The sequence below is a fragment of the Eretmochelys imbricata genome, chromosome 7 (genome assembly GCF_965152235.1).
Source record: "Eretmochelys imbricata isolate rEreImb1 chromosome 7, rEreImb1.hap1, whole genome shotgun sequence".
In the NCBI taxonomy this organism is placed as follows: Eukaryota; Metazoa; Chordata; order Testudines; family Cheloniidae; genus Eretmochelys; species Eretmochelys imbricata.
The window spans coordinates 85,621,279-85,909,636 of record NC_135578.1 but is presented as its reverse complement, the minus strand read 5'-3'; the positions used below and the strand labels follow the sequence as shown (position 1 = coordinate 85,909,636).

Below are 288,358 nucleotides of genomic sequence, written 5' to 3'. Positions count from 1 at the left end.
ACAAAGAAAATAACAGAACACCAATAGCCGTCACCTTCAGCCCCCAACTAAAACCTCTCCAACACATTATCAGGGATCTACAACCTATCCTGAAGGACAACCTATCACTCTCACAAATCTTGGGAGACAGGCCAGTCTTTGCCTACAGACAGCCCCCCAACCTGAAGCAAACACTCACCAGCAACCACACAACAGAACCACTAACCCAGGAACCTATCCTTGCAACAAAGCCCGTTGCCAACTGTGCCCACATACCTATTCAGGGGACACCATCATAGGGCCTAATCACATCAGCCACACTATCGGAGGCTCGTTCACCTGCACATCTACCAATGTGATGTATGCCATCATGGGCCAGCAATGCCCCTCTGCCATGTACATTGGTCAAACTGGACAGTCTCTACATAAAAGAATAAATGGACACAAATCAGATGTCAAGAATTATAACATTCATAAACCAGTCGAAGAACACTTCAGTCTCTCTGGTCACTTGATTACAGACCTAAAAGTCGCAATATTACAACAAAAAGACTTCAAAAACAGACTCCAATGAGAGACTGCTGAATTGGAATTAATTTGCAAATTGGATACAATTAACTTAGGCTTGAATAGAGACTGGGAGTGGTTGAGTCATTACACAAAGTAAAACTATTTCCCCTTGTTTATTTCCCCCCTCCTCCCCCCCCAGATGTTAACTGCTGGAAATGGCCCACCTTGATTATCACTACAAAGGGTTTTCTCTCCTCCCCCCAACTCTCCTGCTGGTAATAGCTCATCTTAAGTGATCACTCTCCTTACAGTGTGCATGATAAACACCCATTTTTTCATGTTCTGTGTGTATATAAATCTCCTCACTGTATTTTCCACTGAATGCATCCGATGAAGTGAGCTGTAGCTCACGAAAGCTTATGCTCAAATAAATTGGTTAGTCTCTAAGGTGGCACAAGTCCTCCTTTTCTTTTTGCGAATACAGACTAACACGGCTGCTACTCTGAAACCTGCTCTTACACCTGTGAAGTGTAGCTACATTAGGGGTTTGCATTGGTGTAACTACTCTAATATAGACAGGGTGTAAATCTTACTCCTGGGGGAATTCTGTGCCAAAACATTAAAAATTATGCACACAATATTTTAAAATTCTGCAAATTTTATTTGTCAAAATAACACTATATAATCACTCCAGTTTCAGTTGTTTTTGGTAATTTATTTCAAAATACCTATTGGCAAGTATGTCTGTAACGAATAAGACATACACACAGATTCCCCCAGGAGCAGAGAGTTAGAAACCAGAGTTCCTGTTTCTCTGTCCTTTCCCTTCCAGAGCCCAGTCATGGGGGCCCCCCGCCTAGAGACACTTCCTCTCCCCCCCAGAGCCCAGCTTTGGGGCTTCCCTGGCCCAGACACACTCACCTCTTACTCCCCTCAGGGTAGCTCTGTAGGGCCCCCGTCCCAGCCCACACACTCTCACTTCCTACCCTCCTAGAGCCCAGGGATCCAGAGGGAGAAACAGCCTGATGCTGGTCCTGGGCTTGCACAGAGTTTCCTGTGTGGTGTCGTGTCCTTTTAGGGCATGCTGGGAACTGCAGCTGCCAGGAACCCTCCAGCTCCCTCGCCCTCCCCTCTGGCGCTGTCTTCTGTTTGCAAGCTGGGCTCTGCTGGGTCCAGTGGCCGCTAGTGGCAGCCAGGAGCTCTGCAGCCCATTTCTGGGGGAGGGGAGGAAGGAAATTCTGCACACACAACACTAATTTCTGCAAAATGCGTTGTGCAGTGGCACAGAGTTCCCCCAGGAGTACCTGCAACTCTGCATCTAGCCATGAGGGTGTGCCCTAGAGTTAAGGATGCCTGAGGGGGTGTGAGTGGCTGGTCTGGGCAGGGGGAACTTGAATTTTTGTCTGTATTGTTACAGACATACTTGCTGATATTTATTTTGAAATAAATTGCCAAAATAATTGAAACTGGCATGATTATATAGTGTTGTTTTGACAAATAAAATTTGCAGAATTTTAAAATATTGTGTACATAATTTTTTGGCACAGAATTCCACTGGGAGTAGTTGCAGGAAACTTGGCCTCTAGCACTCCCTCCTGGTGGCCACTTTCCCAGCCATGGCGATCCCTCTCAGGCAGTCTCTTACCCAGACTCCTGCACTGGATCTTTTTGGCTCAACCCTGTGGCAGAGTTATGTAACAGTTCAGTTTGCTTCTGGGGTTCAGGACTAAACAAAAGGTCCTTTACCAATTCTGAGCTCAACTCCAAACTGCAAGTGTTTTTTGCTATTCCTGTATTTGACTCCAGTTCCCTTACCCATGCAGACCCTAGATCAGGACTCCTCTCTGTCAGAGAGACCGGTCTCCTCTACAGTCTTTTTCCAGCTGTGTTCTTTCAAGGCACGTTAGATCAACTTATTACTATGGTGGTTCATGCCCAGACTACCCTCGTTCTGTCAGTAGTATGTGTCCTTACCAGGCGGGCTTCCACCGACTTAAGCGGGGCAGTGTGGGTGGGAGCTCCACCTGAAACTCTGCGCCGGGAGCCTGGCTCCCTGCCACTGGGGTCTAGCGGCCCCCCAGGGCTTCCTGCTGCTGCTAAGGATGTAAGCTGCCTTATGTTGACCGAAGTCTATCATGTAGACCAAGCCTCAGTCTACTTATATGGCTTAGCTCCACCTCTTTTATCCAGGAAGTGGTTAGATTCCCCCCCCCCCCCCCAAAAAAAAGAAATTAAAAAAAATTGGAGCATCGCTATATGGGTCCCTTGCCTTGCTGATGATGGTAGTTAAGCCCAGTCACAGACTGCATCCGTGCTCAGACTTGTACTGCCTATGAAGCTGAACAATATTGTCTCATAGTTTACTTGTGCTCCCCTGTCAGTTTATATCAGGGTGGATTGATTTAAATCAAAGCAATTTTAAATAACTGATTTTAATGATGATTTGAATCAGCAAACAGGAAATATTGATTTAAAATAATCAATTCTAATCAAGTTTTGCATTTGTACTTTTTGGTTGTTTTCCTAAAGAAAAATTCTCATTGGTTGGTAACCATTTTAGATTTGCAACTAAACGTAGCCTTTACACTAAATTTGGTTGTTGTTTTTGCTAACTGGGAAGAGATACTATATCCGGACTAATTTATTTAAGCAATTATATAGGTGTTTTTGTTTTTTGGTGCTTTGTGTCATGCTCTACTTGAATGGAAATTCAATTAAATGCACAAACCCAACATTTTATTTTTTTTAAATTAAATTACCTGAAGTGTGCTGGATATGTAAGGAAAAATAATTACAATTTTTTAAATTAAAAACTAATTTATTAAATAAACTACTACCTGTTAGGGAATTGAAGTGATTTTTTTTTTTGGTCACCATGTCCTTCAAGATTTTAGAACTAGTAGATTTCATCCTCTCCTCACTAGTTTTTATTCGTAGGTTGGAAAAGGAAAACAAACTTTCCTGCTTTTTCAATTGGTTTCTTAACTTCTGAATGAACTTGTCCTTGCACTGAGCTAACTGAATAAACTGAAATGAAAATCTGGTTTAGAATTGCAGCAAACTGATTCCAGGTGCTTAGTCAGGGGCTTCCACCAGTTCACCAGGTCTGACTTTTTTTAAAACAAAGCAGCAAACATGTACAGTTCAATATTTTTTTTATTTAATTTGAATGCTTTTAATATAATAAATTTAGATCTTAACATAATTGTCAATTTTAAATTTACTTTTAAAGAGTTTAAAACCCCTGTATTTAAATTAAATAAAAACAGATTTAAAACTCTTTATCCATCCTGGTCTCTATCTGTTGTTCGTTGTCAGAATTAGACTGTAAGTCCCTTGGGGAAAGACTGTCCTTTTTTGTTCTGTGTTTGTACAATGCCTTGCACAATGGGATCACAGTCTATGACTAGAGCCACTAGGTAGGTTCTACAATAATCAGTTTTAATTCATACCTCTTGTTGTTTATCATTTGATTTTAGTTATTTTTGTGCAAGTCTGTGTGTAGACATTTCTGTTTCAAAATTGGAAGTAGCTAGAGTTAATTTTAATTAAAGTTGGTCAATTACCAACTTTAACTAAAATAGTTTAAGCTACTTTAATTCCAAAATAGCATGCATACATACTTGCACAGAAATAACCAAATTAGTTTTAATTCACACTTCTTATTTCAGTATAATTTTGTGGGTAGACCAGCCTGGAGTAGAGATGAGAATATTTTTTAAAAAACAAAACAAAAAAAACAGCCCCTCATCTCTTCATAGAATTGGAAGGGACCTCAAGAAGTTGTGTAGTCCAGTTCCCTGCACTCAGGTATTCTCTCTGACAAGTGTTTGTCCAGCCTGCTCTTAAAAATCCCCAATGATGGAGATTCCACAACCTCCCTAGGCAATTTATTCCAGTGCTTAACCACTCTGACGGTTTTTAGGAAGTTTTTGTCCAACCTAAACCGCCCTTGCTGCAATTTAAACCTATTGCTTCTTGTCCTATCCTCAGAGGTTAAGAAGAACAATTTTTCTCCCTCCTCCTTCTAACAATCTTTTATGTACTTGAAAACTTATCATGTCCCCTCTGTCTTCTCTTCTCCAGACTAAACAAATGCAATTTTTTCAATCTTCCCTCATAGATCATGTTTTCTAGACCTTTAATCACTTTGTTGCTCTTCTTTGGACTTTCTCCAATTTGTCCATATCTTTCCTGAAATGTGGCGCCCAGAACTGGACACAATACTCCAGTTGAGGCGTAATCAGTGCAGAGTAGAGCAGAATAATTACTTCTCGTGTCTTGCTTACAATACTCCTGCTAATACATCCCAGAATGATGTTTGCTTTTTTGCAACAGTGTTACACTGTTGACTCATTTAGTTTGTGATCCACTATGACCCCCAAATCCCTTTCTGCAGTACTACTTCGTAGGCAGTCATTTCCCGTTTTGTATGTGTACAACTGATCGCTCCTTCCTAAGTGGAGTACTTTGCATTTGTCCTTATTGAATTTCATCCTGTTTACTTCAGACCATTTCTCCAATTTGTCCAGATCATTTTGAATTTCAGTCCTATCCTCCAAAGCACTTGCAACCCCTCCCAGCTTGGTATCATCTGCAAACTTTATAAGTGTACTCTCTATGCCGTTATCTAAATCATTGATGAAGATACTGAACAGAACCTGACCCAGAACTGATCCCTGCGGGACCTCACTCATTATGTCCTTCCAGCGTGATTGTGAACCACTGATATAACTGATTGGAAAATCGTTCCTAGAGAGTAGTTGTTATGCACCCACCTTATAGTAGCTCCATCTAGGTTGTATTTCCCTAGTTTGTTACGAGAAGGTCATGCGAGACAGTATCAGAAGCCTTACTAAAGTCAAGATATACCACATCTGCCGCCGCCTGCGGGCCCCCCCCCCCCCCCCCACAAGACTTGTTAACCTGTCAAAGAAACCTATCAGGTTGGTTTGACACAATTTGTTCTAGATAAATCCATGCTGATTGTTACATATCACCTCATTATCTTCTAGGTGTTTGCAAATTGATTTCTTAACTATTTGCTCCATTATCTTTCTGGGTACAGAAGTTAAGCTGACTGGTCTGTAATTCCCCAGGTTGTCCTTATTTCCCTTTTTATAGATGGGTGCTATATTTGCCCTTTTCCAGTCTTCTGGAATGTCTCCCATCTTCCATGACTTTTTAAAGATAATTGCTAATATCTCCTCAGATATCTCCTCAGTCAGCTCCTTGAGTATTCTAGGATGCATTTCATCAGGCCCTGGTGATTTGAAACCATCTAAGTTGTCTAAGTAATTTTTGACTTGTTCTTTCCCCATTTTAGACTCTGATCCTACCTCATTTTCACTGGCATTCACTATGTTAGATGGCCAGTCGCCACCAACCTTCTTGGTGAAAACCGAAACAAAGAAGTCATTAAGCACCTCTGCCATTTCCACATTTTCTGTTGTTGTCTTTCCCCCCTCATTGAGTAACGGGCCTGCTCTGTCCTTGGTCTTCCTCTTGCTTCTAATGTATTTGTAGAATGTTTTCTTGTTAACCTTTACGTCCCTAGCTAGTTTGATCTCATTTTGTGCCTTGGCCTTTCTAATTTTGTCCCTACATACTTGTGTTGTTTGTTCATATTCATCCTTTGTTATTTGACCAAGTTTCCACTTTTTGTAGGACTTTTTTTGGGGGGTGGGGGCGGATGATTTTGTTAGTTGTTTAAAAAAAGCCTCCTTTTCCTGGTTTGTTAGTCCTCTACCATGACACCACCTTGGTTTTTACCCCTTTTATCCTTACCCAGAGACTTTCAACAAGTCTGTCTCTTATTTCTATCTCAGCCTCAGTCCAAGTGTATACATTTTTAATATACAAGGCAACATCACCTCCCTTTTTTCCCTGGCTGTCCTTCCTGAGCAAGCTGTACCTTTCTGTACCAATTTTCCGGTCATGCGTATTCTCACCAAGTTTCCATGATGCCAGCTATGTCATAGTTGTGTTTATTTACTAGTATTTCGAGTTCTTCCTGCTTAATCTTCTCGCATTAGTAAAGAAACATCTAAGATACTGATTTGATTTCTCCTCTTCCCCCCCCTTATTTCTGCTATAACAGCCCATGCTTCCCCCCCAAATGTCAACCCTTTTAACACTGCTGCCTTTAAGAATTCCACGAGTAAAGGATTTTTCTTCTCCTGTCTGAACAGCTTCTTGTCCATCATTTCCCATCTCGACCTCAGTATTTTCCTTAGCAGTTCTAAAGCTTGTCTCCATTCTCCTGAGCTTTCCCTTTTAGCTTATGTCCAAGTATGTTACACAAATATTAAAGAATTCCTTCACATTTGACTTGTTCCTTTTTAAGCCTCTTCATATCAGGAAAGTTCACTGGGGTTAGCTTTATTACTACACCTCTACCCCGTTATAACGCGGTCCTCGGGAGCCAAAAAAAATCTTACTGCGTTATAGGTGAAACTGCATTATATCGCACTTTGCTTTGGCCTCAAGCATCTCCATTATTAATAGTCACTTCTCGCCCCCTGACTGACCCCTCAGAACCCCCGACCCATCCAAACCCCCCCACTCCTTGTCCCCTGACTACCCCCTCCAGAGACCTCCCTGTTCCTTGTCCCAGGACCCCAACCTCCCTGTCCCCTGACTGCCCTGACCCCTATCCACACCTCCTCCTCCTCACAGGCCCCCCCAGGACTCCCATGCCCTATCCAACCCCCCTCCCCTGACCGCCCCCGAGACCTTCTGCCCCTTATCCAACCCCTCGGCCCTGGCTCGGCACCCATAACACGCCGCACAGAGCAGCGTGTTGGAGCCAGATACGCTGACGCGCTGGAGCGTGCAGCCCCGCCCCGCCCCCAGTGCTGCTTTATCGCGTTATATCTGAATTCGTGTTATATCGGGTCTCATTATATCGGGGGAGAGGTGTGTTTTAAATAGCTGATTCTCAGCCTTCAGATGCTGAACAGCCAACGTAAGCATATCATACTGTATTGTTACAAGTCCTGAATTTGGGGTCATAAAAATTTTGCAGCATGACGTGTCAGATGAAGGGTGGTCTAGTGGTTAGGGCATTAGCTTAGCATGTGGAAGAGTCAGGTTCAATTCCTTGCTCTGCTACAGACTTCCTGAATGATCTGGGCAAGTCACTTAAGATTTGTCCATAAGGTTATTCTAGAGCAGCGCCTCTCAAAGTGTGGAGGGAGGAGGAATGTTATTTGGGGGGGATGTGTGGAGCTGGGGCCAGCCCCTGTGTGGGGATGAGGAGGGAGTGCCCCCCAGTTCTGCTCTGCCCTCACTCCTTTTTTGCCCCCAGACCAGCTCCGATTCTGGCTGCAGCTCCATTCTGCCCCCTGCTCTGGCCCCAGCCCACCTCTGCCCTCATTCCTTCTCTATCCCCAGACCAGTTTCGCCCCCAGCTCCGCCTTCAGCCCAAGCTCTGCTGCTGAGGAAGCCTTGGCTATGCTGTAATGGAGGGGGGGCATGGACCAATTCTGTTACTGGTAAGTGGGGGGGAAGCATGACTGGAAAAGTTTGAGCACCACTTTTCTAGAGTAAGATAAGACATGAATTTTAAAGCAGACCAGCTATACTAGAATAGCTATATGTGTAGACAGACCTTCTGCCTAACTGTAAAATGGTGCTAATATCACTTTCCCTACCACATTGCGGTATTGTGAGGATAAATACATTAAAGGTTGTAAGACACTCAGATACTTCAGTGATTTGTGCTAAATAAGTATCTTATTTCACATCTTCAAAAATTCAACACTGATAGGGTGAAAAACATTATTTGACTTCCACTAAGCAAAGAATTAACTCCAGCCTCATCTCTCTCAAAGGTGTTAGGAAAGTGGAGGCCTGATCAGGCGCTCCAAAGAAAATACTACTATTAAAAACAATTGAGTGATTGGATGGAAGAGGATTTTGTGGAACTTTGCCTCCTCCCAGCAGTTATTACAAGCTAAGGTTTAATCCAAGTTTGGAAAAGCAGGAAGTTTGGAACTGGCAAAGTTTTGCTTAGTTTCTTTTAATGTGGGCACACGGCGGGTCAAGAATAAAGCCTTGGATAAAAATTTCACTTGGTGAAAGACTTACCTTGTTGCTGAAAAAGCTGATCCTTTGTTGGCACATTGGGCTACATAGAAGACCATAAACAACCTCCTAAACTTTTACATCCATGTTTCAAATGGATCAGATTGTGTTGGTATATAACTAGTGGAGTGCAGATACCAGAACTGGTGTGTTGCAGTTGGATCCTTGCTTATAAGACAATACACAACAGTATATCGTTGGGGAACTGGTTGCTAAGGAATTACATGATTGAAAGAACTTCAAAATTAAAGTTCTGGTACCCACACTATACTGCCTTCTGAGATGTATCCTTGGTAACCCTAAATTCAGTTAGAGAAATTAGGATTTCTTTGCACAAACCTCCCTAATTGAGACGCTTCATCAAGAAGTGAACAGTTGTTTTTTTTCCTCACTGCTATGCTGTATTTTCTACCAGTATATTTAGTGAAGCTGCACAGGATAATTGATGGAACACTGAACCCTGATTATCAAGTTAGATAACTCATGATTTTCTGATATAGCCCTCTGGGGAGATCTGAATAGCAGTTTTTGCATTATGCCTCTTTAAAGCACACCTGCATTTTTAACAGGAGGAACTAAGGAGCACTCTGGGAGCTTAACAAAGACAAGTTAAACAAGATATGAATAACTGGCATGGCATTATATTAGTATGCCTATAACTGCTTTAATTTTACTTTGTTCACAGGGTCACTTACTTTTCCTATACTCTCCCACTGAAATTTACTCTGACAGTAACTCTCTTGCAATCTCCCATCAGTCTGTAGAGCACAAAGTGAATATTTATAGCATTTATTTTAAAAAAGATGTAATCCTTTTCTGTTTGGTACGAGAGAGATGCAGACCTAAGTGTGGGATCTGTTCCTTTAACAACGAAAACCTACACCCATATTCCTCTAGGAGCAGTACTTACTGTTATAAAGAAAATCTATTTATTTGCTTACAGAGGACGTCTTTGTCATTGTGATCTTGAGATGGTTGCTATCATAGGCCCCAACTTCCACTGTTCCTGGTGGGTGCTTAACCCTACCCATGCCCCTGCACTGCCCTCACCCCATTCCACCCCTTCCCCAAAGTCCTTGCCTCTTCTCTGCGTCCTCCTTTGAGTGTGTCACGTCCTCGCTCCTCCCCTGTCCCGAAGCACCGCCAAACAGCTGTTTGGCATCAGGAAGCGCTGGGAGGTAGGTGGAGGAGCGGGGACGCGGTGCACTTGGGGGGGCGGGAAGGGGCTTGGCTGTTGGTGGGTGCAGAGTACCGACTAACTTTTCCCCAGGGGTTCTCCAGCCCTAGAGCACCCATGGAGTCGGCGCCTATGGTTGCTATCTTAACTGGAGCTATTTTAGAGGAGAAAACTGTAGAACTGTCTGGAATTTATATTAGAAGACAATTGAAGGACTTGGAAGCTTCAAATGGCAAAGAGGAGAAAAGTAAAGTTTCTATTTAACTTTTTTTTTTTGGTAATATGCCATTTGTTCTGAGGGGGGTGTGTGTGTATGCATGCATGCATGTTTCCCATGACATGAACGCACACATCAAAGACATTTTGAAGAAGAGGTTATTTTTCTTTAACCTAACATTTAAAGTATCTTCTGATATTCCTGGGGATCAGGAGGAGGGAGTAGGTGGAATTGTGGTGGGCTTTACAATCCTACTGCAAGTAATATGTAGAAGAAGTGGAGACAAAACACTATTTTGAATGCTTTAAACCATGTATAACTTACTGTTTTATAAGTAAGATATTTTTCTCAGAATCTCTGAGCTCCAGCAGGGAGGGAAGCCTTCTGGGATGGTAATAGAGGTTGTGGGAGGATCCAGAGATGCCAGGAAAGATTCCATCTAGGCCAGGGCTCTCAAACTCAATTTACCTCAGTGCCAGTCCTCAAATCCTCCCAGTAGGCCAATAATGTCACTCATGCTGCCCAAAACTCCACCTCACCCCCCAAAAAAACTCTACCCCCCACCTGCCTAAGGCTCTGGGAGGGAGTTTGGGTGGGGCAGGGGGTCTGGGGGTGCTGGGTGCAGGCTCTGGGCTGGGGGTGGGGGTGCAGGCTCTGGGAGGGAGTTTGGGGGCGGGAAGGGATGGGGGTGCAGGCTCAGGAAGGGGGGGGGGTGGCAGCACTTACCTGGGGCTCCGGGCCGGGCCAGGGGGCGTCCGCATGCTGTTTCACCCAGGCACTGCTCCCGCACCTTCCCATTGGCCGCAGGGGCAGTGCGCGGAGGCACAGCCCTGCCCAGGGGCCGCAAGGAGGGGCCGGCAGCCATGTGGAGCAAGCGTGCAGGAAGCTGCTCAGCTCTGGTGCGCTGCCAGTGGTGAGAGGGGCCCCGGGCCGTTTTAAATCGCCTGGGGGACGCGTGGGCGGGGGAGCACCCTGGGGTGGCAGGCAGGGCCAAGGGAGAGATCCTGCCCCCAAATTGCTGGAGCTCCGTGGGCCATGTTGGGGAGGTTCTCGGGCTGCAAATGGCCGGGACTTTGAGACCCCTGATCTAGGCAATGAAAAGAGTGTGGGATGGTTGAGAGAGAGGGTTTGGAGGGAGTTGGATACAACTGCAGCTGGGGCCAGAAGCTTTCTGGGAGATTGCCACACTGTTAGAAGAAGCTGTGAGGGAAGGTGAAGGGGGGAAAACTTCGATGCTAGAGTACATCAGTCTAGAAGTTTCTAAGACCTCATTGTGATATTGTTTGACATTGTGGAAGGATTTCAGCTCATGCACATGGCATAGGAGACACATCTGATCCTTTCCAATCAATTTGTTTGAAGTAGATAACTTACAAAAAACTCTGTTCTTGTATTTTGCATGAATATACAGTGTACTGATAGTTCAGTGTATTCCAAGTACTGATAATTCAAAGTTAGCAAATATTTATAGTGTAGTAGAACTGTTTGTGCTTTCAGAGTAACAGCCGTGTTAGTCTGTATTCGCAAAAAGAAAAGGAGTACTTGTGGCACCTTAGAGACTAACCAATTTATTTGGGCATAAGCTTTCGTGAGCTACAGCTTATGCTCAAATAAATTGGTTAGTCTCTAAGGTGCCACAAGTACTCCTTTTCTTTTTGTTTGTGCTTTGTAATCAATGCACAGATTTATTTGCTTGCTTCAGTTGAATGTGTGGGAGGTGCTGAACTTCCTTGGAAATAAAATATGAAGTTCAGCAGTCACATTAAGGGTATGTTTAGACTGCAGCTGGGAGTTTTCCTCCCAGTCTTGGTAGACTTTAGCACACTGGCTCAAACAGAGCTAGCACAGAATAGCGGTGTAGATGTTGCTGCACAGGCAGTAGCTTGGGCTAGCTGCCCAAGTCCAAGCCTGTCTGATCTTGGGTGGCTGAATCAGCACTTGTGTAGCAATGTCCACACGGCTATTTTCATGCTAGCTCTGAGCTAGCACACTAAATTGGTCTACCTGGGCTGCGAGGCATGCTCCCAGCTACAGTACAAATGTACCCCCTAACCATCCAGGCAATCTGTTTCTACTCTGAAGACTTTCTTTTGGCACCTTAAGGGTCCCAATTGTGTGGATGCGGCTTCCTGTGAATAAAGGAGAACGGAACTGGGTCATTTGGGGAGCATATTAATTTCTGATGTAACTAACTCGATCTGCTTCAGGGGAATTATACCAGGGAGAATTTTGCTCTGGTGAGAACTTCAGACCTGGTGTAAACAGGTGTAGTTTCCATGTTCGTTCCCAGACTCAGTTCACTGGTTCTCATAATAGGTTGTGTACTTGTTGCAAGTTGGTTAGAGAACAGGTGTTCAGTAGTGACAATTTATGCTAATGCTTATTCTTGTTAGCAGAGCCAACTGGTTGTTTGGGTGAATAATTTTTTTTTGTTTGGCCAGTGAAGTGAAAAATCGGGGAAATACTCAGTTTGAAAAGTCCTCAGAATTTATCAGCAAATCAGAAAAGTCCATTTCAGTTGTTTTTTAAGAGCCAGCTTCAGAGAGACAAGGTGGGTGAGGTAATAGCTGTTGTTGGACCTACTTCTGTTGTTGAGTGAGACAAGCTTTCCAGCTTTCACAGAGCTCTTCTTTTAATCTGTAGAGTCATTTGTGCACGCGTGAGTGCTCTCTCTCTCCCCTTCTTCTCCCCCCCCCACCACTGAAGCTAGCCCTAAAATCTTTTTCCGAGATGAAGCTAATGGGGTCAAATTTGTGAATGCTTTTGAGTTGATCGAAACTGTGTTTTTCAACAGATCTATTTGTCTAAAATATTTTCCCCAGCTCTAGTACAAACATCAACATTTCTAGCCCCCAAATCTCACAGATCCATGTAGATCTCAGGTGCTCTACAGGAGATCCATGTAGATCTCAGGTGCTCTACAGGAGATCAGGGTCTTGAGTCGCCATGCTGCTCTGTTGGTGCTGGGGTCCTCATAGCTATCCAATAGTTTCTGATAGTAGCTCACGGTTGCCAGTGCTGCCTTCACTGTTCCTGTCAGCTGCTGTGGGCCTATTCTGTGCTTCGCAGACCCTCTCCTCTGTGGAAATGGTAAATGCACTTAGGACTACTTTTTTTTTTTTTTTTAAGTGGTGTTCCTACTGGATACTGAAAGATGAGGACAGCACACATTCTCTTTCCTCAAGCCTGCTCCTCTCCTCTCCTGATTTGAACCCACAGAAAGAAGTTATAGGGAGAAAATTCTAGGCTCTGGTGAAAGTCCGGGACTTTGAAAGGCTATAAAACTTTGGCAGCAGTTCATGGGAGGAAATACAGTAGCCTCTAGTGAGTAACTGGTATCAGCTGGCTTATAAATACTGTATGCCTTCAGAAATGTATTATATACGTTATGATGGGGAACGAATGATTTATTAATGGAATTTGTCAATATGGGATCTCTTTCAATCATGTTTATTCCATAGGCATTTGTTTTAGTGGCTCAGTTTGAAAACAGATATTTTGTATTTACACTGGAAAAATTAACTTTGATGCAATATATAGTGATTCGTTTTTGATTCTGTCTAGTTCTGTTTATTTTTTGGGCTTTAAAAAATTTTTTAATTGTATTATGATGGTGCTGCCTTCAACATTGCTGGGACTTCTTAGAGGTTTTCTTTCTGAAAACATGCCTCCTTAGTGTGTCTCTTTTTTTCTCCATTTTACTGTATAAGGGAGCAATACAAGTGCTGTTTGCAGAATGTTGTCAGTCCTTTGGGAGGATTTCTACTTCCTAGAGTACTGCAGCCTGGAGGGAAAGAATTCCAAAAGAGTAATGTGTTAATAGGGAGAAAAATTGTTTAATACAACTGTGACCCCCATACAAACTTCAGGTGAAACTGTGTGAATAAAAAACCTCTTTATCTGATGTGGGGGTAAAATCTGGCTAAGTGCTATGGTGTATACAAGTCTGTTAATCACTCTCTTTCTCTTGTAGGTGTGTACTGAGGCAACAGCTATTGGACTATGGCATCCGTAAAGGTTTGGTGTATTTTAGTCCTGAGCTTTCTGCTGCCTCATTCTTATGCCCATATGGACTTCTTCACTTCAATTGGTGAGATTTACTTCTGTATGTACAGTGAATAACTGCAGAGCTGTGTCTGCCAACTTTCAGAACTGTCTCTGCGGTGATGTGATTAAAGATGAAGCTGTGTGCTCTATTAATTAGCATAGCTCTAAATGCACCAATAGTTTTACATGCCCTGCTTGCTTTTTTTATCTTTTTGAGGGAAAATTTGTATTCAAATCAGTTCTGTTAAAATGACAAGAGGTCAGGATACACAATCATTGTCTACTATTACAGATATTGGATTCAAAACCATACTTTGGTTTGAGAGCCGCTTTTTGTGAATTGAGTACATGAAATAACTCTTGATTAGGATGTACAATTCCAGCATTTCAGGATCCCATCTTTCTCTTCCTCGATGTTTTAATTGTGTATGAAGCATTTGTTAAACTAGCATTTACCCTAAGGTTAAGTGGTTCAGCTGCCTGTTTGCTGTATTTCCTGTAGGATTTACTGCTTTATGAATTTGTAGCTGAGAAACAATCTGTCAGTGCAAGCAAAGCAATTTAAACAAATACTACTTTGTGTATCGCCATAATTAATTCTTTCCATATTTGCTATGTACCAGATGTATTTGAACAAGAGCTTACTCCTTCGTAGCCTTTATTCTCTTCTAAATGAGTCCTGAATTAGTCATAATGTTAAATTTGTGACACTCCATTCACTTCCATGGCAACAAGCTATGTCAAACACAGGACTGTGTCTCTCTACTGTAAGTTCCATCAAAAGGAGAGAGATCTTTTTTGAACACCTCTTCATGGATAATAAGAACACCACAGAATGTCCAGCCAAGTAAACACGTTCTTGAATGTTTTCTTTTTTGTGTGCCCAAGTTTGTTCCAATGGGAAATCTCTCTGAAATCAGTGTTTCTCAACTTTCTTGATACCAGGGACTGGCTTGCTGCCTTCCTAAGGTGTGTCAGAGAGATCTCAGGGGCCAGAGACAGGGCCAGTGGTTGAGAAACACTGCTCTAAATGAGGAGGATCAAGAAGATCTAATAATCAATTGAAATCATTACTTCCTCTCTAGGTCACATGACAGACTTAATTAACACAGAAAAAGACCTGGTGACATCACTGAAAGATTATATTAAGGCAGAAGAGAGCAAGCTGGAACAGATCAAAAAGTAAGCAGCTGGTTTCATAACACTAATATTTAATTGTGATTTCATCTTCATGTACAAGAAGGTTCCTGAAGGCTGAACAGGAATTTATTGCCTATGGGGATAAAGATTAATTTGTAATTTCTGCAAGATTTTTGTCCTAAATGAATGTCTCTTTTGTGAGACATCATTTTGTTTTATTAATTATTTTTTATGGTGGTGAGTCTAATTTCTGTATTGAGAAATTCTGATTTCTCTTGGCAGGATTCCCAGGTGAGTCTAGTTCTTTCAAAAACATGCGTTGCTGATAGGAAATGAGCAAACCAAAGGGGTGTGTGTGTGTGTTAGAGAAAACATAATAATGTGCTGTAGTTTAAAAAGTTTTAATATATATTGCAGTGGCTGCAGTGTGGGTAAGCTGTAACTAGTCCAACAGGCCTCCCAAATGAATTCTAGTAAGTCATTACAAAAACACCCCATGCCATCATCTCTTCTGTATATGTGTGACATTGCACTCTATATGCTTTTATAAAAATATGCTAATGAGTGTAAATATAATGTAACTGGAATATGCTTTATGCAAAAGGTCTCTTGTAAGGTATCATTACAAAGCTTACAATCTACTGAGTGTGGGCATCCTATTTGTATAAATGTATCACTCCTGTATCTAAAACTAGAAATATAAAATATAACTGTTATTTCAAAGTAATTATGCAAAGTGTGGGCCATTAATAGTGGTTTGGAATCGTAATGGCTCCCATTAGCCAGGACAGTTACCTGTAGACGGCTGTGTTTTACTTGTAAGTCTTCCTGTATACCTGTGGGCTGGCAAGTGGGTAATGAAGTCTTACAGTGACATGTGATCATGTCACTTGAACTGGAATCCATCTTCAACCTGGTGTTTTTCCATTGAGAAGAGGGGTGGGAACCCAGAGGGACAAAGGATTCCTGCCTTATGCCAAAGATATATAAATGGGTGGAACAGAACAAAGGGAGCGGCCATCATGAGAAATCCCCTAGCTACCACCTAGGCTGGAACAAGGGCTGTACCGGGGAAAGGATTGTGCCCGGACTAGGAAGGAGTCCAGTCTGTGAAAGAAACTTACTTAAACATCTCTGAGGGTGAGATTTTATCTGTATTCAGTTTTATTACTGTACTAGACTTAGACTTGCAGGTTTTATTTTATTTTGCTTGGTAATTCACTGTTACTACTTGCAACCACTTAAATTCTACTTTCTGAAGTTAATAAAATCATTTTTTACTTATTAATTAACCCAGAGTATGTATTAATACCTGGAGGGGGAGGGAACTGTTCGTATCTCTATCAGTGTTACAGAGGATAAACAATTTGAGTTTACCTTGTATAAGCTTTATACAGGGTAAAATGGATTTATTTGGGGTTTGGACCCCATTGGGAGTTGTGCATCTGAGTGTCAAAGACAGGAACACTTCTTAAGTTGCTTTCAATTAAGTCTGCAGCTTTGGGGCATGTGGGTCAGACCCTGGATCTGTGTTGGAGCAGGCGGGCGTGTGTGACTCAGCAAGACAGGGTGCTGGAGTCCCAAGCTGGTAGGGAAAGCAGGGACAGAAGTAGTCATGGCACATCAGCTGGCCACCCCAAGGGGGTTTCTGTGATCCAACCCGTCACAATATTCCATACATTTTCATAAAAGCTGAGTTGGTTTAAATAAAAAACAACTACTTTGAAACTGTACCAACTAACATTTTGTCCAACAGTAAAGATTTTAGGGGAAAGGCCCAATATCTCAAAATGTATCAGCGTTGGGGATGGGTGGGGGAGGAACCTTGTCCCGCTGGAAAGGGGAATTCCTAGCTTTCAAATGACTTTTTTTTCTATGTAACTTAATCTCTTCGTAGCCTAGCCATGGTGGGATATGAGTTTTATGACCATTCATTATGTTAGCAGTCCAAAAGATTACTGCCTGTATTACATCTTGGAGCAATGTAACTTAAAGAAGGAAACTTTTATGTCCAGCTATATTTATTTATTTATTTATTTACTTTATTTTTGTGGCTTTATAAAATACATCTGTTTGAAGTCATACATAGGTTTGAAATGTTAGAAGTAGGCCATACAGCCACAAATTAGTGATCACTGGGCAGATGAAACCGTCAAAGGAGTGGAACTTTATCACATAAGCATCATTACTGCATGTGTATGTTATATAGACATTGAATTCTTTGGTTTTTAACCTGCTGATGTACAAGTTAAAACAAAAACTTCCTGTCTTTAAAACTTACTGGACACCATTCTACATCTGCAGGGAATGAATACATTCCATTGGCTCCTGAAGTTGGGAAAATAGGGCCCATCAATCTGTGGGTGGATTATGGTTGGGTTTATACAGTATGGAAGCTTATTAGGAACGAAATCTTGGCTTCAGCCTCCAGTCTTGTGGTTGTAAAGATGGTTTGTAGCCACTTATTAACTTTAAAATGGTTATATACTAGTAAAAATGCTATCAATTCAGTGAAATCCCATTATCAGTCTTTTTTGTTAACACATTGTTAAAATCTGGAAGCGTTACACAGAGCAGCCTGTTCAATCCCCGGCCACAGAATAAAAGCACAGTGCATGTTAAAAATCCTGTATTGGCTGACAAATAGCACTAGCACTTCCAGGAGAGAGCCATGTCCAATTATAGGGCTGGTCTACACTGGGAACTTACATCACCATACCTGGGGGTCTCAGAGGTGTGACAAGTCCATACCCCGGAGTGAAGTAGCTATGCTGACCTAACCCACGTTGTAGACAGCAATAGCTTGACAGAAGAATTCTTCTGTAGACCTACCTTCCACTTCTCGGGGAGGTGGATTACTTATGTTATACCAATAAAATAAAAACCAGCAGGATCTTATTAAAGGGGAAAAGGCAAAATGCCACATTTACTGTGAATACAGAAAGAATCATAGTAAGCAGTTATAGCTAGAACATTCTATTCAATTTCATATTTATTCACACATTTGTTCTCACTCTCACTCACGTATGTTCTGCAAGGTTGTTACCATAGTTACCAGCCTTAGAGTTGCTCGTGCCAAGCCACTGGCCAGGGCGCCTGGACATGAGGAGGGAACAGGGCCTTGTCAGATGCACATCTGACGCTCCTGGAAGTTGGTTTGCAGAATCAGACCCCAAAGTTCTCACTTTCTAGAGTCTATTTTTATAGGAATTTATTCCTATGCCAGTCTATGGGAATTACTTCATCATGCTGTTGCTGAATCAATCAGCAGATGGCACATTCTTGATGAACAACACGGAGCCTTCGGTTCTCCCATCTTTGAGGCTTTTGGGTGGATTCCGGTCTGCCCTCCTAGGGGTCCTCTGGTTGTTTCCACTTGACGCGTTCTTTGGCCGATGGACACTGCATTCTTGGACTGGCACCTCCCTGATCATTCGGTTATTATCCACACCAAGCATCCATCCACATACATCCTCTATCTCTATTTTAATCACAATTGTTAACAAAGCGAGATAAATACAACAAAAGGGTGGGGAGTCTGTGTGCTGTTCCTGTTGTTACAATGTATTGCTTTGAGGACAGACTCTGTCTTAGGATGTACTAACGCAATTAGCAGCTTGCAGGTTTCACGCAGAGAGGGAGAGAAACAGTACCAAAACCCAAGAGACCTCTTAATTAGTAATACCCTGGAATTTAAACTATGGAATCAAACTCATTTGTGATTTTAATGCAGAACTTCTGTGGGCATAAGTGTTGGATCATATTAAAGAAGAGCCCCTCACATCAGTGTAGGTAGTGTCTACACTGAAGCACTACAGGTTTAAGTGTAGACATACCCATGCTCTGCTGTTGAGGAGGGTCACCGCAACATGGGGCTTCTGTGGGCAGGAAAGGGCTTCAACAGAGGTTTGGAGGATCGAATACAAATGAATTTTTTTTACTACCCAAGAGCCCAGAAGGAGCAGTGAGTCAACTAGATGAACTTACTTTTTGTGTGTCTAAATATAAGGCCTATTTACTGTCTCGATCTAGGTTTATGCAAGATCCCTGCTTTCTGCTGTGGCAGACTAGGAATTCTTTGGCAGCTTTATATGAATATTGAAATAGTATTTTTTATTTGTGTGTGTATAAAAATATAGAAATTACTGAATCAAAAGTTAAATTTTGTAATAGCAGCCCTTGTTTTTCATATTACATTGATTTTACTCTGCCCCTATACTTTCAGTTTTCAAGATGCTACTGATTTTTATTTAGCATTGCACTGTAGAAATTGTTGAAAGGAAGCTTGGAGATTTTTGCAACTGGATAGGGGACAACTTCTCACAGATACATATTTTAGGCTTCCTGCAGATACAGGAATATAGTGCTACATCAGCTTGCAATCAGTTCTTGTATAGGAGGTTTTATTTAGAACCATGAGAGCCAGCTTTTATTTAAAAAAAAAAAAAAAAAAAAGCTTAGATTCTAGAGCACAGTTTCCTGGCAAAGACCAGAATATATGGCCCGGGTTGAGCATGCTCGGTGACTAACTTTCAAAATTTAATATTTAGCCACTGATATTTTTTCCCTGTTAAGAGTAAAACGTGTTTTCAACTACTTTTTTGGAAAGTACAAAAATATATCTAAACATTACATATTAATAAATTACCAAGACCCTGGGTAAGATTTTATATTGGACTATTCATTCCTGAGTACAATTTTATACAGGAATTGCTGAGATACTACCTATGGCAGTATGTATTTACCTTTCTTCCTGCATATTGTAGAGGAGTCCTATGTTGGTGCATTGTGCTTTAATGCTGAAGGATAATGAGAATGATGCTACTTCAAGGTTTACACCAGCAGAGGGAGGGCTGAGAAAGATGACATTTTTGATTCCTTGCAGATAAACTTTGCATACAGAGAAAGTAAAAATAAACAACTTGTACTGGAAGCTTTATGAGCCAAGAGAGTCATGTAGCTTAGCATTAGTTTTACAATACATAGGAAAATATTTAGGCGATACCGTATTAAGCTTATTCCTAATATATATGTTTCATAGATGGGCAGAGAAGTTAGATCAACTGACAGACACTGCTACAAAAGACCCAGAAGGATTCTTGGGGCATCCTGTAAATGCATTCAAGTTAATGAAACGACTTAACACCGAGTGGGGTGAACTGGAGAATCTGGTCCTGAAGGACATGTCAGATGGTAAGTTTGAGGAGATTTTGGAGTTGTCGACACACAACTATTGCTCTGATTAACATTATCACCCTAATGCCAAGCAAAGCACAACTTTGTTTTTTGAGGAACATACTTTTTTTTGTACTGCACCTGCAGTAGAAATAACAATGGTCAAACACTTTTGCTGAGAGAATTAGTTGACTTGTATCTTGCATGCATTGTCATTGAAATTGGATTTCTGTCATGTTTTCCATGACTTTGTGAGTCTCTCTGTAGAAGAAGACCCTGTTTTTTCTGTATGTAGGTACATGTAATGCACTTATCACCTTTTCAAATTGCTGATTGTGCTGGTAAAAAGTTTAACCAGCTCTGAGCTATACAGAAAGAGATCAAAAGCTCACCAACAAAACTTCAGTGATAAAGGGAGTAAATTCAGAGAGCTCGAACTCCTCAAAGTGGACTATTTGTGATAGTTCTTGGGGTGTCCAGGACTGAGTCACCTTGTTACCCCTCTGCCTCCAGCAAAAGGGAAACTTGCTTGTGTTTTAACTGGGTGTCAGCTCCCTGAAACAGCAGTCTGAGTGGCTAACGATCTCCTCAGGGCTTTGCCAGCCCTTACTTTGCCTTGCAAGTTAACAATAGGTGCACCCCAGTCCCCAAGACCTTTTGAAGCATTCCATTGTAGTATTTAACACCTTATCTGCTGAGCACTCCCAGTAATACCAAGTATGCCCCCCCAAAGCGAACCGTATACTTACCAGTTTACTCATAGACTTTAAGGGCTAGAAGGGGACCATCATGCTCATCTACTCTCACCTCCTGCACATTGCAGGCCACAGAACCTAACCCACCCACTCCTGCACAAGGTCCATAACCCCTTGCTGATTTAGTGAAGTCCTCAAATCTTGATTTAAAGAGTTCAAAGTTACAGAAAAATTCAGCATTTACTTTAGTTCAAACCAGTAGGCAACCAGTGCCCCATGCTGCAGTGGAAGGTGAAACCCCCCGCAGCGTCTCTGCCAGTCTGAGTTGGGGGAAAAAGAGAGAGCAACCCCCTGTGGTTCAGTCTCCAGTGTCTTGTCTCCCTGTTGACTTAGTATGTGAATGGGGGGCCTCCATTGTGTTAAGTTCACAACACTTAATTTACATTAATTTATACCCCTTTCACCATCCTAAAACAATTCTTCTCTCCCTCCAACATCCTAAAACAGAACATAGAAGAAAAAAATTAATTTGAAGGACTGATATTCAGACGTGTCCTCTAGTTTGAATCCGGGTTTTCATTCATGCAAAGTATTGTGAAAATTAGACTTAAACTTATTTAATACAGAGAAACTCTCCCACATTTTCCATATAAACTTCTACTAAAATAAGGCATCTTTCAACATACTTGCATGTGAAATTAGTGATTGTCTGTTCCCTATACATTTGCTGAAACAATATCTCAGATCCTGCCTCAAGGTTGGTCCTGCATGGGTAGTAACAGTGATACAATTTTTTTTTTCCTCTATGCTACTTTATCTCAAACCATTACCATGATATTGCATAGGGATTCTTTTGGAAGAAGAGCCTTAAGACAACAGATAAAGAAACTATGTTAAAATTAATTATCCTTGTCTTTGAATTTGCTGTGTATTGGTTATTGATTTACTTATTTTTAAAAACATTTCAGCATGGTTGGTCTTGTGTGTGATGTTTGGTTCATTGGCCTGTTAGGACACTCATGAAATGACATTGAATAATCAAGAGAGGTGCACTGTTAGCATATTACTGCTCCGTACAAATAGGTTTACACACTGTTTATCTAGAGTTCCACCCAAAGGTGGTAGCTTTTGCAAGAAGATCTGCCTCTGATTTAATAATAGCCTGCAGTGACATGCTGGTTTTCATCCAACAACTTGTATAGGGATATTTATTTGTAATTAAATGTTGTTAATGTAAAACTCCCAGGACAAGAAAGCCCAGTCCTTTTCTTGATCTCTCTGACCTTTCTTTTTTTTTTCCAAAGGCTTTATCTCTAATATGACTATCCAACGCCAGTATTTTCCTAATGATGAAGATCAGGCTGGTGCAGCCAAAGCTCTCCTACGGCTCCAGGATACCTACAATTTGGATACAGACACCCTCTCCAGGGGGAATCTTCCGGGTAAGAAGCACCTGAGCTAGTTTGGAAAAATAGCGGTGCAGTTACAGAATATCTAGATTATAAACCCTTTTGAGGAGTCTTTTTTCTTCATGCCTGTCTATAAAGCGCCTAGCATGCTGTTAACAATAGGAAAAAACCCAGACTTTCCTAGTCTTCAGCCAGTCTCTGATAACCTGGCCCACAGCACACAAGCTTATGTAAACTGAACTGCTGCAGGGAGTTGTAAGTCACATCTCCCGGTGTCAGCCTGTACCATAGAAAACACTCTACTCAAGGCAGGATGAGCACTGGTACCATAGCACTTCCTTGGGATTTTCCGATGGGGATTTTTCCGTACTGAAACGCTATGTGCCCCACCTACGCTCCTTCCCAGGCTCACTTTTTGGGTGTGTTGGTCTTTTCTTCAGTTCTTTGGTGGTGAGTATGTTGCAGCTGTTTTTCTTCATCACTTTCTCTTCCTCTGATAGGCTTTCTGCTGCCAGGACCTTGTGCTTGGGTTTAGAATGGCAAAAATTGGCATTAAACTCCAACTGTATCTAGCCCTCTCTGTGTAAGTCAATGTTAGTATGTAGGAGGAATAAACATCTGGTAGTTTTATTTGTCATATTTTTGGCTTCTTACGGAGCTATTGCATCTGATCAAGCAAAGCTGCACTCTGTCTCTCCTAGAGCAAGATTAGTTGCTCAATATTTAAAGTTGCAATTGAGTTTCCATTTATAAGTCCACTGCATAGCTTCTCTCTAAAATACCACAGAATTAGCACACTTGGCTGGATAAATATTCCTATTATGTTAATGCAAGCCTTTAACCTATGGCTTGTATATAAAACTGAGTTCAGTAGGTAAACAAATCACTGCACTAATCACTGATGGTTAAAAGTGCCAATTTTGGTTAAAATATACCTATTCTGTACATTTATTGTTAGAGTATTTCATGCTGTTATGTTAAAGAAAAATATTAAACAGGAATGAGATTGATTAAGAGTAAATATTGTAATCGGCAAGCTGTATTTTAAAAGTCTATCTGAATGTGTGCAGTGGAAAGCATGTTAGTAAAAAAGAATGCTATTATATAGTTTGTTCATATTATATTACATATGTTTATTCACGTCCATTCCACATTAGGTGTGCACACGCTGCATGCACGAATGTTGGAAACTTTTTCCCTTAGCGGCTCCCGGCGGGCCCCCCGAGTGGCGCCACTGTGCTGTGCATATATAACCCTACCGGTTTGACCCCTTGAGTTCCTTCTTACCATCTGTGGTGGCGTTGGAACACCTCTCCCCCCCCGCCCGCCCGCCAGTAGTCCCTTAGCCTTTAGAGTAGCTGTTATCAGTTTGTTTACATACAGATTGTGGACACTTAAGTCATGAGGTGCTTGGAGGCTTCCAGCACCTGCTCCAGGGCTTCAAGGCTTGCACCACGTGCTGCAAACCTATGCCAGTTAGTGACCCCCCACGACTCATGTCTAAGTTGCCTGGGGGATGGACATCAAACTGAAAGGTGTAGGATTTGCAAGGCATTTAAGCCAAGGACAAGGAAAGAAAGAGACTGTATGGGAAGAACCCTCTGACGCCCATGCCTCGGGTGCCGACGAGGGGTAAGCTGGCAATGGTGTGCCACTCGAGGACACGGTCCTGGCACTGCTCCCGGAGTTGGTCTGGGTCGAGCTCCGACTCTGCAGACTCGCACTTGCCAGGGGCGCAGAAGGAGGTTGCGGCACCGGCAGCGGGTCAAAGCGAAGAAGCACCAGAAAGGGCACGCAGCTCTCCGGCACTGCCCAGAGACCAGCACCGGGAGGAGCTGAGATGGCCCTTGCCAGAGGTCTCCCGCAGACAGTCCCAGTCCAGGGAATGCCAGCACTGGTCCCAGTCCAGATCCTGGTCCCGGTACCAGGGATACCGGTACTGCTCCTGGTCCCGCTCAGCCAGGAGCTGCTCGTTCTCCCGCTGGCGCAGATTGTTGGCACTGCCATGGCCTTCACGATCGGCGTCGCCACAGTCCGGCGCCGGCTTCGGCTGCTATAGCTACCCGCACCGGGGCCCGGAAAGCAGGGACCCTCAGGGGAGCTGGCAACGTGAATGGGGGCCACCAGGCCATTGGCCCTTCTGGACCCCTTGGGCCTATCAGGAGCACCAAGGGGCCCCGTCCAGGGCACGTTACTTGGTGCAGAGGTCCTGGTCCCTGCACCGACGCCAGAGGTGCCAGAGGCAACAGTATCCTGGCCTCCAGCATTCCCCCCCAAGCATAGACCAGAGAGTCCGGCACCAAGTCCAGTGCCATCCCATGGACCCCCACCCTGGCCTGAGCCAGAGGCCCTTACCACAGGAGATGGGGAGCAGGAGGACCAACCAGAGGGGTTTGAGCAGCAGCTAACCTCCTCATCTTCCCCCGATGAGGTGGTGGAGGGTACAGAGGTGTCTGGCCCTCTGCCGATAGACCATAGAGCCCACCAGGAACTGCTGCACAGAGTTTCCCAAATTTTGGGGTTGCAGGCCAAGGAGACGGTTGAGCAGGAAGACCCCATGGTGGACATTTTGAGCCCCAAAGGTCCATCCAGAATAGCGCTCCTGCTCATTAAGACCATTCAGTCTAATTATAAGACTATATGGCAGACCCCGTCCTCCAGCACTCCAACGGCTAAAGGAGTAGACCATAAATACTTTGCCCCATCTAAGGGCTGTGAGTTCCTGTTCTGCCACCCAAGTCCATGCTCCCTAGTGGTTTCGGTGGTGAATGAAAGGGAGCACCATGGTCAGCAGGCCCCGGCCCCTAAGGCCAAGGAGGCGAAACGCCTGGACCTTTTTGGTAGAAAGGTGTACTCATTTGGGGGCCTTCAGTTGAGGATTGCTAACCAGCAGGCCATCCTCAACAGGCACAATTTCAGCTCCTGGGCAGTGGTGGGGAAGTTTAAGGACTACCTCCCGCAAGGTTCCCAACAGCAGTTCACAGCCCTGGTGGACGAGGGCAAGGCAGTAGCCAAGACCTCTCTCCAGGCCTCCCTGGATTCGGCAGACGCGGTGGCTAGAACTATTGCATCAGGGGTGGTCATGAGGCGCTCAGTGTGGCTCCAGGAGTCAGGCCTGCTGCCCGAGATCCAGAATACACTCCAGAACCTCCCCTTTGAAGGGTCTGGGGGCTCTTCTCGGACCAGACGGATGCAAGGCTGCATAGCCTCAAGGACTCGTAAGCTACGCTCAAGTCGCTGGGTATGCACACCCTGGCAACCCAGAAGAAGCCCTTTAAGCCGCAGCCTTCCCCTCAATGCCAGTACCAGCCTCGCCGTAGGCATGAGCCTTACCATAGGCGAGGCAGGGATAACAGGCGATGGCGCAATAACAATAATGCACCAGGCCAGAACCAAGGCCAGCACAAACCCCAGCCAGGCACTAAGTCAGGCTTTTGAAGGTGTGCTCGAGGACACCTAGAGGAGGAAGTCCGCTCGCTGCTAGAGGTGGGGGCAGTAGAGGTGGCGCCTCACAGCCTAAGGGGAAAAGGGTTCTACTCCCGGTACTTCCTCATCCCCAAGGCCAAAGGGGGCCTTCGCCCATCCTAGACCAGCGCGGGCTCAACAAATTCCTGGTCAAGCCCGGTTCTGCATGGTTTCTCTGGGCACCATCATCCCTTCCCTGGATCCGGGGGACTGGTACGCTGCCTTCAACATGAAGGACGCATACTTTCATATCGCCATCTCCCACCACATCGGTGGTTCCTACGCTTCACCGAGGACCAAGAACATTACCAGTTTGTGGTTCTCCCGTTCGGTCTAGCCGCGGCTCCAAGGGTGTTCATGAAGTGCATGGCAGTGGTGGCGGCCTTCTTACGGAGGCAGAGAATCCGGGTGTACCTGCACCTCGACGACTGGCTCCTGGCGGGCTGATCCGAGGTGGAGGTGCAGGGCCATGTGGAGGTGGCCCTGAGATTGTTCCGTGAACTGGGGCTCCTGGTCAACATCCCCAAGTCCACGCTCGTACCCACGCAGAGAGTAGAATTCATAGGGGCTGTCCTGGATGCGGTGGAGGCCAGGGCAAGCCTTCCAGTGTCCCAAATCCAGGCTATTCAACAAGTAGTGGCCTCCCTGCGCCAGTTTCCAACGACAATGGCCAGGTGCTGCCTGCAGCTGCTGGGCCACATGGCAGCATGCACGCATGTGGTCAGGCATGCCAGACTGAGACTCAGGACTCTAGAGGCGTGGCTTGCTCGGGTGTACTGCCCAGGCAGGGACCCCCCTGGACTTGGTAGTGACAGCCCCAAGGGATGTGCTGGACCCCCTGCTGTGGTGGCAGTTCCAGCCTGTGGTTTGCAAAGGCATCCCCTTTGCCGCCCCACTTCTGGACCTGATGCTGGTGACGGATGCGTCAGACCACAGATGGGGGGCTCACCTGGGGGACCTCATGACGCAGGGGTTGCGGTCTGAAGCAGAGCGGTCGCTCCATATCAATGTGAAGGAGCTCAAGGCGGTTTGTCTCGCCTGCCAGACCTTTCATGCCACTCTGAGTGGTCACAGCGTGACAATTCTGACAGAAGACACTGCCATGTTGTATATTTACAAGCAAGGCGGGGCTTGTTCCTTGCCACTCTGTTGTGAGGCTCTCCACCTCTGGGACCTTTGCATAGCCTATGCGATTCACCTCGAGGCATCCTATCTCCCAGGGGTGCGGATCGAGCTGGCTGACTTCCTCAGCAGGTCATACTGCGTGCATGAGTGGACGCTCAGGGCGGACGTCGTGCTTTCGCCCTTCCGCAGATAGGGGTTTCCCCGGGTAGATCTGTTTGCCACCAGGGCCAAGGCTCAGTGCCCGTGGTTCTGCTCGTTCCAGGGCCGCAGCCCAGGCTCACTCGTGGACGTGTATGCAATCCCGTGGAGAGGGGGTTTGATGTATGTCTTTTCCCCCGCTCCCCTTGGTGCACAAGGTCCTGCTCAAGGTGCACAGGGACAGGGCGGCGGTGATCCTCATCGCCCCAGCCTGGGCCCACCAACACTGGTACAAGTCGCTCCTAGAGCTGTCGGTGGAGGCCCCAGTAGGCCTGCCCCTACACTGGGACCTCATTTCACAGGACGGTGGGTGGCTTCTCCACCCCGACCTGCAGTCACTGCACCTGACGGCGTGGAGGCTCTGTGGCTAAATGCCCTGGAGAGCCAGGGCTCCCTTCCTGTGCTGCAGATTCTGCTTGGCAGTAGAAAGCCCTCTACCAGGGTGGCCTATATGGCCAAGTGGAAAGAGTTCTCGTTCTTGGTGTGAACCCAGGTGCGGCTGGGTCAGGCCCTGGTGCAGGCCATTCTGGAGTACCTCCTGCACCTCAAGCACCCCGTCCTCACTCAGAGTGCACCTGGCGGCCATCTCTGCCTTCCATCTGGAGTTCTCGGAGGGGGGGGCTCGGTGTTTTCCCACGCAATGGTGGGATGGTTCCTTAAGGGGTTGGAGAGTGTGTTCCCGTACTCCTGCCCCCCCAGTCCCTCCATGGAACCTTAATCTGGTCCTTTCTAAGCTCATGAGACCCCCTTTTGAGCCCCTCACTACCTGTTCTCTCTGCCACCTTTCCTGGAAGGTGGCGTTTCTGGTTGCTGTTACCTCGGCCAGAAGGGTGTCCAAACTGAGGGCCCTCACCTCTGAGCCACCATCCACAGTATTTCACAAGGACAAGGTGCAACTCTGGCCGCACCCGAAGTTCTCTCTAAGGTGGTCTCCCAATTCCATCTGGGCCAGGACATTTGTCTGCCAGTGTTCTTCCCAAAACCCCATATGGACCTAAGTCACCGCAGCTTGCACACCCTGGGTGTGCATCGAGCGCTGGCGTTCTATTTTACACCAAGTCCTTTCACAAATCTGCACAGCTGTTTGTGGCTATAGTCGAGAAGATAAAAGGCCTCCCAGTGTCAGTGCGGCGGATTTCATCTTGGATTACAAACTGCATCCGGGCATGCTATGAGCTCGCAGGTGTTCCGGCCCCAACGGTCATGGCCCACTGGACCAGGGCGCAGACGACTTCCACGGCTTTCCTGGCACAGGTCCTGATCCAGGAGATCTGCAGAGCAGCCACCTGATCCTCAGTGCACACCTTCACGACCCACTATGCGGTCAACCAGCAGGATAGAGAGGACGCTGCAGTTGGCAGAGCGGTCTTCCGTGCAGTTGTTCCGTGACTCCTACCCTCCTCCAGAGGTAAGCTTGTAATTCACCTAATGTGGAATGGACGTGAATAAGCACTCGAGGAAGAAAAAACTGTTACTTACTTTCTCGTAACTGTTGTTCTTCGAGATGTGGTGTTCACGTCCATTCCACCACCCACCCTCCTACCCCTCAGTCGGAGTCGCCGGCAAGAAGGAACTGGAGGGGGTCGGGCCGACAGGGGTATAAATGCACGGCACAGTGGCGCCACTCGGGGGGCCCACCAGAAGCCGCTAAGGGAAAAATGCTCGTGCACGCATCGTGCGCACACCTAATATGGAATGGACGAAGAACAACAGTTACGAGAAATCAGCTAACCGTTTTTTTTGTTTTCTGGTTTTGTTAATCTTAAACTTGACTATTCTTTCAAGATTTGACTTCGTTTAAAACCCCCCCACAGATTTTTATCATTTGTTGTCTTCTATAAGAAATTAAGTGAATTTATGGACCATATTCTACTATCTTTCTTGGAAGCAAGCCTGTGCAGCCCAAACTGTGTGCTGCCTGCTAGTATAATTCTGCTTTTGAATAGTGTTGTGATAAAATTGCATCAGAGAACCCATCATAATTGCTGATAAGTTACATTTTCATTCTAGAAGTAAAATTCTCTAGTTTTCTTGGCCTCCAGGGCTAATGGAATTCTAAATCTCTAGTATTTTATCGGTTTTGGTCACCATTTGTCTTCTGTATGATTTTTCAGTCACTTAATGTGTCCAGTTTTCCCCCACAATCTCTCCACTTTCTCCAATTCAGTTGAGCATTGCTGCTACTTTGCCTAATTCTTCTGCTTTTCAATCTTCTGCATTTCAGATCTTGCTGTTTTTTAAACTGATATTGTACTAAGCAGTTGCCCTGGCTATTTCTGTAGCAAAATGAACAATTACTGTAGAATTTCCCTGACAAATAAATCTGTTTAGTTATCAGTGCTAGTGATGTGATGAGTGTGGACCCTGTGCTCAGCACTTTGTTTATATTAGGGCTCCTTAAATTTAGTTCATCTGTGGATGTTCAGTTTCCTGAGCATCTACATCAGACCTGCAAGCAACTAACGTTATGGGAGAGGAGGCCCGAGGCTGTGCCCTTTTGAAACAGAATCCCAAGAGGGTAGGCTCCCAACAACCTTCCTCTGCTACCTCTTTTTGCACTGTAGACATACCAAAAAAAAAAACATTTGTGGCTGGTCCAGGTCCGCTGACTCAAGCTTTCCGGGGCTGGGCTGTGGAGCTATAAAATTGCAGACTAGGTATTTGGCGTCAGGCTGAGACCCACGAGGAGGGAGGGTCCCAGAGCCCAGGCTCCAGCCTGAGACTGAACTGCTATGTTAGAGCCCCATGAGTTAGCCTACCCAGGCCAGCCACACATGTTCTATTGCAGTGTAGATGTACTCTAAGAGGTTGAAGGTGGTTTAACTTCTCTGGGACAGTTGGTATGAAATCTCAAGACAGTCTAAAACTCAAGAGTTTAATTAAAAACAAATCTTAAGAAGAAGAGAAGATCCGATTTAAACAAAAGAAATTGAATGCGCAACCTATTTAGTCTGAAACCCTGAAAAAGCTCATCTCTGGTTTAATTACAGTGAATAGAAAAATGATATTGCACTGTTAGAGAACTCCTTTTTCCATTCTCATCCTTTTGGCAGGTTAGTCTCTCAGGGCTGGTCTTTCCCAGAAAATTTCATTGTTAGAACGCAACCTTGAGAAGTTGCAGGGCAGAGGTCAGATTCTGCAGAATAGAAAACAATGAAATCCATAATTTATGTCCATGATTTCTTTAACTTCAGGTGTAAACGAAAAGCAGTTAAGCTGACACAATGTCATGGACAATGAAGGATACTGCATTTTTCTGTAGAGTTGTTTTTTTTTTTTTTTTTTTTACTCCACCCTGTATTTCCAAATATTTGCCATTCCCTTTTTACAAGACAGAATTTGATTCTTCAATGGGCCCTGAATTACAGTGGCAAAAATAGAAACCTGTAATTTACTTATGAAGACTTCAAATTAAACTTTCAAATAGAGGCCATTTTAGACTCTGCTTCTAAACATGAGTTACTTCAAAACCTTTGCCAGTTGTGCAGTTACTGATTATCATACTTGATGCTTTTTTCCCTCCCTCATTCTAATCATCTTGCCAGTTGCTAATAAGATGTCCCAGACAAGCTTTTGAAAGAAATAAAATGTATATGGAAAGTGCCTAACCCAAGATCTAGGGCCAGTGCTTGAACAATTCTTAAAACTACTGCTGGTAGAAAAGAAAATTCAAGTTGATTTAGGTCAATATTGTTTCTGCATAATGTGCTTTTCAGTCACAAAAACCTTTGTAGAATTCGCAGCGACTAGTCAATGAAAAACTTTGTGCTCTAGGGATTTAACTTCTGAGGATTCAACAATATAGCCACTAACAAAGGTAAGTACATTCTAAACTCTGGGAGCCAGCACTAAACAGAATTTAATTTGTTCAGTGGGGAGTGAGAAAATGTGTGACAACTGAACACAGGTGTGCTATTCAAAATATTATGATTCCAAATCCTACATACCTTGTCTGTCTGTTGCTTTCTATAGGTGTAAAGCACAAGTCTTTTTTAACAGCTGAAGATTGCTTTGAATTGGGCAAGATTGCATACACTGAGGCAGACTACTATCATACTGAGCTGTGGATGGAGCAAGCTCTGAAACAGCTTGATGATGGAGAGGTGTCTACTGTTGACAGAGTCTCCATTCTAGATTATTTGAGTTATGCTGTGTATCAGCAGGGGGACCTGGACAAAGCAATGATGCTCACCAAGCGACTTCTTGAACTGGGTATGTTGTTAAGAGACTAGATCCACAATATATTGTAAAACTGGTCGGGAAATTCTGTGATGTAGCAGTTTTCATAATATGGTCTGTAGATTACTTTTGTTTCAGAGTAATTGTGGGTAGCTGCTTCTGTCATACAGGTGAACGTCTGCCAAAATAAAATGGGTGAGGAATCATAGACTTTAAGTTCAGAAGGGACCATTATGATCGTCTAGTCTGACCTCCTGCTCAACGCAGGCCACAGAACCTCACTCACCCACTCCTGTAACAAACCCCTATCCTATGTCTGAACTATTGAAGTCCTCAAATTGTGGCTTAAGACTTCAAGGTGCAGAGAATCCTCCAGCAAGTGACCCGTGCCCCACACTGCAGAGGAAGGCGAACAACCCCTAGGGCCTCTGCCAATCTGACCTGGAGAAAAATTCCTTCCCGACCCCAAATATGGCGATCAGCCAAACCCTGAGCATGTGGGCAAGACTCATCAGCCAGACACCCAGGAAAGAATTCTCTGTAATAACTCAGATCCTACCCCATCTAACATCCCATCACAGGCCATTGGGCATATTTACTGCTAATAGTCAAAGATCAGTTAAATGCCAAAATTAGGCCATCCCATCATACCATCCCCTCCATAAACTTATCAAGCTTAGTCTTGAAGCCAGATATGTCTTTTGCCCCCACTGCTCCCCTTGGAAGGCTGTTCCAGAACTTCACTCCTCTGATGGTTAGAAACCTTTGTCTAATTTCAAGTCTAAACTTCCTGATGGCCAGTTTATATCCATTTGTTCTTGTGTCCACATCGGTACTGAGCTTAAATAATTCCTCTCCCTCCTTGGTATTTATCCCTCTGATATATTTATAGAGAGCAATCCTATCTCCCCTCAGCCTTCTTTTGGTTAGGCTAAACAAGCCAAGCTCTTTGAGTCTCCTTTCATAAGACAGGAAGGTATCCAATCCAGCAGTTACACCCATTGTATTAAAAGATGATGCAAATAATCTTCCCTAATATTACTTTTTCAAATAAGAATAGCTGCTGCAAGGATGTTATGGGATCAGCACTGGGAGTTTGGCAAGGGAGGAGGGCCACAAAAGTATGCCTGCCTTAAGAAATGATCTGTAACATGAAGCTGACTACTTGAGGTACATCTGAATTCATTTTTGGATGGGAGTTTGCATTTGAGGGAATGGTTGTTTCTGTTTTGGCCTAAATTTTACTCCTTGCATACATTTGTTTCCAAGAAGGGTAAATGGAAAATTAAAAATTCCATCCTTAAAGAAAGGAAGAGACAAATACTTCTTGTAGAATTGGGCAGTTCCTGCCATGTTATAAGTTCTTTTGGCATGGAGTCTCTTTCTGTGTGATTATACAATGACTTGCACAGTGGAGGGTTGCCAGCTGTCCAGTTTTCAACTGAACACCTGGTCGAAAAGGGACCCTCTCCAGCCCAGTGAAAATGAGCGAGTGAGTGAAGATGAGGGAGAGCAAGGGAGGGAGTGGCAGGACCTCAGAGAAGGGGTGGGGCAAGGGTGTTCGGTTTTGTTTGGTGAGAAAGTTGGCAACCCTAGGGGGCCCTGATTGTCGTTGAAGCATTTGGGTGCTACTTTTAATACAGATGATGATGATATAGAAAAATACGCAAGTAACTTTGACTAAAACTCTTTTTACAGGGATTATAAACTTGGCCTCAAACATGCTGTATGCTTAAACTTGACATTCAAAATCACACTGTATTTTTATAAATTGATTTATAATCCATTTTGGCTTTGCATAGCTACAAAATTGTATCTGGTTTAAAACTTGATTATGGTGTTAGTTTCATAGCAATGTTGCATCAAATTAATATGTTTAATAACAAGATATGTCAGTGACTGCATGTTTAATCATTTAGAAGTTCAGTTCTGTTCTAATGTACTATGTAAAAATAGCAGCTTGCTCAGCACTTGCTCTTGTGTATATCCTTTCTCTCTAGGCACTCACATAGCTCTCATCGCCACAGTATCTGAATACCATGTAGAGTCAACGCTTCTTTATTTTCTAAATTGTCTAAAATTTGTTTTACTGTCTTTTCATTCTTCTTTGCTATACAATCAGAATAGCTTCCCTCTCCTAAAGATGAATTCTGTTCTTCTGTGTACATAAACACAGTTGTTTATACTGAGTTCAGAATGCAGGATCTCTCTTGTTAATTGTACATGGGGCTGGAAAAACCCATATTGAGTCTGCAGAGCTGGCCCATGAAAACTATCTTTTAAATTGCGGACTGAGCAGTTTTGATTTGGAATAATTGAAAGACAACAAATATAGAATGCAGTAATGGCTTGCCTAGTGATATTTAAACACAATGGCATAGTATATCTAGGCATTTGTCATTTTCATCACTGTGTGGTATCTGAGTGCCTGAAGGAGGATGTTCTAATCTTAATTCTGAATTAATCCTTTCACAGCAATAAAACCCCTTCATCAGTAAATGGAGGAATGAGCTGGCATAGTTTGTTAAACTAGCACTTTTTTCTACCAAATTTTGTCAGCTGTCAGTATTCCTGGCCCAACTCTCTCCCTGTTGAGTTTCCTGATGGGACAATGCAGTCTATTTCACACATAATATCCTCATTTCTCTGTCTCCCTTTATAGTCTTGCAGGCTGTCTCCCCCATGGAATAGTTTAAAGTTTATTCTATCTCTTAACTGTTGCTGGGTAGTACTGCTTCCAGTGGAGGTGTCAGTTTCTTGGATTTAGAGGGTTTAAGCTAAGGTTTTCCTTGCCCATTCTCTGCTTCCCTGTACAATGAGCAATGAGAACACAGAAATGTATTACATCCCCGCCTGTCACCTATTGAATGGGTCAGGCTTTCAGCTATATTTTTGTTCTGATTTAACTGTGTAAGCATGTTGGATCACTAAGCATTAATTTTTACAACTTCTGTTCCAGAATGAAGAGTGTTTTTCTTTTCAAGGAGATGCTTTTATATACCCTTTCAGGTTGACTTCTACCAGTTGCAAACTTATCTGTGGTGCCTCTCCTTTCTTCTCCATTAGATCCTGAACATCAGAGAGCAAATGGTAACTTAAAATACTTTGAATATATCATGTCTAAAGAAAAAGAAGCAAATAAGTCTACTACCAAAACAGATAGCCAGACTGACAAGGAAACAAAGAAAAAGGAACCAAGCAAAGATTACCTGCCAGAGAGACAGAAGTATGAAATGCTGTGCCGTGGGGAGGGTCTCAGAATGGTAAAGTGGAATAGCCTGTTTGTTTTTGTTTTTTGTTTAACTACAAAACCAGTTATGCAGGACTCATTTAGATCTGTCAGCAAGTTCTGGTGCTAAAGAGAAAGGTCAGTCAGCTTGCAGGGATGAGCTGGCTCACCTTTAGAACACTGTTTTCCCTCTTACTCCTGTCTTTATGGTGGCCTGCGTTCAAAGTATTTTTGATGAACGTTTGCAAGAAGTTTTGTATCGAGCTTGAACATAAGGAAATCATTTTAGCAATAGGTTTCAGAGTAGCAGCCGTGTCAGTGTGTATCCGCAAAAAGAGAGAGAGTACTTGTGGCACCTTAGAGACTAACAAATTTATTTGAGCACAAGCTTTCGTGAGCTAGGGCAGAGCTGTAGCTCACGAAAGCTTATGCTCAAATAAATTTGTTAACCTCTAAGGTGCCACAAGTACTCCTTTTCATATTGTAGCAATAGAATGACTATAGACCTATAGTGGAGGGAATGAAGAGGGACAGTGCAGCATCTCTGAATGAAGAAATAGTAACCCATGTTTGAGGATGCTGCCCCCTAACCCTAATGTATTTTAATACCAGTTAGTGCACTGAGAATCAAATAAGGTTATTGCATTACAACAAAGATTGTATTACACACATTGTATTACACACAGCATTGAACATTGTTCATCTTAAGACTAACTGTAAAGTTAATGTTTGCTCTAAGATGTGTGTAATATTAAACTTGCTGAGAGCATGGTTTCTCAAACAATGTGCTTGACCTCCCTAAGGAGACTCCAGTCTCCTCAATTGGTAAAATACAAGTAGACATAGGGAAAATGAATTACTGTGTTTTGTTCTTCTCAGAATGAAGGAAAGGCTGATGCCAATCACAGCAGTGAATGAATAGTCTAAGTGCCTATGAATTCATTCATCTAGGTTTTCCAAAAAGTGATGGACTCTTTCAATCCAGTGTCTAAATACTGCTCAGCTGATGCTGTTTAGGAGAGACTTCTTCCTTCCTGAATTTGTTGTAATCATATGCAAAATTTCTCTTCATTGACTTACTATTTAACTTATTAATTATAAATTAATTGTTTGTTTTGTTATATTTAATTTGTTTGCTGAAGGACCACCCCTCACCCCCTTAAGGATATGTCTACACAGCATAGTCTACCGCGGATCTTTCCCAGGTTTTAGCCTTAGCCCCCCTACTATCCACACTGGGTTTGTAGGTGTTTTAAGCCCAGCTAGGAGTGTGGGTTAGAACCTGGGCTCCACTTTAAGTTGGGCCGGAGCCCACCCACTTTGCAGTGAGGATACAGGCTAAACCATTCAAGTTCTGATAGTCATCTAATGCCCTTTCCACAATTCCCCCTAAAAGACTGTTCTCCTACAATTGACTGGAAAAGAATCCTAGATCATCTCACCACAAAGAACAATGAGATATTCCCCCCAGACACACATGGGTGAATGGAGAAAGTCATAACACAGTGCTATGGGTAGGGCTTGGCAGAGGGGACATTCACACCTGGGCAAAGCTAACTTGGATGCTCAGACCTGGGTGAAGGTTACAGACATAGCCATAGTGTTATGTGCTTGCCATATGAATATGTGTAAGAACACCAACAGAGAAAGTGGTCAGGTTTATAGATGGAATATGACAGGTCAACAAGTTCCATGGTGTGAATATACGATATATATATACCTACGCTAGTTGTGTCACATTAGATGGATTTCTGTCATAATGTGTAATTTTTTATATTTAAAAAAGAAATGCGTGTGTCCTGTAATGGTGTTAACGTGATCAAGCACTTGATTCTTTTTGTGTTTGTTCTGCCTTGATTTCAGACACCTCGGAGACAGAAGAAACTCTTCTGCCGCTATTACAATGGAAACCAGAATCCCAAGTATGTTCTGGGACCTGTCAAACAGGAGGATGAATGGGACAAACCTCGGATTGTTCGCTTCCTTGAAATTATTTCTGATGAAGAAATTGAAACTGTGAAAGAACTAGCAAAGCCAAGGGTAAAGAGCTTCAGTTTCCTCTTGTTTTGGAAACTTCCATGCCATCTATAGTGTTCTATGTGCATGAACTCAATTCACCTCTTGAATTAGGAGTTTGTAAAGTTAGCTTGGGCGAATGGTGTTATGCACACACACGCATGCACACACGCACACAGAGTAATGTTTTCTCTGCATGGCTTATGCAGATTCACCAAACTGTTCTGCTGGATAAGATTTTTGTGGATGCTATTATGGAGGAGAAGAGAACCTCCTTGAATTCCACAATAGTCCCAGCATGAAACTTCCCTCTATTGCAACTGGCCTGCCTCAGTATGCTGCCACTGCTACCACCACTCTTAATTTATGTTGAATACTTGTCACAGTCACTATGGCGTATAAATGACAGTTATTTGTATGGAGATGCCATTTAGGAGCCGCCATATCTGTGATCATGGACACCAGATAATCCGAATTTACCATATGGACATCTACAAAATAGTAGTACTCTTCTTTAGTAATCTGAAACAGACTCAGGGGCATGAGGTGCTCTGGGGCAGTTACATAAGTCCTTTTCAGCAAATCTCACCCTAGCTTCATTTAACTTCAAACTAAAAGAGGTGTAATAGGTTGGACCTAACATAACCTTCATTCTCCCACTTCATCACCTCAACTCTCCAATCCCATTTCAAGAACCAGATTCCAAAGGACCAGTCTCTGAATCTGAAATAACCTAAGACTGGCTTATTGTCAAGGCAGCCATGAGAGCCCAGGTCAAACAAAAAAGCTATTTTGCTGGAAGTCACCCAGGACAATATGATTGGCAGCTGCAATACCAGGACAGATTAAATCTGTTAAGAAACTTGTGGTGTACCAATGTAGTAAATATAACACAACTTGTCTCCGTTTAACTCTATCTCAAGACTTGCACTTGAGGTGAAGCTATTCTAATTAATCCATGTTTGTACAGGTCACCAACTACTCCTGAAATCAGATGCAAACAATATAAGTGCATCATTTCTCCAGCACTACTTCTGTTTATGCTAAACAGATACTTATTGGGAAAGAGCTGAGCGAATGAAGGATAAATACTGTGTGGATAGGTACATCAGAATTACCTAAGAGAAATTATCCAACCATTTCTTCTTTATTCAAGCAAATCAAAGGCCTTATCCATAATCAAGTCAAGAATGGTGCTGCCTTTGTTAGCCACCAACTTGAGTACTGAAGAGCATCAAGTGAAGAGTAGGCTCACTATCACCTGACATTCTTTGTTCTTGAGGTAACACCCCAGACTAAACCAGTGGATCTGATTTCAAGTGCTGTGCTCCTTCCCTACACCTAAAACATCTCTTCTTGCCTATGCTTCCTGTGTCGATCACATCAGGAATCAGAGCCCAGTTTGTGTGCTAATTCCTATTTTGTTGTGTTACAATGGAAAATGATACAACTGATGATTGGGCTGCGTTGTTGCTGTAGGAAACACTGGTGTTGCCTCTTTGGAGTGTAACTAAAGCTGTTCTTTATGGAGTGAAAAGAAAACCTTTCTGTTATAAGGATCACTGAAAACGATACACAGATGATAGTGGATTTAAACTAAACTTTCTGGGACCATTGTTTTCTAGTCCGATAAACGTTCAGCCTGTTACAAAGCTGTGCCAATTTCGGGTACTAATATCTTGCGTTGAAAAATGTGGAACATTCAAACTTAAAGCCTAGACATTGCAGAGTTCAGTGGTTGATGCTGCATGAGACTATGTTTTGAGGTTGAAAGTTCATCTCTTGTATTCCAGCTATTGGGAGTGTCACAGAAGTCTTAGAGTCTAGAAGTGAAAGGGTGTGTAATCACTACCCAGTCTTCTGCTCCTTTGTCATCAGCTGGCATGAGAAAAGCTTAATTCAGTCTTTCGAGACTGTCTGTCTGCTTTTGAGTAGTAAGCTGTGTGCAGTGATCCAGCTACTCACCCCATTTTGTCCCATGGGTAAAGAACAGTGCAGATTAAGGGATTCCCTGATTCTTTGTTTAGATCAATAAGGTCTGAGATGCTTTGAGCCTTTATTGCAAAATAAAAACTAGTAGTAAAACACTTGTCCAGATTGTGACACACAATACTCAATAAACCCTCCTTGGCCTGGAGTCACTATAATGCAGTCTGTCAATGACCTTCTAGTGCTTCTAATGCTGGAGCATTGCAACTGAAACTTTCCCAATTATGGGTCACTGTATAGTAGCTGAATGTGCAGTAGCAACATGCAGTTTGCTTGTGGTGTTGCCATGACTCTGTATGGCAGAAACAGATTTTGTGGAAATGGAGCAGAACAGGACACTGACTAAAATGGGATGGAAGCAAATTACTTGACAATGGTGCAGTGTGTTGGCTGGAGAAGAGAGGCCCTAGAACAGTCTTGGTCCAAAGTCTTATTTCTGGATGATCAAAAACGTGGGAAGTATTTCACATGATTTGTGATCATGGTGTAGCTGACGGGTCTGCATTCTGGAACAGAGAGTGCAAAACACAGATCAATTATTCAATCAACTAATGCAGATAATAAGTTAGAGATATTTTTCAGATTCTGAGGTAAGGTTTCCTTCATGTCCCCCCCACCCCCACGGTTAAAACTTTTACTCAGTGTGTTCCTTATTGATGATTTAACTCTAAAGTGCATCCTGGATGTACCGTATATCATTAACAAAGCAAGAGTTGTACATCCTTGACATACATGCTGTATAACTTCAGCAATTGAAAGGAGTTGAAAGATGTTACAGGAAATAGCTTTACTTATCTAACCAGCTCGCTCTTGTTGCTCCCCAGAAACTGGAGTATTGCTTCTAGGAAAAAATGTACCACTCATTCGCTCCCTCTTCTCTAAGAAGGAACTGAAGTATCTCTTTTTTATTCGTGTTAGAGGTTTCCCCACCTTCGCCACCACACACATACTCTTTCTGCTATAAAACATGTAAAACACCACAATGGAAACTGATTGGATGAAGTGCATGGCTTGTGTGGAAATTTTTTTCCCCTCTGTAGGTTTCTGAATGGTCGGATTAATGTGATGCGATATTTACTTTGTAATGCAACTATTCTGATTGGTTCGCTTCACAGCTGAGGCGAGCCACCATTTCAAACCCCATAACGGGAGTCTTGGAGACGGCACATTACAGAATTAGCAAAAGGTAAGAGACTTCGTACACCAAACATTCTGGGCCTGTAATGAGTGCTTGTTCTCTGCTCATTCAGGGATAGAGAGGTGGTCTAAAAACATACTTCAGACTTTCTAGACCATCTCTTTAATATGTACAGATATTGTAACAGGCTGTTACTGCTGAGTTTCTCAGTCTTTTCCTCTAACTAGAAGTTCTGTTTTTTGCCGTTTTAGCTAATATTCCTTTTTTCAAATAGTATTTTGTACAGGTGCATAGAACGTGCACAGGTGCAAAAACTCAGTGGAGGTTCCCTTGTATGTGATTTCCCTGACCACATATGCCAACAAAAATTTGTCATTGCTCTCTTTGCTAAATCTGGCAGATTCTGAGGATCCCTTGCATTCAGAAGTGGAGTCACATTATCCTGCATAACAGTTGCATTGGCATGCAGAAGCATTTGTTCATTAGTCATATAAAATACAATTGTCCAAGATAATCTGTCTTCCTCCGGTCTGTTTTTTTTGTTTTTGTTTTGGCTGCCTCCTAACTCAAACCTTGAAGAAAGCAGTATTTTTTTCTTTACCGGCTTCCAAGTTCTCTCCACTTTGCTCAAAAGCACTGCAGATTTGTGAATTTGAGTTGTTTGTTTTCTGAAAAAAGTTTGATAATGTCTTTGCATTTGCACCTCTCCAAAAGACGTCTTTAGGAGCTGCATAGTAAAGGTCCAGTCCTCCATTAGCTGTTTTGTTTTCCTCACAAAAATCCTGTTCTTCAGCATTTAACAAAAACAAGAAAAGAACATTAAACTTCTGGATACAGAGGAATTTTCTTTGAAACTCAGCACTATAAACTATTTGCAGAAAGTCTCTAGTTTTTAAAAAAAAAAAAAGAGAGAGAGAGAAAAGAAAAAAGTGAAAGGACATTCTAACCAAATTTGTCCACCCAATTCTTCATTTTGGAAATGGCAGCTGCAACTACTGTCTCCCTTCTAAATACTGCTGCTGATCTGAGAGCATTGCATACCATCCAGACCAATCGGAAACCCTTCCAATCACCTGTGGCTTGTCAAAAAGAAGCCTGCTATCAGAGTAAGCCCTTGTCCTTTCTCTTTTTGTAGCTGAGCCGGGCTACTGTACATGACCCTCAGACTGGGAAACTGACCACAGCACATTACAGAGTCTCTAAGAGGTAAGGGGAATGTGTTCCAAAGGTATATCTAACACCTAGGAAATCTGTTCTGTAGCTAACCTGTTAAATCTTCTAGTTGCAAATCTGGGATGAGGGAAGATTATACATGTTTGTTTGTGCTCATTTCTATTTAGAAGAGATGAGGTGGCCTAAAAATTACTTGGCACGTATTGTTGCAAATGGGCTGCTTAAATAGGACGTTTTAAAGCATTCCTGTTAGCTAAAAGGAAAGCTGCTACTGCTTTTCTGTCTGCATGGTCCTGAATAACACAAATAGCATACTAAAAACCTGCTAAAAAAATGGGAAGATTCCCACCTAAACTAAAATTCAGAAAGGGTTGCACTTGTTATTTGTACCATTGTACCAATATATGTTTAAAATTAAGCACTTGAGATTTGCTATAATGAATAGCAACAACAGCATGAGTTAGAGAGCTTGAGAACTTTAGTTCAAAAATTCTTTGTTTGTTTGTTTATCACAACACTAACTAGTTGTTCATTTACTCTGCTAGTTGATCTAATATAAAATCCCGCATTCATTGGAAAATATTAGAGCCACATTTTGTTTGATTAAATTATCTTTTGAACAAATGAAACTGTCATTAAAGGGTTTTTGTCATAGTTTTAACCTCAACATTTGAATAGTGTTTTTTAAAAAGGGGTAAAAATGAATTGGGTTTACAGAGATGTAAAATTTCTGAAATATTCTCCCCCTGCCACAAAAACCATTAGCTTTTAGTTAGTTATGTGAGCAGTGAGTTTAGAACCCTTATGAACAAGAAGACTACTACTAATTAAATACTAGATTATTAGAAATTCTGTTCCAAAAGGATTGGTAGTAAATAAACTTGTTGAGGAAATCTCCTCCTCTTAGGGCTTTTTGACTGAGCTGGTTTGGATTCCAGATAAATCGTTACTACTGAAAACCAGAAACGATATGCTCTATTTCCTGGGTTGTGTTTTTTTTTTTTTTTTTTAAATAGATGGCTGCTTCCCCACTCCAAACATTACAGGCATTCTTTCCTAGTCATTGCCCTTCTAAATTACAGCATTCCTCTATGAGGAGACTACTGTTCACTCAGCAGTACGTGGCAGACTGTGTTAACAGGGGCATGTTGCCAGCTGCATGAAGAGGCATGTCAAGCCTTGCTGTATGCAGTACAAGAATATATCCAGACAGTTTGACACAGCTTTCAAGGAAACTAGTGGTTTTTGAGGCAGCCAGTTAGAATCCGTAGCATACGAGGTTAGTGTTTACTCTTCAGGAATATCAGCCTCTGCTTTTATTTTAATCACTGCTCTTTCTCTAAAGGAAGTGTATTTAGACCATCCTTAGTATGTAAAGATGTTAGTAATATTGTATTTTATATATCTCATAACAAAGCCAATGAGTAGGTTATAGTCAACCTTTTAAGAAATGACTAGAAATGTTAAGGAAGGGGAGTAAATGTAATTGCAATTTTTAACTGTTCATTTGTAATAAGGTCAGACATCCATTTCCCAATTTTTTTTTTTAATTTTCAAGTTGAGAAAATGTTAAATATCCACCAGTGTGGATTTAAAACGCTTTATAAAATATTTTATGTAAAATACAGTGTGGCAGAATGTTTCTAATTCAGGTGTACAGATCATGCTGTACATGAAGAGCTTCTGAAGGGGAGAGGCTAAATGTTATGTTCTGACAGTGGCAGCAATGATAACTAGACCTTTCTACCCTTCAGGGAATCTCTAAGAATTTTGGCTTTTTGAAGTGGCACAAAGAAAAGTCCTATGTTAGCTTCCCTGTGATTCCCTCTTAAAGTAAAATGGAAAAATGCTTGTGGGCTTCGCGAGTAAAAGGGGTTTCAAAAGAATTATTTTCCACCAGGAAAAAAAAGCTCCTCTTAATGTGGATGATAGTCTTTTCGACGTAAGGTTACCTGTCTGTAACGTTCACTTGAAGCATAATGTTACTTCTAATGAGTGAAATTGTTTTCTGGCTAGTAGAAGTTGAAGGAAAAGTTACACTGAAGGGCAAGAGCCTGGCATGCATTTCACAAGAGCTGCTCTGATCCTTAAATCCACACTTGAATAGTTCAGCTAGTTGAGCACAATTTTCTAACTGATTACTAATCCTATAATCACAAAAGCTTATGCTCAAATAAATTTTAGTCTCTAAGGTGCCACAAGTACTCCTTTTCTTTTTGTGGATACAGACTAACACGGCTGCTACTCTGAAACTAATCCTATAGTGCAATTACCAGTGGAAAAATGTCTTCAGGTTTGTGTGAGAGAAGGGTAGTGGAGCAAGTGAAATTAAGTTTTTCAAGTGGAGGATTTCTGTCCCTGTGGAGCAGCCCTCACTGTACATACCTACCTTGGCTGCTTTGATAGTGAGCTCTGCAAGAGATAGACAGAACAGCTCCCTTAGACTGACTTTTTTTTTTTTTTTTTTTTTTAATACCCATGGAGAACAAAAGTTGAGACCAGCAGCAAAAATGGATGATACAGATGGGCTCATATTCCTGAAGGGCAGATAGACAAATCCTGCTGGAAGTTGCAGTTCTGGAGGAACCTCTTCATATGCATAATAAAAGCCAATGGAGCTTACTAGAGCAGCGGTTCTCAATCTGGGGTCAGGACTGCAAAGTAGGTCACGACCTCATTTTAATAGGGTCACCAGGATCAGCACAGACTTGCTGGGACTTAGACATGAAGCCCAAGCTCCACCCCCTACCCAGGGTGGCTCGGGCCCCCTCTCCCTCGATCCGAGGTGGTGGAACCCCTCCTCCCCCCTGTCATTTAGTAAATTTGTTGTCAGAAGGAGGTTGTGATGCAATGAAGTTTGAGAACTTCTGCACTAGAGGCTTAGAGAACTACCAGAGGCTAGTTGGTGCTGGAAAATCAATCTAGAGCTAGGAATACGCAAATCCTCCTAAGCTGTGATAGGAACTGAGGAAGTAGACTCAGTGATGCTTATGGGTGACAACTTGTGCCAAATGTCTTGCTAGAAGTCATTATTCAACTCTACCAAGTAGCTTTCACTGCCAAGTTACACTTCCAAAGTATGTATGATGCTTTTTTACCAGAAATAAGACTGATGCTTCATAGTCTTTCTTCACAAAAGTTTGCTTTATCTGGATCATCTGTTTCCTTCTGTTCTGTCACACGGCTGTGGTCAGGAAACAACTGCCAGACCCAGAAAGCTGTCTCAGTTCTGGCAAATATGAAAATGTAAGATCATCCCCCCCCCACTACTACCCCTTCTGTCTTATACGCTATGGTAACGGGGGGCTAAATAAATACTTGAGTGCCTCAGACTCTATTGTATTTATCCTCCCACCACTTGTGTGAAGTAGGCAGGTTCTGTTTTCCCCATTTTACAAAAGGGGTACTGTAACACAGACTAAGTGAATTGCCTGTGGAAGTCTGTGGTGGAGCAGGGCATTGAACTTGAGTTGAATCTAGTCCTAACCACTAGACTACCTGTCTTCTCTTTCACACTCAAGAGGGAGGTGAAAGCTACTTAGTAGAGTTGAATAGTGACTTCTAGCAAGTACGGATTGAATTGGGCGTGATGGTGTAGCCTGATAGTAACAAAATGGTCTTATTGTGGTGATTTTTTGTGTGTTGTTGTTACAGTGCCTTTCTGAGGACAATGTTGCATGTTCTGGGGTTTTAATTTTCAATATGCAGTGTATAATTGGCTGTTGTGGGAAATGCTTCATATGCACACATTCCTCTTCCTTTCCTTCTTGATCATTCCAAACAGAATCAGGATAGTCTGCTTTTAACACTTTCTTATGCTAACAATTGTTCAAAAGTATTTTTATAAATACTCCCAGTGTGCTGAAGTCCTCATTTTGAGATGGACTGCATTTACGTACTGTTCTGTACATGGTGAATATTTAAACAGATTTCATGTTTGCCCTTGGAGATTCTGTAACCTGTGTCAGTACCATGTGTTGTAGGAACGTGTTTTGCTGCTTCTCTTGATGTGGGGCGTTCTGGGGCTTTTAAAAGAACAGGTATGTAAAAATACACTGATGTTAGTAGGTGAAAAATTGTTATAAACCTTTGAACCAACGTACATACTGATTTGCCAGTTCACTGGTTCTCAGATTGGTCTGTGGGCACCGGTGTTCAAGTGTTGTGGGCTTCTAGTTTCCCACTGTTTTTATAGGTATCTAAACTTTTCATTGCAAAGATGATCCAGGGAGTTAGCTGTGCGGCTAGGAGGAGTTATCACATAAAAGGGTTGTAAACACCAAGGGAGCAGAGTCACCAGTGTTTCATGTTGTACATGAGAGAGGACGCTCTGGTGAAGAAAAAGAAGAGGAAAAGATGGCTGGGTAGCATATGCAAAGAGGAAGAAAAAAGGGACTAGAGAAAAAGAAGCTATATTGCTGGAGACACATCAGGATTGTTATATGTTCATGAGGGCTAAGGGAAATGGTCCAGTAGACGGGCTCAGATGTGATGACACGAAGTTTGAGCCCTGCTGCATTAGTCGGTAATACTCAAGTTAAATCATTACCTTTGAATACAGTCGCTATTTTTACATTGCTTGACTTTCAAGAATGGACGTAACAAACGGGATAACATTGTGATTTGTCTTCTCCATACCTGCAAAATGATACATTGGTTCAGTAGTCTGTGTCTGGATGAAGACAGCGGATTCATACTGAAGGCTTACATAGTATCAGTTATTTCTGCACCTATTTTATTTCTGTCTGAACTCATTTTTTCCCCAAAATATCTTAATTGCAAAGGAAGCTCTTGGTTCCAAGTTTGAAACACCATCATTTAAAGGTAGCAAAGTTCTAAAATGATTTTCAGGACTTTGAGGCTGACCTTTTTAGGAAGCTGGAGAATATTTAAAAAATGATACTGGGTAATATTTGCTTACTCAAGTAAAGCAGAACTATTTGCTAAATACTGAATATTCTACAAGCTGTTCTGGTAAGAATTCCTGAACAAGGAGGAGAGAAATTAAAATACCTTTTTCGTGTATTCAGATGTTTTCGTTTTTAAATATACTTTGCTCTCGCCACCAATGGGGGAAGATGGGGAAACTTCGGCCATTTCATATTCTATTCTCCAGAAGCCCTTCTGAAAATAGATGTTTATCTCGAGAGCCCACAAAAAGTTGTTCCTGTTCTATTTAAAAAAAGAGGACAGCTACAGTAAAGCTAGTATAGTATTGCTCACTGCATCAACATTTGGACTGTGCTTTATGTGGATCTATGCTATTATGCTTGGAATATGGAGGTAGTCCCTTTGCCACAGTTCTCTAGTGCCTTTCTTCCTCTTTCATGAGAACACATGGTTACAGGGGAAATTAAAGCAGCTGTCCAAACAGGGCTTTGATTGAGATGGGTTGACAACCCAGTCCCTCCTACCCCCACCTTTTATTTATTTATTTATTTTAAGGCACTCCTCTTATTCTTTAGAATTTCCATTTTTTTTTTTTAAATGTTACATCTCTAGTCCTTATAGTTGCAGAGAAAGCATTAAAATGTCAGTGCAGTATGTCTGGAAAAAATAGGTCTGAGGGATGTGAATTGCCCTATTTATTTCATTGTCTGTCTGATAATGGAAGACTTGTCAGTGAAGTTTCATTGTTGTTAAAGCAAGCAAGTAAGAAGTGAGGGAGAGTGTGGAAATCACAAATCTGTATAACCTGAGAGGATAGTGTTTGGGAGAGTTGAGTTGCAATCGCCATAGTCCTGTGTATGCTGAGCCAAAAACAGAGATAAGGGTCCATGTTTAAACACTGCTTCGACTGCATAAGTTCCTACCATGGATTGGCTGTTCAGAATAGACAGGGCAAAACTTGTGTTTGCAAGCTTGTTCAAAATTATTGTTAGAACCTGACATAAAATAATGGAATACAGTTTTTAGTCCTGTTCACCCCAGCTGGCCAAATAGTATTGGAAAGTAACTTACCTCGTTTAAAAAGTTTAAATATGGTTCCTTTGATCACTTCCTAGCCCCTTATAGAAACTAGGTGCCTTATTCAAGATGCTGATATTACCAAAGTGACAAAGGTAATCTCTGGTAAGAGAAGCCTCACAAATGTGGGACCTGGCAATGCCAGTAATTATAGTATTAGCCTAAAGAATTGTCTACAGATGGCTCTAAGTCTTTATGCACATTTTAGAAATTATAAAACTCTGTTCCACTTATAACACAAGCTTGTGGTATGTTACTAGCAAATCATTTTCCTTTTTTAATTTAGTGCCTGGTTGTCTGGATATGAAAGCCCTGTGGTATCTCGCATTAACCTGAGGATACAGGACCTAACTGGACTGGATGTTTCCACAGCAGAGGAACTACAGGTGTGTAAATGAGTATTTCAGTAACTAGTCACACCAGACTTTGGTTTGAATTAAATGAACTTTAAAATCTACTGAACAGCAGACATCCATGTAGTCTTCAGACAGCTGCTTTGGGGGATATATGCAGAGGCTTCTTCTTTGGTGTGCACTCAATTCCTTCAGGTGTTACTGAAAGTCAGGCCTAATCAATATGGGAAGAACATCAATTCTTGTTTAAGTTCAATGTTTAAGTTGAGTAACTGAGCCAAATTCAGTCTTGGTATAGAGGGGAACCAATTCCATTTTCAGTGGAGCAGCACCTGCTTGTCCCAGGGCTGAGTTTGACTTAGAACCTGGAGGGAAGTAGAGAACAGTTGAAATTTCTGCTCTTTAAAATGAGTGAGGTTTTTTGTTTAGAAAACTTTTTTTTATTGCCAGCAATAAAACCAGGTTTTCTGATGGTAGCTCAAATTTTCATGGGAACGGTCTCTAGAGAAATACTGGTTTTGACTGATATTTAAGGGAATGGGTTGTTTTCTCTGAATCCATCTCAAGATTAGAAAGTCTCAGGAAACTGATTGAGGACTTTATCCTTAATTCATCAGCATTGTTAGACCTGGGGAAGATTGTGACTGCACGTGTATATTTTAAGTGAATTAAATAAATTCAGTAGTTGCAGTAGGCTGTGCCTGCGGGATTTGGGGTCTTAATTTATCAACGTGGAAGCATCACATCTTACATGTAATGTGAATGGCAGTAAATGTTAACACTGTTGCAAAAAAAAGCAAACATAATTCTGGGCTGCATTAGCAGGGGTGTTGTAAGCAAGACACAAGCAGTAATTCTTCCACTCTACTCCATGCTGATTAGGCCTCAACTGGAGTATTGTATCTAGTATGGGTGCCACATTTCAGGAAAGATGTGGGCAAACTGGAGAAAGTCCAAAGAAGAGGAACAAAAAATGATTGAAGGTACAGCAAACAAGGGAAGGTTGAAAAAACTGAGTTTGTTTAGTCTGGAGAAGAGAAGACTGAGGGAGTACAGAACAATTTTCAAGTACATAAAAGGTGGTTACAAGGAGGAGGGAGAGAAAAACTGTACTTTAACTCCTGAGGATAGGACAAGAAGCAATGGACTTAAGTTGCAGCAAGGGCAGTTTATGTTGGACATTAGGAAAAACTTTCTAAGAGGCTGATTAAGCACTGGAATAAATTGCCTAAGGAAGTTGTGGAATCTCCGTCATTGTCTAACCTGCTCTTAAAAATCTCCAAACATCCTGTCAGGGATGGTCTAGATAATACTTCCTTAAGTGCAGGGGACTGGACTAGAAGACTGCTCGAGGTCCCTTCCAGTCCTACGATTCTCTGATTAAGACGTAGAAAGTGTGACTGCTGATCATGAAACCAGGCTTGCCACCCTAAACAAAGTTCACATGAGGATAAAATGCCCAGGCATCCAGCTCAGAATAGAGGGCTCTTTAGAGCAGGGGTGGGCAAACTACGACCCGCGGGCCATAGCTGGCTTGCCACCTGATTTAATCCAGCCCTTGAGCTCCCGCTGGAGAGAGGGGTGTGGGGCTTGCCCTGCTCCCGCATTGGAGCGGGATGGGGGGGCCACTCCGCGCACATGTGCCACAGCTACCAGAAGCTGCGGTGTGTCCCCCTTCCAACTCCGATGTTTAGGGGCAGCCAGGGGGCTCGTTGCACAGGTGCTGCCCCCGCAGAGCTCATTGGTCAGGAACTGCGGCCAGTGGGAGCTGCAGGGGCGGCACCTGCAGATAGGGCAGCGCACAGAGCTGCTTGTCTGAGCCTCTGCGTAGGAGACAGAGGGGGGACATGTCGCTGCTTCCGGGAGCTGCTTGAGGTAAGTGCCACCTGGAGCCTGCACCCCTGACCCCCTCCTGTGCCCCAACCCCCTGCCCCAGCCCTGTTTCCCCCTCCCATCCTCCAGACTGATCAGTCCCTGCCCAGAGCACCTTCCTGCACCTGAAACCCCTCATTCCCATCCACATGCCAGAGCCTGCATCCTCTCCTGCACCCCAACCCAATTTTGTGAGCATTCATGGCCTGCCATACAATTTTCATACCCAGATGTGGCCCTCAGGCCAAAAAGTTTGCCCATCCCTGCTTTAGAGTGTTGTGTAGGATAAAGTGGCAGATGGAAGTCAGTAATATAGTGGACAAGAGAAAATGTGATCAGGCTGGTTACTAATATCCAAAACTGAGCTTGGTTTGAGGGAGAGCTTAGTTTGAGAGGGAGATTTCCTGTTAAAGGATGGGGAAGTGATTTGGAGTGACACACAAGGATGTGTTAAGAACAATTTTGTAAGTCTTTTATAGAAGCTAATTACTATTTTATCTATGACTTGGATAAAGGACTTCTTGGTATAAAACAGACAGCCATTACAGGAGGGGAACATTACTCAAAATGACTGATAGACTAGAGGCAAGCAGGGACAGATGATCGCTCTTACACTTCTCTGAACAGAACTGCAGAAGCTGTAGTATCAAAAAGGTTTCAGAGTAGCAGCTGTGTTAGTCTGTATCCGCAAAAAGAACAGGAGTACTTGTGGTACCTTAGAGACTAACAAATTTATGTGAGCATAAGCTTTCGTGGGCTACAGCTCACTTCATCGGCTGCAAAAAGGTGACTCTCTTTGTTGATACTCTGTGCAATGGAGGAGTATTTGAAGGAGAGATGGTTCCAGCTGTGATCGTCAGTAAAGTAACCGCAGTGGAGTGAAATATTAGAGCTCTCACTTCAAAAACAGACTCTGCTGCAGAGTCCTAACTCATAAATAGTCTTGGATTCACTTCTGCTGAGCTAGTCTAACACTGCATGAAGGGTTAATTACCTGATTTTTTTTCAAAGATGCCGAGCATCCCAACTCAGGAGTCTGACAGCTGAAGATGCTCAGCATCTTTAAAAAATCATACTTGGACCTGACCACCTTCAGGATTTTAGAGAAGGATTGTACAAGTCAATAGACTTTCTTAGTGTACATTCTGTCTGTGTATAAATACAATTTAAAGTGTCTATATGACTTAGCATGGGAGAAGAGTGCAGGAAAGTTAATTCAGGGTAACAGAAAATGAAGATGTATTTGACTGTCTCTAGGACAGCATTTTCTCAGATGTAGCCACTTTGGCTGCATGAGGCCATCAGGGGCTTTTCTTCTGGCTCTTCTTTCCCCCTCCCCCAATTGCCCCTGCTGCCTCCTCCGGCCGTGGGCTTTGGCCTTGTGGTGGCAGGCTTACCACTTATCGCCCCCAGTGCCTTCTCTGACCACACGGCAGCAGACTCCGTCCCCTGGCTGTGGGATTGGAGCTTGGGCCCCGGGATCCAACCCTGGCCATGCAGCGGATCTGCCCAGGGCTCACCCCCCAATAACCCCTGGCTCCCCATTTAGGGCTTAATTTGTTCCCATGCTTGCTGGGGCTGAGTAAGTCTGCTATGAAAGGTGATATTTGTATGTTTGTTAATGTCACTTTTCACAGCAGACTGAGTAGCTAGCTGAGTGGGAGGCTGTGAAATATGATATTAACATACAAATATCACTTTTCACAGCAACAGACTTACTAGCAAGCAAGTCTTTTACAAAGAAAAAACCACCCAAAAAAGACAAGAACGTGCAAAGCACCTTATTTGTGTTTCTATTGTGTTTAGGTCCAGTAAAGAATAGAGACAAGTGTAAATTATTTTTATTACTGAGTCTGCAAAAAAACAACAACCCCTCCCCACCTAAATAAATTACAATAATTTTGAGATGTATATGTTCATATTTATTTTTTTTCCTAAACTTAATTCAGTATTTTAGGAAAAATTGTTAGTGGCCACCACAAGAGTTGGTGGCTGCACTCCAGGGCCACCAAAAAACTTGAGAACCCCTATTCTAGGGTTTGAAATGCTATCATGAGATAGCTGTAAAAATGAACCTGAGACTCTCAGCTCAGAGCTAAACTCCTGCTTGTATTCTCATGAGTAGTGTGATTCATTGAAATCAATGGAACTATTCATGAGAATAGGTTTAATAGGATTTAACTCTTTGTTATTTCACGGTATGCCCTACAGGGGAGGGATTTATTTTTTATGACTTCGAATTTTTTGTAGATGAAAGTTTTAAGTGTACAGGCTGGAGTCAAATATTCATTCTCTCTCCTCCAGATAATATACTGCTTTATTGGATTTTTATGCTTCTCCTTTCACTATAGGTAGCCAACTACGGCGTAGGAGGCCAGTACGAGCCTCATTTTGATTTTGGAAGGGTAAGTTCCTCTACTTTTCTGCCTTCACGGCTTTCTACTTCACATGCACTGTGTTTCTCTTTTTCAGGTGGCAAATTATGGAGTGGGAGGACAGTATGAACCCCACTTTGACTTTGCACGGGCAAGTAAAGAGGTGGAGGGGTAAAAATGATCTACTGAAGCCTAGGCCTGTTGACTATGGCACAATATATTTTCTTTAACTTGTGTTAAATTTCATAGCCTATTAGCTCTTCTAATCCATATTAATGGGTAAAGCCCTCTAAACCACCAACTGAACAGGCATTATAAAGCAGTAAGACCTCCTTTCAAACTGTAAAACAGTATTTTATTGAGGGAGGTGACTAATTCTTTCAAACTAAAGGTATTAACCCCATTTTAGAAATGGGAGATGGACCAGGTATGACTGGCTCAGCGAACTGTAATAATGAAAAGTCAATGTAATAATCTTTAGTCACTGGTGCAAGTTGAACCAAAGTCTGCAGTGAATCAAAGTCATTACTACTGATGTCTGTTTTGGTGACGTATGGAAAATGATGATGTGGTCTCAATCAACGGTTTTCACTCTCACAAATTACCACAATTTGCACCCCCCTAGGTAGTCTCTTCAGAGAGACCAGGAACTGAATGGGCCTGGAGACTTAATTATCTTCTCTTTTCTAGAGAGAGTCCCTGCAGGTCAGGATTGTCTGGACAGTGTGGTGAAGTGTGCATTTGCTACTGCCTATTGCTATACCTTTAACGTGGAGAGAGAATTTCATTTCCCAGAGCTGTGAGTTTTAGCACCTTTCACTAGCAGTAAATTCTCGTACATCAATCCACTGCTTTTTTCTGGTTTATAAATTGCATAAAAAATTAATTGCCCAAAGAAAAAAATTAAGAGATGGCAAAAGCCTTTTATGTTCCCTCCCATCCCAAACTCTGCTTTTGTTTATTGCTTATTTGATAAACAATTTGAATTGCCTCACCTCTCCCTACCCCAACTGAATTTCACATGACTGGAAATAATGCCATTTCAGCTGGTTGTTTAATGGGCATTTTATGTGTGATTAACATTGTCCTGTGAACCAAAACCAACAAATATGAAAAGTCCTGTCATCAAAGACATTGAAAATCATTAACAGTTTGTTTTCAGCTGCATGAATTAATTTCTAAAATAATGGCTTCTCAGAAGAACGACTCCAGTACACAAAAATATACGATGTTATTGTGCGGGGGGAAGGCATTGGAGACTGTCCCACAGATGAATATGTAACAGTAATTCGTCTCAACCAGAAGGAAAGAGTTTCGTGGCCCACAGTGTGGATGGTTCCCCTTGTGATGCAAGGGATACAGTTTTAAAAATGTTCTTTATGGCAGCTCTTTGTTATAGCAGTGCCATTGTGGCATACGAAGGGAGGAAGTCAAAATTTATTTTTTTTAGTTGCTTTCTAGCTAACTCAGTATTAAATCAGTAATGTGGGCATGGCTTCTTGATTGGCTGAACTTCAGTAACTGCATTAAAATTAGGGCTGTCAAAGGATTAATTGCGTGTGTAATCAGTTTTTTTAATCACACTGTTAAACACTAGAATGCCATTTATTTAAATATTTTTGGATATTTTCTACATTTTCTAATAGATTGATTTCAGTTATAACAGAATAAAAAGTGTAGAGTGCTCTTTATATTTATTACAGATATTTGCACTGTGAAAAGTTTTTTTTAGTTCACTTAAGAGATTGCTCTACAGTACTTGTATTATCATGAAAGTTGAACTTACAAATGTTATGTACAAAAAAACCCTTGCATTCAAAAATAAAAAAAAGTAGAACTTGAGCCTACAAGTCCACTCTGTCCTACTTCTTGTTCAGCCAATCATTAAGAGAAACAAATTTGTTTCCATTTACAGGAGGTAATGCTGCCCGCTTCTTAATTATAGTGTCACCTGAAAGTGAGAACAGGTGTTCTCATGGCACTATTGTAGCCAGTGTTACAAGATATTTAAATGCCAGATGCGCTAAAGATTCATATATCCCTTGATGCTTCAACCACCATTACAGAGGACATGCATCCATGCTGATGACACAGAGGCTTGGATCTTTGTATAATACATCTCAGAATATAAATTTTATGCATTAATGTATGGTCATACTTTATCAGCAGCTTCAGCAATTAGAGCCAGACATCCTGCTTCTGAGAAATTGCAGCTGTAACACTAAGAATTGGATAATTCAATATCTAAGCTGTATAAAATGTGAAAGTTAAGAAAGCCAAATAGCACTGGCAGCAACATCATGGCACAAGGGCAAATACAGTAACTAGCAGGTATAGTCCCTACCAAAGGGTCACTTGTGCACTAGTGTAAAGAATGGGGGCAGAAAAGGGAAAAGCAGATGGAAAAAGGGAGAAGGCTAAAAATCAGGAAAAGAGCCAAATAGAGGTAGGGTTGCTGCATGTGTTAAAGGCAGCCAATGAGGTATGTCCCCAAGGAAGTCCTGACCTCAGCCTGCTTCTCACTCAACTGAGGCAGTGAGGAGCAGATTTCCCTTGTGTAAACTCAGGTGCTTGTCAGTTACGATTAGACAAGTACTTAAGGCCTAGATTATGAAGAGGTTATATTAATTTTTAAGACAAACACAAAGGGACATTTTCAACTTGTCATGTGGGCTGGAACCTTTTAATTTCAGTAGTTTTAGTAAAGGAAAAATATTTAACAAATCAATATATACAATTTCCTTGCGCTCTGTGTCCCGAGCTCTTTGATTTTTTTTTTCTGCATGAGTTTGTTTGCTGGCACTACAACTGTCTGTCCACTGGTGTGCAAATTACATGATTAAAATAATGAGCATTTTATTAAATCAGTGTGTTGCTTTCTTTCACAGAAAGATGAGCCAGATGCTTTTAAAGAATTGGGAACAGGCAACAGAATTGCTACATGGTTGTTTTATGTAAGTGAGACATTTTTAGCCATATCATTACAAACTGTTTCTGCCAAAAATGTTAGTTTCTATTTCCGCATCTTTATCTTAGGCACTTGAGTGATTTCAGTGATTCTGATTTATGTAATCTGCAAATAAAGGCAGCTAATAATTGCTCAGTGGTAAATAAGAGTACCTTTTAAAATTAGGCCAACTTTAAAAAAAAAAAATTAAGAAAACTTACAGCCTTGAAGGTCTTTTCTTTAGGTGCTTGAGGCTTTTTTATTTTAAATCTGAAAGGTAGTTAACAGGTCTGACACTTCCTATGAATACCCAAAGTTGTGAGGCACTTCGCTACCATCTGCCCTTCATGTAAGGAAGCCTTCTCTGTACATAGCAGGAGTCAGCTCTGCAACTCCTGACCCAGATCAACACAAGCACTTCCATCTAGGCATTGCTGGTTCAACTATTACTCTGTATTTTAGCAATAAGCCCACTACAACCCTCAGGCTTTCCAAGCATCTCCCTGGAGTCTTCACTCCCTTTTCCGCTGGACACATGGTATTTACAGATTTGGTGTGTCCAAAGAAATAGTACACTCCAGTTTACCCATTCCACCTCACATCACCTTTGCGCTTCACACAGCACTTAAATATGTTTACAGTGAAATCAAGTAGGTTTATTTAACAAAACATAGCGATTCAAGTAATAGCAAGTAGTAGTATTGGAAGCAAAAGGCTTACATTTAAAATAGAATCATAACATGCATTCTGCAACCTAGACTTAATTAGATTCTTGCAGAGTTATGCTCACCAAAAGTCCTTGTAGTGTTTTACAGCCAGTCTTGGCTGTAATCCTGTTTTCATGAGAGAGACATGCTGTCAGATTGTCTCCGAGGTGAAGGACTCAGTGTTTCTTTGCCTCCCCAGATATACAAATCCTATTCTTAGTCTTCATTCATAAACAGAACACACACCCATAGACCCTGCTGATTTGTTTTTTCTTACAGATTTTCTCCCACAGATTGTATAACTGTTGAACTCGCACCTGGCTCAGTCTGTATATAAGCCTCCAGTGTGAGGCAGACAATACACAATATGCATGACCAGACAGGGAGAGAAGTGTCTGTTACCTCCTGCCTGAAACGAACCTGTGCAAGACCTGTTGTCTCGTGGTGCCCTGAGTTAAGAACCCAAATTCTTATACCTTAAGAACATAACTGAAACATACTTTTCAGTATAAATACGTAACTTCTTAAATATTACCTATACATACATTTTGCAGTGATTGATGACCATTGGGCTACTGGTCTCAGAGACGGTACAACTTTTTTGTGAACTATTATGCATCTGTTTGACCCAGGGGATCCCTGTGCATCACTTGTGCCTTCTACCAGTTGGCAACAAGTGGTCCCAACAGGCACATGCAGGAAGTTGTCCATCGGTCCATGCCTCTCCTTACCTCTTTACCCACCTAGTGGGTAACTCCCTAGTGGTGCAGGCAGCCACAGAGAGATCAAGATTACAACACTCCAGGGCAGCTCTAACAGATAAAGTCTCTAAATGCAGCAAATGCCTTGACCTTCTGGAAAGGATTTTCATCAACCAACCTCCAAGTCAGAATTTGCTAACTACAAGGTCGTGCTTCCTCAGGAGGACAGGACTCAATTCCAGGACCTCATAGAGGAAATCAAACTGGTGCCTGAGACCTCATTCCAAGCGGCAGTGGACGTGGGTGATCCCATGTTTAGAGCTGTTGCTAAAGCTATAGTTATGATGCTTGAATCATGCCTTGATTCTTTAGGATTCCCCAGGGAGGTCCAGAAGATCATTGAGGATTTGCCCTTACAGTCTAACTCTTCAACAGGAAAGTTGATGAGTCATTGCACTTGTGTAAGGACTCCGGACAATTCTCCACTCCCTGGGCATTTATATCCCAGCCCCAAAGAGAAAACAACACAAGCAGGGTTATAAACCCAGACATGCCTCTCAGCCATTTTATCACTAGCACTTATACAAGCTGTCATCCAGTGTAAGAGCATACAAAGATGCGGATATACTGCTTCCTCTGCCTCAACTGTCACTGCTCTCTCCTACTCCACCACCCGGGGGTTTCTTTTGATGGGGCACGCTGTATCGCTCTACTGACGCCATGCCGTTCCTTGCTAACACCAGACTTTTGGTGGTTGCCTTGCCCACAACTTCCTAATTCCAATGAGAGGAGACTTCATTCTCATGACATCAGATGGGCTTTGGCATTCTATCTGCAAAGAACAAAACCAATTAGGAAGTCTTGAAGGTTAGTTGTTGAAATAGAGTGATTGCAAGGAAAAGCATTACCTGCACGCGCGCGCGCTCTCTCAGCTGGTGCGTATTCCTCCTTTAGACAGGTGAAAGCACTAGACCACGAGCAACCTCAACAGCATCTTTTACAGAGGTACCTATACTACATATCTGTAGAGCGGCTACCCTGGAGTGCCATCCATATCTTCATGAAACATTATGCCTTAGTGTAGGCCTCTTTTGCAGCTGCAGCTGTTGGGACAGCAGTTTTACAGACATCTATACGAACTGCATCTTCGCACCCTCCTTCTTTTTGAATACTGCTTACCAACCATCCACATGTGGAATACACATAGGGACCAGTACTTGAAGAAATACTTATCTGTAACTGGAGGTTCTTTGAAGTGTGGAGTCCCTATTTGTATGCTACTACCTGCCCTCCTTCCCCTCTGCTTGAGATCTTCCTTGATTCATGGTAAGAAGAAGAACTGGAAAGGTGTTGGTTTGCACTGTCCTTTATAGCCTCAGTTTGGAGCATGAGGAGACCAAGTGTGTGGGTGCAGAACAATAGACATTACTTGCTAAGAAATTTCCAGTCTAGGTGAATGGAGTACATGCATATCCATGTGTGGAATACAGATAGGGCTGACACATGTCAAAGAACCTCTAGCTACAGATAAGTGAACTCCATTTTTCTAGCTGCCACAGTGTTTGTTCTCTGTTCATCATTGAGGCACCTGAAAGCCTTACAAATTCTGGAACAAGAATGGCTACCACATACTGTGTTTTAATGCTACAGGGCCATAGCAAATGTGATTTTACAGCTAGTCACAGAAATTGTGCCCTTAATGAGGAGTCAGAAATGAAGGTTTTTAGTAACTTAATATTTTATTGATGTGGTTTTGGGAAAGCACTGAGTAAAAGGGCTCTTATTTTCTCTCCTTTACAGATGAGTGATGTATCAGCAGGGGGAGCTACTGTATTCCCTGAAGTAGGAGCTAGTGTTTGGCCTAAAAAGGTAAGATGAGTTTTAATGCAACTTAGATGTTACTCTCCCACTTTCCCTCCATTAATATCCAGCTGTGAGGAACTGTATATTTGGATGTTTAAATGTAAAATGAAAACTTCCAAATGAATTGACTAAAGAAAGTACTAGGCCACCAATCCTGCAAACACTTAAGCAGTACCATTTATTTCAGTGGAGCTACCTATGCAAGTAAAATTGCAGGTCAAATCTAGCTGTGCTTATGCAGAGTTTGTTTTTGCTGTTCTGCATGATTATGATTCAATGCATGTTAAAACTTCATAGACTGCTGAAGCCAATAGGTCCAAAACACAAAACTTACCTTACTTGTAATTTGGGTCAAACTCTATTTGCAGGGGAAACCCAGACTAGCCAAGCAGTGCACAGAATAAAACTCCTTTTTAGAAAATTTTGGGTTCTTTTGTCCTCTGTAGGGAGAGAGCTGGGTTCCAGGGCCACTTGGCAACCTGGCTATACTGCCCCAGACACATCAGGGTCATGCCCTTCCAAGCCTGGACAAAATAGTATGGTGGGGGCCAGCTGGGAGGGAGAGGGCTGCTTAGTGAAGTTGAGCCAGGGAGATATGGACAGGATCAATAGGCCACTTGGCCTGCATTCTAATGTTCAGTTGCCACAATGAACACTCACTCCTACCAACAAGTTTTCTTCGTTTAAAAGAAATCAACTCCTCCTCTCCCCACCCCCAACTAGGACATCAAATGGGAAAAAAAAATTAACACAGTTCAGGTTTCCCAGGGGCAGCTAGTGCCTTTCCAGAACATCGAGTTCAGCAAAACTCAAACTTCAGAAAACCAGGAAATAAGGAGTTAAGGTAAATGCCACATAACTTTACCTCTGCTCCCCTGGAGCTGACAGTAGTCACTGTGAATTATCTACATGCACTGCAGCTGCATTCAACGTGAGTGTTTTAACTGTACTAAATGGTTTTAATGGTGGAGGCAGCAGGGGGGTAGACATTTGTTTGTGAGCTGAGAAGAGTCACAGAACTGCGAGTATATGAGAAGTTTTGCACCCCACCTCCTATGTGTGAGGAAGGGAAAACAAACAGCACATGTACCTTGAGGAGCCACTGTGGATCATTTTATTACAAAATTTTGTAGGTTGTTTCAGGAGCAAGTTTCGGGAGGGTGTTGCCATGTAAGGTGGAACATGAGAACAGTTTGTAGATGGGTAAGGGAAAGTAGAGGTTTAGGTGGTATCCTGTAAGTGTGAAGCAGCTGTTTAAATTTTACAAGTGTGCTGTGCTGTCAGGAGAGTAGAGTGAATGAGTGTAGGGCAGGTACAGGAAGCTTTTTTTCCTTTTCACTGTAAATTAGAGTATGTGGGTTATGGGGCATTGCTCAAAGAGGGCAATGTTAAGGTTTATGTGGGTGGTTTACCTTAACTTTGCATTTCCTAGTTTTCTGAAGTTTGTCTTGCTTAACCCAAACTTCTGGAAGGACATGAGAAGTCACTGGAAATCTTAACTCTGTGATAACAAAGGTTGTTGCCATCTAAATAAACCTTACATTCTGGATGCACACGGGGAAAAAAAGTCAAATGTTTTGGATTTATTAAAACAAAGGAAGGAACTATGGCTAGTGAATTTTAATTGATTGTCACCATACCCTTCATGATTTTAGCGGATCTCAAAAGTTCAGACCTAGGGCTTGCCTACATGGTGAGGTAATTTTGTACTTTTACTCTGTTCTAGAAATCCCTCCACCCGCAGTGTTGCACATTAATTGGTACATGTAGACACTGGTGCACACTTCTAAAGGTTCCCTAGTGCACTTTAACAAACAACACTTTAGGAATCACACCTCCCCATAATGTTTGTTATTCCACACTGAAGACAAGTTTTTATTCATAGCTTGGAAGAGAGAAGTGTGTTTGCTTTTTCAGTTCCCACTCAGTTTCTTAACTTTGAGTGAACGAGTTGAAGAAACTGAAATGAAGAAAATATTTTCTTTGCACCTGCAGAAGAGGTTGCTGCCATCAAAAGCTGGTGTAGCACTGCAGCAAACTCAGGTTCCAGGTGCTTAGCCAGTGACTTCCTGCAGTTTCAGTGCTTTGACTCTCTTTAGAACTTGGCAGAAAACATACTTTAATATTATATTTTGTATTCAATTTAAATGAATATTAAGTTTAGGCTTTAACAGGTTGTCAAGTTTAATTTTAAATACATTCATTTAAAAAATGATTGTAAAAGTCATTGATTATTAGCCCTGCTAGAAGTAAACTTTGTGTTGCATAAAGTAAAATATTATGTTTGTATTGAAATTTCCAGGGAACAGCTGTATTCTGGTACAATCTTTTTCCAAGTGGAGAAGGAGATTACAGCACAAGGCATGCAGCCTGTCCAGTACTAGTTGGAAACAAGTGGGGTAGGTATCCGTATTCTGCCAAATGTCTGATTTTAATTTTTTTTTACTTCGCTGCTTGTGGTAGGATACAGTAGAGCCAAAGCTGCCAGCTCTTTTCAAAAGAAGAGAGCTAGTACGTACCTAGCTACTTCATACTAAGGTTTTCCCAATTTGCAAATATTGTGGGGTTTTCTTCTTAGGCTTAATATGTCAAGTTTCAGGCTATTGCTTTGACATTTATATTTGGGGAATAAAGCTTTTCTGATGCATGTGCTGATAACGTGTATTCACTTTAAATAGAAGTGGTGACCAATGCTATTTTTGTCTCTCATAGTATCCAATAAATGGATCCATGAACGTGGTCAGGAATTCCGAAGACGGTGCACTTTATCAGAGTTGGAATGATGCAAACTTTTCCCTGTCCTGTACTCGTTTGTGTAAAATATGTCTCCCCCATTTAACTTTCTACAATTTATTAACACTCCACTACAGGTACAATCTCCAACCACATCCAGTATTTCATCTGTGAAGAAACACCTACATTGTTTTAGTTCACTCTACAATATCCCTTTTAGAGAGAATATAGTGAGATTTTAAGTTTTTCAGGCTAGAAGGACAAAATATAGTTGTCAGAAATAACAGGGATAATTTGTGATTTATAGTACCCTTTACTCTGTAGAATCTCTGATCAGCAGAGAAAGCCAGTATGTGATTTCTGTTAGTCCTCACAAGCTTGAGTTTACCAGTGGTAAAAAACATGAACAATCTAATTTCAAGCACAGACTCATTGTTTGGAGGGATGCATTAAACCAGTCCTTGTCTCCAGCTTTCTGTTGTAGTGTGCCTGACCACTACAGTTGAACTGTGGGCATGGTTTGTGTTTCTCCTAGACTATTTTTCCACTACTACAGAAGCCCAGACTTAACTGACTTGTAAATTCTCTCTCATGCCTCTACAGTGAATTTGACTTGTAACCCAGAGAATGTGAGCCTGCAGTCATATACACGTATGTGTTTTGGCTGTGCTGTGTCAGATACCTGTGTGCATCAGAACAGCCTGACAGAAATCATGACCTGCTTTCCAGGTCTAGTTTTGTTTTAATGACTTAGTTTGTCCATTAAAAAAAAAATCTGCGTCTTAGTAATAAACCTTTACATTCATTTTGGGGACAGTACCATCTTTGATTAAACAAAGCATTGTGCCTTAGGAGACTGGAATTTTCAAAGTGGTTATGAGGTAATACGCAAGCCTCAAAGGCTTATTTGTAAAAAGCCAAATTTTCCCATGCTGAAATCTTTTGTGACAAAGGCAATCTATTTATAATCTTCACAAATGCTTTTTATTTTGTGTATGTTTTGATATGTTGTGGATATTGAATGCATGCCATAATTGTGACTGGCTTTTTACCAACTCTTGACTGAATTCATACAGGATGTACATGAAAGTAAAAGTGAGGCACACCAGAACCTAGCAGGCCACCCTCTGTCTGTCTAATCTTGGATTATTAAATGCTGAAAATTTAATAGTGTACAGGTAGCCCCATTTCAGATAATTGGATTTTCTACCTGAGTGAAAACCTGAATATTGAGCCCAAAAGGTCAGAGAATCCAACTATTAACCTATGCAAATACTTTGTAGTACCTTTAAATTGCATCCCTCTTCAGAAGGATTATAATAAAAAAAGTTAAATCAAGTAATCAATGGCAAAATAAAATCTAGCAAAGAAATACACACCAACCGAACAGAGTTCTTGTTCTCTGAATTTTGACTCTTTTACAAGAGGAAAGAAAGGGGCACTGAGCGGGGGAGATGAAAAATTTGTTAATCCCCTCATTTATGTTTGTCACTCAATTTTTTCTTCTTTGTCCATTCATTGCTTTCATATGCTTTCTTTTGGTAGCAATGGCTGAAGTTTAGTCCTGCAATTTTTCAGGAAAATAGAGTGAACATGGCTAAGACAGATTGATAGACAGGAACAAAAAACCAAAACACCTCCATTCCAGTACCCCCCTCTATGTAATCAAACAGTTTCTCTTGTTAGAGACATCCAAGTAATAGTGTGGCAGCAAAGAGTCTGTATTTTCTTCTTAAGCAAAACTCACTCTTCTTACATTTTGTCAGTGCCTTTTTTTTTAAACTCTGAGATTTCCCATTTTTTTCTTTTAAGAAGTTAAACAGTCAGTGGTCATCTAAGTTACTGCTATATGCTTGCTTGAAATATCTGTTGCTCAAACTGGAAGAAAGCCAGGCTATGCTCCAACCCATCTTTTACTTTCAGTCAGCAGTAGTGAGAAGATGGGGGTATAGCATACCAACCTGTAACTCCCAACTCAGTGCAAGCAAAGACAAACACACCTTCCTTCAAAAGATGGCTAGAGATTTGAGGTGGGAAACAATGGTTTGGGGCCTATTAGACTTCAGTTGGTAAGTTCAGAAAATAGTGTCTCCTTCTGCACCCACCCATCAATAAGCATTTCTAATGTTCATAGAAACTTATCTAAAATTCTAATTAGTATTGTTTCAATTGCATGATGCTTAAGATCCAGAAATAAAATCACTTGATAGTGAAAATGGACAAAAGAAATGAACTAAGTGAAATTTAGTTTCCTACTAGTGAAAATGTTCCATTGGATAAAATTATATCTAAGACTGGTTAAAGGTGTTGAAAATCATTATAAACTGAATCCTTCCAAGCCTGGTTAGTAGGAAAAGAAACTATTTACTTTAATTGTTAAATACCCATCTTTCATTTTTCCTGCTTGAAGCATTCATACATTTTAACACTATATAAATGTAAAAGTACTATTGCTTGCTGCCTTATCTATTAACTTTCTAAAAAGGGCTTTCAGATCAAGAGTTTGGCTCCTGTGTGAATGCAGTTTAGTATTAAATATGAATGACAACTATCCGGTTCATAGTGACTGACATTTGAAAACATTGCCTATTAATTTTTTTGTAAAAGTTTTTTAAATGTAAAGAACAGGCTTAAAATAAAAAGTCACTGCCACTTGCAGTGAAAATCCTCAACATCAAACTTTTGTGATCTGTTACTGTCCATTTGTCAGTTCCTAGACATGAGTTTCTAGGAACTGTAACATGGAGTACTATGTATTAACTGTTCTCCATAACAACAGACATGAGGTTTAATCATGTGTGTCCAAGTGAGACAAGATAAGGGACCAAGGAAGAAGAAAATAAACCTTTAACAATGAATAGCAGTACCCAGAAGATCTTAGTTTCCAAATACACAGCCCTTTCATTAATGTAACACTTGTAAAAGTAAGCAGCTTGTGTTAAGAATTTCAGAAGGAGATTAAATACCCTTGTTAGTTTAACTGCACTCTTTAGGCTTTCTTTAATGAAATACATCTAGGGCTTCTGTTTTTGGGGTGGTAGTATTTTTAGCAATTTGATTTTTAGGTGGTTCTTCAAGTGCTGTCCCTGTGGGTGTTCCACTTTAGGTAGCTGTCCAAAAATCAGGTTTTCAGGTCTCTTTGAAATAGTACTATGTTAAAATACATTTACAAAAAGTACTAGGCTAAGCCTAGTAGGGATCTTTAGTATGCACCAGGTTGGTCTACACAAACCAATTAATGTGCAACATATTTAACTGCGTGTTAGAGACTACACCCTGTAGTCTGTATTATTGTTCTATGTAGAGAGTCCCTTGGACCCTAAACCATTTCTGGTAGGATAGACCACCTTTGTTTTGGTATTGGGGGTGTTTTATTGGTGTTCATCTTTTTAAAACCTAAAGTCAGAAGCTATAAATGTATCCCAGATGGAATCTGAGTTGAATCCAAGTATCTCAAGCTCCATCAGTTGATGTTGTATAGATCTGGCAGCTTGTACGGGAAATCTATACAGGGATTTCTAACCTAAAGCCAAGGGTAGCAGTAAGGAGACAGAGGTGTTGGAAGCCTTGCCAGAAATTTCCTGGTTTTAAATATTTAGAAGAAGCTTTCCTATGGCACCCTAACCTTTGGAGGGCTCACATGAGAGGGTAGTTAGAGGTGTATGTCCATGGTGTTTAACGCTATACTGTTTCCTGTGGACTCAATCCTACAGTTCTGACAAACCACAAACATTTTTCAGATGAGATGCTAAAGAAATAGCAATGCCATGTGGTAATCCCATCAATCAAATAGTCGTCTAATTTAAGAAACACTTGCTATAGATGCTGTTGATAGATTAACAAAACTGCACCTTAGGGAGTTAAAAAAAAAAAAATCTTGATCTCTAAACCTATTTAAAGGATGTTTGGGATCTAGACTTTTGGTCCTAAGCATGAAATTCACTCAGGCTGGGAGGCAGGGTCAGTCCCAAGGTAGCAGCAAGGGGGATGGCAATTGTCCAGTCAGTTTAAAATAAAAACACCAGCACAACCTTTAGCTTTTGGAAAGCCTGGCATGAACTAGCAGAAAATGTTTGATTCTCTCTTTAGGGTCTCAAGGTTTGTCTACATGGTGGGATAATGTGCACTAAGGGGTGTGATTTCTGAAGTGTCCTCACATGTATATTAATGGGTCTGTGCAGGTGCTGCTGGTGAACACAAACATTCCTTAGAGTGCTTTAATTTAGTTCCCACCAGCCCTGTCTACATGGACCCATTAACATACTTTAGAAACTTGGAAGTCACACTATCCCCTACCATCAGTGTGCATTGTGCCACAGTGTAGACATGCCCTTGGCCTCCTTTAACTTTCTCCCCAGCAGGCTGGCACTTTAGCATCCATTACACAGTCACTTGTTTTCATACAAAGAGTCCTCAGTTGCTTCCTGCCCAGACCTAGCATAACCTCCCTTGTACTGCACATTCGTTATTCAGTCTTATCTGAGCTAATGAAAGTTTTCTGTGGTGGTATTTATATAGTACTTCACTACACCCTATGAAATTCTTGCAGTCATTTTTCTCTTTGTGGCTACATACAACAGGGCAACTCGAGAGGAAGGATGTGTTGTGAAAGATATCCAAATGTCGTTTCTTGTCCATATTCCTTGTTTACAATTTGGGAAGTTATGTACACTATCAAAAGCATTAGTCTGCTGTTACCTGTCCCAGAATGTGGCTTCTACTATTTATTCCTTATTGTACCTGCTGCTACTCTCTAAGAAGGGATTTGGACATCAGAGGTAATTCAGGTCATCCCACTTGTACAGGCAATTTGCATACTGTAATCCTGTTAAGATGCTAATTTTTTGTTACACTGAAGCTAGATTCTCAAACCAGTCTTTCTGGGTGACAGGACTGTAGTTCAAATGAATCTTCACTCAACTAGAACAGAGTGAATGCACAGGAATGGTTCTATGTATACCCAGTCACACATTATGATAGCATAGCTTGACTTTTAAAGTCTCTACAGAAGGAGGAATGCACAGTTCATTTCGATAACTCATTGAGCCATTCCTCTCTGTATAGGTCCATGAGACTACTCAGCTGTCTAACCAAAGTCTTATGGATCCAGATCTGCCCACAAAGGCAGCTACATTTGAAGTTGAGTTGTAAAGCCACATGGGCAGAATTGGACCCTCAAAGAATGTAGCTTTTTAAAGTGTCAAGTAATTCTTAATTTGTTTGAGGCGGTTTATGTTGTCTCACCTCACTAGCCATGCTTTTGCTCACTCTACCATTATGAGATTTAAAACATGTTCTGATGGTTGCATTACTGTAGTAACCACTATGAGGATAAACTGTGACTTGTATTCCACAATTATAACACAGCTGCACTCATTCCAGTCAAGTTTTAGGGTTTCTCTAAATAAAGAGAGCAATATATCAAAACTGAAGCTGATCGTCAGCTAGTGTAAACAGAACTAAACCAATTCACATCACCTGTGGATCTGACTAATAAATTTAGATTTATTAAACTTTCAGTTTACTTTCTGCATTAGTCTCAGTTTGGACAGTACAAATATGATAAGTGGTTTCATTTTCATAGTCTCTTGCCTACCAGTTTTGTATGGTTTGGGTTGCCTGTAGAGCTGGACCCTGTTAACAAAACTGACTGTATATTTAAAAGTCGCCATTTAAATCTAAGTATTTTTACTGTTAGACTGTAGCAACTCTCGAACCAAAAATATTTCTTCAAGTGGCTGTTGAATTGAAAAGATAATCAATATATGTTGTTCCACATGGACTCTGAAGATGCATTAAAGTTATTTACTGTAGCAAGCAAGAAACCAAGTGCTATGACTAGTATACATAGTTCGCTTTTATTGTACAAATTGACACACTTGTCTCTTTTGCTCTTAGTTAATACATGTGCCACCCTGTCTACCTGGAGTTCAGTCTGCACCTTTGCACAGCAATTCCAGCTGGATTTACCTTTTTAAAATCAGATCTACAACTTGGGGAGTAGGCAGTGCTTAAAGAAAAATAGTACAGTAAGCAACCAACAGTGATTCTTCAAGATGGTTGCCTTGGTCGATCTGCACTACTTGCCAACTTTTCCATTGTTTCAGAACTTTGCTATAGCTTGTTGAATTGAAGGAAGTAATTCTCAAGGCAGGAGAGGAAGGAAACATAGAAACAAACGTGATACACTACAGTCCCATTGGCCCCTGCTATTAGAAGGTGACACAGGTGAGCTCAGAACTAAAGAATCTGGATCTGCACCTGCAGTAGTTTTGAAGAATCAGTTCACTATGTATGTTAGACATTGTTTCCTCACCACTTTTCCTCTACACTAAATGCTAGTTTCAGTGACAGCTGCACTGAACTGCAAAGGCCATAGAGGCAACAGCCAGCTTGTGAGTCAGGGTGAATTATTCCCTACCTCCCAAACTGTTTGGTACTCAGAAGGAATGCCATAGAGTTCTAGAGTTATACCTTTCAAAGATAGATCTGGGTATGTTATTAGGCATAACATCACAGCACCAGTCATCCAATGCTTCTATAGGTTTTTAGAGTTGTTCCTATTTGTTCATGCATGGTAAATTCTATAGGACTTTTCAAAAGGGCTGTAAGAGCATGGGGGGTGGGGGGAGAAGAGTCTAGTACTTTGTGCAGGAAGATCATTCAGATACTTGAATTGCTCTATACATTACAAAGAGAAAGATGTGATTACTTGAACCTGGTTTTCATTGTATCAACATTTACTGATGAAGCACAAAGCAAAACAGCAAGGAGAATGGTCATTCTTCATTTGTCATCAGTAGTTCAAGCCATTTAGGAATGTCTTAAAACACAGAGTGAACAAATAGCCCAGTCCTACAACTGCTTTTCTCAATGGATCTTTACTCAGAGTCAAACACCCACTGCTGCTACTGCTTTGTGAGAGCAATGACTACTTGGGAAAGACATTTGCAGGCTCAGACTGCAGTGAAAGGTTATTGAAGTTCTCTATTATATCATATAAAGAAAATTTAAACTACCAGTGAGGCTTGTAAGGAAGTCACTTATTTCAGTGCCTACAGGGGAGATGAGCTGTTAAAAAAAAAATCTGGCCCTAGGCGTTTACTACCCTACTGAAATTAGTGGGATCGCTAACACTTCAGGCTGCTTGCAGACTCAGGAAGACAGCACTCCACTGGGTCATGTTAGGAAGGAGGCTTTTTTGTAACCAGAGGGTCTAGAAGCATTGATTTAAATAAGTTTAATTTCTGCAAAAGCTTAAACTGATCCCAGAACAGAACCAGGAGGAACAATAATGCTGTGAAACAAAAACCCAGGAAAGCTTTTGTGGCCATCTGTCTAATGCACTAGCAGAAGGGGTGTTTCACTGAACTCATGACTAGCTACCAATCGCTGATGAATAGAAGCATGGTGTGATAGCATGCTCCGACAGCGTCATTTGAAAGAGGGACAGTCTCTTCTACCCCATCCAAACTGGATAAGTGCCCCATGCTGAGGTGTTTGAACCATTTCAAAGTGTTACACAACTGTCCTCCACTCTGCTGTTTTGTGAGCTGAACTTGGACCGAATCTCCACTTTGTCTGACCTTTGCACTCTTTAATTGCTATGACCTCACTTTGGCTACCACAGCAGTGTTTAAAGTCCATCAGAGAGGGGAGTATACATGCCCTGTACTCGAAACAACCCAGCCCTATTTCCACCTCACTACATGTCTGTGCATTAGAGTTTCATGAGCCTGGATTTGTTTGGTCTGACTGCAAGATGCAGCAAGTTGTCAAGACAGTGGTTCTGTGCCTGGCCCTGAGTCTAGGAAGATGCAATGAAGAAGTAACCCCAGACAACTCAGTCAACCAAGCTGCCCCAGAGGAATCATCTTCAGCAGACTGGGGCATTGGGACCATCCGAGATGGCTTTGAAACCATTAATGGCTATTTTGACTCTTTTTTAGAGTTGCTAGGAGGAAAAAATGGGGTTTGTCAGTACAGATGTAGATATGGTAAGTGGCTTCTTTCCTTTCCATAGGGTCCTGGGGGTTCAGGCACCTGTCCTGTGAACTGGTACACCTATTTCAGGCCTAACTAACAGTTCTTACTAGTAAGATACTGGCTATATCAGTTTTGGGTTTGAGCCAGAAGATGGGAAGGGCGAATGCAACAGATATTCTCTGGAGACACAAATCTTGTACATTCTGTATCTGTTTCTAGGACTTATGACTGAATTCTGCATGTTGCTGTCCCAGTACTGTCCACACTCCATTAGCTTTCTAAATTGATACTAATGGAGTCCGTGGTGCTGCCTCTAACTCTCCGCTTCCTCCTCAGAATTCTTGGTGGGTTCCCCCCCCCCGACCTTTTTCCTTTCAAACTCCCCTTTGCTTGTTTTTAAACTTACAGCCTTTCCCCTGAGCTATGATGGATTCTGTTCATGACACTTTCATTGATAGAGAATTCCTTAAAACAAAGGGCAACTCTCAGTCTAACACTGAGTTAGCAAGTCAGAAACTAACCAGCAGGTAGGGAGGGGGATGGGGGCTAGAATTCAACCCTGTGTTGATAACTAAGCCTGGTATAGAGAGACCACAGTGGGGAAGCTTGTGCTTCCCCCACCCTGGGATGGCCAAGGGCCAATTTGCCACACACTGAAGATTAAGGGCTTCCCTAAAGGGTAAAGACTCCTTTGGACTTTTCTGCTACTGGGAGATAAGGGAAGGGAAGAGGAGAGAACATGGGTGTCTTAACACACTGCAGTTCTCAGTCATCTCGGGCCCCAAAGTAGGGGACAACTCTTCAGCAGAGGGGCCAAAGACACCCCAGAATAAGGGACCAACCCTTAACACACTTTGGGCCCAAAACATGAAGAAAGAAAGGACTCTGTATAACCCCCAGTCATGCTGTTTGCTTCTTTAACATGTATCAAGTTTATACTCTTAGATTCAGCCATTCTGAGGTCAGAGGAACAGCAGGTCACCCTAGGACAGATGTAACTCTGGTTTGCCCCCCATAATCCAGGGAACTTTCAGAATCAGCAAGACAGCTTTCTTTCCTGCCCATCCCAGTTTGGTTAGACAGCCAAGCCCTTGCAGGCACAAGGAGTAAGGGGTCTTTCTGGCTGTAGCTGTACAAATCTATCAGCTTGGTAGGTGGAGTTTCTAAATGACTCATACAAGCAGCAGACCAGGCATGCTACAGCAATCTCTGCAGCTGTCAGAGTTTAATTATTCAGCAGTTCTTAGTTCTAAGATTAATAATGAGGGGAGGAGGGACTGAGAGAACTGGAGGGTAAATAAGATCTGTTGTCACTATTACAAGAACCTTTAACACTCAGTCTGTTCCAGACAGTTGTGTGTCTTAGGCTTTAGTTTAAAAAAAAAAAAAAAAAAAAAAAAAAAAGGTACAAATCAGTTTGTCTTTGAGACAGAATGTAGGTGAAAGCTTCTTGGATGTAGTCTAAAATGTCTAGGTGAAAGCATCCTTGAATATAAACAGCCCCCTGGGAAATCAGTTGCCCTACTTGTGCTAAAGAACATAGGAGATTTGTCACAAGGAAGGTCTTACCTCTAAAGGCTGTAGGGGGAAGAGAATCTGGCAGGCAAACTGCCAACAAACTGAGGCCAGGGCTTTGTGACAGTGGCAGCCTGTAGGTCTGATGAACCATAAAGAGAGCTCCTGTGCGACAGCCATAACTGCCACTATCCAGGGAAGTGTTTAAATATACTGGAACAGAAGACAGTTGTATTCAGATTAGGTTTCACAAAGCCTTATGGTTCCAGTCCTGTAGTGTGTGTGTGTACCCAAAAGTCCCAACTACCTCAAGAGGAGTTTCAGATAGTAGGAAAGCAGTTTAGGACCTGATCCTGCATAACAATGGGCCTAATTCCCCCCTCACACCGGAGAATCAGAAGAAAATGCTTTGACATACCATGGTATCTCCATGTAAGTGAAATGACAATCAGGTGCCCACAGAACAGAGTGGCTCAAATCCATGGAGAGCATAGTTCTTGTTAAAATAATTATGTTAAGGGTGAACAATTGTTAGTTTCAATAAAGGCTCAGGATGCCCTGCAAGGTGGAGAGAAGACATTTCCTTGTTAAGGTCTTTTATGCCTCCTCTAGAAGATGAAGTGCTGGAGGGAGACCCTGGGAGCCCCATGTTAAAAATTCTGCCTTCAGAGCAAAGGGAAGATTGCTGTGAGATCCTTGCCTGACAGGTTCCCCCTTTGTCTGCCAGGATCACCTAAACCACTGTCTCAGAAAGATTTCCAAAGAGCAAAATTTTGGCTTTGGAATGGACCAAATGGTAGTTATTTAAAAACACCCCAGCCTTCTTTACCCACAGGTGCCCTATGAGGTTTTGGCACTCAAACATCCATACCTGCCATTCAAGAATTCACACTAGATATTTCCTGTACTATCAATAACTCTCTATATTCGTCAGGAACATTTCCAGCAAAAAATGCAGATGTTTGTTTGGTACATGATGTAACCTCCCTCCTTGTTTGTAGTCATGAGAAAGTATTTGTTTTCCCCTTTAAAACAAAACAAGTAGATTCCTTCACTCTCCTCTCTGCTAGCATGTGTTTCCCCTTTAGCCTGTAATCACTTGTCCCAGGGGAATTAGCACAGTCCCTTGTTGAAATATTGGCAGGACATCCTGGAGGTTTTTGATGATCCATGCAGTCCTATTTGTCCATGCTTTCTCCCCCAATTCAGGCATCTGAAGCTGCAAACTGGGGGGGCGGCGGAATCCAAAACCCGAGATAAAATAATTTGTTCACAGGAAGAATAAAAGCAGAATCCCTTGACCTAGGCCAGCCATCTGCAACTACATCAGGAATTGAAGATCTGGTCTCTTCTTCCCAGGGCAACTGTTACAAACTCTGCCTGCTGCTCTTTTTTTCAGCCTAGTAACACTGCTAATAGTCTGTATTGCCAAAATGAAGGTCAGGACTTACTGGGAAAGGCCATATCCATCTTATGCTGATGAGAGTGTTTCAGGCTTTCTGCAGTTGGAATCTCTCTTCTCCTGGCTGCCAACTGACATGGTTCTTAGTGGATTTCTCACCAGCAGAGGGCTGTATTATGGAGGACTGGGAATGCACAATGTGACATATAACCCAAAATGGGGGTGGGTAGGGGTTATGGTTATGTGGTTGTTAGCTGAAAAATATTGGGAGGGATAGTAAGGTATTTCTTTAGGCAAGTCAATGGTGAAAAATGAAGAGCCATACTCACATTTCAGACACCAGGCTCTGTGGGTGGGCAGGCAGGCAGGCATTGCAGCATTTTGCATGGCATTGCCTCTTTTTCAGAGTTGTCCCAAGGGACCCATTTTAACACTTAAGAGCCGTAGAAGTCATGATTTCCAGCACAGTACCAAATGGGTCTGTGTGAAAATGGGCAGTGTAGTCTAACATGCCCAGGGCTTGAGAATCCAATGCTAGTGGGCCAGCGCTGTCCCAAGTCTCTGCTGAAAGAAATAAGCAGCAGGGTGACATTTTAACTCCATTGTGGAGGGCTCGATTACCAACATTTACACAGAATTGGATGTCCCCTCTCTTTACTCCTTGAATATCGCCCAGGTGGACCATGTGGAAGTGACTGGGGGGCTCAGGAGGTCTGAGGCAGCTGGAATGCAGAGTCCTGTGTCCCCAAGGACTCCTCAAAGGACTCAGAGCCTGGGAACGTGACCTGGAGACCCAGAGCTAGAAATAGTAACTAGACTCAGCCCAGACCCAACTGATTTAGAGAGACATTTGATTTACAACAGACTGGTAACTGTCCAGGAGGAGGACTGGACCAGGTTGTAAACACTGGAATCCAGGAATGACATGGCTCTTCGTAAAGGGTGAATGTTTATGGGAGGTACAACCAGGTCCTCAGGGAGTGCTGTACTGTGTTTCACTTGATCTGAAAGGAGCAGCTTATGCCTCTCTTTTTAAAGACAAGAGATTAGGTGGGTGATGGTCCTCTGTCTGGGCATGCCCTGGTTGTTCAGTGGAGCCAGGATGCCTATAGGAGGGTGTATTTAAGACACTCGTAGTACAATATTTCTTGTTCTTTGCTTTTGGTTTGCCAAAGAATGTGCTTACCTCTAAGTTTGACACCATTGCAATCTCACACCCCTAACTTTTCATATTTCTCTGTCTTTCAAGGGAAGGCTCCAATGCCCAGACCGAACTACAAGCCACAGGAGCCCAATGGCTGCAGCTCCTACTTCCTTGGTCTCAAGGTACCAGAAAGCGTATGTACTACTGCTAACACCTACTTCCCCCATGAAATAATTCACTAACCGGAATAATCAGCTAAAAAAGATATTAAATAGTGAAGAATGTGGTCAAGCTAGGACATGGGCTATTGGTATGATAACTATTGTATTTTTTTCCTGGCTGCAGCCAGCTCTTGGGAAAGGTGAGGATACTGCTCAAATATTGCTGAGACAGTCAGTCATATCATATTACAGTACTAAATTGTCTGCCTGGGGTCTGCCAAGGAGATGGCTGTCTGCGATGGCAAGTGAAGGAAAATGTAACTTTAAGGATATCCATTTAATTTACTATCTGATTTGCTAACCAGCAGAGCAATCAGCTCCCAAATGTTGGTGGCTGCGGCTTGCAGTGGATGAATAATCCTGTCAATGGGAATTACATGTGTGAATGCACGATACGAAACTCCAATTGTCTTAGTATTTATTGGAGGATAAAGTCTACTTAGCAGATAAATGCAGGAGAAGCAAATGACTGCATCAGGGAAGCAGTTCAGAAGGTACATGGCAATCCATGCCTTGGCTACGGAGCGCTGGTGCAATAGAACCCACTTAATGGAAACCCAGATAAGTATCATGCACTTTTAACTGGGTCCATCACCCTGGAACATTCAGTGTAAGGCAGTTCAATTACTGGAAGCTTAGAGATACATGGCAATGCCTGGTGTTCCCTCTAAAGCCTATTTACAGGTGCGAATTGGTGTTTGCTGTCATAAATCTCCCACTGTGCAGTCCTTTGGTCCCTTTCTACTGCTCCCCTCCTCAATATTGAGTACTAAATTCAACTTGTGTACAGGCTTTGTATCACGGTTATTTTTAAAGCAATTAATGAAATCAAAGTTAATCTATACCATGAGAATGGTTCCTTTAAGAGCCTCTAAGAGCCAGCCTGGCTAATTAGCCTATTTCTGTTCCCACCAGGGTCTGCACCAATTAAGATTCTGTTTAAAAAAAAATCCCTTGTGGGCTATTTTTGAAGTTATATTAGTTCCTTAAACTGGACATCATCACAAACCTCTCTAGAGGCTTCTGTCATCTCCTGCATTCATGTGCATTCATGAGCGTTAGAAGCAAGGAGGGGAAACTAGACCCCTATACACCTCTGGGATGTGGAAGAGAAAGTTTCTAATAAGTAATTTAGAAAATAAGAACTTCATGCCCACCTTGATATGAACAGGCCCATGTGTAACTCATGGGTATTACTAGAAACAACACACTCACTAATGGGAGAGTATAAACCAAAAATCCAGAGTGTATTTGTTCTTGACCTTACAGCTCTGTTTGTTACAACCACAGCATTAACACTGGAATTGTACAGCAGAAGCTTCGGGGAAAGAGGGGCATCACCACCCCTGGAGAGGAGGATAGACCCTTCGCTAAGTACAATGCCTGAGCAGTGCTGTCTTCCCTTTCTCTTCCCCTGCCTCCAGCTGGATTTAGGTATCCCTGCCATGACTAAGTGCTGCAACCAGCTGGATGTTTGTTATGACACCTGTGGAGCGAACAAATACCGCTGTGATGCTAAATTCCGCTGGTGCCTCCACTCCATCTGCTCAGATCTCAAACGGAGCCTTGGTTTTGTCTCCAAGGTTGAAGGTGAGTTTTGCACCGAAGCCACTCTTGCGGGAGCCAGGTGGCTCCAGCCCCATTTTCCAGAGGAGCGGTAGCAGGGGGTCCTTTTCCTCCAATATGGCAGCAGGGTTTTGCTGCAACTGCAGTAGGACATAGTACTGCCATAGCTGAGCGGCAATCACGTGTGACATACGCTTCGATCATGAGGCTGAGCTCGCCCTAACTTTGGCTTGAACATTGCCTCCCTCCTCTCTAAAACAGAGCTGTCCCAGACAATTACCTCACATGCTTTTATGTTTGAAGTTTATTAATATTTTAAAAATAAAACAGCCCCAAGCTGTTCATTTTTATCTTAGGGTGGGATTTTCAGAGCCACCTATGGGGATTATCAGTTATTACTTTCCAATGGGAATTGGGTGTCCAAATCCCTTAGGCAGATTTAAAAGTCTCAGTGTTAATGTTTTAGAAAGGGATTACATTTTTCCACAGTATTTAACTTTATGACAAAAGGTTCTTATTAACAATACATTTATAAGCCCCAATTTCAAGGTTCAAACTCTCTCTACCATTCTTGATTTGGGTCGAGTTGAAGCTGGCCATATGGGCTGCCACCTCTTCTTTATTAATCTTTACATCTGAGTAAAGCCACTGTGGGCGAGGGGACAGGGAGAATGAGACACCAGAGAGGGTAATGCCACTGAGATGCCAACACCCACCCAGCTGATCTTCTCTTAATCCCGAAATGGAGACAAAAAAATCATCTCCCACCTGCCGCAATGTCTGAGAAACAGAGGTTGGCTGAAAAGCATTTGGCTGAAGCTAAATACAGATTCCTTCACAAATCAAGTGAAAGTTACAGGCACATCTCAGTGGCTTGAGTGCAGGGCCAGTGCAAGGATATTTTGCGCCCTAGGCAAAACTTCCACCTTGCGCCCCCACCCCCCCCCAGGACTCTCACACAATTGACACAAAGTATTAGCAAAATAATGCAGCAGCATCAACCCCCAGAGCCTGGCAAGGCACACAGCATCCCCCCTCTCCCCCACAATCCCCCAAAACCTGGGCCAGTGCACTCCAGAGTCCCCTGCCCAGCCAGCTTGGCCCGCTGGTTCCACACCTCCCCCCCAAAGCCTAGCCCAGCACACAAAGATCCCCCCCAGCCAGGCACACAGCCCCACCCCCCACCCCGTCACAGTGCCCAGCCAGACAAGCAGCCCCCCCTTGACCCCTCTCTGCCTTCTCCCCCCTCAGCCCTGCTTGGCACATGGCTCCCATCTCCAGAGCGTGGCACGCAGCCCCCTCCGGCCCAGCTTGCCCGTGCCTCAGCCTGGCCAGCCCACCTGACCCTCCCCCCCCACTCCAGAGCTTGGCATACAGCCTCCCCCCCCCCGCTTCTCCCCCAGCCCAGCCAGCCACGCCACCCCTCCCCGCAGAGCCTGGCACACAGGGTCCCGCCCCCCCCGAACTCTCAGCACCAGCAGGCCCCTGCCTCCCCCGCATGGGGCAGAGCCCCCCAGGCAGCACATGGAGCCCCCTCCCCGGCAGCCTGAGCCTTCCCCCTCGCCCCGCCCCCACAGCCCAGGCGCCCAGTGCTCCCTCCCTGCCTCCCACCTCATCTCCTTGGGTCCAGAAAAGCCGGGGCTGGGCACAGGGCTGGCACCTGCAGAGGGAGAGTGATCAGCACAGCGGGTGACCCCAAACCCGCTCCCCCTCCAGCCGGCCACCTACCACCTGTGAGCTCATCGCCACTCATCCCACTGGAGCCCTTTTTGGCGACCCCAAATCTTGGTGCCCTAGGTGGTCGCCCAGTTCGCCTAGTGGTTACACTGGCCCTGCTTGAGTGTATATCACCTTCCTAGAACGGTGGAGTTTAAATTAGAAACACAGTACACACAGCTTTCCTCCTTCTCCTGCCAGCAAACCTCATGTGGCTTCTGAGACGGGGGCCGGGCTACATTTGAAATTAGATGGACCTAGCTACATCAGGGCTGTGAAAAATGTCATGCTCTGTGCAACATAACCTAACTTCTACTGTACACAGAGCTAGGTTGATGGAAAAAAGAAAAACAAAAAACAACTCTTCCATCAACCTAGCTACGACCTCTCAGAGAGATGGATTAGCTACGTTGGAAAACCCCTTCCATTGACATAGGACCTAAACTACAGTGCTGCTGAAGCACCATAGCTGTGCCACTGTAGTGTAGCTATATCCCTAGCGTGCTAGCCACAGGAGGCTCATTGAATTGGGAAGGGAGGGAAGTGCTATGCTTCCCCACCTGCTCCTGAAATACCTCCGAGTGCACCTCTTCATGTCACTGGGCCTCCTTTGGTAGTGCCACATGGCAGGTGTTCACAGTCCCCATATTAATATTTTTCAGACTCCTTCTAGTGCAGTTGTCCAGAATATGCTCCGAGAGTGACTGCCAAAGACCTTATGATTGTTTGCTGAAACCAAATTTCCTTAATAAATGTTCTTAAGAGTCACATTAATCTTTTGATTAACTATGAAACACTGGTGCAGTCATCATTCACTGCTAGGAAGTCCAGTAAATTAGGTTCTTGCTGCCTCCATGGCTGTCTTTTTTAAAAAAAAGCAAAAAGACAACATTAAAACCCGGAGCTCTCATGAATGACTGTTTTTAGGGTATCCATTCCTGAACCCTTTGTCTGATTTTGTTCAAAGTTGGTAGAGAAATTTAAAGCCTGTCTCAGAAATAGCCTACCAATTTTGAGGCTGATATGACCATTTTTGTGAATTTCAGGAGGTGACTAAAAGTAGAAATATTTACTAGAAACAGCCGCAAACTTAGCTAGGAATCAGCTCCTGGCACTTTAATACGATACAGGCAATATTAACAGAGCAGGGACAATTTGAGGAGCAATAAGTAATTGTGGCTTCACCTCTATTGTGAGTGTGCATCAGATAGTCAAGGCAATGGACAGTCTAGTGGTCCTGTTGGGTTAATTGCACTACTTGGGCACCCAAATAGTGACAGTAGCCAGAAATGCCTTTGTTCATCTTCAGTTAGCCCAGTGTCACATCCCTTCATCATATCCAGGCTGGACTTCTGCAGTTCACCTTACTTGGGACAGTTGGAAAAGGCCACATGGAGGCTACAGTTCATTATACTTAAGCCCAGCTGCTAAGTGAAATGAATTGGTGGGGTGCACTTCAACAAAGAAGTGCGCTGGTTCCTGATCGAATTCTGGATCCAGTTCAAGGTGCCAATCCTGATCTGTGAGGCAATTAATAACGGAGACCTACATGGTCTTGGTGACAACTTCTCCCTCCACCTTCCAACAAGGCATAGGTGACAGGTATGGACACTGAAGTTCATGGTTATCGAGATGAAATTCCTGTGGGCTGCAGACAAAGTATTCTGAGTGGAGGGTATCCATGCTGTGGGAGCTCCCTGGCAGCAGAAAACAACCACATAAACAAGCATGCATGGGTTATAGACGAAGATGAGGTGAAGAGAGAATTTGGGTTTCTCTGGCAGAATCAATGTGAACCTTCCTTTCTCTGCAGTGCTTAGATACTTCAGCCAAAGGCATATTAAAAACGCACAGACAGATTTATATAGGACTAAGTATCCTTTGTGGTTAAACAAATTAACAAAAACAATAATATAATTCAGAAAGATAGTGAGATAGCAGTTTGAGTCTAGGAGGGAGCTCAGCATTGGAAGGCATCACAAATGTGTGTTGAAAACTGATTTGGAGGAGAGTGTCTGGAACACAAGTAGTGAGAGACTGGCCTAAGCAGATGGCAGCTTGCTAGCAGGTGCAAAGCCAAAAATGGGAAAGAAAGACAAATGGGGCAGTTTGGAAAGAGGATTGGAAGGAGTGTCAGGATTTGGCTGGGGTTAGTGCTCCTGGGATTGGGATAATCCTGTGTCAGATTAATGAACAAAAGGAAAATTGGCAAAGCTGGTTGGATCGGTGGGCAGGAAGGGGCACTCCTGGAGCTGAGATGCAAAGAGATGAGCAGAGAAACACCCATTCTGGGCATAGATTTGGACTGCTTAGTGGCTGAGTTGCAGTGTAGCATGCTAGACCCCTTTTTTCCCCTTGTGGACTCGGAGGGAAGGAGCAATCTCTGTCCCTGGGAACTTGTGTTTGCAAGGGACACTTTCACAAGCCCTAGCTCCATGAGTAGCTCAGAAGTTGCTGTGAACAGCCCTCCTCAGTCAGAGGTCATTAGATGTGACGTTCTGAGTGACTGAGGCAGTTAATGGGCAGGGGCGGGAGGGGGGGGAATGTGGGAGAATTCCCCCCCAAAAGGTTACTGACTGGCAGATCCAAATTTACTAGCACAGGTGTTCAGAACTCTGCCTATCTTTTTTTTCCCCCCATTCTCTCTAGTGACTGAGCTCAGGTCTAGCTTAGCAGCACTTTTGCAGTGTAACTATATTGGTATACAGTGCTGGCCAAACACTCCGAATCTGGATGCTGGTTTGGCGGCATAGCTTATTCCAGTCCCTCACCACATGAAACAAGCTACGCTGGTAAAAGTGCAGTTTTGTCAGTAGAACCGTCTACAGTACGGGCTTTTACTGACACAGCTGTATCAGAGATCATATTTCTTCACACAGCTATGCTGGGAGAAGTCCATAGTGTAGACCAATCCTCTGAAAAGCCTGTCTTAACGCTTTTGTCCTGGGTGTTGGGTTCTGCCAGTGTGACACCCACTGCCATTAATGGGCAGTGCTCATCAAGGATTTTAAAAGGGACATAGTGACAGGGCCAACTCTGGACATCCAGAGCCCAGGTCATTTATTATTATTACATCCTTCCCACACCAATGTTGGAGCACAGCGCAGAAAACAGTCTTTTCCATTTTTCTGTCATTTGCTGCTGCTTCCATTTGGTCTGTGGCGCTGAGATAGACTATTCTGCCCTCCCTGCTAAGCATTCTTCTTAAGGTTTCTCTTGGGTACCCTGATTTCCTCACACCTGTTAGTATCCCCTTAACAGCTTCAAGAGGGAGGTGGGGGGGGGGGTCTGTGTGCTGCTATCTGAAGTACATGCCCCAAACATGCCCAGTGCTGCCTTCTGATTCTGGTAGAAACAAGCTGCTGGTTGGGGATTTCTTGGATCTCTTCCCAACCAATGCCCATATCAAAAAGTTACATTTCCTGTTTTCACTGATCCCCTGACAATTTGTTAGCTCATGCCCCCCTCCCAGACAAGGGCTACAACAGTGGTAAAAATCCCACACTCTCAACTGGGAACTCACCTGCAACAAATCCCAGAGAAAGCCGACACTAGGATTTCAATGCTCCCGTGACCCTTATTTTTAAACAGTGATGATTTACAATGTATAGATTTTTAAATAAAGAGAGCAGTGTAATGTGTACAATGGCAGGGTACAAGATGTCAAAAGTTAGGCCTGCCAACTGAAGGACAGTCCTTTAAAAAACAGTATTTATACAACACTGAACCCTCTTAGGAGGGTCTAACCCATGATATGCTCCTTAAAAGTGTTCCCCTTGCATTTCCCAGCATGGTTACAGCATTTCTCACAAATGGTATGCAGCCAGCCAGCAACAAGGTGGTTAAGGGGTCACTAATTTGTTTTCCAAACCTAACACCTAATTAAGATGAATGGGGAAGTTCACACTTGAGTGCTGCTATTGCAGACTTGAAAAAACAGAGCCTCTCTCCATTGGTTTCCTGTCTCATGACTACAATTAAACATTTATAGAGAAGTACCAAAGACAGGCACAGCAACAAGTTAAAGAGAACAAAGAGATAGGCCTAGGCCTGAGAATCTTATTGCTGAGGTGCATTAACCCTTCACCCCCACAAGCTCCTCCACATCTTCAAGGGTCAACACAAACCCTACCTACAACTCTGCTTTTGTTGGTTTTGATAGCCCTTTATCAGAGGGTTCTGTTTGAGCGCCCTCTGCTGGCTGAGTGTGGCCTGACAGGCCATGACTACACCCTCCCCTCAAGGGCCTCAGTAGTTACTCCACTGACAGCTTTTTAAACATAGCAATTGCCTCTCCTGCATATTTGCTTATTAATATTTAGAATAACTCCACCCAGTCTTAAAGCAGACTCTCAATGTCTCCACTTAAAGTCCTAGTCATCCCCTTCTGCTCTGTGCCAGGTTCTTCTTCAGATGCTCAGCTCCGTTTTCCTGGGCGCAAGTCCTCAGGGTTCCTTCATCAGCAAAAGCAGTCAACCAAAGTGATATCCTCCTCTCCCAGGGTAATCACTACAGGAGCTCACTGCTCTCTTCAGGGCCTTCCCTAGGCTCCTCTCACAGCCCCTTTCTAAGGGCTGCCTCTCTGCAGCTCTCCTCTTATGCTTTAATTGGGGGTGTTGCCCTGCCCCTCATTAGAGGCAACCTGGGTTAACCTGCCTACTCATCAGGGGAGCAGGGCTACTTCACTTAAAGGGCCAGCCCTTCTGTGACACCTTTCCTCACAATCAGTTCACATTACTAGTCCTCCCTGTATGCCTGATTCAAAGCCCAGTGAAGTGAATAGAAATACTCCCATTGAAGTCAATGAATTTGGCCTAATCTACACTAGGAATTTTCCTAGATTACAGCCATTGGTGGCTAACAGCCAGCGTAGACTGGGTAAACCCACTCAGCCACAATTTGCACCAAGACAGTTTAGCCTCATTTCAAGCAGGGGTAAGCTCCACCAATGCTTTACTTGACAGCACTAAGGGTGCACAAGCACAGCTGAACCTGTGGTCTTGTTGACACTTGAAAGACAACACAGATTAAGGTAGGATGTGAATTTAAAGCACAACAGTTACTGGTGAATAACTCCAGGTGTAGACAGGCCCTCGTTCTCCTCTCAGTCTCAGCTTGTTCCTGTGCCTTCTGTTAAGCTTCCCAATCTCCCTTCTCACCTGTCAGCCATCATCTCTTTAACATCCCTTTTTGCAATTCACCTCTTCAATGAGTCACCCCCACTCCTGAACTATTGGCCTGTGTCTCCTCTTGTGTTTTACTTAGATTTTAAGTGCTCAAAGGCAGGGAATGTTTCTCTTCATACATATGTGCAGAGTACCATGTATATTTATGGTCCTATATATTTTATACTCATATCCCCAGACCCAATTAAGTAAAACAAGAGAAGAGATTTTTCTGGGGAGCTTTGAAGTAACAAGGAGGGCAGAGGGGACCAGGAAGGCTGTTCCAGGTGGCAGGAGTTACAGTGGCAGAACTGCAGAGAAATAGCCAGAGGAGCCAAGACAGCAGACTAGAGAGAGACGGCCATGGGGTAGGACTATTACCAAGTGTATTTCTGAACAGCTGATTTTATTGCCTTCAGCCCATCAGGGAAAATGACCACCCTGTGGAATTTAGTATTAACTCATTTATCAACCTGACTGGGGAGTTCAATAGTGAGCCTCTTGTTAGAGTTGCCAACCCTGCAGGATTGTCCCAGAGTCTCCAGGAATTTAATATTAATCTTTAACTAAAGACTTTGTCATGTGATGAAACCTCCAGGAATACATCCAACCAAAACTGGCAACCCTAACTTCAGGCTGCTTGACATTTTAACTACTGTGTCATCTGGCTCTGCTCAGAGCAGGTCTAGATAACACCCATGTCAAATGCTGATGATCACTGGCACCTTGTTTACACTATTGCTCCCACCAGGGGACTGTAATGATGATATAGCCATGTGAGAAATAGCCTGAGGGTAAAAGCTTAGTTTAGACAAGGCCATGGTCAAATGGAAGGGCTGAGAAGTAGGGAAGAGTTGATACAGAGAGATCTTTTGAGAAGCTCAGTTGTTATATTGCCATACATAAAGAGCATAATGTACTTTCAACAAGAAAAAACAAAAGGAAAGTCTAAGAGAGAGCACAGCTGTTAGAGACTGGACTGCAGCAGCACTGGGAACAAAATGGCTTCTAAATCCAGCAGACAGGGAGAAATAGAATTGTACACAAAGGCAAAAAGACACTGCTGTACCCCACACAATCCACAATGGTTTGGAGGCCAGTCCTGGTGCTGTTTTAATCAGCAATGAAAGTGAGAGACCGCTGCTTACATGCCTGTTCTTTTCCCTCCCGACAGCTTGTGAATCTGTAGCAGATACAGTGTTTAATACTGTCTGGACTCTGGGCTGCCGACCCTTCATGAACAGCCAAAGAAGCGCCTGCATTTGTAATGAGGAAGAAAAAGAGGAACTTTGAAGAGCAGAGACCTCTAGCCAGAGATGACCTCATGTATCCCCTCTCTGATGCAGCTCTTTAGCAAGCCATTTTCCATCAGCCCTCTGAAATGGAGAAGTTATGATAGTATGGGGCAGGAGGAGCAGATTTTTGCACTGTGTATAATGCATCAGTTACAGCTTTGGGGTGGAGGGGTGCAGTCAGAGGCAGTGACAGCTACTGCCTACCTCAGATCCAATCTAACAGCCCCATCTCTTTCCAGGTGTATCATTGTGGGTTATTTTAATGCCAATTTTCTATTGAAACCAATTAAGATGAGCAAACAGAATGCAATGCAGACAGTAATAAGTAGTTTCTGCAGCAGATGTTATACACGTGTAAACAACTTCCTCTCTCACTGATACACCCTGCAAAACAAGTTTTCCCACTAGCCATCAAAGTTCCAGTCACTAGTTACATCTTTTAAATAAATTATTCAAATACATGAGATGAGATGAGCCACGATATCTGGGGGCAGGGTGGAAAAATTCATCCCATTCTGGGGTTTTGACTCAGACCCATTATTTACACACATACAAACTACTCCGCTTATCTGAAATGTTTAGAGGCTCCCCAAACTGTTCAGATAACCAAGGATTTGTGTTTGCTGAGAGAATGATTTATGGCTGGGGACATGGCCGAGGATTTTGAGTAGTTCCAATACATGTGTGCACACAAAGGTAGACTGGGACAAAGACCATCCACACTATACACATATAGGACTCTGCCCATAATTTCCACAGCAGAGGAATAAGCTTCCCCCCACCCCCATTCCATTCAGCTGTACCTGTTTATTTTCCTCCTTCATAATTTAAAACCAAAGGGAAAAATTACATTAGTCTCCAGTAAGCACCTTCAGCAGTGTCCTTTTAAGGGGAGGGGGAATTTGCAGGAGGCAAAGAGTTGGATTTGATGGGACTTTGGGAAATCTTCAGGCATCCTTGTAGAATGGTACTGTACAGGCTATGTTTGGTAAGGCAGGGCTTGGTTTCACCCCCTCTCCTTTGGGTAGGGACATGGCTAACTTAAAGAGATGAACAATCCCAGCGGATTTATTTTTTCAAACATGTTTAAGATCTAAAGCTGTTAAAGGATTCTCTTATAGACTTTAAAAACTACCCCCACTCCCCCCAGGGAATTTTGTTGGGGTTTGTTGTTGCTGCTGCAAGGGAGTTTCTACCAAGATGTTAGATTTCAGAGTAGCAGCCGCATTAGTCTGTATCCGCAAAAAGAAAAAGGAGTACTTGTGGCACCTTAGAGACTAACGAATTTATTTGAGCATAAGCTTTCGTGAGCTACAGCCCACTTCATCGAAAGCTTATGCTCAAATAAATTCGTTAGTCTCTAAGGTGCCACAAGTCCTCCTTTTCTTTCTACCAAGATGTGTGTACCACACAAGATAAGTGGATCTAAAACATGCCTGTGTGTGTGTGTATATATATATATATATATTATACTTTACACACACACTCTCCCCGTCTTCCATTCACTTTTACGCATTGCACAGTGGAAGTTACAACACTTTGTTTTTTTTGACAGATTCTGTTTTAGTTATATCCTTGCTGGCATATATGTTTAAACTGGTACGTTTAGCAGTAAGTTATTTAAACTACTGTCCCTGTTTTTGCCAGGCTTATTGGCCGCACATTGGAAAGTGTTATACATGTGACCTATATGGTCTGCCGCAACGGGAGGCTACTGTTAGAAAACATGAGACTAAGGTAATAAAAAGTGATATCACTGAGTTGTGTGGGGATTCCTCACCTCCCTTTGCAAGGGCCATTTTTATCTCATCAGTGCAAATTAGAGGTTCCTCTCAGCAGGTGATAAGACATTGGCCGGTGAGTATTACAGTGCCAAAGTTCAGCCCAGTAGCGATCAGAATGTTTCCTGCAGAAAGGACCTGATTGTCAGCCCTAGTTTGTCTGGGTGGAAGGGGTAGGGAGAGTCGTGTGGGAGGAAATGTTTCTGGTTTCAGACACTGAGAACTTTATATTCCATTGTTAATTCTAAATGTCAGTTTATACGTACAATTAAATATCACTTGCAAAAATATCTTGTTTATGTTCAGTAGCTACCTTTAAATTGCAGATCTCTACAGTGATACATTAGAGCTGACCCAAGCATGCAATGACATGCTAGATCATGACAAAATGGATAAACAGAGGGGTTTTGAGTGGAACCTTTCCATCCAAGCTTTGGTACTTTGAGAATATCACAAATAAAAATATTTCCTTTAGATCTACATAGCACCTTTCATCCCCAAAGCACTTTACAAACTGCAGCCGATACATGGAAGACCATTGAGCCTGCATTTTTCAGTGTAGTTTCCTTTTACTGACTTGGGGGGAAAAAACACCTTAATTATTTTTGGATGAAGCTTTTGAAATATCTTATGAAAGGATCTAAACAAGAGGAGTAGATGTGCTACGTGACATAAGACAACTCAAGAGTTCTACAGCCTAGCCAGAGATCACTGAAATACAACCATTCTGGCTGCTTTGCATCACACAGCTGTTTAGTGTGAGGTGAACTGAGATTAATCTATGTTCACTACAGTTCAACATGCTAAAACTTGCATCCTCTTTGCTCTCACCCCCAATGGATGCATGAAGGTAGCAACCCTGTGCTCCACTCAACTGCCCCTCCCAGCTTTTTATATGGGTTGAAGTACTTACAGTTCTTGTTTACAAATGATCCAGTGAAAGTCTTCCCTCCAATTAAAATGCTTCTGTACAAAATTCAGCATCTCAGAGCACGCTTCTCACAGTGTAGTGAGGCACTGCAGCTACTCTGCCTCAGCCTCCCACCACGCTCTACAGCCCACCCTGGCCAGAGCGATGACTTGGGCCTCCAGACAAACAGCATCCAAGGGTTCAACCCCTCCCAGGGTAAGAGGGTCCTTTAGAGAAAGGACAACAAGAGCACAAAACAAAGGAAACTTCACCCAGCTCCTTCCTTAAGGTCCCAGCTACCACAGCCTGTTTCAACACTCACTAACAGACACCTAGACTCTGAGCCCCTCACCAGTGAAGTCCAGGCCCATCCTCCTGCAAAGGGCTCTAGCCAGCCACAGTCCTCAGGCAGTTTCTGACTAAGCATCTTACCACAGGCTAGGAACACTGTGTTTGCTCCTCTCCCTAATCAGCCCTTCACAGCTGGGCTTTTCTCCACTTAAGTCCCACATCCTGCACAGGTATAGCAGGGCAGGACTAATTGAACAGGGCTGATTGGCTCCAAGCCTCCTGATCCTTAAAGGAGCAAGCCAGCCTGTTACAGCTCCTTATGGGATCCCCTGCATTTTCATTGACATCATAATAGCAGGGGTAACTGGTACAATGATTTAATGAATTAGCCTTTTATTCCTGGAATTCTGGGTTCAGACTCTGACTTACTGTATGACATCTGTGAAAATGAGTTAGTTCAGCTCCAATCCTGCACATCAAAAACCCGCCTCTCAGTTGTGAGTCAGCACCACAGAAGTTTAGAATTGGACTAGCCGTGAGCAATTCAGGTTATGACTCTGGGGGGTTGGCTGAGCAACATCGGGTAAATTTGCACAATGCCTGCTTACGCTGCATTTAGCTTCCAGCTCTGTTATGAGACACTCACGTGTTTTTAAAAAATTATCCCTGCATAATTGGAGAGCATTCTGACTGATTTGCTCGTCTGTTCTAGTCAGACAGGAAAGTTGGCAAGGAGTGGAAGCAGACTAAAGTGGAATTTTAGGAGAGCCATGAAGGAGGAGAATAGTTTATGGGATGGCTGAAGGAATGATAAAGGGATCAAGTAAAGTTAACAAAGCACAGTCCAATCCCAAATGCAGGCTAAGAATAAACTGCAAATGTTGGAGATAAGAAATTTGCAAGGAAAGGATCCTGCAGGGACTCAGTCTCATGCACTTCAAACTGGCAGGAGCTGGGAACACTTAAACTGGTGGTCTCAGCTCCCCTTGGAATATTAGGAGAGGAAAAATGGCCTTGTGTGTTGTGTTTATCTGCAGTGAACACGTGCTATGGAGACTAGGTGGCTCAGGTAATGGGATTAAACCCTTTCATGTCCAGATCACCAGTGTGAATCTGGCATTGCATGGTACAGGACAAAAGTTATTACAATCTGATGGGGGCTAGGTGATGTCACAAACCATGACAATAGCTGGTACTTTTAATTACAATCTAAGCAGAGAGGACAAGGCCTGATGACAACATAGGCTCCTAGAGGCAGTCCCTCCAGGTCAGAGAGGAGACAGTTATAGGGTGGTATAGCGAAGCTTCTGCTACTCTCCTACCTGTTCTGTTGATAAACGGGGATCTGGCAACAAAGCACCTTAGCTAGCACTTAATTCACAAACACAAAAATGAAATGAACTACAAGAAATGCTGAGCAATATGAGCAGCATTATTGGAGCTCAGGTATGGGATGTTGAGATGAGGCCAATGTACAAGGAGAGATTCAGTCTGGACTTCCAGAGGCCACAGCTAAGATTGCACATTCCAAGCAGACTCTTCCAGAACCAAGAAAAGATTTACGGCTCAGACTTTCAATCTGATTTTCACTTTCCTCCCATTTACTTTGCAATTAATTTCAATAAAAGGCTGCAGATCAGAAAGGAGATTTTGATCACAGTTTCTCAGTAAGAACCAGCTACTGTGCCCAACAGTGAAACAAAAAGCCCACACCTTTTAGGTTAACAGCTGCAACAAAACAAAAATCTCTCCACAGCAAGAAGGTTGAAAAATTCATCTTATCTCACAGCTCAGGTTCTATCAACATAAGGAAATTAAAACATTTGGGTGTTTGAAAAAAGTTAAAATTACAATAGAAAATTACTAAAACAATCCTAATACAGAAGTGAATCAGCAGGAACAGAAGGAGAAATATGGTAATACGTATGTTACATTTCCATTTTTTTTTATTTCACAGTGGTTAGATAAGACATCAAAACAACAGTGTCCCTCCACTTATTCATATTATTTTACCAGCAATTTTTCCATTATTGCTCTTCTTCCAACACAGACTCTCTCTATTCATGAAGACAGGCTAAAGCCATTTTTGAAATATCACAGCTACCAAATAAATCAATAATGCTAAACTCTAATTTGTATTCCGAGTCTGGTTGCTGGCGGAAATAAAGCTCTGAAACTGAATACTGCGGATATAAGTTGTAATCCCCTTTTATAATGTTGCCCATTTGCAAGCGATAACAGATTCTGGACTTCGGACACTTTCCAATTGGAAGAAAAATTGGTGATACAGACTCAGGGGATTTTCTAGTGCAATTTATTTATTTACAAATGTACACAAGTCTTGTTTAGCTTGAACAGTGCTGGTCCAAACTGCACAAAAGGAATTTCATTTGCAGAAAACCCCATGAACACAAAGTCAAACGCAGTAGCTCCCTCCTCTCTCACTCTTGGGCTCTGTCCCTACTTTCTGCACACTTGCTGATCCTTACTGCTGCCTCTGCATTGTACTTCTTACCTTGGAAATATCTTCACCCAAAGTCACTAGTCTTTGGCTGCATGGAGCCGCATGGACTAGTTCAGGCTGGCTTTGGCATTATACCTCCCTCTGTGCTGGTGCGTTGCATTCCAAATGAATCTCAGACAGGTATCAGGATCCAATATTCAGTGTCCACTGGAGCAGACTCTCCTGCTAGTCTTCCTCCGCCAAGATGGTGCTTAACCCTCACAATGTCTTTAAGAACTTTCTGAGCATTTCACCAGGTCTGATGGGGCTTTTGAACCTGATCCTCTATGTTTAACACTATCTATAGAGTGTTTCCATCAATTGTTCTTACTATGCATTTCATTAACACCTCTATCCTGTTCTCGGTTAATACATTAGAACACCCAAGTCACAGAAGATCACAGCATCACACTTCGTATTAGTTTTGAGATTTTTAATTTTTTTTACAATTAAGGTGTCAGACCACTTACAAAAATGCACCACATATCACCAAATTAGTGGGGGAGTGGGACAGGATTAGGGGGAAGAGAGAGAAAGAGATGATACACTAAATAGAGAGAAAAATATTGTAAAAAAATGTATGTAATTGTCAGAGGAAAATATAAAACTAATTTTATGAAATCATTCTTTTAAAATATGCACATTTGCCTGTAACAATTCTGAGCTTTAGCTGAATATTACTGTTCTTTACAGCTTCAGGGAGTCTGCATATTTGAGGTATATATTTATATGTATTTTAATAACCACCCTTCAGAACCTTGATGTCACACGCTCCACCTACTCACTGCACACACAGCCTTCCCACAGGAGTTGTTCGCTACGTGTGTTGGGCTCCCCTGGCACTGTTTGTATTGTCCTTGGAAAACAAAGCATTAGCGACATGGTTCAAAATGTGTTTAAACATTGTGAAGTTCACAAACAGATCAGAAAAATGAATGCAGGTAACATTTTGGGCCTATGACTGAAATATCTCCCTTTAATTGACAGAAATGCAGGCACAGCTGTATTACACAGCTGATCAGATTACATATGGAGTGGCTGCCTCTTGTGTCTAATATAGCTTCACAAAAGTAAATAACTGTCAGGCTGTTATGAAACAAGATAATAGGCTCATGCAGGGCTTTACCAAACACCTTTTTTCACATCTTCAAAGACCCATGCGACAAAACATCAGTAGGGAGGGAGGGAGGGCAGGTTCTTGGGTAATACACTGGTGATGGTGAGAGAGTGCTATTCATCCATGTCAATTCTAATGGGGCCACCTGTCAGGATATGGTTTGCCATGTGACTGGTTTCCTCCTCCTCTTCCTCCATCCCAGCTGACCTGCGCATTCGTCTCCGACACCCCTGGGCACAGCGAGACCTCTCATCCAGCACGCCACACACAAGGATGCGGCAGTGCAAGAACACTTCCTGCAGGATTGTGACAAGGCAGGGAGATGGCAGTGTGAAGAACCAGGGAGCTGGCTTTCACATAAGCAGTGCTGCCAGCTCTCACAATATGTAGGCGATTTCATTTCTATCCCAAACTTGAAAAATATTGTCCTTATCCAAGATGGACACCATCTCCCATTACTAAAGGGACTGAAGCCACAGGCCGCCCTCACTGCCATGTCCCTTTAACTGTTAGAGGAGAAAATGAGGAGGCTCCGAGCAAAAATGGCTGCCCTACTTCTTGTTTCCAGTGACTCTGTAGCCTAACTGAGCTCAGAGAAGACGGTGGCCCCCTTAGTCACCATGTAAGGGGCAGGCAGGGGCAAGAGAATGTGGAGGTGCTGGAATGAAACTGAAGGGGCAATACGCATAAGGGAGAGTTTGTTAGGAAACAGAACAGGAAATTATGAGGAATCGGGTTGGGGGAGCATAAGGCAGAGGGAGACAGGGCAGTGGGATGTGGCATGAGCTGGGAGGAGTAGGAGGCAGTGAGGGGATAGGGAGGGAAATATGGCAAACAGGTCAGTGTAGAGTGAGGGGGACGGGAGACTGTGGGAGACCATGGAAGGAGGATGTGAGTGGCAGCTGTCATTTCTAGATAGTGAGGAAGATGGAGTGATAGAATGGCAGCTCTCTATGCCCCAGATGACAGTAGAGTCCCCTCTGAGTAGTGAGCAGGACGTCCTGCATTTTTGTGCATGCAGGTAAGGTTGAATTTTGAACCTGATTCTGCTGAGAACAGCCTAATGAAATTCAAACAGGTGTAGACACAAGAATAAGATAGAGCAGAAGCTGCAGTTATACTACACTAGTAGGACACCAGTTACAGGAGCTATGAATCTTCATGCTTCAGGCCTACGCTAATTGCTTTCTGCTGTTAGGAAGAAATTGAGCCATGGTATTGCACAACTTGCCCCACCCTGCACTTTCCTCTAAAAGCACCTGATCTAGGCTCCTAAAGGAAACAGCATACTGGATTAGGCAGACCATCAGTCTGTTCTGGTGTGGCAATTCCTATCCCTGACTCGCTACTACGACTGTAATACTACGCGCACAAAGAATCAGCCCCATGCAATGGCGACCCGGGGGGGCAGGAAGGAGGAAGGGTCACATGACCCTCCCCAAAATGCCGGGGTGGGGCAAGGCGAGCAGCCAAGGAGACGAAGGGGCAGGGCCAGAGCTGGAAGAGCCTCTTCTCTTCCGGCCACACTGCCTGGTGCGGTGTGCAGTGGCTGCTCTCTCCCAGGCAGCCTCTGGCCATGCTGCTTGCCAGGCAGGCAGCGTGGCTGTAGGCTGCCTGGGAGAGAGCAGCCGCTGCACACCGCACCAGGCAGCATCCCAGGTGGGCAGCGTGGCCAGAGGCTGCCTGGGAGAGTGCATTAGTGCGTGGCTCCACACATGCCAGGAGGACTGGAGCAGAGTCTCCCCCCGCGAGGAAACGTGGGATCGGGAGGGGACGGGAAGAGCGCAGGGCCCCCTGGGCTGGGATGAGTCACGTGAGGGGGTCGCGTGGGGAGATGGGACATGCCCCCCTTTAGCTGGGGCCCCATTTGTCTCCCTCCCACTAGTCACTCCCCCATGGACAGTCTCCCAAGCCAGTTACGGGCTGGTTCAATGTCTGCCTCAGAAGCAGTTTTGTTTTGAGCTCACCTTGTTGTCTTTACCCACAAACTTGAACACAGGGACCTGGAAGTGCTTGGCAAGATGATCCTTTGATGTGTATTGTTTCACGGAGTCATCAGAAACACAGCTGAAGAAAGCAGAGGGAGAAGTTTTAATAGCTTTCACAGAGGTGGGGGGGAAAAGTACCCCAACATACTTAGTCACCTAGTTACCATCCATATTACTTTGTCTTTGGCCACAGCAGAACATTCAAGAATGAGGAGGAAAAACAACAATTGTGACTGATAGCATCTCCAGCCCAGCTCTGCAGCAAAGACAACTGGCAGAATGAGCCCAACTAATAATGCTGCGCACACCCACAACCGGAAGATTTGCCAGAGAATTGCAATCAAGTTTATCCTCAGTTCACCTTTCTGGGCACCAGAATCTGCAATGATCAATAGAGATGTACAGATGAAGATATTTGCTGAATTATTTTAAAAAAATATAATGTCATAATTAAAGGGACACTGAGAAGATAAAAATCATTTACTTTAAAAGTAAGTGTCCTTATCGGTGTTACGAAAATTTCTTAGCTCATTAAAACCAAAGCATGTACTTTTCACCATTTATGCTTTTGTTTACTTTTTGCATTTCTTCAGTTTAGCCTGTGAAACTACACTGATCAACTTTTCCATGTCTAGCCAATTTCACATTCAGATTCTCATGCTCTAGAACAATATGTTTGTATTAGGGTTCACAGGAAGACAGAAAGGGGACCTGATAACAGTATTCAAATATGTTAAGAGCTGGTACAAAGAGAATGGTGATCAATTGTTCTCCACACCCACTGAAGGCAGGACAAGAAGTAATAAACTGAATCTGCAGTGAGGGAGATTGAGATTAGATATTAGGAAAACCTTTCTAACTATAAGGATAGTTAAGTACTGGAATAGGCTTCCCAGGAGGTTGTGGAATCCCACCCCTGTCGTGGGAGTCTTTTAAGAACAGGTTAGACAAAAACCGCTCAGGGATAGTCTAGGTATATTTGGTCCTGCCTCAGCACTGCGGGCTGACTGGACTAGAAGATCTCTTGAGGTCCCTTCCAGCCCTATATTTCTATGAACACTACAGGAGAATGGTTAATTGTTTTTACAGAACTTAAATTTGGAGGCTGAACTATATAACAGTTTAGAGCTAGATATAGAACTATCAAAAAGAAACATGTAACAATTTTTATTTAATAAAAGTTCTTGTCGATTATTACAATGCCCTGCCAATTTAAAAAGGCAAAAATTCTACTCTATTGTTGTACCGCATTACAACACAGCATGTTCCCTTCTGCAAACTAATCTCAGGAATGTGGATTTTGCCTGTTATAAAAGAGGTTGTGATGGAAATGGTGGAGGGCAGAGGAACAAAACTTGAAATACTATAGCCTTACTTTTAACAGACAGCCGCAGTAGAAATATTTGATGAATTGTTGGAAACGATTACACAGTATAGTGTATTCATTTATGAAAAAGAAAAAAAAATAACTCTGTTTACGCAGAAATGTTCATTTAAAAACCTTTGGGATATTCAGCCAATTAGGTTCCTCAGCCTGCAGAACGTTGCTAACTCTAGTAGAGTTCTGCATAAAGTGGATACAATAGCATGCATTACACTATATAACTGTTGGAATGATCAGTTTGTCTGACTGAAGGGGGCGGGGTGAGGAAAAGAGGTAAATAAAAATTTGTAAAAATCAGTGTTATTTAGTTCATCACTTGCTTTATTTCAGGCCTTTCTCAACAAATGGTCTAAGTGTCTGGTTTACAATATGAATTTAGAACTCCTAGAACTGCCCACGAGGCTAATACAAAGATAGGAATCCAGGGGAAATTTGTAAATTAATATGCATCTGCAAAAAGCAATATTCAGATGTTCCCATGGGTCTGAGTTAATCCCCCAGTAGTCAGTCTAGGTGCACTCAGCTTCTGAAGGGAGGCAGCCCCTTTCATTATCTTGATCAACTCCTTCCAGAAGTGAGGTAGTGGGCTCCAAAGTAGGGTAACCAGATGTCCCAATTCTATAGGTCCAGTCCCGATTTTTGGGTCTTTTTCTTACATAGGCTCCTATTACCCCTCACCCCCTGTCCAAATTTTTCACACTTGCTATCTAGTCACCCTACTCCAAAGTACGGAAACTTCAGCACTTGTCAGCTGGGGGATTTAGGGTGGTGGAAAATAAGTAAGGGAAGGATACTCCCAAAAAGTATTTCATGTCCTTATACAGTATTTTATTAAATAATTTCTATGCCACAGTTGCCTTGCAGACCTGATGGTGGTTAGTTAGCTAAACTAATTAAAAAGCTTGTATTTTATCCTTGGGATTTTGTGTATGGGTAGATTCAGGGATGTTGGATTGAGTACTATTTTGAGCAAGAACAAACATTTTTTAGCATGGGCTAATCACTGGTATAGTCTATGAATTTTACTTTTCAATTGCTGCAAGAGCAGCTAAAACAGTATGTAGTGTGCCCATGCAGAGTCATTTGATAGGTAATAGTAATCTTGACAGGACTATACAGAGTGAAGTCAGAATGGCGTCTGTTCCACCACACTGAATCTCAAATCTTTTCTGTAAAGTTTTGCTGTCCTGTAGAGTATAAAGATAGCAGAGGGGTTGGGGGTAACTCCTTCCTCTGAGGAGGAAATGCCAGTGACTGCTTACAGGAGGAACCCCCTGGAGCCATCATAGTCAAGTGCAAATCTGCTGCTGTAATGGATTTGAGACCTCACCATTCAATTCTCCTTTCTCCCCATTCAGTTCATGTTCCTCCTTTTTCCAATTCTGACCATTTTCAGTAATGTTCTCAAGTGTTGGTGATTAATGGATGTTTGGAGCCCCAAGAATACAAGTGCCCAAAGTCATTGCGAGGAGATCTGATAAACAAGTTATTCCATTATGATTTGGTGCATAAAGCACAGAAGTACAAGTGCATAAATGACTTAAGTGCAACTGATGCATCAAGTACAGTGTACAAGAGGCAAGGTGTAGCTCACCATTGGTTACTGAGAGAGAAGCCCTACACACTGCTGCAGTAATAGTTCATTAAAGTTAGAGAGATTGAAGTAAAACACAAAAACAAAACAAAAAAATACCCAACCCAAAGCCTCCCTGCTACTTTTAAAACAGCAGCCCATTAAACTTTTGCCTCCTTAACTGTCATGGTGGATGACTTAAGCTGGCTGCTGAAGGAATATTGTATAAACCACTGTTATCTTTGCCAGCTGATGGGCAGACACTAAATTAGAGACTTAACTAATTAGCAGAGTCCCTGAACTAGTGGCTGAATGTGTGCATCTTGGATATTACTTTTACTGGACTCTCTCCCCTGAGTCATACACACAACCTTCACAATACTGTAAAATTTGCATTATGTCATTATGATGTTGCAATGCCATTCTGACTGGCAACACCACAATGCAAACATCCTGAGACAGCATCAAAACATGACAACATCATGTTAACACTAAAATGATTCTAAAGATGTCAGGACATGTGACAATCCTGTCAAAGCTGGGACCATCTTATGAAATATCAGAACACTCAGCAAGCCTACTTGGAAACTCTTGTACCAAAATCATTATTAGATGTCCCTTTACAGACCTCGAAGGTCTGCTCTAAGCTCTTTATTAACATCCCCCTGAGGACTTGATCCACTGTCAATTGCCAGAAAATTGCCCCCATATTTAAGTGATCTGTAGCCCACTGTGTCTCTAGTGATAGCCAGAGACAGACCGTTAGATGGCAGGTGTAAGATGTGAAATGAGCTCAGCAAAGCTCCTAGAAGTGGAACTTTTGGCTCATAGGGTAAAAATGACTGCTAATGGAATATAAAGAGATTTGGTTCCATAGGCTTAGCTGCACACAGAACAAATCTAGCCACTGTAGTAGGATTCAACTCATTGGTTAAGTAAGCTTTAGTGTTTGGTCACCAGCTGACACACAAAGAGGGTCACATGGCTTTTCTACAGGGGCCAAGTTACAGAGACAGACATACAACAACAATATGTAACAGTCACTTATGCTGCCTTCTTTTTGGTCCCTCCAGACTTTTTACTACATGGGTGGTTTTGCATTGGTAGCAATGGCTGATGGCAATTACTCTGCACATGCCTTGACCAGTAGTCTAGATTTTTCCTGTCGATGGAGGAGTGATGGTGTTTTCTGTTTCCTCTATGTACCTGTGACCCAGATGGCAAATGGTATTGGGGTTAAATATCAGACAGACAAGGGAAGTAAAATTGTGACACTTGCCCATCTTGAATTAAGTAGTACTTCAGGATCTCATCAATTTTTGAGGTTGGGGTGGCGAAGCAGCTCTCTACCAGTGTCTCTAGCCCACTCACGTGCACCACGGGCTCGATCCCAAAATACAGCGAGTCGCGAAGCTTGAGGGTGGGGAGAGAATCCCTGTAGGGCTCGTCAAACTCTTTGTCTTTGAAGATCTCGAGGGTAAAGGGGAAGATGCCCCGGTTGCGGCTCATGATTTCCAGAGGGGAGTTCTTCAGGTTGGGGACGTAGCCCTCAGAGATGGTGTACTGACGGGGGAACTCACAGGTCACAGGGATCAGCAGCTTGCTGGTACGGACGATGATGTCCCCATTACTGCCAGGTGTCTGCTTGGGCAAGCCAGTCACCAGATTGGTAGCAATGATTTTATCATTTACAACCTGCAGCACAACAAAGGGAGGTGGGAAGGGGGGGAAGATCATCACAACACGAAGAAACTGGAAACATCAGGCATCAAACAGGACCTTTATTTTTTAAAATCTGTTTGATTTTGGGTACAAAAGCCAGAGATTGGGTTTCTCTTGCTATTCCTGCTCTAACAAACTGCAGCTAATAAAATTATATGCTACAGCCACAGTCACCCTCATCTTTAGTAGGGCTCATGGACACTATCTGGGTGCAGTGGGACACTTGGATCCAAACATTATGCTTGGACATGTCGTCTCCATGGACTGGAGCTCTGTATGACAAATGAGGCCAAGGCCATGCAATTGGCTACACTATTCACACTGCAATAGGTGTAGCCCTTTGGCTCCTGAGAAATTGTCAGTAATGGGGACACTCCTCCTGTGTTCCCTTCTGACTGCATTTCTGCAAATGAGTCAGCTACGGGGTGACAGAGCATAAAACTGGCCTTTCCCTCAAGGACCAAGGTCAAGCCCACTCAGAGGCCCTAACTGAACTGAATTTAGTGGTCTCAGTTCAGTCCTCAGTACTTCCAAATGTACATTACTAGGACTGAGCCAATAAGGGAAATGGAACAAATCCTCATGCGTAGAGTTTGGTGGCCCGTCCAGGCCTGGGCTGAGGTTGTTTGCATGGCAGCAGGAAAATATGCTCTCACTGCAGCTGCCACACAGTAATTTGTGGCTAAAATCCCTAGAAAATGCCTGCTAATTCCACCATTTCAAGCAAAAAATACGCACACACAAATAAAACCAGACATTGTGAAAGATGGGCCCTCCATGGCTCTTTCACCTACCCATCATTCTGAGCTGAAATTGCTCCCTTATGTTCTCTACTGTGATCATTGAAGTATAGCCTAACGTGCAGCTCGATTCCTGTCCCAGTTCCTCTCCTCCTGAGCTGAAAGTGCTAAGAAAAGAGGGTAGTCGGACTCCAGAGAGAGGGAGTACCCTTCAATCCATTCCTCCTTGGAAAACAGATGGGGCCTGCCCTGCGGGGGCCTTCTATGATATGATGGGTGAATAGTTGAGAGGAAGTGTGTAGGAATACTCAAGTATCCATAGAGGATATGCACATAGCCAGTATTTTCTTCATTTGTCTCCCAAAAAGAACTTAAATGCTTGGTATTCATCTCATAAAACGGCCACTAGGAGCTTAGAAATCAGACTGGCCGAGACAGGTTCTACCTGTGCAATAAGAAACTTTATGAAATGCAGCTGAACTGGATACCCACACAGCTCAGTCAGTTAAGAGTTTGGGTTCATGACTCACATGATGCATCTAAAGCTGGAAGGGTATTAACATTTACTGAGGGTCCAGTCCTGCAGCACTTCCCCATATCAATCGTCTTAGTAACCTCAGTACAGCTACTCATGTAAATGAGGACTGCAGGATTGGGCCCTAGCTGACCCTACACCTATCCCCAGGCCCTATGCATTTAATGAGAACAATGATGATGACACAGCTGATGGTGATGAGGATACATACATCTACAACGGTGCCACAGGACTTCAAAGAGAAGTTGATGTTGACATGAGTGCCATTGGATACTCCTTTGCAGGAAGCATTGATGAGAGAAAGATCCAGCCCTCCAACCAGATCCTTGGGGATGCTCACCTCGACAGAGGTTGACTTGCACAGCACTGGAACTGCAAGAAAACCCCCCAGCACAATGATCAGCACAGCAAATCTGCCAAGTGAGGTGGGGAAGGACTCTGCATACCATTACTGGGAATGCAGGGGAGAGCACATGTCCTATTTGTGATCAGGCCGCCCTTCACTCCTGTCATAAATATAAATGGAAGGGTAACCACCTTTCTGTATACAGTGCTATAAAATCCCTCCTGGCCAGAGGCAAAGTCCTTTTACCTGTAAAGGGTTAAGAAGCTCAGGTAATCTGGCTGGCACCTGACCCAAAATGACCAATGAGGGGACAAGATACTTTCAAATCTGGAGTGGGGGGAAAAGGCTTTTGTCTGTCTGTGTGATACCTCTGCCGGGAACAGATCAAAGATGCAAGCCCTCCAACTCCTGTAAAGTTAGTAAGTAATCTAGCTAGAAAATGCATTAGGTTTTCTTTGTTTTGGTTTGTGAAATTCGCTGTGCTGGAGGAAATGTGTATTTCTGTTTTTGTGTCTTTCAGTAACTTAATGTTTTGAATCTGACTGCCTGTAAGATTATCTTCCATTCTGATCTTACAGAGTTGTTCTCTTATCTTTTTTTTGTTCTTCTAATAAAGTTCTGTTTTTTAAGAATCTGATTGGGTTTTTTGGGTCTTAAAAATCCAAGGCTGGTTTATGCTCATCTTATTTTATTCTCAAGCCTCCCCAGGAAAGGGGGTGTAAGAGTTTGGGGGGATATTTTGGGGAAATAGGAACTTCAAGTGGTCCTTTCCCTGTTCTTTGTCTAAATCACTTGCTGGTGGCAGCATACTGTTCAAAGACAAGGTGAAATTTGTGCCTTGGGAAAGGTTTTAACCTAAGCTGGTAAACATAAGCTTAGGGTTTTTTTCATACGGGTCCCCACATCTGTACCCTAGAGTTCAGAGTGGGGAGGAAACCCTGACAACTCCCATTTCCAGTGTTTCCTGAAATGGCCTTTTATTGGCCTACAGACACTTTGTTTTGATCTCTGCCCAGACAGGGGAGTTGAATATTTCAGATTTCAGCTTTTTAGATGCCCCAAAGAGCAGTTTTTCCTCTTTGTGCGGCAAATCTGTAGCCAGGAGTCTGAGAGCTGCATTTAATGTGCATCTCCTGCATTGCTGGGATCCAGTAGAGGTCTTTGTCCTTTTGTTCAGTTATGACTATTCAATACAAGTGATTTTTACTCTATTCTTCTCCAGACTAACACTAAGCATTTTAGCCAAAGCATCATATCACATTATCTTCCTCATCCCTTTTCATTTCAGGGTGTTTTAAGTTACTGTGGAATATGGAGAGGTTTTGCTCTTCCCCGCATTTCATTCTATGTCCTGTCCACACCCCAAATTTTCTCACTGCTCCAATCCATGATTACCCCCAAATTCTCCACATGGCACACTGGAACCAAGCAACTGAAACAATTTCCATCCTGGCTGGACCAGCAGCAGAAGACAGAATTGAAGAGATTGAAGTTTTTTGTGGGAAGAGCTTAATTATTGTTTTTCAAATTACTCTTATTTAGTCCAGGCCTGGACGATATCATTAACAGTATAATGTCCTGGGAGGACCCCTGTAATGTTACTGGCAAGGACTTTGTAACAACCCAAACAGAACCATACTTGAAGTATCTATCTCAAGTTGTATACAAGTCCCAGAACATGCTATATAACAAGACTTTGGGAGGGCTTAATTCGTTCTGTATAGATGTCCAGCCAGAATGGATGTGTTCAGAAAGACCATTAATATCAATATTTAATGCAATACATTTGGTAATGATTAGCAAACTCATTCTGCTTCATTCCAAGCCACTTGGACGTCTGGGATTTGAAAATTCAACTTGAACATTTCTGAGTCTGAATTCTATTAAAGAGAAACTGGGGAAAGATGAGCAGAGATGGAGCAGAGTGAAAACGGGATAGAGAAAGACTGTTAAAAAGAAGTGTGTATGGGAGAAAATATTTTTTATTAAAAAATAAATGCTCTCTCTCTCTCTCTCTCTATATATATATACATACATATACACACACACACACACTCCCCCTGTACATAGGGAACCCACTCAATTTTGGGGGAGGCTTTCTGCTTCTTATGCATAGCCCAGATTTCCCCACTTAGCTAGAAAAGAAACAGAATTTTGGAATTACTTAGTTTTAAACTACAGGACAAAACATTCTGCAAATCCATTAATTTAGCAAACTCAGGCAACTCAGAAAAAGAATTCAACACTTCTCACTCCACAAGGTTTGCCTCTCTAATGCCAAGCTCCTTGGATCTGGGATACAACAAGCATCACTGAAATGTAACATTTCCCCCAAGTGAACATTTATGGTGTATCAGTGGCAATATTTTTAACACTCACCAAGCCATTATAGAGAATAATAGTTTTATTAAAATCCATCATTTTTGGTGTGATGTGTCAAACATGCAGTGTTCCCAGAGCCGTGTGCTCTCTAACTGTCATCACTAAGGGGGGAGTGGAATTAAACAAAAAGGAAATGTCATAGAGCTCCTGCTCTGTTAGAAAGACAAGAGGGTGAGAAATAACCAATGTGTGTCAAACAGCATAGGACAAAACAAAGGACAAATGTTATTTTCAAGATTCTACAGGGGACCGTGAAACCATTTCCATAGTCTGCCAGAAAGCTAACACTTTGCAGAACTGATGAACTCAGCCTTACTTTAGGACTTTTATTAATACTTTCAATTAACCCTTTGACAAACGAGAAAGCCTAATGCTTTTAAACTGAGATAGGCCAAAGCAAGAGAGTTTGGATCCAGGTTGCATTTCTTCAAAGTTCAGGGTTTTGGTTTTGGCACATCTCTATTTTTTAATGCTGTTACCTTGAAATACTGAGGAGAGAGGAGAAGAAAATCTTTACCACCTGAGTTCTGGGCTAGGGCTGTGCAGGCTTCTGTGTATTCTAGACTATGTGGGAATCCATGAATCTGGAGAACACTTAAAATTAGAACAGGTTTCACTACTATCAATAAATCAGCTTTGGATCCAAATTAACTCATCACCCACTGGTAAAAAGACTTAAAAAAAAAAAGCAATGCCAACAACTCATTACTGATGAGCACCCCCTGAGTAAAGTAAGAATGTAACCTTGCCTATGTTAGAGAAATTTTTCAAAAAGCTGTCCCAGTATTGACAGTACTGGTTCAATTTCACCAATGTTAACAAATCTTGAACCCTAACGTAGATGAGCTGCTGGTGTTTTAAGCACTTGAGTCATCCAATTCAGCTTACGTGAGGTCTAATCCATATACTACTTACAATGCTGGCAGCGCTGTGTTCCAAGACCAATGTTCCCTCTAATTTTTCCCACCCATGTGTGGAATGAATTTTGTTATGTGCACCAATATGGAGGTGATGTGTGACACATCACCTTCATATTGGAGCACATAACAAAATTCATGTGGTGGGGGTGGGGCCGAGGGGTTTGGAGTGTGGGAGGGGGCTCAGGGCTGGGGCAGAGGATTGGGGTGCAGGGGTATGAGGGCTCTGGCTGGGGGTGTGGGCTCTGGGATGGGGCCGGGGAGTAGGGGCTCAAGGCTGGGGCAGAGGGTTGGGTTCAGGGGATGAGGGCCCACCGCTGCCACCATGTCAGGGTTCCCCCCCACTCTGAACTCCAGGGTACAGATGTGGGGACCCGCATGAAAGCTTATTTCTACCAGCTTAGGTTAAAACTTCCTCAAGGCACAAATTCTTGGCCCTTGGAGGGTATGCTGCCATCACCAAGTGATTTAACAAAGAATCAGGGAAAGGACCACTTGGAGTTCCTATTCCTCCAGAATATCCCCCCCCCCAAGCCCTTACACCCCCTTTCCTGGGGAGGCTTGAGAATAATATCCTAACCAATTGGTTACAAAGTGATCACAGACCCAAACCCTTGGGTCTTAGGACAATAGAGAAATCAGTCAGGTTCTTAAAAGAAGCATTTTATTTAAAAAAAAAAAAAAAAAAAGGTAAAAGTCACCTCTGTAAAATCAGGATGGAAAATAACTTTACAGGGTAACAAAAGATTCAAAAACACAGCAGAACTCCCTCTAGGCTTAGTTTCAAAGTTACAAAAAACAGGAATAAACCTCCCTCCAGCAAAGGAAAAATTCACAAGCAAAACAAAAGATAATCTAACACACCTTGCCTGGCTTTTACTTACAACTTTTGTAATATGACAGACTTTTAGGATAGTTTATAAGAGAAGGAGTTTTCTGACCTGATGCATCTTTGCTTCCCAAGAGAACACACAAAAACAAAGCCTTCCCCCTGCCCAAGATTTGAAAGTATCTTCTTTCCCCATTGGTCCTTTGGTCAGGTGCCAACCAGGTTATTTGAGCTTCTTAACCCCTTACAGGTAAGGAGGAATTCTAGGCAACCCTTAGCTGTATGGTTATGACAGGGCTCAAGGCTGGGGCAGAGGGTTGGGGTGGGGCCAGGGATGAGAGGCTCAGGGTGCGGCAGAGAGTTGGGGTGGAGGCTCTGGGGTGGGGCAGAGAGTTGGGTTCAGGGGGTGAGGGCTCCGATTGGGGTGCAGGCTCTGGGGTGAGGGTAGGGATGTTTGGGGTGCAGGAGGATGCTCCGGGGCTATGGCGGGGAGAAAGGACTCCCCCAGCTCTCTCTCCCCACAGCCCTACCTGGGCTGGGGCGGGGAGAGGCAGCTCCGGGGCTGGAACTGCAGGATAGGCACTCCTCCCCCAGCCCTGTCAGGTCCAGGCCAGGGGAGGGGCATCCCAGCGGGTCCAGGCCGTGGCAGAATTTGGGCTAGAAGAGGGGAGCCCCACCAGAATTGGGCCAGGGGAGGGGTGCCCCGGCCTCGGCAGGTCTGGGCCGTGGCAGAGTTGGGGTTGGGAGAGGCGCGCTCCGGCCATGGCAGGTACGGGCCGCTCCTCCCCTGGCCAGTTGTGTGCTGGGCTAGGTTGGGGCTGGGGGAGGGACGGCCCAACCCCAACTCTGCCAGGGCCCGGACCTGCCGGGGTGTCCCTCCCCTGGCTTGAACCCAGCCCTGACCTGGAGCTGCCTCTCCTGGCCAGCTGGGGGTCGGGATAGGTTGCGGCTGGTGGAGGGGCACCCCTCCCCCAGCTACAGCAGGTCCCCGGGTGTGTTCTCTGAGTGCCCGAGTAGCGCTAAATAGGCTGCTGCGTGGCCGCCCGGCTTACAAGGAACCTAGCCCAGGACTACTGCCTATCATGCTGATCAATATTGTCTCACGGTTTCCTTGTGCTCCCTGAGGCTGTCTGTCTTTGGGGGCGAGGGCCATTTTTTTGTACAGCACCTAGTGCAATGGGGTCCATAACTGAGTCTCCTAGGGGCTACCACAATACAAATAAATGATAAATTATGATTCACAATGTTCCTACTTGTACATAGGGTTTGTGTATGTCCAGGAGGAAAAAAGCATTTCAGTTTCAAACTGTAGCAGGAATACAATAAATGGGAGGGGAAAATTACTTTAAAAAATATAAACATTTCTTTGGCTCGACTCTCTTTTTAAAAAATTGCAGATGATACGACACCATGAATTACGCTGAAAGGGATGGCTACATGTAGAACTATTGCTATGATACCGACAAACTGCTTCAGGTTTCTGTGCAAGTCTTCCACAGTTCATTACATCACCATAAACTTGGTTAGATGCAATAAAAGCTTTTATTTCTGGAGTTATAAAAAGGTTCTGTTAAATACCTGCTTTACTCCATAAACTACGTATGTGACCATATGTTTGACTGAATTTAATAAAGTAAGGCTGCTTGTTCTTTAAAATGCTGAATTCCTTCTCAAAATGCCCTTGACATCTGACACTAATTGGCACCATTGTAAAATAGTAATCTCAGAAGAGGCACCATTTACCCTGTTAAACCCCTAACCTACTTTCATGCTAGATGCTTGACTACACAACACGTTCCCCAGCTGGCGAGGGTGGGTGAGCAGAGGCATTATGAGCAAAAGCCAAGGAGTGTCCCCTTCAAGATGCACGTTAGCTCCAATGGATTAAAGATCTAAGGGTGCTTCCCTACTTTACCTACATTGCCCTCGGCTGGCCACACAGTACTGGCTCTCTAGCAAGTGATCTTTATTGCACCTACCTTGGCAGCTGTGGTTGTCCTCTGACAGAACAAGCCCCCTTGGGCACTCACACTGGTATGTGTCCTCCACTGCAATACAGGTGTGGCTGCAGCCTCCATTGTTATTGTGGCAACCTTCAATTTCTAAGAGAGAAAGTGTTTGGAATTATTAATAATGTTTGAAATATTAACACTGGAAATCACTAAACACCAATTTAACCATAAATTCCTTTCTTAAATCCAAAGTCTTATGCAGTTCCTCTAAACATGCCTTAAAAAAGCCTAAATAAGAAGCTATTTACTATATCCAAACAGTAACAAAACATTTATAAGCATTTGATCAAGATACTTATAAATGAGCCAAACCCAAAGGTGCTCAGACCCATGTTGGTCGGCTCCAGCATGGTCAGGCAGGTATTAGCAATGAATCTGTTAAGAACTGACTTTTTATATCCTTTAACAAAAAAGGATGTCATTGCCAATTACTGACTTCAGCTAAAAAACAGTTTGAGACAATTCACCCTTATGTACAGTCTTAATCCGGATAAGATTTACAATCTCCTTTCTTCCCAAGGCCATTCCTCCCCTTCTTTTTGATGTCCAACAGTTTTCCCATTGTACCTGGGTTCACACAGGCTTGACAACTGGTGTGTGGCCTGGGGAAGGGGTGTGTTAGCTCACTGTAAGACAGATTCTCTTTGATTTAAAACCATCTGCAGTCACCCCTACTGGTTAGAGGGCTTCTTTTTAGAAACTTCCCCTTATCTTATTAGTTATTCTTTGAACCAGCCATCCTCCCTACTTTATTCCTTCTGGCCTTACCACTTACTATTTTCAAGGCCTTCCCCTCTACTTGCTAGTCAGGGCCTTTCTTTACAACACATATATATTTCCTTAATCAACCTTGAGCTCACTTTAATTCTTTAATTTTATACTTATCCTACAGAAAGAAACACTAAATGTCTGTTATGCATCTTACTTGAGTATATTTCTGGCTGTATGAAGAGCATTTTGACTAGATTAGAGCTTTGGGGGTAATAACTGGGTGAGATTTTACTTTAAGAAAATTTTGTGGAAACCAAATCGAAAAAGCATTTGCAATGTTAGCAGTCACTTCAGTTTGTCAGATTTCACACGTTTGCTATTACTCTCTGAGTTTAACAGGGCACTAGTAAAAGTTTATGAATTTTCCCTTGTTTGCTGACTAAAAATGTGATCCAATTACAATTTAAAAGGTAAAAAGAAAAGGAGTACTTGTGGCACCTTAGAGACTAACCAATTTATTTGAGCATAAGCTTTCGTGAGCTACAGCTCACTTCATCGGATGCAAAGGTTTAAAAGGTGTAAAACTTGCATTGTATTGGATTTTTTTTAGCTTTTTAGGAAAGAAGGGTCCTCCTGAACCTATACTAAGTCGTGCATTTTACTAGTATTTGTTTGGTGGGTCTACAGAACTAAACCATTCACACAAAAATAGTTTAGAACATGTGTGTTTGCAAACAAAAAGTGTTCCTGATGAGGGTTTAACCTCAGCTTACAGCTGTACAACCCCACTGATTTTAATGCAGTTTAATGGGTGAACTGAGGGCACAAATTAGCCAGTACCTCTAAGAGAGATTTGAACTATTCCTCATACATCTCAACAGGGTGTTAATTCTGAATCACAATGACAACATATTTGTATCTATTTATTTCTCTGCCAGTTGTTTCAGCACATGTATAGCTACTCTCTAGAACTGTGAGTGAAGTTTAGGATTGTAGGGGGAGCTTCAGCAGAGTAAAAAAACCAAACAAACAAAAAAAACCCCACAACTCTCAACCATAACTGGGACTAACTGATCTTTCCCACCTACCAATTCCATCCGTAGATCATCTTTTGCCAGATTATGGCAATACAAAATCCTGCTTATCCCCTACACATGGGTCCCTATTGCCCTGTCCCATGCCTCATCATTTTGTTTCCATTCCTTCATCACTGTATGGGGTGATGGTGAGAGGGGTCATGCACAGAGCAGCTGACAGCTGTGCTGGTAAGGTCCCATCACTACATGATTTGCACTTAGGTCGTGTTTCAAGGTTATCTCCATCCTCCCTTTTTTCTCTTTATGAAGATAAAAGCCACTTATGTCGGCTAGCAACAAATAAAAAACTGGTTCAAAAATACAAATGTATGTTTTTATTGGAAACAATACTGGAAGAGTGGGAAGGAGCCTCTTCACCACTCTCTTCTAAGTGTTTCAGGAGTAAAATTACTGGCAAGTACAACAGTAACACAAGTGAATTTCACACCAGCTGAAAAATGCCATGACTGACCAAGTACTGTAGGATAATATTTATGCAGGAAAATAATGTAATGATTGATGTAACTTTATGGGAGTATGACCGTAGAAGGTGCTATTCAGAGCTGTAATTCCATGCTGGTACCTTCATCCTTTTTCCTTTTAACTCACCTTCACAGGTTTTACCATCCTTTCCCAGCGTGCGCCCTATTCCACATTCGCAGCGATAGGAGTTCTTCAGATTCACGCAAAACTCACTGCAACCTCCATTATCCTGTTCACATTCATTCTCATCTGCAGGAAGCAAATACTGAAATAATACATAATTTTGCAACACACAGCCTGTAAAATGGGTCTAAAGCACATGGCTTCTGGTAAGAAATTGGACTTTATTTTCTGGCCAACTCACACGAGCTAGGTCTAGGAATCAATACCCTTAACACATAACAGGGGTCATTGCCACTGACTGCAGTGAACACCTCTGCTACTCTGAGTCTGCCTTAGGAACAAGGCTGAATATAAAGGAAAAACAGGTCACAGATAGTGACATGCACACAAACTATTTCATGGGGAGGATGACAGCACGCAACTTCCCCAGAGGGTATGGGTTAACTATTTGAGAGGGGATGGAAAAGTAAAGGTTGCCTTTGAATCCCTTGGCTGAGCCCCAGGAATTCCTCCTAATTTTTCCCATTTTAGAACTACCCCTGAAGCCTGTAGTTTCTCTTCCCTTTTGAGCGGAAAGGCTCACTGTTTATAGGGAATCCTGGTTCTTTAAACTTGATTTACTCTTTGCCTGCATGCAATGAACACATTAAAGGGGGCGGGGGGGGGGCAGGCGAGGGGAGTGATTGCTGGCAGCAGGCCACAAGAGTGACAATTTTTCTAAGTCGAGGTAAAATGACAAGGTTATCCATCAGCCAAGCTTGGATTTTCTCTACACAGGTTGCTAGTTATTATTTATTGGGTGACAGAAGCTAAAAATAAGAAAAATGTAGTTTTAAAAGACCGTACAGAGAGGAGTTCTTTTAGGTAATACTAGTCCTCACATGCCCTATACAATCAGTTGGTAACTGGTGCCATAATCTACTTCCACAAGTGATACAAGCTTGATGTTTTTAGCTGAAGGCATAAGCTGCAACCCAACCTTTACCCTTTAAGGAAAATGTTGAGTGAATTTAGGAGGCACAGAGATACTGCTTTTCACAGAGATAAGACATGTTGACCAAATTCTCTTTCTTTCTTTTTAATGCTTTGGGTTGAAATTTAGTGTTTATGAAAATGAGGGATGATTGGGGTGGCTAGAGATAGACCTAAAGCAGGAAAAGGCTGTGCTGAGTTCTTTTAACGGCTCTACTCAAGGCTGTACACTTTCAACATTATTCAGCCAGAGACACTTTAAATCTAGTCTTGTAATTCCACAAAATTCTGCCCACAGACTTTAATACTGTCTCGCTGGTACTCTAGTTCTGCTTATCAAAGCAGAGACAGTCAACACGGGGATTTTATGAAGACAAGCGTCACTTCAGGGACGAGGTTGACGGACTGTAGTTTCAGCTATGACAATCTGGGATTGACTCAAGGTCTCCAAGAGGTGAAAAGTAAGTGTGTAAATAGTATTATTAACCCACTAAGATAGGTTGGTTTATGGCAAGAAGCCTAAATCCTAACTCAAACTCATAATTTAGTTTGCAGGTGAATGTATTTAATTTAAGAAAACTGAAAAGAACTGCAGGATCAGCAGTTCAGAACTGGGATTCAACATATATATATATAACATCTGTAGTATATTGCATAAGTCAGTCTAGTTCAGTGCAAGACAGAATTCCCAGATGCTGCTGTTTAGTTCTAGACCTCAATGGCTCATGGGATTAGTAATGGGGTACACATACTTTCACTTTGAGGTCACTGGTGAACTCCAGCCCATGTCAGCAGGGATGAAGTTATTACCATCTTCTGAATGTTCAGTGACTTCAGTGAAATGGCCTGATGGCCTCAGTCCAGTAGTGAACAGATATTTACAATGCAAAACCCACTCTGACAATTATCAGTGTCAGCAAAGAAGCCAGCAGTTCTCTCCTGTATAGAGCTGATCTCCCACAGCTTCGGATTGAAAGCATATTGGCGAGGCAATGTGAGGAAATTTGCGCTGCTGTTCTGTGGACATATAAAGGGAATCAGTCTGCAGGGCTGTCAGTCCAGCACCTTTCTCCAGTGCTAAATTCAGTGAGAAAAAACAACACCTCTGTCTGACAGTGTGAAGATCAGAAGAGAGCACCAGCTATTTGATCAATTTTTTACCACCAGGTATTTATCACGGGTTTAAGTTTTAATTGATAAAAGTGCACACCACATAGTCTATGGACACAAGAAATATTAAAAAGATAAAAATCCACACATATTTTGCAGACTAATGACAATATTGGAAAAGACTCAGTCATCATTCAACTTTCACACCCATCATTATGCCTAATCCCTTCTCCACCATAATCAGACCATAATGAAAAAGCCAGGGAGCAGAGACAGATCTCACCACTAGTCCTGAAGGCCAACAGACTCAGATTCTGGTGGGCCAGAAGAGGAAGAAAGTTCCCGAGTGAGGCCTCTCCACTGAAAAAGTACCAGCCCTATGCCACCTAGGTCTGGGAACTCTTACCTATTGGTCACAGATTATCAAGCACAGTCTCTCTGCCTCCAAGTTACATTTGCAGAGACAGAAAATCCAACAGGCGCTTTGAAGATACTATGTCCCAAGCCCTGGATAGGGCCCTGCAAGGACAGTAACATTGTCAGCATCACCAATCTTAGCACGTAGCACTGTGACAGTGAATGCAACTGTTTGGAGAAGTGAGGAATCTCACAGAGCCGTGAAGGAAAAGCCTCTCATGACAGACACTGAGCCTATTGTTGAATATGAATGAGCAGTGACCTTCCAAAGCAAATCATCACTGACAGCAAAGCTGCTGCCCTCTGATTAGCTCTTCTTTAAACCAACTGCTGGTCCACACAGAACACAGATTCACCCTCAGTAACTACATGGCCTCAGGGACACCAGGATAATGGTCATTCAGGTGCTGAGTTAATGGTGGAAAATTCCAAAGGTGAGATCATTGACCTGCAAACAATGTAGACTTGTTACAAGCAACAAGGGGTAAAATTAGTCCCAAACATATCTCTCCCTCCGCCCCCCCCCTCTTTTTTTAAGCAATTAACTGGGAGATGAGTAACTAAAGGAACAGAAAGGAAACGTCAGTAACTTGTTTAGTCCCTTTCTCTAGCTGGTCTCTCCTCACATTTCCTATGCCCCTCTGTTCCTGCCCTTACCAAGACAGGTCTGTCCATCAGGTCCCAGTGTCGTCCCCAAGGAACACATGCAGTCTCCAGTATCCAAGCAGGAGCCATGGCAATCCACCACATCACAGATATCATAGAAATCTACAGAATGACAAGAGCACTGTTCATCTAGAATACTGAGAATCTAGACAATGAGTTCTACCATTTGTGCTATGAGTTTCATGTTCTCAGCTAAACTGATAAATTACAAGCCCGGCCTAGAAAAGCACTGGTCTAATTAAATCAATTTTGAATTGATCTGTTTAAACTTCTAATGTATAGACATTTAAACTGGTTTAAAACTCATTTAATTTGGACTATCTTAATTTACCTATTCAAATCTAGTTTTGGTAATTTACCCACACAATCTAAACCGGTTTAAGTAAGGCTTAAACCATTTTAACTATGTCTACATTAGAGGTTGGCACTAGTTTAACTAGACAGATTTAAAACTGATTTAGTGAAACAGTTGCAACTTTTCTAAAATAAACAAGTCTGCAGTTTATGCTGCATAAGTCTGACAAGCTTTTGTGCAAGAAGAAAAGAAATCAGTCATCGTCTCTCACAGATATAGAGACATCTTCTAGGCCAAAGGAGTTTTTCCTGCTTTTTATTTAGGTATTTATATGAAAAATTCAGGTACCATACCTCCCTGTTTTTCCTGAAAGACTTTGTGGATGACCGAACATCTAGTAGGTTTATGGATTTGATTACATGGAGAAAACAGAGACTTTTTAAAGTTATAAATTAAGTAGTTGAAATTGTCCCACAGAATCTGGAACTCACCCCAAATCATGGACGTTTCTGGATTCTGTTGTCAATTCAGACCTCGGCCCAGTTCTGCAAAAGTCATAGGTAGGGCCCTACCAAATTCATGGTCCATTTTGATCAATTTTATGGTCATAAGATTTTAAAAATAATAAATTTCACGATTTCAGATATTTAAATCTGAAATTTCATGGTGTTGTAATTGCAGGGGTCCTGATCCAAAATGGGGTAGTGGGGAGTGGGTGTCGCAAGGTTATTGTAGGGGGTATCATGGTATTGCCACCCTGACTTCTGTGCTGCTGCTGGTGACAGCGCTGCCTTCAGAGCTGGGCGGCCGGAGAGTGGCAGCTCTTGGCTGGGAGCCCAGCTCTGAAGGCAGAGCTGCTGCCAGCAGCAGCACAGACGTCAGGATGCCCTGGTATGGCATTGCCACCCTTACTTCTCCACTGCTGCCTTCAGAGCTGGGCCCTTGCACAGCAGCCACCACTCTCCGGCTGCCCATCGCCACCCTGACTTCTGCGCTGCTGCTGACGGTGTTGCCTTCAGAGCTGGGCACCTGGCCAGCAGCCGCCACTTTCCAGCCAGCTCTGAAGGTAGCTCAGAAGTAAGGGTGGCAATACCCCATCCCTCCTACAATAACCTTGCAATTCAAGCAAACACACCCTGCAACCTTCTTTTGGGTTGGGACCCCCAGTTTGAGAAACGCTGGTCTCCCCTGTGAAATCTGTATAGTATAGGGTAAAAATATACAAAAGGCTAGAACTCATGGTGGAGACCAGATTTCACAGTCCATGACGCGTTTTTCATGGCGTTAATTTGGTAGGGCCCTAGTCATAGGAGCTGGGCTGGTGTTGTTTTCATAGCCTGGGCTTTCCTTACTCTCTTATGTTCTTTAGGTATCTAAATTCTAGGCACAAGGGAACTCCCCCACTTTTCAACTGTTTTGCAGCACTGTCATTGTGGAGTCCTCACTTCACATATCAACAGTGTGAAAGGTCCAGCCCTCTGGCCCCAGAACCCTCCTTTACTTGAGAACTGGCAGGAACCCCTACCCCTGCTTTCTGCTGCCAGCTCTCCTCCTGCTGGAGGATGGAAATGCCATTGACAGATTCTGAAGCCAGAACAGACCACTATGATCATCTAGTCTATAGACCAGAAGGGACCACTGTGGTCTAATCAATCACCTTCTGTATAACACAGGCCATAGGATTTCCTGCCAGAGTCTGAGGTCAGGGCTTGGGGAAAGACCCAGGGAGCAGCCTGTCTTGCGTGGCCACTGTGGGCTGGCACCACACTGCAGCACTATGATTAAGAGACTAATGTTGGAGGGGCACTTGGACTGTTTGTTTTCTGATAAAGGTGTTGGAGTTATTTCTGGATGCATTCCTGTCTCCCCAATATCCGTAGGAGGATTCCCCACCCCAAGGCAAGGGGTGGGAGTTAGGAACTACCAGAGAGGGGAAACCCCCACCACAGTTGTCACTCAGAGAAGAATAAAGAGATTGTCAAAGAAAAGAAAAGACTCTCATGGTTACTTACGCCCACAGTACACATGGAAGCAGACACTAGGCTTGGTTAAGCGGTAGACATAATACCCGCCGGGACATGCCTTAACATCAATCGTGGTGTTCCAAAGGCAACAGTTCCCACTGAAACTCGCACAGGCTTGTCTTTGGACAATGCCATCCAACTCCCTAGGGTGGCTGCCGTTTAGCCAGATGGGGGCATGGGTCCCGCAGTGGTTCTCTGGGATGCAGAAGGTAGGCATGGCATCGCCAGCCATGCCAGTGAAGCGGTACCACTCCCCATCAATGTGGCTATCGCATGTAGGCTGGTCACGGGAACCATTTATCTGGTGATCAGTGTTCCTCCAAGGCTCATTCAGGCTGATATAGGCAGAGCAAGGGTCCAGGGCTGAGTCATATGATAAGAGAGAAGAGGGAGAACCCAGTGATAATCAAACCATGTTTACTGACAGGTAACTGTAGAAACCAGAAAATAATTATTTTTCCATTCCTGAAACAGCAGAATCTTCTTAATGGACAGAGATCCCAGAGGAGACAGAATGATACTGGTAAAGTGATGTCCCATTTACCAGAAACTCAGAGGAATGAAGTATTCTGAAAGTCCAACTTAATTAATTCCTTTAAAAACAAGCAATGTAAAGGAGCATTCGAGCACATAAAACGTTATATGACAGTAAGAATGACTTGCAGAATAACTACTGTATAATGGGTACCTGGAGCATAGCAGAACGAAGTGAACCAGTGGAAAACATTTTCGCAAATTCAAGTTCTGACCGGTGACTAAGCTTGCAGGGAACATCAAGTGGATCAGACACCCCATGAATCTATTATTTAAGTATAATTGAAATGCCTTGTATAGCATCAGTTCTTTGGCATTCATCCATTTTCTGGGGCCACATAAGTGTCTGACCCATTGGAGTCAATTCTAATTCTCCCCCAGACTTCAGGAGGAGGAGGAGGAGGACCGAGTTCCAAGTGGATTTTGAGGCATTTATAAAATCCATAAAAAGCATTCAACAATAGCACAGTTCACTTTTTGTCGAGTACTAGTTTTCTATGGATAGAAGTCAGAAATCATCACTAGAAGTAGCTGTTAGAATGCAAGCAATAGATAGGTGGTGAACATATTCATGTTACAGTTCTACAAATGGAAAATATCTGCCTGTTATCTTGGCTATGGATCTGGCCCAGAACCTACACAAGAGTCATTAGAATCCAATATAACTGTAAACGCTCTTCAGGCAGTTCAAACTGCTGTTTTTAGATTAGCTCTCCATCACCCGCCCCCTTGTGTAGCCTTGTACTGTATACCGGTGCAAAGGGCTACCATGTTGACTTGCTAGGGTTTTTGCATGCACTTTGCTTAGTGTAAATTACTACACAAGGGGTGAGGCAGTGGAAAAAATCAGGTCCCTGGCATTTAAAGACCAGTGTGGACTTGCCCCAGTCTACCCCAAGAAACTGGTTTTCATTATTTCTTCTGCCCTTTAAAACTCCCCCTCCTCTGACTCAATACATTCATTATGGTTGGTCTGACCACCTTCAGCTGCCATCTAAAACAGCCTTCCTATCACCTCTCTTCATATGTCACCTCAAAACCTACTGAGTGCAGTGCTCTGAACTGGGACATGCTGGGAACCAGCATCTACTGACTTCAGTGGGAGGTGTGCGTGCGCAACATAACTAAAATGGAAGAATACCGTACCATTGAAAATACATGAACAAAAATATTCAGTGTATTTTCATCTTTCCTGCATTTAGTCTGTTTCTAGACTAAAAGATTGGAACTTAGATTTTCGCAATATATTAACACCTAGTTAACTACCACTAACCATGACTGGATTTGTCCTCTGTAAGCAGAATGTATGCTAATATTGTCCTGACTAAGGAGAATTCATTACCTTCAGTAGCATTAGACTAATAAAGCCAGTCATTCTGATTAAGCACATCCCATCCAAGTAGAATACACGGTCTCTCTCTCTCTCTCTTTAATATACTTCTTTCATATTGTCAAGGTTCCTCCCCCACTCTGAACTCTAGGGTACAGATGTGGGGACCTGCATGAAAAACCTCCTAAGCTTATCTTTACCAGCTTAGGTCAAAACTTCCCCAAGGTACAAAGTATTCCACCCGTTGTCCTTGGAATGGCCGCTACCACCACCAAACTAATACTGGTTACTGGGGAAGAGCTGTTTGGACGCGTCTTTCCCCCCAAAATACTTCCCAAAACCTTGCACCCCACTTCCTGGACAAGGTTTGGTAAAAAAGCCTCACCAATTTGCCTAGGTGACTACAGACCCAGACCCTTGGATCTTAAGAACAATGAACAATCCTCCCAACACTTGCACCCCCCCTTTCCTGGGAAATGTTGGATAAAAAGCCTCACCAATTTGCATAGGTGACCACAGACCCAAACCCTTGGATCTGAGAACAATGAAAAAGCATTCAGTTTTTTACAAGAAGACTTTTAATAGAAAATAGAAGTAAATAGAAATAAAGAAATCCCCCCTGTAAAATCAGGATGGTAGATATCTTACAGGGTAAATAGATTCAAAAACATAGAGAACCCCTCTAGGCAAAACCTTAAGTTACAAAAAAGATACACAGACAGAAATAGTTATTCTATTCAGCACAATTCTTTTCTCAGCCATTTAAAGAAATCATAATCTAACACATACCTAGCTAGATTACTTACTAGAAGTTCTAAGACTCCATTCCTGGTCTATCCCTGGCAAAGACCAGCATACAGACAGACACAGACCCTTTACAGGTGAGAGGAGCTTTCCTCTGGCCAGGAGGGATTTCAAAGGGGTTTACCCTTCCCTTTATATTTATGACACATATATTCTATACTTTCTCTCTCTGCTATTTATTATTTAACTTAGTTCTAAAGAATGGTGTGATGCAGTTTATATGAAAGATGCCATTCAAAATTAACTATTTTTTTAAATAAAATGTTCTAGATACTGTCTTTGTACAGTACAGTATTTATCATTGCTTCACTTGCTCTGAAATGGGAACTATAAGTGCTCTGAGGAATGGTTTAAAGATTGTCTAATTTAACTGTATCCTCTGTAAATACCTGTTTCTGTCACTGAAATGCTATCTTGAACATTCCTATAATACAAGGAGACTCTTAAAGGAATCTTGCACTAAACATCCTTACACAATCTGCAACCACGGATGTGTCTCATTTGGCTTTGAGTTCAGTAAAACAGAAAAAAAAAGAAAAAAAAACCCAGCTGCAGAAGCCATTAGAGGGCTGCAAAGCTATGAGAGGGAGTTCTAGGAGATCAGGTTTGGATCATGGAGGAAAACTTTTAAAGAAGCTTTGGTACCATTGTTTTTAAGTGATGAGCAGAAGAACAGATTTAACAGAAAACTTGCTACACAATGTGTATTCCTTAGCCCTGACGAGGACTGCAGAGGGAAGCCATCATTAGGCATCTCAGATCTCTGAAGAGACTCACTATGCATTTCTCTTTCCCAGAGATGTCACCCTTTTAAAGCCAGTATTCTCAAAGAGATTATTTTACCCCCCTAACAAGGACAGACTTGGACCCACCATATTTAAGGTGTCCCAATCCTGTCTTCTCTTACCAGCAGAATGAACTAATTTCATGGAAGAACTAGGCTATTCCTGTATCCAGAACAGATACAACTGAAATAGCCTCTTTCCCACTTACCTGGCCTTTCTCCTTAATTCTTTAGTTTCAATGACTTTCTTGTTTTGGGTTTAGGATGGGTTACTGTCCAAGATTAAAAGCTCTGTGTTAGCAACAAAAAGGTGGCAAAGTGAGGAATCCCCTGTCCACTTCCCAACTTAGCAGCACTGAAGATATATACAATGCAATTCGCTTCTATATAATGTCTTTCATAGATGGGATAAGAAAACACTTGCCACAGAGAGCTTGTCATTAGCTAGACAGATAAGAAAGGTTTTAAAGGCGAGATTTAGAGAATGGAACAACGCAGGGACTTGGAGAGAGAGAAGGGGGGAACTCCAGACTGATGAAGCAGCTCAAGTGAAACAACCCCCCCCCCCCCAAACCCAGACTGTGAGCAGTTTCAGGCAGGAGGGGACAACAGTGACTAAAATATTCCTTAGCCCTGAGAACACTGAAGACTAATACAGCTATTTGCAGACAAACATAGGGGCAAGATCCTGCAGCTACTGCCTCAGCAGGTGCAGTTCTAAATGCCAGTTCTTTTGGACACTGCCGCCGGTGGAAAACTTTTTTTTTTTTTTTTTTTGGTGGGGGAATTAAAAAAAAAGTTCACAAAAAATGTGAAAAAGTCATTCAAATTTTTAAAATGAAAACTGCTACATTTTTACATTTCATTTCCACCCCCACCCCTTCACACACCCCTTCCATTAGCTTTGCTGAGTGCTTTTGGAAATAGCATGGCCAACTTAATGCTAGGAGAACGTTAACTTTCATTTAAGCATTTCCATTTGTAACCTTACTGATACTGCTAGTGTTTGTTTGTGCACTGTAACATATATAATTACATAGCTCATGATCTAATAAGCGTTCATGAGTCTGACATTCTGGATAAAGCTCAATCCTGTATGTTTTGTGTAAGTGGCAGTTTCTGCTCTGAGAAGTGTAGTAATGGAACAGCAGGGATGCTGTAGTTCTCCGAACTGAGCTGTGTTGCTCGATCATGTGAGCAACTAGCACAGTACCTGCCCACCCTAGTCAAAAGAGAGTCCCCACCATTAATGAATATTAAAATTTCCCCAGCTTTTAACTATAAATAAGTGGAGATGTTGCCTGTTTAGCCAGGGTCCAAACACTCTGACAGAAAGGACTCTCTGTGTAGAACAGGAGGTTGTAAAACTCCTCAAGATATTTCTAATACTGATGCCTGAATCTACCACTCTTTTATCCAAAAGGAGCACAAGGCCTCCCAGCCTAAGTCCCAAAATACCATGCACACAGATACTCCTAAAAGCAGTGCCACTTGCGGTTACTCACCCACTGAAGATATTGGCTGTAACTGGACATAGATACAGAAGGAGAAAAACAAGTACTGGAACATCCCACTCAACCACGTAAAAGTTGCACCTGAGCAAAAACTCCCTGTGACTGCCTGCTCCCACTCCCTCTGGCCTCACTGTCCTTCTCTCCGACTGCCTCTCCTAATGGTGTGCGTGTTTTGACCCCAGGCTCTGGGAAGTGCAGTGGCGCTCGCATTATTGGAGGGTTTATCAGAGGAAGAGGCTGAGGGGATGCTGGGCACAACTTCAGCCTTGACCTGCACACAGCAGCGCTGCCCTTTACTGACCAATCTTGTTTTTAAACTCATCCCGTATTGTTTTCTTGCAGTGACACCTCTAGTATCTTATCTGAAGGGGAATTCTAATGGAGGAGACACCCGGACATCCTGGAAGGCTGGAAGAGAAGGGCAGATTGGTGCTAGCTGTTATCTCGGCTCCTTCCACAAGTCATATGACTTCATGGTGCTCATTACGCTCCCTCCAGTTAATGACAGACAATTGGAAAGTTTTAACTGGAGGAGGCAGTGGAAGGAAGGATGAAAACTAAACCTCTCCTGCAGAGACTGTCCAGGATGGAGCATTGCTGTAATGGGAACATCAGTCAAAGGGAAGAGAGGTGTCCCACAAGGGACACTTTCCACGAGAGAGCAAATATCCTGACCACCTGCGTCACGAGTTTTGTACAGAGTCTGTTCAGTCTGCACAAGAAACATGCTACTTAGAGTAAGTACTGCAGGCTGGGAACATGCTGCTTCATTCAGCTACATAGCAAACAGAGTGGGGGAAAACACCCACCGACTAAACAGGAAAGGGGCGGGGGAATCCACTTAACCCTCTGAGGACCGCTTTACTACCTGAAGGTACTATCAACAGGTCGTTAGTGGACAGTGGACCTGCCTTGACCCTCTTTTTATACTGAATGTACTTCAGCAAAAATCATTTTATTTTGCAATGCGCCTTTTTAACCTGTTAGTCAATGGTTGAAGCCAAGTTGGTGTCTGTGAAAGTCACGATCGTGTGTTCTGCAGTTTGTGAGAAACAAATGTGGTAGCCTCCAACGCAGCACCCAAAAGTCAGCTCCTTGCTCCACTCACCAGAGAAGCTGACAACTTAATGAGCAGACAGGGGAATGCTCTCTCATTCCTTTACCAGCCATAGCCTGGCAGGCCAGGGTAGCGGGTGTGCAGCTCCCCCCGGCTTCCTCCACGGGGGACCCAGACTCCCACAAACTGCAGGAGGCACCCTTGGCCCTTGGGCAGACTCACCCGGAGTCGCTCGGTCCCCCTCTGTCCCGCCGCCGGCCCACAGAACCAGCCCAAATCCTCCAGCAGCCACTCAGGCCAGGCTATCGCTCTTGCTGAAGGGGACAGATTAACAGTCTAGGTAGCCTATTTTAAACACCTGCGGGCCCTTTGTGCCATGTGCTTTGCAGCAGCTGCCTCCTCCCCTCCCAGGAGTGCAGCAGGCCTTCATCACCCCCGGAGGGGCCCCAGTGCCCCCTGGGATGCTCAGAGCTAGGGAGTCTGCACAGCTCCACCCCTTTCAGAGTCCCAGGTCGAACTGATCAGCACTGGTGTGTAACAGGAGCCTCCGCATTATGTCCTAACTGGTTCCAACTGGCTCATGCCAGAGCCTCTTAAAGGTAGGTTTCCCCAGCTCCAGGATTAGGTGAGCGCATATCTCATCCCAGAGTCTCTGTGCTGGTACAGGGATGAATTTGACACCCTGAAACTACAGGTTTAAATCCCAGCAGGAGTAACTCAGCCGTTTGTCCTTCTGAAGTACATAATTTGAATTCAGCAGAGTTTATTGGGGAAGGGAGATTTCAGGGAGAAACTGGTATTGAGTACCTCACTGCTCTGCATAGATATTCAAGACCCTATACATGTTGTATAAAAAAACCTTTTCCTCTTTCTCTTTGGGTAAAAATTGCCCTTACCAGTGATGTATTACAGTATATTGGTTCCCTGGCTGCTCACGTCCACCCCAGCAGTGGCTGTATTTCAGGGGTGAAGCAACTTCCATATTTATATAGTGTGTTAATGCTTTTGAGATTTGTTGTGATGAAGGTTGCTATATTAATACCTGGTACAGCCCCCTCCCATAAAATAGGGTTGCTAACTTTCTACTCACACAAAACCAAACACCCTTGTCCTACCCCTGCCTCACCTCTTCTCCAGGGTCCTGCCCCTGCTCACTCCAACCTCCCCACCCCCCATCACTTGCTCTCCCCACCCTCACTCACTCGCTCCTTTTCACCAGCTGGCTCAGGGACCTGGGGTGTGGGAGGAGATGAAGGCTCTTGCTGGGGGTGCAGGCTCCAGGGTGTGGGAGGGGGGCTCCACGCTGAGGTAGTGGGTTGAGATGCAAGAGGGGGGTGAGGCTCCGGCTGGAGTTTAGGATGAGGTGTTTGGGCTGCAGAAGGGTGCTCTGGGCTGGGATTGAGGGGTTCAGAAGACAGGAGGGGGATCAAGGCTGAGGCAGGGGTTTGGGAGGGGGTGCAGGCTCTGGGCAGCGCTTACCTCAAGCAGCTCTTGAAAGCAGCGGTATGTCACCCCTTTGGCTCCTACTCAGAGGTGCTGCCAGGTGGCTCTTAAAGCTGCCCCATCTGCAGGTGCCACCGCGCAGCTCCCATTGACCGTGGTTCCCCTGCCAATGGGAGCTGCAGAGCTGGTGCTTCAGGCAGGGGCAGCATGAGGCTCCCTCTGGGTGCCCTTATGCGTAGGAGTCAGAGCAGGGAACATGCTGCTGCTTCAGGGAGCTGTGTCGAGCCACAGGAGGCAGGGAGCCTGCCTTAGCCCTGCTGTGCCGCTGACCAGTGCTACCAGGGTCCCTTTTTGATTGGGCTTTCCAGTGGAAAACCGGACACCTGGCAACCCTACCATAAAAAAGGTAAAACTTTTAGTGCATGTTGTAATAGGATTGTGAGATAGTGTATAAGGTCTTGCAACAGAAGGAGAAGAAAAACTAAAATTCACCATGTAAAGCCAGGGAGCACAGAGTCCAGAGATGACCATTTTCATTCCCAGAAGAAAGAAAAAGGAGGACTTGTGGCACCTTAGAGACTAACAAATTTATTTGAGCATAAGCTTTCGTAAGCTACAGCTCACTTCATCCGATGAAGTGCCACAAGTCCTCCTTTTCTTTTTGCAGATACAGACTAACACAGCTGCTACTCTGATTCCCAGAAGAGAAACTAAAATTGAAGGGCGAATATTGCAGCAAGTCAATACTATTACAGTTTGCCATTTTCATTTAGAAGCTGATTCATACTTAAAATCAAGGGTAAATAAAAATGACAAGTTTGAATTGAAATTCCTATTTGTGTTACAAGTGTGTATATGTATTATTTCTCTGCATACAATTACATTGCCTTCTGCAGCTCTTTTTGTGTAGCAGATATATTAATTTTGACAGTAGCACTGTGGAGGTTGTATGTCAGTGACTGATGACTATTAGCACAGAGAAAACAATGGCATCTCACTCACATTCATTCAGCTCCAAATACTAAAAGGGAACAGACATAGCCCCATAATGGTCTGTTTGGAAACCCAAGACAGTGGAGATTCCAGCCTTTTGGATGACAAAACTATACCAAACCCCTGACCTCTCCTCTCTATTCCAGGGATTCAGTTTAAAGCTTTAAAGATACAATGTGCTGCATTTGATCCAAATCTACCTTTGAATTTCTTCTGAATATGCAGTAAAGATAAGGAGCTCATGCAAGTTGTATGAAAGCCACCACCTGTATAGAGCTCTTCTGTCAGCATGGTCTAGGCTGATGAGACAGCAAGTATGCAAAATCGGAACAGAGGGTGTGTGTATGGGTCCTCAAAGAATCAATCCTGAAGCACTTACATGAGAGGAAAGTGATCAGGAACAGTCAGCATGGATTCACCAAGGGAAGGTCATGCCTGACTAATCTAATCGCCTTCTATGATGAGATTACTGGTTCTGTGGATGAAGGGAAAGCAGTGGATGTATTGTTTCTTGACTTTAGCAAAGCTTTTGACATGGTCTCCCACAGTATTCTTGTCAGCAAGTTAAAGAAGTACAGGCTGGATGAATGCACTATAAGGTGGGTAGAAAGTTGGCTAGATTGTCGGGCTCAACGGGTAGTGATCAATGGCTCCATGTCTAGTTGGCAGCCGGTGTCAAGTGGAGTGCCCCAGGGGTCGGTCCTGGGGCCGGTTTTGTTCAATATCTTCATAAATGATCTGGAGGATGGTGTGGATTGCACTCTCAGCAAATTTGCGGATGATACTAAACTGGGAGGAGTGGTAGATACGCTGGAGGGTAGGGATAGGATACAGAGGGACCTAGACAAATTGGAGGATTGGGCCAAAAGAAATCTGATGAGGTTCAATAAGGATAAGTGCAGGGTCCTGCACTTAGGATGGAAGAACCCAATGCACAGCTACAGACTAGGGACCGAATGGCTAGGCAGCAGTTCTGCAGAAAAGGACCTGGGGTGACAGTGGACGAGAAGCTGGATATGAGCCAGCAGTGTGCCCTTGTTGCCAAGAAGGCCAATGGCATTTTGGGATGTATAAGTAGGGGCATAGCGAGCAGATCGAGGGACGTGATCGTCCCCCTCTATTCGACATTGGTGAGGCCTCATCTGGAGTACTGTGTCCAGTTTTGGGCCCCACACTACAAGAAGGATGTGGATAAATTGGAGAGAGTCCAGCGAAGGGCAACAAAAATGATTAGGGGTCTGGAACACAGGACTTATGAGGAGAGGCTGAGGGAACTGGGATTGTTTAGTCTGCAGAAGAGAAGAATGAGGGGGGATTTGATAGCTGCTTTCAACTACCTGAGAGGTGGTTCCAGAGAGGATGGTTCTAGACTATTCTCAGTGGTAGAAGAGGACAGGACAAGGAGTAATGGTCTCAAGTTGCAGTGGGGGAGGTTTAGGTTGGATATTAGGAAAAACTTTTTCACTAGGAGGGTGGTGAAACACTGGAATGCGTTGCCTAGGGAGGTGGTGGAATCTCCTTCCTTAGAAGTTTTTAAGGTCAGGCTTGACAAAGCCCTAGCTGGGATGATTTAATTGGGGATTGGTCCTGCTTTTGAGCAGGGGGTTGGACTAGATGACCTCCTGAGGTCCCTTCCAACCCTGATATTCTATGATTCTATGTGGGGGTAATAGGCACCTATATAAGAGAAAGCCCCAAATATTGGGACTGTCCCTATAAAATCAGGACATCTGGTCACCTAGCATGATCATACCTGCCACCCACTTCCTCTCCCCTGCAGCCTGGTCCAAATGTAATCATGGATAAGCTAGAATTGTGACCCCCCCCCCCCCCCCCCCGGCCAGGGAAGGTTTAGATCCAAACTAGGTTTGCCTGGAGCTATTGGTATATGGAAGCTGAAATTCAGGGGAGGAAAGAAAAGTGAAAGGCACACGAATACCCTTATTACATGGGGGTTTGGAGTTTGCTTAGGCATCCATCCACTAGTGATGAGCTGCAAAGTCCTATGAAGGCACTTTCATAAGATAAAAAGAAAAGGAGTACTTGTGGCACCTTAGAGACTAACCAATGAGGAGACAAGATACTTTCAAAAGCTGGGAGGAGGGAGAGAAACAAAGGGTCTGTGTCTGTCTGTATACTGCTTTTGCCGGGGATAGACCAGGAATGGGAGTCTTAGAACTTTAGTAAGTAATCTAGCTAGGTATGTGTTAGATTATGATTTCTTTAAATGGCTGAGAAAAGAACTGTACTGAATAGAAGGACTATTCCTGTCTGTGTGTCTTTTTTGTAACTTAAGGTTTTGCCTAGAGGGATTCTGTATGTTTTGAATCTAATTACCCTGTAAGGTATCTACCATCCTGATTTTACAGAGGTGATTTCTTTACTTCTATTAAAAGTCTTCTTGTAAGAAAACTGAATGCTTTTTCATTGTTCTCAGATCCAAGGGTTTGGGTCTGTGGTCACCTACGCAAATTGGTGAGGATTTTTACCAAACCTTCCCCAGGAAGTGGGGTGCAAGGGTTGGGAGGATTTTGGGGGGAAAGACGTGTCCAAACTACGTTTCCCAGTAAACCCAGTTAGAGTTTGGTGGTGGCAGTGGCGATCCAGGGACAAAGGATAAAATTAATTTGTACCTTGGGGAAGTTTTAACCTAAGCTGGTGAAAGTAAGCTTGTGGGGACCTGCATGAAAACCTCCTATCTGTACCCTAGAGTTCAGAGTGGGGGAGGAACCTTGACATCCAATGAAGTGAGCTGTAGCTCACGAAAGCTTATGCTCAAATAAATTGGTTAGTCTCTAAGGTGCCATAAGTACTCCTTTTCTTTTTGCGAATACAGACTAACACGGCTGTTACTCTGAAACCTTTCATAAGATAGTATCTAATCAAAGCCTATCAGTCCTATTGTCAGTGTAGAGGGCGTGCTGTTGAGTGGTGAGGTATTTCCTGCCATGTACCATTTTATGACAGTTCATGGCAGAAGAAATGACTGAACCATTTGAAGTGTATCCAATTATACTGTTTTGCAGGCACCAGCCAGTACTCACAAGTCAAGATGCAATGTGTTTGATTTACTAACCTTATACAGACAGCTCAGCCTCCTCCTCCATTTAGTCAGATCAGAAAGGATCATGCAGATTACCTACACAGGAGCATCCACTCATTGCACCGTTTCACTATTTGCTATTGTTGACTTTAGGTAACTTTGCCAGAATCATCCTTGTAACACATGAAAGTTAGATGGAAACACGACACCGGTGGCTCTTTGAGCTAATGAAATCTTTCACAGCAGAAATGATCCTGGCAGGCCTGAGAGCCCCTGGCTGGCAGAAAGTGGAAGAAAAAGCAGATCAGCACTTCCTGATGCTGGGAAGCCATTGACAGCCTGACACATGCTGTAAGATCCCCATCCGCAGTTAACTGGAGGATGTGTGCTCCAGATAAGCCTGGACATGGTGCCAAGATTAATTGAGAGTGTGTCAAGGACTTCTACTTAGATAGCTCTTGTTTCTGTAAACAAGCTGTCCCAGGACAGAGCATTCATGCTCCACCTAGACTGAATTCACAAGATTTTAATAGCCCTTCATTTGGCACCACTATGGAACTTGAACCACACGTGTGAAGAACAAGTAATCTAAATTTAAAGGTCACAAAGATTAAAAACAAAGTGTTGAGGAGGCAGTACAGTCAGCCCTGAGTTTAGGATCGGGGAGGGGAAGGGATTATTCCATTCCCCATTTGGCAAATATTCTATTGGAAATTTAATTACACTAGTTAGCACCTAGACAATATTCATCCATAGAGATCAAAGCACTTTATAAGGTAAAATAAATTTCCCCAATTTACAGATGTGGAAATTGAGGCACAGAGAACTTGAACTTGCCCGAGATCACAAAGCTAGGCAATGGCAGAACTGGGACTAGAACCTACCTCCTATTTCAGTATCCGGCCCCTTGGATCATGCAGGCAAGGCTACAGACTGGTACCTGCCTCTAATGCTCTAGATGTGGAAACCAAAATTTGCCACCCTTGTCATATACATCGAAGAATGCTCTGGTCTGGCCTTCTGCACTTAAGGATCTAAAACAAGGATGTCAGTGAGAGATCAGGAATGATTATGTAGGGTGAACTGGCTAGAGTTTCCAGGATTCAGTGGCAACATTGTTTTATGGGAAATGCTCACCATTGCTCTTTTTTTTAAATTAAGTTTCTAGTTTGCTAGAGCACAAAATTAAGATTAAGGCCACTGGCACACACGGTCTAACCACACATACAGCATGGCTTTCAACTCAAACAAAAATATAAAGAGTTAAATAATGTGATCCAATAGCTCAGTTAGTAGAGGAAATCTACCCACTTTACTTGATGGGGTGTGGTACAAGATATCCTGAGCCAACAGCAGCTTCAGGATTGCTTACCAGCCTAGGGCAGTTCTGGCATATTACAGAAAAGACACTGGAGTTTGTATGTTAGAGAAATGTGAGAACTGCAAAGGCAGCTGCTTGTTATAAAATGGATGACTAACAGCTGGTCTATGGAACAACATCACTGCTACCTATAAGGAGAGGAGAAAGGTTAGAGGCAACTCTGGATGGACAGACCTCCAGGTTAGGGTTACCTGGGGCAAGGCAGAACTTGTCTCGGGAAGGGGTATAACACTCCACTCCCTAAAAACACACTTTTAAAAAGAACAGTCACGTATCTTGGAAGTGATAAGCATAGAGCCTATTGTCTCAGCAAATGAGAATTGAACTTGGGAGACAAAGGAGCAGATGAACTAAGGCAACAGGTCCCATAATTGCAGCTGCTTCCATCTTGCTGGTGACAGATTACACTGGAGCTGGTGCATGCAGTGTTGCATCAGGCAATGTTGCCTATGCTTAAATTGGTAACAACTAGAAATTTAATTACTACCTGTTTGGCTTTTAAAGTGAAGAGAAATTACAGGCAAAAAAGTGGCAGGAGCTCTGAGTTTTTTGGCACTTCTCAGACTGTAACATGGTAGCGGTACCCTCCTCCTTGTGTCAATCAGATGTGCATTTTGGTGGGGTTAATGGGCAGGGAAAATCAATCAGATAAGGACAACTTGCAGGAAACAGACGTATAGGAACACCAGAACAGATAACCACCCCAGTAGAAGAGTGTAGAATCAGTGACTTCCTCACCTCCTCCCTCCCTCGGACTCTCCTCTGGAATGATAAAGGCGGTAGGGAAAAGTTCTTTCATGGTATTTCCTTGCCTTGTGATTCAGGATTTTAGCTTTTAGTGGCTACCAGAGGTAGGCCCAGAATACTTTTGGATGCCACTTCTGCCCAGTTCTTTATGTAAAGTATGTTCCAGGTCGGTGTGTCCAGACGAGGTTAGGAACTAATCTAACTACTGTATTGGGAAAAAGCTGCTGTTACCGAACAATTAAACTTTATAAAAATTGACCGCAACTACAGATCGGTAAAAACAGACGCGTTCACCTGGTTTTAAACCCTAAAAGGGGCTGAGTGTGTGAATACTAGCCAATAATCTATTCCACAACCAAACAGGAGAAAGTCCTCTGGAATCTAGTGTGTTGAGACTGTAACCAGAACAAACTAAATACCCTGCTAATTATGATCTTAATAAGCAGCCACGAATAGCAGGTAAATGTTTGTGTCAAACAAACAAACTGCAACACAGCCACTAAAGTCTTAAAAGGCTTTAAATCTCTGAATGTCCAATTCCAATGGAGAGCCTTTAAAATTAAAAATGCTGGGATGGCTCGAGGTCTAAGGACGCAGGTGGCTGCATTCCGGATGAGCTGCTCCCTGGGTATATTGTTATGCTGGAGTTCCAGCTTGCCAAGGTGTCCCCAGATTTCCTCAACCCCTACAGTGACGTCTACTGTTCACAACAAAGGTAGTAACAGTAGCACAAAGCTTTGACAGAAGCACTGTTGATGTATCTCATGTATGACATAAGATGGTGACAGCTCCATTTGAGTCTGAGCAGGAAGGTTGATGCCTGCATCAAAATGGTCTCAAATGAGATAAAGTCAGGGAAATGCAATTTGAATGAAAAGAAATAAGGGGAAATTAGGAGTTCAGCTGCAGCATGAGGGACGCTCCCCCCTCAACTGGAGAAAAAGTTTTTTAAGAACACGAGTTCAAAAACTGAATAATTATTTATTGTTCCAGAAGTACATTGCTTTATACATATTTCATAAATGATACAGGATTTTACACATGTTCAGGGTTTTTTTTCTTTTAAGTAAGGATTTTTCTCCATGCCCCTCCCTCACCCCAAACACACAGTAAGGTTTCAGCTACAAGACTGTGTTAGTTTTCTTTCCCTTTAAAACTCAGCACGCAAACAGGATAAAACAGGTAAAAAATAACCCACATAATGTAATTAAAACAAAAAGAGAGGGAAAATGTGGGGAGAAAAAATTAGAAACATGCATCCATTCGGTCCAATATGCCACCGAGTGAGGAGAGGCAGCAACAATCCCATCTGTTTTTCCATATCTGCAAGGCACCTGGCATCTTAATATTGGTTTAGTTTTTTTGTTGTTCTTTTTTTAAACATGGTTCTCCAAAAACTGGAGCCTCTCGTCAAGACACAGTGAGAAGTAAGAATGAACTGTCAAGAGGAACCCCCATCTTTTTGTTTATTATGTATGGAGCCCTATTCCCACCTCCATCCTGTTTCCACAATATTTATCAACAGGATGAGGGATCCATTTTGAATGTAGTTATCTGCTTACAAATCAGCTAGTTTCAGGCAAGGTGGAAAGCAATGTGTCGGTTTTCCAAACCCAATATCTTTTTTTAAATAAGAATGGGGGAATGCAATTAGCCTGCACTAAGAAATCCTACCCTTGGGCATCAGAGTTCATTGAAAGCTATCTAAATAAGGGAGCAGGCTAGCAAATCAAAGTGCAATTCTGTATCTTTTGCTACGGGAACCCTGGCCTTTGACAAAGCCTGCAGATATAGCAGTGTACCATAAATGAGACCATTTATCCCATTACACAAGCAGTCAAACTTAATCAAATTTAATTTTTCCCATCCTGAAACTGCTTGGTTAAGTAAGAGTCATGATTCTGAGTCAATTTCCTAATCCTTGAAACCTTCAAGGTTTGGTAATCCAGGTGGCTACCAGATTTGGGGTGGGAGAGATGAAAACCTTCCTCCCTTAAGACTGAGTACAAAAACTCTCATGCAATGTTGCCATTATTTCTAGAAGTAGCTCTAGAGCACTGGGACACTTCATAATTGAAGAAGGTATTAAGGAATAATCCAAAGTGTCAATTATCAAACATTTAGAACAAAGATAGTTCCATTTCTGATTTGGATAAAACTCATCAGTGTAACCAACAAGTAATGGAAGAACTCAGTGAAGGGCACGGGGGTGGGCAGGGGAAACTCATGATTTTCAGTAGAAGGCAGTCTTGCAGTAACTTCACAAAAAAGATACCAGTTCTGACCAGGACTGTGTGTTAATGGAGATGGAGCTCATTGTCTGATCACCAGCCATAGCTCCAGATGGCTTGGTTTTTTTGGTGCGCTTTGTTATTGGTGTGTGTCAAAAATCAAAAAAGGAAAAAATTTAAAAGAGCTCAGCAGGCTGCTGGTGCATTATTGATAGGCAGGCCCTGCAAAGCTGGAAGAAGACAGCCCCCCCAGCATTACATTCTCATTATGAAAACCCCCAATCTTGTATTTGTACACCATTTTCATCCAGATACAAATGCTTGCATGTGACAATATTTGCCAAGCCCTTTTTGAGGCTAACATTCCACAATGCCCGATCTTCAGATTTAAGAGATTTTCCCCCCATGGTCCTTTTTTGTTTTAAATTAAAGGTAAAAACCCTCCACCCCCACACTACCTCCCAGCTTCCACCTTTAATTAAATGCTTTAATTAAAAAGGGAAGAGCTATGAACAGGTTCTCTTTTTGCTGGGATTCAGACATTCTTTGCTGATCAGTCTTTATCATTGATTTGCTGGACAGGCAGGTGAACCTGCAGTGGGTCTCGAAGTCTCTTAAGATCCAATTCTGCCTAAAAATAAAGATAAAGTATAAAGGACAGGTTTCTTAAACATCTTCAATTGCCAGTGCCTGCCCTCCAACCCACGGGTGCCATAAAAGTAAATATCCAAAGAGGAAGTCTTAAAGTCACAGTCTGAGCATCAGCAACAGATATTCTGGTCATTATAGTCACTTACTGACAGCTTTCTACACCTAGAACACTACTCATCTGTTCTGGTATTCAACCATTAAAAAATTAACTTAACAGAAGCCAGAATCCACTGAGACAAACTAGTGTCTTAAAAAAACCCAAACAAAAAACAATACAAAAAGTCAAGGAACTACCATTGTGAAGTCTTTGCAAAATGACACTCAACAGCTATAACCCCTTCTGACCAGGGACCATCATTTTTGTTGAGTTTTCTTATAACCACTTGTAACCTCCTTGAGACAGGTGGCGTGAACATAAGAATGGCCATACTGCGTCAGACCAACGGTCCATCCAGCCCAGTATCCTGTCTACCGACAGTGGCCAGTGCCAGGTGCCCCAGAGGGAGTGAACTTAACAGGTAATGATCAAGTGATCTCTCTCCTGCCATCCATCTCCACCCTCTGACAAACAGAGGCTAGGGACACCATTCCTTACCCATCCCGGCTAATAGCCATTAATGGACTTAACCTCCATGAATTTATCTAGTTTTCTTTTAAACCCTGTTATAGTCCTAGCCTTCACAACCTACTCGGGCAAGGAGGTCCACAGGTTAACTGTGTGCTGTGTGAAGAACTTCCTTTTATTTGTTTTAAACCTGCTGCCCATTAAATTTCATTTGGTGGCCCCTAGTTCTTATATTATGGGAACAAGTAAATAACTTTTCCTTATTCACTTTCTCCACACCACTCATGATTTTATATACCTCTATCATATCCCCCCTTAGTCTCCTCTTTTCCAAGCTGAAAAGGCCTAGCCTCTTTAATCTCTCCTCATATAGGACCTGCTCCAAACCCCTAATCATTTTAGCTTTCCCTCTCTGAACCTTTTCTAATGCCAGTTTATCTTTTTTGAGATGAGGAGACCACATCTGTACGCAGTATTCAAGATGTGGGCGTACCATGGATTTATATAAGGGCAATAAGATATTCTCTGTCTTATTCTCTATCCCTATCCCTTTAAAAATTATTCTTAACATCCTGTTTCCTTTTTTTGACTGCCACTGCACACTGCATGGATGTCTTCCGAGAACTATCCATGATGACTCCAAGATCTCTTTCCTGATTAGTTGTAGCTAAATTAGACCCCATCGTATTGTATATATAGTTGAGGTTATTTTTTCCAATGTGCATTACTTTACATTTATCCACATTAAATTTCATTTGCCATTTTGTTGCCCAATCACTTAGTTTTGTGAAATCTTTAAGTTATTCACAGTGTGCTTTGGTCTTAACTATCTTGAGCAGTTTAGTATCATCTGCAAACTTTGCCACCTCACTGTTTACTTCTTTCTCCAGATCATTTATGAATAATTTGAATGGGATTGATCCTAGGACTGACCCTTGGGAAACACCACTAGTTACCCCTCTCCATTCTGAAAATTTACCATTTATTCCTACCCTTTGTTCCCGGTCTTTTAACCAGTTCTCAGTCCATGAAAGGATCTTCCCTCTTATGTTCTTATTAAGACACACCCAGGGAGACATGAACTGAGTGGATGAAAAGTCTTCAGCCCTTAGTAGATCCATAGTATGTAGGTGGACAGAAGCAGAGAAAGGAGGAAAACTAGACTCAGACCTTCTGAGGCATAAAGTGCTCCAAGCACCTCTAAAAAGATGCAAGGTTTGTCAATTTCTCAGAAGCTCTTAGAGATACATGGCTCCTTTTTCAGACTCCATCTTTGAACAGCAGTTGCACCTGTTTGCTTATGCATAGCGCATGCCAAAATACTAAATCCAATTAACGGTTTACTGATGGCTATGACAAGAAAGTAGACTGGAAACCCAAACTAAGACAGAGACTATCATTCTACTTTCGTTTGAAGTGCACCCATCAATAATGGTTAAAAACACAAGTGGGGGGGCAAGTTCTTTCGTTTTCACTCCGGCAAAACTTTGAATTACCTGAGCAATTGCATCCTTGAGTTGATTGTATTTCTCTAGGTCAAAACGTGTCTTTTTGGCTCCTTTATGGAAAAATAATAAGTACTGTCGGTCTCTGGCATCTGGGTAAATATACTCCTGCAGAGAAGGGGGAGAGAAGCCGGGAGGGGGTGGGGGGGAGGCAGAGATAAGAATTAAAAACTTCCAAACACAGGCTGATACAAGCTTAGCATATATTGGAGGGGCTGAATTGTTACTGGTATTGAAGTGTGGGTTTACTTGCTAAATGCAAGCAGCCACTCCACTTCTCCAACACTTACCTGTCTCTGAACCTCAATCCTGACTTGCAGTAGGCCCCCTCATGCCCTAAATTTGGGACTCTTTTGAGAAGGAAGAGTTAAGTATGCCAAACCATCAAACCGTGGGGTTTTTTTGGGATGCTGGCATATTCGCATGTGATAGGGTGTCCTCCCCCGCACTGGCCATGCAAGAACTGAATTAGGCCCAGATGGGCCCAATCAGCTAATTAGGCTGCAAAGAGGAGCTTTAGGCTAGAGACAGGTAATTAGAGAGAAGCTCAACAGCTCCACTGCCTAGTTCCTAGCCTCTTTGGAGGAGAAGGTCACCAGAAAAGTCACTATATTTTACAGAAACTGGAGTGATGTGTTATCTATCTATAGTCCACTCTTGGGGTGCATGTGCCCTATGTGTTGAGATTGGAGTCTTTTGGTCAGTCATGTCTGCTGGGGCTTAATCTGTGCCTTACATGTCCTTGGGCTCCTGTACTGAGAGCGTAGTGTGGAGTGGCCGCAACTGCCACTAAGTTCCTTCACCACTGCAGAATCCAGATGGTAAGGACTCCATAGTAACAGGAAGAAGGGTGGGTTGTGGAATACATATAACACCTCTGCAAGGTAAATAACTTTTCTTCAAGTGCTTGTCCATATGTATTCTGCTCTTCGTGACTCACAAGCAGTGTTTTGATGTGAAAGCAGTGGGTACTTGGAGCCTACTTAAATAAAAATTATGGCAAAGCTCTGCCAAAAGATGTGTGGGAATCCAAGGGATTGGAGAATTAGTATACATCAGTCCCAAGGACCACAGTATCAGAAATGCATCCAATAGGATCCTAGGCATAAATCCCTTCTGGAACAGAAGCTGAGATGCTTGTTACATGAGACCGGCCATCCTGGGTCAGATCAAAGGTCCATCTAGCCCAGTAACCTGTCTTCCAACAGTGGCCAAAAACACTTATCTCCAGACACCCTCAGTATGGAGGTGCTGTCTGTTATCACTTGGACAGTCAGTCTTTGACTCAATGGTAGAAAGGTAGCACAGGTTTGTGAACTGTGCTGAGAACATTTATATGTACATTTAGAGTTGAGTCAGAGTCCCACAGACTTGTGCCCAGAGGTGAAAGTAAGCCAGTCCGGAATACCGGTAAAAAAAGATGCAGTAGTGTACTGGCAAAGAAGTGGAGCATTCAGTACTGGCTCACTTTCACCTTTTTTGACTGCAGAACAAAAAATTCAAACTAAAAGCTAATAAAAGTTTGGAAAAGGAAAACTCACTGTCACATTTGTTTGTTGTTTCTCTCCCTCTCCTCCTCCAGCCAGGCTGCCGACAGGGCTAGGCTCCCCGTTCCCCCGACCCCCACACTCAGCAGGGGCTCCCCTCTAGCTTGTAGCAGGGAGCAGGAGGACTGGCTGAGGGAGAAGCCTCCTCAGGTAGCCTGCTGCCTGCATAAGAACAGTTTAAATTTAGCTGTTCACTGTAGATTCGGGGCTATTTCTGGCTTCCTTGTTAATTTCACTCAGGGTTGTTGCTGGGAGCGGGGGAGGGGGTTGTGTGAGACTAAGGCAGGGGCAGAATACAATGGATTTAAGCTGTGCGGCCAAATGGCTAGAGGTAATAAAAGCCAGTGGGAGGGGAAAACTCACTGTCACATTGGTTTCTCTCCTCCTTCCTCCTCCAGCCAGGCTCCCCAGGCGGCTAGGCTCTCTTCCCCCGCCCCAGCAGGGGCTGCAGCGGCTCCCCTCTAGCTTGTAGCAGGGAGACTGGCTGAGGGAGAAGCCTCTCTAAGATGCCTGCTCTCTGCATAAGAACAGTTTAAATTTAGCTGCTCACTCCCTGGTCTGAACCGCGGAATGAGGGGCTATTTCTGGCTTCCTTGTTAATTTCACTTAAGGTTGTTGGGGCGGGTTACCAAAGCCTGAGCAGTTCTTTTCTGCCCCCTGGATGAGGCAATCTTCAATAATATAATACACAAAAAATACAATCAAAATCAGGAATCATTTCCAAGTTCAAATCTATCCCATTCCCCCCGCAGCAGAATATCATGGTTGTGATGTCCAAACTGCTTGCAGATCCTCTTTGAAATGTTACTGTTTAAAAAAAAAGTTGGAGAGGATTCTTCTACCTCAGAGAATTGGCTGTTCTCTGAGCAGGTCTTAAAAGTCCTTGTAGCCTTCTGGGTGAGACTGTGCAGCTAGGACCACCACCTCATCTAGGGATGAGGACAAAATACCCACGGCTAATGCCTGACCCTCAGTTTGAAGGTGTTCCTCTTGGGAAAATTACTCATGGGTCACAGGTTCATGTACTGCAATCTGAAACACCCTAGGCTCCTGGCATGGAGAAGGTTCTCGTCCTAGGAGGAGGTGTGGCGGTGTGATGACCTGGGCAGTGAAGACTCTAGAGGTTCTAATAGGGCGACATAGGAACACTGTATGGGAAAGGGGCTGTGCCACGAAGAAGGGTATTATGACATATGCCTACGCTCAACCCCACCCTCAAACCCAGACCTCTCGAATTCATAATATTCAATAGAAAAAGCCCTTGGAGAATAAGTAGGGAAGCCCTCCCCATTGTGTTTAAGTCAAAGCATGAAAAGGACCATTTTAGGCCTAAGGGAGTAGGCTGCTGAAGTTGGAGTGTTAGGTTGCATAGTGATCCTACAAGACATCAACCCCTGGCAGGCACTCTGTGCTAATCGGGTAGAAGGTCTTGGTACCAAGGTAGGAATGCTTAGTCATGTAGATGGCAGAGGAGATTCTAGTTCCTTTGAGAGCTGAAGAGCCTTCAGTACTGCATGCTTCCCTGATATCCAGAGGACAGTGCTACAAACTTCAGTGCAATAGGAGGTAATATCAGGATTGTGCCTGGTACTGATGTGCTTGGTACAGAAGTGAGTAGCACTGAAGACAGCTGTACTAGGGAAACTGGTACCATAAATCACTAGTGCTGAAGCCCTTGATTCTGAGCTAATCCCAAATACCCTGGGCCTTGATTTCAATTCTCAAGGCAGTCCTCAGAGCTCAGATCAGGCCATATAGAGAGTCTCCATTGAATGAGAAAGGTGAGATTTAGATCTCTTCTTACTGGGAATTCCTGTTGGGGATCTGCCCCTGCTTTTCCATTTTGTCTGAGGACTTGGATTTAACAGTTCTAGCTGAGTCCAAAGAAGGCATGGTCTTCAAAGACGAAACATGGGAGCTAGTGGATGTGGAAGTCACAGGGCACTAATGGGCTGAGGTGAAACTTGTCTAGAAGATCTGCACTGCCTGGATTGAAGGCTGGCTGCATGGAGCACTCCAATGAACATTTTCAAATGTGCTTTCCCAGCTTTTAAGATCCTTTTAGAAAAGGACTTACACACCACCCACATGTCAGGGATGTATGCTTCCCCTAAACAAAAAAGACATCTTATGTGCCCATCATTTATTGGAATTGCCACTTTGCAAGCAGGGCAAGACTTAAAGACAGGAGGCTTAGGGAGGGGACATTATTAAGTTCTAGTACTGGCAAACTCCTGATCAGAAAAGAAAAAAAGAAAAATTAAGAAATTTATAAAAACTATCAACATGTTGCCAATTGGCAACTACCAAACTATCTCAAACTAATTAACTCTAATAGGTACATAAATATTTACAGAAAAGCAAGAAAGGGATGGGTAAAGAGGTGTACACTGAGAAGCTCCATCTTGTAGCCTTGGCTGGTGAGAAGGAACCACTGCCCTTCGGTACCCTCTGTACAGGAGCACAGAAACACTCAAAGCGTATGCACAGTCCTAGTGGACGCTGCTGGCCGAAAGACACCAATAGACTACATGGGATGCACATGCACTCACAGTGGAATACATATAGACAAGTATTTGGAAAAGAATTGCAAATCTTCAAAGAGGTGAGTATGAACGGGTTTTTCTACAGCCTTGGATTGCTGAGAAAGGGGGCGCAGACAGGCAGAAAGGACAAGGAAGGTGGTCTGATGGAGAGGGAGCTGGATGGGCACTACAACTATTATTGTACTTCTCATCCATCCCCTCAAAGTGCTGCTCTTATTACTCCTTAAAATATGTGGCAGATCAGAGACATGAGAAATTACCCTACTTCCCAAATAAGAAAGACCTGGGCAGTAAAACCAGGAAAAGAACCAATCAAACACATTCTTCTAGCTTTCCTGCTGTGATCTATAAGGTAAGGACCCTCCTTGATCTGCAGGAATAAGGTTCCAGGCTGATCTAGTTCCAAGTTATTATAAGCTAATCACATGCACAGAGAACACCTACTGATAGTTCTGTTTTATCATGGCAGACTAATAGTACACTTCCTCAACCAGCAAGATACCACCTCAGTTATGAGTAGCTCGTGCATATCCAGTAACAGATGAGGGTAATTTTCATGTTCATGCCACCAGCAGTGAATGGGGAAGTTTGGTGTGTTTTGGGGGAAGAGAAATAAAGGTATCGTGAAAGGGGGCAGGACAGTGTCCAAAGGGCATGCTTTTCAAAGCTTTGCATGAGCTAAATCTATCATTAAGATGATCGCAACACAGAGGGCAAGTCTTACCTGACGTGTCATTACGAAGTAAGCATACATTGCCATTGCGCTACCATAGGTGATAAAGTAGGTGACTGGCTCCATAATGTCCCAAGAGTACTCCCACCAGGTGAGCCGGGCCAGAATCCCAAACTGAGTGGCCATGTAGGCCAGTCCACCCCACAGAACCCAGGTGGTCCTCTTCTCTGCTTTTCTGCCGATTTCCATCCTGACCTAGTGGACACAAACAAACTGTGTTGTATTCTCAATACCTTCTGGGGTTGAGACAATCATTCTGAGATTAGGTAAAAATAAAGGTCTACTTTCTATGAAAGCGGTTAGTGTTCACAGGTGCTTGATTTGAGTGTTATAGTTTATGCAGAAAGAGATCAGGGAGCAAAAAAACTAACTCTAGCCTCTTTTGGGTCAACATCTCACATATTCACTTTGACTAAGCGATAGATACATAGCCACGGCACGACTTATATTCTTGTCAGAAATGTAGATGGCTATGTATGTTTATGATTGTCATCACTACGTTGTTGGTGTGTGCTCTGATGCACTATTTTCAGTCTGTCTTTTAATATGATTTGTTTTAATTGTTTTGTTTAATGGCTGCTCTGGAGACTGTAACCACCACTTATGATATATCCTACTTTCACTGTCAAAATAGTGTATCAAAACTGTATCAAAACATTGCTTTGAAACCAATATGGCTCAAAATATTTGTTAGCCTGTCTTGTTTGCTTTGTGTTTTCTTCCTTTTTCTTATCAAATTAAATAAATAAAATGGTTTAAAAATGACAACACTTTTTGCAAGAATGTGGGGTCTTGGTCTGGGGCCAATTTGGGAAGTGACCAGTTTTAAAAACATCCTGTCAAATTTTTAAAAAATCATTTCATTTTATTTTCAACTATGCAGCAAATGCTATTTATTCTGTGAAGACCATACACATGGCTTTCCACCCATTTAGTGAGCCAGTCTTTACGTTTCAAATAGTTTTTAAAGCTTAACCTACAATTAGGGCCACCATTTAAGATAGACTTCACTCTAACCATGAAAGTAAATGGGCTCAGTGGATAAGTAGATTTCCATAGGAGATCTCACCTTTTCCAGGGGTGCTAGCTGCTCCTTGAGGTCTTCTAGCCGCCCAATCAACTCCTTTTCCTTGTTCAGTTGGTGTTCCTCAATGCACAGAGTGGTGTACAGCTGCTGAACCAATGTCTTCACATCATTCAGCGTGGTTGCATCTTCATGGCTTAACAGGTCTAAAGAAAAAGGAGACTGCTTTATGTGCCTTTATCCACATTGGTTATCATGTACTCTTCAAAACAGCTGTGGGAGTCCAGGGATTTGCATTAGTATCTGTTCTGCTTGCCTAGAAAATTTATGGAACAGACTATTAGAGAACTGCAGCACTCGAGTTTTAAGTAAAGTTATGTTTCAGAGTAGCAGCCGTGTTAGTCTGTATTCGCAAAAAGAAAAGGAGTACTTGTGGCACCTTAGAGACTAACCAATTTATCTGAGCATAAGCTTTCGTGAGCTACAGCTCACAAAGTTATGACATTTTCTAGGAAGAATGCTATGCTTCACACTAGAGGCACCTAAAAATTGATACCAAAGGCCATACTGCCTTATACCCAAATATTCCAACATAGCCAAATCACAGAATAGTCTTCATCCCAACGCCAAATATGGAATGTTTATTAAAAATCAAGCAAGCCAGTAAAGGAGAGTCATATCTAACTAATATATATTCCATGCAGAAAACCTCAGTAATTTTAACGGTAAGGTTGAGAAATCAAGCACTATAAAGCCATGAAAAGCAATGTTAAAAGATTGCACGCTTAATTTTAATTCCGCTTACATGTATTACAGCTGCCTTAAAATATGTTATCCAGTGTTAATTTGTCAATACAATGCAAGTTAGAGCAAGGGTGGCCAAACTACTGCCCAGGGGCCGCATCTATCCCTCCAGACATTTTAATCTGGCCCTTGAGCTTCCACTGGGGAGCAGGGTCCGGGGCTTGCCATGCTCCAGCCAGGGAGTGGGGTCAAGGGCTTGCCCCGCTTCATGCGGCTCCTGGAATCAGCAGCATATCCCTCCTCTGGCTCCTACGTGTAGGGGTTGCCGGGGGTGCTGCATGCTGTCCCCACCCCAAGTGCCGCCATTGCAGCTCCCATTGGCCAGGAACCATGGCCAATGGGAGCTGCAGAGGCAGCGCCTGTGGATAGGGTAGCACACAGAGCTGCCTGGCCGCGCCTCTGCATAGGAGCTGGATGGGGGACATACCGCTGCTTCTGGGAACTGCTTGAAGTAAGCACTGCCCTGACCCTCTCCACGTGCCCCAAGCCCCAGCCCTGATCCCCCTCCTGCCCTTGAACCCCTCAGTCTTAGCCCAGAGCACCCTCCTATACCGCCAACCCCTCATCCCCAGCCCCATCCCAGAGCCTGCACCCGCAGCTGGAGACCTCATCCGCTCCCACACCCCAACCCCCAATTTTGTGAGCATTCATGGCCCGCCATACAATTTCTATACCCAGATGTGGCCCTTGGGCCAAAAAGTTTGCCCACCCCTGAGTTAGAACTTATATAAATTTGTATACAGTAAGTTGAATACAATCTTCAGGTTTAGCTTGTTTTGTAGATTTTACTGAGACTTGGAAACCAAGCTAAGTTTCAAAAACATCCATTCAGTAAAAACTAAAAAATATTTGTAGTTTTAATGCCAGCAGTTCCATTGTAAGAGATGGCTCAATATTAAGCCACACTTCTCACCTTTCATTTAGATCAAAGATCAGCAGACTGTTTTCTTTAACGTTAACAAGAAATCACTTTTTAAAAAGGAAGTGGCTTCGACCTGAATGCTTGGCTGAAAATATCTTTTTAACTCAAGTTTATGGTTTCTTAGCATTTATTTTCTAAAATATATTGAAAGAGTATTTGTAAAATGAAAATACATCTGAAAAGCTAGATGAAATTTAATGGTGGGGACTGTTGGTGAATATTAATTTTATAGCCATCAGCTAATCAAGGAATTCTCCCTAGGAGAATGGGCCAGAGGTGGAAATTTCCATTTGCATCGGTGATCCTAGACTCCATCTGAACCAGCACTATTAATGTCTGTGCTGAGCTGTGTAAATTTAGCAGGTCAAGTGTTAGGTCTACTCGACATCGTCATGTATTAGAGTTGCATGAACTGTTCTACACTGGGACATAACTCCTCCTCTCAACACAGAAAAGTATATAATTGTATATTTGATTTAACAAAGGGGAAAATGAGAAGTTAATGGGCAGATCAACTTTGTATAGTGTCTTAAGACTGGTTGAGAAGAGCTCAGGGTCCCACTGGTGTTATGGTTAGGAGACACGTTCAAATTCTTACTCTCATTCCCGTAAGGGTGTGGGAATGTGAGGAGGGAGATTCAGTACTCATTCAGTGGGGAAATGACCCATTCTGGCTCATTAAAGAGGTGAGCAGATGGACTCCAAAGGGAATTCTCCACTGACTCGTCTGTTCAGAGACAGCTGTGATGTGAGAATTTAAATAGTTGGAGCTTTTGTTTTACACAGCTACGCTACAGGATGATTCATGGACTTGCAGGCTAACAACCTAATGATAAAGGAGAGGTATCTGCGGTACTAACGCACCAGTTCCATACTCAAACGGCTTATGAGCCCAGTGAGGATGAGGATGCCACTGTCTCATCTTGAGAAACCCTGATTTCTCTCCTCTCTTCATTTAGGGGTTTGCACCCCAGGGCAGTGCTAGGGGGGCTAGCGAGGGCTATGGCTACCCCAAAATTTGCCTTAGCCCTCTGGTAGCTACCCCCCGTGCAAAGGTCAAATGTTATGCAGAATTAAGGGTGGCATGGTATGGCACGGCACTGCCACCATTACTTCTGCAGTTCTGCGCTGCTGGTGGTGGCAGTGCTGCCTTCCAAGCTGGGTGCTGAGCCAGCAGCCACCGCTCTCTTGCCACCCAGCTCTGAAGGCAGCGGTGCCACCAGCAGCAGCGGAGGAGTGAGGGTAGCATATTGAGCATGGGGAAGGGGTGGAGGCACGGAAATAACAAATGGGGGGGGGGGGACAGAGCATGCAAGAGAGACGGGGAGGAGCATGCATAAGGGAGAGGGATCACAGTGGAGGAGAGGGCAATCACAACAGGGGTATGGGGGAGCTGGGAGGGGTCCGATCCCGCTGCCATGGCTGTCCGAGGGCTCCTAGTGGCAGGCTTGCTAGCACCGAGCTGAGCTGTGGTGCAGGGCAGCAGGCGGTGTGAGGTGTGCGGGGCTGAACCTCAAGGTGCAGCAAGAGGCAGCAAGGGGCAGGAGCCCTCATGCTCCTCCCTGGCCCCATGTGGGGGCAGAGAAGTCTCCATGCTCCCGTACGTGCGCCCACAAGATGTACGGCACAGCCCCTTCAATTTTCTGACTAGCCCAGCTCAACCCCGCCCCCCGAAAGAAGTGGCTGGTGCCGCCCCTGTTTGCAACCCTTTATACACTCTGCTTAGTTTATTTCACTGAGGGCTAGCATCATTCAGCTGTCAACACAGCTTTGGTAACAGAGTCGGCTGGTCAGATTTTGCTACCTCTACTGGCCACATGTGTGTGGTAGTTGGGAACAGTATAGGTGCCACATTCAGAAAACAAATCTCCACTACTTAAGTGCGTCAGAATGGTGGAAAGGATTTGTATGTGGAGGGTTCTTCCAAACCAGATTACAGTAGTTTTAACAGAGGTCACATTTTGGGTTTAAACTAAAGAGCTTAACTCTGCATATTAAAAATGCTAAACCAATTCTACTAGTTTTCTTCATTTATTCCTCTATTAGTAGGGGTGTTGCTTGAGAACAGGATGGATGTTTGTTTATAAATGTTTGATGCTGTATACAATTATACAAACACTGCAGTTAGGACTTCAAGTGGATGATTAGACAATAGGAAGATTCACTTTAGAAATAACCTGTTTTTACACAAGTGTCCTTCATTTGAAACATCTTTTAAATGTCAATTAGTTTGTGAGATTGAAGTAACTCCTTAAATAACTAAGTGCAGAATTTGCTACTAAACATTTTTTAAATTATTTTTCAGATGCAACAAATTGGTTTTACCTCTCTTTGGTGGTCGAACATGGTATGTTAAGTCATTGATGACCAGTTTGAAGTCATCCAGCAGGAGGAGGTCTATGCCAGTTGAAGAGGCTACTCGCGTACCATCTGTATGACAAATCACAGATGGACTCATTAAGGATTAAGAAGAAAACATTCACCTGTATTACTGCAGTTAAAGAAGAAGCTGACATCGTTATTTATACAATTTCTGGGCTAAGAAAGCGTTCAGAAACTCTAATGATTTCCTAGTAGCTAGTACTCTGCCATGCCATGCAAGATCTCCTGGTTTATATTCCTGACTTGGCAAGGACTGACTCGGTTTCTGAATCATTTATAAAAGAAAGTAATCCTTCAGTAGCTTGTGAGGGCTGGTAACTAGAACTTTCAAGAACCAGTCATGTCTTGCTGTCAGTTGGATATTATAACATGCTACCATGTTCTGCAATAGTACAGACACTGGATGCCCTGTATCTAATCATTTGAGCACTGCAAATCTGCAGATATCTGCGGACCATATTTGCGGACTGGATGCAGGTACAAGTTTTGTATCTGCGCAGGGTGCTACTAATCATACTGCTGTAAAATATGATTTCTACCACCCTCTATGTAAGAGGCGACAACAGCTTTGACACCTCCAACCCAGAGGGGTCCTCCTTTTTGAACTTCCTATCAAAGACTTTCTAGAAATATATCTATTTGTGTGTGTGATCATTCTGTGACCCCACAGTAAAAACCGGTTATCTACTCTTTGTAACTGTTGTTCTTCGAGATGTGTTGCTTGTGTCCATTCCAAGTAGGTATGTACATGCCGCGTGCGCAATCGTTGGAAGGTTTTTCCCCTAATGGTACCCATTGCGTTAGCTGTGCAGGCCCTAGAGTGGCACCTTCGCAGCTGTGTATATAGGTCCCTAATGACCTGCCGCCTCTTCAGTTCCTTCTTGCCGGATACTCCAACAGAGGGGAGGTGGGTGGGTCTTGGAATGGACATGAGCAACACATCTCGAAGAACAACAGTTATGAACGGTAGGTAATAGTTTTTTCTTCAAGTGATTGCTCATGTCAATTCCAAGTAGGTGACTCCCAAGCAGTTCCCTGAAGAAGGTGTCAAGCACCACCCTGCTTGTTTATATAGAACATCATTGTGATGTTGTTTGTCAACACTGAAACACATTTGCCCTGAAGACAGGCCTGAAATGTCTGGCAAGCTAGACGCACCACTCGTAGCTCCCTGACATTGATGTGCAGTGATAGTTCTACCTGGGACCATAGACCTTGAGTCCTGACGTTGCCAAGGTGTGCCCCCAACCCCAGCACCGACACGTCCATGACTAGTGACAGCGACGGCTGTGGTTTGGAGAAAGATACTCCCACATAGACCACCTGCGGCTGTAGCCACCACAGGAGGGACTGGAAGACCCGAGGAGGGAGTGTGATCAGCCTGTCCAGCAGGTGCTGGCTCGGCCTGTACACCTGAACCAGCCATGCCTGGAGAGGGCAGAGCCGCAGCCTTGTGTGCTGCACTATGTAGGCGCAAGCTGCCATATGATCCAGCAATCTTAGGCAATTCTTGGCTGTTGTGGTTAGGAACTGATGGAGACCTTTGATAATGGCACTTAGGGTCAGGGAAGGGATGCCCTGGCTTGGGTGGAGTCCAAGAGGGCCCCAATGAATTCTATTCTCTGAGTGGGTTAGGGTTGATTTTGCCACATTGAGGATCAGAGAGTCTGAGGAACGGTGTCCGCACCAGGATCATGTGTTCCTCCACCTGAGCTCGATATTGCCCCTCGATGAGCCAGTCATCCAGGTATGGGAAGACTTGCACCTGGTGCCTGTGAACAAAGACTGCCACGCACTTGGTGAACACCTGAGAGCTGCTGATAGTCCAAATGGGAGGACCGTGAACTGACAGTGCTGGCCTCTGACCACAAATTGCAGAATGTGTCTGTGGGCTGGGATTATGGAGACATGGAAGTATGTGTCTTTCAAGTCAAGGGCGGCATACCAGTCCCCCAGATCCAAGGAAGGGATGATGGAAGCCAGGGAGACCATGCAGAACTTCATTTTCATCATGAATCGGTTGAGATTTCGTGGGTCTAGAACAGGCCTGAGCCCATCCCTGGGGATTTGAAAATAACGGGAGAAGAACCCTCTGCCCCTGAATTCCAGAGGAACCTCCTCTCCTGCCTGGAGTAGAAGGACGATTGCAACTCCTGCATAAAGAGTTGCTCGTGAGAAGGGTCCCTGAAGAGGGACAGGGGAGGTGGGTGGGAGGGTGGGAAGGAACAGAATTGGAGAGAATATCCCAATTCCACGTGCTCAGGACCCATTGGTCAGAGGTGATTTGAGACCAGATATGGTAGAAATGGGATAGATGCTTCACGAAGGGAGGGAACGGATCCAGGCATTGAGCTGGTGCTCTGTCCTTAGGTGCACCTTCAAAAGTTTGGCTTTGCTCCTGACTACTGTTTAGCCAAGCCCTGGCCCTGGCCCGAGGAGGATTGCGATGGGCGCCTCCTGTTACTCCTGCCCCGCTTTCTACTGAAACCTGTCTAGGAGGGGCAGAGTAACATAGTATGGCGGTCTGGGGTTTAAACGGCTTTCTTTGAAGGGCCGGTGTGTGAAGCCCCAGGGACTTAAGGGTTGCCCATGAGTCCTTAAGGCTATGCAGCCTTGAGTCAGTCTGCTCTGCAAGCAGGCCCAAGCAGTTGAAGGGCAGGTCCTGGATTGTATTTTAGACCTCTTGCAGGAGCCCAGAAACCCAGAGCCAAGAGCTGCATCTCAGAGTCACTGCTGTGGCCATAGTGTGGATAGCTCAGCCAGTGGAGTCCAAGGCGGCTGCAGAGATGTCCTGGCCACCACCTTGCCCTCCTCCAGGACTGCTGAGAATTCGGAGCATTAGTCCGCTGGGAGAAATTCCTGAAACTTCGCCAAAGTGTTGCAGGAATTATAAGCATAGCGGCTTAGGACTGCATGCTGGTTAGCTATCCGAAGCTGGAGCCCTCAGGTGGAGTATACTTTCCAACCGAAGAGGTCCAGCTTTGGGCTTCCTTGGATTCAGGCATGGGCCCCAGTTGCCCCTGCTGCTCCTTATGGTAAGCTGCCTCCACCACCAGGGTCCCAGGCTGGGGGTGGGTAAACAGTTGCTCGTATTCTTTGGACAGCACAACATATCTCTGCTCTACCCCCTTGGCTGTTAGCGGAATAGAGGCAGGAGTGTGCCACAATACCTTGGCAGTGTTTTGGATAGTTTTAACAAGGCGCAAGGCTACCCTTGACAGCCCTTCTGGGACCAAAATATCCACCATCAGGTCCGTTGTCCTCCATGGACTTCCTCAGTTTGCAAATTAAGGTTTTGGGCCACCCTCCTAAGAGGGTCCTGATGGGCTCTAACGTCCATGGCAGGCAATCTGGTGGATGTCCCTGCCACTGCCTCATCAGGGGAGGAAGAAGATGATCCCTTTGGTGGCATGGGGTCTTTCAGACCCTCCAGCTCACTGGGGGGGGAGGAGGGAGGAGAGAAGAGGGTATGTGCGCTGCTGCCTGGGTGTTGGCCCCTTGCGTTGCGCAGGTGGCTGCGGGGGTACCTAGTGCCACGGTGGGTACAGAGCCGGCGCTCGTATCAGTCATACCTGTCTTGCTGGTTCATCGGCCTGAGCCTGTGCATCCCGACCCCGAGGGGATTCTCGGGTGACTGAGGAGGCCCATGGAGGTGCACGGGCCTCTGACACCAGGGCCTTGGACCCCGACACTTGGGCTTGGTGATAGGCCCTTGGTGTCCAAAATGGCCACTGACGGGACCAGGACATTATGGGCACTGGTTGCCCCTCATCCTGCCTGGGGTGGCACCCGGATCAGTGCTGGGAGTGGTACCGGCTCTGGTGAGAAACACAGGAATCCTCCTCTGACTCAGAAGAAAAGTCCGAGCCTGACCATGGTGGAGCGGACCCAGACAGTGCTGGGGAATGGTGCCACATCATAGTGGGCTTGCTCCTGTGGCGGACAAGCATCGGTGCTGCTGCTGCTACCGTCGGTGCCGGTGTGCAGGCCGATGGGATAGCAGACTGTGCCATCATGGCAATCAGGTCCCTTGCTGCCTCGAACGTGTCCAAAGTGGAGGGAAGACCCAGATCCTCCTCTGGTTCTTCCCATACCAGGAAGTCCACCAGGATCACACTCAATGTACCTTCCCATGAAGCTGGAGTCAACAGCGCCGGCATAGGCAGGGTTGAGGCTGGGTGTCCCGACGTGGGACGCATCCCACTGGTGTCCGCACACTGATGGCTTGGTAAGGGAGCGCCCCCATCAGCCCTTTTCTCCTTGTGTGGCACCGGGGTTTGCGAGAGGTGCCACACGCTGGAGTGGTTCTCGGCGCCAAGGAATGGTAGTGCTGGGGCTCCTTAGATGTGTCCTCCCTCAGTGCCAAAGCCTCCTGCACCGAGGCCGGTGCATTGTGCACCAAAGTTCCTGGTGCTGGGTCCAAAACTGCCTGGGGGTGAAGGGCTGACTCCATGAGGAGGAGTTTCAGCCAAGAGTCCTGTTCCTTTTTAGTTCTGGAGATAAAGCCTATGCAGATATTGCACCTGTCAGACTGGTGATTTTCACCCAGGCACTTAAGACAGAAATCACGTGGTCCCCCTTTGGACATAGACTTAAGGAATGACGCGCACGACTTGAAGCCCTGAGACGAAGGCATGCCCCGGTCCTAGGGAAGGGGTTATGTGGGGCGACCCCCAACGTAAACCTAACTAACTACAAATAAGCCACATAACTATTTACAGATAGACAAGAAAGAAGACCACTAGGGAAGCACTTGCAAATGCAAGAAAGAGCTGCTACAATGACTGTCACTGGTGGTAAGAAGGAACTTATATACATGGCCACAAAGGCAGCACTCCAGGGGTCTCCACAGCCGACCAGACGGATACCACTAGGGGAAAAACCTTCCGACGATCATGCATGTGGTGCACATACACCTACTTGGAATGGATATGAGCAATCGCTAGAAGAATAATAACTGTTTTAAAGTTGTGGTGGTGCATACACCATGGGTGATCTAAGCACAGTACTTGAGTGTACTTCGCTCTATGAACACTCCTCCTTGCAAATTGATTAGAGGGCTCCAGTTGTGTCACTAGAAGAGTCTCTAAATAATCAGGTTTTTTTAAGTACACTCCTGCCATGCCTTCAGACTAGACGTTAGGACTTATAGTGGCCAAAAGGCAGCTCATCTGAGCAACTGTACCCTTTGCATGATTAATAAACTTGTTTAGAGACAGGGCACAAGCTATCTACACAAGTTATTAGTTGAACGAAATTAGTTCAATCAGGGAGGATGAGGCCCAACTGCTAGAAGAGGGCCTCATCCTCCCTGACTGAACTAACCTCGTTATCCCTAGCCTGATTCTTGCTTGCATATTTATACCTGCCTCTAGAAATTTCCACTACATGCATCCGACGAAGTGGGTATTCACCCATGAAAGCTTATGCTCCAATACGTCGGTCTATAAGGTGCCACAGGACTCTGCCTTTTTCTGAGAGTGAGATGCGAAGGTAAGAAGAAAACTATAGCTCTAGCAATAAGAAGTTTCTAAGCTGAAGCTTGGTATGAGAAATGTCCACACTCCCTCCATATCACTGTCTAGCCTGTCCATGAAATATATGAGCATGTACTCAGAAAAGAGAATACTTCCTATCTTGGAGGCTGCACTTCCACTGGTAAATATGATCAAGACATTACTTTTAAAAAAGTTTAAGGCCTGAAATGGTGCTATAGTTGGATGGAATAAGGTGCTATGAGTAGTCAATTTGTTTGCATAAATAACTGTACCTGGGGAGTAGATTGCGACCCGGTCAATTCCCCGGTCCTCTGTCTGCAGCTGTTGTAAGAACACTCCAACAGAGTCTGAGATAGGTTTAAGCGTGAACTGGCAACGCTCACGCCGAGATGGAAGATTCACAGAAATCACAGGTAACCCATTTTGGTAAACCACTGTCACATCTAGAGAAAAGAATATTAGACTCAAGACAGACCATTTCCAAATACACAGTATAAAAAAAGAAAAAAAGTACCTTGTGTAACAATCCTGTATCTGTCCCCATGAAGACATGACAGGGATGGTTAAATATTAAAGTGGAAGCTTCAAGTTTTGAATTATTGTTCATTACTATACAGGCAACCTTATCAATCTTCGTGTTGAAGGGTATCAGAAGTTCTCCCTCCCCACAAGTTCACAGCATCTATTAACTTTCTGGTGTTTTGTTGGAAAGTTTTAAAGTGGAGTGTGATTCTTTGAAATACGATGAAAGTGTAGCTATTGGACAAAAGTGCATGGTAATTAATAGCAGCCGTGATAAAAAATGTTCTTTAATCTAAGCACCAAACATTCGGTACTTAGCAAGACAAAACAGATGGTCTTTCAGGTTCTAATCTCCCTGAAATAAAGACAGATCACACACTAGGAGACCCAGCAAAAGGACATGCTTTAGAAAAATTATGTTTTTACTCTAATTCCATTTCCCCCTATTTGTGTTGAATGAACAAATCAGCATTAAGTAGGACCAGTAAGAGGCCAGTCAGAACTCTGAAATCACAGAGACAATATTCCATCAGTTTTATAAGCTAGAAGGTGTTACGATATAGATATTCAGGACTTTCTGTAAAGGCCTATACTCAAAGAATTTAGGTGTATTCTTATCACTTAGCTAGTTCTAGAGGTATAAAAGAGAGAATCAAAATTACTGTCTGACTGTATAAGGCCTTTTCTCACTGACACTCTGAGGCCCTGTTCTTAGGCTAAGGCCTTTGGCTAAGCGACAGAGGCAGCCATAAGCTGGGAAGCTAACGGTCACATCCTCACATTCCAAACTAGTCACATTGAAATAAGGTACTATTGGGCTGTTAGGAATACAATCCTGTCCTGATAATGCCTATCGCCTCCACAGAAAGGGAAGTCCCTAGAAGATGTAAAAGGAAACTTAGTTCGTTAGCATCCTGTCTGGCAAGAACTCACCTATCAATAGCTGGGATGTGAAATGCTCATTTCTTTGTTGTTCTATCACTGTAGTCCCCATTTCCCTATTGTTTGTCTGTATAATCTCTCTCTGGTTCTGTGATTGTTTCTGTCTGCTGTATAATTAATTTTGCTGGGTGTAAACTAATTAAGGTGGTGGGATATAATTGGTGACATAATCATGTTACAATATGTTAGGATTGGTTAGTTAAAGTTCAGTAAAATGATTGGTTAAGGTATAGCTAAGCAGAACTCACGTTTTAATATATAGTCTGCAGTCAATCAGGAAGCAGTGGGGGAAATGGGAACAGGGAATGGGGGTGGGGAATTGGAATCACGTTTTGCTAAGGGGGGAATGGGGGTGAGGAAATTGGAATCATGTTTTGCTGAGGGGGCAATGGGAACAGGGACACAGGTAAGGCTCTGTGGTGTCAGAGCTGGGAAGGGAGACACTAAGGAAGGAAACTGGAATCATGCTTGCTGGAAGTTCACCCCAATAAACATCAAATTGTTTGCACCTTTGGACTTCAGGTATTATTGCTCTCTGTTCATGCGAGAAGGACTAGGGAAGTAAGTGGGTGAAGGAATAAGCCCCCAACAGAAGGTATTCCGTCTAATACTATATCACTCATACATAGAAATAGGAAGGGGAGAAAAAACAACACTTACACTGACAATCATCATAGGCTAAGCTGGAGACAAAGAAATTCTCAATTTTTTAAGTGTTCTGAGGTGCATTTTCACACAGGTGCATGAGGATTTCTGTGTGACTCATAATTCCTTGTCCCAAACATAAGTTAAGTTATTTTATTATTTGCATGATCACAGCATCCACATTGTGCTAGGGGCTGTCCACATATAGAAAGACAGTCTCTGCTCCAACAGCTTACACTCTAAAATGAACAGATGGAGTGAGAGAGTGGGATAAAATAAAGCTGCCTACCTACCCATTATTAGTTGGTCAAGTTTTCCAAGTACCAGTCGCTGACTAATGAAGTACGGGAAAATAGAGGGTTAGCAGTATATATTTCTAATAAAATATGCAAAACTTCATGCTCTTTGAATTTTTATGTTAGGCATAGTGTTTACCATGTCTGAAGATAAAACCCAGGCACCTATAGTAATCTAGTCCAACATTAGTTTATCAGTATCTCAGGCCTCTAAACCCGCACTTATTTAACAGAATAATTTTCTAAATAAATTTAATTAAATTGGTGCAACTTCCTGGTGTTACTGTTCTTAAATCAGTTTTAGGACTGCTAAAATCAGAACTGATTTAGCAATGTCTATACAAGGGAGAGATGCACTGATTTAAGTGAAGCTATTTAGAAACTGATCTAGTTAAGTTGATACAATTTCTATGTGTAGATCAGTATACAGACAGTTGTGCTGCTGACATACCTTACGCTACTCTTCACAGGCATGTTGCAAAATGATCATCCCGCCTGTATTGCTCATCCTTTCAAACTAGTAGGACTGAAACTGGGACCATGCCCGTTTAGAAATATCAGTAGGAGACATGCCAAAAAACCCATACAAACTGAACAGTATATTGTAAGTGGAGCAGAAAACTGCATACAAGGGAAGGTTAATGTTGCATTAGCATGTGTGGAATTAAGGGTATGTCTATACTACCTGCCGTATTGGCAGGCAGCGGCTGATCCAGCAGGGGGTTGATTTATCTCATCTAGACTGGACGCGATAAATCGATCCCCAAGTGTTCTCCCGTCGACTCCTGTACTCCACTGCCGCAAGAGGCGCAGGCAGAGTCAACAGGGGAGTGGCAGCAGTCGACTCACCATAGTGAAGACACCGTGGTCAGTAGGTGTAAGTATGTTGACTTCAGCTACATTATTCACATGGCTGAAGTTGTGTAACTTAGATCGATCCCCTCACCTAGTGTAGACCAGGGCTAAGATATGAAAGGAAGCCATGGAACTAATTCTGAACAGCAACAATCTAGATTCAAGACATACGACTACCTGTGAGTAAATGCAATGCATCATACCTAGGTAAAGGGGCAAACAGAACTACATATGCAAGAAATGCAACTTCTAATGCTAAGCTGCATCTTTAAGAAGTATAACAAAGTCTTAAGGCAAGGGGACAGTATGGCAACCAGAAGCATCTATGAGGCATATTTAAATTCCGTAACAGTTATGTATAACCTCAGTTTCATAGTTATCATGTGTGTTTGAGGAAACTCTGCATCTAAAGTGGAGGCCCATACACTGTAATTCAGTGCAATGACAAGGTGTGGTCATCTGCAGAGACAGTACAAAGTCAAGAAGAGCCCCAAAAACATTAAGGAACTAGTAGCTGTAATCGAATGCTGTCTCTGGGAAACAAATCACAATGCTCAACTAACAAATTACAAACACTTGATTAAATGAATATTCATCTGCCAAAAACAGTGAAGCAGCAGGTTACAGAGAACAACAACGCAGACCTGTATACCATTTTGATTTATATGATTTGTCAAAAATCTTAGGAGAAACAATATGATGCAACATACAAAATTCCAAAGATTAAAAACCTGTGATAATAGTATTATCCCTGAAAAATATGCATTTTTTTTAAACATTGCACAAAGCAAAGGCTGGTTTGTAAGGTAACAAAACAGTTTCAGGAATTCATAAAAAAGATTTTAATCCTGATATTTTAGGAAAATGTCAACCATAATTTAATTATACCACTACCTTTCCACTGAAGTTGCATGATCTGGTTCTCAGGCTGGATTCATAGAATTATTGTCAAAACACACCACCTTTCCCTCTTTAATGCTAGTTTGTGCTCTAGAACGTAAGTTTACTTTTCCAAGTTAACAGGTCATGTGGCTAGCCTTTGCTAGGCTATTCCTTGGCCTTTGCTGGAGTTCATCTTCGAGAGAACCAGAGTTTGTGTCTTTCTATTCCAATACGCAATTGGGAACCTCTATCTATAACTCCCAATGGTTTGAGATTTGTCTATGGATCAGAGCCTGCATTAAACTGCTAGGATTTCTACAGTAACATTTCTTTTGATACTTTTTATTCCGCTCTCTATCTGACTTAGAGTGAGCCTCATCAGGGTACTTGGAGATCTACAACTTGAATTTAAAACACTCAAATTATACCATCACAGGTTTAATACTGTGTTGTATTTTACATGGTGTTATGAAAAAATGCAAGCCAGTGGTTGTTGATTATGTAATCTATATGCAAAGTGTCAGTTGTTCAAAGTAAACTCATCTTACTTATGCAGCTATAAAACAGTCCTGACTAGAATAAATATAACTTCCGAAAGTGTGGGGTATCCATATTCTCCTACATCAAAATTTGCACTTCACTGAAAAGAAGGGATACATAACTTTCTTTTCTACACCATTACACTTAGAGAAAGAAAAACTCTGTTTGTAGAAATGTATATGGCAAAGAGCTCACATATTGGTTAAAGTTAATGCCTCAAAACATTCAGAGTGAATTTCAGCAAATTATTATTAATGACCTCCCTGGGTTCTCACATAATCATGGCATAGATTATTTTCCCAAGCAAAAAAAATTGCTTTCACCTTTGAGAGTTAGCTTATCAGAGACCTCTCAAGTTATCCAATAAATGGGGCTTCTTATTGACTGTTTTCTATTGATGCATAATTCACACTCACATTTTCTGTTATACTGCACACTGGCAGCACAAACTGTTACATCAGAGACTGGAAATATTTTAATTTCAGATGATGTCCTGGTCACACATGTCTTAGACGTGACCCCAATGCTGGGAAAGAATACTCCTCACAGAAAACCTCCCTGGCTTTTCAAGGTCCCAGTGTCTACATTTTTTGTCAAATGGTGACTGGTTTCTCTTGTATTTAGTTTATCCACCAATTTAATTAAGATCCCAGATCTATACAAAATGTTTGGGCTATTCATTCTCTCAGCAGGAAATATTTGCCATTTGGAGCACTTGTTATACTGTATGTTTTCACTAACATGCAGACCTATTTTGGGATACAAGACTACAAAATTGCTCTCCAAAGATTTTTCTTCAAATGTACATATAACTGGAGATCTAGCACAAGGACCTTTGGCAATGACCCCTTTGAATTCTGATCCACTTACAATTTTTGGGGGTGGGGCAGGAATGTATATTAATGCTTCTTTTAGCTTGAAACTGCATGGCTGTGTTGTGGGAGATTTCAATTACAATTACTTCTTCCACTGCATGCAAATGTAAAAAGCATGTAAACACCCCCCCATACTAGGGGTTCTCAAACTGGGGGTCAGGACCCCTCAGGTGGTCCTGAGGTTATGACATGGGGGGTTGCAAGCTCTCAGCCTTCACCCTAAACCCCACTTTGCCTCCAGCATTTATAATGGTGTTACAAATTAAAAACACTTTTTGATATATTTAAGGGGGGGAGCGCGCACTCAGAGGCTTGCTATGTGAAAGGGGTCACCAGCACAAAAGTTTGAGAACCACTGCCCTATACAGTAAGATGGGCCCTGACCTGTATAACAATAAAATCTAAACATGCTTGTCAAAGATTAAGACAATGTTTTTGTTCTGGATAGGTGGCTTACTTAAATAACAGGAAACTAAAGTAACATTTATAAAGAGTGCCTTCTTTTGCAGTTTGTTTTAACATGGAAGTTTTTAATGCCAGTTTGTAAATTCTGATCTCTTGGAATGATCATTTCATCTCTATTTTGGGGTAAAACATGGCTAATCCATTGCATTGCCTCCACAACTTTCCTAGATCCCGTTGACCTAGAAGTACACAGGTGGGGTGAGGCAAGGAGATGCTTTGCTGGACTGGTGTTCAGCTATTTCAAAAGCAGCACAGACTGGCTCTGGAGGGAGCTGGTATGAAAGGCTACGGCTTGTTTGGAGGGAGGAAGAGGAAAGGTATAGGAAGAGTAAAAGTAAAATTGTGCTATACTTGGGGCTCAGTAGCTATTTTGAAAAAGAAAGCCACGGATTGGTTTAGTGGCACAGCTACACAGCATTCTGTAAGATGAGAGTGACCTTCAAGACTCCTAGTTCACATAAGCAAATGAGGTGGGCTGCGGATGTGATGTATGGTTTCTGGGCATGAACATTGATCAAGCCTTTCTGAAAAAAAATGACCACTCTCTTCTCAAGTCAGGAAATGGAACTGAGGATGAACAAAAATCCTTTTATCTTCCTCCTTCCTTCCCAGAGGGAGGGTGCTACCATGGTGAAGCAGAACTAGGGAAAACTCAGGAAAAGAAAAGGAGCAGCTGTCCTAGAAGGATTATGTGCATGCATTTATCCAAACTTCAACAAAAGATACTGGGACAGCCCAATTTTTATTTTATTTTACACAAGCCACTCTATGAACAGTATTTCAGACTGCTGTTGTCTTAGCATTGCCCTTTCCTCTCCACCCCCATCCCAGTCCCTGGAGAAAAACTGGATTGCATCCCAGGAAAAACAAACAACCACACTGGGTGATTTAAGTTGGAAAGTCATTCAGAAACAAGAATAAAAATTCTTTGCCAAAACTCACCATCAGAGGGCACTACTGTACTGCAATGCACCACTCTCAAGCTCTGCCATGGAGAAAGCCTCTGGTGCACCTAGAAAATCCAAAATGGAATGGTTAATAAAGCGCAAATGCTGGGTTATGCCAGTCTGTCAGACACTCACCCCACTGCCACCTCCTATCTCCTCTCCACACATCCTAATGACATTTATCTAGGCATATCCTCCTATCTACCACAGGGATAACAGCAAGTCAGGGGTATCTGTCAAGAGCAGCATCTTTTGTTGCCATCTGTCATCCAGAAGGGATTTACCCCCTCAGCCATGTTCACTTCTTATCGTTTCTGCCCACCAAATAGTGTAGTTGGAGAAAACTTTAAAGGGGCAGCTTAGAAATCAATGTTTTTTGGCGTAACAGCCACCTTAGCTTAAAACTGAATTTTTGAAAATTAAATTTGAGAGAGTCACAGGCAAGAAAAAACACAAGTGTTATCAACCTGTACTGCTCTTTACCTTAGGAAAGACAGAAGGAACTGCAACATAATGGGTGAATAGAATGATCTAACCTATAATTCTTCATATCTCATTTTGTCCTTTGGGTATATAAATCAACACAACAGAGGAAAAGGTAATATTTAGCATGTTTCATACAAGCAAGCTTGTATACAACCACCTTACCAGAATCAGGGACAAAGGGGCAAGACCACTGGGCTGAAAAAGACTGCCTTGCAGTAATCAGGAGAAAAGTACAGAAGTGGATTAACTTACTTTTGTATGTATTGACGTTATTTATCCTCAGTAAGCCACGTACACTAGTTTGTAGAGGAGAGGCTAGAGTCAGGCTGATTTAAGTACTTGTTTCCAGAAATATTGTATTCTAGGATAACCCCACTACACGTGTTTATGAAATGCTTACTGGTAGATTACAGCACTAGCACAAACCTCCAAATCCCCCCGTTTTATGAACTACATGGCATTCGTCAAGGTTGGAGTAGTCTATATATTTAAGTAGTTAGTACAGTTAGATCTTTGAGCAGTTTGTGACCATGTTTAATTGCAAATTATTTTTATATTCCAAAGCCCATATTCAAATTACAAGTGTACCTTTAGGAAAGAGCCTTGCTTTAAGTGTTTTTTGGACAATTTCTGCATTGATCAGAATTTTGTATCAAGAACACAAGCGTGTTAGTTATTGCTGTACCTAGTTGTCAAATGGACTTAAAACTATTGGGTTAGGGGAATGTCAATGGAATAAAAATTGCTTTCTCAGCAATTTAATTTCCACTTTTCTTTTGAAAGCGGTTGTACAAATTGAATCCGGACCCCAATATCACAGTTTCTAGGCTGGGAAATATGCCCTCCTGCTGAAAACATTGAAAATTCTAAAAATCCAATCCAACTTATATTGTATTTACATTATTTTCTTAGATTTGAAAATGCAAATCAATGCAAGTCAGTTTCACTCTAACTTGGGGTCAGTTGCATTTTGAACATCTCAGAGCTGTGTTTGGGTGGTGAACAAAAGAGAAATGGTCATTTTAAAAGTCTGTCTGAATTTAAAGAAATGAATTTAAAGATGTCTATTGGGCTGGAAAAATCTTGCTTTTACAAAAGTCTACATTTTGGGCCAAATTTAAAATTACAGTGTCCCTTTAATATTTGAAAATAGCAAGTCTGACTAAAAGCAAAAGATGGTTTGGAATGAAGATCTGGATATTTAATCTGACTCTGGGATCCCAATAGGAATATTGAATGTCCACTGCTTGAGCTACCAAGCAAAACCCGCCCACTGAGTTAGGAACATGGTTCAATTTACTTTGAAACAAACTGTCACAGCTCCAGATGTCCTGGAAAATGGTTGTATTCCCCTCTCCGCACTTCGGTTACACAGCTAAGGCTGTGTTAGCATTTGCACTGGGAATTCCAATTGTCAAAAGCTGTGCAATTCATATGTAAACACACAAGGCTGTAAATATGACATACGGTTGTCCCTAGTTCAAGAGAAACTAAGACCCTTTTGAAGGAAGTTGAAATTACTAACTACTTACATTAATGCTTCTAAATCTACACAAAGTCCAACAGCCATCAGGCACACACAGATTGTAAAGTTGTGAATTTTTTAAAAATTAAGTGTTCTGAAGACAGTTCTGACATTGCTCAATATTTCATTTTTGTTTCACTCTATTTCAAGGCAGAACAGCAAACCCTTTAAACTTAACACTTCTAGTCCTTTCCCCTCCTTTCTGAAGCTACAATCTCTATGCAGAAACATCAGATAGAGAATTACCATACTACCTGCAGGACAATCCTAAATCTGACAGCTGTTTAAACAGTCCCAAAAATCATTTAAGGCCTGTTTTATCATTACCACATAATTGTCATAATCATTCAAGTGTTCTTTTTTTTAAATCACACACACTGCCCTGGTATGATGTGATGCCATGAAGCCAACTATCCCTCAAAACAGTGTCAAAAGTGGCAGTTGTGGAGATATTACACTAGGACAGAGGTGGGCAAACTACGGCCTGCAGGACTGTCCTACCCAGCCCTTGAGCTCCCAGCCGGGAAGGCTAGCCCCCGGCCCCTCCCTCACTGTCCCCCCTCTCCCGCAGCCTCAGCTTGCTGTGCCGCCAGCACTCTGGGCGGCGTGGCTGGCTCTGGCCGGGCAGCACGGCTGCTAGTCCTGCTGCTTTGAGTGGCAAGGTAAGGAGGCGGGGAGCGGGAGGTATGATAAGGGGCAGCGAGTCCAGGGGGGATTGGATGGGTGGGGGGCTCTGAGGGTGGCAGTCAGGGGCCGGGGACCAGACTGTTTGAGGAGGCACAGCCTTCCCTACCCAGCTGTCCATACAGTTTCAGAACCCCGATGTGTCCCTCAGGCAAAAATGTTTGCCCACCCCTGCTCTAGGAGGATTGTAAGTTTAGGTGGCGAGTATGCAGCATGCAGAGACACTCTAGAAACTTTCCTACTTTAATGCAAAATATTCTTCAAAACAAAGGAAGAGGGAAAAGAAAGAAATTATGCTGTGTATGTGCCAAAAGGCTGTTATAAGGCAAGGTGTTTAACCATTGATCATTATTCTAAGATGGTCAAGCACTCATTTTCACACAACACAGATGACAAGGCCCCATATCTATTTTGCGCCTACACATCTTTAGGAAGTGAAGGATTTGTAATTTCTGAGTCAAACAGAACCAATTTAGTTTTGAAACAAGGTTTTCAGTAACCCTATGGAAAGAATTTGGTTCGGGACAAAAGGGACAACTGTGATCATCCATTCTGACCTCTTGTGTAACACAGGCCAGAGAATTTCCCCAAAATCATTCCTAGAGCATCTTTTGGGAAAATATCCAATCTTGATTTAATATGTCAGTGACAGACTCCAACAAGAAGCTTGGTAAGTTGTTTCAATGGTTGATTTTTAACCATAAGAGTAACTGACCCCTTATTTCCAGTCTGAATTTGTCTAGCTTTAGCTTCTGAGTGGAATTGGATAGTGTTATACCTTTCTCTGTTAGATTAAAGAGCCCATTATTAAATATGTGTTCCCTATGTTGATATTTATAGACTAATCAAATCATCTCAACCTCTTCTTCATTAAGATAAATAGATTGAACTCTGAGTCTATCACTAAAGGCAGATTTTCTAATCCTTTAATCATTCTCATAGCTCTTCTCTGAACCCTCTTCAATTTATCAACATCCAGGTTAAAATCACATATCACTTACATTCATCCCAAGATTCAGAACTGGGCTTCAGTATAATGAGGCATTGTCAACAGACATCCCATTCCACCCCAATGTGTGCTATTCAACAGGTTTACAGGGAAAAATGGCAGAACAACGAAATTCTGGACCAAAAGAGCAGATCAGTGAAGCATGAAATGAACATGTCTCAATCAATTATTTGAGGACACTTCGTTCATAGCCAAAAACTCTAGTTTTAGTAAAGTGATACACAATAATTATATCCAAGGTCACACTGAGGCATACATTTACTATACATTTAATATGAAGAGAGACTAGAACTATGAATTCGCTTTTCATGTCCATTCAATCCTTCACCTCTCTGTCTTGTCCAGAATGGGTTTAGTGTTTCACATCTCAGTTGGTATATCTACACAACATTTTGGATTGAACAGGAATGAGCCTCTAGCCTGGGTCAACATACTTGGGCTAGGAGGACTCGTGCTATGCTCTAAAAATAGCTGAAAAACTGAAAATTGTGGCTCAGGCTTTGAAGCCTATGGGTGGGCTTCAGACTCCAACCTCCAGCCCAAGGCACGACTTCAAACCACTGTCTATACAGCTATTAATTGGTAAAGTGGTTTGTGTGTTGTGGAAAACTGTCTACTACAAACTGGATGGAAACCACTACCAACTATTTCACCTAGGCTAGCATAAGTATCCTGACAGTAGTGATTTTTGGTTACTAATGTCTGGAACTTGATTTAAACCAGGGACCAAGATTAAGTGACAAAGAAATATGAGTTTCTTTTAAATTGACGTTATTACACAAAAATATGCTCACTGAGAATCCTGAAAGTTTCCCAGCTGCAAACTAATCTAGTAACATTTGAGAACCAAGCTTCAGACTAGGTGATTAGAACTCCTGAATCACAATGTGAAAGGACAGCACATATTTTCTGAGGAGGAAGAGAATGTAAAAAAGGTTTAAAATAACAAGAGCTTGTACTATTTATGATGCAAAATATTTTAAAAACTTCAAAATATTAGTGAGTGCACACTGCAGTGTTCATGCCAGCAACCTAAGAAGGAACCCTGTCAAATGTGTACCAGCCTGAAATCAGATTTGAGCCAATTAGTCTTTTCAACAGTTCCAGCCATTTTTCTTCCCTATCCAGTTCTGCACTGTGTAAAACGGAATGCCCTTTGTTGACTCTGACACTGGTTACCTCAGAAGCTACTGGTTAGAATTTCTAGGACATGACAAAACTACTGCTAATAGGGTGTCGTCTAGTCCATCTTCTGTTCAGCCTCTGGCTTGGACATCTGGCTGCACCTGGAATGAGAAGTCCTATTTATTCCTATATGTTCCACTCCACACTATTATCTAAGCTTTTGTTATTATTTTTTTTTTTTTTAAAGCTTCTGAGAAGTCTTTCATTCAGAGATCTTTTCTTCCTTCTCCCCTCCTAGCTCCCTCTCTGAACCCATGAATCCTTAGCTGTCCCGCAGGACTTCTCCTTAGAGTTGTTTTGGAGAGTACAATTACTGACATTTTTACTTTCATTACCAGATTTTCATCAAGAAATAACTTTGTACGGCAGGTTTCCTCAAACATTTTCCAACACGATCTTTACAGACATTCACAGTGTAAAAGTATTATCTTAACTAGTTATGTATTTTAACACATTTAGGCTACTATGTGTATATTTAAAAGTCTGCAACCCAATAAAATGCACACCAGCAGCCTGATATCGTAACATTCATTGTTACGAGAGTAACATTCAAGCCTAAAGGATGCTGCTCTGTACTGTAAAGCCACATGAGAGATCAAACTTAAGATTAATAACCCTTCATTCCCTGGCTAACAAGGGCTAATTTTTCTTTGAACAGATCGCATTAGGGCAAAATGGGTGGGAGAGGAAAAAAAGAGGCATAATGGGGGAGTTTTATTCATGCCCCTCTTACACCTACATGGTTGCAGAGTAACAGAAGTATCCTACTCCATTTGAGTGTCTGGGAGCAGTGCTATTAGAGATGCTCCGTTGAGAAGACCTCACTCTTGCAATTCATGTGTTCTCACCAACCTGAAAACCACACCCAAGAGGCTGCATTGTTCACTGCGCACAGCTCCTGCTTCCCACAACGAAGTCCAATAGACTTAGATTTAAACAAATGGCTTAAGCTCATTTCTTGTTTGCCTAGCTTCCTGTTCTTTCCTCCCCTCATTCAACTACCTACTGAATGACTGTTGTGCCCTGAAGAAATGTTTTAGTGTTTGACCTCCAAACAGATAAAGGCCCAAAGTGGCTGTCAAGGTAACTGAGGCATGTCTGAACAGCAATAAGTCTCTTAAATCCTTACGTTTTACCAGGACATGGAAGGCAGACACAAAGGAATAATGCCAATAATATCTGGGGAAGCATTAAATCTTTTCCTCAAATGCCAAGCAGCAGACTGTGTGAATGATCTCGAGGTTGGTTTCTACTCAGCAAAAGAAGCTTCCCTTACAGACATAGGGGTTACAGTCTGAGGTAGTTGAATAAGCCCTACACATTAGAGACCCTTTGGTATATTCCCTTCCCATCCCCTTACCCTTAATTATCTTACCTCTATTCTATTACCTGTGTGCAGCTTCAGCTCACACTTACATTCCTTTCCTAGCAGATGTACATACGACGAAGAGCTTAAGCCGTGGGTGGCTGCTATAAGTATTTCCCTGTCAGTGTGTTTCCTTCACTTATCTTTTTTAATAAAAGAAACAGGTAACAAGCAAATTCGAGGAAAAAGGGGTGGAGGAGGAGGTAGGGGTAGCATTTAACCCCTTGAAAAAGGAAGGTAGCAGCTGTCCCATGTTCCTTATTAAATTCTCCATGCAGTGCCATAGGGCTAGGATAGCTGACATGAGCAACCCTATGTTAAAACAAGACATGCTCAAACAAGTAATTGCTGAAACAACTAACTATTGTGAATATGTTTACAGTAAACAAGGGAGGTAGAAACAAAATTTAAACTAACTATTGTGGGTATGTTTATAGTAAAGTAGGCAGAAACACCCTACATTGATATGCTATCCTTATGCAATCTGCAAAGCAATTGGTCTTTACCAGGAATAGATGTTAGTAGCTAGGGCAGATGTACATAAACTGTGGGGTGTGTGACATGAATTGGAACTGTGGTATCACTCTGTGTCTAAAGAGCCTGGGCCTGGCTTGCATGTGCAAAATGCTGTTACATGCCTAATAAAGTAACCCGAGTGACCAGTAGGGTTGCCAACCCTGCAGGATTCTCCTGGAGTCTAAGAATTAAAGATTAATCTTTGAAGATTAGGTCATGTGATGAAACCTCCAGGAACAAGTCCAACCAAAATTGAAAATCCTAGTGACCAGCTAGAGTCAAACAGTTTTTTGGATCTCCGAAAACTGGAAGCGTGTTTGTGACATTCCCCAGGGTACAGTCTCAACTACTGAACAGCTGTGTCCCCTCAATTCTCCAATCTGGGGTGCCTTTTACACTGCTTCTTCTGTGAGAGCAGCCACTCTTGGCCTGCTCATGAAGCCTCCAGCTTGTAATTTACTCCCAGCTATTCTTCAGGAGTGGCTAGCTATAGCACTCTTGCATTGTATTGCAGAGGGACAGCAGCAAATTCCAAGTCCCAGACTTGTCCCCAGAAATGTGCATCTTGTACTGCCCAGCTCTTTCCTTCTAGACAATATAAGATGACAAAGTCCATCATTTCATTAATAGAAAATGATATGCACAAATCTTGTTATATCAAAATGAGTTCCCAAACACTTCAATCCAAACACACTGGTTTAGATAACACAATCAAGCAAGTGTATTAACTATAGAAAGATACATTTTTAAGAGATTACACAAGTAATGAGACCTAAAAGTCAGAATTGGTTACAAAGAAATAAAAAAGGTAAAAATGCAAACAAATACCTAACTTAAACTAAGTGAATTTAAAGCAAAAAGTTCTCTCACCACATGCTCACAATAGTCTGGCTGGATTTCTTTCAGCCAGGACCCCTCCCTCAGTCCAATGAAGCTTCCTTTGTTTTAAGTGTTGTTAATGCAGTGAGTAGAGACAAGGGGAGAGAGTGATTTGGGGTGTCTGTTCCTCATCTCCAGCTGGGATTCAACGACGGCCAGTCTATTTACACAGTAACCTCCAGCTTTTCCATTGCCAAGATATAAATTTCTCACTCACACCCTTCTTGCTGCCAAAGAATGGCCACAACCAGGTGACAGTCCATTTGATTTTGTTGACACCTGGCTGAGTTGTCAGTTTGCCTTTGGTCTCTGAGGAACTGGTTTGTGCCTGCTCTTCTAAACTTTGAGCATGTCTCAGCAATGTCATACAAAGTTGCCACACACATTTTATCAAGACAATAACAATCAGCAAATTATGAGTTTTTGTGGGAGAGTTACATCGGTGGGAGTGAAATTTTAGTGTAGGCACTTACAGAGTTAGATCAATGTAAGGTGCCTTGCATCGACCTAACTCTGTAGTGTAGACTAGGACTTAGTCAAGATGCTACCTATGTCAACGGGAGAGCTTCTCCCGTTGGCGTAGGCATTCCACTTCTCCTAGACGCAGTAGCTATGTCAACAGGAGAAGCCTTCCCATCGACATAACGCTGTCTATGCTGTGGATTAGGTCGGTATAACTATGTCGCTCAGGGGTGTGGATTTTCCACACCTGTGAGCAGCGCAGTTATACAGACAAATTCCTAGTGCAGGCCAAGCCTGAGGTGGATGTCAGGGAAGGCACCCACACTTCTAAGCTGAACACATTCTACCTCGATCCAGGACTGAAATAGAGTGGGGAAAAAAGTTCAAGGAAATACTTCCTTACATTTCCAGCATTGTCAACTCTTGTAATGTTATTGAAAGTCTCAATATTTGGTGTGGTGGCTTTTTAAAGAAAGACCCAGCTCCTGGAATCTAGTGATTAGGTGAGAATCTCAGCCTTCATTTTGTTTTGTTTTTAAAGTAAGTCTCTAGTCCTCGTGGTAGCAGAGAAAGGCTTGAAAACAGTACCCGAGTCTAACCTGAAGGCTCAAAAACCAGGAAGGAAATAAAAACACTTCAAAAAAATCATACTTTAAAAAGCAGTCTCTTCACTTTGGGTGGGCCTGACTCATGATTTTTGAGCACACAGGGTTGGCAGTATTTCTATCACTTGTTTCACCAACTTATGTGAGTGTTCATTATGGAGAATACGGTCTCCTCCTTATCCTCAGATCAAGTTTAGCTCTTTCAAGAATTTCACCAGTTCTGGTCTTCACTAGTGCTAAAGTAACTTCCATAATTCTACACCCACCCACCTTTAATGCTATTAAAAAGCGCTGTAAAAGAGATATAATATATAAAAGGGGAGAGAACAAGACAGCTGCGGTTAACCAGCACCCCATAACTAGTGTGTTAACTTTGGTAACCTATTTCTGGGTCACCAAGAGTCATCTGATTCCATCAGGCAATTCCTTTTCCTTCTATTACTACCAGGCTAAAGATTATTTTCCCCCTTCCCTTTTGCTTAGGTAATTGTTAGAGATTCCAATTAATCTCCCTCTCCAAGGGAAGTTCAGTAATTCAGGATTCTAAATCTGGAAAGACTACAGTACTTCGAAGACAAATGAAAAAAGTGAGTAGTAGGCCACGTTTTAAGTATAGTTTGTTCAAGTACAAAGAAAATCCCTTTGTAGATAGATGTATGGTTCCTTATCTAGAAAAAAAGCTTAATCACATTCCATCCCCAGGTCTGGTTAGGATTGGCCAGTTTTCCTTCATAAAGTTTTGAAAATTCAGCTCAGGGAATAAATCTTCATTCTCCACTTTCAATTCATAGCATTCATCTACTAGATGAGGTTTATACAGTTAAAAAACCCTTCACTGGTCCTATACATATGTTAAAACAGAAAGGAGGCATCTGTCATTTGACTCATGAAATGCATGTCTGAAAATATTTTTCTCTAGAAACACTTGCCACGATATGGACATATTGCATTACTGACTTCTGTTTTACCTCTGTTCCTTGACAACTTTATGTAACTGTTTACAGAGCCATAGTTCTGTAGGCAGCACAGGATGCCTAAGAGAACAATTGAAGAGTATAAGAAACTGCTAACCAAGATTTATACTATAAAGATTTAAAACTACCAAAAAGCATCCAATTTAATCAGACAGTGGGCTAGAGAGCAAAGACTCAATTTGTATATGAACTTTCACTTTCCCCATTTCTACATAAGTGAAGTGTCTGATGTTTCTCTGCACACCCCATCCGCACCTCTTCTATTATAGAAGAGACCGAATAATGCTGACCCACTGTTCACTTTAGATGCACATATGAGAGCGTGGGTGTCTGTAGAAATTAAAAAGAAGTGAAAGACAGTATTTTTCAATAGGAGCAAATCTTTATCAACATAATAAAGAAAGTACCATATGCAACATCCCCTACTCCCACCCCTGAGGTTCACCCACTCTGTACCCAGGTGTCAGCTTTCCCACAGGCCTTCTTCTCTCCCCTACAGATCTTACATTTTCCCCTAGTGCTCCTTTGCAAGGGGAGGAGAAATGAACCTGGAGTTAACTCCTTGTATAAAAGGGACACAGCAGTAATCCGGACCCTGTTATCTAGGTATATGTAGAATTGCAGCACAGTACATTTTCCTCCAAGTATGGAATATTTAGCAACCCAGTGGTGGGTTATAAGTAACATCACACTCCTCCCCAGACAGCAATTTTAAAAATTACAGATAGTGAGTCTGCAAGAGAAGAAAATGCTATGGATTTATAGCAGTCAGCATTACTGGATTTATTTTACTTCTCAAATTACAGACACCTCTAGAAACTTTGTGAACATATGGACTATTTAACTGGTCTTGCCCTCAGCTCTCCTGTCATAAATATAAAGGGAAAGGTAACCACCTTTCTGTATACAGAACTATAAAATCCTTCCTGGCCAGAGGCAAAACCCTTTTACGTGTAAAGGGTTAAGAAGCTAAGATAACCTCGCTGGCACTTGACCAAAATGACCAATGAGGAGACAAGATACTTTCAAAGCTGGAGGGGTGGGGAACAAAGGGTCTGTGTGATGCTTTTGCCGGGAACAGAACAGAAATGGAGTATTAGAACTTGTTAGTAAGTAATCTAGCTAGAAATGTGTTAGATTTCCTTTTGTTTAAATGGCTGGTAAATAAGCTGTGCTGAATGGAATGTATATTCCTGGTTTTGTGTCTTTTTGTAAATGAAGGTTTTGCCTAGAGGGATTCTCTGTGTTTTGAATCTGATTACCTTGTAAGGTTATTTACCATCCTGATTTTACAGAGGTGATTCTTTTACTTTTTCTTTAATTAAAGTTCTTTTTAAGATCCTGACTGGTTTTTCATTGTTCTTAAGATCCAAGGGTCTGTGTTCACCTATGCAAATTGGTGAGGATTTTTAATCAAGCCTTCCCCAGGAAAGGGGGTGTAGGCCTTGGGGGGATATTTGGTGGAGGTGGTGGGGAAAGAAGTCTCCAAGTAGGCTCTTTCCCTGATCTTTGTTTAACATGCTTGGTGGTGGCAGCATAGGGTTCAAGGACAAGGCAAAGTTTGTACCTTGAGGAACTTTTTAACCTACGCTGGTAAAAATAAGCTTCGGGGGTCTTTCATTCAGGTCCCCACATCTGTACCCTAGAGTTCAGAGTGGGGAAGGAATCTTGACAACTCCCAAGTGTTCTTCTGGAACAGAGATGCTCTATGAAGCATTAAATATTGCAGGAGAACTATGCACTAGCAATTTTACACAAGGGTAATTTAATGTCTTTAGATAAAGTGGTTGTATAAACAACAACTTTTTTTATCCCAATAAGATCTCAATTTCCCTCTCCATTGAATGTAACTTTTGGATTTACAATCTAACCAAGAGAGGATGTTGCTGCTACTACTAGAAATCAATTTGCTAATAAGTAGGCCACCAAATGGACTGCACTGAAGAACACTAGTTCTATACAACTTCATTTCCACCAGGGTGAGAAAAAGGTTGCTATTTAACTGATTTCTTAGAAGAATAAATGGCTGGAACAGCATCTATCTTCATAGTACAGTCACCAAATCAGAACTATTTAAGCTCAATATTTTGAAGTAATCAAAGACAGAGCTCCTGCACTATAAAACTGAATACAATATTACATAGATGTATGGAATATGATGCAGTAGGTAGTAGCTACTCAATAGCTTTTCAGGAACAGATATAATCCAAGTGGATTATTTCAGCTGAGGTCAACACTGTTTTCAGGCCAAACCTAATAGTGTGTCAAGAGTAAGCTCCATGGGAGAAGAGACAGCATGCCCTAGTAAGCTATTTCCTTAGGCCTCAGACGACATCTCACAAAGCTGCATGGGTGGACTGAGGTCAAGTTCTGATTAGTGCTATTTGTTTATTTCTGTCATTTCTGGTCTTTCCCTTGCCTTAGAACAAAAGCTGAAGTGGGACTGGACATCTGCCTGTGTATAAAAATACTGGTAGTCAAAGCTCATCTTTAGTCATATATACACATTTATCTAAACATACTTTAACTCACTGTATAAAGATATTCTGTCAAACTACCAAGAAAAGCAGATGGGTGTGTGTGTGTGCGCATGCGTATTTTAGCAGTTGTCCAAGAAGGTACTTAATAGATGTAGGCAGCAGCCACTTAAGCTTCTTTTTCTCTGCAGAGTGGTCAGCTTTAAGTATAATTTGTTTTTTGAAGTGTTAAAAGCACTTGGTTTCATTTATAATGATTTCAGTTAACAAAAGAAATGGCTTAATGCTAAACCTACTTTTTCTAACTCACTCTGAAATAAAACCTACACGAACTGAAATCATGGGCACAACGTTTAAATTATTTTGCTTCTAAAAAAATTACTAAAAAGGTCATTGCAAATATTTGCAGTGAATTTATACTTCTAACCACCTGAAAAAGGTTTCCACTGGAAACCATGGCACAACTTTTTGACTATGGCAGGGAATCACAAAGAAAGTTCTGATATGTGAAGAGAGACCAAATTAACATTTTACAGTCCTTGGGGCTATGAAAAGCCTACTTTGGATACCTCAAATTACTACTTATAGGCCACACATCAGATGTATATGCATTCCACAGTAGTTCACCAGATTTTATTCTATAGCACTTCATATTTTCCTCCTTTACAACGAGGCTTTCGCAACAGGTCTGAATAGCAACATATTCATGTTCTATCGGTCACTTAAAAATGAATAAAATGCCAAAATCCTAGCAACTTAAACCAGATCAAACCCACTTTAAGCAGCAATGTAGGTAACCGAGTGCTTCAAGGTGGGCCAGTGTTTCCATTCTACATTCTGCTATCAGAATCTTAAACTTGGCTGCTTTAAATGAAGTGATTTTGGGAAAGACAGCTTGCTCAACAAATGTCAGCTCCATGCAATTTTGTCATCTTCTTAAGCTAAGATAATAACTTGTGAAAGGTGCCAAGTTGACAGTTCTGTAGAGTTATGTTCTTTGTTTATCTAAAGAAACAGCACAGTATGAACAGCAGTGATGCAAACTTCCCCAAGAACATGCAATAATCGGGAAGAACCACCTTCAAAACGAGAAGGTAGTTCCAGTTTTCATACCTGTGCAAAATGACCTCTCCCGAGTCCAAGCCTCAACAACCACCGTGGTTACCGCCGATGAACTAACATGGAACTGGACTAAGACTACAAACTCATTTCACACAGGTCAGATTACCATTAGGTAATAATGTTACTCACCATCCTAAATACCAAATTAAATCTGAGTATGTAAAGACAAAAAGCTCCATATATCCATACAATCCCAGGAGCCATAAAAAAACCAACTATGCCTGCTTCATGATTTAATAGCCTAAAAATTGTTCACATTTTAAAAAGATAGAAAGCAATAAACTGTTCCTAGCTAGAGCTCAGTAGAAGTCCTGAACATGTCCAGGTTGAGAGATATTTTACAGAGACAGCTCTTATTTCCACTGAAAAAAAATCCGTGAAAGGGGAGTTCTTGAAGTTATGACTTTAAAAAAAAAAAAAGCGAGATTCATTTCAGCTTCTGCAGAACAGCTGGTAGAATAATTTACCACTGGGGGGGGGGCGGGGGGAAGCATTTAAAAAGGAGCACTGAAACTACTAGAGATGGTATAAATGATTGTCAGACTGAACAGCAAATAATTCTTAAAGATAACCACCATCATTGAAATTGTTGCACGATAGGTAATTGGAGACCTGTACGTCTGAATTGCCATTAGCAACCTGAACAGGAGAGCTAACTTCCAAGTTACCTGAAGTTGTAAATTATCCTCTTTCTAGGATTTATAAATAACTTTAGAAAGCATTAAGTTACAAAATTAACAGTTGTATCTATCCAAGAAATAAACTTCCTTTAGCAAAAACAATGACAGTTTATAACACTTGTTACCATGAAGAGTACTGAAATTTCTAATACAAATAGTATTATTTAATTACATATATGTGACCTTATTCCATTAAAGTAATAGAAAATAGCTCTTTTCTTTTGCATTGGATTAACACATGTGGTACAGTGCAGTTTCATTAGTGCATTTCACTTCATTCTACACAACACCCACCACACCCTATCTTTTAGATAGGCAAAAGTAGGTACTTAAGTAGCTAGTGGCTTCCGCGTGGCTGGACTTTACAAAAAGGAGACAAGACATTTACAATGCACGCTTCACTTCTCTATAGTGGAAAAAGGACAGTAAATTGTCTAAACTCCTACATGCCACAGGGAGCTACAACAGTGGTACTCTCAACTCACCTAACAATATTGTTAATCTATCCAACCACACACTTAGCCCAGCAGAATAGTCTGTCCTATCTTGGGGACTCTCTTTCTGCCCCACCACCCCCACGAACATGATACAGTTCTGTGGTGATCTGGAAGCCTACTTTCGTCGTCTCCAACTCAAGGAATATTTTCAGCACACCACTGAACAGTGTATGGACCCACAGGAACCCTCCTACCAACACTACAAGAAGAATTCTTCATGGACTCCTCCTGACAGTCAAAATAACAGACTGGACTTCTACATAGAGTGCTTCCGCAGACATGCACAGGCTGAAACTGTGAACAAACAGCATCACTTGCCCCATAACCATAGCAGTACAGAACGCAACGCCATCCACAGCCTCAGAAACAACTCTGACATTATAATCAAAGGGGCTGACAAAGGAGGTGCTGTAGTCAATGAACAGGTCAGATTATGAACAGGAGGCTGCCAGGCAACTCTCCAACACCACATTCTACAGGCCACTATCCTCTGATCCCACTGAGTGCCACCAAAAGAAACTACACCAGCTGCTCAAGAAACTCCCTGCTACAGCATGGGAACAAATCTACATGGACACACCGCCAGATCCCCAACCAGGGGTATTCTATCTGCTACCCAAGATCCATAAACCTGGAAACCCTGGACACCCCATCATCTCAGGGAACAGCACTCTTACAGTAGGATTATCTGGCTATTTGGATTCTCCCCTCAGGCCCTACGCTACCAGCACTCCTAGTTATCTTTGAGACACCACCGACTTCCTGAGGAAACTACAATGCACTGGTGATCTTCCTGAAAACACCATCCTGGCCAACATGGATGTAGAACAGGGGTCTCAAACACACGGCCCACGGGGTTCTTTCCTGCGGCCAGGCAAGCTCCCTGCGGCCCCAGCCTACCTCTAGGCCGGGGTGGGCAAACTACGGCCCCAGGCCGGATCCGGCCCCTCAGGGATTTGGATCCGGCCTACGGATTTGCCAACCCCGTGGTGCTGAGGGCTCCACACCACTCTGGGAAGCGGTGAGCACCCTGTCCCTGCGGCCCAGACCGGGAGGGCAGAGAACTCTGAGAGCTGTTCTTGCCTGTGGTTACCTCCCCTGAAGCTCCCATTGGCAGGGAACGGGGAAGCGCAGCCAATGGGAGCGTCGGGGGAGGTACCCACAGGCAAAAACAGCTCACGGAGTTCTCTGCTTCCACTCCCTCCCCCGGGTAAAGAAGCCTAGGAGCTTGGGTAAAGTTCCTAGGCTGTCAGCCAGGCAAGCTGCAGAGCTGATGGTGGGTGGGTGGAACTGCCAGCAACCTTACCTAGTTTCCATCAAATCTTAGTCAAAATTGAACCATGTGTTGCTAACCTTCTGAATGTTCGACCAATCTGCATTCTAAAGTGGAAAGATGATCCATTGGAGAATTTCCAACCAGTTCTAATGGAAACATTCTACCTAGATAAATTATTTTGGTGAGAGAAAGTAGTTAAGGTTATTAGACTTCCTTCTAATCCACACAGTGTAACGCATATGAAATTCACCTCAATCAGTGAGTGAAACTGTACACAAGTTTGATAACAACGGAACAGATCTAGAGACTATTTGGTGAACAAAGAACACGTGCAACAGATTCATATGCATAAAATGAAGCTGCCGATCCCCAGGTCAGGAGCGCAGCCATAGGGATCCATAAGTCATCATGAGAAGCTGTACTCATCACTGGAGGAGAAGATGGACAAACTAATACAAGTTGGAGGACCCCCAGCTTTGACTGGCATGGGAGTATTAGGAGGTGGGGGAACAAAGAGGAGGAAGAAGCATAGGGGCATGGGGCTGAGGCAAAAGAAAGAGGCTGGACTTGGAATCAGAAAGGGGCTGAAGGTGGGGGAAAGGACAGTGTCTGAAAGGTCAATGGTTAAGAGTAGAAATAGGTTGCAAGGGGGGTGGGGATGGAATTTATTCTAAGTGTGAGACTGTAGAAGAGTTTCAGTGGAGAGGAGGGTTAAGGGACCTTGATTTGTGAAAAACTGTGGGATGAATTGATTTTAATTGTGGGTTGCAAACCAAAATTGTGTTACAATTGGAATGACTTTATTGTAATTTGTGGGGAATTAATTATGTAAATGGCGGCAACGTGAATTTTTTTTTTAACTGGGGAAGGAAAATTGATCCTATGAGGAAGCAAGTGGGGAGATTCATTCTGATGTGTCGAAGAGCGAAGATGAAGAATTTATTTTTAATCTACTAGTCCTTATTACGTGGTAGTGACAGGTCCTGGTCAGCAAGCAACAACCAGGAAAGTAATTCATTAGATGGTCTCACTACTAACATTTTTGAAACCTCTGGTCTCGTCCACTCTTTGCAAATAGAACCATCACAAATCATAATGTGTATTGACAGTCACTGCTTGCCTCAATGGATCACTGCCATAATGGATGTCAGGGGTGCGGGACATAAATAGAAAACCTTGTATTCAAACATTCACAACCGTTGAAGGCATTTGCCAGGAATTCCATTTGTTTGAAGAGTTGCTGACACAGTGAATTAAGTATTGCAGTCAGGAGAGCCGTATTTCACATCACATTCTAAATGAGTACTAGCCACAGACTGATACTTTACCAAGGAAGGGCCCACACGTAGTAAAGAAAGAGATACAGCAAGTGTTTTAGTGCTGAACCACAGCATGATGCAGATAACCATATTTGAACCAGTCAGAAAGAAGACCTACTCTACCCTTCAAAGTTGAGAGAGATACTAATTTTTAAAATATTTTTTATACAGGCAGAGTATTATTGAAGGTAGAGCATTAGCAATATCACTCAGTCATTGAGATGACATGACAGTCCTTCATGGAAAGGTCAAAATCTAAAAGAAACCAACATCCTGTTAACAAAAAGATACTTATAATAGTGTATTGGTGACTGCACTAGTCTAATCCCTGTTCCAGTGCATACCATTCCACCAAGTTTCTGAACTACTGAAATATCTTTCAGAGTTACCACATGCATCCAACACAAGGTCATACCCAGCTGAGTCCCTAGACTTGTAGATTTATTGTATACAACACTCCTTTTTCACTACTAGTTATTTCATTTGCCTTGAAATAGGAACTGCACACATTGATAAATGAATAGTAAAAGGTCACTTAGCTTCTCTGTAGCTTTTGTAAATATCTCAGTACCAGTACTGGATCTATTAATGTCAAGAATTATTGGATAGTACAAAACAAATTGTATGCCAAAGGAATATATTAGATCTCATTTAGTATGGTACACTCGACTAGCCATTTTCCATTACTAAAAATAAGAAATCTTAGCAACAAAGAACCGGAAACTGTTGATCATTAGAGATCAGAATAATTTTTTTTTAAAATAAAAACATTGTTTTTACATTCCAAAGGATTTACTGGTAATTTACACCTTACTTTGAGATCTGTGAACTTCACTTTTTCTTACTGGACAACAGAATTGATTTTTGATTTAAGATGTGTAGCTATAGCAACAGATGTTAGAATTCTGTAACAGGTTAAATTACAGAGTTTCACCATCATTTATGACTTCATTCAGTGGTTCTCAACAACAGATGAAAGCACCGGATCCACGGAGAGCTGCCAAGTCATAGGATTTTAACTCTCCTTGTTACCACCAGTTAAATTGTATGTAAAAAAGCTTTAAAAAAAAAACAACACAAAGAAACAAACACGTTTTCCACTATTACATTTTGCCCTGCAAACAAATTGCTGCATGGGCAGTCCCACTACTGGGACTCCCTCTGAGGCCTTTCCACTTGACTTATCTAGAACACCTTGTCCAGCTCTGGAAGAACACTTCGTCCAGTTCTCTGGAACCTAAAAAAGCCAAGTTTGACTCCAGATTTCGTCACTCAGGTTCCTTTATTTGGTAGATAGCAAAACTAAGCTGAATTGATCAGATTCAAGTGTAGAGGGTTGATATAGGCCAGGCCGCAGCTACAGTTACAGACTTCTATGAACCCCAGGGGCAGGGAAACTTGGCCTATTGCAATCTTGTATCAGGGGGAATTCTTCAATAGTAGGTAGGGGCCTAACTTGCTTCGGTGCTTTAGTAAATCCCAGTACGCATTTTTTGGTACCTAAGTACCTTTGTAAATCTGGCCTGTGGACCATAATTGCAAATGTTTGAAAAAATCCTGCTTAGTTTATGCCTGGTTTATCTTACCCCCTCAATGTGATCTGACCATGGGAAACAAGACAAAAATAGCCTCATGTGAGCTAATAGCTCCCCATGGAACATCAGAGCAAGTCTGAGAATTTCTGTGATGACAAACTTTCATCTACTACTGCTGTTTCATGGGGAGGGACAGGTTCTACTGCTGTAACTTGAACAAGAATTTATTTTTATAGTTTTCAGAGTAACAGCCGTGTTAGTCTGTATTCTCAAAAAGAAAAGGAGTACTTGTGGCACCTTAGAGACTCACCAATTTATTTGAGCATAAGCTTTCGTGAGCTACAGCTCACTTCATCGGTATGCATCCGATGAAGTGAGCTGTAGCTCACGAAAGCTTATGCTCAAATAAATTGGTTAGTCTCTAAGGTGCCACAAGTACTCCTTTTCTTTTTGTAGTTTTGTTTTTGTTTGTTATTGTTTCAGATCATTGATAGGGTCTCCTGTTTTCTGGTGACCAGAGCCTTACGTAGACCTTCATCCTCCTGAATAGGAGATGAAACAAGATTGTTAGGAGGATGTATAATTTTACAATAAGGTCTATGGGAAGACTTCCTTTTTCCTTGGGTATCAGCATCTTTTTTGTAGATTTGCCAGTGAAAACATGAGAGGGCTGAGAGAGATCTTGCAGTAGGCTTCCCGAAGAAGGCAGTGTGCATTTACTGTGCATTTTGGGGCTGAGCTTTGTTTTTCTCGGGAAAAACTGCCTTCACTTGTGCTTCCATCTGGTACTTAGTTCTGTATCTCTCAAAGGTTTGACCTTGGTCATGAATATTGTTCACTACTTGTGGGAAAAGTCTCATCCAGGGAGGGAGATGTCTAGGAAAGTATTCACCCAATCACTCCTCTTTGCAAAAGAGCCCAGTTCTAGGTCATCTGTCATTCTGGATAGCTACAGCCTTCTAGAACTTATCAACTGTATTGCTAGATCATTCAGAGATAATCATTAAACTGATATGAAATATACCCAGCCCCCACTGGCCAAAAGGGACAAGCCTACAAATCACTGAGCTCCATGTTCCACTGCTGTTAGATCATTTGTTTGAGACACAACTCTTTTCGATAGCCACAGGAGAACTAGCAACATGATGGTATGTAACGGTCAGAACGATTTACTGCAAGACTATCAGCTATTTGTAATTAAATAAAAATTACAGTAATGTTGAAAACAAGGTAGCAATGTTTAAAGCTAGGACTTCCCAAGACAAATTCCAAGAAACTATGTTAGGCTACATCAGCCTCAACTTTGAAACACTGCCTTGTATGTTTACTGCATTAACAAGAAAAATCGAGATTGTGTTTAAGTCAGGGGTGGCCAACCTGAGCCTGAGAAGAAGCCAGAATTTACCGATTTACATTGCCAAAGAGCCACAGTAATATGTCACCAGCCCCACCCCTGCATCAGCTCCCCCATCCCACTCCCAGCACCTCCCACCCACCAGCAGCCGATCAGTGCCTCCCACTCCCTCCCCACACCTCCCCAATCAGCTGTTTCAAGGCATGCAGGAAGCTCGGGGGTGAGGGGGGTGGGAAGAGAAGGAGCAAGGGCACTGCAGGCTCAAGGGAGGGGGCAGGAAGGGGTAGAGTGGGGGCAGGGCCTGTGGCAGAGCCAGGAGTTGAGCAGTGAGCACTCCCCAGCACATTGGAAAGAACTGCCACTTTTAGATGTGTAATCGAGCTACCTAAGAGATCGATGGGGTGGGATCTGAGTTACCCAGGAACGAATTTTCTGTAGTATCTGGCTGGTGAATCTTGCCCATGTGCTTAGGGTTTAGCTGATTGCCATATTTGGGGTCAGGAAAGAATTTTCCTCCAGGGCAGACTGGAAGAGGCCCTGGAGATTTCTCGCCTTCCTCTGCAGCATGGGGCACGGGTCACTTCCTGGACGATTCTCTGCTCCTTGAAGTCTTTAAACCACGATTTGAGGACTTCAATAGCTCAGACATAGGTGAGAGGTTTTTCGCAGGAGTGGTGGGTGAAATTCTGTGGTTTGTGTTGTGCAGGAGGTCAGACTAGATGATCATAATGGTCCCTTCTGACCTTAGTATCTATGAATCTATGAAGTGTTCTCCGACCTGACAGCAGGATTGTCTGGCTATGTAGACTCCCTCCTCAGGCCCTACGCTACCAACACTCCCAGCTATCTTCAAGACACCACTGACTCCTGAGGAAACTACAATCCATCCTGAATACACCATCCTAGCCACTATGGATGTAGAGGCCCTCTACACCAACATTCCACACAAAGATGGACAAGCCATCAGGAACGGTATCCCTGATAATGTCATGGCAAACTGGTGGCTGAACTTTGTCCTCACCCATAACTATTTCACATTTGGGGACAATGTATACCTTCAAATCAGCAGCACTGCTATGGGTACCCGCATGGCCCCACAGTATGCCAACATTTTTATCGCTGACTTAGAACAACGCTTCCTCAGCTCTCGTCCCCTAACGCCCCTACTCTACTTGTGCTACATTGATGACCTCTTCATCATCTGGACCCATGGAAAAGAAGCCCTTGAGGAATTCCACCATGATTTCAACAATTTCCATCCCACCATCGACCTCAGCCTGGACCAGTCCACACAAGAGATCCACTTCCTGGACACTACGGTGCTAATAAGCGATGGTCACATGACCACCACCCTATGCCAGAAACCTACTGACCGCTATTCCTACCTACATGCCTCCAGCTTTCATCCAGACCACACCACACGATCCACTGTCTACAGCCAAGCTCTACGATACAACCGCATTTGCTCCAACCCCTCAGACAGAGACAAACACCTACAAGATCTCTATCAAGCATTCTTACAACTACAATACCCACCTGTGGAAGTGAAGGAAGACAGAGAGCCAGAAGGGTACCCAGAAGACACCTACTACAGGACAGGCCCAACAAAAAAAATAACAGAACGCCACTAGCCATCACCTTCAGCCCCCAACTAAAACCTCTCCAACACATCATCAAGGATCTACAACCTATCCTGAAAGATGACCCATCACTCTCACAGATCTCGGGAGACAGGCCAGTCCTTGCTTACAGACAGCCCCCCAACCTGCAGCAAATACTCACCAGCAACTATACACCACACAACAAAAACACTAACCCAGGAACCTATCCTTGCAACAAAGCCTGTTGCCAACTGTGTCCACATATCTATTCAGGGGACACCATCACAGGGACTAATCACATCAGCCACACTATCAGAGGCTCGTTCACCTGCACATCTACCAATGTGATATATGCCGTCATGTGCCAGCAATGCCCCTCTGCCATGTACATTGGTCAAACTGAACAGTCTCTACGTAAAAGAATAAATGGACACAAATCAGACGTCAAGAATTATAACATTCAAAAACCAGTTGGAGAACACTTCAATCTCTTTGGTCACTCGATTACAGACCTAAAAGTGGCAATTCAACAAAAAAACTTCAAAAACAAACCCTAACGAGAGACTGCTGAATTGGAATTAATTTGCGAACTGGATACAATTAACTTAGGCTTGAATAAAGACTAGGAGTAGATGTGTCATTACACAAAGTAAAACTATTTCCCATCCTACTGTTCTTGTAAAGTGCTCGAAATGGCCCACCTTGATTATCACTACTAAAGGTTCCCTCCCCCTCGCTCTCCTGCTGGTAGTAGCTCACCTTTCCTGATCACTCGTTACAGTTTGTATGGTAACACCCATTGTTTCATGTTCTCTGTGTATATAAAATCTCCACACTATATTTTCCACTGTATGCATCCGATGAAGTGAGCTGTACCTCACGAAAGCTTATGCTCTAATAAATCTGTTAATCTCTAAGGTGCCACAGTACTCCTTTTCTTTTTAGGATACAGACTAACATGGCTGCTAGTCTGAAACCTAATTTCATAGGATCTCAGGCTAAGTCACGTGAACATAAAATGAAAGCGGTTTTCCCTAACTTTGCAAAAGTGCATTAAACGTTGAAACAAAGAAAAGCAGAAAAATAATCTCCCTTCTAGAAGTATTTTCTGTTTAAAAAAACTGCATGCATATGCCCACTCAGATAGAGAAGTCTATAATTACTACAATTGACCATTATTGACCACCCCTACAAAAACAGGGATCGTTTGTACAGGTTTAGGGAGGCTTAACATTGTCATCACATTTGAGAAGAACCAGAGAACTATTCTTGAGCTTTTACATAGTCTAAATATAGGAATTTTTATATCCTCTTTTAAAAATCATTTAAATAAAGATCTGGACTGACCATCCTGGCAGAATGAAGTCTGTCAGTCATAAAACTGATAAATACTGTAAAGCTGTTAATGAATGCTCTTCCGCAGATGTGCCTGACTAGTCCTACACTTTTTACAGAAAACGCCAGAGTGCCAACTGGTTTTATTTGCAGTGGTGATTCACTGTGGTAGGTATCCCTTAACGAACATCAGATCAAACCCACAAACTCATTTCATATACACCAGTGAATCTCAGTTATCCTTGAAACACTGATTAGCCTTCTTTTACTCCATAAATAATTTTTCTTGCCCCAAAGCAGAAATGGGCATAAAACTTTAGATCACCTTTAAATCAGGTTATCTTACTGTAAGTTCTTTATGTAAGTCTGTTCTTTGCTGAAAGTTAATAAGCTCCATTTCACAGCAAAAGTATACCTGAGTGAGACCACTCCAACTACTGCATAAAGCAGTAGAATGTCTGTCTTCAGAAGGATCCCCAACGATGTAGTGCATAATTATATAGTTATGCAACATGGTTTATATTTTAGAAACAAAACCATCACCATAAAAACTAAACTCTTTTCCAACTAACTTTTAGAAGGGCTTTGAATGCTGCAAGGTAACCAAATTCTGAGCTTCAGAATACGCGAAATCTTGGAAGTAGATTGCCTGGTGTGATTGTAAAGTTACACAATTCTGCTAAGCAATTCCAGCAAACAAAATATCCTCTCTGTTGAGTTTGACAACCAACCTACCAACCCACCCCAACCAAACAATTCAACATTTCATCGGTCACTGCAACAAATATTCACCTTAATAGGGCAGTCAAATGTAGATATGAATGTGCCAGCAATCTGGCACACAGTTTAGCAGCAACTGTTAAATGAGGTGGAACAGCCAGCAAAGAAAATCTCACTTGAGCTTTTTCATCTTCATCCACTGTAGCTATAAAACAAACCCTTCTGCATAGCTCTCAACTGTCTGAAGAGAAGAAATAGTCACTTGTTTGCTAGGGCAAGTTAAAGTGCTACAATTCACTTCAATAGCGCATCCCTTTAAATACATGCACTGTTACTGTATCATCAAGTACATAAAGCAGGGTTGAAAGAAGACAAGTGTATGTGATGGTGGGTTGGGTTTTTTGTTTTTTTGGGGGGCAAGCTTTTTGGATTAATGCAGCTTGACTGTTGATTTATGCAATGCTTTTCTCTTTTCCCACAGGGTGAAGATTCTTTATCCAGAATTGCATATAGTGAATCCAGTGAGCAGCTAGCAGAATCCACTAAATGATGGTACTGAAGACTGGAGTATTTTATTTCACCTGTTGGTCCAGATTGCACAAAGTTTTGACAATAAGCAATTTTTTAAGTGGCGCTTTGAAGCAGGCAGTCTGGGCTTTGGGACAACTGGAACATGAGCCCTCTGTAGTTCCCATTACATATGACGCATTTTCTTCATTGATTTAATGGATGAGAGAGAGAGAGGATTCTTGAGTTTGAACCAGCAGATCAGTTCATAGTATAATTTAAGGAAAAGCACACACTGAAAAGTCACACTGACCTCCTTCTACACAGAAAGCAGCAGTAGGTCTACTGGGCTTTTTTCTTCTGAAAGCAATATTCCTTTCCTACAGTCTCTTTAAAAACTTAATACCCAACTGAAGAAATACATGTACATCCTCATTCAGAAATGCAGTCTCTTAATTGAAGGCAGGTAGTACCTCTGTCTAAATGTAAAAAATGATTTTTTAATCAATGGGGATACTCCTCTTTTAGATGTGATCAGTCAGCATCTCTTAACTACACTTACCTAACATCAGTGTCATCACACACTGAAAGATTCAAGAGAACATATCCAGATTTTTATGCAGAGAGCTTTTAAACAGTATGTATAAGTGAAGTCTACTAGTTTTCACATGCTTCTCAGGATAAACCCAATCCTAAAAATATAAAAAGTGATATATGGCTGGATTATACCACCGATTCACAAGCTTCATGCAGTTGAGTCAGCTGGCATTATTGACCTAACATTTTATTATTTAACCTCATAATGCAACCAAAAGGATGAATATTCTAAAATAAAGGAAGTTTAGTATCTTCTATAGTTGTGATCCAGTAGTTATCAAAGTCAATTTTAAAATGCTTCTCAACAAGAATCCAACCACTGTATTGCAGACCTGCATATTTAAAACTTGCCCTGAATTACTACTGAGGAGCTAACAATTAAAAAAGGAAGTTTGGTTTCATGGGAGAAGCAGCAGATAGAAGAGCAGAGAGGCATTTGTGCACATGCAAAAGTATTCCTTAAATCACATTGAGGTGGAGTGCTCCTGGCATTTTCTCATCTGATCTGGATTTCAGTTTAAACTTCGTGATAAAGTTACTGTTAGCGTGTCTAAAAAGAAACAGAATGGAGCTAAAAGGTGAGAAGCTATTTAAGCTATTCCAACCCAACGCCAGAGATGGGGCTCAGCTGCAACTCTGTCACATAAGCCCCTGTCTTGGGAGAGTAGAAGACCTATGTGAGAGGAAGTAGAGATTCACATCAATGAACTTTATAGAATAATAGGACCGGACACCATGCAAGCCTCTGACCTAACTGAACTCATGCTGGAATCTGCTTCTGAATCCATATATCAGAGCTGTGAATCTTGGAACCTGTCCCTGTGCTCCAGGACACTGTTGTGATGAAAATATAAATTTGATTTTACAGCATGTTTTATTCTAGAATTTCTAAGTTACAATGGTAATCAGGTAGCATGCTCAAAGTTGGGAAGAAAGCTTGGCAGGGTGGCCTGCAGCCTTACCTGATCATCTTTGCATAACACACAATACTTTGAAGAATATTCTAATGCCAAGAAAAAAAATGTTCCACAATCAAGGCTGCTGTTGTCAGGAGCAGACACCAGATCATGAGTTACTGGAATTTTTGAACTGTTCCCTTTCCCACTACCATACATTAATTAGCTGTATATGCTCCGGCAGTAGGTCATTTTCCCTTACAAGTTAAGAGTCCATGGCAGGCAGGCTGCCTGCTGATATTGCAATGAAGGATTTTACCTCATGTTAAGCTTTCACATTCCACAGACAGAAGGCACACAGTCTTAAAATTTTAATAACCCTAATTTGCTAAATCAGATTTACCATAGGACAGAAACCTATACCCATTACTCGCATTCCCAAGTTCCTAATTTGTGCTACTGACCGTCTACATTTAGTTATCAATACAGCACATCCTGCTGTGTATTACTAAATTAAAGAAATATGTACAGCGAGTTATCCCTGGGCTAAACTACAGGCTTTTGTAACCATCCATTTTCATTAACTGGCCTTACTTTTTGTCACAATAGTCCACTGCTCCTTCCTACCACAGAGGGGACAACCACCATAATCTCTTTAGAGCATTAAGACCAAGGAAAAATAGGCCATGGTGCTGCAAACCTCACTAGTTTCTTAGCTAATGGACAAAAGAGAAAATACGACTAATCAGTATCTCAAGTGAAAATAGCCCAGTGTTTTTAAATCATGTAAATAAATTTTCTAATTGTATCTGAGCCAAATGTAAGTAAGTGCTTCACTACCTGATTAAATACGATTAAGGTATTTTAAATTAATACTTACTGAGGAAAGTTTATCTTTAAGATCACTACTGCATGCTATGCATCAAAATTTTCACTCATACTGAAGCTAATTAGCTGCTTGTCTACACAAGAAATTAACTGAAATAGCTATTGCTAAACAGCTCTCCATGTGGACACTTCAACACGGGGAACTATTCCAGAATAGCCATTGCACTTAAATTCACACCCTACCTTAACATGAAATAATTTTCAAGTGTAGACAAGTAATACTTTGTGAAGTGTTAATATCAGTGCAGTTATTTGTGGTTTCATAGTACATTTTCATCCAAAGATGTCAATGCAGGTTGATATCAGATTAAATTTCTAGGAGAGGAACTTCAATGCATGACTGAGGTAAACAAAAACAGACTAGAAAAAACTAAAGTAAAAAAAACCCAAGTAATTTATATTCATCAATAAGATCTAGATATACAAAGACTGCTCTTCACTCACCCACCCAGCCTCCTCCTCGATACTCCAACGATGTCACACATTTAATCCTGATTTGCCATGAAAAATCATGTGAATACTCTTGTCAAACCAGAGAGAGAAATATACACTGGTCTGAAATTATGTTCATACCTGCACTAGTGCTAAAAATGCCCTACTAAACAGAGGAAGCCGTTTTCTAATAGTAGCAAACAGATTGTTATCTGACCTTAAAGAGAATGGAGAAGGAATACTGATCTTAAAAGCAAGATCAGGGAAAAATCTTGATCCCTGCAAGTTTGGCCCCCTCCCCCAGCTGTCATTAAGTGAAATGAGAAGTTGGACTGCAAGTGAGGGCTCCTAAATATGAAACAGCAAAAGATACCAGGCAACAGCCCAAACTGCATCTGAATTTGTAGAGGAAGGGTAGGGGAGATAGAGTTGTATGACAGAACATATGGAAAGAGTATCTCCAGGATTGAGTCATCCATTTCTTCACCTTTATCATTTATGCACATTGATGTGTCATAGAGTTACATACAAAGGGCAAAAGAGAGGTCATTGATTTAGAAAAAGTACAGAGACTTGTGAAAAATCAGTTGCAAAGAAATGAGATGGTCAAATTTTGGCTATGCCAACGTTTAACTTTCCTTTCAAAAAAATTAAACATCCCTTTTATTTAGTGAAGATATGGGAAATGAAAGGAAGGGAGACAGGGAAAAGAACCCAAAATACTGACAATATATATTTGTTTTGCATTCTTTCTGTTGGAAAAGTAAACTTAGCAGACTGCATTTTTCTAAAACTACCTCTGGATTGGACAGGTATTTTTCCTTCACCAAGATTTCAGGTCCTTTCTGGCCTTGGAATCTATGAAAACAGCCAGTTGTTGCTACAAGACAACCTGGAACACATATGGAAGACCCATAACCTTTTTTATTGGTCATAAAAGGCTGAATGAACCCACATGGAAGCACATCACACTGCAACTAGACCACCAAGTTGGCTGTTAATCCTCTTGTTATGATAAAGTCACTGAAAAAAATTGTGGGAGTGACTAAAAAATTACTTTCCAAGCCCAGTTTGATGTTCAACAGATACCTTCTTACCCACCCCATGACAGTTTAACAGCACCAAGGTGAAAGCCTAGTGTATTGACTAAATCTTTTTTCTATTAAAATAGTTTAGTGTCAAAAGCTGTGAGATCTAGGAATGTATGATGGCTACTCTGTTTGCTTTTATAGTCACTGTAGTGCTAGTATCTAACCTGTTAAGTGTTTAATATAAACTCTCTCCCCACCTTTCCCTTCCCAAATACAAGTTTCAGCTACTGTTAGAATTCCAGGTCAGCGAGTCAGTCACACTGGACCCTACTTAAAAAGGAATTAAAAATTCACAGGACGTCTTGTGACTGCAAGACTTCCTTCCCCACCACTTCACCTCCTGAGCCCACATGCTGGCCTCAAATATTTCAGGGCCTATGGGTAAAAAGGCTATTCTAGCTATCATTTCAACATTGAATATAATTTAATAGAGGTGTGCATAAAGACATATATTAGTCTGGGGGGGGCTAAGGATGGAAAAAGTTCCAAATGGCTGTTAACATTTCATTTAAACCTTGCCTGAAAGAGGTTTACCACCCTCCCTTGGTTGTATACTGTTCATATATGCCATCTACACTAGGCTGCACATAAAGTGTCAGCAATCTTCTCACAACTCAACTCCTGCCAATCTCAAGGACCAACTACCCACTCAATTTTCAAGCATTCTGTTGGCACCTTGCTCAGACTCTTAATCCTAACACTGATTATCACTCAGTTGCTTTCAACGTCATTTCATCCCACAGTGCCCAAACTCCAAAGATCCCATGCTGTTCTGATGAACTTGCCAGGAAGATGGTTACTCTCTGTGAAAAAAAATAAAAGGAAACATGACAGGAAAAGAGTATTCAACACTACACAATTTAAATTCTGACTTTATTGTATGACAAAGGGAGAAAACTGAACAAGGTTAAAATTAATTTTATTTGCAAAGATTATTTCAGTTCGGCCTTTATTTAAAGGCAGAAACACTTAACCAATGATTTCTCAATTTTCCTTTCTTGGCAATAAAATAGGCTTGAAAGATTACACAGAGACCTTAATCTCAGAAGGATGAACAATCACCCAAGTAAGCAATGAATTAATTAATAATATAAGGATGGCAGGTCTAGTGGTAAGAGCAAGAGTAAGGAGAATAAGCACACCTGGATTCTTTTAACACCTGATAGCACCTCTCTGTGACATGGACAAATCACAACCTTATTATGCCTCATTTTTCTTACACGTTCCCCACTTACCATTCTCAGAGGAGAACTGTGGTGTCTAATGTTTATTAAGCATTTTGAGATCCTTGAGAAGTAGAAATGCAAATCAGTCACCAAGAACACCATCAACATAGGTGCAAGTTTTCAGTAATCTCAAGAGAATGAACAGAACATGCATTAGGACTGAACCAAACTTAACACTAAGAGATCCCTCCAGCTCAGGGATGAAGCACAGTGGTGGAACTTTGTTCTGCCCATACTGGGTTCACCAATTTGAGATTTTAATCAAGACTCTAGTGATAGTTGTTTTTCCTAAAAACACCAGCCCCTGGAAACTCTGTATTTTTTCCAAACAAAAGCAAAGTAAGTTTCTCAATGATCTGGTTACAGAGAAAAGTTTGAAAATATGACCACCTTAAGGCTCAGAACAGAACATGAGAAGACCAACTTAATTTTTAAGCACATACGGTTGGCAATACTGTGTAGCTCTTGTAGACAAAAAAACTTCAATCTACATTAATGTATATCAAGCCCATTTTATGAGCACTAAACTGTAAGAGAAGAAACATTTCTTTTAGTGTGGAAAGAGGAACAGCTGGGAGAAGGAATAAAAATGGCAATACCTGGGGATCACTGTAGCACATGGGTTTCTTAAGTTCTTGTTCAACTGCTTGGACACTAAAAACTCAGCAGTAGGTAGACGAGGTCAGTTGTGCTTATTTATGCTGTTTTAGTAACTAAAGGGAAACTTTATTGGACTGAATATCTGCCAGAACTGCCTTTCCCTAGCCCTACACAATTTGTTTACAGATGCTGCAATATTAAACTATTTTGCTACTGCGCACAGCGTGAACTTAGCATTATTTGCCTGCATTTTAAGAAGTTAGAGTGTTATTTTAACTCCCAAGGACTACAAAAGAAATCAGTGAAGTTTATTTTTGACTGAAGAACAAACATGCTGCAGGTGGGGACAATAGGATCACCGCATTCTCAATCTAGAAAAAAATCAGTTCTGCCTGTTTCCTCCTTTTATATTTGAACATGGAATGACTGGATGACTAGCCTTTCATGGGACCCATCCTCCCACACCCCAAACCGAAGTGGACCTCTTGCTCAGAACTGGAATACCAATGCTGTCTTTCAGAAGTCATGCGTTTACCTTAAAAAGTCACTTTAAACATGTTTAAGACCTCTAATATTCAGACTATAATTTTCAACAGATGACAGTCTGAGGATAAAAAAAGGTGATTCTATATGATGAATTTCACTCACATTATTAACATTCAATCAGTCATTGATAACCAAGTAGCATCTAGGGGCCTTAATCAAGTTCAGGGCCCTATTGTGCTAGGTATTATACATATGACATTGTGAGTATGTCTGTACTGCAAATAGACACCTGTGGCTGGCCCGTGCTTACGCTAAGTGGCTGTTCAATTGCGGTGTAGACCCTGGGACTTGGGCTGCAACCCAAGTTCTGGGACCCTCCCACCTTGCAGGCTGGGAGAAAGGAGATACCTTCATTTTACAGTTGGGGATCTGAGGCACACCGAGAGTTTAAGCAACACTTCCACTTAGTTTGTAGCAGTGTGAAGGCTTTAACCCAGATTCAAATCCCAGTCTAGTGTATTAAGTACAAAATTGTATTTCGTTCCAACATCCAACTTATATTATCACTAAAAACAGAAATACACATACTTCAATCATTGCTTCCTCCTGAGATATTTATTGCCTATTATAGTAGCTATGTGATATCATAGCCAACTATACCATTCAAACAATATTACTTGTAATAAGCTTCCTGGATATCAGTGTGTGTGCACAATAATTTTTACTTCTAGTGGTTTCTACTATCATCTAGTAGCAGTGCTTGTTACAGACCCTTTAAATAACTAAGCAACAGGGAATCCCAGTAATGCTTAGGGCTGCATGATTTTATCTTGCAAGACAGATTGATTCAATAGGAGGTTTATATTTCAATCCAATGCCTATTATTACACCCTGCTTACCACCATATAAAAACAAAACAGACAAACACACAGAGTAGGTCTGAAGAGATTTCCCTTTTCGATTAGGGTTTCTACTAAGGTCTCTCTCAACGCATGACTCATTGCCCAGATATCGTTCATATAGCTTGCCTTTAACTATTTCATTTAGTGTGCCAGTACATATACACAGCAGAGACTTCCTCTGTCTCCTCCGCTTCAGAGTGCTTCACACACAAATGAGGCATCAAAAGTAGTACAAACATTTATGTGGCATAAAAATGAAAAGTCATATTCCCAATATGATTACAATAGCCATGATCAATAGAAATATGTTCTAAGGTACTCTGCAGAAAACTTCTGTGGTAGTAGAATGAAAGGAACCGCAAAAGAAGCTTATGTTTGCAAAACAGAAGCAAACTCAGAACTCTTATCCTTTGGGTCACCAGCAAATGGGAGTACCAGGAGCACGATGGACAATCCTTATCACTGGGGATTGGAGAGTTCCAGTCCCACAGAGTTAGGAGCTGCTCCATCACACATCTCCCAACTTAGCAGCTGTTTTTGGACTTGCACTAGAAGCTGCACAGGTTGCGTCACATATCACAGCTTTATTCAGATGGGACAATTCTCCTTCCCCTTGACACTGGCAAGGAAGAATAGGGAAAGTAAAGAAATGGTGGAAAAAACTTACTTTTTTCTCTATGCATTTGTTGCGTCAAATACATGTCAAAGGAATTTTAAAAGCTAGGTTACAAAGGTCAGTAATAATTATATTCACATAATACAAGTATAGCTATACAGTCTATATGAAGGGTGAGCTAAGGGTTTAATATACTGGTAGAAGGGAAAGCATCTTAGAATGAAAGGATAAAGGACAGCTTTATAACCACAACTGGGGCCAGCTAAAATCCCTTAGTCACTGGTAGTGAAAGAAAAAGAGGCTGAAGACTGTCCCAACCATTGCTACGGTGACTAATTAAATGGTATGTCACCAGGTGCCCTGGGCATTTCCAACTACAAAACAGTTTATAATTCAGAGCTACACCCCGCACCCCACCCCCCCTTTTTTTTTTTTTAAAATCAGGCCCCACAAAACAGGTATTGGCATATGCCCAAGACAGCCAGCTAGTATTTTAGTCTATTCCCTTTGGCCCTTTAACAGCTTCTATTATTCTTTCTTCCTCATCCTCATCTCCCTCTTGGTTTGCTGTTCAATTTCTCTTTGAGCCCTGCCTTTTTCCTACATAGCACTAGTGTTCAGAGGTACAATCATCAGATCTATCACAATTAGGGCTGTCAAGTGATTTAAAAAGTTAATCATGATTAAACAAAATTGTGATTAATCGCACTGTTAAAGAATAGAATACCATTTAAATATTTTTGGGTGCTTTCTACACTTTCAAATATATTGATTTCAATTACAACACAGAATGCAAAGTGTACAGTGCTCACTATTTTATTACAAATATTTGCATTGTAAAAAACAAAAGAAATAGCATATTTCAATTCACCTAATACAAGTACTGTAGTGTAACCTTTTTATCATGAAAGCTTAACTTAAAAAATGTAGAACTACATGCAAGAAAATAACTGCAATCAAAAATAAAACAAAGTAAAACTTTGGAGCCTACAAGTCCACCCATTCTTACCTCAGCCAATTGCTCAGACAAACAAGTTTGGTTACATTTGCAGGAGATAATGCTGCCCACTTTTTGTTTACAGTGTCATCTGAAAGTGAGCACAAGCATTGTAACCGACGTCAAGATATTTATGTGCCAGATGCCCTAAAGATTCATATGTCCCTTCATGCTTCAACCACCATTCTAAAGGATGTGTGTACATGCTTATGAGGGATTCTGCTCAATAACAATCCAAAGCAGAGCGGATCAATGCATGTTCATTTTCATCATCTGAGTCAGATGCCACCAGCAGAAGGTTGATTTTAATTTTTGGTGGTTCGGGTTCCATAGTTTCTGCATCAGAGTGTTGCTCTTAAGACTTCTGAAAACATGCTCCACACCTCGCCCCTCTCAGATTTTGGAAGGGACTTCAGATTCTTAAACCTTGGGTGGGATGCAGTAGATCTTTTTAGACAACTCACATTGGTACCTTCTTTGCATTTTGTCAAATCTGCGGTGAAAGTGTTCTTAAAACAAACATGTGCTGGACCATCATCCAAGACTGCTATAGCATGAATTATTTGGCAGAATGCGGGTAAAACAGAACAGGAGACATACAATTCTCCCCCACAGAGTTCAGTCACAAATTTCGTTAAGACACTATTTTTTTTAACGAGCATCATCAGCATGGAAACACGTCCTCCAGAATGGTGGTTGAAACATGAAGAGGAATATGAATGTTTAGCATATCTGGCATGTAAATACCTTGCAATGCTGGCTACATACGTGCCATGAGAATGCCTGGTCTCACTTTCAGGTGGCATTGTAAATAAGAAGCAGGCAGCAGTATCTCCCATCAATGTGAACAAATTTGTTTGTCTTAGCAACTGGTTGAACAAGAAGTAGGACTGAGTGGACTTGTATGCGCTAAAGTTTTACATTGTTTTGTTTTTGAGTGCAGTTATGTAACCAAAAAACCCCCTACATTTGTAAGTTATACATTCACAAAAAAGAGATTGCACTACAGTACTTGTATGAGGTGAATTGAAAAATACTATTTTTTATCATTTTCACAGTGCAAATATTTGTAATAAAAAATAATACGAAGAGAGCACTGTATACTTTGTATTCTGTGCTGTAATAGAAACTAATGTATTTGAAAAGACATCCAAAATATTTAATAAATTTCAATCGGCATTCTATTGTTTAACAGTTCGATTAATTGTGATTTATTTTTTTAATTGCAGTAAAAAAATTTGAGTTAAATCGCGTGAGTTAACTGTGATTAATCGACAACCCTAATCACAATGTAATTTGCAGTACTTGGATAATGCTGCTTATGGCAGCTCAAGAGCACCATATATTCCAAATAGCCCCCTTTTCTAGGCTTTGTCTTCTCTTCACAGGAAATAAAGTCTTCTTGTTTGGTGTAGTTAGATTCCACATTATATAACACCGAACCCAAATCTAAGCAACAGTATAGAACCCAGATTTTAAGGAGTCCTTTACACTCAGTGCCTTAAATATAGCACGTGTAAGATCTACATAGCTTTGATCTTTATTTGCCTATTATGTCTCAACAATTGTTGGCACATCTGGTTTCTGGGTCACTTACTTTGCCGCAAAAGCTCAGACTCCTCTATGGAATATTCGGAAATTTGACTTCGCCTCACTTTCATATGCAACAGTGCAGCCAAGCGGAAATCCAGGGCTTCAACACTTCATCTCCCTCCTGGAGTTGCATTTCAAACAAGACTAGGATTTGGCATCACAATATTATCACTTTTGCATCCCTTTCTGAATCTCAGTTTACTATATGCCAATACAGTCTCTACATAGACTGACTGTACATAACATCTATCCTACGTATCCTTAGAGGTCTCCTCAGCGATGTCTGGAGTGCCATGAAAGCGTTATGGAAAGAAGTTTCACTTAACCTGTATTCTACCATTTGTAAGTTTGTACTGAGAGGTCTATGTAATTTTTATGGTAGTCTAATTTCATTGCTATAGAAGTACATCCCAATAGTGAGTTGAGGGAAGGCCTCATGGTCATCTTAGGGCACTCTAGATATATCAACTTTATAAGTAGGAAGAAACAGAAGTCAAGTGGAGGACAGGAAACTCCCCTTCCTGAAACCTATGCATCAATCCTTCAGATTTTTTTTTAATTGCAATTAAGCCTAAATTTAATGCAACTTTTATTGTGTGTATGCCTGAAAGTTACTCCAGATGTCAGAACACTGCCATGTGGAAAACCTATAATCATTTGCTTGCCACTTACTCTCCTAGGCTGTGTAGAGGGGAAGAACCATGGCTTGGCATTCAAACAATGATTTTCATAAAGTGAACTTTGGTGGAAATGTACTTTTTTGGAAGAGAAGAGTGGCTATGATGTATGACCTTGATGGTAGAGGTGGGATTAAAGTGAATAGACACAGGGTGGAGAAAGAGCCAAAGTGACTGGTCAGGGAGGTGGAAATTCCTTCACCATCCCTGAATAGAGAACTTGAATCCATAAAAGAAAGCAGAACGCTAACATGCAGCTCCACAAGAACTCTCCAAGTGAAAAAGTGTCAGTACTTGGCTTTCAGATTACCTAGAACATAGAAATATCACTACGTTCATGGACAACATTTAACTTATATCCATATTTCATTAGATAAACTCCTCAGTGGTCCTTCTGAGTATCTGAACCTCTTTGGAATATAGCCAGTATATTAGCCTTTTGCAAACACAAAAAAGAAGGGGTTAGCTATGGTGAATCCGATCATTAGTGGCCACCATTTTGTAAACAATCCAGTACACTGAGGCTTTCAGACAACTACACATTTCTTCCAAGGATGTGTCTATACTATAATTACACATCCATGCCTGGTCCGTGGCCAGCTGACTCAGGCTAAGGGGCTTGGGTTAAGGGGCTGGGTAATTCTGGTGTAGATGTTTGGGCTCAGGCTGGAGCCTGGGCACTGGGACCCAACAAGGTGAGAGGGACCCAGAGGTCAGACTGTAGCCTGAGCCTCAACGAATACACCACAATTAAACAGCCCCTTTGCCGGAGCCTTGTGAGTCAGCTAGCACTGCAGGTGTCTAACTGCAGTGTTGACATACCCTAAGGGTCTATGCAAAGAAAAATACTTGCTAAAATTTTGCACCTAGCCCCTTTAGCTAGCTCTACTTTCTTTGCTTGACCATTCCCACAGTCCTCCTCACAATGAAATTCAGCTAACCAGGATGAAATTTGAGAGGTGACTGACCAAACACATTGCTCAATGCTATCCAGCCCTATACATTGAGTTTGACAAGAGAAACCACAATCAGAGCCCACATGGAAAATACAAATCTCCATTGTTGTTTATTCTCATTCCATTGGAAGATATAGATCTAGACCTTACTAGTTCTGAATATTTGCAGAAAGGCGAACTGCTGTTATGACAGCTGCATATGATAGTCAGCACTCACAAGCTAATCCTTGGACGTCACATCCCAGTCTATGGTGAATGGAGGTGTTCTACATCAGCTGCAAAATCATCAACTCTTTATGACCTTTCAAATGACCTTTTTCTATGCTTGGAGAAAGGGGTGGCAAGGGTTTGAAAATGCTAACTCCTTGAAGCTTGTGCATAATTTATCAAGTTACTTACACCCAGCAGTTTTACTCTGCAGCAGTGTCCTAACGTACTGGCTTTCAGCTACCATAGAATCAGAACAGGAAGGGACCTCGAGAGGTCATCTAGTCCAGTCCCCTGCACTCAAGGCAGGACTAAGTATTATCTAGACCATCCCTGAGAAGTGTTTGTCCAACCTGCTCTTAAAAATCCCCAATGATGGAGATTCCACAACCTCCCTAGGCAATTTATTCCAGTGCTTAACCACTCGGACAGTTAGGAAGTTTTTCCTAATTTCCAACCTAAACATCTGCAGAGGCACATAGAGTTAAGTGTCCCACATCTACTCAGTGACATATGAAGGATTTAGGCAGCCCTTATATGTTCAGTTTTTAGAGTTAACTGATGAATTGGAATCCTTCGTGAGACAGCCAGAATGCCTGCTCCTTATTGATCAGTTTAACTGAGGGCTCGTTGCCAGGTACCAAAAGGAATATTCCAGAAAGAGGAAGTTGTATATGGCATTAGGCAAAACAAATTCACCCACAAAACTGAATATAGTACTTTTATTTTCAACACCATAATAAAATCAATCCATGCATTCAGTTATTTAATGTTGTCATGTTTGATATTACTGGCTTTAAGTTGTTGCTGAATGCTGGTTCCACACATACAACTTTAAAATATGCATGTTTTCCCAGAGACATCCAGTGCAGAGTGTGGGAGCTAGGAAGGGTGGGGCACAAGTTTTAGACCTTTCCCTGGCCATCTGATCTTATGCAGTCATAAGCTATTTGCATGCTATCTCTGCTTGGAATTTCATACTGTGATAATATACCATTCATTCCACTGGAGCATGACTGATTCAGCTAGAGTCCAAATGCCTCCCACCACAACTTTTAACAGCAACCTGAGTTTTCTTTTGGTGAAGAGGGCATGTTAACAGGAAAGAATTGCCAAAAGTCACAAGTTCCAACTCGGGCCTTTCGAAAACTTTCAACACTCCCAGACTTTTAGAGGATGGGGTTAAGCTAGCCAATTTCATAACCTTCTTCCCACCTATAGCACAAATGCTATTAAAAGAATTCTGACTACGCACATTTTGTCCAATATAGCCTCCAATAAATGGTAAGTAACATTTCTCCACATATTTTTGTAAAGATTTGAGCTTTTCTGACAATCACTATTTTTGGTGACAGTTGCAACACCAGTTGACAGACAACTCAATGCAGCATGCTCTTACGATGATCATCCCAACCGTTGGGAATTCCTTCACAAGCCATGATTTGCCATAACTGACCGTCACTCTCAAAGAATTTGAGAAGAGTAGGAAAGTTTGATTATTTTCACTACAGACTGTGTAGAATATACAGCTCATACTAGGCTTTGCTGATCCATCCAAGCAAGGAGGAAAGCGAGGAGGTTCTACAGATGGTTTTTTTTTTTTGTTTTTTTTTTTTTCAGTGCAGTTATTTTCAATGGCCCCTTTTGATGAGAACTAACAATCCTTATTTTATATACAGGGAGAAAAACTGATTGATTCAGTTTGCATGAAACCTTTTCAATTAATTACTAGAAAACACTAAGCAAAATAATAAGTCTTGCTGCCCAGCCAGCTATCTTGGGATTCAGAAGTGAATGGTCACATACAGAAGTAGCATTGGATTCCAAGAGCATGTATTTGTCAGCATTGACTAATCTGAAAGCCACAACCTAGACAAACTCTTAACAATGCAAGGCCCATTTAGATAGTTAGTGTGGACAAAAGCAAGGTTAAATTATGACAGTTCAGTTACTCATACGAGGACAGATTATATTATGAATATATTTCCTTTCCCTCCTTACCACTATAACAGCTTTTTGGAAGAGCTACTGTATTACAATAGTTGACTATGCACTGAAAAGAACAGGAAAACAGAAAGACATCCTGGGACAAGTATGGTCAGTTCCGTGCTCCTTGTATCATTTGGGAAGTTGTGCACACTGCTGAAACGCACTTACTCATAGTCACTGACAGAGCTTTTTACTAATAAAGTGTGTTACCCTCTGAGGCCAGTAGGCTTTGGCAGACATTATCAGGAGATTTAACAGGCAATAGTTAGTTAGCATCTAAGCCTATAGCACCAAGCATGCACTTTAATTTATTTATTTATTTTATATATACACACACACACACACACACACACACACACACAGAGTAAGCATGCAGTTTAAGCATTTCAGGTATAGTTCTATCCTACAAGGTTACTAAAAATGGCATTGTGGTGTTCCATATTAGTTGTCTCAGATGTCCATCTCATATTTGCTCAGTTTGTGAACATAAAATGTCTTCTGGCTCACAAACTAGCCCTGGGCTCCGAGTCAAGTTTTTGGTGGGTTTTTTGTTTTAAAATCTCATGGATCACTACCAGATTATGCCCTCACTGAAATCTGTGCATCCCCATTAGCCTTAAGTGAGTTTACACAGGAATCAAAAAGGGCATGATCTGAAGGAATGGGGTTTCATAGGTATACCTGAGCTGCCGAACATTTGGAGATGGTTTAACAAGGGGAGATGGGGCGGGTGGGGGACAACCTGACTCACAAAGCTCAGGCTGAATTTGTAGACCTAGCAACTAGAAAAGATTTCTGTTTGCAGAGTAAGTCTGGTCTACACTACAAAATTTACTTCAGTATAAAACTTATGTTGCTCATGCGTGTGAATAATCCACACACCTGAGCAACAAAGTTATATTGACTTAAGCACTGATGTAAACAGTGCTACGTTGGCAGCAGCTCTCCCACCGACATACCTACTGCTTCTCATGAAGGTGATGTTATTAAGCTGATGGAAGAGCTTTCTCCCATCAGCTTAGAGCAGGGGTGGGTAACCTATGGCCCGCAGGCCACATCCGGCCTGCTGCTTCATTTCATACAGCTCACAGCCAGGCTCTGCTCTACGGGCCGGAAGCCCCAGGCCTCAGCCACCCTGGCGGGGCTGGAGACTCAAGTGCTGACTTGCCCTGCTGCGGGGAGAAGCTAGGGTTGCCAGACCATTAAGTGTCCGGTCAGCTCCGTGCAGCTCCCAGAAGTGACCGGCACGTCCCTGTAGCCCCTAGGAGCAGGAGCAACCAGGGAAGCTCCATGCACTGCCCCTGCAGCTCCCATTGGCTGGGAACTGTGGCCAATGGGAGCTGGCGGCGGCTGCATGTGCAAGCAGTGCACACTGCCCTGAGCCCCCTGGCCCCTCCGCCTAGGGGCTGGACATGTCATTTGCTTCCAGGAGCAGTGCGGCAACAGCGCAGGCAGGAAGCCTGCCTTAGCCCTGCTGCACCACCGACTGGGAGCTGCCTGAAGTAAGTGTCGCCCAGCCGGAGTCTGCACCCCCAACCCCCTGTCCCAGGTCGGAACCCCCCCTCCTCTCACACCCCAAACCCCTGCCCTGAGTCCGCTCCCGCAGTCCAAACCCCTCATCCCCAGCCCCACCCCAGAGTCCATACCCCCAGCCGGAGCTCTCACCCTCTCCTGCACTCCAACCCCTGCCCGGAGCCCCCTCCTGGACCCTGAACTCCTAATTTCTGGCCCCACCCCACAGCCTAAGGGAAGTCGAGTCTTCATGCCCCACCGCAGGGCTGTTTTTGGTCCATGACCGATTTTTTCTGTGGGTCAACAGTCCGTGATAGAAAGAAGGTTCCATACCCCTGGCTTAGAGCATCTTTACCAGAAGCACTGCAGCTGCGCTACTGTAAAAATTTGTAGTGCACATCTGCTCTAAATACACTTGATAAGAAAATCAGTCAGACACACTGACTATACCACTTTTACACTTTTTCAGTGTAGAACTAATACTTTAAGGCAGCATAAGTGCATTACTCTATGATCCCTCCCCTAGTCTACCCTCTGGTCCCCTGGTATTACTCCAATTTTTTTGGCAGTTTAATTCATTCTAAACCTTTAGATAGTCTGGAAGTGTTTTTTGCAGATGAAAATCATTGGTGGGGGGCAGGAGGGAAGGGGGCAATGGAGAGAGGACTGACTGCAAGGCTAGGAAATTACTATTTAATCTCTGCAATTTACCAGCACTGTAGCTTGGACAGTTGTGTTAGGAACGGACAATGATTTAATTAATACTTATTTTTCCTTCTCTTGCACCCCAACTCAGCTTTGACAGTTTTGCACAGAAAATGTTTGCTAATCTGGGTCATGATATTTTAATTACCAGTGTAACGGAGGAAAAACTATTTTGATCCACTCCTTTCACTCATAACTGTAGCATTGACAGTTTAGGTTGAAATTTTCTGTGTTTGGTCTCTTCTTGAAGGGGACGTTTTGAAAATCTGAGCAAAATCTCAGCTGAAAAATGGCTGAAGGAAAGGTTACACACATGCTGCTATTCAAAAATATTTTTGCCACTCTTGTATAAGGATATTATGTAAAGATGGCTGATCATTTACAAATCTATATGTGGCGTAACTAGCCCTCACTGAGTTATTTGACTGGTTTAAAAATGGTTTTTGAATAAAAGGAATATTTAAATTGTTCACTGAATATGCATTTGAAAAATGAAAGCTTTCTCTGTAAGCTTAGACGCAGTGTGCATGTGTGGACAGTATGGGAAGTAAATACTTTTCATACCTGGTTAAATGCCTCTCATTCTCCTTCCCCCAAACAATCAACATTTTGGTACTGGAGTATTAAAATTTAACAGTTTTTAAAATTTGCTGATGGAAGCAAGCAAGCTCAACCATCCATTTCTGCCTCCTTGTAATGAATATTTTTATTTTTTAAACAGCTCAGCAGCAGCAGAGGAACCAGTAAAGGCTTAGCTATTTAAACTACATGCATTCCATTGCACACTTTGGTGTGGTGGGGGATGGAGAATGGAGAGAACAGAGGCCAACTCCCTCTGTTCATTCTAAAGGTAGATTTAAAATGTTTTGCTTTTTTTAAAAGGAAAGAAAAAAAATCACCCCGAGACAGTCTGATAGAGGATACAACGTTGTCGCTTTCAGTCAATATAGACAACAACCTTGCAGCAACAGCACCAAGGTTACTAGTGGAACTCTGGCAGTTGTACTGCCAGGGCTGTCCATGTCTGTTATTGTGGTTTGCTTTCCTAGGCGTCTGATGTATGTGGAAGGCAGGGAGATACTCTTGCTGGGTCATGAAATTCCCTCTGCTTACTCAACAAGCAAGGTTAGGGAAGAGCGTTATGTTGCTCATAATCCCAGCTCCCCCGACAATAGCAAGGTTCTAATACTATGCAGGTGTCAGTCAGGCTAAGTGACAAAATTAAGCTTTAAAATAAACTCATCATTAAATATTGTCCTCCTTTCTCTCCCCGCACCCTTCTTAAAAAGTGACTGGTAACTATCAGCTTTAGGAATTACCTTTGGTGCAGGGAACTCCCATACTATGCCCTAGAAACACAAGGCAGATCCGCAGTCTCATTTCCAGCATGCTGTCACATGCAGGTTTCCCCAGACACTTAGAAATTGAGTCTGTTCTTCCCCTTACATGCTTGTCAGTCACCATTAAAATTTATACGCATACACGAATGCAACAAGGGGTTTTCCAGATGAGCACGGACATTTCAGAGATCTAATCTTTTAATTTAATCTTGCAATCACCTTCCATGGTTCTGTGTCTGAGCTTGTAAAATACAGGTTATTGGTAGGCATTAATTGCATTTACATCTCATCCTAGGGTGACCAGTCCGCAAGTGTGAAAAATCAGGACGGGAGTGGAAGGTAATAAGAGCCTATATAAGAAAAAGACCCAAAAATCGGGACTGTCCCTATAAAATCAGGACATCTGGTTACCCTATCTCAACCTCTTAAATTGCTCCACAGGAAACCAAATTTGAGCTCTTTATTTCTCCAAATATTCCAAAATAAGCCCCTCTCCCAAATAGTTTGAATACCAATTTTAGAAAATTAGAGCAGAAATGTTAACACTGATATCTTCCCCACCCTCCATTCCTCGTTTTATTCTTATCCAGAAAGCATGCACTTTTACTTAGATGTAAATCTGTTCAAGAATTGCATTAGATACTACAAGTTACTCCTGAAGGAGGTATTCTGCTTTCCGACTACGGCCAACAGATGCCAAACTACTGCTTCCAAACCAAATAGTTATGAAATAATGAAGCATGTTACAGAAGACAAAATTAGTCTGCTGCACAGACTGGTGCATTGATGGTGTCAAGGTTCCTCCCCCACTCTGAACTCTAGGGTACAGATGTGGGGACCTGCATGAAAAACCTCCTAAGCTTATCTTTACCAGCTTAGGTCAAAACTTCCCCAAGGTACAAAGTATTCCACCCGTGGTCCTTGGAATGGCCGCTACCACCACCAAACTAATACTGGTTACTGGGGAAGAGCTGTTTGGACGCGTCTTTCCCCCCAAAATACTTCCCAAAACCCTGCACCCCACTTCCTGGGCAAGGTTTGGTAAAAAGCCTCACCAATTTGCCTAGGTGACTACAGACCCAGACCCTTGGATCTTAAGAACAATGAACAATCCTCCCAACACTTGCACCCCCCCTTTCCTGGGAAATGTTGGATAAAAAGCCTCACCAATTTGCATAGGTGACCACAGACCCAAACCCTTGGATCTGAGAACAATGAAAAAAGCATTCAGTTTTTTACAAGAAAACTTTTAATAGAAAATAGAAGTAAATAGAAATGAAGAAATCCCCCCTGTAAAATCAGGATGGTAGATATCTTACAGGGTAATTAGATTCAAAAACATAGAGAACCCCTCTAGGCAAAACCTTAAGTTACAAAAAAGATACACAGACAGAAATAGTTATTCTATTCAGCACAATTCTTTTCTCAGCCATTTAAAGGAATCATAATCTAACACATACCTAGCTAGATTACTTACTAAAAGTTCTAAGACTCCATTCCTGGTCTATCCCTGGCAAAGACCAGCATACAGACAGACCCAGACCCTTTGTTTCTCTCCCTCCTCCCAGCTTTTGAAAGTATCTTGTCTCCTCATTGGTCATTTTGGTCAGGTGCCAGCGAGGTTACCTTTAGCTTCTTAACCCTTTACAGGTGAGAGGAGCTTTCCCCTGGCCAGGAGGAATTTCAAAGGTGTTTACCCTTCCCCTTATATTTATGACACGCCCCCCAAATCTCAGCTAGGGTGAAACACTGGCTGGGATTTCTTCCTGGAGCTCTAGGAAAAACAGAGTTAATAAGACACATGCATCTCTAAATATACTACCAAGTACATAAAGACTAACAATATTTTCCACATCTTAAGGACGATTTTAACCAGTTGATTCTGGGAAACTTTCACGGGAGAGTGCATCAGCCACTTTGTTAGAAGCTCCTGAGATGTGTTGGATGTCGAAATCAAAATCTTGGAGAGCTAAACTCCACCGAAGAAGTTTTTTGTTAGTTTCTTTGACGGTGTGAAGCCACTTCAGTGCAGCATGGTCGGTTTGCAGGTGGAAACGCCGTCCCCAAACATATGGGCGTAGCTTTTCCAGAGCGTAGACAATGGCATAACATTCTTTTTCAGTGACTGACCAGTTGCTTTCCCTCTCAGACAGTTTTTTGCTGAGAAACACTACAGGGTGGAATTCTTGATCAGATCCTTTCTGCATTAAAACTGCTCCCACACCACGCTCGGATGCATCTGTGGTTACTAGGAACGGTTTGTCAAAGTCTGGGGCCCTTAGTACAGGGTCAGACATGAGTGTCGCTTTAAGCTTGTTAAAGGCCTTCTGACACTTTCCGGTCCACTGAACAGCATTTGGCTGTTTCTTTTTGGTTAGGTCTGTCAGTGGGGCAGCGATTTGGCTGTAGTGCGGTACAAATCGTCTGTAATAACCGGCCAAGCCTAAGAAGGATTGAACCTGTTTCTTTGACTTTGGGACAGGCCACTTTTGGATAGCATCCACTTTGGCCTGTAGGGGGCTGATAGTTCCTTGACCCACCTGGTGTCCAAGGTAAGTCACTCTGTTTAGGCCTATTTGACACTTCTTAGCCTTAACAGTTAGTCCTGCCTCCCTTATGCGCTCAAGGACTTTTTGTAGATGTTCCAGGTGGTCTACCCAGGAATCCGAAAATATGGCCACATCGTCAAGGTAGGCGACTGCATATTCTCCTAATCCCGCTAGGAGACCATCTACAAGTCTTTGGAAAGTGGCGGGTGCATTTCGCAGCCCGAAAGGGAGTACATTAAATTCATACAGCCCGAGATGTGTGATGAAGGCTGACCTTTCCTTGGCAGATTCATCTAGCGGTACCTGCCAGTACCCCTTTGTTAAGTCCAAGGTAGAGATGAACTGGGCCCGTCCCAGTTTCTCTAACAGTTCATCTGTGCGTGGCATTGGATAGTTGTCTGGGCGAGTTACAGCATTTAGCTTACGGTAGTCCACGCAAAAACGTATTTCCCCATCTGGTTTGGGAACTAGAACCACTGGAGATGCCCATGCACTTTCAGAGGGGCGGATTACACCCATCTGTAACATATCCTGGATCTCCCGTTCTATAGCAGTTTTAGCTTGAGGAGACACCCGGTAAGGTTGGGCCCTAATTGGGTGAGCATTACCTGTGTCAATGGAGTGGTATGCCCGTTCAGTCAGTCCTGGGGTGGCTGAGAACGTTGGCGCGTAGCTAGTGCACAGCTCCTGGATCTGCTGTCGCTGCATACGCCCAAGGGTCATGGAGAGGTTCACCTCTTCCACACCACCAGCACATTTCCCTTCGTAGTAGACACCTTCAGGCCACTCAGCATCATCTTCTCCCTGGGCTGTAAACTGACAAACCTTTAATTCTCTGGAATAAAAGGGCTTTAGAGAATTAATATGGTACACCTTAGGCTTTCGGTTGGAGGTGGGGAATGCTATGAGATAATTAACAGCTCCCAGGCGCTCCTGGACCGTGAATGGCCCTTCCCACGATGCTTCCATTTTATGGGCCTGGAGCGCCCTTAAGACCATGACCTGGTCTCCTACTTTGAAGGAACGCTCTCTGGCATGTTTATCATACCAGGCTTTTTGCTCTTTTTGAGCATCATGTAAGTTTTCTTTAGCAAGGGCTAAAGAGGTTCGGAGGGTGTTTTGTAGGTTGGTTACAAAGTCCAGAATGTTAGTTCCTGGAGAAGGTGTAAATCCCTCCCATTGCTGCTTCACCAACTGCAATGGCCCCTTAACCTCACGGCCATATACAAGTTCAAATGGGGAAAACCCTAAACTGGGATGTGGTACAGCTCTGTAGGCAAAGAGCAACTGCTGCAACACTAGGTCCCAATCATTGGAGTGCTCATTTACGAATTTACGTATCATGGCCCCCAAAGTTCCATTAAACTTCTCCACCATGCCATTTGTTTGATGGTGGTAAGGAGTGGCAACCAAGTGATTTACCCCATGAGCTTCCCAAAGGTTTTTCATAGTTCCTGCCAGGAAATTAGTCCCTGCATCTGTGAGGATGTCGGAGGGCCAACCTACCCTGGCAAAAATGTCTGCTAGTGCCTGGCATACACTTTTAGCCCTGGTGTTGCTTAGAGCTACTGCTTCCGGCCATCGGGTGGCAAAATCCATGAAAGTCAGTATGTACTGCTTTCCTCTGGCTGTCTTTTTCGGAAAAGGACCCAGAATATCCACAGCTACTCGCTGAAATGGAACTTCAATGATGGGGAGTGGTTGTAGAGGGGCTTTGACCTGGTCTTGGGGTTTTCCCACTCTTTGGCACACCTCACAAGACTGGACATAGGTAGAAACATCCTTGCCCATTCCCTCCCAGTGGAATGACCCCCCCAAACGGTCTTTGGTCCTGTTCACCCCAGCATGGCCACTAGGGTGATCGTGGGCTAAGCTCAAGAGCTTGGCCCGGTATTTAGTTGGAACTACCAACTGTCTCTGAGGATGCCAGTCTTCCTGGTGTCCACCAGAAAGAGTTTCCTTGTATAAAAGTCCTCTTTCTACAACAAACCTGGATCGATTAGAAGAGCTGAGAGGCGGTGGGTTGCTCCGTGCCGCTGTCCAAGCTCTCTGGAGGCTTTCATCTGCTTCCTGTTCGGTCTGGAACTGTTCCCTTGATGCTGGAGACATCAGTCCCTCATTGGATTGTGGACCTAGGCTTGGTCCCTCTGGAAGCAATATAGGGGATGGAGCTGTTTCTGTTGACTGTGAACCGCTCTCCGCTGGTGCACTATGTTGGGATTCAGGCTCCGGCTGAGCCTCTTGTGTAGGGTTATCGGCTGCTGCCAGTTCAGGTTCAGTGGGGCCCTCTGGTGTTGAGGTTGCAAGTACTGGATTCAGTGCTGACACAGGGTCTGGTGTTGGTTGTTCGGCTGGTTCCGGTTCTGGGACTGGTTCCGTCTGGGTCTCTGGGACTGGATCCACTACTGCTGTTGCAGACATTGGCCTAAGGTCCAGGTCCATCACCTCTGACTGGGTCCTGATAGCAGTTTCCGGAACAGAGCTAGGCCTCACGGCTTGTTTAGCCTGGCTGCGGGTGACCGTTCCCACCCTCTTGGCCTGCTTCACATGATTGGCCAAGTCTTCCCCCAACAGCATGGGGATGGGATAATCATCATAGACTGCAAAAGTCCACATTCCTGACCAGCCCTTGTACTGGACAGGCAACTTGGCTGTAGGCAAATTGAAAGAGTTGGACTTGAAGGGTTGAATCGTCACTTGGATCTCTGGGTTGATTAAATTGGGGTCCACTAAGGAAGCATGGATAGCTGACACTTGTGCTCCGGTGTCCCTCCACGCGGTGACCTTCTTCCCGCCCACACTCACAGTTTCCCTCCGCTCCAAGGGTATCTGGGAAGTATCTGGGCCTGTGGACCTCTGGTGTGATTCCGGTGCAATGAACTGTAATCTGTTGGGGTTCTTGGGGCAGTTGGCCTTTACATGCCCCAGCTCGTTACATTTAAAACATCGTCCAGCTGACGGGTCACTGGGGCGAGGAGGGTTGCTGGAGAACGGGGTGGCAGGACGATAAGGGGTCTGGAGGGTTCTTTGGGAGGTAGGTGGGGCTTTGGGCGGCCCCCGGTAATAGGGTGTGGTCTGGGGTGGTCCCTTCTGGTCTCCGCTCCAACTGCGACCAGTTTTCTTCTTCTCTGCCACCTCCACCCATCTGGCTCCAATCTCTCCTGCCTCGATTACAGTTTTGGGTTTCCCATCTAGGATGTATCTTTCTATTTCCTCAGGAACACCCTCTAAGAATTGTTCCATTTGCATTAGGAAGGGCAAATTTACTGGAGATTCAACACTTGCTCCTGATATCCAGGCATCCCAATGTTTCACAATGTGGTAGGCATGTCGGGTAAATGACATGTCTGGTTTCCACCTTAGGGCTCTGAACCTCCGACGAGACTGCTCGGGTGTTATCCCCATTCTGACCCTCGCCTTGGATTTAAACAGTTCATACTTGTTCATGTGTTCTTTAGGCATTTCAGCTGCCACCTCAGCTAAGGGTCCACTGAGCTGCGGCCTCAGCTCTACCATGTATTGGTCAGTAGAGATGTTGTACCCAAGGCAGGCCCTTTCGAAGTTTTCTAGGAAGGCCTCAGTATCATCGCCTGCCTTGTAGGTGGGGAACTTTCTGGGATGGGAAGTGGTACTTGGAGAAGGATTACTAGGGTTTGTTGGGATATTCTGCTGAGCCTTTATCTTCTCCATCTCCTCCACATACTTCCTCTCTTTTTCCTTCTCCTCCAGTTCTTTGTCCCTCGCTTCCATAGCTCTCCTGTGAGCAGCCGCTTGGTGTTGTTCTGCCTCCCTTTCTTGTTCCTTCTTCAGCCGCATGAGTTCTATCTGTCTTTCATGTTCCCTTTGTCTTTCCTCAGCCTGAAATTTGGCTAATTCCAGCTGTAGTCGAGCTGAGGATTTGGTCATTCTAACCTCTCTGTTTTTAACTAACTTTACACCCGAGGTTTAGAAATAAACAAACAAAACTTGGCTGTAAAATTTTGCTGTGCTGGAATAGAATACCTATTCTCTGATAGTGATTGTCAGCCTACAGAAAAAGACAATTCCCTTGTCTCTGTTCTGGGCCCAACTTAAAGCAAAAAACCTCCAAACTACTTGGAAACCTGCTTACCCAGCCCAAAGAAAAAGCAAATGGGTAGAACACACACCCCCTATTTACTTTTAGGAAGAAAAGAAAAAAAAAAAACCTCTGGGTTGGAAGACTGTGAATTTCCCTGCAGGAGTTAAGTACCCTGCCTCCAGGCAAAGAAAACCTGCAATTCACAAGATAATCCCCTTTTGTCTCTGCTTGGCCACAAAGCAGGGAAAACCCAAGATGCTTTCAGTTTCAAAGCTGCTTCAAAGCCACAGGAAAAAAAAATTCCTTTTTAAAATCTGTATTTCTAGTTCAAAAAATCTCAACTGGATCTCAAAATGATTTCAGGTTAATCCCACCACTATGCCACCATGTCAAGGTTCCTCCCCCACTCTGAACTCTAGGGTACAGATGTGGGGACCTGCATGAAAAACCTCCTAAGCTTATCTTTACCAGCTTAGGTCAAAACTTCCCCAAGGTACAAAGTATTCCACCCGTGGTCCTTGGAATGGCCGCTACCACCACCAAACTAATACTGGTTACTGGGGAAGAGCTGTTTGGACGCGTCTTTCCCCCCAAAATACTTCCCAAAACCCTGCACCCCACTTCCTGGGCAAGGTTTGGTAAAAAGCCTCACCAATTTGCCTAGGTGACTACAGACCCAGACCCTTGGATCTTAAGAACAATGAACAATCCTCCCAACACTTGCACCCCCCCTTTCCTGGGAAATGTTGGATAAAAAGCCTCACCAATTTGCATAGGTGACCACAGACCCAAACCCTTGGATCTGAGAACAATGAAAAAAGCATTCAGTTTTTTACAAGAAAACTTTTAATAGAAAATAGAAGTAAATAGAAATGAAGAAATCCCCCCTGTAAAATCAGGATGGTAGATATCTTACAGGGTAATTAGATTCAAAAACATAGAGAACCCCTCTAGGCAAAACCTTAAGTTACAAAAAAGATACACAGACAGAAATAGTTATTCTATTCAGCACAATTCTTTTCTCAGCCATTTAAAGGAATCATAATCTAACACATACCTAGCTAGATTACTTACTAAAAGTTCTAAGACTCCATTCCTGGTCTATCCCTGGCAAAGACCAGCATACAGACAGACCCAGACCCTTTGTTTCTCTCCCTCCTCCCAGCTTTTGAAAGTATCTTGTCTCCTCATTGGTCATTTTGGTCAGGTGCCAGCGAGGTTACCTTTAGCTTCTTAACCCTTTACAGGTGAGAGGAGCTTTCCCCTGGCCAGGAGGAATTTCAAAGGTGTTTACCCTTCCCCTTATATTTATGACAGATGGGTGCCATGTTCTCGCCACACGTGACATTAAGCAGCAGAGTTAATTACGCAGAATAGCAAAAGTGATGATAATTGGATATTTACTTTCTGAGCTAGTGAGTGCACTTAGCTTCTAAAATCAGGCTTCAAGAGCTAGGTTGTTCTTAACCTGATTTGGAAGTCATCATATGTAGGAAAGCAAATACTTCAGATTTAACTTAGTTTTTGGAGCGCAACAGTAGCTTTCTACTGCAACAGTATAAAATAGGTGCCAAAAATCGTGCCAAAATGCCCGAAGAGATGGAAAGAATCATGCTCAGCCCTAGGTGAAGTATAGACAGCAAAAGCCCCTAAAATTGCTTCACTGTGAGTCTCTTATGTAGTAACCAATTATATACAGAAGAAATAAGATGAATAGACTTGCTTGTGTTGAATTCTTTTGAATTCTCTAAAGGTTTACACCAAAATGCATACTAAGAAGTTAGCTTTCAAAAAGGTTCAAAAAATTAATTCTGGTGCTTTTTGTCGACAGAGGTTTTACCAACAAAAATGCATTTTAGACATAGTGTCTGTTTAGATGAGCCAGTGTGCTCACCCTCACATGACTTAAGAGCAGCTTTGCCTTATTCCTAATGAGCTCTGTCCAGAAAGATAGCTGTGATATGGGACCTTAGTTTATAATACATAGGAGGCTGAGAGGGAGAGAGATTATCCAAGTTCCCACCATAGCAGACCACCTCAAAGAAAAATGTTACATATTTTAATGAAGACTGGAGGTGCAATGTCATACATTCAGACCCTGCACTATTTCAGACAATAAAACCATCTGAAGACAGTCTCCAATGACACTCCTGAAACAAGAATGGTATACATGCAGCACTGCAGCAACTTCACTGAACCAAACCAGAGAGAGTATTTGAGATAGGAATTATATTGCAACAGCATAATACAGAAATTAATTTTCTACATTAATCAACCTATTTCCTCTATTTAGCTGGAGGGGAAAAAAAACACACACACACACACAAAAAACCAGTCAATTGTTCAAATGTAAGACATTCATGACACCCAGAGATGAGAGAAGGGAAGACATTGATCTGAAATGAAAATCGTGGTAAATCTGTCGATTCTTTTAGTTATTCTTGGACACAATCATAATGCAGAAGCCATTGCCTAACACCACTGTTGGATGCTAAGAGACTATTAAAATTAAAAATGGAAAGCACAGATCTTGCTTAATTGGTTTGATAGATCATTTACTGCATAGGAAATGTAGAGGCTAACATAAAACCTGGCTTGGAAAAAGTGGTGACAGGAACCGAGTGAGCTTCAATAGACAGGATGCAGAATTCATTCTTAACGATACTAGAGAATACTCAGTGCTCTTTCTGCAGAAGCATAATGTGAATGGGGGAAAATGGGAGAGACCAAAGAAAGAAACAAAAGGATGCCCAAATGAATTGATATCCCATCTGTTATATTTTGAATTTACTGACAAGGCCGTACCCCCCGGGTAGACTTTCCCTCTTTCTCCAGAGGAAATGAAGGCGCTTGTGGTTTCCCCATCACAAACAAAGTCTCAAATTATCAAATTAAAAGTCACAACCATCAATTTATACAACTAGGATACACTGGTGAGGTCCCCCCAGATCTCAGTTTCACTTTCTCCACTGGTTCATTAGAGTAATCTTCAGGGCACAACCTAAGGTATGAAGTACTTGTGGCACCTTAGAGACTAACCAGTTTATTTGAGCATAAGCTTTCGTGAGCTACAGCTCACTTCATGAAGCTGTCATGTCATGAAAGCTTATGCTCAAATAAACTGGTTAGTCTCTAAGGTGCCACAAGTACTCCTTTTCTTTTTGCAAATACAGACTAACACGGGTGTTACTCTGAAACCTAAGGTATGCTTCTCCTAGACCAGGGGTAGGCAACCTATGGCACGCGTGCCAAAGGTGGCACGCGAGCTGATCTTCAGTGGCACTCACACTGCCCGGGTCCTGGCCATCGGTCCAGGGGGCTCTGCATTTTAGTTTAAATTAAGCTTCTTAAACATTTTAAAAACCTTATTTACTTTACATACAACAATAGTTTAGTTATATATTATAGACTTATAGAAAGAGACCTTCCAAAAAGTTAAAACGTATTACTGGCACGCGAAAACTTAAATTAGAATGAATAAATGAAGACTCGGCACACTACTTCTGAAAGGTTGCCGACCCCTGTCCTAGACTTTTGCCTGAGGACAATTACAGATGGTGGTGGTGACGCTGAATGGCGAATAAGTGGGTCAATGTGGGCCAGGAAGAGGCTGGCATATTGGGGAACCATTCTAGTACCCTGGTTATTCCCATGGTTTGGACAAAGAGTGTTATGCGTGAGGATAAAAAGGACAAGTAAATACACCAAGGGAACCTGTTTCGATACAGAAATAAAACCCCTTCTGACCGCACACCCCTGCTTGTCACCTACCACCCCACAGTAAAACTCATTCAATGTATAAAGCAATTACAACCCATACTCGATAGGGACCACATCCTGAAAGAAACCTTTCCTGAACCCCCTCTTCTGGGCTTCAAACAACCCCCCAACCTCTCCAATCTCATCATCTGAAGCAAGGTCCACACATACCAGGACAAACCAACGCAAAGCAGCACCAGACCCTTCCACAACAACAAATGCAATAGCTGGAGACATATCTACATCACTACGAAGACCAACGTGCCCCACAGCAGACCTTTCAAGAGCAATGGATCCTGCACATGCCTATCATAACATGTACACTAAGTGCCCCAATAGCAATTATGTGGATGAAACCAGACAATCACTACACTCCCTAATGAACGCTCACAGAAAAATAAAAAACACACACCATATCACTTGTAGGAGAACTCTTTTCACAAAGTGATCACTCCATACAAGACCTCTCAGTCATCACCCTCAAAGGAAACCTTCACAGCACCTTCAAAAGAGGAGCCTGGGAGCTTAAATTCATAACTTTGCTACACACTAAAAAATCATGGACTGAACAGAGAAATTGGATTTATGGCTCACTACTACACATACTTGGAAGGTTACACAGGGCTCTTCTTAAGAGGAGCTCCGCGTACGCTTGAAAGCATGTGTCTTTCACCAAAAGAAGTTGGTCCAGTAAAAGATATTTCTCCCCATCTTGTCTCTCTAATGAGGGAATATAAGCAGTTTAACTCTCAGTGCTCGTTACCCCCATTCCAGGAGGGGCATAGAACACTAAACATTTTAGAACTCAAAAAAAATATGCACGTCAAACAAGAGAAGGGGAATACTGAAAACGTAGAATATATTCTCAAGCCATCTAATCCGACTACATGAGATTTCACTTACTCTTTCAAAAGAAGATTCAAGTCTGGCATATTAAGATGTCCTCGCCCTATTCAGCCACACTAGCATTGCAGATGTGTTTGGATGCAAAAAAACAAAAACAAAAAAACCCCCTTCTCTTTAAAGCAATCCTGTATATACAGTGTGCTCCATTACAGGCAGAGCTGATAGCACAATTTACAGTTAAGGTTGTCCAACACTTCGCATTAAAACACATTTCCATGGCTTATAACTCTGTGAAACAACTGTTAAGGCTGAAATTTTCCACACCAGGCATCTTCCTCAGGCTGAATATTTTTGGCAAGGTTCAGAAAGAAAGGTTCAGCCATTTATGAGAAGGACATTAGGTAAAAATAAATTTAACCTGTTTTAGAAAAGTTCTTACAAACCTTTAGTTAAGGTCTAACACCCTCCATACTTTGAAGCAAGGCCTTGAAATGGCACTCTAGTATCAAGGATGTGCCTTTTAAGATTCATTTGAAAATATTTTCAATTTTTGGCCAAGTTTTGAGCCTCTGAAAAATACAGTTTGCAAATGATCAGTAGAGACTTGTTACAGACTGGCAGCTAAATTCTCAGAGATTCTGTCTGCACTGGGCATACTCATCCCATCAGCTCTTGTGTGTCAACTGGATTTGGAATGCACCAACTCCACAGAGACTGAGCATGCTCCATTTCAGAGCTACAGAAGCACAGCAGGACTTGCTCTTCAATTGTTGCTCCCTACTCCTACTGGGGGCTCCTGTGGCACCAAACACTGGAACTATGAGCAGGCAGTTTCTCCTGCACTCTCAATGCTCCCCCTGCGGGCACCCTTGCAAGATACAGAAGGAAGCAGGAGCAGCTATATTGGAATGCAGAGGAATGAGAAATGGGGTAGAAGACAAGGTGGACTGTGGGAGCCAAAGGTTCAGGGGAAGCAGAAATGGAAAGGTACAGAGAGGGAGGAGCTGGATATGTGAAGGAGCTAGGACATGGCAGGGACTGGAGAAGCAACAGAAGGGGACAGAGACAGGTTGGGGCACAGGGGGAAAAAGGGTCCAAACACCACTGAAGCATAGTCCTCTCCAGCAAATTTAGCAGGGAGACCTCAAGTCTCTATATTCCTCCGTCATCAATAAATAGCTCTGAAACCCATCTGCAAAATGTGTATGTCATCCTCATCTCCCGCCCACCCGCAATGACTAATTCAAAGGGTAACACCCTTCTCCTTCTCCATTTACTTGGCTAACTCCAGTGGTAGAGATCTGTGCTGTGGATCTAAAGGTTTAAATGCAAGTTGCTGGCCATTACTCTTTCACAACTTGGAATTTGTTTCAGTGTCTTAAAAATTAGGAGATTATATAAAAAAGCCTCCACTGAAAGTATGTTCAGGCTGCAAAGTCAAGCACTCAAAAATTAGGAAATGCCAGAACAAAGGTTGCCTGTGCAACCTGTCTCCTTTGTGCATATACCTTACGATACAGTCTTTAATTACATGGTCACATTTTTTCCCCACAGGATTCTGCCTCACTCAGTGCACAGGATGGATAGTGCTCTGAATCAGGTTTGTGTAGTGAACGAGGCCATTGTCTGTAGGACTCCTGCTTAATTTGTTGCATAAATTGGCAAGTGTGTAGTAAATGAGTCAGGGTATTACAGGAAAAGAAATAGTCTCCTGGTTTAGGCAACTAAATGCCACCCTGCATGACTGGATTCCATCACTGCCTCTGCCAGAGTTCATATATGGTGTGACAAGTCACACCAAAAGTTTCATAGTGAGCCACTAGTTTTTTCATTTTCTGGGTGAATAGTCTGAGACTTCCGAGGCCAAATTTTCAGAAGATGCAAGTCTTCACAACTGGAGCTGCGCTTTGAACACATCTAGTACTATAAAAAAGGTTAAGTATTCTAAAAAAAATCAAGTGCTAGGTGTTTCAAGTTGAGCACCCAAAATTAGGGGATCCTTTGGTGGACCCTCTGTCTCAATTTCCTAACTGTAAAACTGGGATAATACCACCACTTATTTCCACGTGGGTACTGTGAAGATAAATTCACTTTTGTTTGTAAAACTCACATATTATGGTAAAAACACCGTAGAAACACCCAGGAGGAAATAGTTTCATATTGAGTGCAGTGTTTGGATGGTGTGTATTAATTATATATTTAACAGAGGATTAAAAGAAATATTGAATAACTATCCATTCACTGAATAAGATGGGGTTTTGTGGAGAAAATGGCATTTCATCATATCCTTACAGACTATCACAATGTATGTATACAAGAGGGCCTGAAGGGCTAAAATCCACATGCTGTTTATGTTACAACCTGATATATAGACTGTGTCAGCTCTTTTTACAGGCCCAAAATCCAGAGTTTGGTCAAGAAGACAGAGGCCTAGCAAATAGTGAACAATATTAGCTAAGAAGCAGAACAAACAAAGGACAACCTTACTTTTTGCTCAGGTAAGCTTGGTCAGCAAGAAGCCAGATGGAAATTATCACTGGGGGCTTTATCTCAAAGTTGATAACAGACCATGGGAATGAAAGGGGCCCTGTTTCTTCTGTAGAAGAGGTGCCTTCCTACACACCAGCCTTGAGTTTATGGAAGAGGTTCAAACATATCGGTATGAGATATGATATCCTCCCTCTCACAGATGTGCACCTCTCCTCCTAGCCATTGCCAGTACCTGCCTTAGAAACACAAATGAATAATTAAAACACAACCTTTATTGCTATATACTTTTCATTTGTCGTTTTGCTTTAACTCCTAGGTGTGTACCTGTTGGACAATCAAGGAAGCTACTTTATTACCTATGGATCCCAAATCAGAATTCAACATATATATTTTATACTAACACACTTTATATATTGTTTAATGGAAAACACCTGTGTACTAATTAAGTGTCATGTTTCAGAGTAACAGCCGTGTTAGTCTGTATTCGCAAAAAGAAAATGAGTACTTGTGGCACCTTAGAGACTAACCAATTTATTTGAGCATAAGCTTTCGTGAGCTACAGCTCACTTCATCAGATGCATACTGTGGAAAATACAGATGTTTTTATACACACAAACCATGAAATAATGGGTGTTTATCACTACAAAAGGTTTTCTCTCTCCCCCCACCCCACTCTCCTGCTGGTAATAGCTTATCTAAAGTGATCACTCTCCTTACAATGTGTATGATACTCAAGGTGGGCCATTTCCAGCACAGATCCAGGGTTTAACAAGAAGGTCTGAGGAACAGTGGGGCGGGGGAAAGCAATGAAGGGGAAATTGATTCATTATAAAAAGTAACCTATTTCCCCTTGTTCATTCCTTTCCCCCGCCCCGCATATAGCACTTTTTATCTTTGAAGTTCCAAAGCTTCAGTAAGCATCCTTGAACTCCAGACAAATCTGCTGCAGGTATTGTGTTACTCAATTCAATTGTGATTTTGGCTTGAGCGAGTAATGTTTTATAGTAGGCTGAGGAAGGAGATCTTTGAGTTTGATGAAGAAAAAAATGGCTTAATGTCCTCTGACATCTTGAACTCTTTTGTGCAAAGGGGATGTTTAATCTCCATCTTTTCATTTTAGGTGCTTCTTGCCAGTTTCTAATAAGAAGCCAAACTGCTGCATGATCTGACCAGGAAATAGAGCCTTGCTATGCTGATGTTGCTGTATGAAGTAAAGATTTAGAGATTTTAGAATATCTGCTCTCACATATATTCTATGGCAGTGGTTCTCATCTAGGGTTATGTGTACCCATGGGGTATGCAGAAGCCTTCCTGGGGGCGGATCAATTCATCTAGATATTTGCCTACTTGTACAACAGACTACAAGCAGTCCTCAACTTTACGACGCTCAACTTACGACTTACGCAATGGAGTGTATTGCGGTTCCGAGTTACAACATTTCGACTTACAATGCAATTTTCAGGAACCAATTGTGTCGTAAGTCCAAGGACTGCCTGTACATAAAAAGCCTTAGTGAAATCAGTACAAACTACCATTTCATACAGACAGTGACATGTTTATACTGCTCTATACACCGAAGTATAAGTACAATCTTTATATTCCAATTGATGTATTTTATAATTATATGGTAAAAATGAGAACGTTAGCAATTTTTCAGTAGTAGTATGCTGTGACACGTTTGTATTTTTATGTTTGACTTTGTGTTGGATTTTCTATACTTTATTTTACTTCCGTATGACCTAACCTCATGTCCAGAACACAATATAATTGTCTCCAATTATAATATTTCCTTCTTTAAAATCTTCTAGTATGTGAAAGTATTTCCTGGGGGCGGGTGGGGGGGGGAAAAGCATTTTACCTTCATTTGGTGTGTAAGTACTTCCTAAAATTAGTATTCTATCACCAACTGTACAGGTAAGTAGTAGACATCTGCTTTCATTACCTCTATATTTATCCTTTAATTGGAAAGATAAGTTTGGCAACAATGATTGCTATTCTTTTATTTGATGTTCCTGGAGAAATGTAAAGCATGTGGAACCAGTTACCTCTGATGTATTTATTATGTTCCTTCTTAAGGTGACTTTCTTGTACAAAGCATATATCTGAGATTTCAGCTTTGATAGCTTGAAAAGCTTTTTTCTCTTTTTAAAACTATTAAGAACACTGGTATTTATGGTATAGAATGTAATCATATTACCCAGGAAAAAAGATGTACATTGTTAGCCAGTAGAGAACACTCTAAAGAACACGTAAAGTCAAATATCATCTGAAGCCCCAATTCAAATCATTGGACTTTTACTTCCCTCTTTTTAAAAAGTAATATTTTCAAATTGAAAGTGCATTTGTGCCATTGGTAGGTTTCTGCACTCAAACAAAAATATTCTTCTGCATAAAATATCCATTTTCATTCAGATCCAAACAAATTTAGATTTAAGAAGATTTTTGTTTTTATTATCCCAACCCAACTTCTCCAAACCTTTTACCTTTTTAAGCTCTCTTCTCCCCGCTTTTCCTTTAAAAACTGTACTGTCCACCCCTTTCATCATTTTACAAACATAGAAAATTAACACTCTCAATATAAACACCCAGTTAAACTTTAGAGCATTATCCTTAGTTTCCGCAATCCCTTCCCTATCTTCTCTCCCTTAAATCCTTCACACCTCAAAAATATATTGAAACAAAAAACTAAACAAATCCCTTCCCCTTTACAATGTGGAGATTTCCAAATGGATGTGGCTAACTGGCCCACTCCTCCCATATGGTGAACTCCCTCTGGGGGAAACTCAAAACCCACACCCTGTGTGAAGCTGAAGCACTGTAATTTTTTTTTTTCCACAAAGAAAGAATAATATCTGTGATAGAATTACACTAAGCCAGATTTTAGGCATTACATCCTATTTAAGGATACAGCTGCACCAAATCTCCTCCAAATGATACAGCTAGCACATTTGTAATCCTTGTTTCCCTTCCCCGTTATATTCTTGGACTTAAGTAATTCCCTTTTAGAGTGGTTCAGAGTACTTCATAAGCAAAGCAGACACACAGTTTCCTGCTCCACCATTTTCCTTCCTCTTTCTAAGATTCATCTTGAATGTCCGTCTCCTTATGAATCTTTCTCAATTTCACTGTTCTATTTTTGGGTGATCCCTTTCTCCTAGGTTTAACTAATTGCCAATCTTTATTTTGGCTCTCTGGTTCAATGTCTGTGTCCTCATCCAAGTCAGGATTGCGTTTTACTCATTTTAATCTTTCAAAGCTCCCAATACCCTCCTCTTTTTTCCTTTCCTGTACCTTGTGGGTGAAGAGGAGCTTAAAGGGGAAACCCCTTCTGAATCTCATGGGGGCATCCCTTATGCTGATAGGTAATTGGTCGACTTATCAAAGCAGAACAAAGCGAGATAAAAGCATAGGCTGAAAGAGATTAAAGTGACAGTTTTCACTAAATCACCTGGTCAGATATGGGATTGCAGAGGAGGGGTCAGAAAGTCCTGAAGCAAAACCGAAAAGCCCCTGAAGGAGGCCAAAATGAAATGAACACAGTTCAGATGCAAGAACCAATGAAAAAAACTTGTACCCTGTGTTGGCAATAATTAGCGACCTGCTTTTGGATATTAAAATCTCTCCTAGGAGTCAAGCTCTTCAGAGAAAGCTTCAGAAGTTGTCCAACCCTAACTGAGTTCTTTGGTATTGTCCATTATCTCCACAGTTTACCTTAAATCTTCAGCTCTCCATGGAAACAAACAGATTTAAACTCATACCCTTAATTTCAACAAGACAGCCTTAAAAAAAAAGGAGGGGGGGGAATCAGAAGCTCTTTCTCCAGTATACTCAACACCTGGAAGGTTCCATTTTTTTTGTCCCCAAAGTATTTATTCTGCACCAGAAATTGAATTTTTATCAAATGAAAGAACTCAGTGTAGTAGGAAACAGCAAGAACAAATTAGAATGTACATGTGATTACATCATGGGAAATCTTTGCTACATTAACTGGCTGCACCTAATCTGACTAATAGAAGGCTGTTAATAAGCCAGTTTTAAGATTTATCATTCTATGTATTTATAGTTAAAGAGATGAAAGGACTTACAAAACTTTTCTGAGAGACCATATGGAAGTCATAGCATGTATTTTAGAAAACAATTTCTTTAGCACCAAGCTTAACATGGTAAGCATTACTGGTATAGTAATGCTGGTATATTATTCCCAGCATTATGTACCAGAATCTAATATCTTTGTACAGTGCATAACTGAATGGAAGCACATGGGGTGGTTAGGGATAGGGAAGAGAATACGTTTCCGAGAGAGGGGACAAGATCCCCCTGAAGAATGCTCCAACTACACATCTGCTTGCAGCTACTATACTTCCATCCTAGCTATTAGATATCCAGACGGGAGGTACTGAAATTTATATTCAAGGGCATATATTCTGATCAACCAACTATGGACAATTAGTTGTTACCACAAAAGTCAAATTACATGCTTGGTAACTTTGGCATGTTAAATCAGTAATCAACATCATGATTTTTGTTGAAAGCTAAGCTAGTCTTTCACCCATTCATTGTGGCCAATTGAAGAGTTGGAGTCTCCAGAAGCATTCATAGAACACTTCAGTACAAATTCAGTTGTTATGACCACTGTACAAAGCAACTAGTTCAGTGTTTACAATTTGTTTCGCTGTGGTGACAGTGAAAGAGCATTCCTATTCCCCTGCTGCAAGGGATATCCAAAACAGCCACAGGTTTGTGCATTTCAGTTGGCCGGGCAAGGCGGCTCAAGATCAAAGATACTTGAGTCACTGAGGCATCCTTTTCATTTATAGTCAGAAAGGGGGCTAAATATGGGACATTTTCCTACTCCTTTGACGTCCAGTCAAATGTACAAGTCAAAATGACGATTTATAAGAAGAGTGATATCACCTCAATTTCAAAGTAGCTGAAAAACTCAAGGTATGTATTAAACAACATGGACCTAACCAAGAATAAAATTGAACAATCTCAACCCAGTAATTTTGTCATTAATGCTCAAGGTAAAATGCTGCTTTGTAATTCCACATTTATGTTAGCTCTAAAGAGGTAAAATAAAAGGATTGATGTTTTTTTCTTAGGTTATTGACAAAATGGCATGGAGCAGACATGCAGTACTGGTGCGCTATTTTTACCATGTCATTTTTATAGTCAATCACATGTTAAAGGGGACTTTGACCTTGGGTAAAAAGGGGGTGGAGGGAGAGAGAAATAGTATTTACATTAAAAGCAATGTACTTAGGCAGTAGCTTTCTGAATTCCCACTTCTATTTTTGTTTTAATGATAGTCCCGTCACTCAAAGAGAACTAAACTTAGAGAGGTCTTAATTTAAAATAGTTTCAAATGCCCTCAGCCATTGTCTGGCACTCTTTACAGTGACGATAGTGCAGAGCTCAAAGACCAGGGTGGATTAAAAAAAAAAATCCATGATTAAAAAAACAAAAAATCTTTTTTTGATAAAATGCTTTCTGAGGAAAAAAAAAAACCTATCTAAAGATAGTTTTAATTAAGATACCTCATCATTGAATAAGGATTATAGGGAATAGGGATTATAAATTCTAATTCTATAGTATGAGACAATATATTCATGAAATGTTTACGAAAAGTTTTGTAAATGAGTTCCAATAGTTCACTGATTAGGGACTCAATCTTATGGGGTTCCAGGGGCTTCTGTATAGATTATTTAGGTTAATCTTTCTATCTACTCAATGGGACTCAGTGCTCAGTCTAGAAGATACCATCAGAGATTATTAGTTTTGTAGTTCTCAAACTGCAGATTTGTGTCTCCAGAGATGATATGCTTCTTAACAGCAAAAATGTTTTTAAATAAATATATAAATAATATATAGAGGTGAGAAATAACAGATCTCAACCCTATTGTCCCTCTGCAAATTTGTGTACACAGAGTCAATCCTTTACCTCTCTCTAAAAGTGCAAAGTTTAAAAAAGTTCAGTGAATAGAAGATTGTTGGGGGCGGAATAGATCTGGACAAGAAGAAGAAGTCTGGAGATAAATGTCAGAAGGGAGGGACAGGCAGCAGAATCAAAATTGAAACTGTTTGAGCAGCATACTCCAGAAGTATTTCCAAGTGTAACCCTCACTGATTTGAGGTCTACCATACCATTCTCTAACTAGAAGGAAAAACCTATAATGGCAGCAGGCTGTAAGAGAGACCCAGTTTGGGAATATTTTAATGAAGTTCGTCTACCTGTGGGTAAGACAGGCATGCGTGCAACATGCAAACAGTGTAACAAAGAAATGTAAGGTCTGGTGCCTCAATGAAACAACATCATGAGAAGTGTTCCTTCTCAAGAGGAAGCTGCATTGAAGATGATGAAAGGAACATGTCTGAACATGCAGGATCTTCAGGTTGGTGAACTTTTTTATTTCATACTTCTTTCTTAAGGGCTGCCTGTCCTCCTTCTGGACTATTCTTGAATTCTCATGTTTGAGCAAAAAAAATATAGTTGTTGCTCTACGGTACTATCATTTTAGATACAGTTGTGATAAAAAAATAAATAGCTGAAATAGGCAGATCTTCCTTTTACAATTTCACCTTTAAAGTAGTACGGAGTGTCAGTGAATGCAATGAGGAATACTAAATGAGCAGTATGGGAATAATTAAATAACTGCATTGACTCATTTTGTTTAGGAGAATCCACCCTCAACATTCAGGATTCTGAAGACTATCCACCTTTAAGATCACCATCATTTTCTATAGTTTCAGAGTTATCTGCCAAGGATAGTGTTTCAGTCACATCATGTATGTCACATAGCCACAGTATATCACCTGTAGCAAAAAGAAAAAAAAATCTTCATCATCCAGTAACAACCATAGATAAGTTTGTGATAAGAACCAGCAGATTACAAAAAAGAGGTAACTGATAAAAAAATTGCCCAGTTTGTTTATGCAACAAACTCTCCTTTCTGTATGACGGAGAACCCTAACTTCATTAACATGGTGCAGTCATTAAGACCAGGATACAGTCCACCCAACAGAGCAGATGTCGCAGGCAAATTGCTGGAAAAAGTGCATGAATGAGAAATTGAGTAGTGTGCAAAAGGTCTAGAGGGTAAAATCGTTAACCTGAATATTGATGGGTGAAGCAATGTCCACAATGATCCTGTTGTATGTGCTTGTGTGACAACAGAAGAAGGGAATGTCTTCCTTACAGAAACAATTGATACATCAGGAAACGCGCACACAGCAGAATACTTACAAGTAGCAGCAGTAAAATCTACAACAAACTGTGAAAAAAAAATTCAAATGTCTAGTCTGCAGCTTGGTCACAGACAATGCTGCAAATGTATCCAAGATGAGAAAAGAGTCCCAAGCTAATAACATACAGTCACAGTGCTCGTTTGATGCACCTCCTAGCCAAAGACATCAGTGTTCCATAAATAAAGGCTAATGTTTTTGAAATGGCAAAATACTTCCGTAATAGCCACTTTGCAGCAGCTGCTCTGAAAAAAGCAGGAGGAACCAAGTAACTCTCCCACAAGACGTGCGGTGGAACTCAGTAGTGGACTGTTTTGAGAACTATATCAAGAACTGGCCTAATCTGATGACAGTTTGTGAACAAAATAGTGAAAAAAATAGATGGCACTATCACAGCCAAAGTTCTTAACACTGGGCTTAAGAGAAATGTTGAAGACATGCTGAGTATCCTGAAGCCCATTTCTGTAGCCTTGAACAAAACACAGGGAAATAGCTGTTTTATTGCTGACGCTGTTGAAATTTGGAAGGAACTGAGTGCGATCTTAAAAAAGGGAAATAGGCAATGACAGAGTTAAATTACAAGCATTAAAAAAACGAATGGGACAAGCATTATCTCCAACTCACTTTCTTGCAAATATTCTCAATACTCGCTACCAGGGTCAAACCTGAACTGTTGAAGAGGAGTTGGCTAGGACATGGACATCCAGCAATCATCCCTCCATAATGCCAACTATAATAAACTTCAGAGCTAAGGGTGAACCATTCAAGAAATATATGTTTGCTGATGATGTTATAAAGAAAGTCACACCAGTGAACTGGTGGAAAGCACTTAAGCACTTAGATTCAGAAACAGTTGAAGTGATAATTTCATTTTTAACAGCAGTAGCTTCTTCTGCCGGTGTAGAAAGAATATTTTCTTCCTTTAGACTGGATTCATTTCAAATTGAGAAATCATTTGGGACCTGAAAAAGCAGGAAAACTTGCTTTTCTTTTCCAGATTATGAACCAACAGGAAAATGAAGGTGAAGACAACTGAGTTAGCTGCAGAAGCCAATATTTTAAGTTTCTCATGTTGACCTGGCTGACATAGTCTATTTAATTTTTGTTTTAAAAAAAAAAATTAAACTATTTTAGTTAACAATTTTAACAAAAACCTGATTTTAAAAAACTTGAATGTTTAACTAAATTCAAAAAAATCATATGCTTGTTTTGTTAAAATATTATATATTTGCTCTCCCATTCAGAAAGAAAAATATTAGCCAATCTCTGAATGGGACAGGAGAGCAATTTTCAATTGTCCATCACTGAACAAAACTTAACCAGCTAACAAGAATTAAGCTAATGCCCCCAAAGCAGCACAAAAAGCACTTGCATTTTTACCACCATTACAGAAAGAGAGAAGAGAAGTCAAGGAATGGAAGACTATATTTCCACATAACAACCCTCTACAATCTCCTCAGTTAGTCAATCAATACAAAATACGAGATCATGACTCCAGCCTTACTTAGGCTATATATGTTAATGGTTTGCCTTTGGGGCTCTCTATATGGGGACCTATATTTTGGTAAACATCCGTTTACTTACAAACATGGTTAATATAGAGGGGTCCGTTTCTAAGTTTGAACATTCAGCTCTCTTCATAAGACAGAAGGGGGATGTAAGTTACTTACTACTAATTAATTCTCACTTCTCAGAAAGAAATTGGAAATCCCCCACTCTTGGATCCAAGCTTTCGGGGGGGGGGGGGGGGGGGAAGAGCCAAACGAACAAAAACAAACCTGGCTGAACTCCCTTCTTACTTTGATGTCCTCCACCCATAAACTACATAAGTATGAGGTGACATGCACTTATCCACAGTAGATTAAGCAACAGTATTAGTCTCAACTGACTTGTTCCCCCCCACAAAAAAACTGTATAGACTATCTCAAGCATAAAAACACTCCCAACTCTCTTGGGAGAAGGGAAATGGAAATATATTACAGAGAAGTATTTTTTCTCTGAAAGGCAAGCAGTATAATAGATCACTCTCAGACTGAAATTCCAATAAACACTTGTTACAATATGAACAAGTATTTATAATGTAATGCAATTAGCATGGTATGCAACAGTAACAAAAATTAGATTTCTTTAAATGTAGAGAGGATTAAGACACCTCTTAAAAAGACAACACAGAAAAAAAAAATTACGTATGGAAACATCATGAAAAGTTAAACCTACGGGGGCACGAGATCTGGGCTACTCCCAACTCAGAAAAAAGTTCTTTTACACTGATGGGCCAAACCTGGATTCATGCCGTGATGCTGAGTCCAAGCAATAATGCTTTGAAAAAGTATTTGAAGAACTCCGATGGCTGCCCTGTAAATCTCCTGGATAGGAACCAATCTGAGGCTGGCTACCATCGCTGACATGCCTCTGACCTCATGCGCCTTAACATGCCCTTGAAGGTTCAGGCCTGCTAAGGAAAAACAAACAATGAGAGATTTTATCAGACAACTATTTCTACATATTCTTGGAGATATCCTAACCTAATGTATTAGGTGGGGGGTTTCAAAGGAGCCCAAGGAAATTAGGTGCCTAAATCCAACTTCAGAACAATCTGAATGCATAACTTCTTTAGGCTCCTTTAAAGATCCCCAGCCTTACTGTCCGAAAAAGAAAAGCGGGATGAATTTTCTATAGCTTTACTTCATGTGAAGTAAGAGTTAAAGATCCTTTCCACATGTAACTGAGATGGTGCTGAGTGAGTAAGTAACTTCTCAGACCTTTAATACATAGGAGTTCAGCCAGATTCAGACAGGGAACACAGATCTCCACTCTCATATCTATTATATTACTACTTGCTTTATTTTCCCCTCAACCTCTAGTTGCTTCTCACCACAGCTAAGTGGTTTTTAAAAACTTGGCATGAAACTTAGGCCGCTCCTCCTAATGACTTGCCATGCTCAAAATTTAGTTTGTGTTTAAACAGCACACTACAAGTAGTATTCTATTTTCCTATATGATGCACCAGATACTGTTAAACATGTTTTAAACCAGTGGTCTCTAACACGTGGCCTGCGGGGCTATTTCTTGGGGCCTGCCAGCTCCCTACGGTCCCCCCTCCCAGTGTTTACCTAGAGAGTGTCTGGACCGGTGCGCACCGGGGGCAGGGCAGGCTCCCTGCCTGCCTCCACGCCACTCCGGGAAGTGCCCAGGACCTAGGGGAAGGGGGACACAGGGGTCTGTGTGTTGCTCTTGCTCCAGGCACCGCCCCCAGCAGCTCCCATTGGCCGTGAACCACGTGCCTGGAGCAAGAGCAACACACAGACCTCTGTACCCCCCATCCCCTAGGTCCCGGCCACTTCCTGGAGTGGCGTGGTGGCAAGGCAGGCAGGGAGCCTGCCCTGCCCCCAGCGCGCACCGGGCCAGAGCCCACGCCCTGAGCCCCCAGCTGCACCCCAACCCCCTGCCCTGAGCCCCCAGCTGCACCCCAACCCCCTGCCCTGAGCCCCCAGCTGCACCCTACACCCCTCCTGCACCTCCTGGGGGGCAGCGAGGGGGTGGAGCCGGGGTGGGGCTTTCAGGGAAGGGGTTGGAATGGGAGCAGGGAAGAGATGGGGAAGGGGCAGGGCCTCATGAAAGGGGTGGAGTGGGGGTGGGGCCAAGGGGGGGAGGTATCAGTAATGCAGCCCTTGGGCCAATGTACTAGTCCCCATGTGGCCCTTGTGGTCATTTGAGTTTGAGACCCCTGTTTTAAACAGTTCTAGTCAAATGAATGCATTTCCTCTTTAAGAACTGAAAAACATAAAAATATAAAAATTTTAAATACACAGGAGTCAAGAAAGTTATGCCTTTAACACCACCACAACCTGTCACACTACATATGGGTACTGACAATCTGCAAGGGAGGGGGGAGGCATTTCACCATTCCACAATGAATACTGACTCATAAATGTTAGCAAAGCCTCAGAGTGCAGCTCATCTGAATACCAGTTAGTGAGACCAAGTGGAAAGATCACTGGATAGATGTCACAGGCACCCATGTTGGAGAAGAGTAATTGCATCCTTCTTTCCCTCTCCTCCCCATCCCCAGGAGCCCACACAGAGAAAGGACTTTCCTCATAAAGGCAACCACAAATGCTCTTCACTAACCACTCTTTAAAGACCTCCTACTTAAGGCAAGTGAAAGACTTATGGAGGAGAACAATATTCTAAACTTTACTTACACCTAGAACCAAACTTATGAAGTTTGTGAACCTTTTGTTACATAACCACCATTATCTCCAGCAGCATCTACCAATATTTACTTCTTGCTTTGAAGTAGCCATGTAAATGAAAAATTCAACTCCAATCCTTGGAGATTAAATTTCCTGCTTAATATAGCAAAGCAAATTCATGCCACAGCACACAATCCAAAGATCATTCCAAAAGGCAGCAAGTAATATTTTATGTTACGAAGCTCTAAATTCCCATTTGGCACAGCTACAGAGAACCAATAAAGATTACCGTTAAGATCAGGGATGCACTATTAAGGGCTCAAAACTTCTCACATTCTTTTTAAAAGGTATTTTTAAAATGTAAAGTGATTAGTCGAAAAAATAGTTTCATTGCCCCAGGTCTTACAGTGGAGCAGGAGAGTAAACATATTTGAAAGGTTAATAAAACAGTAAGCAAGAATTTTATGTTTGAAGTAGCCACTTTTCCGTGTAGTTACTATCAGCTGTATCACACTTGCCAAAATATTCTGAAGTATAAAGCATACAACAGCTTCAAAAGAACTGTTATTCCAATACATCAAAACCATCTTTTATGTAAGCCACACAGTCGTTGTAAGGTTCACAAAAATGTAAGCAGAACAAAATGCCTGTGCTAAGGGTTTCACCTGCCAGCCCCACAGAATCTTCTTGGGAGGAAGCAAAGTGGTACAGAGTTTGTAATACCAACTCTCCAGGGAAAGTAGGCTCAGGAACCACTGACTATCTCAGACGAGAAGAAAAGACAAAATAAGCAGAGCAGCGAGAGACAGGAGATATAGAAATCTTTGAACATTTATTTTTTCAAGAGGTTCATAGGATTTTTTGGTTTGTTTTGTATTTCGTTTTTCTTTTTGGGGTGGGGGAGGAGCTGAAGGTGAAACAGACTGTCGGGAGCTGCTGCTCTTTTGCCGTAGGCGAAGAGAAAAAACTGGGGAAAAGCAGCATACAAGTGTCAGTTCTCCTTTAAAAAGGAGGGATAAGGCAAGCCAAGGATTCATTAAGAAGGGAAGAGGAGAGCTCTGGATCCATTGAGTTGAAGGTACCGGAAACTGTTTGATCAGAAGGAGACAAAAATTAACTGATGTAGAGGTGTCAATTTATTACATTTTGGGTTGCAAATTTGGTTGGCGAGCGTGTGAAGATGTAGCAACTTAAATTGAATAGCTTTGACTAGAAGCAATTGGTGGTGGTGATTTGGCATTTTTCACTCATGTTACGTTAAGGTAAACCGTTACATAATTAGGCGTTGAAACTTTTCCAACCCTGCACCCAAAAGCAAAGATAATGAGCAGAGTCATCAGCAACATATCAATTTTGTACCTAATTTGTCTGATCTCATTCTGGCACCAAATCTTTACATCAAAACCTGTCTTGAATTAGATACCCCATATGAACTTACTCACTGTACCTCCTTACCCAAGACGACAGGTCCCATCTAGATAACGACTGGGGAAGGATAGCTCAGTGGGTTGAGCATTGGCCTGCTAACCCCAGGGTTGTGAGTTCAATCCTTGAGGGGGCCATTTAGGGATCTAGGGCAAAAATTGGGGATTGATCCTGCTTTGAGCAGGCGGTTGGACTAGATGATCTCCTGAGGTCCCTTCCAGCCCTGATATTCTATGAAGTGGAAATAACCAATCTATGAAGTAGTCATCCATGGTTTGCTCTCCTATAAAGAGTTTATCCAACTAGGAGAAAATCCAGCAAACTATATTTTAAAATTAATTCTTTGTCTTAAAAGACTACATTACACCCCTCTCTCCAGTCTTGTTTGTTGAAAGTCACTAAATGTCTTCCACCTCCCAAGGAAGAGAATAAATTGTGTAGTCCTGCAACTATGTTCGGTCCCATATCATAGAAACATAGGGTCCTCAAGAGGTCATCTAGTAGAGCCCCCTGCCCTGAGTCAGGACTAAGCATACCTAGATAACCCTTGACAGGTTTGTCAACTCTGCTCTTAAAAACCTCCAGTGATGGGGATCCACAACCTCCTTGGGAGTCTATTTCAGACCTCAATTACCCTTATAGCTAGAAAGTTTTTCTTAATATCTAACCTAGATATCCCTGCTTCTATCAATTAGAAGCAACACTAGCTCCTAGTGCACCCCACACATTATAGTAAAACAGACACACTGAACTGGGGATTTTGAAATTCAAAATCCAGCTCTTACTGGAAACTATAAACTGAAGCATTACCCAAAGAATTTTTTCTGTTTCAGAGAGTACACTTACAGCACTGTGCAAGGGCATCAACTGCTATTTGTTTAGCAAATTATTAGGGTGTGACAATTTCATTTTTACAGACAGTTTGGTTTCCTATCAATTTTCGGTAGACAATGTGGTATTTCAAAAGTATTGGATATAAGTTTTTTCTTATCCCCTATGCAAGGCTTCCTTTTCCTTTCTCTATTTTGGTGGCACCCAACAGAGCAAGACCTGTAAGTTATCCAAAAACACATACTTATGATAGCAGGAAATGCATGCTGCGCTTCTCATAATTGCTGGCAGTTATGGTTAGAATTGTCTCAACTCTCACCCTAGCCTATTTTACCTTTAGCACTTTCTAAAGCCATGAACTCAAGAGCACTGAAGTAATAGGCAAGAAGCTAACATACATTTGCCCACTGTCCTAGGGAGGCATGGAAGAATTCAGGTTGTGGTGTTTTTTTGTTTTGTAAAAAAAAACCAAACACCCAAATTCTTTCCATATAACTTTTTATTCCATGTAAGCATGAGAAGCTTCCCACAAAGCATTTAATTCTGAAGTGAGAAACAAATTCTACCTTGCTCTGGGGCATGTTATCTTATGGCTTCTGATGCAGTCTGCTGGGCTTCTATAGAGGATGCACTCCCACATCCTGGTCAGACCAGCCATATTCAGGAAAAATACTTTGTTTGCTCTGCACAAGTGGAACGCTTTTAGAACATAGCCACCTCAAATCACTATGATTTAGTGAGCCTAGAAAACAAATTGGGAATTCTTCCAGGATTTTACTTTAAAGAAAATTTGCCCCAAGGAAAAGTTGTAGCAATTTTATTACAAGGCTTGTGGTATTTGGTGTTTTCTTGGAGCCTGGAGTCAGGTAATTACATGAGCATCTCAGCTTTCATTTGAATAAAGTTTCTAGCTACTTAGAAAAAAATGGAAAACTTGATCCTCAAGGCTCAAAAACGAAAAGACAAATCACCACCACCACAAATTATTTTTAAAATCAGGATTTTTAAGCCAATCTATTTTTCAAGGATTGCATTTGGCAGTACTGAAATGGGCTGTACGGTTGAAATAGATTTCCTACAGAGTAAGGCTGTTTCTCCTAACTCTCAAGAGATGAGCTAGGAGGATCAGGACTATACAAATAAATGAGTCATGAGACTTGGTTCAGGGAAGTTTAGGAATAGAAATGAAGGAAAATTCTGCATCAGAGGTATCGCAAAGAAGGCCTCAATTGAATTACTGTTGGCTCTCAACAATATACTAGGTGGGTTGTTTTTTTTTTTTTTTTTTTGACAGGGTAGAGGGGTAAAGTCAAACACACACTCAGGAATGTATTATCTGCTTGTACTTTTCTTTAAAGCCTATACATATGCTCCTGCTAGACCACAAAGGCCTGGTCTACACTTTAAATTCAGATAGACATAGCTACGATGCTCAGAGGTGGGAAATGTTGGCTCCACAGTTTGCCATCCTAACTTCTGGCGTAGACACAGTTAGGCTGATAGAAAAATGTTTCCATCCATTTAACTACAATCACTTGGGGAAGTGGTGTTCCCATATGAATGGGAAAAAAAACATTTCTCTCTCTATAGGTTGCATCTACACTATGGGATTATTGTACAATGCCAAAGCTAAGCCACTATAGTCGATGACTGTACACATGGCTCAGGTGGTTTCCGAAGGTCCTTTTCCCCCATTAGGAAAACTAAAGTTCTATTCAGGTTTATAACCATGATAGGCGTTATTTATTAGGGAAGCTAAAGCTGCAAAACCCCACAAATAAGCCCCATCCAGTAACATTAAGGACACACTGCTTTTTGGATGTTCAGCTGAAGGTTATAGCGGTCATACAAAGGTATAGCAATACTAGGAGTAGAATTATTTCAACAGAATTGAGTAACACCACTTTATTCTGTGTTGTGTCAAATATTGTTTAATGCTTATAAGTGAAGAATGGATACCACTATTAGTAGCCCAAAATACTGCAGGCATTCCCCTCCCACCCTCAGCTATTGAGATGACTCCAATTCTTCTGTACAGCCAATTAACATCCTAGTCTTGGGTCTTTTGAACCAGGATGTGACATTAACATCCACTGGGCACTTGGCAAAGAGCAAAATTATTTCCATTAAATAGCCAAGCTGTGCTTAAATGGTAATTTTCAGATGAAAGGCCTCAACCCACATTACTACTACTACTATTCTAGGGATAGAGCTAAGGCACCATTAGTTTGAACAGGATTTTGTCACAGCATAATTCTCTGCGTAATCATGGTAAAAAATGATGATTTCACACTATGACCATGGCAATCTCATGGACCCTGCTGCCTACACCAACAGTTTGTTAGTTCATTTTGATCTAGTCTTTTCTGAAACAGGCCTGGATCAAAGTTAACTAACCAATTAACACAGAACCTGTGAATCTGCCATTTATGTGGACCCTACTGCTGCACATTAACAGTTGGTTAGTTTATTTTGATCTAGTCCCATTTGAAAGAGAAATATATTAAAGCAAACCAGTGCACTATTAATGAGCAGCTGTAGGATCCATAAAATTGGCAAAATTCACAGGTTCCTTAACAGTGGTGACCACCATGATAATTGTATCCTTAACCATTACATCACATATTTGAAGCCAGCTGGGTCCTAGGTTGCCACACTCATATGGGAGACCAGAGTTTAATTTTCAGTCTCATACCAAATTGACAGTGATTAGCAGTGCTAAACTCCAGCTGGTAGTGAGAGGAACACTTAGGAAAAGTAACAGTGAAATACCTAAGCGCAAAAAAAGCAACACCAACAGCTCCAGAGAGTCTCCATCCAAGATAATATATTTGTTGCTGAGTCTTAGAAGGAATTAGGAGAGACCCTTTATTTGACAAAGGGCTAGTCTTCACTGGTGCAGCTGTGCCACTAACACCTAGTGAAAAAGCTACCTATCCCAAGGTGAGGGCTTCTCCCGTTGACATAGTTACCACCTCTCAGCGAGGTGGATTACCTACACTGATGGGAGAAGCCCTCCCGTGGACATAGTGCTGTCTACATCGGGGATTAAGTCAGTATAACTGCATCACTCAGGCATGTGGATTTTCCACACCCGTGAGTGAAGTAGTTATACCGAAATAAGTTGGTAGTGGAGACCAAGCCTGAAAGACCCCACCTATTCAATCAAATTGCAAACTTTACATTTGCACAAATGAACGTTTAATACTGCACTGCATTGCTGTACTGCTTTCATCCCAGTGTATGACAACATTTTACAGACATTACATGTCATTATATTATTACATGTAGTTGTATTATTACATGGAGGTTTTCAGCAGATTTATTAAGATACTGTGTAGAGCCCGGATTTGACCTGTCTGACAAGGACACCCCAACAAGCTTTTGAAGTTTTTAAACTTTAAGAAACAAGTCCATGATGATTCTAGGTGCCTCTATTTTTGCTTAGCCCAGACATCTTCAAGAGGCCTGCTTTTCAGGGTTCTGCAATTTCTGAAAGTCAGATGCCCTCCTTTACAACGTCCCAGAAGTTGGACACACCAAAACTGAGACACCCAAAAATCACTACTCACTCTTGAAAATCTCGGCCTTAGTCTTTTTGACTTTCCAACTGCTCAAACATTACAGCACTTTGAGAAAATTTTGAGAAAATTTTGAGAAAAAAATCTTATTTTTTTGTAAGAGCCATGCTCAATTTTGGCAAAGGTCAAAAAACAGCTTTCAACTTATCTGGCTCCCTTGTCAAGATCCTCCTGCCTCTTTTGTCATCGTATTCTTTGCTTCAGTTTCATGGATGCATAGATCTCAAGGCCAGAAGGGACTACTGTGATCATCTAGTTCAGGGATCGCCAATGTTTGGCACGCGGTCCGCCAGGGTAAAGGTGGGCCGGGCCAGTTTACCTGCCGCGTCTGCAGGTTCGGCCGATCGCAGCTCCCATTGGCTGCGGGAAGGAGAACAGGCTGACGGATGTGCTGACTGCCGCTTCCCGCAGCCCCCATTGGCCTGGAGTGGCGAACCGCGGCCAGTGGGAGCCGCAATCGGCCGAACCTGCGGATGCAGCAGGTAGGTAAACCAGCCCGGCCCGCCAGGGGGCTTACCCTGGCAGGCCATGTGCCAAACGTTGCCAATCCCTGATCTAGTTTGGCCTTCTGTATAACACAGGCCATTTAACATCTCCAAAACAACCCCTAGAACACAGCTTGTAGAAAAACATCTGATTTTGATTTAAAAATTGCCAGTAATGGAGACTCCACCACAACTCTTGGTAAACTGTGTCAATGCTTAATTACCCTCACTTAAAAATGTACTCTTTATTTCCAGTCTGAATTTGTCTGGCTTCAACTTCCAGCCATTGGAGTGTGTTATACCTTTATCTGCTAGATTAATGAGCCCATCAAATATTCATTCCCATGTAGGTACTTCTAGACACAAGCATCCGGCTTGCTGCCTTTTTAAACTGTGTTAGGAAGATCTTGCGGTCGGGTACAGGTCCGCAGACCGGTCATTGAGAAACACTGTTCTAGACTATAATCAATTCTCCCCTTAACTTTCTTTTTCTTAAACTAAGTAGACTGAACTCCCTGAGTGTCATTATAAGGCATGTTTTCTAACCCTTTAATCATTCTTGTGGCTCTTCTATGAACCCTCTATAATTTATCAACTTCCTTCTTCATTTGTGGACACCAGAACTTGACACACTATTCCAGCAGAGGTCACACCAGCGCGAAATACACAAGTTAATATCCTTTCTACTCCTGTTTGAGATTCCCCCATTTATGCATCCAAGGATCGCATTAACCCTTTTGGCCACAGCATCACACTGGGCGCTCATGTTAGAGTGATTATCTACTCTCATCCCCAAATCCTTTCCAGAGACACATTTCCCAGGATAGACTTCCCCATCCCATAAGTAAGGGACGCATTCTTTGTTGCTAGATTATACATTTACATTTAGGCATATTAAAATGCTGTGCTGTGAAGAGATTCTGAAGCCCACCTGCTTAAGCTTCAGAGCCCAAGCTCTGGCCTGAGCCACATCTTCAAAGTGCTGCCTACACAGCTATTTTTAGAGTGCCAGCACAAACTCCACTAGCCTGAGTCTGTTGACCCAGAATGGGAGGATCATTCCCACACTGAGCTCCAACATTCTGTGTAGACGTACTCTAAGAGTCCTGTGTAAAAATGATACACGTTGTCTGTTCTCTCCGTACTGAAGGAGGTAAATGCATCAAGCAGATACACAAAAGTAAGTAGTGTTGTAGTGCAGCCTCTGGCACTCAAATATAAGTCCACCGGGGTAATTCAAGATCTCAACTCTATACAAAAAGACAACTATAAAGGAAGTTTTGGAAAATCCCTCTTCCTCCACAACTCTGTGCATGACAATCTTCGCTTGGAACAACATCACTTATCCAAGGCACAAACAATCTGGAGGAGCTCATATGCTATTTCCCTCAAACCTATAAAACTAACCAGACAGTTTGAGATACAGTTCTCACTTTCCATGCACTAAAAACTGGCAAGAACACACAAGACATTTATGATTAATTCTCCTTGTTTTACAGTAGACAAACTGATTAATTTTGATTCCTTAATGAGGATTTTTTGTTTTATATGAATACAAACCTATTAAAAGTAGTAAGCATCTCTTAACTACAGCTAATCATTTTAGGTTTTAATTTGCTGAAGCATTCAGATGAATAAAGATGGTGACAAATTTGCCCACCAGTGATCAGCTCTGTTTACTGTATTCATTTTCCAGAGGAAGTGAGCGGGGGAAGATGCACATGCATGTGGAAACACTACATTAATTAAAGTTCCTGTATTATGTTCACTTACATACTCAATCATCAGCCAATATTATACACTTTATGGGAAAAAAATCTCAACTTCCTATTTTTTTTTTTTTTTAAAAACACACAAACCTCTTACTCCCACTATCAGATGAGCCTCTTTAACTGTCAAACAAAGTCCTTCAAGGGAAGCTACTACAGAGCAAAACTACCAACTAATACAATTGAGCAAGGTTTTGGTGCTCAATGCAATAAATGGCAGGGACCTGTTCATCAAAGCAGGTTAGCTGGAATGCATTAGAACAGCGACAGTTCCAACAATTGTGGGAGCAAAAGCGTCACTTCCACAAACATGATGGTCACTGCTACTTGGTCATGAAAGTTAAAGGTATTGGCAAGTGATCAGTCTTCTTCTGAGGAAAGACACTTCGGAGATGTGCAAGTGCTAAACAGTCTCTTAATAACAGGTTTCAGAGTAACAGCCGTGTTAGTCTGTATTCGCAAAAAGAAAAGGAGTACTTGTGGCACCTTAGAGACCAACCAATTTATTTGAGCATAAGCTTTCGTGAGCTACAGCTCACTTCATCGGATGCATACTGTGGAAAGTGTAGAAGATCTTTTTATACACACAAAGCATGAAAAAATACCTCCTCCCACCCCACTCTCCTGCTGGTAATAGCTTATCTAAAGTGATCACTCTCCTTACAATGTGTATGATAATCAAGGTGGGCCATTTCCAGCACAAATCCAGGGTTTAACAAGAATATCTGGGGGGTGGGGGGGGTAAGGGAAAAACAAGGGAAAATAGTTTACCTTGCATAATGACTTAGCCACACCTAGTCTCTATTCAAGCCTAAGTTAATTGTATCCAATTTGCAAATGCATTCCAATTCAACAGTTTCTCGCTGGCGTCTGGATTAGAAGTTTTTTTGTTGTAATATCGCAACTTTCATGTCTGTAATCACGTGACCAGAGAGATTGAAGTGTTCTCCGACTGGTTTATGAATGTTATAATTCTTGACATTTGAGTTGTGTCCATTTATTCTTTTACGTAGAGACTGTCCAGTTTGACCAATGTACATGGCAAAGGGGCATTGCTGGCACATGATGGCATATATCACATTGGTGGATGTGCAGGTGAACGAGCCTCTGATAGTGTGGCTGATGTTATTAGGCCCTGTGATGCTGTCCCCTGAATAGATATGTGGGCACAGTTGGCAACGAGCTTTGTTGCAAGGATAAGTTCCTGGGTTAGTGTGGTATGTTGTGTGGTATGTGGTTGCTGGTGAGTATTTGCTTCAGGTTGGAAGGGCTGTCTGTAGGCAAAGACTGGCCTGTCTCCCAAGATTTGTGAGACTGTTGGGTCATCCTTCAGGATAGGTTGTAGATCCTTAACGCGTTGGAGGGGTTTTAGTTAGGGGCTGAAGGTGACGGCTAGTGGCGTTCTGTTATTTTCTTTGTTAGGCCTGTCCTGTAGTAGGTGACTTCTGGGAACTCTTCTGGCTCTATCAATCAGTTTCTTCACTTAACAGGATGGTGTTATCAGGAAGATCACTGATAGACTCGGAGCCTCTCCTTCTGCTCCTCCACCCCCAGGAACATGATACGAGTTCTGTGGTGACCTAGAATCCTATTTTCGACGTTTCCGACTCAAGGAATATTTCCAACATACCGCTGAACAACATACTAATCCACAGAGACCTCCCTACCAACACTACAAAAAGAAGGATTCTAGGTGGACTCCTCCTGAAGGTCGAAACAGCAGACTGGACTTCTACAGAGAGTGCTTCTGCTGGCGTGCACGGGCTGAAATTGTGGAAAAGCAGCATTAATTGCCCCATAACCTCAGCCGTGCGGAACACAATGCCATCCACAGCCTCAGAAACAATTCTGACATCATAATTAAAAAGGCTGACAAAGGAGGTGCTGTTTTCATCATGAATAGGTCGGAATATGAACAAGAGGCTGCTCGGCAGCTCTCCAACACCACTTTCTACAAGGCATTACCCTCTGATCCCACTGAGAGTTACCAAAAGCAACTACAGCATTTGCTCAAGAAACTCCCTGAAAAAGCACAAGATCAAATACGCACAGACACACCCCTAGAACTCCGACCTGGGATATTCTATCTACTACCCAAGATCCATAAACCTGGAAATCCTGCGCACCCCATCATCTCAGGCATTGGCACCCTGACAGCAGGATTGTCTGGCTATGTAGACTCCCTCCTCAGGCCCTACGCTACCAGCACTCCCAGCTACCTTCGAGACACCACCGACTTCCTGAGGAAACTACAATCCATCGGTGATCTTCCTGATAACTCCATCCTGGCCACTATGGATGTAGAAGCCCTCTACACCAACATTCCACACAAAGATGGACTACAAGCCGTCAAGAACACTATCCCCGATAATGTCACGGCTAACCTGGTGGCTGAACTTTGTGACTTTGTCCTTACTCATAACTATTTTACATTTGGGGACAATGTATACCTTCAAATCAGCGGCACTGCTATGGGTACCCGCATGGCCCCACAGTATGCCAACATTTTTATGGCTGACTTAGAACAACGCTTCCTCAGCTCTCGTCCCCTAAAGCCCCTACTCTACTTGCGCTATAATGATGACATCTTCATCATCATCTGGACCCATGGAAAAGAAGCCCTTGAGGAATTCCACCATGATTTCAACAATTTCCATCCCACCATCGACCTCAGCTGGACCAGTCCACACAAGAGATCCACTTCCTGGACACTATAGTGCTAATAAACAATGGTCACATCAACACCACCCTATACCGGAAACCTACTGACAGCTATTCCTACCTACATGCCTCCAGCTTTCACCCTGACCACACCACACGATCCATCGTCTACAGCCAAGCTCTGCGATACAACCGCATTTGCTCCAACCCCTCAGACACAGACAAATATCTACAAGATCTCTATCAAGCATTCTTACAACTACAATACCCACCTGCGGAAGTAAAGAAACCAATTGATAGAGCCAGAAGAGTTCCCAGAAGTCACCTACTACAGGACAGGCTTAACAGAATGCCACTAGCCGTCACCTTCAGCCCCCAACTAAAACCCCTCCAACGCATTATTAAGGATCTACAACCTATCCTGAAGGATGACCCAACAGTCTCACAAATCTTGGGAGACAGGCCAGTCCTTGCCTACAGACAGCCCCCCAACCTGAAGCAAATACTCACCAGCAACCACATACCACACACCACAGAACAGAACCACTAACCCAGGAACCTATGCTTGCAACAAAGCCCGTTGCCAACTGTGCCCACATATCTATTCAGGGGACAGCATCACAGGGCCTAATAACATCAGCCACACTATCAGAGGCTCGTTCACCTGCACATCCACCAATGTGATATATGCCATCATGTGCCAGCAATGCCCCTTTGCCATGTACATTGGTCAAACTGGACAGTCTCTACGTAAAAGAATAAATGGACACAAATCAAATGTCAAGAATTATAACATTCATAAACCAGTCGGAGAACACTTCAATTTCTCTGGTCACGCGATTACAGACATGAAAGTTGCGATATTACAACAAAAAAACTTCAAAACCAGACTCCAGCGAGAGACTGTTGAATTGGAATTCATTTGCAAATTGGATACAATTAACTTAGGCTTGAATAGAGACTAGGTGTAGCTAAGTCATTATGCATGGTAACCTATTTCCCCTTGTTTTTCCCTACCGCCCCCCCCCCCCAAATGTTCTTGTTTAACCTGGATTTGTGCTGGAAATGGCCCACCTTGATTATCATACACATTGTAAGGAGAGTGATCACTTTAGATAAGCTATTACCAGCAGGAGAGTGGGGTGGGGGGAGGTATTTTTTCATGCTTTGTGTGTATAAAAAGATCTTCCACACTTTCCACAGTATGCATCCAATGAAGTGAGCTGTAGCTCACGAAAGCTCATTCTCAAATAAATTGGTTAGTCTCTAGGGTGCCACAAGTACTCCTTCTCAGTCTCTTAATAATGGACTTTCTTTAAAGCAAAGATTTGACTTCAACAATTTTCACTTTGAGCAAAAATATGTCTTAATAAATTATGTATCTGGTTGCTAATTGAGCATTGCAAATAACCATAATGAAAATCAAAAAGCTAGATGAGGGAAGATTATTCAAATTCCTGTTATTTGCTGGAGCATCTAATTTCCATTAAGTTTTTTGTATAGTACTACATTTAACTTAGTGTTTTGAGCCAGCTAAACATCACTGAAAGTTACGTTTATTTTAATTGTCCACTGTTACTTACCCTTTCTAAAAAGGATGGGATTTTCTTTTTTGAGAATCATTTCGGAGGCAATGTTCACCAGGATCCTACTTTCATCTCAACATTATTGCCACCAAAGGCATTCATGGGAGGGAATACATTCTTCCTTGCATTCTTTTCTGGAAGATCCTCAGGTATAATGAGGATTTTGTAATTAAGTTTTATTTGCAACATTCATAGGTGTTTCTGTTAAACTACTGCACCGGGACACCAAATTTAATTGGAAGGCTCCAACACGTGCATCAGACAGCTGATACAGAAATTAAACACATACAAAGCATAATCTGAGAAACTTGAAAATATGATTTCTGTACTTTACAGCCCAACTTTACAAAACACGGTGAGGCTCTAACTAATACCAAAATTATCTAACAAATAGAATTCCAAAGCACCATGTGATGGGGTGTCTACCCCACACAGGACTGGAAGGGGTTAAGGTGGCCAAGTAGGCCTATTAACTACCCAGGCTGCACCTGGAGGAGAAGCCAGGGAGGGCTGGGACCTAATTGCTGATGGTACCCAGCTGAGGAGGAACAGGTGGGGCCTATATAAGCCAGGAACAGAGCAGCTGCAGTCACTCCCTGGGAAGAGGGTTTGGAGCTGGTACACCCAAGAAAGGAGGGGAACCAGGAGTTGTAGGAAGCAGCCCAGGGAAGAAGTAGTGAGGGCTGGGAGAGTAAAGCTCAGAACTGCAAGGGTGAGGGTTAGGGTTGCCATCTGTCTAACTGCACAAAGACACTTGCCCCACTCCCTTCCCACCCCTTCCTCAAGGACATGACCCCGCCCTGCCCCTCCTCCGAGGCCCTGCCCCCCTACCTCTATCATTTGCTCTCCCCCACCCTCACCACTCACTTTCACCGGGCAGGGGGTTGGGGTGTGGGAGTGGGATGCAGTCTCTGGGATGGAGTTTGGGTGCAAGAGGCAGCTCAGGACAGGGGTAGGTGGTTCGGGTGTGGGAGCGGGTTCGGGAGGGGGTTCAGGATGCGGACTCTGGGAGGGAATTTGGGGTGCGGTCTCCAGTTGGGTGGCGCTTACCTCGGGTGGCTCCCTGAAGCAGGGGCATGTCTGGTAGTGGCTCTTAGGCTTCAGGAGCATCCAAGTGGCTCTGCGCACTGCCTCTGCTTGAAGGGGCCACCCCCACAGCTCCCATTGGCCACGGTTCTCCGTTCCTGGCAAATGGGAACTGTGAAGTCAGCACTTGGGGCAGGGGCAGCACATGGACACCTTCTGGCCACGCCTCTGTCTAGAAGCCACGGCTGGACATGCTGGGAGCGGCACGGAGCCAGGGCATACAGGGAGCCTGCCTTAGCCCCGCTGCACCACTGGACTTTTACCACCCTAAAAATTTCCCAGATTGGCTTCAGTAGCCTTCAGGAGATGAAGCCTGATTCCAGGAGACTCCCACCCGAACCGGGAGGGTTTGCAATGCTATTTGAGGGTTGCTGGACTGGAACCCAGAGCAGTGGGCAGGCCCAGGTTTCCCTACTGGCCACTGGGGAAGTGGCACCTTCAGGGCAGTGCTGGAGAAGACTGCCTGAGACTATTTGTGCAGAATGACTTTAGGAGAAATCTTGTGGTGACCTGGCCGCAGGGCCAAGCCACCAGCAGGAAGCTGCAGCTCCGGGAGTGAGAAGGGCCGCAGAGTAAAAGGAGACAATGCCAAAGGAGGGGCAGTGCCTGGAAAGAACTAATCCCTGAGAGCCACCAGGAGGAGGTACTACGTGCAGTGAGTGTACTGTGTGCCTCACCAAGAATTGCAAGGTGTCCCCTGCACAGGAGCACTGCCCCAATTTACAAGTTGCACTAACCAGTAAAGCACAAGACAGATGCCAACTTACATTTGGTTAGAATGAGGAGCTGACTATTTCCTTTTTTTTTTTTTTTTTTAAAGGAGTCCAAGATTATTTAGGCATGTCAGGTGGGGTGTTTACATTGTCGTTTTCAGGAATATGACAATTCACAAAATATTAAATGATGTCTGCACAAGTTTCAGTATAGTGTTCAATTCCTTATGTCCTTAACTCATAAAAAGGTTTTAAAAGACAGAACTTTCTGAAAGAAGCTCACATAGAATCATATTGCACTGAAATGCATTCTCTAATAGCACTGTTCCTTTACAAAATTTCTACTGTAAATCTGTATACATGCCATTAGGGAGGATGATGAGGGGACATGTGATTTCTTCCAATACAAATTGTCTCAAGTGACAGCAGTGAGATCCACAAATACTAGTAATTCTTTTACTCTAAGAGGTAATTTTGCTGTTAGTAGTAATAGTCCCATTCCTCCACCAGCAACTGTTTACTAGATCCTTTTTCTACATGTTTATTTGAAGGAGAGAATATTCTTTCTATAATGAGTTTTTATTTTCTAGGATAGAAGAGTTACTGCCTCAGCCAATCCAGAGCCTGTTAATTTCACACGTTCATTTCAGCATAGAAATACTATTTGTTTGTGTTAAAAATTCTATTTGTAGGTGCCAAACAATGTGAATGTACAGAGTATTAAAATGAGACCTTCTGAACACTGGAGGATCCTGGATACAGAAACCAGGTTCATGAGCTTGTGATTGGTAATTCTGGACACAGAATATAGTAAACACAGTAACCAACCTAAGAGTTTGTGGACAAGTGTTGCCTACATTTGAAATTCTACCATGCTCACACACAAAAAGAGCAGACTGAAGCCTCACAACATAATCAAAAGCAGTTTCTGTTTCCTATGTTAGATAATTTCCCAACAGCTCATGAAGTAAAACAAAGCTGTTCTTCCTGCTAGGAAGTTGTTAGCAAATTCTATTAAAGCTGCAAACAGGACTGATGCTGTAGAAAAAGTGTATCTACAATTGTCAATTCTATGCTCAGAATTTAAACTGAGTAAAACAGCAGCGGGCAGTTTGATCAAACAGATTCCCTTCCCCCATCGCCAAATCTACTGGGCTAAAAGCATCCCAGGCAACCATTAAGCAAACAGTTTGCAACAGGAAAAACGTCAGCCACTTGCATATATTTCAGTCTACTTACTCCACATAGCTTTGAAGTTTTCTGCCACGGAATTAATGAGTTTCTGAAACATCAGGATCGAACGCAAAGCTAAATATATATCAAATTTCTTTGTGCATTACTTAAAGTCTTCCACACCCATCCTAGACTGAAGGAGATAAGGCAGTAACAGCGAGCAGAAGGGGAAAATTGACAAGATGCAGTTTAGATAGTAAAATCCACAAACTAGACACAGTGAAGCCCACTCCACTAAGCCATATCTCTTCAAGGCCAATAAAAGTGTTGTGCTAGTTCTGAACAATTGTAGCAGCATCCTTAGGAAACAAACACTACTACAAATGTGTAAATATCAAGAAGTCACGGTGGCTAGGCTGTTACCCTAACATTAGCACTCCTCTGCACTTCAGTGTGTTGAATAAGCTGGGTTCAGTTTTACATTTGGGTCCATGTACTAGAAAGACTGCAAAGATAATATGCTGAGCCCCTGCAGAATACATCAACTAACATAACCCCTTCCAACCAGTTTTGGGCAACAGAGATACTCTGAAGCATGTGCCTTCTAATCTTTATGAGAAAGAGTTCAGCAGCAGTTCAGTGATGTTTAAAACAATTGCCTCAGACTCTTGAAATGTTAGAGCCACAGGTAAACGAACGTTGTCCAAGCTCTGAGATCTCTGGACATTCTTCTATTAACTATAAGCTATGGTACCCCCAACTCCAAGGAATAGCTCCAACTGCAGTGCAAGTGAAATCCCATCATATTGTCTTCTCTTTGGAGACATCTGTTGGAATCCAAGGCTGCTAGTGTCAAGTTCAGCGAAGGAGGCCAAGTCAGCATTTTTACATTGTGACATTCTGCACCTTGGGGCAGGACTCTGCAACCCCCCATATTCCTCATCTATATATAATTGTGATATTACACATAAAACATATCAGGGGAAAGGTTATGATCTGCTGACAGCCATTTCTCTGTCTATATATGTATATCATTTATGCATATGAAGTTATGAGAATTGTGTTGTATGGTCGTCACTAAAACATGCTAAAAGTTGGAGAATCAGCCAGATATTAGCTCCCTAGAGGTAACAACAAGAAAAGTAACCAATCCCCGGGTGGGATGTCAAACCCAATCAGCAGCCATTGTCCAGCAAGGGAGCTACAATGCAATGACTCACCTGCATGAGGCTACTCCAGGGGTATTGCTCAACCTTGCCTGGAGATTCAGCAATGCCCACAGAGATGCCTAGACTTGCGTGCCCCAAGCACATGGGACTAAGGGAATAAAACAGAACACAGTGGCGACATGCTTGGCCTCTCTCCTCCACCCACCTATGTGGCAAGCAACAAGGACACTCGGACGACTACAAATGAGGGGACTGGCCCAGGTTTAGGGGACAAACCTGTATATCAAGGACTGCAATATCGAGTGGGGTGAGAAAAACTGCTTAATCTATGTGTTGCCCAGTCGAATATAGTTGAGAGTTTAGACTTCATGGTTATAGTTTCTTTTGGTAACTGACTTTCTGCCTATCAATCAATATCACTTTAAAAAAAAAATCAATCTTTTATTGTTTATCTTTTCCAGTGAGTTTGTATGAAGTGTGTGGCAAATCTGCTCAGGTTTTGCAAAAGTTGGTGTATATCCACTTTCCATTAGGGTTACCATATGTCCCTATTTTCCCGGACATGTCCAGCTTTTCGGTTCTTAAATAGCCATCCAGGAGGAATTTTTAAATATCTAAAAACGTCCGGGATTTTGCCATTATTATTTTTCCCCAAAGAAGAGTTGATCACTCGAGAAAGAAAATGAATGTTGATCACTCGAGAGAGTGGTCACTTTTTCCCCCCTAGCTCCCAGAGCTTGCACCACAAAAACAGCTGTTTCGCGCAGCTGGGAGGGAAGGGGAAGGAGGGAATGCGGTGAGCTCAGGGGAGGAGGCGGGGCCGGGGCAAGGATGGAGACTTTGGGGAGCAGGTGGAGTTGGGGTGGAGCCAGGGGTGTGTGTGTGTGTGTGTGAGCAAATACACCCTCCCCCCCTGTGGAATGTCCTCTTTTTTGAATGTTCAAATATGGTAACCCTACTTTCCACTGGCGAAGTGGTGAACCAATTAATAAATGTGCACCCTCATCTTGAGCAGTGCAAGATGGTATATTCCTGATGTACGGTGCTGTGGGGATTTGGCTCTGGTGCCTCTCTCTGTGTGATTCATGAGTGGCTCTGGGAGCATTCATGCAATATAACTGCATGTGGGGGTCTCTACATGCAGTTGTCCTGAGTGACAACAGCTCCTGGAGGGGTTTGCTGCTGGTCACTAGCAAGGCATTGTGAGACACAGCCCAGGCTGGAGAGAGTTAAGCGAGCACAGTGGTCCCACTCCCAGTCACAGGCTGTACCCCAGGGATCCTGTCACATACAGCTTCAACCCCTCAGGGACCATTTCTGAAGGTTTAATGAAATCCACCATCCTGCATCAAAACTGAGAACAGTTTAGAAAAATAATTAGTGGATATGTAAATAAGGAAGCAACTGGGTCTGAGATAGAAGTCATCATAGAATTAGAAGGAACCACAAAGGTCATCTGAACCATCCAACACAGATAGCTATCCAGCCTCTTTTTGAAAACCTCCAGTGAAGAAGCTTCTATTACCTCCCAAGGGAGTCTGTTCAACTGGCCCACTGTTCTTACAGTTAGGGAATTCTTCCTGAAGTTTCATCTAAATCTGCTATGCTGTAGTTTGAACCCATTGCCTCTTGTTCTGCTCTCTGTAACAAAAAGGGAACAACTTTTCTCCATCGTTTTTATGGCAGTCTTTCAAGTATCTGAAGACTATCATAACCGCCCCTAATTTCCTCTTTTCCAGCCTAAACATACCAGTTCCATCAGCCTTTGCTCATATGGCTTGCATTCCATCCCTTTGATCATCTTTGTCCCTCACCTCTGGATCCTTTCTACACATTAGTAACCAAAATTGGACACAGTACTTCAGCAAAGGCCTAACCAGCACTGAGTAAAGCAGTACAAATCACCTCCCGTGACTTGCATGCTATGCCTCTGTTAATGCAACTTAAACTCGCATTTTCTTTTTTTGCAACACCATCGCATTGCTGACTCATATTGAGGTTGTGATCCACCATAACTTCCAGATCCTTCTCAGCAGTGATGTTGCCAGGCCAGTTTTTTCCCCATTCTGTATTTTTGCATTTGGTTTGTGTTCAATTAGTGTAGCATCTTACAGCTGTCTTTGGAGAACTGGGCTACAGACAACAAAATGAAATTAAACAAGTTATCTAGATCCCTCTGAATTTTAGCTCTATCCTCCAAAGCATTGATAACCCACCCCAAAGCTTTGTCTTCTGCAAATTTGATCAGTATGCTCTCTATTCCTACATCCAGATCATTAATAAAGATGTTAAACACTGTATCCAGAGCAGATCCCTGTGGAATCCCAATTGAGATCTCCCTCCAATCCAACATTATTCCATTAATAGTTACTTTTTGTTTGCGGTTATTTAACCAAATTATGTATCCACTTAATAGTAGTTCTGCTGAGCACACATTTCTCCAGCTTACTTATCATAATGTCATGTGGGACTGTGTCAAAAGCCTTGATGAAGTCCAGTTATATAATGTCCACCTCATTCCCCTCATCCACCAAATCAGTTATTCTGTCAAAGAAAAACTTAGCTGGTTAGGCATGATTTATTCTTTGCTCTAGTAGCTTCCCAGGTATCTAAATCAGGCTCCTCCTTCTTCAGAACTCCTCCTCCAGGTTCTCCGGCTCCTCCTTTTTCCCTGCTAGCCCTTCACCAGTCTTCCAGGACCACCCCTCTCATCCATGAATTTGTAAATATTATTGCCAATGGCTCCAAGATTTCTTCCGCTAATTCCTTCAGTACCCTTGGTGAATAGCCTCCAGCCCTGATGATTTGAACTCATTCTGATGTGTTCTTTATTTATCCTTATATGCATCCCTTCCCCTTTATTGGCAATGGTATCTTTACTAGTCCTCCAGCTATGTTATTTTTTTTTGAGACGACTGAAGCAAAGTAATCATTGAACAGCTCTGCTTTCCTATCAACTTCCGTTACCAGCTCATCTTCTCCACTGAACAGCAGACCCCCACAATCGTTGATCTTCTTTGTCTAACATATTTGAAGAACCTCTTCTTGTTGTCTCTAATATTTCTTGCCAGCTGTAACTCATTCTTTGCCTTGGTTTTCCTGATTTTGTCCCTACATGCTCACATTATTCCCACGTATACTTCCTTGGTGACATGCCCTTCCTTCCATTTTCTGTATGTATCCCTTTTGGTTTTTAGATAGCTAAAAATCTCCTGGTGCAGTCACACTGGTGAAGCAGAGACATGAAAAAGCGACCATTATTTCTTAGGGCTAGTCTACATGGTGCAGCAATGCTCACCAGAGGGGATGTCAACTGTAAAGCGCTCTTAAGTGTTGCGCTATAAAACAGTCCCATGTAGACCCTGCTGATGAGCTCTAAAAGGTATCTAGCTTGCATTATCATAGTACTGTTTCAACTGGGACTACATCAGTGTGCACTAAGTACCTTTTAGAGTGCATCAACAGGATCCGCACAGATCACTTAGAGTGCAACACTTCAGAGGGCTCTACATATTACACCCCAGATTACACTACATGGCATGACAATGTGCACCATCGTAGACAAGCCCTGAGTGTTGCATAAGTACAAGAACATAATGAATCATGTTCAAAATCATCATCAAGTTACAAGTGATCAAATTGATTTAGTGAAATATGCCTGAATTATGGATTCAGGCAAGCAAGCATGTAATTTGCATAATGTCCATCAGCAGAGAAACTAATCACATTTTAGCTTACTTCACATTGTTGCCATCTCTGTTAATAACTGGACAGTTTTCTAAGCTAGGTGGTAGAGGGTCAGTGCTATAGCATGCATATACAGTGCTATAGCATGCATGTAGGAAAATGACCATCTCTGGAAGTATTTTGTGTTGCTTCCAAGCACCAAAAGCAATCCATTATGAAGCAGTCCCATAGTCTGGAAGAAAGCCTTTAAGCAACATATGACAAACAGTGGACCAACTTTCGGAATGGAATCTAGCAGGGTCCATTGATTTACATCAGGTCAGTGCTATAGCATGCATAGACAGTGCTATAGCATGCATGTAGGAAAATGACCATCTCTGGAAGTATTTTGTGTTGCTTCCAAGCACCAAAAGCAATCCATTATGAAGCAGTCCCATAGTCTGGAAGAAAGCCTTTAAGCAACATATGACAAACAGTGGACCAACTTTCGGAATGGAATCTAGCAGGGTCCATTGATTTACATCAGGAAGCAGAAAACCTTGATCAATTTTTTTTATCTTGCTTTGTATTTGTAATTTTTATTTTCTTAAAGAAAGGTTGCTTCTTGCTGGTTGGTAACCATTAAAATGTGTTGATTTTCATAGTTATATAAATTTATAATTTTATATATAATATATAAATTGCATAATAAATAAAAATAGCATGTGATAGGATCTACTAGTTTTAAAATCTCGGACACTGATCACAAATAATCATTTCTAAACACTAGCTGCAATTAAGACTTCCTTTGTTTAATTAATCCATTAGTTTTAAATGCAGAATATTTTTAATAAACTTTTTAAATTTTTCCTTAACGTATCTACCATATTTAAGCTAATAAGACAATTTTTACATTTTAAAAATTGAACTCCAATTTCCACCCAAATGCATCTTGACAAATCGTGAACCCAAAATAAAAATAATAATTTAGTAAATAAGGAATACATCATTAACCATCTTTAATACTGTAAAAATTAAGACTGAATATATATCTTAACATGCATTTAATTGCTTAACTAAATGTGTACAAATATAATGTATCCTCCTGGTTAGCTGACAATAGTACCAGATTTAGCGTAAGGACTGTATTCAGTTGCAAATCAACATGTTTTAGTGGTTACCGACCAATGAGAATCTCAAACTGGGCGGTACAGAGCGTATTGTGGAGGGGAGGGGTAAGAAGCTGGGGGGGGGGCGGGAAGAGAGCCTTACTGTGTACATTTCACCCACAGCAATGAATAACTAGCTGACATATCAGGTCCTCAGATGGCACTGTGCATTTTGACGGATTTCTGTTAAGCTTGCATAGCATTATACAAAGTTGCTGCCATCTGTACTTTAATCTGTTTGCTACGACGTGGTGTGCACATTTAATTTTAAGTATGGATACGATTCTACCACAGAGGTCATGGATCCAGTGACATTCCGGGCCTGTGAGACTTATTCTGGGCAAGCCCTGGGGCCGCCAGAGCATTGTTTTGTTTTTGAGTGCAGTAATGTAACAAAACAAACAAACCGACAAAAAAACCCGTACATTTGTAAATTGCACTTTCACGACGAAGACTGCACTACAGTACTTGTATGAGGTGAACTGAAAAATACTATTTCTTTTGTTTATCATTTTTACAGTGCAAATATTTTAATAAAAATATACACGGATTTCAATTACAACACAGAATACAGTATGTACAAAAATATAGAAAAACATCCAAAATATTAAATAAATTTCAATTGGTATTCTATTGTTTAACAGTGTGATTAAAAGTGCAATTAATCGTGAATTTTTTTTTAAAATCACAATCGATTTTTTAAAATCTGTATATGTACTTGTGTGGTGGGGTGTGTAAACTACTACAGACACAAAGAAGGAAGGCATGATCAAATACATTTGAGAACCACTGGAATAGATTATAGCAAATTTAGACCTTAAGGTTGATTTTTTTTTTTTTTTTTAAGAGAATGTTTTTAAAATTAAAAATCCATTTTAAAAAAAGTTTTTTGCAAGTCCTGCAATATTCTGGTGCTTAACATGATTCCAGCAGCTAATGCTTTATTATATATGAGAGAAAAGTATAATTATGTAGATCAAAAAATCTTTTAAAGAAAAACTTGCAAAAAACCACAAACAGGATTTTTTTAAAAAGTGTATCAGAAGCAGGAAGCCCACCTGGGCAGTGGCCCCACTGGCCAAACAAAGTGTTAAAGGAGCACTCAAGGAAGACAAGGCCATTGCAGAAAAAATAAATGAATTTTACACATCCCTCTTGAATGCAGGAGATCTGGGGGAGATCTCCACACCTCAGCCATTCTTTTTAGGTGACATATCTGAGGAACTGTCCAAGATTGAGGTGTCAGTAGAGATGGTTTTGCAACAAACTGATACATTAAACAGCAATAAGTCACCAGGACCAGATGGTATTCATTCAAGAATTCTAAATGAACTCATCTGAAATTGCAGAACTATTAACTGTGATATGTAATCTAGTGCTTAAATCAGACTCTGTATCAGATGACTCAATGATAGCTAATGTAATATCAGTTTTTAAAGCAGTCTCCAGAGGCAATCCTGGGAACTACTTTCAGTACCAGTCTATTAGAATTCTTTGAGGGTGGCAACAAGCATGTGGACGAAGACCCTGTTGATATACTGTAACTGGACTTTCAGACAGTCTTTGATAAGGTCCCACACCAAAGGCTCTGAATCAAAGTAAGCAATCATGGGATAATAGGGAAGGTCCTCTCATAGCTAAGTAACTAGTTAGAAGATAGGAAACAAAGGGAAGGAATAAATGCCCATTTTTTTTATAGTAGAGAGGAAAACAGAGGCATCTCCCAGGAATCTGTGGGACAAGTGCTGTTCAACATATTCATCAATGATCTGTATAGTTAAGTCCAAAACTGACTGTGAAGAGTTAAAGGGATCTTGCAAAACTGGGTGACTGGGCAAGAAAATGGCAGATGAAATTCAAGGTTGATAAAACAAAGTAATGCACATTGGAAAACAATCCCAACTATGTACACATAGTACACGAAATGCTGGGGTTTAAATTAGCTGTCATCAGTAATACACACATTTTCGAGTCACCATAGATAGTTCTCTGAAAACATTACTTAGTGCACAGCAGCAGTCAAAAAAGCTAACAATGTTAGGAACCATTAGGACAGGTATAGACAGGACAGAAAATATCACAATGCCATTATATAAATCCATGGTATGCCCACACTGTGTGCAGTTTTGGTCACCCTATCTCAAAATGGATACATTAGATATGGAAAAAGTACATAAAAGGGCAACAAAATGACTTAGGAGTAAGGAACAACTTCCATATGACGAAAGACTAGGACAGTTGACAGTGTGTGTGAGCTACAAAATCATGAATGACATGGAGAAAATGAATAAGGAAGTGTTACTTACCCCTCGCATAACACATGAACAAGGGGTCACCCAATGAAATTAATAGGCAGCAGGTTTAAAAACATACAATATAAGGGAGTACTTCTTCATACACCACACAGTCAACATGTGGAACACAACCAGGGGATGTTATGAAGACCGAAAGTATAACTGGGTTCAAAAAAGAAATTAGAAAAATTCATGGATGATAGGCCCATCAAAGGCTATTAGCCAAGATAGTCAGGAACACAACCCCATGGTCAGGGTGTCCCCCTAAATCTCTGACTGCCAGAAGCTGGGACTGACAACAGGGGACGGGCGATCACTAGATAAACTGTCCTGTTCTGTTTATTCCCTTTGAAGCTTCTGGCTGCTGTTGGAAGACATCATACCGGGCTAAATGATCCACTGTTGTGACCCAAGATGGCCATTCTTATGAGAATTTCAGCTTTCATTTTAAAAATGCACATTTCTCGCTCTTGTAGTTGCTGAAAAGAAGCTTGAAAATACGAACTCTGAAGGTTCAAATACCAGAAGATAAATGAAGAGACCCAACAAGGAATCTCATGATGTTGTGTAGCTTAACTCATGGTTTTTGAAAACTTGGTATTGACAGTACAGGTTCCCTTGCCACTCAAATTTTCTGATTGCTTTTTTGTTAGAAATGCAGATTCTGTCTAGGCAGAGAGGAAGCCTGTAACAATGGCTGGCAAATACTGTAATGACAAATATCATAAAAGTCAGAAGATGAAAAAGTGAGGTCTAAACAGGAAAAGGGATTTTTAAATTGCTGTTTAAAACTATATTTTCTGTGCGCCCCCCCCCAAAGTGTGTGTGTGTTGGGGGGCTTAACACCTACATAACTGTTCTAGCATCTTCATAGTGGAAGCCTTTGTCAGAGTTTCAACATAGTTTCTTGTTCAATTAACATGCTGACCGCTCACAATAAAATACTCTGACATCCCAGTGGCCCTCCAACCATGCTAGATTCTACATCTCTATAGAAAAAAAAAAAAAAGCACAAAAAAAAAATAAAATTTTCAGTTCTTCATATCTCATCAGTATGTTTTCATGCTTCAGAAATAATTCTTCTAGGCAGCAGGTGCTATCTCTTCACTTTTCAGAAGCTCATCTAGTCCCTGGAGGCCTTATAGCTTTGTGCATGTCATTTTACTGTTTGTTTTTTTTTTAAAAAACACATTTGCATGCTGGCTGTATTTGAATTTACCCCATTGATTACATTAGTGGGCATGCCTCCCCATAGTTACATTTGTAATTGTTCTGCCTGTACATTTTACTTAAGCCTCATTTTCTTTCAAGGAAGATGCAAGATTAACTTTGCCATTTTAAATGTTATAAAACTAAAAACCATATTTGACCAAGGTAAACCCCTTTGAAAGTCACCAACAAATACAACCGTGAAAGTTTCTACTCAGATTTTCTTCAGAATGCAGCATTTGTGTACTACTCCATATGGATTAAGTCCTCCCCCTCACTTTTTTTTTTTAATCCTCCCCATCTGTTGAAAGTGAAGTTGGGTGTTTATTTCAATTCTAGGGTGTAGTCACCTGTTAATAGACAGAAAAGAAATAGATCTAGTGGTGCAGCTTAACAAGAAAGCATTCAACATCACCATGGATGCTGCTTAATAGCCTATTAATTCACCTTCATCTCAAGAGTCTCAACACAATGCAATTTCAAAACATTCTTTTTAATTGAAGAGGACTCTTCTGCTCCATCCCTATCAGACAATGCCATGTGACTTACACTTCAGCTAATACAGTGTAATACATTCATAGGTAACCCATAATTGGCATATTGTGCAATTTCAGGAGTTATTGACATATGGTAGTATTCGTCTCAATCATTTGACCTTTGGTTCTGTGCCCACATCCTGCCAAGTCCCAACCAAAATGAAATGATGGACAAATATTTTGTGTATATTCAGTGAAGTCACCATTTTGCCCCCTTTATGACGACACTTACTGTAGCACACTTGGAGCAGAAAGGATATTTTCCTTCATAATCTAAGAGGTCCTGCTATAAACCAATGTCAGTTGAGCAATCCCTTAAAATTTCCAAGAGCCCCAGTTGTTACTCCAACAGGAGAGTCTCATACATATAAAGAGCCAAAAAGTTATTCCTAACCTGGGTCTCCCAGAATGTAGCAATATCTACAAGACAGGATAGGGGTGAAAAAAGAATTGCTAGTAAAAATAAAACTCTGCTTCACATGCAGGTGTGAGGGTGGAGGGTTGTCTAAATTCCAAATTCAAGTCCCCCGCAAGTCAGTGCATTTCTATGAAGCCAAACTCACTTCCATGTGCCAGCCAAGGCTGACTGTCATGATTCTTGTGAAAAAATTTGGATAAGTGTCAATGAAACTTAAGGAAAAGTGTTTCCAGTTGCTTCATGCTTCCAGTTTATCTAGGCAGCATAGTTACTATCCTAAACTGGGAGATTATGCAGTATTAGTGCTATTTCCATCAATACATAGAGACCAAAAAACTGCTATTATTAAGAGATGAGTTTTAAGTTTCTATGGCATCCATTTATCTACCCAACTGTTTTTTACCTGGGTAGACCAGTACTAGATTAAATGTTAGTTCATAGTGACAAAGGAATCCATGTTTTGTAGTCAAGTTAATGCTTTCCAAACTAAAAGAAACCTTCCTGTATTTTGATCTGATACTTTCCACATGGCCTTAAGAGTCTAATTTCTGGACTTGCGCGGCTGTATATATTGCCATTACCAAAAAAAGTGTCTAGGTTATTTAGCATTGTTGTTGTGTCTAGCAGTTGGACCGAAGGAGCCTGCAATCTAAGTTACAGATAATAGAAAGCTCAAAAGGGTCAGAAGTTTGGAAGGGATACAAACCCTGTTGCTTCACAGCATGCAATCATCTTTGGAGGAGGATGAGGAAGAGGCTACCCCTACAGTAAGTGTTATGCTGGATCATATTAAAGAAATTCCGAATAAAAATCAAATGAGTTTGATTCCCCATAGTTTAAAATTCCAGGGTATTACTAATTAAGAGGTCTCTTGGTTTTTGGTTTTTCCTCTTATTTTTAGTTTCTCTCCCTCTGTGTGAAACTTGCAAGCTGCTAATTGTGTTAGTATACCCTACCACAGAGTCTGTTCTCAAAGCAATACTTTGGAACAACAATTACCCACACAGAGAGAGACTCAAAGCAATACGTTGTAACAGAAACAGCACACAGAGACTCCCAGCCCTTTTGTTGTATTTATCTCACTTTGTTAACAATTGTGATTAAAATATAGATAGAGGATGTATGCGGATGAATGCTTGGTGTAGATAATAACTGAATGATCAGGGAGGTGCCAGCCTAAGAATCCAGTGTCAATCGGCGGAAGAAGGCGTCAAGTGGAAACAACCAGAGGACCCCCAGAGGGCAGACTGGAATCCACCCAACAGCCTCAAGGATGGGAGAACCAAAGAACAAGATAACATCTGGCAGCACGGAGCCATCAGGAATGTGCCATCTGCTGATTGATTCAGCAACAGCATGATGAAGCAATTCCCATAGACTGGCATAGGAAGAAATTCCTATAAAAATGGACTCTAGAAACTGAGAACTTTGGGGTCTGATTCTGTAAACCAACTTCCAGGGCATCAGATGTGCATCTGATAAGGCCCTGCTCCCTTCTCGTGTCCAGGCCACCTGGCCAGTGGCTTGGCATAAGCAACTCTAAGGCTGTAACTATGATAACAACCTTGCAGAACGTGTGTAAGTAAATACAAAATTGAATGGAATGTTATAGCTATAACTAACGGCTTACTAGGATTCTTTCTGTAGTCACAATAAATGTGGCATTTTGCCTTATTCCCTTTAATAAGATCCTGCTGGTTTTTATTTTATTGGTATAACACTAGATCATTCAAGTACATACATTTCAGGCTTCTTATACCTTCCTCTGAAGCATTTAATACTGGCCACCATTGCAGACAGGATCCCATACTAGATGGAACATGGGTCTGACTTAATATGGCAATTTTTATGTTAAGTATTTGCACATCTATTTGGCTCTAACCTGGCAGTAACACAAGCCCGTATTCATTTAACTCAATATGGCCTTTCTAAATGTTGTATTACAAATAAAAAGTTTAATGGACATGAATGTATCCCTTTTGTATTGTTGAATTATCCTCAAAGCAGTATATGTGATCACTAATTCAGGAAAATAAACTATTGACCCCCATAGCGAGGAGGCATGGCCTCCCACCCTGTCAGACAGGGAGAGACCTGAAATCACCCCCTGGCGGGCAGAACCAGGCCACCTGCGGCCGCCCCGCCAGAAGCAGAGGGGTGGGACAGGAAGCAGGATTATAAAAGGCCAGCCTCCTAGCTCAGTAGGGGGAGAGCTGCCAGGGGAGCAGGACATCTCTTCCTTGCTGCCAGAGCCCGGAGCTGAAGGAGATGGCTGCCCAACCAGAGGAGTTACCTCAATTGCCGGAAACCAACAACGCCGACAAACTGCCAGGGATGTCATTGGCTGTTTACCCAGAGGACAGCCCTGGAACCCAGATACCCCAATCTGGGGAAGGTAGGAAGGAGCCCATCGATGCCAAATAGGGTTTGACTATGGAACTATTGTGAACTGGCCAGCGTGTTGCAGGCCCCCACTGATCTAGTGGCGAGCCTACTGCCATTAATAGGGCCGTGGGCTGGGATGCAGAGTGGGAGGGCCTGTGTCCCCCTACCCCAGGCACTCCACCTGTGGAGGGTGGCCACCTCCCCACTAATAGGCCAGGAGGTCTGAAGCAGTCTGGTTCCCGCTGGAACTAGGGCGCCAGGTGCATTTGCTGTGACTCCCAGTTGGGAGTTAATTCCCCACCCTGAACTGTTGGACTGTATCACACGGACTGAGCCCGAGATATAAACTGTGAACTGCCCTGATTGAGGGACTTGGCAGAAGGGCTAACTGCTAATTGGACTAATCACCAGGAGGACTCACTGGCTGTGAGCTGCACCCTACTTGCGAAGCAGCGAGGAGGCGCGGCCTCCCAACCTGTCAGAAGGGGAGAGAGATGCGCATCTCCATACAACCCCACCTCTGACATCCTGTACTGTCCATGCATGTGATGAACATAGGAAGGTCACTCACATGAAATCTTTTCTTTAATGCTTAATGGTATTAAATAACTTGGCCCATTTCTGCATGCCACCTGCAAGCTACTGAAGTCACCAAGGAGCTCTATGCTAAATAATCCTACTGATCCTTAGTTTGTGTGTGCTCTATGAGCCAGCAATATTATTTATTGATATCATTACTGTATGGTACCTTTTTGAACTGCAGGTACAACGAACAGAGCTATGCAGTTTGTATTCTAATCAGTTATGCTGTTAGGAATTACTGTTTTCACCCTCTAAACATAAGATACTATATAATCCCAAATGTAACTGTACTGCTGACAAATTAGTTTAAGAATATATTTTGTTTAAAAGCTTAAAGGATCCAAGAACTAGTGTTGATTTTAGGTGAGATCCTGCACTAAACATACCGTAAGTCATCAATGATTACAATATAATGGAGGTTCTTGGAAGTGATAAATACCCATGTCAGATGGAATGTATCAAAAAGACTGCATTGTAGTATCAAGCGATTTGTTAGAAGCGGTGTTAGATCCGGATAAGGAGGAATTTTGTAAAGCCGAACAGTTTACTGCTGCTGGAACTACAACACTGAATTCCTTCAGGGGCTCTGTACAGCTTCCAAGAAGAGAGTGGAGAGGGACGGAAAGTCTGTATGAAAAAAAATGATCATAGCTTCTCTTTGCCAGGGTAGGCCTCAGCTCCCATCTGTAAACACATGCTTACTCATGCTGAAAGCCTGCAGCATATTACGGACGTCAGAATCATTCTGCATAGCCTCACTGCCAATTGTATCCAAAAGGATACACACACATACCTAGTAACTTTGCCTTATTACAAGCTGAAGTGCCGCATTTTCCAAGGTTAGTACACACCTTTCCTTCAGTCTCCTATTGCTCTTAAAAGCATGAGTTCCCAACCTATTGGTTTTGACAGCCATGGGGGGGAGGAGGGGGAAAGAGTTGTGGAGGCGTCACAGATAAATTTCAGGGGCTCACATCTTCCGTCCATTCTTTTATGGGCAGATAACAGGAAGTTTCAAAATTTTCCTCAACATGGGACAGAGAAAGGAGAAGGTTGAGAACCCCTGCTCCACTGCAAAATGAAGATTGGGAGCAGTGATAACACATTGCCTACTCCTTCCCAGCCAATTTTTAGCAAAAAATCAGATTATTATTAATTGCTATTGTTACTTCTTGGCTCAAGATCCTAAAACACGGAATCATTCGGAGGATCATGTCAGTCCTCTTAGCTACATAAACATCTCCACATTTAAAAATGTGGCTCGGAATTAATAGTTAAAATTTGATGAACTAGGATGATCCAGATGTTTGTTTCATTATAATCTGGATTTTCACCCAGTAGCCACACACTGCAATCTCACCATCAGCCTCCTGGTGCCTTTATATAAAATCATGTGTGTTAACTATTACGATGTGTGAGAGGCAGCCACTATTTCCTCCCTCAACTCTTTCTTCAAAATGTTCACCTTGTCTAGTACTTTGCAATTGACCTAGAGGCATCTAATCTCTCTCGGCATCCCAAAGTTCACATATAGTTAGGGCCCTACCGAATTCATTGTCCATTCTGGTCAATTTCACAGTCATAGGATTTTTAAAGTCGTAGATTTCATGATTTCAGCTATTTAAATCTGAAATTTCAAGGTGTTGTAATTGTAAAGGTTCTGACACAAAAAGGAGTTGCAGGGTTATTGCAGGGGGAGATTGCAGGGTTATTGTATGGGGGGCTGCAGAACTTGCTACCCTAACTTCTGCACTGTGCCAGCAGCGATGCTGGGCAGCTGAAGAGCAGTGACTGCTGGCCAGGAGCCCAGCTCTGAAGGCAGAGCTACTCCCAGCAGCAGCGCAGAAGTAAGGGTGGCATGGTATAGTATTGCCACCCTTACTTCTGCACTGCTGCTAGCGGGGCATCACCTTCAGAGCTGGGTGCCCAGCCAACAGCCGCTGCTCTCCAGCCCCCCAGCTCTGAAGGCAGTGCAGAAGGGTGGCAATACTGCAATTTCCTAAGAACAACTTGCAACCCCCCTGCAACTCCCTTTTGGATCAAGACCCCCAATTTGAGAAACACTCATCTCCTCCATGAAATCTGTAGAGTATAGGATAAAAGCACAGAAGGCCAGATTTCATGGTCCATGACACTTTTTCCATGGCTGGGAATTTGGTAGGGCCCTACACATAGTAGAACCTGAAAGATACAAACCACCAGAGTTATTGACTGACTGGTCAACTGTACACCACGTGGAACAAGTAAGTAAGTAATCAGGCAGCAGTGGAGACACCAAAAAACCCAAAACCCAGCAAATACTTCATGATGCCTGAATTACATCTTAAAGGTAGGCACATCTGGGCTGCCTGTCCCCCTACACCCCTTATTTGCCACATGGTATGGCGGCCAGCCACTTGCAGATAGGAGGTGAAGATGCTGAGAATTTCACAGGCACAGCTGTGAGCCCCCGAGCAGCAAGAGCAGGAGCAGTGCTAGGGTCTGTGCTGCCTTCCTGTAAGCCATGGGTGCAGTTTCTCCCCCAGGCAAGCTTGCATCGTCAGTCCCAGCTGGGAAAGACACTTCCCAAGCTCCTGCTGGAACCTGGCCTGGAGCCTTTGCTGCTGGAGCCCAAGCTCCTGCCTACACATTGCGCTCCGGAGGAGCGGCTCAGTTTTAAAGGGTCACAGCCCCAGGGTGCCTCAATCATCACCCTTGCAGCCACAGGACTAGAACCAGCTGCCTGTCCCCACCCTCACTCACCAGGCAGCCATTTACCGGTAGGAGGCGTGAAGTGAAGACACTGAAGTTTGCAGGCACAGCTGTGAGCCCCCACTCTGAGCAGTCCACCCTGAGGAGCATCCCATAACATCTTGTTTAGAGTTATGAACATTTCAGAGTTATGTACAACCTCCATTCCCACAGTGTGTAATTTGGAGGTTCTACTGTAAGTATCAAGTGGCAGCTTTACACATAGGCAGCTGCACAGGGACCCACTCATCCAGTGGCTCTGCACATACATGTAACCCATGGCTGAATGAAACAGCCTTTGGCACAAGTCAGAAGAGATTGGACGGAGCCCTATATATCCTGCTTCAGAGGATACCTTGTAAATACTCATAAATGTATTAATATATAAATATGGGGTAACTGACTACTTCTTAAATCCCTACACACTAGTGGGCAGAATGGATTAGTGCTTCAGCTGTACTGATACAATTGGTACTTCCAGCAAGTTCCACAATACTCCAGAAATGGCTCCACTGACCTCTCTGGTCAAGGTTTGGCACTCCAGAGTGGATAAGTATCACAAGTCAACTCTCAAATATTTACATTTTAAATATATAAATTCTATACAAATTATAAACAATTTTATGTATCTTCATTTGTACATATTTTAAATGGTTACATATTTAACAAGCAGACGACAGATGGACAGCAGTGTGACATAATCTGAGACTGGTACTTACAAAGTAGTGCTACTAAGACTGCTGTGCGCAGATGGGGTGCACTACGTGCACCCAGAATAAAATGGCTACCTTTCGACACTTTGAACCAGTGCAATTTGTACTGACTGAATCACACCAGAACAGGTTGCAAATCATACCACCCTTTAACAGACAAAGCTTAAGAACTCAAGCCCTTTAAAAAAAAAAAAAAAAAACCACAACCCAAAAACCAGTATAGCTTTTGGTCTCTGCCAACAAGTGGAAGGAGGGGGGGAAAAAAAATGCATCTCTTCTCAAGTGGTAACAGCCTCAATGGCTTCTTGCGTACCAGACACCTAAACGTTCTCGTGCGTGCACCATTGTTGGTGGAACTGATATGCCACCCAAATCCACTTTGTTCTTTGTTGAGTAGATCTCTGGCACCAGCGGCCGCTTCTGGTGTCATTAGTTAATGTATACTTGGGTATGAGAAGAGATGGCTGAGGATGATGCCTGCTCAGCCAATCCAGAGCCACTTACACAGCATAGTGCTTGCTCTTCTGGTTGGAAAAAGCTCTCTGCAGATATTTAGAGGCCTGCAGCTCTTAAAGGGTGAAGTAATGGTGATAAAAGTAATGAGGAAAGGAAATCCCTGGGGACCTTTCAAGGTCATGTATAGAAAAGAAGCTGTTTTCTGTCCTGAGGACAGGTATTATGTGAGTGCTCTCAGCTCTGACCTACTTACGGCAGTTTTCTACATGGGGAACTCCAGAATTGAAGTGTTTGGTGCACTGTGTTTCAGTTCAGGAAAACTAACACTTGGATGACTTTGTAAGGATTAGGTACTTCAAAAACAAAACCAAGCTGCTGTTGAGCAGACCCCCTCCATAATCACCTAATACTTGTCTGCTGATTGTCATCCATGATGCTGTTTGAATGTTCCATGCAGGGTGGATTGATTTAAAAATGGCGACTCAAAATCAGAAAGCAGGAAAGCAGTTGATTTAAATAATCATTTTTAATCTTGTTTTGCATTTTGTAGTTATTTTCCTAAAGAGAAGTTGATTCTCATTTGGTTGGTATAACCATTAAATCACGTTGATTTGCAACTAGGGTTGCCAACTTTGGTTGGACGAATTCCTGAAGATTGTCCTGGAGGGTTGTCAACCCTATTTGCAACTCCTTTACACAAAATTTGCTTCTGGTTAGCAAAAACCAGCACAATAAATCAGTGTATAGAGATGAAATGTAAGCAATGACCTAGCTTAATGTACACTCCTCCAGATTCCTAATTTATTAAGTAGAAAATGGTAAATGATACTTATTTACTAGATTAATTTTTTATTCAAGCTATGTGTCAAGCTGCATCTGGATGAAAATTGGAATTCAATTAAAATGCACAAAAAATTTTCAAATAAAACTTCCTTAAATGTGATGAATACATAAGAAATAAGAGTATGTTAAATATGTTTTAAATGCAAAATGTTAGTTTTATTAAACAAAGGAAGTATCTGTAATTCGTGAATTGAACTAATTGTTTTCCTCCTCCAATCTATGAATAAAAAACAAACAAACAATGTTGAGAGCATCACCTCTACTAGTTCTAAAATCTTGAAGGACAAGCTGACCAGAAACAACCCTCAATTCGTTTCAACTTTGAATGAGCTAGTCATTGCACTGAACTAATTCAATAATCTGAAATAAAGAAAATATTCTCTGCACTTGCAGAAGAGGCTTATGTTCTCAAATACTGGTTAGCATTTCAATAAACCCTAGTTCTAGTTTGCTTAGCCAGTGATGTATACCAAGTGAGTGGTTTGACTTGGCTTAAAATTTTGCCTTGAGTATTTTTAATTTAAATTTTAATAGATTAGACCATAATGTAGGTTGGCATAACTTCAAATTTTAAATACTTATTTTTAAAGAAAAATAAATTAAAATCCAATTTAAATATCTGTTACCTTTAATCCACCCTGGTTCAATGATGCTTCATGATAAGAGGGGCTGTTAAGAACGAACAAAAGTTGGGGGAGGAATGTTTTAAAACACAAAAACAAGCAAAGATAGAGCATTCCTAATTGCAGGAAAGAGGAAGTGTGTCTACTTTTTTATTACATAAAGGACAAACTGGCTGTCTTTTCATGAGGAAGGAGATGTGCTTACTCGGGTATCTGAAGTGATGGTATGGGGAGTGGGCTGAGGGATTGATACACGTGTACACAAATAAATCAATTAAAATATGAAATTAAGCCCAAACAACCTTCAAGCTATTCCTAGTCACAGAGCTGAGACAGGATTACAGAGGGCAGGATTTTGGCAGAGGACCAGAGGGGACAAAATTAAGTGTTATGCAAGCCCACCCAAAAAAATGGATGGCTAAATCTTATTAATATACCAAGGCGGGGACAGACCCAAGTGTTGCTTACCTTGGGCACTTATCATACCATGGATGCACCCTCTAATGCTGAGGCAGAGTACAGAGGATGTGCCAGAACTCTAAACAGCAACACAAGGAGATGGAACCCAATTGCTACCTCACCAGAGTCCTGTAGCTCATCTCTTTCCCTGTCAGTGCCTACCCTACACAAGCCCAGAACTTGATAAGCCAGTGCTAGGAAAGTGACTAGAATCCTGCTCTCCACCAATTAGAAGACAATCTCACCCCGAACTCAACATGCCAGATAAGACACATTCTTCAAAGCACTCTCCTTACCCTGTATACCAGTTAAGGGACACCTGCTCACTTCAGAACCAATGACGAACAACCAGTAGGTAGCCATTCTCTAGCCAATCATGCAAACTACCACGTGACCAAACACAGACAACTGTTAGTATCACCCTGCCTGTCATCACTGCTTCTGTGAGTAACAGCTGAAAGGTACAGCATTCAGCTAGAGAATGGTATGCTGGGGACATCAAAAGCAGCATTCTGAGTTGAGAAGCACTCAGCCAAGACTGGGATGCGGAAGGACTGATTATTTACATTTCTCTTAAAATGAGCAACAAGAGAATAGTGCTAGACAAACTCACACAAAATGGATAAAATAAATCATATATCCTGAACTGGAAAATACAACCAACATATTAAAACCATTATGTCCATATCAAAACATCTCACCCTTATATTTATAGGAACAATACATCACCAGGAAGGGCATTCATACAGAACCATCATTAAGTTACATTCCCCTTCCTTTAATTTCCCATACTTCCTGTCTTCTGAGACGTCTCCCTTTCCTCCCACCCCAAAAAACATTCAACTTCCCAATAGGAGTTTTTAAAAAGCTAATCTGAATGGTTGGGTATAAACACTTTGAAAAATGGCAAGGGGTCATGATATAACAATGTATAGTCAATATAGAATATACTGCTGAAAACTTAATTCTGTAATAAGATATATACTTAAGAAGGCCATACTGGGTCAGACCGAAGGTCTATCTAGCCCAGTATCTAGTCTTCCAACAGTGGACCATGTTAGGTGCCCCAGAGGAAATGAACAGAACAGGTAATCAAGTGATCCATCCCCTGTTGCTCATTCCCAGCTTCATGTCTTGACATTAACTGAAACGTTTTATTGTAAATGAGTTGTAATATCAGTAAGCTTATTCCTTAAATGAAAACATTGGCTCAGCACAAGAAATTTAATTCTTTGTTGATGCATTCATGAAAGAGCGGTATTTCTGAAATGCCAACGTATCAATGGCTCTAAAGCAGTTTAAATAGAATCACAGAATCTCAACTTATTAACTGTCTACAATACTTAGGAAATGACAGTATTAACAAACAGATTTGTCTTGTAATTTTCCTTCACCGAGCCTAAAGACACTCAGATAAGGTCCCAGAAGTTTCATGCTAGGAATTGTGGAGAGGCACACAACAATCAGTAAAGGAAAGCCTCTCATAACTCAGTGACTACCAGCCATTTTTAAAGGAGCTGAACGGACTACTGGCCAGTCCTCGATTCTAGGGAGGGTGAGGGTTTGTCTACACTGGCAAGTTTTGTTGAAACTAATGTCGATAAGGGAAAAATAGACAAAAGAAAAGTCACCAGAGCATGTCTACATTTACTCCCTCTGTCAGATTGTGTTCACATTTGGGGCACCTTTGTCAAGAGCGAGAGCAATGGACTGTCGGTATATATCCCACAGTGCCTGGCGACACCATCCGACGCTAGGTGTTGTGGGAATGCAGAAACAGAGCGCAGCACACCCTGGGATGTGCAAAATGTACTGTCATGCACCGCTTTGTGTTCCACTCCTCCACAGGTCTCTGGCTTTCTTTTGTGCCGTTTTTCCAACTGTCTTTCTTTTGTAGTGCGCGCCAGAATCTGCAGTGAGAGGATGGATCCCGCACTTCTCTCCATGCACTGTTAGCTGTCGTGAGGATATCACGCATGGCAGCACAGTTACTCGCAAAGTTAGCAGAGGATGAATCGCAGGCACCCGAGTGTGATATGGATGGCAGCAATTTATCAGTGTTTTGTGCATTCACAGAGAAGCTGCATACAGTAGTGTCACTTTTGGGCTAGGGAAACAACCACGGATTGGTGGAATCGCATTGTCATACAGATGTGCGATGACGACCAGTGGGTACAGAACTTTAGGATGCATAAAGCAACCTTCATGGAGCTATGTGCTGAGCTAGCCCCCGACCTGCAGCGCAAGGACACCAGATTGAGAGCTGCATGTTGCAATCACTGTGTGGAAGCTGGTGAATCCAGACTCCCACTCCAAATTGATTTACTACTGGCCGGTAAAGTCCACAGTTGAGGCTATATTACTCCAAGTGTGCAGGCCAATAAATCACATCCTGCTGCATAGGACCGTGACTGGAAAATGTTGAGGAAGAATCTGGATCAAACTCCCTCTCTCACCACCTCCTCCAAGGTATTTGGAGGATTGTAAGCAGGAGAGAGAGGGGGAGCATGTTCGTTCTTGTGTTATAGGATTATTTTGTATACTATTTGTATGTGGCCATTTTAAGGAAAGAGGGGTTGAACTGCAATCTGAAGATAGATAATCCTTAGAAAAAAAAGTGTACATATTTCCTGAAAGGGAGGAAAGAACTCCAATTTTCCACCTCAACAATAATACTCAAATAATAACTGAACTTTTTCAGTGTACTTGATTTCCAAATAAGTTTCCCATGTCCTGTACTTCACAAAGTGTCCTCTTTAGAGCTGTGGTCTAGGACTAGTAAATTCATTTTTATCTCCCCTAATGCCTCCAGCTCTTCCCTGTTTTTCCAATATTCTTGCAACCACTGAGCCAGTCACACTTAACAGAAGAGTCTGTCTGGGGGGGGGGGGGGTGGAGAGAAAAGGAAAAAAAAGACACCAAAAAATTTAACATATAAAGAACCCCAATAGACAAAAAAAGAACCAACATGGTTGAAAGGAGTATAGTTTCAAGTAGCATAGTATTAAGTTTCTCAGCTATCAATGGCAGCAGCCCTTTCCACCTCCTCTTAAAAATCCTAACTACCTTTGGTGTTTTTAGATACATATTAAAAAAACCCAAATCCATCTTTGACCTTCTGGATTAACAGATGTCTGTATTATGAACAAAATTTCCAATAATCCAACCAGAAGATGGACATTGGGGTAGGATGGGAGAATCTTGGCTGGTGAAACCTGTAGCAAATACTTTGTGCATGTTTTGGGCACAGCAATCTATTGACACCAAACAGCAGCATAACTGGTCTAAATCTACTCTAACAGGTCAACTGGTAGAAGTATTTCCAGGGATCTGAATTATTCTTACTCAGCTTCTCTATCAATACAAGTGTGGTGCCCACCATCATGAAAAGTCATGAATGGGTCCTGTTTGCTTCCTCTTATTCCCACCCTGCCTACTTATTACAGTGAGCTTCCTGTAAAAGGGAAGCTCCTGTAATTAATTCTGCATTACGCCAAACTGATTGGCACACTAGTTCAGAGAATAAAATTAAACATGCCAACTCCTAAGTGAAAACATGATTCATCAACAGGGGAAATTTTTAATAATTACTTTATTAGACAACCTATATGGGTAGCTCTGTTTGCTTCTGCTGAGTAAAAGGGGCTGCTCACTTTGACAGTTAAAGAGAAACCAGACACTACTTCAGAGACAAGTGTAACTATTTGCACATGAACATTTACACCAAAAGTAAATCAAAATAATTCATTTTAACGGGCATTAAACTAGATCACTTGGAAAATCAATGAGGCAAAAATAACTGATTTAATTGCTTTCAGTGAGCTAATTTCTCTAAATATAGAAACAAGACTGATGGACTATTGTTAAATATTACTGATTCTAATTTGAAAATCCAGAGATATTTACTATAAAGCGAGATTTTCCATTTTTAAACTACAAATCAGAAAGTTCAAGCTTCAACTCCAGTTTATATTTATAATTTTATATCTCTAGTTTCCTTCCATGAAGTAGGAAAACAGAACCATCTTCCACCAAGGAAGTTAGTATGTCTGCAGCTAACTAGTTCATACTGAACAGGTGTATGGCATTTAATTGTCAAACACAAAATGGATCCCACTTTAATACAGATATCGATGTAAATGATCATGTAGATGTTTCCATAAAACTACAATGAGGCTTCATCATTACAATTCTGAGAAGACATCCCTAAATATTGCACTCCATCATACAAACATGTCAGTCCAGAGTAATTCTGTTTTACAAATACTGCCAAATCAAATAAATTAAGTTAAAATTACTGTGAACAGAACTATTTATATGAGTGATATATTATGTAGCAACTTCAATTCAAAGGACATGTGCATTGTATGAAGAGATATAAAACGAAACAGACAGTCCAATAAGAGAAACGAAAGCTCATGTTACATTATGAAAACAAAACTGTTTACCCATGTAGAAAAGCACTACCAGAAAAGCTATATTCCCAGTTCTGGACTAGTTTAGATCATGATTGTCCATTTTTCCAGTGCTGCTTACCTGAGTAGCTTAATTACTAAAGCAATGCTTCAGTTCCCTGCCAACCCAAGTTTGCCATGAATGAACTTAACAGTCTGACTGGAGATACTAAAGATCCATCTTAAACTATGAACCCTCTCTCCCTTGCCTGTCCACTCACTTTCATATTGGCTCAAACAGCTCTCCTATAGATGCAGTACAACATCCCTCTCTAGGGCTAGGCTTCTTAATATACGATACGTAGGAGTAAACATGAGCTATTAACGGACACCATCTTGGACAAAGGTAGTATTTCCTACCTCAAAGCAGCCAAGTCACCTCCAAACTAAAACTCCTGGTATTACATAATGAACATTATACATTAGTTTAACTAATTCTGTACATTCAATCTACAGTGGCAGCACTCCCACTGCAGCCAAAATAAGCATCTACATGTCCACCTAATGTTTTCTCCTATAGCCTTGCCCTCACTTGCCTTCTTATAGATCAAGTACCTGGAAATGTCCCAAATATCATTCCCTCTGCTGCTCCAGCACTTCAATGATAATTACAGTCATTAAGTTTAAGGGACAGCCAAATAAACAGTACTGCATCTTTTTTTTGCAAGTCAGTCATACAAGCACAACAACATATCTGGAAATTACAGCAGGAAGGTAACGTTTCTCCCTGTAGTTCTTGAATTTATTGCTGAGTTTTTAGTAATACACATTACTTATATACAAGTCTTGCTCACAAGGATACAGACTAACTTGATTTCCTTGCAGCCACCCAACTCGTTCAAATTTAATACAGTATCACCAAATTGAAAGGAATAGGAATGCAGTTGTGTATTAATTACCAAAACGCAAACTGCTAAAACAATTAAATCCAACAAAACTCCAGGTATTACAGCCTGTACCATTAAAAAAAAAAATCAAACACTCTTTTCAGCAACAAGCCCTTATGAGCTTATAGGATGTGTCTCTGCTGCAGTTAGACACCCGCAGCTCACCTGTGCCAGCTGACTCAGGCTTGTGGGATGCTTTAACTGTAGTGTAGATGTTGGGGATCCTCTGGGACCCTCACACCTCTCTGGGGCCTAGAGCCCAGAATCCAGCCCAAGCATCTACATGGCCATTAAATAGCCCCTTAGCCTGAGTCAAGTGGCACTGACTAGCTGTGGGTTTTTAATTAGAGTGTAGCAGTATAGCAGATGCTGTTATGAATTTTGAACACACTATGGTCTGTCATGTGAAGAAAAAATTTCTAACTCCCGCTTTTTCTTCTGCGGAAAGCCAAGAAAATTTCCCAAACATGGTAAATGAGAGCATTTCCATGCTAAAAAAGGAACAGGCTTTTTGCTATGCAATCTCAGCATATTTTTGTTCACGGTCATCTAAGGAGAAAGTAAGTTATTCTTCCATTCCCTCTCCTGCACGCGCACACACACACGAGAAATCCAGCCACTACAAACCAAGCAAGATTCTTCCTGCTTAACATAAGCATCTTATAATAGATTTATTCAAGTTCAATACACAGACTACATTCCAGTTCTATCTAGAACCAGAACACATGGCTGGGACATGGAAAAATCAGACTGTACTGAGAGACCTTTAAATCATTCTTCCTCTATAAAGTGTTTGTTATCACATACAACCGGTATACCGATTCATTCTCATCAGCAGTCCTCCAAATCCCAGAGGCAAACTTCTGGCCTCTGGATGATTCTCTAGCATTAATATAAACCACATGCCTATCTTGATAAATTAGTTCTAACAGTCCCCCTGTTCTCTTAAAATCCTCATCTGTCATTAGGACTACACCTGCACTCAAGAGCTAGGGGTGCGGCTCCCAGCTCATGTTGCCGTTCCTGCACTAGCTGCTAAAAATAGTAGTGCAACCATGGTAGCATGGGCAGGGCAGCAGTAACATGGAGTAAGGCAGATTTGTAGGGGGTGGGTTCCCAAGCCTGTGCCACCACTGCCACTGCCCGTGTTACCGTGGCTACACTTAAAAAAACAACCCCCCCCCGCCAAAAAAAACCACCTCTCTCAAGTGGAGATAGCACAGGTACAGCTACGTGAGCTGGAAAACACACCCCTAGGCTATGTCTACACTTAGAGACAAGGGAAGTCATTATATATTTAAAGCTTTCCCATTTTTAGAGGTACTTTGCCAGGCAGAGTGCATTCTTTTCTGAGTCGAACAGCAAATCAGAATGAGATTGCTATGTTATGGGAAAAGCACTAAATAGGTTTCAGCTCTCCATTTAAAAGGAATAATTTTAAAAAAATCTCTCTAAAAATAGTTTATGTCAACAGATCTTTGAAATTCAAAAATATACCTTGGACTCGGCCATTCTGAATAAAGCTCAGTGTTTGCATTTTGTCTGGTAGTATGAATATTTATTACTTTTGCTACTTTGCAGATCAGAAAAATGCACAATGGGAACTTCTTCTGGTAGCAGGAAGTAAGGATTTTAAGCGAACACTTACTTCCACAAATATCCTATATGAGGTAACAGGAGACAAGGGAATGCAAAGAAAATACCTCCATTTGAAGTTATCCCAGGAGAGCAAACATTTGTGAAAAAAGTGGTAGGAACCCTCTGCAACATTTCCACGAGTCATTGGCACATTGTCAGTTTTTCCATTGAGTGTAATGAGATCAGAGAAGGTAACAGGTTTAAGTGCTGAATTTGTGTTTTACTCATTCCTGCTTCTTTTGGATTTCAAGTTTTTCATAAGACCTAAGAAACCTCTCTTGAATAGGCAATTTGTTATTTTAGTTCTCAAGTTAAGACTCCCCTTTATTAGTGTTACAAACAGACCTACAGGTCCCAATCATGGGATAAGGGTTTGAACTGTACTATATATTGTAAAAGCACATAGAACACTGACTCTGTACCAAAGAATTTACAATGTAAGTGCAACATAAGAAAGAAGTGTACAACTAAGAGGGAGGGAACACAAGAAATACAGGTGAGACTATCCGATAAGCAGAAGACACAGTACACCAACTTTTAGCAAACAAACTTTAAATGTAAAGATTGTATCTCCTACCGAAACTAAACAAACCAGAGTCTCCCTTCTACCAACATCACATCAACAAGAAGCCAGAATGGTGGCTGAGGATGTTACAAATAAAAACTTAAAGAAAACTTAAATTTGGTCTTAAAGAGCCTCACAATGGTGAAAGCTACCCACTCCCTTTAAAAATTAATATGATTATGGGGTCATACTGCATTATCTCAAAAACACCCAAACCATTGCTTGCTTTTTTTTTTTTTTTGAACACAGAAGTAAAGAAACAAAAAAATTTTGGCTGGCTCAGAGACTTGGTGAATATTAGACTGCCAGCCAGGAGAAAGAGGAGAGGAGCAACATAGGAATTGCTCCTCTGGCCCATGTTTGAAAGATAGAGGATGGACTGGAAGTATTAGAGATGATACTCAGCATCTGGAAGAGAGGATGCAGTTTGCACTGCTTCCTGGCAACTCTGTGTGCCATGTAACAAGAGATGACAATTTGTCATTTCCCAGCTCCAGGGTTTGTGCAGACTTAGCCCAGATGATAAATTTGTGGTAGCTGTGGCGGTCTCCCACGTACCCTTGGGAGACCTTATTGAGTTCCTTTGGGATCCATTGTATTACGCGCAAGTTTATGTATTATTGTGGGCTGGGACTGGAAGTAACCTCTGTTGGGGGGCAGGGGAGACAGGTGTGATGTGTGGCCTGGGAGTTTAAAAGGACTATACTGAAAATGTGGCAGACAAAAATGGTCTTTTGCGACAGTAAGTATGAAGTGGATTTCATGAGGAACACCAAGGGAGAGGTTAATGTAAATTCCCCACCTCCAGATATGCAAAAACCTAGACTTTTGAAACTATGCTCTGAGGAGTGGTGGGTCATTGTCTGCTGTCCAGTCTCTGGGAACAGGTAGTCAAAGCAGGAATTATGCAAACAAAAGGCTGAACTGCACAGTCTGGGTTATAGTTCTGAATCTGAAACAGTTATGAACTTGTTGCCACAGGGAAAACCCAGCTGTGGGTTTTGAAGGACTGACACCGACCAGAGCTTGAGACTGGAGTTGGGGGTAATCTCTGGTAATCTTTTTAGCATGCACAGGTTCTTTTATTGTTTTTAAGATTTTCTCTAATATGTTTACCCTGTATTACAAGATGGTATGTACAAATGACTGTCATTCAGCATCAAGTTTTTAGTGCCTATCAGGGATGCAAAAAGAACATCTGCTCTCCTTCCCTGGGGAGAACAGGGCCTGCAATTATTTGTTACACAGGAAGTCTGCATAGCACCGGTTCCAAAACAAGTACAGCACACAAGTCAGTCTGCCAAGTCTCAGCTAAAAGTGCTCTCAGAAAAGTGACAGGTATGTCACTGTTCATGATGGAAACTCATAAGATCAAAAACATTAAGAGTCAGATAACTTATTTAAGCATATTTTACCTCCTTTCCAATAACCATACCACCTCAGCTTTATTTAAGTGTGTGACTGACCTCCCCAGACCACTTCAAGCCTTGCACTAATCCTAGAGGAGAAGCACTACAGACATATTGCATTTAACAAGTGATGCTATACTGTCAGTCTAAAGCTTAGCAACTGTACCTGTGTACAGAAGTACACCCAAAGTCCTCCTTAAATGGAGCACATAACTGCAATCCCCAAATCAAATTCAGAACTGTCATTGTCGGCTTCATAAGTCTGGGAATTATCTCGTTGTATGGCAGTCCCTGTCCCTCCATAAGGGCTAATTCAAGTGATCTACCAAGACAAGCTCAAATACTCTGAATTTCTGCTCTCCCACTTATCACGGTGGAGCTATGCAACTTTAATCATTCCTAAAAGCTGCCACAGCGATTTAAGGACATCATAATTCACCCTCTTCATGAAGAGGGGTAAGGTACTTTATATTTTACAAGAGCCAGCAAGCCAGTGTGAGATCATCTACTATTGGAAAGTTATTTGGTGTCCTACTGGAAAACTATATGTTTTCATCTTTATTAATAGGATGCAATATGAGACATTAACATGGGGAAAGTAAAAGACTGCGAAAACTTTAACAGAAAAAAAAAGGATAAGCCACTTTCTTCTCAATGCTCAGGACTGATCTGTCCTAGAGGGCCTAAAAACATTTAGTTTGCTGAAAAACCACATCACTGAACACTCTTTACTATACCAGCAATACCCAAGGTGGTTTCTTCTCCAAAAAATATTCCTATGATAACAGTTACTCCATACACTCCTACATTACCACATTTCAGTACCATAAATAGAGCAATCGTTCAGGTAGGTGAACCAGCCCAAAGGTAGTGCTTTCTGTCTTATGAAGTTTCTAGACCTAAAATGAGAGTGCTGCAAAAGCAGTATTCAGCCTGGTGGAAGGGGGTGAGGCGTAATGGAGGGAGAGATGCTGAACGAAACACCCAGAGAGGTGGGGACTGGAACAGAGGGGAAACTGAAGAGGAATAATCATGGGAGGGAGCAATCCAAAGATGGACAGTTTAGGGAGGTGCAATTCCTTTCAGGTTTGGAAGCACAACACTATCATATAGTCCTTGTACATGCTCTGAACAGAGCTTTTAGAGCAGCGGTGGGAAAACTACGGCCCGCCAGCTGTTTTAAGCCAGCCCCCAAGCTCCTGCTGGGAGCTCCAGCCAAGGGAGCAGGGTTGGGGTCCGCTCCATGCAGCTCCCGGAAGCAGCCGCATGGCCCCTCTCTGGCACTCCAATGGGAGCTGCAGGGAAAGCATGCAGAGCCACCTGGCCACACCTCCGCATAGGAGCCAGAGAAGGGCCATGCTGCTGCTTCTGGGAGCAGCTTGAGATAAGCACTGCCCGGAACCTGCATCCCTGAGCCTTTCCCCATGCCCCAACCCCCTGCCCCAGCCCTGATCCCCCTCCCACCCTCTGAACCCCTTAATTGCAGCCTGGAGCACCCTCCTGCACTCCAAACCCCTCATCCCCAGCTCCACCCCAGAGTCTGCACACCCAGCTGGAGCCCTAACTTGCCCACCCCCCTGCACCCCACTCCCCCGCCCAAGCCCAGAGCCCCCTCCTGCACCCTGAACTCCTCATTTCTGGTCCCACCCCAGAGCCTGTACCCCCAACCAGAGCCCTCACCCACACCCCAACCCCAATTTTCTGAGCATGCATGGCCCATCATACAATTTCTATTCCCAGATGGGCCTTTGGGCCAAAAAGTTTGCCCACCCCTGCAGTAGAATGACAAGACTAAAAGCAAGTTATCGGGCCCTTTTCTCATTCAAAGCAGCCTGTCCCCTTGTTTCCCATCCACTATTTGGTACAAGTCAAACTATATATAATAAAAACATCACTTTAGTCCAAGGTTTTTAGCTTGCCACGGATTCTGTTTTACCAAAAAAAGCCAACCCATGTTAGATGTCCACTTGTTCACCAGGACTAGAAATGGTTCAACACTCAGCCTATGGGATACTCCGCCCTTCAAAACTGCGGCAGCACATCTGGTCTGAGGCAGCAGACACATTTTGCCTTACATGTGGTCACAGATCCTAACAAGTGCCCCCTCCTGGCCTCCTACTGGGACGGCTTGGAGATGAATCCAAGCCTGATGCTCTGGATCCCCAGGTGTTTCAAGCTTCTGGAGAGTCAACAAGCTGTAGTACAGGTTCCTCCCTTGGCCCGTCTGGCACATTTTCTGGGCACTGACTCGGTCTGCTACTTCTCAGAAATGAAGCCCCTCAGCACACCTGCCTTAGGCCCCCAGGACCAGCACTGACCCTTACAAGATAACTCAGTTACTTAAACACACACAGTCTCAGAACCCCATCTCTAAGATGTGAAGCTTCTGGTTTATAGTTTTATTTCCTCGGGGCACACAGCAGTTGTGAAAAAGTTAATGCACACTCACACTCTGCACAGAGTCTAACTCAATTTGCTCTTTGATACTTAAATCATATAAAGCATAAGAGTACAAATCATCCAAAACAAACGCTATGTGAATGTCACTTTCTATCTCACCCTTCCCTTGGAAGTCCTTAGGGACCATAAAATGTCCAGCAAGTTATCTCTGGAAGGTATCCCCTGCCTCATGAAGGCCATTAAATGGAGAGTAGCATCTTCCTCATAGACTTAAGATGACCCCTGAGCAGAACAGTTTCTACCCTTTTTAAAACTTTCATCCCTCTGTGTCAGGTGCCACCCTTGTCAGCTTTCCCACATAAGCTCTTTCCCAGAGCTAGAGCACCCACGGAGAAAAGATAGTGGGTTCTCAGCATCCACCAGCAGCCAAGCTCCTGCCTCTTCCCTCCCCCACCCCGCAGCACCTCTCCCCCACTGATCACTCCTCCCCCTCCCCCCCAGTGCCTATCACCCACTGTGAGCAGCTGTTTCACGACATGCAGGTTGGTTCCAGGAAGGAGCAGGGATGGGGTGCACTCGGGGAAGGAAAGGGGTGGGGGGAGGGGAGAAAAGGAGGGTGGGGGCAGAGCAGTGGTGGGAAGAGGCGGGACGGGGGCTTTGGGGAAGGTGTAGAGTGTGGGCAGGGGATGGGGGGGAGAAAAGATGAGCACCCCCCCCAGGTAGAGAGGAAGTCAGCGCCTATTCACATAAGTACAAACCCCTGCCAGATAACTCTTGTTGCCAAGGTGACTTTTGCCCCGCCAAACCTGTTCTTCTGGGCAGGGACCAATCCTCTGTCTAAAGTGACTAGATTTCCAACAATTGAGTACTTAAAATGAGCTACCCTCTGACTTGAAGTAGAGGTTAGTGTACCTTGAAAGCTTGTCTCTTTCACCAAAAGAAATTGGTCGGAGAAAAGATATTACCTCACCCACCTAGACTCTCTCCTGCCCTCTATTTTTTTTTTTGCCAGAAGCCTTTGGAACCTCAAATCAATATGGGGGCAAACAGATCATGGTTAAGGCAAAAAACTGCACACTCAAAATGGATGTTTCCAGCCTGACAAAGGATTCATAATCTCACACAATTCATAAATTATATAAAAGGAGTACTTGTGGCACCTTAGAGACTAACGAATTTATTTGAGCATGAGCTTTCGTGAGCTACACTGATGAAGTGAGCTGTAGCTCACGAAAGCTCATGCTCAAATAAATTCGTTAGTCTCTAAGGTGCCACAAGTACTCCTTTTCTTTCTGCGAATACAGACTAACACGGCTGTTACTCTGAAACCCATAAATTATATAGATTCTCAAATTATTACACATGCAGCCAATTATGTTTGGCAGCACTCAGAGGTAAAAGGGAAATGCTGACTAGCTCCAAGGAGTGTCCATTTTCAGTTGACCTTAGCCAGGAATGGCCAAGATGCAAGGAATCAGACAAGGGACGCAGCTTGCACTCAGGGGGAAGGGGGCAGTACAGCTTTCTGATGCCTAACCATCAGCTCACTTCTTCCATTCTTCCCAGCCAAGAGAATCTAGTTAGACTAGCAGTCTAATAACTTATCCCTAATGAAAAATGACTAACACTTGTTTGTACAGAAGAATGGGCCATCCTTATCATATTGGTTATCTCAGGAAGTGCAGCAGAAAAGCGAGTTTCTGATGCAGATAATTGTTTCTGAATTAGCAAAGTTTAGCTGCTCCAATTGTCAGAAATGGGTCATTCTTCTAACGTAGATTAATGTAGACAGGCAAAAGAGGTCTCTAGAGACAATCCAACACCAGAACCCATCTGGAGACATTACAGCAGTGTTGTGTTAAGGATTTTAGTTTGGTGGACAAATTGTGGTCACAGCATGCTCACCCAAAGATTAAAAGAGAGAAAGAAACGTGATGAGCCCTACAGTATTTTTACAACTCATCTGACAGTCACGCTTCTTAAAATAGGTCTTAATTACTCTTGATTTGAAAATTGTAGTTATGATAGGGTATATTCCAGGAGAGTAGGGCTTAGAAGAGCTGAGTAAATTGTGATCTTTGGGGATAAGCTACTTCAGCCTGCAGGTAGTCATTAGTACAGTTTTAATATTGTCACAAAAATTCCAAATCCACACAATCCAGGGAAACTATTAAAACCCTGCTAAGGAACAATGTTTTAATGGTTATTGATACATTTGTTTCAGCCATGGAATGGACAGCATCATTGGGCACATGCTGTACCTAAACCTATCAGTTCAATGCAAGACAATCGAAAGCTCCTAGAACAAGAACATTTAAACTTTTTCTAGGAACAGAGAGGTTATCACCAAACTTTGGTTCTAACCCATATACTTACCATTACATTGATACTGAACAACCTGCACTGAAATCTTAGAGGAACTCAGAGTGCTGATGAACATAAGTAACCATAGTCTTTCCTCTAAAAATCAAAGTTAGAATATATATAGGAAGCCCACCCACAATTTTGTTGCATTACTAGAAGGGTTAGATCAGGGACAGTTTCAGTAATTTCTCCTGGTTTTATTTGTTTTAAAAAGTCAGTGGGCAATTACTATTACGTCCAGAACCCCTTGAGTTAACCAACATCTGAACACTGCATAGATGGAGACTATGAATTGAAGTTCTTTCAGGAATCCAGCCCAACTCTGTTTGCCTCAATGCCATGTAAGAATTCATCACACTACTGTCCCCCCCCCCCCATCGCTATATAGGAATAAATCATGAGGATTAGACATTCAGAACCAGTGTGCAGCACAAATGTAGAATATTATATTTTAAGAGCTTTAGTAAATAAATCACTCATTTGAAAATATTTATAGTTTACTTCTGGATAGAGCTCCTTCACACAAGACATCTCTCCAACCATATTCCTGCATCACGTAACTCCCACTATTAAAATCTTACCCTCCACATCCATACCACTCTGTAGAAGTCAGCTGCAACATAGAATCAAATCATAGGTTTCCCTGCATGTTCCCTTGCCTCACAATAATCCTTATTTTCAGAAGCAAGCATTTAGAAACAATTTTCTCTCGGATATTACTCAGCCTGCCTTCGTCAGTGGATAAAGCCCACTATCTAAACAGCAGACAAGCAGAAAGCCCTGGCCATAATAGCCAACATTTGCGGAAAGATAAAGATCATACATCTTATTGCCACCCCTCAGATTCCTCAGACCAATAGCGTCAACACTAATGGCTACTATAATGGCCAATACCTGCAAAAAAGTGAAGTACCTGACTCATTCACACTCCACTCCTATTGTTTAAAGATGGCACTGGTTTGTACAGCACATTTTGTAGTACTATACCACGTTGTAACATTCCACCTCAAGCCATCCAATAGGATATTGTCAGGCTTCTCCTCTCCCTCTCCTACTACTTCCAGTCCTTCCCACTTCTTCTGACTAATTCTTCCCATCTCTCCCTCTCTGTACCTGTCACATAAACTTACCCCTCTCTCAACTTCACCTTCCTCAATCACTATCCTCACCAATTTTGACCCTGGCTTTCCATGTGTCCACACTCATTCTTGGCTGAATATTCATTATCATCCTCAAACCTTTTTCAGTCACTACTTTCCAGGACAGGGTCCTTCCTCCATCCTGCAAGTATGGCCTACATTCTTTGTTCCTATATGTAGGACTTTACATTTGGCCATATTAAAATGTATTTTGTTTGCTTGTGCCCAGTTTACCAAGTAATTCAGATTGCTCTGTATCTGTGAACTGTCCTCTTAATTGTTTACCCAATCTGCATGTCATCTGGAAACTTTCAGTTCTGCATGCTCTCTCTCCTCCATTCTCAAAAAAAATCATCCACTGACCTCAGTTACCTCCCAGCTCCCTTCATTTTTAAGATTAAGTGATCCATAGACAACTGCTGTCTTGAGTTCTTTGGCTCCAATTCTATTTTGTATTCCCTCCATTCTGTCTTCCACCTTTTTCATTCCATTGAAACTGCTCTCTTCAAAAAATATAACCAAGTCTTTGTAGCCAAAAATATTGGGTCCCGGGCTTCACCCTTATCCTCCTTAACCTCTCTACTGCTTTTGACACGGTTGTAAATTCATTCCTGACATCTTATCTACCTTGCTCTTGTGTGATGTTAATCTCTACTAACTATTTAGCAGATCCTCCTCTTGGTCTCTCCCAGTGTCCTAGGGGGTACTACAGAGCTCTCTACCCTATGTCTTACCATTCTACACCCTCTTTGGGTGACCTCATCCACAAACTCATTAGCTTTTCCACTCTTTCTTGAAAGCCCACTCCTAGCATATCTTCAGGGAATTTACCAACTGAAAATAGCAACCATGAGCTCTAACTGGGAACAGCTTACATATTCTATAAAAACCTCAAACTTTTTATGTTACCAAGACTCAGCCAATCACTGTGTCAACCATGTTTATACTGAGCACCTTCTTCCTTCTCTGCCTGAAGATTACAAACTCACCAGAGAGGAATCTGGCATACTTTTCTATTTGGAGAACACATACTCAGGGCTGGATTAATGCAAGAGCATTAAGGGGCTACAACCCAGGGCCTCAGATTTCAAGGGGCTCCCAAAATATGTAATTTACTGCACTGTTTTTCAATTGGCAGCCCTTAGGCCAGATCTGGCCCACATGGGACTTCCATTTGACCAATCACTGGCCACCAGCTGTTCCTTCATGCTCACTAAGCAGCAGCAGCCAATCAGAGCTCCTCAGGAAGCAGCCGAGCTCTCCTCACTGCCCCTCAGGAGCCAACCTATTCTCACAGGAAGGGGGGGTAGAGTGGTCCCTGCTCATAAGAGTAGAGCAAAGGAGAGGAGAGGCGGGGGAGCAAAGAGAACCCTGCAGCTCATGGTAGCTTCACTCTTTCTTCCCATGAACAGGAATGGCTCCTCCACTCCTCCTCCTCCCTCTCTGTAACACCCAGCCTGGGGATGGCGAACTCCTGCAGCTACCTACCCCTCCTCTGCCTACACGGGGGTACCCACTGCAATGCCTCCCCCCAACCTGGGAAGCGGGAGGTGAAGAACCCCAATAAGAGTGAAGGTGAGATGGGGTGGGGGGGTGGAATACAGCTTATGGGGGCTGGGCAGATGTGGAGCTAAAAGGCAGAACTGATGGGGACTGGCCAGATTCACTTCAGTTTATTTTTCCTTCTGTTTACTGTCATACCATTAATTTAGAAACATTTCATTTACATTCTCACACATTGAAACTGGACTGTGTCGATACATTTCAACTTAGTGGTACACTTTTAATCAGGTGCTTAATCAGATACTTACACAACATAAAGAAATCAGTAATTGATGTGCTTCACTAGTTTTACTTGATTGTGTGCTGTGCAGTACTTTTCCAAAAATAGACTATGCAAGCAAGTGTCAACATTTCAGGCAGTAATAAAGGGAAATTAGAGGTCCATTCTTTTTTCATGAGTTTAACTTCTAATTTTAATTTAATATAATAGAATTAAAGCAGCATGTTATGGCATTACAGTTCATTTGTATAATCTTGTATGCAAGATTTTGTTGGACTATTGCCTATCAGCATGCTTTACCTTTTATTCTGAGATTAATAAATCTAATCTGGTACACTTAGTCTTGAAGGGCATGACCCGCTAACTGGAGTCAGGCTCACTACCGAGCAAACATCTGAAGAGCCTTTTGGCCCTAGAGTGTGCTCTTTGTCTTATCAGGCCTGTCAGAAAACATAACTGAGTATCACCAGTATAGATAATTAGACAATTAAAGCATAGCATCACTATGCGTATCACTACCAGGTACGAGCCAAAACTAAAATGGTTTTGTTCATTTAAACTTTCATTCAGCTTTCCAACTGGTCTATCATTTAAAAACCAGAACCAAAACAACACAGGTAATTTAACAGAGTGTTTGGCATCTGGGTGATGGTACAACAGCAGAGGGAAGGAACTGAACATGCAAAGAGGGACTCCCAAAACTGTAACAGCCCAGGTCCCTATCAAACTTAATCCAGCCCTACACATACCATATTCTTGGTGTTATTGGAAATACTCATGGACACTAGTCTGCAACTCCTCTAAGCAAGGATGCTAGTTGATTGGTACACCGATCAACTGCTCTACATCATATACTTGTGGTGCTTTGTACTCTTACAATCCTCAACCCTACAACTTTTTGTGACTGTCAGATAATATAGCCCATTAAATTATAGCAGTAATATCATACACACAATTTTTTATATCACAGACTGGATCCACACACACTGTAAAAATCCAAACTCACTGCAACATTTAGGAGGTCCTGTGAAGAAGACACTAAAACCCATTTAATTCTCCATTGTGTCAACTGCTCCCAACCAACCAGGATGAAGAGACATAGGGATTCAATGCATAAGTGAAAGCCATGCTTCAGGGCCCACAGGCAGAGTTGCCAAAACCATACAATACATCTAAACAACATTACAACTACAGGGGGGGAAAATCCACTACAAACACTGAACAAGCCAAAAGTGTTCAGGCAAAGTCCTCCCTTTGGAGGACAGGGTTCTGAAAGTTTGGTTTTTATTCTATGTCCTCTAAGTTCTCTGGGCCTGCTCATAACTCCAGCAGTAGTCTGGCAGCTGGATGTCACAATGAGACACTGTGGAGTATCAGTCTGTTGGGATCCTAGAGGTGGGCAGGCAGAGCCCACCCACTACTAAAGGACCTCTCCCAGCCTAAGGAGAGGATCCACAAGGTCCGGGATCTCAGTTAAGTACGCGGGACAACTAAAGATATAACAGGGACAGGAGTGAGGTTACAGGGCTAAATGAAGGGAACTGGATGGGGACACAGTAGAGAACCCCAGACAGAGCCCACTGTTCCTTGAAGGCATCAAGGGAGCCAGCAGATGCCACCCAGAGGAACTCTGCCCGGATGCGTGAAACCGGAAAGGAGCGGAAGTAGGCCGCACAGTCACAGAGCACCTCCTCGTCTACCATCCTCTTCCTGGTGGTGTAAATCGCTTCTTTGGCTAGTGCCAGGAGGAGGCTGATGAGGAGCTCTCACATCTTAGTAGGGCCACAGATAGGGTGTGCAAGATGAACAAGTGTGGGGAGAAGTGCAGCCAGAACCGGAGCAGGAGGTTCTGGAGAAGCCGGAATAGGGGCTGCAACCTGGTGCACTCCAAGTACACGTGCGCCAGGGTCTCCCTCACACTGCAGACGGGGCAGGTGTCCTGGATGGGGCTGAACCACGCCAAGAACACGCCCGTGCTCACAGCCCCGTGAAGGAGCTGCCAACTGATGCCTCACCCTCCAGAGGCGGTAGGAGCTCCTGTCACTTTGTATCGGGGTGGGACGCAAGGGTGAGGACGTGAAAGGTGTGGAGCACAAGCATGTACAGATGTTTCCTTGGCATGGTCTGAAAGCAAGCTGGTTCTAACTCGTGCAGCTGGCTCACAGTGAAGGGGTTGGGTGGCCAGGTGGGTCCCTGGGGCAGGGGCCTGATGAAAAGGTCCAGAGGGCCTGGGGTGCAGGGGGCACCCTCTCACAGGACTTGGTCGAGGTAGGCCCAGGCAGTAAAGCGGCCTTCACCTCCTGAACCATGCGCCGGGGAGTATGAGGGTCCGAGAGCCCCATGCGCTGAGCAAGCATCAGGGGATCCAGCCAGTCTCCGCAGTCATAGTCCAGGAAGTCTCTGACTCTGGTGACTTCTGCCAGGACCAGCCTCTGTCGCACCGAGCGAGACTCCGCCACCGGTGCACAGAGTTGTGGAGTATCAGAGAGAGCAGATGGAACCCAGACAGGTTTTTAAACTTGTTTGTGGGTTGAATGCTACTCTTAGCCTGGTTAGTAGGAACATTCAGCACATAGATTTCAGTCACCATTGCAATAATTTCACCTTTAAAACTTAGCAGGAAATACAATTTCAACAAACTGCCTTTCTAGAGCCAGAGTAACAAGTAGAGATTTAATAGTTAAACAACAAATAAATGGTAATGCCACACAAGTAGCTTCAGCTTACCGAATTTGGGCTTAATTAAGATGCTGTAAGATCTTGTATTTACAATGTGGTAAGCACGGTGTTTTCTGTTTTTATACAGGACCAAGTACACTTAATATTTAACTTATCCAATACAAAATAATAGAAATATGGTATTTATACAGAGAAATGCATCAACTACTAGAGCTATCTCAACTTTTAGAATCAAGTGAGCAGGAATCTATTCATTAAATACAATCCAGTCTCTCCCTGCTCTGATGAATCATGCCCCAAATCAAAGTTCATGAGAGGAGCTGGTCTTACAAACAAGTACCATACAAAGCTAGGGAAAAGCTGTAATACTTTGAAAACATATTATAAATTTTAAGTGACATACAAAAAAATTAAGAATTAATGCTACATAAGGTGTAGCAATTCAGAATTGGACATTCTTACAAACAGAAGTCATGCATTAAGCACCAAATCCACAGGTATCATTATAGACAGATTTATAACAGAACTGTGATAAGATAAGGAGTACTTGTGGCACCTTAGGACTAACCAATTTATTTGAGCATGAGCTTTCGTGAGTTACAGCTCACTTCATCGGATGCATACCGTGGAAACTGCAGCAGACATTATATACACACAGAGATCATGAAACAATACCTCCTCCCACCCCACTGTCCTGCTGGTAATAGCTTATCTAAAGTGATCATCAAGCTGGGCCATTTCCAGCACAAATCCAGGCTCTCTCACCCCCCCACCCCCATACACACACAAACTCACTCTCCTGCTGGTAATAGCTCATCCAACGTGACCACTCTCCCTACAATGTGCATGGTAATCAAGGTGGGCCATTTCCAGCACAAATCCAGGCTCTCTCACCCCCCCCTTTTTTTCCCGGGGACACACACACACACACAAACTCACTCTCCTGCTGGCAATAGCTCATCCAAACTGACCACTTTCCAAGTTTAAATCCAAGTTTAACCAGAACTTTGGGGGGGGGGGTAGGAAAAAACAAGGGGAAATAGGCTACCTTGCATAATGACTTAGCCACTCCCAGTCTCTATTTAAGCCTAAATTAATAGTATCCAATTTGCAAATGAATTCCAATTCAGCAGTTTCTCGCTGGAGTCTGGATTTGAAGTTTTTTTGTTTTAAGATAGCGACCTTCATGTCTGTAATTGCGTGACCAGAGAGATTGAAGTGTTCTCCGACTGCTTTATGAATGTTATAATTCTTGACATCTGATTTGTGTCCATTTATTCTTTTATGTAGAGACTGTCCAGTTTGACCAATGTACATGGCAGAGGGGCATTGCTGGCACATGATGGCATATATCACATTGGTGGATGTGCAGGTGAACGAGCCTCTAATAGTGTGGCTGATGTGATTAGGCCCTGTGATGGTGTACCCTGAATAGATATGTGGGCACAGTTGGCAACGGGCTTTGTTGCAAGGATAAGTTCCTGGGTTAGTGGTTCTGTTGGGTGGTATGTGGTTGTTGGTGAGTATTTGCTTCAGGTTGCGGGGCTGTCTGTAGGCAAGGACTGGCCTGTCTCTCAAGATTTGTGAGAGTGTTGGGTCATCCTTCAGGATAGGTTGTAGATCCTTAATAATGCGTTGGAGGGGTTTTAGTTGGGGGCTGAAGGTGATGGCTAGTGGCGTTCTGTTATTTTCTTTGTTAGGCCTGGCCTGTAGTAGGTGACTTCTGGGAACTCTTCTGGCTCTATCAATCGGTTTCTTCACTTCCGCAGGTGGGTATTGTAGTTGTAAGAAAGCTTGACAGAGATCTTGTAGGTGTTTGTCTCTGTCTGAGGGGTTAGAGCAAATGCGGTTGTATCGCAGAGCTTGGCTGTAGACAATGGAGCGTGTGGTGTGGTCAGGGTGAAAGCTGGAGGCATGTAGGTAGGAATAGCTGTCAGTAGGTTTCCGGTATAGGGTGGTATTGATGTGACCATTGTTTATTAGCACTGTAGTATCCAGGAAGTGGATCTCTTGTGCGGACTGGACCATGCTGAGGTTGATGGTGTGATGGAAGTTGTTGAAATCATGGTGGAATTCCTCAAGGGCTTCTTTTCCATGGGTCCAGATGATGAAGATGTCATCAATATAGCGCAAGTAGAGTAGGGGCTTTAGGGGACGAGAGCTGACGAAGCGTTGATCTAAATCAGCCATAAAAATGTTGGCATACTGTGGGGCCATGCGGGTACCCATAGCAGTGCCGCTGATCTGAAGGTATACATTGTCCCCAAATGTAAAATAGTTATGGGTAAGGACAAAGTCACAAAGTTCAGCCACCAGGTTAGCAGTGACATTATCGGGGATAGTGTTCTTGACGGCTTGTAGTCCATCTTTGTGTGGAATGTTGGTGTAGAGGGCTTCTGCATCCATAGTGGCCAGGATGGTGTTATCAGGAAGATCACCGATGGATTGTTGTTTCCTCAGGAAGTCAGTGGTGTCTCGAAGGTAGCTGGGAGTGCTGGTAGCGTAGGGCCTGAGGAGGGAGTCTACATAGCCAGACAATCCTGCTGTCAGGGTGCCAATGCCTGAGATGATGGGGCGCCCAGGATTTCCAGGTTTATGGATCTTGGGTAGTAGACAGAATATCCCAGGTCGGGGTTCCAGGGGTGTGTCTGTGCGCATTTGATCTTGTGCTTTTTCAGGGAATTTCTTGAGCAAATGCTGTAGTTGCTTTTGGTAACTCTCAGTGGGATCATAGGGTTTTGTGCTGGAAATGGCCCACCTTGATTATCATGCACGTTGTAGGGAGAGTGGTCACTTTGAATAAGCTATTACCAGCAGGAGAGTGAGTTTGTGTGTGTGGTTTTTGGAGGGGGGGGTGAGGGGGTGAGAACCTGGATTTGTGCAGGAAATGGCCCACCTTGATTATCATACACATTGTGAAGAGAGTTGTCACTTTGGATGGGCTATTACCAGCAGGAGAGTGAGTTTGTGGGGGGGGGGGGGGGGGTGGAGGGTGAGAAAACCTGGATTTGTGCTGGAAATGGCCCAACTTGATGATCACTTTAGATAAGCTATTACCAGCAGGACAGTGGGGTGGGAGGAGGTATTGTTTCATGATCTCTGTGTGTATATAATGTCTGCTGCAGTTTCCACGGTATGCATCCGATGAAGTGAGCTGTAACTCACAAAAGCTCATGCTCAAATAAATTGGTTAGTCTCTAAGGTGCCACAAGTACTCCTTTTCTTTTTGCGAATACAGACTAACATGGCTGTTACTCTGAAACCTATGATAAGATAAGAACTGTAAGAAGATTTCATGGTTGAGTATTCTGTACACAGTCTGAACTGAGGAATACCACAGTATTTTCAGCAATTCTTTCTTACTCATTTGTGTAGAAATAGTCCTTGAAAACTTGCAAAGTGAAACTTCCTTCCATACCGGTTTACTTTTTAGCTCTCACACATTGGTTTATTACATATTATACACAAAGGTGTGCTGTTAGTAATTTTTTTTTTCAAGTGAAGACAAATAGTTAATAGGCTTTTCCAAACAGACATAAGCAAAATTTGTATTTTACAAAAATCTTTACCAAGTCTCTAAGTGAAGTACACTAATTTGCTTATAGCACTAATGTACCCATTTTTCTGCCCCATGCCCAAGGTCAGCAAAGAGAAAAACTCCATTTGGCATTTGTATTTTATCACACACTCTCCCTTCTACCCCCAAAAAGCTAATCTATTTGTGAATTACATGTCCTTAACTGATGACCCAACTAGCATACTGTGAAGATCCAACTCACATACTAATATGTACTTGAGCAACAGAATAGAAGTCAGAATTGTTGCCGGGAGTCATCCGAGCTACAGACCAATAGAGCGCGCCACCTACTGTATACACAGGACAATTGCCGAGAGATGTCTAATTTAATCTTGAAAGGAAAATAAGGAAACAAAAAATTGCTCTGTCTGTAGATGTTCTCCCCTCATTGTGTTTATGATTTTATCCCGACATTAGTATGTTTGTGTGTTACTCAATATATCTTTTAAAACCAGGAAGAAGTTATACAAAAAATCTAAAAATTAAACTAAACCTCTCCCACTTCCTATGGCTACTAACATTTAGATACTCTAATACTTCAATGCAGACATCACCAGATTCATGCCAATTAAAAGCTATTTCATATTCCAAGGCCAGTTTGAGAAGGCTGATCCAGAAACTGATTGCTAACAGAGTATAATCAAGTATCTCGCTAGATTAGGATGCCCCAAAGACTTTTTCCTTCTCCTTCAGCTTGATTACAGATCTAAAAGATACTCCTTGTATACATGTGATACTAAGCTTTCCTTAAAGAGCTATTTTGTAGTTCTACCATTTGTTTAAATATATTGTAAACTTTCTAAACCCAGTGTAAACTAGTATCATTCTGAACTCTAGCAACGAAGAAAATAAGGCATTAATTTTTTAAAATCCTATACATCATTTGACAAGCAACTTGTCTGCCATCTGTCTTATCACAATACTTACTATCCTGTCACTTGACAATTGTACAAAGATTTCCTATTCAGATATCTGTATGCAGATTTGCCATTTATTAATTTATAAGGCTGCAGGTGGAGGGAAAGGGAAGTTTGACAGGGTTTGCTTAACGATGATGGCAGAGAAGCAGTGTAAATAGTAGCACTGAAAAGCAGGAGGGATCATGTACCAAATTTTCCATCTGTAACTTGTACATGTTCGATCCCATCTTAAAGTTATACTTTTTCAGCTAGAAGGTACAAGATCCTCTTTTTTATTATACTTCTACTTTGGCTCTTACTTCCTTTGTTTCTTATCTGTACACCGTTACATTTGAATTTAGCCTTCATTTTTGATAGTGATCTGTAGAGGAAGATACAAATGCAGACTCTCTACAATCAAGGCACTTTTAATTCAAACTTCACATAAATTAACCATCACTATAGCAGATATGCAGTAAGATAATGCTAGGAATGTTGAACAGTTGCTTTAATGAGCTGAAAGAGCACACTAGTGGCCTTGTACACCCTTCCACCTTCGTACCTTGCATATGTTTCATTAATTTTATTTGCTCAGCTTAACTAAAACATAGGTTGGTTTTCTAGTCCCCAAAGAGTTGATAAACAGGGGTTTATCGAGAGACTCTAGAGAATCACTTAGAAAATTTTAAAAACAAGTTTGTGAGTATTAATAAATGAAAGAATTTTGTTGGGATGTTTAAAAATGGATCACAGTTTATATAACATTAGAAAACAAAACAAAGAGTTCAGCACAACTATGGAAAAGCTCACATCAATATTAATGATACATAAAAAAAATTCAGCAACACAACTGACACTCTTTTACCTTTACAATGTGCATGATAATCAAGGTGGGCCATTTCCTTTAGAAACTCAATGCTGTCCATTCTATAGTTTAATCCCTTCAACTCTGCGTTTTTTGTTGTCATATGCAGAATGATATCAACTTTGACACTGCTGCATGACTCATCGTAGCCTTGATTATTCCCTCATGCACAACCTACACACTACCTTCCTCATTCCTATCCCCAAGGATCATTTTTCTGCCATGTGTTTAGCAGATTAAGCATTACAGGCAAGTACATACTTAAGAGGAAGTGTTAGTTAAACTAACCAGCCTGTATGATCTTGCTTTCAGTATACAACTTTACTCTGAGGGAGGGAGGGAGACCAGCTTCTTACAACTATGTTATATCATTGGCTAGGGGCCAACACATATGGCTGTGGACAATCCCGAAGGAAGACACTCTGCTGACCGCCAAGAAGGAAGCCCCAATGCCGCTCCTCAGCACTTCTAAATGCAATTAGAATAAAAGCAGGCCTGTTTCACTTTATGGTTGCCCCCCTCTCTCTTGCTAGCTCCCGGGATCTCTCCACCGTTAATATCATTATCAGCCCTAACCAGAAGGAGCTCGCCTCATCACGAGGGGTCCCCCCGGCGCCTCCCGAACCTTTCCCCTCCGCCAGGCAATACGAGCCCAGCAATCAAGATCCACCCGGGAACCCGCGGACAGGAGAGGAGGTGACATGGACAGTGCAGGGCTTCTCCCCAGTCACTGCAGCAGCACCTCCTCGCTCAGCCCCGGCAGCCCTGCACCCCAGCCGCGCTCACCCATCAGACACACGCCTAAGGCACCCGGGGCCCTCCTCGGGATCCCGCCGGGGAAGCCCGAGCGGGGCTCCCCGCGGGGCTGGGCACAGGGCAGAGCCCCCGGGAAGTGCCTGGGTGTCTACGGGAGCGTCCCGCCCCGCCCGCCGAGGGACCCGAGCTCCGCTGCCTGCCGCGCCGGCTCCGCGAGACGCTGAACGTGGCCGGGCTGCTCCCCCGGAGCCCGCCGCCGGTGCGGAGCAGCTGCTGCCGCACAGCGAGAAAGCGACTGCGGCGGCCCACGGGGGCTGTTGCGGTCCCGCGGCTCCCCCCTTCCCAGTGTCCTGCCCGCACATCCCCCAGCCCCGCTGCGGCACCTGAAGGGCACAGCCCCGCCGCCGCCTGCCGCGCTCACCGTCCTGTGCTGCTGTCGGTGCCTGCCCAGCCCGGGGAAGCAGCCGGCGGCTGTCAGCGCCCCGCCGCCGCCCCGCGAAAAGCGGAGCAGCAGCGATCTCCCCACGGCAGCCGCCATCTCTCAAGTGGAAGCAGCCCGGCCGGCCCCCGCCCCACTCAGGCAGGCTGCACCGCGGGGCTGCCAGGAGTCGGGGCGGGCGTGCAACCACCAGCCAATCAGCGGGCTCCTCCCCCGAGCTGGGGCGGGGCTAAGGTTCGTCGCGCTCGCTCCTGCGAGTAAACTGATGTAAGGCGGGACTCTAGGGTGTCAATCAGCGGGGACGGTTAGTAAGTGGTGGCCGCGAGGCCGGAAACAGCGCGGGGAGTTCAACAGAGAGGGGGAGGGGGAGGGGTACAGCTCGGGACAGGGGCTAGGGCGGTGACACAACTCGGGTCGGACTCGTAAGGCAGCGGGCAGGGTGGATATCGGCACAGCCTGGGTAGGCCAGAAAAATTGGTCCGTAATTAGGGTTGCCAATTGTGGTTGGATATATTCCTGGAGAGTTCATCACATGCCATAATCTTTAACTCCTAGAGACTCCAGGCTAATCCTGGAGGGTTGGCACCCTATCTGTAATAGACCAGAAAGGGACCCTGGGATACCTGGAGTCCTTGGGGCACTTTAGAGACTAACAAATTTGTTTGGGCACAAGCTTTGCTGGGCTAGAACCCACTTCATCAGAGGCATGGAGTGGACATTACAGGAGAAGGTATAAATACATGAAAGGATGGGAGTTGCCTTACCAAGTGTGAGGTCAGTCTAAGGAGACAATTTACTTAACAGCACAATACCAAGGGAGGAAAAATAACATTTGAAGTGGTAATGAGAGTGGCCCATTTCAGATAGTTGACAAGAAGGTGTGAATAACAGTAGAGAGAAATTAGTATTGGGGAATTTAGGTTGTGTAATGACCCATCCACTCCCAGTCTTTATTCAAGCCTAATCTGATGGTGGCCAGTTTACAAATTAATTCCAGTTCTGCAGTTTCATGTTGGAGTCTGTTTTTGAAGTTTTGAACCTCTCCACCACATCATCAAGGATCTACAACCTATCCTGAAGGACAATCTCTCACTCTCACAGACCTTGCTTACAGACAGCCCCCCAACCTGAAGCAAATACACACCACACAACAAAAACACCAAGCCAGGAACCAAACCCTGCAACAAACCCCAGTGCCAACTCTGTCCACCCGCCTATTGAAGGGACACCATCATAGGACCTAACCACATCAGCCACACCATCAGGGGCTCGTTCACCTGCACATCTACCAGTGTGATATATGCCATCATGTGCCAGCAACGCCCCTCTGCCATGTACATTGACCAAACCGGGCAGTCTCTACGCAAAAGAATAAAGGGACACAAATCTGACATCAGGAATCATAACATTCAAAAACCAGTAGGAGACCACTTCACTCTCTGGTCAGTCAGTAACAGACCTAAAAATGGCAATTCTTCAACCAAATAAATTTGTTAGTCTGTAAGGTGCCACAAGGACTCCTCGTTGTTTTTGCTGATACGGACTAACACGGCTACCACTCTGAAACCTTGGATACCTGGAAATCTCTTGGACCCCAGCTAGGGTGACCAGTTGTCCAGTTCTTGGCCGGACCACTCAGTCGAAAAGGGATCCTGGCGGTGCCGGTCAGCACCAGGGACATTAAAGGTCGGGTTGTCAGTGCTGCGGAGCCAAGGCAGGCTAGTGCCTACCTGTCCTGGCATCGGGCTGTGCCCTGGAAGCAGGCAGCAGGTCTGGCTCCTAGGCGGCAGGGGCTACGGGGCTCCATGAGCTGCTCCTGCCCCAAGCACCGGCTCCGCACTCCCATTGGCCAGTTCCTGGCCAATGGAAGCTGGGGGGGGGCAGCGCCTGCAGCGGGTGAGAGCAGCATGTGGAGCCTCGTGCCCACCCACCCATGCCTACTAGCGTTGGACCTGCTGGCCACTTCCAGGGCAAGCGCACCACAGTGTCAGGACAGGCAGTCAGCCTGCATTAGCCCCACTGCACTGCTGACCGGGAGCTGCCCAAAGGAAGCCCGTGCCCCAGCCCTGAGGTCCCCCCCAATCCAGAGCCCCATCCTGCACCCCAAACCCCTCATCCCTGGACCCACCCCAGAGCCCATATCCCCTCCTGCAACCCAACCCCCAGCTCTGAGTCCCCCGAAACCTGGAGCCCCCTCCTGCACCCCAAAGCCTTTGTCCCTTGCCCTAGCCCAGAGCCTGTCCCCCAGCCCAGAGCCCTCACATCCCCCTGCACCCCAACCCCCTGCCACAGCCCTGAGCCCCCCTCAAACCCAGAGCCCCCGCCTGCATTCCAACCCCTTCATGACCAGCCCCAGCCCAGAGCCCACACCCCCCCGCACCCCAACCCCTTGCCCAGAGCCCCCTCCCACACCTTGAACTCCTCATCCCCAGCCCTACCCCAGAGCCCTCACCCCCTCCTGCATTCCAACCCCCTGCCTCAAACTGCAGGCCCCGCCCACACTCTGAATCCCTTGGCCCCACTCCCCAGCCTGGAGCCTGCTCCTGCACTCCAAACCTCTGGGATCCCGATATACCTATGTACCCCTGTGCCCTCTGCCAGCTGGCATCAAGAGGTCCTTGGGTCAAGAGACTTTGAACTGATTTGCAATCAAATAATGCAAATCCTATCCTCAGTATTATTTCTAGGCTCCTTTTCAAGGCCATGGAGTGGGTAAGACTGTTACTAAGCTCTTCTTCTTTTACACACATAGACACACACACACATACACACAGAGATGGGGGAGGACACCACCAGGAGCATCTTCAGCCCAGCTTCCTCCCAGACTTTGGAATGAGAGAGTGCAAGTAGATTCTTCACTCCCACCCCACTTCTCCAATGTCCAAGGGCGTTTCTGCTGAGAAGTTCTCCAATCCACATAAGACACCAGAATTAGCCTACTTTGATCATCTTTTTTCTCCACCCACAAGTCTGAGAGAGGTCTTGGGAAGAGGCATTGAAACAATACTCTTTTCAAAGGCCATAGCAGCTTTCTCCTAGTCCTTGTGCCAATTCCTGCAGTGCATTCTGGGATGTTCCTGTGTGGTGCTGGCAGCAGCAAAGAGAGGCAACAGGTGCTGGCTTCTAAGCAAAGGCAGCTGCAGGCATTGCTTGGGGAGGCAAGAGGGCTGCGAGGCCTTTATCTGTGCAAAATGTGAAGAGAAATGTCTCTCATTAAACCTACACAACCTTAAAAACTATTTTTAAAAGCAATGGCTGGCTAGGCCAACGGGCTTCCGAGGAGATTTCTAGAAACACATGGAAGGCAGGAGGAGGTGGGTATGGCACAGGATAAAAGGTACTGCAAGGGGGCTAAACAGCAGGGAAAGGGTCCCTCCACCATGGAGGAGTATAGGAGAGAGGGGTACAACACAGGGTGAGAGACTGTATGCCTGGGCAAAGGCTCAACCTGTTCAGGGTAAGGGTAGAGCACAGGGGAGGCTACACAATAAGACGTGTACTTCAACTGCAAGGGGAGGAGGGGGAAAGCTACGATACGTAGGTCATTTTCAGGCATGTGTCTGGCAGGCCAGATTTGTCATGACTTTGATATGAAATGTAATGATGGCCTTCAAATGGTGAAATCACAACAGAGTAGCATCATGTCATGATAACATATGAGGACACCACAACTCAAGCACATGACATGTCAGTACATCTTCATGATGCCACAATAGGACACAAAGATATTACATCTCAGAGTTGTGAATTCTCAACATAACTTCACTCCACTGCCACATGGAGTGATGATGTGGCAGCTCAGAGTTATAAAGATGCAAGACCAGCTTATCACACTTGCACTTGATATAATGCAATCATACCTTGAAGCACAAAAGTTCAATGCATAATATCACAGATGAATGTGGTTGTCACAGTGTAGTAGAAATACACCATCACGGGACACATCAAAGCTCAAAATGATGAAATCATGACATAGCTACATCACAAAGCCATATAATAGCATCACTGCTCAAATGAAGTCAACAATATCACTGTGACATGAGGACATCACATGAATGGATTTAATGATGTAGCTTGAGTGATGAAATTACACTAGCATTGCACCATCAAAGTAGTGAAATCACAATATTATGTCATTACCTGATGGTAGAACCAGATGACAACAGAGATCAATATGATGAATTGGGAATGCAATAAAATTACACAACCATGTGACGTTACAACATCATAGACTGATTAGGCAATAAAGTCACAGGGCAACAGTATCATGGTATTGTCTAACAATATCATAGCTTAATATGATGAGATCATAACACAGCATCAGTGTGACAAGTAATATTGTAGCTTAAAGCATGAAGTTATAATGCAACATGTCATTGCAAATAAAAATTAAATCACAACATAACATCAGTGCATTTTGACAGCATATTGCTTTGCTGTGTGAAAATATTGTAACTTCATCTTAGAGTTGCAATGCAACAGCATCAGGGTATGACATGACATCACAACTCAGAGCAATGACGTCACAATGTAACATCATTTTGTTGTTAGACAACATGCTGCTACAGAGGCCTACAGCTATTCTTCAGTGATCTTGTGAGCCCTGCAGAATGCAAAACAATTCCATTGAAATGGGAAATTGGAATGTTCCTGCAAAATTTGGGATGGGTCGCAACATCAGGGTTTTGATGGGGGAGGGGAAGATATATGTAAATATGTTAATTAAATCTTGCTATGAGTGAAGATTTTGATGTATGTGGGGTTAATATAATGAAATGTGTAAGAAATTCATTGAAAGGTCATTTACTTTGATTATTTTTCTTAGAAGGGACCACCTGTCTATGGGTTATTACAGTAACTCTGATAGTTCCTTTTTTAATTCTGTAAAAGGAATATTCTTGAAAGCAAATAAGAGCATTAATTTTGATTTTGGATGTGGCCCCAGAATTGCTGTATTAAGTGATGGGCATTCAAAATAATTTTTTTAAATTTACAAGTAGTTCCCACACATACCAGTATTCTTATGGCTCTGAATAAAATAAAGCGTTTGGCTCAAAAGCAGCTGGGATCATGTATTTTTTGAAATCCAAAGCACAAGATGATTGGTTTCCTGATGAAAATGTATTAGAGTGTTCGTTCTGCATGGAGGATTTATTGTAAAACTCCGGAACTTCTCTCAGTCTGTTTATGCGAGATGCCAGGAGCTGGATCACAACAACATAAGTGGCAGGCAATTTATTGTTATATTTTGAAATCTGCCATGGTGCTGGACAACTCCCTTTCTGATTTCTCCCCACTCCATCCTTACTCCCAGTTTTAATATGCCTTTCACTGTATCTTAATTTTTTCCCATTTAAAGTCACTTTATGTTCACAGAGTGCAGTAAGCTTTTTTTTTGTACACTTTGGCACAGCCATAAGCAGTTGTTAGTCTATGAATGAATATTAAGACTTTCAGCATCCTTATGTCCACTTCCTAACCACATGAACACACCAGATTGGGCTTTTGTGAACTGGTACCACCTGGAACAGACTTCCCTCAACAATTAAATTCTGTACTGGGCTTCATATGATACAGAAACATAGAACTAAGCTTCCCTCAACTTGAAGCAGTCAGAATGGTCATTTTTTTAACCAGAACCTCTGATTTTTTTTTACCTCATGGGTAAAAAGTAAATGACAGAGGGATAAAGTATAGCCCCTTGAAGTGAATTACAAGAAAATGGTTAAAGGTGTTAAGGCTGCAGTGATCCTCAAAAAATCACTGGATTTTATAGATTCCAGATATTATTTAGGGCTGTTGTTCCAGACAGACAACTGCTAAAAATAAAGACCAGAGCCAGAACACAATTGGTGAATGACATAAATAAGATTTTGCTTTTACATCCCTCCATTCTCTGTACCATCATCTCTCTGAATCGTACTACTTTCGCAGGCTCTCTAGGTCCCAGCAGTCTTTCCAGGTCTGGTTGCTACACTCCTTTTTATGTTTTCTTTTTTCTACCCTTAATCTTTCATCTGGTGCTGCTACTTTCTCTATCCTCTCACCTTTTTGACAACTGCTCTTTTTTTCCAGGCAAGTTCTCTAAACAATCTAATTTATTTTTTACATAATGTGCTTCATACAAAGTATCACAAACTGATTTGCAGAGAGAGATGAATCTCAGTTTCTTCAGAGTTTTTCACTGAATTCTTCTGCAGGGCTGTAATCTATATGAGCAATCCCTACTGCTTTTAGGTCTCCTGGACTCAATTCTCTTTCTCGGTGGGAAAGAAAGGTGGATTCTCCATCATTTGATGTCTTTAAATCAAGGCTGATTGTCTTTCTAAAATAGATGTTATAGCTCAGACTGAAATTATGGGTTTGATGCAGAAATTACAGGGGAAGGTTCTATGGCCTGTGTTATGCAGGATGCCAGATTAGTCCCATTCATAATGGGCTCTTCTCACCTAAAAAAGTGAGGATTTCACATCCAGACTCTACCTCGGTCTCCCAGTTACAGAAGCAGAGGACTTGAAAAACATTGTTTTTGCATGATCTCAGAACATCCACCCCCCAGAACAGTTGGAAATCCCATGCTTAGCCTATTGATGCTCCTCAGTCTTCCTAGCCCAGTCCTCATGCTGGCTGGAACTGCTCCTTTACAAAAATAAAATCATGGTGTCAACAGATACCCTAGAGATAAGTGATTTTGCAGGGTCCAAATTTCAAATGTGGACATCTAAAAAGTATGTCCATATCCCACACTGAGATTAGTACTTGGATATTTAAATGCCTGATTTTGCAAGTTCTGGATGCCCTATTGTAGCACCCACATCTGGAAATTGGGTTTTAACTCTAATATAAAAAATGAATTTCAACAACTGTTTTTTAAATGTTTTCAATATAACAAAGAGAAAATATTGAAAAATAACATAGGAATTTGCTATCACAGCTGCCTGATGCTATAAATTAGAACAAAAGTAATTCACCTCACACTTGAATGCGCAACAAGCATGAGACTTTTATTATTTTTACTCTAAGAAAAGATCTGATTTATAAATACCAAGGTTGGTGGTTAACATAATTGAATGTATCTTGCAACATTATTTAAAGTCTCCTGTTCATGCGGGAAGCCTGGGAGGGCTGAGAAGCAGGCGGCAGCTTCGCGCTTAGGCCCAGGGAGGCGGAGGTGAGCTGGGGTGGGGGGGGCGCGAGGAGGGCCGCCTGCGCCGCAGCAGGTAACCCGGGGGGAGGGGTGCAGGGGAACGCTCCCCGCCCCAGCTTTCACCTCCGCCTCCCCGGGCCTGAGTGCACCGCCGCCGCCTGCTTCTCAGCCCTCCCCGGCTTCCCTCAGCTGATTCGCGGGAAGCCTGTGGGGGGCAGAGAAACAGGGCGGGGTGGCACGTTCAGGGGAGGAGGCGGAAGCGGAGCGGAGGTGAGCTGGGGCTGGGCACGGGGCGGGGCGGGGAGCTGCCAGTGGGGGCTCTGCACCCACCAAATTTTCCCCGTGGGTGCTCCAGCCCCAGAGCACCCACAGAGTTGGTGTCTAAGATGCCACTTTTGATGTGATCAGTGAGGGGAGCAGTTGCTCCCCCTGCTTCCCCCTAGCTACACTACCCCGCCCCTAGGAGCCAGAGGGGACTCCCCACCTCGTCCCCCGGCAGGTCCCTCTGGCTCTTAGGGGTGGGGTGGGCACCCACTACAGTGGCCCACGAGACCCTCCTGCCCGGTTCTGGGGGCAGTCAGGGGACGGGGGTGGGGGGTAGATGGGGCAGGGGTCCCAGGGGGTTGTCAAGGAATGCAAGGGGTTGGATGGGGCAGGAGTCCCAGGGAGCGGGGGTGGGCCACAACCCCCTCGTGGGGTGAGGAGGGAACCGGTTGTTAAGATTTTGGCAGCTTATCACTGACTAGCGGGGACTAACTTCTGGTTAGTATCAGTAAAATAGCAGCTCTTACTTAGAGACACCAATACTTAACACCATAATAATGGAAGTATTAAAGGATCACCGGTCGCCTAGGCCCAAAATGTAGACCCAGTGCTACTGCCTTCTCGTCCCTGAGATGAATACCCCGCTGTGGCGCCACTGTCCCCTTTGGCATAGAATGGTGCAAATTGAATCATTCTCTGAAAAGCACTTGTTCCTTGAGAAAAGAAAGCAAGGTCAAAGAAATACAATAAGTGATCTTTTGAAGAGGACTTAGCTCGAAGAGAAATGCACAGAATTCAGTACAACAACAGATGGGTAAAATCCATAAAGATTGGCAATAAGAGTATGTGATGAATCCTGAGATACCATCAGAAACAAAGAACTAGCTGTGAAAATAGTTAGTTTGAGGGAAAATTGTTACCTCAGAGTTCTAGTTTTAACGTATATTTCTATGTGGGTTTTTACCTTTTTTTGACTAATTTATTTAACATGGTCCTAAGGATTATTATACTAACATAAGGGACCACTGCATATAAAAAGCAGCCTTTGCAAATAAGTATTTGGACCTGTTTTTTACCAGTCATGTTTTGCTCACTGTGTCCAGCCTCTTTTTGCATAGAAAATTGACAGAAGCACAGAATGGGCTTTAAAATAATGATAATATTTTGCACGTAC

The 288,358-nt window shown here is 42.7% G+C and overlaps 4 protein-coding genes across 11 annotated transcripts in view; 2 read left to right on the top strand and 2 right to left on the bottom strand.

Moving 5' to 3' along the window:
* Positions 1 to 62,228, top strand: part of P4HA1 (prolyl 4-hydroxylase subunit alpha 1) — a 65,465-nt gene extending 3,237 nt beyond the window's left edge. Inside the window, exons 2-16 of one of the 8 annotated variants that reach the window (XM_077822119.1) lie at positions 13,101 to 13,295; positions 13,957 to 14,061; positions 15,104 to 15,200; positions 20,200 to 20,351; positions 22,333 to 22,470; positions 31,198 to 31,437; positions 34,471 to 34,667; positions 36,497 to 36,673; positions 40,912 to 40,982; positions 47,203 to 47,302; positions 51,614 to 51,667; positions 54,405 to 54,470; positions 57,672 to 57,740; positions 60,037 to 60,133; positions 60,447 to 62,228. In XM_077822119.1, the coding sequence (XP_077678245.1) occupies positions 13,271 to 13,295; positions 13,957 to 14,061; positions 15,104 to 15,200; positions 20,200 to 20,351; positions 22,333 to 22,470; positions 31,198 to 31,437; positions 34,471 to 34,667; positions 36,497 to 36,673; positions 40,912 to 40,982; positions 47,203 to 47,302; positions 51,614 to 51,667; positions 54,405 to 54,470; positions 57,672 to 57,740; positions 60,037 to 60,133; positions 60,447 to 60,517 (1,659 nt within the window). In that variant the 5' untranslated portion in view covers positions 13,101 to 13,270 and the 3' untranslated portion in view covers positions 60,518 to 62,228. Of the gene's footprint in view, positions 1 to 13,100; positions 13,296 to 13,944; positions 14,062 to 15,103; positions 15,201 to 20,199; positions 20,352 to 22,332; positions 22,471 to 31,197; positions 31,438 to 34,470; positions 34,668 to 36,496; positions 36,674 to 39,753; positions 39,825 to 40,911; positions 40,983 to 47,202; positions 47,303 to 51,492; positions 51,547 to 51,613; positions 51,668 to 52,206; positions 52,316 to 54,404; positions 54,471 to 57,671; positions 57,741 to 60,036; positions 60,134 to 60,446 lie in introns of those variants that run through there. The other 7 variants (XM_077822120.1, XM_077822122.1, XM_077822123.1 and 4 more) reach the window with 7 other exon arrangements.
* Positions 62,229 to 68,229: 6,001 nt separating this feature from the next.
* Positions 68,230 to 82,475, top strand: PLA2G12B (phospholipase A2 group XIIB). The gene is made up of 4 exons (XM_077822595.1): positions 68,230 to 68,464; positions 72,620 to 72,708; positions 74,160 to 74,325; positions 82,357 to 82,475. The coding sequence occupies exons 1-4, from the start codon at positions 68,230 to 68,232 to the stop codon at positions 82,473 to 82,475; spliced, it is 609 nt and encodes a 202-aa protein (XP_077678721.1).
* A 6,717-nt stretch (positions 82,476 to 89,192) lies between these two features.
* Positions 89,193 to 116,405, bottom strand: OIT3 (oncoprotein induced transcript 3). The gene is made up of 9 exons (XM_077822748.1): positions 116,342 to 116,405; positions 111,373 to 111,747; positions 109,057 to 109,167; positions 105,904 to 106,026; positions 103,475 to 103,597; positions 97,233 to 97,393; positions 95,304 to 95,719; positions 91,047 to 91,146; positions 89,193 to 89,375 (listed from the first exon to the last, which is right to left on the bottom strand). The coding sequence occupies exons 1-9, from the start codon at positions 116,403 to 116,405 to the stop codon at positions 89,193 to 89,195; spliced, it is 1,656 nt and encodes a 551-aa protein (XP_077678874.1).
* A 9,574-nt stretch (positions 116,406 to 125,979) lies between these two features.
* On the bottom strand, positions 125,980 to 279,931 carry MCU (mitochondrial calcium uniporter). Its single transcript, XM_077822274.1, has 8 exons — positions 279,756 to 279,931; positions 152,387 to 152,456; positions 145,695 to 145,865; positions 139,868 to 139,972; positions 135,862 to 136,022; positions 134,784 to 134,987; positions 129,958 to 130,074; positions 125,980 to 127,876 (listed from the first exon to the last, which is right to left on the bottom strand). The coding sequence occupies exons 1-8, from the start codon at positions 279,870 to 279,872 to the stop codon at positions 127,799 to 127,801; spliced, it is 1,023 nt and encodes a 340-aa protein (XP_077678400.1). The 5' UTR covers positions 279,873 to 279,931; the 3' UTR covers positions 125,980 to 127,798.
* Between the last annotated feature and the right edge of the window lie 8,427 nt (positions 279,932 to 288,358).

Coding starts and splice junctions, on each gene's coding strand:
- PLA2G12B (XM_077822595.1), top strand. CDS start 68,230: ATGCAGCAAGTTGTCAAGACAGTGGTTCTGTGCCTGGCCCTGAGTCTA. Junction 68,465..72,619: donor TCAGTACAGATGTAGATATG/GTAAGTGGCTTC, acceptor CTGTCTTTCAAG/GGAAGGCTCCAATGCCCAGA. Junction 74,326..82,356: donor TTTTGTCTCCAAGGTTGAAG/GTGAGTTTTGCA, acceptor CCCTCCCGACAG/CTTGTGAATCTGTAGCAGAT.
- OIT3 (XM_077822748.1), bottom strand. CDS start 116,405: ATGTTCCAGTACTTGTTTTTCTCCTTCTGTATCTATGTCCAGTTACAG. Junction 109,168..111,372: donor CTTCCATGTGTACTGTGGGC/GTAAGTAACCAT, acceptor GTCATTCTGTAG/ATTTCTATGATATCTGTGAT. Junction 97,394..103,474: donor GGACAACCACAGCTGCCAAG/GTAGGTGCAATA, acceptor GTTTTCTTGCAG/TTCCAGTGCTGTGCAAGTCA.
- MCU (XM_077822274.1), bottom strand. CDS start 279,872: ATGGCGGCTGCCGTGGGGAGATCGCTGCTGCTCCGCTTTTCGCGGGGC. Junction 145,866..152,386: donor TACAGTAGTGCCCTCTGATG/GTGAGTTTTGGC, acceptor TCTTTTCTCTAG/ATGTGACAGTGGTTTACCAA. Junction 134,988..135,861: donor AGCTAGCACCCCTGGAAAAG/GTGAGATCTCCT, acceptor TGTGTCCACTAG/GTCAGGATGGAAATCGGCAG.